Source organism: Myotis myotis, unplaced genomic scaffold, assembly GCF_014108235.1.
Source record: "Myotis myotis isolate mMyoMyo1 unplaced genomic scaffold, mMyoMyo1.p scaffold_m19_p_3, whole genome shotgun sequence".
NCBI classification, from domain to species: Eukaryota; Metazoa; Chordata; class Mammalia; order Chiroptera; family Vespertilionidae; genus Myotis; species Myotis myotis.
In genome coordinates, this window is record NW_023416335.1 from 208,260,728 (window position 1) to 208,527,982 (window position 267,255).

The 267,255-nt window shown below is 46.5% G+C and overlaps 3 protein-coding genes and 2 pseudogenes across 6 annotated transcripts; 2 read left to right on the top strand and 3 right to left on the bottom strand.

Moving 5' to 3' along the window:
* Positions 1-31,763: 31,763 nt before the first annotated feature.
* On the bottom strand, positions 31,764-114,215 carry ENTHD1 (ENTH domain containing 1). The gene is made up of 6 exons (XM_036301863.1): positions 113,867-114,215; positions 103,992-104,135; positions 87,019-87,137; positions 71,850-71,973; positions 39,375-39,767; positions 31,764-32,377 (listed from the first exon to the last, which is right to left on the bottom strand). Exons 1-6 carry the CDS (start codon positions 114,213-114,215, stop codon positions 31,764-31,766), a joined length of 1,743 nt encoding a protein of 580 aa, XP_036157756.1.
* LOC118652047 lies at positions 61,332-61,977 on the bottom strand (annotated as a pseudogene).
* A 10,105-nt stretch (positions 114,216-124,320) lies between the features above and the next one.
* Positions 124,321-196,280, top strand: GRAP2 (GRB2 related adaptor protein 2). Of its 4 annotated transcripts, none has more exons than XM_036300577.1 (8): positions 124,321-124,502; positions 168,996-169,087; positions 175,790-175,881; positions 181,057-181,176; positions 184,143-184,311; positions 186,467-186,655; positions 188,233-188,361; positions 188,935-196,275. In XM_036300577.1, the coding sequence occupies exons 2-8, from the start codon at positions 169,010-169,012 to the stop codon at positions 189,112-189,114; spliced, it is 957 nt and encodes a 318-aa protein (XP_036156470.1). In that variant the 5' UTR covers positions 124,321-124,502; positions 168,996-169,009; the 3' UTR covers positions 189,115-196,275. The 4 variants fall into 4 exon arrangements, with proteins under 4 accessions (XP_036156470.1, XP_036156471.1, XP_036156472.1 ...); XM_036300578.1 differs by lacking the exon at positions 124,321-124,502 and adding an exon at positions 147,758-147,966 and having other exon boundaries at positions 188,935-189,114; XM_036300579.1 differs by lacking the exons at positions 124,321-124,502; positions 175,790-175,881 and having other exon boundaries at positions 168,998-169,087; positions 188,935-189,114.
* A 5,959-nt stretch (positions 196,281-202,239) lies between these two features.
* Positions 202,240-234,638, top strand: FAM83F (family with sequence similarity 83 member F). Its single transcript, XM_036299590.1, has 5 exons — positions 202,240-202,812; positions 224,111-224,278; positions 224,793-224,914; positions 225,913-226,574; positions 233,075-234,638. The coding sequence occupies exons 1-5, from the start codon at positions 202,315-202,317 to the stop codon at positions 233,122-233,124; spliced, it is 1,500 nt and encodes a 499-aa protein (XP_036155483.1). The 5' UTR covers positions 202,240-202,314; the 3' UTR covers positions 233,125-234,638.
* Positions 234,639-262,374: 27,736 nt separating this feature from the next.
* LOC118649533 lies at positions 262,375-263,351 on the bottom strand (annotated as a pseudogene).
* Positions 263,352-267,255: the final 3,904 nt, after the last annotated feature.

Genomic DNA, 267,255 nt, shown 5'->3' on the forward strand with positions numbered 1-267,255 from the left:
AGAGCGGGCTTCATACAACAGTGCTGCTCACACGGTTTGCAGACGGCATTTTTCTTTGAATAGTTGTGCACTTATTTCAGTATTCCTTAGGAAGGCGGCAGTAACTGAGCCCTTGACTTCACAGACATACTGCTTAGGTCAGGGCTAAGCTCTTAAAAGTGAGTAGACAGGTCAGTGTAAAGAGGACTGGGGAGGCGGTGGCCGTCGGGGGTGGGACACGCTGCACTTAGCAATAACCAGGCCTTTTCCCTCTGAGGTCTCAGATGGTTTGGCTGGGCCCTGCCTAGGGGGCCTGTCCTTGTTCCCAAACCCTGACCTCAAAGAACGTGCTTCAGGCCAGGCTGGCAGGTGGTGCTTGTGGGGGTCGCTGCTTGGACAGGCTCTGGGTGTCTCCCAGGCTGGCACAGGGACCCTTGGGGCCGGGACACTGTAGCAAAGGAAGGAGGTAATGAGTGACATAAGCTTAGTGGCCTGCAAAGCCCTTCCCTTAGTAGCTGGGGGGAGGCGGGGAGAGGGTGGCCAGGCCCACTTTACAGGTGAGGAGACTGAGGCCTGGGGAGGCAGAGCGGCCAACTCAGAATCCCTCAGGGCCCTGGCAGCCAAGAGGCTGGGCACCCCCAGGGGCAGAGCCCGGCCGAGGCCTCTGTTGGTGCCGTGGAGCTGGGCCAGCAAGGCAGTCAGACCTGGATTTGCCCCTGTACCTCCGGAGCTCTCGCTCCTCACCCCAAAGTGTGGATGGCAGGCCTCGGTGAGGGTACAGGACGGCAGCCTCCAGGGTGAGGGGTTCGCCGGGCTCTCCCTCTTGGTCTTGTCCTGCCCCTGGGCGGCCCATCCCTGGAGGGGGAGCCCGGGCACAAGTCCGAAGCTGTTGCAGCGGACCTAGGGCCGCCTCCCTTGCTGTGCTGATGGGTTCGCTATGGCGCAGGCGAGGGGCAGGTAGGCCTGTCTGGCTCTGCGCGCCCTCCCCCCCCCCCCCCCCCCCCACTGGGGGGCAGTCCCAGCAGTGGAAGTTAGAGGGAGCAGCACACGCATTAGTCAGCATGTTCCTGGAGGGACCTGTGTGCCGGAGCCTGGAGGAGGGGCAGTGGGCTCCCGTCTGGGGTAAGTGGGTGACTTGGCTTGGGCTCAGGGGGACGGCATGGACACTGGTCAGCAGCTTCTTTCTGGGCACAGGCGTCACCCTGTTTGATAGGCACAGTGGCCCAGAGCAGTGTGCACACACCAGGGAAGTGATGAGAGAGCAGATGTGTCCAAGGATGGGACCAGCTGAGCCTAGAGGAGAGGAGCTTCACCTGGGGAGTCATGGGAAACGGGTCTGGTTCCTGGAGGCCCAGTGCTGTTCCCAGGCCTGGGGCACAGAAGCTGTGATTGGCCAGGACAAGCTGCAATGGGGAGGGTTAGGTGATGGCCCCTTGGCCCTTCCTGATCCTACGACCTGTCCGTCACAAAAGCACAAATTTGCCCTCATCCCCACAGGCCTGGCCCTGGGGCGAGTGGGGATGCTGGTGTGGAGCTCCCCACGCTGTCTGTTTGCAGGGCTCTGCAGAGTGGGGGCTGGCAGGCACCTTGGTGTCTGCACAGATGGACCCACGACCAGCCAGGGGTGTGGTCCACCCCAGCCAAAGCCTCTTCCGTCGCCCGCCCCCCTGCACCAGGCAGCACCCCAGAAGGCGCAGTACGCACAGTGCCAGTCTGCTGTCTTCCCTTCAGGTCCTTTCCCCGGAGCCTCGTTTCCAGGGTCCCCTTTGCTGCATTGTGTAAGGGCTTGGGGTCTTAGAAGCCGCTACACATACTCTCTTTGTCTTTGTGCAATAATCAGTGTTTCTGGTGGAGCCGGGTTGAGCTGGGGCCGGAGGAGGAGGCAGAAGCCACCTCCTCCGGGAAGCCCTCAGCCTGGCTCTGCTGCTGTGACTACTGCACTCCCAGTCGCTGTACAGTTTCTATGGTGTGAATGAACCTCCCTCCTAGTTGCTGATGGCGCTGGTCCCTGCTGGCCCAGATGGCCTGGGCACAGAGGAACCCTGTGGCAGCCGCCACCAGTGTTGTTCCGAATAAAACCCAGAAGCCTATTTCAGAATTCCTCTGCGTCTGTGCTGTTCTTTCCGCAGGTGGGTTTCCCAGAGGTGGGGTCCTCCCCCAAGCCCAGGCTGGGGCCTGGGGTGTCTGGGACCTAGAGAAGTGCCCATGGCAGGGACCTCTCATGGCCGGGATATGGATCAGGGTCTGCTGGACTGGGGAGGAGGCAGGCTGGACCTGGGTGATGTGTTACACGGGAATCATAACCTCCTATCTTTGGCACTATTTCCTGAATTTGTATTATGCGTATTAATCAGAACTCTCTCGGCTGCAAATAACAAAACAAAACCAAAACAAAACAAAACAAAACAAAACAAAAAACCCAACTCAAAGGAGCTTAAGAATAAAAGGAAGGGCCAGAGAGAGAGAGGAAGGGAGGGAAGAAAGAAAAACAAGAAGGACATGACTTAGTAAAGAGCCCTGAGATGGTCTGACTTCAGGTACAGTTGGATCAAGGGCTCCAGCTGTCACTTAGGACACAGTCTTTCCCCGCCTCTTGGCTCTCCTTCCGTCTATGCTTGCTTCCCTCCTCTCCTGTGGCCACCAGCAGCCCCGGCTTCAGGCCTGTCCACCAACCCCCAAGTGAACGAGGGCTTCTCTCCTGACAGCCAGGCAAAGCCCATGGAATCAGCCATGCTCTGATGGCCCGGCCTGAACTCGGGGGCCCAGACCTTGCAATGGCAGCCCCTTCACTGTGTCTGGGCACCGGTTTCACTCTCTCTGTCCCAATCCTGTTTAAATACCTCCTTGGCCCCGGAGGCCTGAGCCTGGCCCCAGTGTCCTACAAACCAGGCCCACTCTAGCCTCCCCTTCTCCCTTCCTCCCTTTCCCCCTTTCCCCTGTCTAATGTTTAATTGTCCCTTCAGGTCTCAGCTCAAATATCACTTCCTCCAGGCAGCCTTCCCAGATTCCCATGCCTTTGTCTGTCTCCTGACTGTCCCAGAGCCCAAGGGCAGCCACCATGGTCCCTCCTCCCAGCCCAGGGCCTAGTGCAGGGCTGGGCCTCCGCAAAAGTCATGGGTCTGTGTTTTGGAAGCCAAAGGGATTTTTTAAGACCAATGACGTCTCTCCCCCATTTATCTACGTGAGGAAACTGAGGCCCAGAGAAGTGGCACTGTGCTCGCAGGGCACACAGGAAGGAGGCGCTGTGGTGACCGGTGCCCACACCGCCCCTCCAGGGGGGTGGGGAGTGAGCGTCCAGCTCTCCCACTGCAGTCACCGCCCCTGGGTGCAACCTGCTTTGTTTGGCCTCCCTCACCGGTTAATAATGGGATTAAAAGCAAGTTGCTGCCAACGGGAGTGACTGACTTTAAAAAAACACCCAGGAACATTTAAAGGAAGTGAAAAACTTTAGCCACCAGCACTTTTTATTTAGACCTGAATTCATGAATTTTAACCAAATAAACACTGGCGTGTTCGGTATTAATATATGTACGATTATGCAGAACTACTTTTATGGCTGTGATGAAAATTAGATTCTGACTCAGGGGTGGCATTCCAGGAGAGAGGCGTCCTCCTGTTCCCAGCACCGTGAACTCGGGTTGCTGTTGCCATGGTAACTGGGCTATCGCGGGGAATCTGTGGACCAGAGGCTGGTTGGTCCTGTGGGGAGGGGCTGGGCTCAGCTCTGTCCCTGAACCTCACAGGAGATGGGCAAGTCACTAGTGGGAGCTGGTGGGGTAGGCAGGACCAGCAAGTGCTCAGCGCCCCCACGTCCACTCGCGCTCCCCGGGGAGGCGTCCCTTTCATTTTTCAATAAACGTTTGTTGAGCACCTACTATGGGCTAGGCCTATGCTAGGTGCTAAGGATACAGCAGCAACAGGTCCCTGAGCTCATGAACCTGTATCTCAGAGCAGGAGACAGGTAAGAAACAGCAGACAGACACATCAGAGCCTGGGAGTCCCCGGAAGGCAATGGAGCAGGTGATGTGGGGAGTGACTCAGGGGAGGAGCGGGGAGGTCCTTTCACAGGGTCCTTCTCAGGGAAGACCTCACGGGGGAGGGGTCATTTGAGCGGGGACCTAAAGGACAAGAGGGAGACAGTCATGCAAAGGCCTTGCGACTCCTCAGAGTAGAGTTGCCAGATAAAATAGGACACACAGTCAAATGTGCATTTCAGATAAACCACAAGCACATTTCTCAGTGTAACTATGTCACATGCAATGTTTGGGATATGCACTAAAAAGTTACCCATGGTTCGTTGCCGAGGTCCAACCCCAGCGGGTCCAGGGGTCCCCAAAGGTGTGGACGGAGTCGGCGAAGAAGGAAGGACACGGAGACAGCGTTCAATTGATCAGCAGGCTAGCCAGGATCTCCATCCAGGATCTCCAGCCAAGTTCTGGTCTGGATCTCCAGCGAAGTTCTGGTTAGGATCTCCTGCCAGGGTCTGTGTCCATGTTCTCTTGCTAGGTTCTCCAGCCAGGTTCAGTTACCAGGTTCTAGTCAGGTTCTCTTGCCAATTTCCGCAGTCAGGTTCAGTCCAGGATCCTTTGCCATGTTCTCTCGCTAGGTTCTGTCTCTAGGTTCTGAGGCCAGTTTCTGTCCAGGAACTTTTGCCATGTTCTCTCCAGCGAAGTTCTTCTGTCTCTAGAGAACGTTCTGTGTAGGTTCTGTGCCTAGGTTCTGTCTCTCCGTTCTGTGTTCTAAGGTTCGTCTGAAATTCACATTTTTATTTGCTGCATCTGGCAAGCCTATGAGGGGAGGTGGTGTGCCCAGGCCATCAGCAGGACAAGCGGGCACACGCCTGCCCGTTCACCTGGCCACCCCAACTCCTCTCACTCACTTGCTCTGTTGGAAACCGGCTGCCATGGCACATGGAGACGCCTTCATGACAAGGAACTGAACATGTCTCCTGCCCCGGGGGAGGAGGCCCTCAGTGCCACAGCCCAGGGCAACTGATGCTGCCAACACTAGCAGGTCTCCCTTGGCCGAGCCTGGAGACGAGATGTGGCCCCAGCCAACATGTCAATTGCAGAGTTGGGACCCCTCAAGCCAGAGGATTCAGTTAAGCCATGACTGGTTCCCAACCCACAGAAACCGTGAAATCGTAAGAGTTGTTTTAAGTTGCCTAATTTTGAGGTGATTTGTTATGCAGCCATAGATAACTGATACAAGTACAAACTGTACCGTGTTATGAAATCACGTCCTGTCATAGGTAAAATTCTACAACAAGCATTTGTCAAAATTCAACAGCAGACTTTCAAGATTTGTGTATTTCATTATAGGTAAATTTTATATGCAAAACAGTAAACACTAAATTGTTTAGGGGGAAATTGGACTGATGTCAAAAAATAAGATGGATTGATGGGTGGATATTGATAAAGCAAGTGCTTTGAAATGTAAATGGTAGAAGTCTGCCATTACAGTATATGGGTAGTCACTACAAATTCAACTTCGCTGTGTGTTTGAAATTTTCATAATGAAATGTTGGAAGAATTACTTACGTTGCAAACACTCACAGAGTGCTTAATGGGAGGAGATTAGAATAATGGCACTGTGGTCTGATAATAATTGCAATCAAGGTTTATTACGGGCTAAGCATCTGATGAGGCTCTCGCACACGTTACCTCCTTTCATCCTTACAGCCAGCACACAAGGGAGCGATGCTGGTTCCTAATTTCCAGGTGGGGAAACTGAGGCATACGTGAGGCGATCCATCCATGTCATGCATCAAGAAAGCTGCAAAGCTGGGATTCCCCCGGGTACGAGTGCTCAGAAGGGGTGAGCTGTGTCGGCCTGCGGGTGTCGTTCCCCTCTGTGCCTCAGTTTCCCAATCTCTGAAGCAGAGATGCAGCCGGCCGCATGGGTGAAATCAGGGACAGTGGCTGCCCTTCTCCAGGGCTGTGTCTGTGCAGGCTCCGCTATTGTAGCAGGGGGAGGCTGTGGAGCCTTAGGCGGCCCCGCTTCCCCCTCACCCCCCGCCCCCAGAGCAGGTGCAGTAGGTGGGGTGACCCCGCAGCACGGAGGCACTGTCGCTGTGGGCCTGTCCTTCCTTAGAGGCTGGCCTCCTCTCTTCCAGGCCTGCTGCTCTGACGCCCAGCCGGGGGTTTCTGGGACCTCACTCCCACGTGGCCGGGTCCCCCATCGGCAGTGACTGGCATAGAGGGACTACACATCACAGCCCCAGGTCCCCAGGGCCTCGCCCAGTCCTTCTCTTCACCAGGAAAGAGGCCACTCAGTTTAGGCCTCGAGCCCTGCTCCTGGCAGTGTGGATGGGACACAGGCCAGGCTTCCCCGAGTGAGAGCACCCGTGCCTGGAATCATGCCTTCGAAGCCCAGTTTTCCGCCCATGAGGAGCAGGAAGAGAGGACGGTGGAGAGCGTGGTCCAGGAGCCCGTGCTGTCCCCACCCCACACCCTGCCCACCACTTGGTCACCTTCTCTGACCACCGCCCTAACGTCCCTCACCCCCTGGGAAAATGCTAGTTGTTACAGGTCCTGTGTCCTCCGCAGGCTTCTGCAGGTGAGGGCAGATGTGGGGAGGGGAGTAGGAGGTGGGAATACGGAGCTGGGAAGAGGAATGGGTGCTGGGAGAGCACTTTTTTTTTTGGTTAATCCTCACCTGAGGATATATTTTCCCATTGATTCTTAGAGAGAGTGGAAGGGACGGGGGGAGGGAGGGAGAGACACATTGATTGGTTGCCTCCCTCACATGCTCAGACTGGGACCCAGGAAGGAGCTTGCAACCCAGGTGTGCTCTTTGACAGGGAATCGAGCCCTAACCCTTCGACGCATGAGCTGCCGCTGTAACCGCCGCGCCACACCCGCAGCGCACGCTGAGCCTTGCAGTGGCCTGGCTGCTCTCCCTCCACCTCGCACCAGCCGGTGACGTGGACGCTGTCATTCCCACTCCGTGGACCAGGGGCTGGGGGTCGGAGAGGTGACGTGACTCCAGCCCTGACCAGGACTGCAAGGCCTGTCTTCCTGCTGGCTGGCCCCTCCCGTCCAAGGAGAACATGGTGACATGAACTACCCGGCCTGGAAGTCTGTGAGCTTCTGAGGGAGTGGGCGAACCTGCATCACAGCCTTCCCAAGGCTCTTTACCCCTAAAAACCCAGAGGCTCTGCTCTAAAACAGGGTGACTGGTTTAGAGGGAGGTGCAAAGGAGGAGTCAGTGCAGTGACCAAAATAGGCCCCTCACGGTCAGGGGCCGGTCCAGGCTGCGGGAAACGGGGAGTGTGGCAGCACGCCGGGGGCTGACGTGATGCTCTGTGCCCTGCGCCAGCTCTGGGCCACGTGCTGGGGTCCCTCCGGCTGCTGCCCCGAGTCCCACCTGCTCGGCTAGGGCAAGGCCGCCCTGGTCCTCCGTCTCCCGTGGGGCCCTGAACCTCAGCCTCAATGGGCCATGGCCCCTGCCGTGAACCCCACCGTAGCCGTCACCTTCTCGCCCGGGGGTCACCTGTGTCTGCGCCTGTGCCCTCGATCCCCAGGAGCCCCTTGAGAGCAGGGCCGCGTCTGAGTGGTCTGGGGACTCGGTGGCCGGCCCGGGGTGCTGACCAGGCAGGGAAGGGGAGGAGGATCTTTCTCGGACCATCATCCCATTTGCCACGCCAGCGAGCCCCTCGGCTCTGGGACCGTGGTCCCGCCTCCTGAGAGCCAGGAGCCCTGCGGAGATCCTGTGTGCAACACCAAACGGCGCCACAACTGTATGCGGGGCTGATTCCGGCAGCGTGGGGGCCGGCGTACTCTCAAACAGCGCCGGCTGCCACGCAGGGAACCCCACACCCCAGCGGCCTTCGTCCTCCTCGTGGAAAGTCTGAAACTGGAGGTAGTTCTCTCCCAGCAGCGATGAGGGATCCGGGCGCATCCATCCAGTGGCTCCTCCATCTTCATCCTGTGGATCGTGGGGGAGGTTTCAATGGCCTGACCTCAAACGGGTCCCACCGGACAGAACGCAGTCACGTGAGCAATCTTAGCTGTCTGTGTGTGTGTGGGGGGGGGGGGGGGGGGGGAGTGAGGCTGGGGGTGTGATCTAGCTGTGAACCCCAAAGGAAGGAGAAATGTTTGGGGACCAGCAAGAGCTATTCTGCTGCAGGCAGATCTCCTGGGGGCAGCGGGGGTAACGGAGGAGACACTCCCACCAAACACTTAAACATGTAGGATCCGTTACCACAAACGTCTTCATTCCATGACCAGCTAAGTTGGCAGGGAACCACGGGAAATTCCCAAGAAACAAGGGACACCAGACCAGGAAGCACATGCTGACCGCGGCTGCCCGAGGGAGCTGCCCATCACGGGAGCCTGGAACCTGGGGTTCTAACACGATGCAGGAACGAAGACGTCATTTTGCCTTGAGCTCACACAAGACTGGGCGTAGGAAGTGAGGCCTCCATGGGAGCTGGGACCTTCAAAGTGGTACCGAGTGTAAGGCTGGCTTATAAACGCCAACGCTCCAGCGAAGAGAGAGCGAGGCACCCTGTGCCCCGGCCGTGGCAGTGCCGGGATGGGAGCCCCTTCACGGGAACGTTTGCTTACGCTGCCCTCCGCTCGCGCTGAGGCCCACACTTGTAAGCCGAGGTCCAGATGTGGGGTCCAGAAAACCCCAAGCCAAGAAATTAACCTGAAGTGACGTCGGGCTGGCGCACTGGGGCACGTGGCCGGAGCCCACCCGGGCCAGGGTCCCTCCGAAGACCAGCAGCCCACAGGCTCCAACGGCAAAGCACAGGGGGAAGCACATGCGAGTCAGCCGGCCGACCGCCCCCGCAAAACCCGCCCCAACGATTTCAGCTGTTTGCATGGGCGGCACTAGAGTAAAAACGAGGTAAAGATGTTTCTAAAGAGAGAAGAACTGAGGACGTGGATCAAGAAACAAAGACGATACCAGCGAGAGATGGAAAAGAAGCAAGTAGGGCCTCTGGAAGTGGAAGCTATAATAGCTGAAACGTGAAAGTCACTGGGTGGGTCGACCGCAGACACACACAGTCCAGGAGGGAATCACAGAACCAGAAGATGCGGCGGAAGCGATTAGCAGGATGCACAATGCAGGGCCGGGGAAGAAGATATGAAACGGGGGTGAAACGACGAGAAGGTGGGCGTGCGGAGAAATATGCACATCTATTTGGAGTTCAAGCGGGAGAATAGAGAACGGGCCAGAGTCATTATTCAAGGAGGCGATGGCTGAGGCTTTTCCAGAATTTATAAAGGTCATGAATTTCAGATCAGGGCACACAATTGAATCTTAGCAAGAGATTTAAAAAACCACCCCCACATGGACCCATCCCAGTGCCACAGAAGAGAAGATTTCACAAGAAGCCGGAGGAAGAGACAGACAGACCCTCCCGGGAATGGCAAGTCGCTGGAAGGCAAACTCCATTCAGCATAACCGAGGCCAGGAGCTGGGACGCAATATCATCAAATAGTAACAGATACATGACCTGTCCACCTGGAATCGAAACCGAGTAAAAACGTTTCTCAAGAACAAGACTGAGACGTCTCCAGACAAAGCCAGGACCATGCCGGTGTCAGCGCCCCTCACAGAGCCGCTCCTACTAGTAAAGGGAGGTGATTCCGGAAGGAAGGAGCCCCAAAGGCAAGAGCAGGAGGGCCAAGATGGGCCCGGGGTGCGGAAAGCCTAGACGTACGCTGGCGTTACAGAGCAATTCTAATACCGTCTCGTTGGGGGCTGAAATGATAACAGGTTCAGCAAGGTTCTGGTATTTTCCATGATGCCTATTTTGATGCTTTTGGGAAAAACACAGAATATGAAATTCTTTGAAAAACTGTTTTCTGCTTTGCCTGTGCCCAAGTGCGCACTGTCCATCTGTAGGATGGTTGAACACCTGGACGGGAGCCTGGAGAGCCCAGACTCTTGGCCAAAGGAGAGAATTCCCAGCATGTTGGTTCCTCGAGGCGGACTTCCCAGGCCCCAGCCCGCCCATGGTTCTCCACCAGGGAACCTGGAAGGCTTGTTAGTCCCAGGCGGTGAGCCCCACCCCCAGTCCACGCAGCCAGAGAGTCTGCATTTCCAAGTCCCCAGGCACTGCTGGCCCCAGAGCACCACCGAGAACCATAGAAAACCGTTGCATTAGTCTAATGATCCCACATCTCTTCCGTCTGTGGCAGGGCTGGCAGCTCCTCCAGGAAGCCTTCCAGCATGCGCACCTCATCAAGCTGGAACTGTGTTTTCATCATTGTCTCCGCCTTTTCACCGCTACCTGCTCAGAGTGGAGCAGATGCTAAATCAATGTTAGTTGAATGACTGACTTTCTAAGCCTTCAAGTGTATATATTGTGGCGCGCTCCAAAAATCACGTGCGCGCACACACACACACACACACACACACACACACACACACACTTTCTCTTCACCAGAGTCAGCATTATCTCCTCCACCTCTTAGCAGGCCTTCTTGGGTGCCCCTGTGCATCAGGCCTGGTGCTGGACGGGGCCCATCCTACGGCCCTTTGCTTGGGACAAGCAGGGCTCCCCAGGGGCTACAGCCTGGGAACTTTTTCTAAAAAATGAGGTCACAGGCCTCAGGGTGCTTCTTCTAGCTGCCTTCCTCCTCCAACCCCCCATCTCAAAGGCCATGTCCCTTAAGGATTGCCTTAGGGTCCCCAAAAATCCTCCTCGCTCCTCCTCCTCCCCTGAAACTGCCCGTCTCCTGGTGGCAGGATTAAGTGGGGCACCATGGGCAATTGAGCCCAACAAGCTTAAGACGCTCCGTTCCAGGAGAAGGCCCTGCTGACAGGAGAGGCGGCTGCCAGGCTGCCTGCGAGGCTCTTGCGGAGCCCTGTGACCCCTCCCACCTGCAAGGGGGAGGGAGGCCGATGCCACAGGCCTGTGCGGCCCCTGACAGGTGCCCAGAGCACCCAGGGCCGGAGGGGGCAGTGGGGCGCCCGGAGTCCCGGGTGGCTGGTTTGTGAGGACGGATTAAGAAGACTGATGGCCTGTCCCTGAGCCAGGAAATGTCTCCTCGCAAACCTCTGAGGCCGGGCGTGGAGGAGGCGAAGCTTTATTCAGAGCAGTTCAGGGGAGTAACGAGGAGCAGTGGGGTGAAACTGAGCCGAGTGTCAGGAGAGACGTCCTGGCTGGGAAATCTGTGATGGTTGGACGCCGGCGCTGGCGGGAAGAGGAGGGCCTGCTGCCCGGAATCATGGGCTCTGGCTGCACCAGGTGTGGGAGGCGCACCTGGGAGAGCCCGGGCCTGCGAGGATAATCCGCATCAGCCGGAGACCATTTCTCTGAAGCCACGATTGCCATGGCCCTCCTCTCCTGGGCCCCCCAATCCCTGGGCGGCCAGACCGCCTGCATCCTCCCTGAACACGCGCGAGTTACAGCCTGGGCCTCTGTGGGCTGCCCGAGGCCAGGAGCACCCAGGAAGGGTGGGGTCCCAAAGAGGGAGAGCGGCAGAGCTCGGCCCTCTGCTGTCCTCGGGGACAGGCGTTTGTTCTTGGTGTCTGTCCTTTTCCTGGGGTGGGGGAAGGGTCCAGGCACCAGCACCCACTGTGGGGGGCCCAGGTCCCACAGCGGGTGCATAGCGGCGCGGGGATTCGAACACCAAGCGGGTTAATCCCAGAGCCCCGCTTTCTGTTGCGGGTCCCTGGGAGGGAAGCTCAGAAGGCCGACATCGCCACCGCGGTGCTCTCGAGAGCATCTCCAGGGCCGCGGGGGACCGCTGCACCCCAACGCACGCACCCCGATCCTGAGCGGGCAGTTTGAGCGTCCCTCCACTAACGACCCGGCCTCACAGTAACGTGGGTCCCCAGGTGGCATGCAGGGCCGAGCGCTGAGTAACTGGACGGTGCCGGCCCAGGTGGCTGCCTGGCTGCAAGAAGCAGCATGACTCACGCTCTGACTCAGGGCCCAGGCCAGGGGGGCAACAGGCTGTGGGTGCCAGGGGGCCCCTCCACCCTGCCCAGCGCTGCACGGCTTCCCTGGAGCCTGGAGAGGCAGAAACGGGTTCTCCCCACTTTGCAAACGAGAGGCGGGGAGCAGGGGAGGCACAGCATGCTGCCCACCGGAGGTCCCCGGCTGCCAAGTGCTGATACGGTTCAAACCCCGATTTCCGCCTCGCCCGGCTGAGGGCGCATGTCTGGCTCTGCTGTTATTGCTTCATCGCTCCCAGCCCCTCCCAGAAGGAGGAGGCAGGCCTGTCATCGCAGGGCCCAGGCGGCTACATGTCCAGCCTGACCCGTGCTATGTGCTCTGCCTTCTGAGGACCAGCCTGGGCCGAGTGCCCGGGACCTGCTGAGGCCATGGGACTATAAAGCAGGGACGTCCTCCTCATGCAAGCCCGACGTGTCCAAACAAGATTCTCCTGGCCTGAGAGATGGGCTAGGACCCATGCCTGTAACGAAGAGGATGGAGTCTGCCCCAATTACATTGTCTGGATCTTGGAAACTGCACTGAAACTTCTGTCTGACTTTCACAGAGGTCCCCAATTATGCAGGCTCCAGCCCAAAGAGTTGGGTGGGGTGGCCTTCAGAGACTCCATCAACATCTCCCCTCCCCTCCATCAAAGACCAGGCCCCTGGCCCTACAGCCTCTGGGAAGGAGAGGAGGTACTGGATGGACAGCTGCCTGGGCCTCGAGGCTGAGGCCATTGTGGGGCCCATGACCTCTCTCTGGACCTCAGCGTCCTCCCTGCTGGACGGCAAGCATCTTCCTGCCTTCAGTAACCCTCTGTTCTGAGGGAGCCAGCGGCGGCCGGGACAGCTCTCACTCAGAGCCCCTTCTCCTCCTGCCCTTCCTCACCCGCCCGGCAGCCTGGGGAGAGAGGCTGGCTGCTTGGGGCTCCCTGGCCCACGGGCCCTGATGGGCTGGGGGATGCCAGCTCTGCCTGCTGGGCGTGGACGGACGGCCCAGGCGTTCGGGGCTCAGACTTGCCCCGATTTTAATCAGAGACTCCATGTGGGTCCTGTGGAGTTGGAGCCTGTTAAACAAGGAGTCATTTCTCAGCTCAGATGCCCCCTTTTCCTGGAGAAACGTCTTGAAGCGTCTCACAAACAAGGTACAGAAGCAGCCCAGGTAGCTCCACCTGCAGCTTCGCTGGACACCAGCTGCATAAAGCGGTGAGGGCCCTTTACCTCCTGTCTCCCGGATGGGAGATCGTGTTCTCAGCTGCGACTGTAACGCGTTAATAGAATTGCTGTTGCCTAGAGCTGCCAAGCGCCCCCCCCCCCCCCCCCCACCTCGCCTTCAGAGCACAGCCTCTGGGGACTGCACTGGAGATCATTAGAGAAGGTTCTGCTGCTCTTCCATTAGTGACCAGGTTCAGCCACCATGGGGCCTCTCCTCCCTCGGGCTCCGAGGGTAATGGCCTGCCTGGGCCGCCCCGCCCCCTCCCCAGCTTCCTGCTGCCCCGTGTCACTGCCTCTTGCCACCTGAGGCTGCAGCACCTGGGCTCTGGGACCTGCTCAGCTCGCTGTGACCAGGCCCTGAGCCAAAGGGCAGCCCTGGAGCCTGGCCTCCTACCCTTCCTCTGCACCCAGACCACTGACCACCCAACGTGCGGACTCACCTCCTCATCCCTCCCCTGGACCCAGCCTCCCCCTCCCCCACCCTCCGTAGGATCCACTTTAAGTGCAAATGAGTCTGACTGCACCAGCCTCTCACCTTTGGCAGCTTCCCAGAGCTTTCGGAATAAATAAGGCTCCCTCTCCCTCCCTTCCTTCCTTCCTCCCCCTCCCTGTCCCTCCCTCTCCCTCTCCCTCAAGTCAGCTGCCCTCTGCCCACTCAAGGCAGCTGCAGCACCCCACACTTCTCACAGCGTCCCCTCCCTCCCATGCCGGTCCCTCGGCCTGAGTGCCCTCCCCTCCCCGATTCCCCCGGCTTTGAGGGGTTGTGAATGTCACACTGGGTGAAAACTTTTATTTCCCAGCTTATATAAGCCTTAGCGGCAATGTGCCCCCCGAGACACCCTGACGCCTGTTCCCACCCCACGGAGCCGCAGAAGGACAATAAACCTCAGCATTCTGGAGCAAGGCGGGCCTCCTCATTACCCCGCAGCCCCAAGGGGCCAGTGAAGGACTGGGGGTGGTGGGGTGGTGATGCGGGAGCAGCTGTGCTCACAGCCCCGGGCCACAGGCCCACCCCGAGACGTGCACCGAACAGCGTGGGCCTTTCGAACGCTTCCTCCTTGTCTTTGTGTCTCTGCTCCTTCCATTTCTCAGAGATGCTCCTCCTGCAGCTCAAGCCTCTCCATGGACACGACAGGGATCTCGGGCAGGTGCAGGCCCGGGTCAGGGGTCAGACAGGAGCTTGGAGGAAACTTGAGGGGCTGGACGCAGGGTGTGAGTCAGGGTGGGAAGCGGCTGCAGGTGACAAGTGGACCTGCAGGGAAGACTGAGTTGAATGGACCCTCTGGGGGCCAGTGTCCTGATTTCAAAGGGCCGCGGGTTTGGGCGGGGCCCCGGTGCAGCGTGTGGGAGGCAGGGTGGCGGGTGCCCTGGAAGGTGGCCGTAGGTGCACACTGGGTGCTGAGGGTGCGGAGCCCAGGACAGAGGCTTGGCTGGGGTGGTTGGATCTGAGGTTGGTGTTTGCAAACCTCTCTGGCGGCAGTTGAAATAAGGAGAGCTTGTCGCCAGGATCCAGGGGGACCTCCCGGCCATAACCACAGGCAGGGAAGGCCCCTCTCCCGCCTCCCTCGGGGCGCTTGCCCTCAGTTCCCGCCCCTCTCTGCAGGCCAGCTCCATCCTCACCAGCAGGCAGCACGGTTCCTGCTGGTCTCTCACTCCTCATCTAGACGCGCAAACCAGCACCGTCTCAGGCCTCTCAGCGTCTGTGGAGTCCCAGACGGAGTCTGTAGCCCCGGCCCCACTAGGGGTGCCCATGGCTGGCCTCCTGGGTGGAGGGAGTCCCCTTTCCCTCGGGGGTAGAACAAGCTCTCTTTGGATACATGCACATGCATCTCTATTACAGACAAAACAGATCAGGGAGCCACCCCCAGGTGAACTGCGGAGAGCTACCCCACCCCCCACCCCCCTGACCCGAAGTGTCCCTCTGCAGCCAACCTTGAGGATGGAGGTTGTATCATTATTAAGTAAAGTGGCAAATTCCTTACAGAAATGAGGCTCAGAGAGGGGGAGGGGCTTGCCTTGATGGGGAAAATGAGACATTTTCCCAGGGGGCTAGCAATCTGAATCTGTGCCAGAACCTAATGCACATGCTTGTTAGCCATTAGTCTAGTCCAGTGATGGCAAACCTATGACGTGTGTCAGAGGTGACACGCGAACTCATTATTTTTTGGTTGATTTTTCTTTGTTAAATGGCATTTAAATATATAAAATAAATATCAAAAATATAAGTCTTTGTTTTACTATGGTTGCAAATACCAAAAAATTTCTATATGTGACACAGCACCAGCGTTAAGTTAGTGTTTTTCAAAATGCTGACACGCCGAGCTCAAAAGGTTCGCCATCACTGGTCTAGTCACTGCCCCTTCTTTAATTATCTGGTCCTGCAAGACCTGTTTACCTAAGTACTACCCCCATTTTAGAGAGGCCATAAACCATGAACAATACAACCCCCAGACGGAGTTATCAGTGCTGGCGCCAGGCCTGGCCTTGAGATGTGGTCTCACTGGCCCTATCCCAGCACATGGGGCTTTATGCAAAACCCACAAAAGGTCCGGAAGTCCCATCCCATATTTGGGAGACAAAGGAACCAAAAGGGTATAAAGGGAAAGCTTCCTCTATATGGGCTTGCTCAGGATTTGGAGAGAAACAGCCTCCCCCGAGTCCTGTACATGGGAAACATCTGAGAATAAATGGGTCTTTCCTGTGCTCCTGCGTATTTTTCGGTCGCCTGGAAAATTCTGTAACAGCCCAAGGGCACACAGTAATCAGAAGAACCAGGTGGAAAGCCTGTTTTCTACAGCTTGGCGCTTGGGAAGGAAACCCTAATGTCAGAGGAATGAGCCTCTGATGACATTTCCACCTCCTCCATAGGCTGGTCCTGGAGAGAATGGCTCTGCCCTTCAATAACCCCCGAGAGCCCTCCTGGAGGCGGCCGCCAGCAGCCTTTCTGCTCCATCTGAAAGCCGCCCAGCTCCCCACGGTGCCTCAGGGGTGGTACTTTCCGGGCAGTAAGGAGCGCCAGCCATTCAGTCCCAGCCACTGTGGCTGTTCACACATATGCTGCTGAGGGCCTGAGGCCTCGGGGGACACATCTGTTCCCAAGAAGGCTCAGTGACAACCTCCTCCCGGTGCCGCCCTCTGCCCTGGTGGGGTGGGAGAGGTTGATTTAGTGCCCATCCTTCCCAGAGCTGTCCTTAACTTCATCTCCTTCCCATGTCTCTGTGTCTGTTCATCAGGCGTCAGACATGCCCCTTGGCAGGGGGGGCGGTCATTTCCTGGCTCCGGGCGGCTGCCTTCAAGTGAAACTCCAGATGCCCACGTTGCTCATCTCTTGGGGCCTTGCAGATGGGCGCCTGCCTGCTTGCAGGACAGCCCCTGTCACTCACAGCTGGCCCCGCCCTGCAGATAGGCTGCTCACGATGCATGATCTGTGTGCCCTCTGTCGAGCATGCACCCACTTCTCCACCTGGTGAGCTCCGCCTTGAAGACCCAGTGCAAATAGCATCTCTTTTGTGACACCTTCCGGGGCCTGCGCGTCCCCTCCCATCCCTGACAGAATCAGTCACCCCAGCCCAGCTCAGCCCAGTCCAGCACAGCACAGCACAGCACAGCACAGCTGCCTCTAGAACAGTCTATTCTATGGCAACGGGCGGGGGGACCTGTCTCTAGTCTGCCCTCAAGGTCACAGACAAGGTCATCTCCATCTTGGTGTCCTTGAACTTGGCTTTGCAGAGGCACTCAGGAAATGACCACGGTTTATTTAAATTCAGGGAAGAAGGGACGACCATCGATCCCTTCTTACCTGAAAGTGGTCCAGGAGAGCGTGTGGGTGGGACGACATTCAGGGTCCTGTCTCCGGGGAGGGGTCCCCAGACCCTCCTCGCATGGTGGCAGCCCTAGAGAGAGCCTGAGTCAGAGCTCTGTCCCGGGTTCCAGCTGCACATGACCCCTAACCCAGAAGCTGGTCTCATTGCTCTTCCTCCGTCCAGCTCGGCGACGATGAGGCCGGGAATCGTGGACTTCACAGTCCTCCTGCCACCGCGCTTCCTGCCCGTGTGACCGTCCCAAGACGGGAGCAGGCGTCTCCTCTGGCGGAGACACTGGATGGCAAGGCCCGAGCCGAGGGCTGGGCCACCGCAGATGCCCGGCCACCACGGCTGCTGTCACCTCGCTGGCTTCTCCCCTGAGCCCGGTGGTCCTGCCGCAGCCCCGCCACGGCTCACCTGCGTGGCTTTACATGGAACCGGAGCTTTCCTTCCTCTGTTCTGTTTTCCCACGGTCATTATGACCCGCCCCTATTATAGAAGGACTGGGGGAGTTGGACTCAGCAGTTCAAGGCGGGTGAACCGGGATTGGGGTGGGTTTTTTCCATCTTTCTCAACGCTTTTTGCAACGAGATTATTTCTATCCTGGTCTTGTCTGAGCCCCGGCTGGAGCCCTCTGAGTCGTGGGTACTGGTGGGGAGTGGAATGAAACGGAAAAGCAAACATCAGCCTGAACCAAGAAGCTCTGCTCTTGACATTGCTCTTGACATTGCCCCTGCCTGAGTCCTGCTCCTCCGCTGGGGGGCAGGGGGATTGGCAGCCCCTTAGCTTCTCAGAGTCGGGGTTCCTCCATGAGGCCCCTAATCGCTAAGCCCTGCCTGAGTGCATAATAATGGCTACTTTAAAGGTTTCTCTCCAAACCCTGTTGGGGAATCAAATGAAATAAAGTGTGAAGAAACCATTTTCTAAACTGAAAAACAGTGTGTAACTATAGCCACTGAGGATTTTTTACTGTTTAAAAAATGTGGGAGGTATCCTTTTTGTTTAAATCCTTACCCGAGGATATTTTTTCCATTGCTTTTCAGAGAGAATGGAAGGGGGGGGGGGGGGAGAGAGAGAGTAAGAGAGAGAGACATTGATGTGAGAGACACATCGATTGGTTGCCTCCTGCACGAGTCCCAACCAGGGCTGAGGATCTAACCTGCAACCCAGGTACATGTCCTTGACCAGGAATCGAACTCGAGACCCTTTGGTGCACAGGCTGATGCTCTAACCACTGAGTGACACTGGGCAGGGCAAGACATCCTTACAGCAGAATAGTATTCAGCCTTAAAAAGAAGAGAGTTCTGATACAGGTTGCACAGAGAGGAACCTTGAAGAAGTTCTACTGATGAAAGGAGCAGCCACAGAAAGACAGATACCTCCCGCTTCCATGTAAATGAGGTGCCGCGAGGAGTCCAATCACAGAGCTGGAGAGGAGGGCGGGGGCGGGGCTGCGGGGCTGGGGGACAGGGAAGAGTTAGCGGGTAATGGGCACCTTTCCGTTTGGGGTGATGAAAGAATCGTGGAGATGGATGCACAACAGTGTGAATGTACTTACTGACACCGATCTGCACCCTTACCAAGACTAAAATGGTAAGTTTTATGTATATTTTACCACAATTTTTTTTAAAGCCACTTTTTGGGATGGAACATGAGGGAATGGAAATATGTACCTCATTCCCAGGAAACAATAAAGGGGTGTGTGTGTGTGTTTCCTTTAGACAGAGACACGTAAAATAAGGGACGCGAGAGGGACTTCAGAAGGAAGGCTGCCCGTCCAGGAGGCTGTGGTTTTGCAGCCTCCAGGCCAGTGCCTTCACATGGGGGAAAAGCTGGTGCTGCCTGTAACATTTTTAAAGGTCAAAACCAAGGGGAATGTCAGCCACTGCCTAAATGCATGATAATAGCAGATTTAAAAATTAATTACAGAGTCTCTCCTGCTGACACCTGGTGGGGCTCAGGGGGAGCAGAGCCCAGGGCACCCCTCGGAGGGTTGGCGTCCTCAGAAAGCCATTCTGGCCGCTTTGTTCTCAGGCACAGCTCAGCGCTGCTTCAGGCCATTATCCTGGCCAACAATATGTTGTGAAATGAAAAATGTTCTAATTGGACACAAAAGGAGACACCTTCTGGATTCGGAGCCCAGACGGGAATAAAAGCTGTACTTAGCCCAGGGCAGAAGGAGAGCAATTGGGGGGGAGGGGCGCCTGGGGAACATCCTAAGCTACAGGAACCTTAGAGACAGAGCCCGGAAAAGGTCGCAGAGTGCTCCGGAGCGCCCATTACAGCCACGGGCTTCCCACCTGGCGCCTGACTTACGTTCTCCCAGTTTCCAAGGAGGCCTTGGGTCAGTGTCTTCCTTCACTCATTCACTCACGAATTTCTCTATCAGTCAGTATGGCAAGGGTCTGCTGCAATGACAACATCCGCATGTACCAACCAACACACACTCACGCTGCATGTTTCTCTCTCTCTCTTTTTAAAATATCTTTATTGTTGATAGTATTACAGATGTCCCCTTTATTGTTTTTCCCATGGGCCCTCCTTCACTCCCAGGCCTTCACCACACTGTTATTCTACGTGTCTCTTGCCAGCCAGCAGGCAAGCTCCAGGTCTCCCACCTTGGGAACCAGGCCATTCCATGTCAGGAAACGTGACTTGTAACACAAAGGGTTTGGCCACGTTTTAAGTGACTTAGCCACACCTAACCTCCAGGGAGTGGGGAGCGCAGCTTTGCCTTGCGCTGGGGAGGAGGGGAGGAGGGGAGCCGGCGGATTCCATTAGTGGGGTATTTTTTCCTGCTTGCTTTGCTAGGCTGTCCTCGGGATGGAGGAATTGTATGTGATGCACTTGGTAAATCATCAAGTCCTCACGGATGTAAGTGACGCATGTGAGATACAAATGCAAAGTATGAATGTGTTGCTATTGTTGTTATTGCTGACATCAGTAACCTTTCCTGTGTCTGACTCCAGGCAAGAACCAGCCGTGACTGTCAACCAGAGTCGTGGGAGGCGCTCCTCCCGTCGGGACCGAGACGCTGAGCAGACGCGGCACTGTGAGCGCGCTCCCCGCATGTGCCTTCTGGTGTCTGGCAGTCATTAGATTTTTTTCTTCCTCTGCTGAAATTTCTACCATTATCCAATCCCAAAGCCACAGAAGCATCAGAATTTTAATAGAGCTGGGCCCCGAGCCTGAGAGCGAAGCCTCGCGATGCTCAGCTACAGATGGGAAGCGCTGGCCTCCACGTGGCCACGCAAGCGCTGCGGCTTTCACTCTGTCCCGTGGGGCTCAGGCCCGGCAGGGCCCACGGAGAAGCTCCTGGGAAAGCATTCAGAGGCCCGACGCCCAGTTGGCTCTGTCTTGCTGGCCCTGGCCCTGGCCCAGAGTTATGCCATAGGGTGGATAGCAGGGCTTTAGAAAAACTCATCAACGGAGAGTTTGACAGCCTCTAAAAGTTTCCAAATGCCTGTCCTTGAGGCTTCTGCTTGCAATTAATTGTGTTTCTTCATTCTCTCCCTCAGCCCATGCCCTTCCCACAGCAGCTCTGTCTTTGGCCTTATCCTTTTAGCTGATATTTCTCATTCTGCCCCCCTCAGACACCACCCCCCCCCCCCCATACACATTTAGCCCCAGGTTTTGTCTCTGTACTTCTTCTCTGAGAGGAAGTGGAGTGCAACGCAGTTGCAAGAACTCTGGGCTCCAGGCGGACCTGCATTCGTTCCTGCCTCTGACCCTTACTGCTGTGTGCTCCTGGCCAGTTCCTGAACCTCTCTGAGCCCAATTTCCTTCACAGCGTGGGGAAGGCAGCGCCTGTGTGACTATGATAAACTCGTGCCTTTCTGTCCTCCCTCTCCTTCCCCCATTGGCCACCTTGGCCCAAGATCCATGCCACCCTCCCCTGGGCTCCCCAGTCCCCCCTGTTCCCTGCCCTGGCAACTCAGCCCACCGGGCCCTGGCTCAGCCCAGCCCTGGAAGGCCCGACTCCCCACGTCTCAACTCCTCTGCGTGCCAGGCAGTGCCTGCGGGTGGAGGGGATGGGCATGAGGAGATCCTCAGGGGGGATCCACACAGTCAGCTTTAAGAGATGTGGAGATACACGCGGGAGCCCTTGAATTACTTTCGGCTGCTTCGGTTGGGCTTCTGGCTGTGACTCCATTCAGAGCTGGGCCAAGTGGGTCCACAGCGCACAGAATCACCCTCCAGTCGATGTTTAGTCTTCTTTTTAATGCCTGATTTTAAAAAATAAAAAAGGGGGAATTTGCCGGGAGCCGGTCCATGCTTGCTGTTTCAAGGGACCTGGCATATATGGCATACTGTTCTTAATATGTTTGCTCACCTTCTTGGCACTATGTGTTTTAACCAAGGTCTCTGAGAAAGGTTGTTTCCCCAGGTAGGGATTTTCCCCTGAAGTTAGGGAGGGAATAAAACCTCTTAACTAAGTGCCAGGTGATTAATTAATCACTTTAACTACGAACAATCATGCTTAAGCTACATAATCTTTACTCCCTGGAATGGAGATAAGAAACGCCCTAACCTTTGAAATAGAGATTGATAGGATTGGAATCAACTGGTATAAATACAGATGTAAGAACACAGAACTTGAGAGACAGAACCGAGGCACAGAACCTACACAGAACGTTCTCTAGAGACAGAAGAACTTCGCTGGAGAGAACATGGCAAAAGATCCTGGACAGAAACTGGCAACAGAACCTAGAGACAGAACCTATCGAGAGAACATGGCAAAAGATCCTGGGCTGAACCTGACTACAGAAATTGGCAAGAGAACCTGACTAGAACTTGGTGACTGAACCTGGCTGGAGAACCTATCGAGGGAACATGGCTACAGAACCTGGCTGGAGAACCTGGAGAACCTAGCAAGAGAACATGGACACAGAACCTGGCTGGAGATCCGAACCAGAACTTTGCTGGAGATCCAGACCAGAACTTGGCTAGAGATCCTGGCTAGAGATCCTGGCTAGGCTGCTGATCAACTGAACGCTGCCTCCGTGTCATTCCTTCTTCGCCGACTCCGTCTACGCCTTTGGGGACCCCTGGACCTGCTGGGGTTGGACCCCAGCAGTGAGCAGCTCTGTCCCCGGTGCGAGTTCATCCTTGGGCCCCACACGTGCAGGCACTCAGGGAACCTAATTCTCTCCCAGGCCCCTTCTGCTGGTTTGCAGTCACTTTTATGGCTGGGACACAGCTCCATGGGTTTACCTCACTCCAGGCCTCCAGCCTCTCTGACACCACCCTAGGCCCGCCCCGCTCAGCCATGCTCATATTCCTTCCCAGCCTCTGTGACACCACCCTGGGCCCGCACATCTCAGCCATGCCCGCATTCCCTCCCAGCCTCTGTCACATCACCCTGGGCCCACCCCGCTCAGCCATGCCCGCATTCCCTCCCAGCCTCTGTCACATCACCCTGGGCCCGCCCCGCTCAGCCATGCCCGCATTCCCTCCCAGCCTCTGTGAATCATTTGGAAATCTGGACTTGGGGTTCTTGGACTATGCTTGCAGCCTCTTTGGGGTGCCATTTCTGCCACCGTGGGCCTGCCTCTTCCTCATCTCTCCAGCCTGCTTCCAGCACCCCCCCCCCCCCCCCCAAGGATGGCCTCCAGACCTCGGCAGCAAGTGTTCTGGCCGCACACAACCTCTCCTCTCTGGGTTGAGAGTCCCCAAGATGCTGGTGTATTTTTCTCCTGAATGGACACCCCCAGGTGTACACTCTGGCCTCCGCCGGCCTCTCCAGCCTTGTCTCCCCCCTGCTTTTCTCTCTAGTCTCCGGGCTCTTTCCTGCCCCTGTCCTGTGCCCACCACATCTGGGAAAGCCTCGGTCTCCCCGTCTGTAAGAGGGAGGATAACGAGGCCACTCAGGATTATTTCAGGGATTAAAGGCGTAAACTGGGGAAAGTGCCTCGCCCTCCTGGGTGTTTGTTGAATGAATAAATAAGTGAATGAGTAAACACTTGAGTCTGGTGCCAAGAGCGACCTGGCTTATCAGACGGTCCCTTTTGATTTGGCTTCTTACAAATCAGTCTCCGTGGCTCGAACGTGTCTGGAAAAGCTGATAAGGCAGGTGTTTCTGAACCCGTCACATCAAGGCGGCAGTGGCCCCGGCGGTGGCCCCGGCACCGGGCGGCCCTCCCACGAGGGACGTTTTTCAGAGAGTGTCAGCGGGGCCCTGAGCAGAGGGACACGTGCCCCGCGAGGCTCCTCTCTTCTGAATGCTGCTCCTCGGGATGCAGGCGCCAGGGGCAGGGCAGTCGATGGCTGCAGGGCAGACACAAAAGCCCACGCCACGTGGGGCCTGGAGAGTCACTGCGACAGTCAATTAACGCCAGGCACAGCGTTCGACCTGTGTCCCTTTCAGAGGAGGCAGCCCGCCAGTTGGCTGGGTGCCCCTTGGTGGATTCTGAAAACCCAGGCGCTGAGAAAGGCTGCTCCTTGTCAACTAATTGAACCACAACGTCAGCGCAGGAAGCACCGGCTTGCGGTGTAATTGCCTGCGTTACACGGTCAGGTCAACTGAAAGCCCCAGAAGCGTGTGAGGTCTGCGGGACACGCGGAGGTGGAAGGAGGGGCTGATCTTTATTGGGCATCTACTATGTGCAAGGCATCGTGTGGGCACTTTTTTATTGAATTCTCACAATAACCGGGCAATTAACTTTCGATGCAGGTGAAGGAACAGAGGCTGAGGCGCAAATCAGCCCTGTCTGGCCCCCAACCTGTGCGTGTCCATGAGCCTGCAGAGCCTGTGTGGTTGAGAGGCAAGACTAGGAGGACTGGCCTGGGGGTTTGCTGCCTCTCGGGACTGGATCGATCCTGGGGGATGCCTGTGGGAGGGCCTGTCTTATTGGCATGTTTGTTCACCTGTGAGGAGAGGAGATGCTACGTGTGGGACAAGGGGACTGTTATGGGTTGAATTGTGTCTCTGAAAAAATAAACGTTGAGTTCTGACCCCCAGGACCTCATACGGTCCTAGTCCAATATGACGGGCATCCTGATAAAAGGGGGCCTTTGGACTCAGAGATGGACACGCACAGAGGAGAGGTATGCGAAGGGACACAGGGCGAAGGCCAGGGGGAGGCAGAAGCTGAGGAAGGCGGAGGTTGCCGGGCATCGAAGCCAGAGGGAGACCTGGAACATTCCACTCAGCCCTCAGGGAGCACCAACCTGCCAACACCTGGCCCTAGACTTCTGGCCTCCAGAGCTGTGAGACGTCACACTTCTGCTATTTTAGGCCTCTAAGCCCATGGTGCTTCGTTCTGGCAGCTCTGGGACACGAATGCAGGGGCGTGGCTGTGGCTTCTGCTCTCTTGTTGGCGCATCTGAACCAGCCACTCTCTCAGCAAAGCCAGCTGACCTCCCGGTGGGAGGGCTTTGGTGGCAGCCCCTGGTATCACCAGCATTGCCCTAGGAAGTGCCCCCGCCCTCGGCCCCAGGGAGCGTGGTGGAGACAGTGTTTTCATCCCATTTCCTGCCCGCTGTGCTGCGATGCCCGAGGGGCCGGCCAGCTGTCCACGGAGACCCGCGAGCAGGTGCCCAGTGACCAACTACAGGGCGGACTGCACACACCGGAGAGAAATCCCAGATAGGCACCTGCTCACTCCTAACCCTGCCCACCACAGGGCTATTTTAACATTCTTTAAAACTGGGAATTCTTATGAATGAATGAATGAACTCATTGCTCATTAATATTCAAGCCTCTATTTTTCCACGTGGGACTGGTGATGGGCTAGGAAGCAGGCGTGTACTGCTTATGTTCCAACGTTAGACAGCAGGGGAGTCTGGCTGAGAGCCTCGGCAGGTGAGTCACTGAGGCTCACCCCGGCAATGACTGTCATTTAGGCATCTGGACAGAATCACAGGGACATCCCCCTCCCGCCTTCGGCTCATCTCAAGAATTCGAGGTGTCTGGTCTTTGTGGAACAGTTTCCAATAACCCTGGCTTTTCAGGGGAAGACATGGAGATGAATGAGCCACAGGAAAACACTAATTTCCACACATTAGAGACGATGGGATATGTTAATGGCTTACACAAAGCTACGCTACAAGATGAAGATTATAACAGACAATTTTAAGGGCAGAGGCGCCACAGTGAGTTTCTGGCAGCTGATTAGAGTCAGGACGCATCCCTGTGTTGTCGGAGAGGAGCTGGAGGCGCCTGGCCAGCAGGAGACAACGCCTCCGGCATCCAAAACCTGGGGGAGGCCCTGGCCCTGCCACCCAGGACTCTGTGACTTTGAGTAGGTGATTCAGCCTCTCTGGGGCCCCTAACTCTCCAAAGAGCCAGGAAACTAAATAGAAATGTACCCAAGTGCTTTGTAAAGAGCTCCGCTAGCGTTTGGAAGCACAAGGCCAAGGAGATTTGAACAACTGCAAGGGGACTGAGCTGTGAGCAGTAGAAACTGGAGCTAAATAACTGGCAAGCACACCGACGCTGTGCTGAGTTGCTCCTTCTGTAACTTCCTAAAACGCTTCAATAGAGGAAATCCACAGACCCCGGATAAGGCTTGTCAGCCCACCCCGGGGCCTTTGGCTCCTAAGGCGCCATGACTGTCTCTAGGGGGGACGGTGGCTGGTTAAGGCGGTCAATGCAGCGTCCCCTTCAACAGAGCAGTGACAATTCAGAGGCCACGCTCAGCAGTGCTTCCCAGCAAACATGTGAATAAGCTGGCGCGGATCTGCCAGCCCCCAGGTGGCTGGACAGCTGTGCTCAGCAAAGGAGGGGCTCTCAGAAGGCCGCCTCCCACCCGCCCCCTCTGCAGCCGGAAAAGCCCATCCTCCCTGTGGGGTCCAGAGGCTCCGTTTGTTGGGGGGCATCATGTGGATGCGGACGGATGGGAGGCGCGCCTTGTGCATCTTCTGTACGGCCCCTTGCCTCCTGGACACAAGAAGCTTTGGCTTCACGTTTCCTGACAGCCCCGGGGGACGGTGCCCTCTTTCACGGTCCCCAGGGGGGTCTGGAGGGGTATGTGTGCCTGCTGTACCTGCCTTCCAGCTCAGACCCACCATCACCCCTAATCCCGCCTCTTTCAGGCTCAAATCAGCGTCTCAGCTACGTCCCATCCTGTCCCTTCTCCAAAGGCTTTAAACTGCCAGCCGATGCTGCGGGCAGCGGCCACTCCGCCCTGTGAAAGGGCTGGAGACGGCGGGGTCCCTCCCTCTGCTGGTTCCTGTGTCTGGGGAATTCGTGCTGTTCCAGCTGCGGGTTTATTCCCATACGTGGCTTAGTCCAGTGTTCACTGTTTCCAGTCCAGTCCTCCCTCTGTGTCCTGTTTTGGGCGTTTGGGGTTAATTCCGCCAACTCATCGGGGCTGGTGGCTGCTCCTGAGCCTCTGGGACCCAGGGGAATGGAAGGGACGCAAATAGCCCCTCATTACCTGAGACGAGGAAGCTCACCGCCGGCAGATTCTGCTAAGCGCTCCCACCACCTTTTTAATGAAGTATGAACAGATCCCTGTTAGGTAACTGCATTCAAAGCTAATTTTTGGTTCGTTTCTGTCCGCTGTTTCTGGTTGCTCTGTGTGGCTTCCAAGTGCAAATTACTAGTATGTTCTCCAGCGGCAGAGACCCACCAGAGAAATGGAAATTCCCACTGCTGGGCCGAGCCAGTGAGAACCGTCCCCAATTAAAACCACATGCGTGTGGCTCCGTGACATTAATTAGGTGGAAAAAAGAGAAAATGGGACCGTCTCTTCATCTCCAAACCAGCCCTTCGTGTGTTCTCGCTCTGCCCCAGCCTCTGCTAATTTGGGTCTGGACGTGAAAGAGGGCAAGGAAAGGCTGGGGGGGCCGGGGTGTGGGAGCGGTGCAGGGGGGCAGATGGCAACTTAGGAACAGGGGAACCAACAGAAGAAGACCCGGAGGTCTGGGGTGGCCGCTTCTGTAGAGTCGTCCTGGAGTGAGGGGGGCGGTGAGCAGCTGGAGAACAGGAGATAGAAGGAGAGGGTAAGTGAGGAAGGCGAGGCTCCAGCTCCTCCCCAGGAAAGCGGACCTGCCTGTCTTTCCACTTTCCTGTCCCCGCCAGTGGCTACTGCCCACCTGGCCACCCTCTCCCTGAACAGTGAGGCAGTGTGATCAAGTGGTTGCAAGCCACACCGAGACAGACCAGGGCTCAAGGTCTGGCTTTGACCCTTACTGCTTCCTGTGTGGCCCTGGACAAGTCCCTGAGCTTTTCTTAGCCTCTGTTTTCTCATGTGCAATGTGACAACACGAGGGCCTTCCTGGTGAGGGTGTTGAGAGAATTAAAGAGTGCCCATGCCCCAGCCGGTTTGGCTCAGTGGATTGAGCGTTGGCCTGCGAACTGAAGGGTCCCAGGTTCGATTCTGGTCAAGGGCCTATGCCCGGTTGTCGGCTCGATCCCCAGTAGGGGGCGTGCAGGAGGCAGCCGAAGAGTGAGTCTCTCTCATCATTGTTGTTTCTATCTCTCTCCCCCTCTCTGAAATTAATAAAAATATGTATTTTTTAAAAAGAGTGCTTAGAATGCCCTGGCCGGCGTGGCTCCGTTGGCTGGACGTTGTCCTGTACACCAAGAGGTTGTAGGTTCGATTCCCGGTCAGGGCATATACCTAGGATGCGGGTTTAGTCCCCAGTCAGGGCACATATGGAAGGCAACCAATAGATGTTCTCTCTCACGTTGATGTTTCTCTCACTCTGCCGTCCCTGCTCTCTAAAATCAATAAGCGCCCTGGCCGGCTTGGCTCAGTGGATAGAGCATCGGCCTGCGGACTGAAGGGTCCCAGGTTCGATTCCACCCAAGAGCACATGCCTGGGTTGTGGGCTCCATCTCCAGTGTGGGGTGTGCAGGAGGCAGCCAATCAATGATTCTCTCTCATCATTGATGTTTCTCTCTCTCTCCTTCTCCCTTTCTCTCTGAAATCAATCAATCAATAAATAAAATAAAATAAAATGAAATGAAATCAATAAGCATATTCTCAGGTGAGGATTTAAAAAAGTGCTTAGAACGTTGTTAGCATTCAATAAGAGTCAACCATTATTATTACTGCTGTGGTAATAATAATAAAGCAGAATTCTGGAGCTAGGCCTTCACTCATTCCTACCTCTCAGCGCACGTTTGTAATTAATCACCAAGTCCCAAACTTGCGCACCTTGCCATGGGTGCTCTGCGGAGTGAGGGCGAGGTGGGAGACACGGTGGGAGACAGCTCTCAGCTGCAGCACAATGGGACACAGAGATTGCATTATCTCATAATGGAATTCTACTGTGTGAATAGCTGCAAATGCCTGAGGCCACAATTCTGCAATAATTACCATATCTTTGAGAACTTTCTGCACCATCAGTGAGAAAACAGAATTCAAAATTACCCAACAAAACCGTCCTGAAAACCTAGTTTCTTCTGAGCCAATTTACTCTTTTCTAAGCCTGCCTGCTGATAAAAGGTGGCATCCATATTCTGCCATAACAATAATACGCGTGGCCTCCGCAAATTACTTGCAGTTCTGCAAGAAATAAAAATCAGCTCCACATCTCTACACCCTTTTATCACGTCTCAGAAGCCACTGTATTAAAAATTAAGTGAAGCCTAGCAAAACAGCCCCCAGTGCACTGAATATGTACCCCCTCCACCCAGCTGTTCTCACGACCCCTCTCTCTTTAAAATGAGGGCGCACAAAAGGGGAGATCCTGGCACGCCCAGGAGCAAACCCCTGTCACACCGAACTCACTCAGTGGGGAGATGAGTCACCAGGTCTCCAAAAACCCTTTGAAAGTTAATTTTAATCAGTTTGTGAGTGGATTTTGGGAACCCTTTACTCCTCAAATTTCTATGATGTTTTATTTCCAATATGATCCATTTCCTTGTCATTCATTTCTTTTCTGTGATTCAGGCTAGAAATGCGACTTAACCGCTACTTACTGGGTTGCTGTGTAAGGGAAACCGAGGTGCTCACATTTCTGACCCACAGTTTTGGATGCTGTGTCCTCAGACTCACCTGGTTCTCTCTTGCTCTCAGCTTTTGTACACGCTATTCTCTCTGCCCAGAACAGGGGTCCTCAAACTACGGCCTGTGGGCCACATGCAAACACAAATACTGTATTTGTTCCCGTTTTGTTTTTTCACTTCAAAATAAGATATGTGCAGTGTGCATAGGAATTTGTTCACAGTTTTTTTTTTTTAAACTATAGTCCGGCCCTCCAACGGTCTGAGGGACAGTGAACTGGCCCCCTGTTTAAAAAGTTTGAGGACCCCTGGCCCAGATCCTCTCTGCCCTGACTCCCAGGGCTTGACAGACTCCTGCTTATCCTCCTGAATTCGGTTTGGACTCCATTTCTGCCAGGACGCGCGCCCTGACTCCAAATCAGAGCCGGTTGTCACTCTGTACCAGGCGCCCCCACACCAGCCTGTGCTCACCAAGTTCATAGGACTTACACGTTGCACTCTCATCACCCATTTACCTCTCCGCGTCTCCACCAGACTGTGACTCTGAGACAGGACTGCCTCCATCTTGTTCACCATGGTGTCCCCAAAGTCCAGCAAATTACCGATGCATAACCGGGGCTGCTTAGGTATGTAAAGGGTGAACACACGAGTCATTGGACAGTAAGTAAACTGTCAAGTATTTTTATAGCTGCCTGATCCGAGCCTCAAGTTCCCAAGTAGAGTACTTAAGAGAGTAACATCTAATGAAGTGTTTTAAAACTGAGATAATTACAATCAGAATATACCCGCTTCTAAGTTAAGCCAAGTTTGTTCTATTCGTTTAATGGAGTTGGCTAAATAGAAACTCAAATAAGTGCTTGCTAATTAACAAATTGCTGAATTAACATACATGAGCTCTAGTTAAAATCTGAAGTTACCACGAGTGTGTACTAAGCACACAGTGAGTAAGGTCGTTTCTCAAAGGGACAGTTTTTGTTGTCTGTGTTATTTGTGAGGTTTCTCTGAGTAAATTTCTAGACATTGGAAGCAGCACATTTTGGTGGCGGGGGTGGGGAGGGAGGAGTGCTTTATTTCTGGAGGGTTTTTATTCTCCACTCTGAGCAAGGTGCAGCTCAGAAATGTCCTACCCAGTACACAAAGGAGACACCGAATCCTTCTATCCCCTACGAGTCCACTCGTGGATCTCCCAGATGTAGGAAGAAAGCCAATAGGAGATGTCTTAGGACTTTTTTATGCTCTATTTTATTCCATAAAGAAGTTTATTTGGCCAACATGTCATTAGTGACATTTATTTCATTAATCCTGGAATTCATATTTCAGCTCAAAAGTTCCTTAAAAATTCCTTTGCCAGGTTAAATCCTCAAGAACCTTCCCCAGAACTATTAGCCTTTACATTTTTGAGAAAACAATTTGATCTCTGCAATTTCTCTAGAACTCAAGCTCTGTGAGGACAGGAGCTACGCCTGGTTTTGCTCCCACCGTATCCCCAGGGCCTGGAGCAGTCTGATGAGTAACAGGAACTGAGAAAGACCAAGGCCCGATGGATAAATGATGGCAGAAACCACTTTTCCCCAAGGGCCCTTGTTGAGCTGCACCGATTCCAGCTCTCACTCTGAAAACCCGGACAGGCGACAGAACAGAAATCGCCTCGCCCACGGTGGAACTCTAGCGAGAGATGCTCCTTCCAGCAAGGTCGAACCCAATGACTATGCAATGAGCGTGAATTGGAAACGAACCAGACCCTATGAGGAATTGAAGTCTGGGATTAGGCTGGGTATTCTAGAACACTCTAACAAAGGTCTTCAAGAACCTGTACCGCCTGGCACTCTGCCCTGCCTTGCCTCCCTGGCCTCGTCTCCTCCCGCTCTCCCCTTTCCTCACTCACCGCAGCCACCCTGGCCTCCTTGACATCCCTCAAACCTGCCCAGACCTTCCTGCTTTTGAGTCTCTGCACTAACAGTTCCCTCCAGTGCTTGACTAGTTTGCATGAAAATCAATTCTGATTTGGGAGTGGCATCCAGGCATTAGAGTATTTTGTACACGTCCTGTATTTCTTCGAAATTATCAGGAATCATTGTAGCTTTTTACAGATAGCTGTTGAAACTGAGTGATGGGTACATGCAGCCCTTACACTGTTCCATCAACCACATACAAAACAAAATGAAAGCTTCTCCAGTGACCCTCATGTGCAACAGGGTTGAGAAGCATTGGCCTGTCATCCCCAAATGAGACCATCTTGCTCATAAATATCGTAATTGAGACATTTCCAGTTGAAAGGATGTTTTAATGAACTAAAAAGATACAAGAAGAAAAACATCAAATTTATTTTTGAAAATACAAGAAAAGAGAGTATACATTTGAATTCATTTTGCAATATACATGAACAAAAACCTATTCTATGTTCTTTTTGTCTCAATTAAACTCCCAACCAATGTGGCATCCACAAGGAGGGGAAGGTTCTGGCCCTTGGTTTGCAGGACAGAAACCTGGCGTGAGAACATGTGAAACCTGGCGTGAGAACATGTAAAACCTGTGCCCCAGACTCAGTCTTCCTCACTCAAGGCAAAGGCTTGCTGACAGTGATACCCCACACCGATGAGAAGTAAAGGGCCCCTCGCTACCAGCTTCCCCCAGAGCTCTAGAATAGCCATTTCCCATGTGAGGTCTTACCATAGCCTTCACTGATATTTAAATGTATTTTTATTTAAAGTACAGAGCATGGAAGAATGAAATTCTCTTCAGTTTCAAATGAACTAATATCTAAATCTGAAAATATTATCAAAGGTGAACCTTTTCTGTTTAAAAAAATAAACCACCCAAGTGAATTTATTGATGTGCAAGATACTGTTAATAAATCTGACAAAGAAAAATCAAACCGTCAGTCTATTTTGCCATAGTAATGAGAACCTACAGCAGGCTAACTCAGTTTCGGGGAAGTGGAGCCACATGAGCTCTATCAGAAATGGTTACTGGGATGATTCTATTTGATCTGAGCTCTCCTCAGAAGACTGGGGCAGCGGCGAAGCCGTGCTGATTTGGGGGCTATTCCCACTCATTCTTACCAGATGGCTGTTGATGACACCAAGTTCTTGTATCACCATACTCAGGTCTTCGTGTAATTTGACTATTGCATTTTTCACCTCCCCTAGAAGACCCTGGATGGAATTGTTTGCTTTGGGCTCCTGAGGCAGGCCTTTGGTTGTCTGAAAACTAGAACAGGGCACCGAGGTGAAGCGGTCTACATTTTGGGTGGAAAACCCTACCCAATTACTGCGGGAAATATGACTTATCTTCTTGTTAGCAGAATCAGAGTTATCTGGAAGACTTTCCAGTAGATTGAAGTTGTCAGATTCTTCATCAGAAGACAGTGAGCTCCTAGGAGCAAAGGGGTGACGAACCCTGGCTGTCTTATCTTTATCTTTAAAGGGGATAGAAGAAGACTGTTGATGGGACAAAGCCCAGTAGGAAGGTCCAGCCAAAATCCGGGGTAAGAGAGGAGCAGACTTGTCTGGAGAGGCCGTGTCAGGAGACGACATGGATAGAGTAGAAAAGGAGGATGTTCCCTCAGAGGTGGTTGACACTAAAATGTATAAATGAGAGAGAAAGATTATGCAACATACAAATGAGAGTACTAGCTAAAATCATTTTACAATGTCAAATCCGATCTGAAAGGTCTCAACATAAATACACTACTTAGAATTTGATGTGCAAAATAATCATAATAAACCTAAATAAACCTAAAGCAGGAAACAGAGAAAATCTAAGGATTTTCTAAAGGAAACTAAAATAAAATGACCAATATTTATCTTCACTCTCAGATCCTAACATATTTTCATATTCCACTTACCAGCGAGAGCAGAAAGTCAAGTATTACGCTCCATTCTACTGATGGCATTTTAAGTTGACATTTAAAATAGAAAGTCTGAGAAACCTGCAACTTACATTCCTCCTCCATTTTTTCTTCTACAGAGAATACTATGGCAAAACGAACAACCAATTACAACTATCAAAAGTTGTGAAACTAATTTTTTTCTCTCAACAGGCAAATATGTCAAGACTGAAGTCCAGTCCACCTGAGACCCAGAACACCAGCGCACATACGCAATTAGTTTTCCACCAAGAAATTGCATGTAAAGTAAAAAGCTTTCTAAATCTATTCTCCAAAAAAATTAAAGATTTAATAACATTTTAACTTTCTTTCAGGAAAAATGTATTAAGTCTCTTCTTCAGCACTTCATTCTAAATCATTATTTCCCAAAGTGTATTCTGAGGAATGCTGTGTGCCTGACGGTGTAAAAAGATGTTCTGTGAAAACAGGGCTTCCGAGTCAAATCAGACTGCGTGACTGTATACTGTGCCTCCCAATGTCCGTCAGCACAGTATTTACTCATGTTTTTCCAGACTTTCTTGGACCCAGAACTTTTTCTTGTCTCCTAGGAATATCTAAGTACATTCACTTATGTATTAGGTGGTATAAATGGGCTAAATCCAGTTCTAAAGTCTCTGAAATTAACTCTGGACTTGCTACTTAAATTAAAAAGAAACCAAACAAAAAACACTTATTCTCTATAGTAATAGAACAGGGAAATCAATGCTTACCACTTAGCACCTATTACTTATATATTACTTTCTATATTATTTTATTTCCTTTACATACCCACATCCCTTTAAACTAAATTGGACCTCTTGTAAAAATTATGGCTGGTGTAGGCGGCTTCTATTTTCTGCTTCAAAGCTTTCCAGTTCTCGGGGAAAAATCCCAATCACAAAACTTTCTGGGGTGAAACGAGTCCTCTAGTGACGCAGCAGCAGGATACGAAAGGGAAGTGGGCACGTCATCGGCACACGGCCAAGATGAACCAGCACCCTGAGAGTCAGGCTGGCTTATCCACAGCCTATCCTTGGACTAAAAGGGGTGCGACAGTTTCCTACCACGCTGACGACGAAAGCTTCAACATGGGGGGGCCCTGAGTCGCACATGTCCCTGCACCATCCCCGTGTGGTTCCCCTGTTTCCTACACCGTGTCTTTCTCTCTCGTGGTTTACTCATTCGGGAGCAGCACATTCTCCAGCAGTTCACTGGAAAGGGATGCAGGAGAAGGAAACGTTTTGAGAACTTGTTTGTTTGAAAATGTCTGTAAAGAATGATTGGTAGATATGCAAGTCTTTACCAAAAAAGGGAGAGTGGGAGAAAGGGTGAGCGGCTATATTTAATTACTAGAAGGTAGTCACAAAACCCTAGCAATACTGGTCCGTGAACCAGTAGCAGCGGCAGCGGCAGCAGCAGCACCTGGGAATTCGTTAAGGATGAGGTCATGGGCTTCACTGCAGACCCACTAAATCAGAGGCTGAGTGTTAACAGGCCTCCAGGTGTCTCCGGGTGTGCTAGGTTTGAGAATCCCTGCTTTCTACTGTACCTCTACCTTTGTTTCCCCTGCAGCGGCAGCGGCTGACTAAATAGCTTACCACTGTTCACAGTTTCGCAGCTTTGATTCATGGCTACGTGATGCCTTCACTCCAAGGAGCCACTTCACCTCTAATTGCTGCGCACCATTTACTTTTGTTTCCAAACACGGCACAGCTGTACCAGACACTTCAGGCTGCGCTCTGGGGGCGTCTCCCCGCCCGCTCGGGGACCCTTCTCTGACTCACTCTGAAGTTATGTGGGTATCTGGTTAACTTTCATCCCCTTCAAGCAGTTTACCTGCAAAACTGAAACACAGCAATAATGCAGGTAAGCTGCAGTGAATGTGTGATGTACGCACACCAGTTAATGCCCTGCTTGCCTGAAGACTGCACCAATGAAACGAGCCCGAGTGCTGTGCTAGCTCTAACTTCATACTCACGAGTAACACCGACCGAACCATTCTATTACAACTTTAAATTTAAAAAGCATTTAGAACTCTTGGGTGCAAAAGTAAAATGCAAATACATTTCTAGAAATATTTCAGAACTTAGCTGTAAAGCAAATTTTTCTGTAAGTAGTAGGTCCATGGTCAATTAAGTACTTCAAACAGTTCATTGTAAACTACAGGGATTTTTTTTTTTTTCTCCAATTGATTTATTTCAATTTTCCTAGCTGGTTTATAATGGCTGCCAAGTTAGCTATACACATAAATTAAAATATTCTGATTTTGTCCAGTGGTTAAAAAATATTTTACACAAACATTCATAGCAAAATTATTCATAATAGTCAAAAGGAAAAACAACTCAAATGTCCAACTGTGAGTGGATAAATGAAATGTGTGTATCTATACAGTGGAATACTATTCTGCCATAAAAAGGAACAAAGTATGATACATGCTATAACATGGATGGACCTTAAAAACATTATGTAAAGTGAAGGACATAGTCACAAAGGCCCCATGCTGTATGATTCCACCATATAAAGTGTCCAGAACAGGCAAATCCATAGAGACAGACAATAGACTAGTGGTTGCAGGCGTTAGGGAGGGGGGAGTGGAGAGTGACTGCTAATGAGCACAGGGCTTCTGGGTGAGGATGTCCCACTAGAGGAGTTGCTGGGCTGTCTGGGGCAGGGCAGCTGTGTGGCTGTGACTTCCCGAGTGATAAGGCTCCCTTCAACACGGAGCTTCTGAACCAGCCCAACCCGTGGCTCAGGGTTAGCGGAAAGGGTCTGCAGAACTGTTTCCTATCATTTTCCCACTTCTTTTGAGGAAATTGTTAATTTTTCCGGATCTGGAGTCTTTAGTTAAGTTTTTGGGGAGTCAAAAGTTATATGCAGATTTACAATGGCTCAAGTAGGTGTTGGTGTCCCTAACACCCATGTTGTTTAAGGGTCCATTGTACTGTTTTTCCTATACACACACTTATGATACAGTTTAATGTATAAATTAGACACAGTAAGAAATTATCGATAATAATAAAATGGAGCCATTATAACAATATAGTATAATAAAAGTTATGTGAATGCGGCCACTTGTTTCAGGGGACCTGCAGTCTCCATATGGGCTCAATGCTTTCTGATGTGACGCGCTGTCATCATTTGGAACACGATTTCTGCTCATGTCTTCCGCCCACAGACTTAATGCCTTTTCCATCCTAACTAAGCAGTTATCACCAGCTGCGGCTGGAACTTACAGTGTGAGGTGCCACAATAAAACTAGCACAAATTTCCTTTTCCTGCTTCACAATTCACGGATAAAAGATTTGTTCTTACCACAGAGCTTAACAACCTCAGCACACGATTTCTCTTCTTTCCTTACTAAGTCAACCACTTTCACCTTTCCATTTAAAAGCAGCACTGACTGGCTTCTCTTTGGCACATCCAAATTGCCAGCATCACTACTCTGATGCTTTGGAGCCATTACTAGGTAAAAGGAGGGTTACATGAACACAAGCACTGAGAGGCCACACAGTCCGTCTGATCACTTGGACGGCTACACAGAGACTAATGGGCAGATGGCATAAACGTCATGGGCATGTTGGACAAAGGGGATGATTAACATCCTGGGCAGGATGGAGGGGAAAGCATGAGATTCCACCATGCTACTCAGACCAACATGCAGTTTTAAACTAATGAATTGTTTATTTCTGGAATTTTCCATTGAATATTTTCAATTCGCAGTTGGCCAGTGGTAGGTAAAACTTTGAAATGCAAAACCACAGAAAAGGGGGGCGGGAGGCTACTGTACCATCTTCTCTATCCTCCATCATCCGGAGTGATGCCAGCGTCCATGGAGACTAGTCATCCATCCTCACCTCATCATTTCTTGAATCCTCAACCAGCCATTCCCCTGCGTATTCCTCAGAACATGTCATCACTCAGAACTGCCTCTCTCTGAAATCTTATTTTCCAAGATTACTTTCCTTCTGAATTACTCCCAGCCCCTCATCCCTTTAAATACCTCCACCCTTTGGCGCGTTGAGACAACAGATCTAATGATCCTTCTGTTTTCTCTCACTCTACCAGTGTCTGCCTGGCTCCACCTCCTTTCTTGTCCAGTGTAGAATCCCATCATCCATCACTTTGAACCACCTTCTTGCTACCTCCTTGCTGCTGTGTCTTCTGCCTTACCTGCTGCTAATTCCTAATGCGAGAGTCAGCAGGCCTCTTTCTAAAGGACCAGATAGCAAATATTTTAGGCTTTGTGGGACATACAGTATCTGTTGCAACTGCTCAGCTCTGCTGTTACAGCACAAAAACAGCCAAAGACAATATGTAAACCAATTAGTATGGTTGTATTCCAAGAGCCCTTTGATTGTAAAACACAGTCAGTGGGCCCTGGCCAGTTTCACTCAGTGGTTAGAGCGTTGGCCCTTGGACAGAAGGATCTCAGGTTCGAGGGCACATACCTCAGTTGCAGGCTCGATTCCCTGGTTGGGGCACATGCAGGAGGCAACCAATCAATGTGTCTCTCACATAGATGTTTCTCTCTCCCTCTACTTCCTCTCCACTTTCTCTTAAAAAATCAGTGGAAAAAATATCCTCAGGTGAGGATTAAAACTACCCAGTGGGCCAGGGTAGTTTGCCAATCCCTGTCCTAACCTTATTCCAATTTATATATCTATCTTTTCATTCCCACCCTCAGGCTGCTCGGCACTACTGGAGAAAAGCATAGACCCCATAAACGAGGATTGCTGCAAATGACCACTCCTTCACCTTATCAGTGTCCTATCAGTTCCCTCTTCCATTCTCTAGAGCGCTTATTCTAAATCTATTCCAGTCTCTCCACAGCCGTAATATCACTCCAAACTCCTCAGTCTTGGCAGGTGACATCAGACAGTAAGATATTGAGGCCAAGACTACAGTATATGGTACCCGGAGGCTTAATACATCTTAATTATTAAAATCAACAAAACCCTTCCCTCACTCTGATACATCCTTTCTCCTCCTTCCTTACAGGCCCTCAGGATGAGGTGACTCCCATTCTGTTCTGATTCTAGGCCTCCTCCCCCTGATCATGCTCCATCTTGGGCCATCTCCCTCTAACTCACCCTCTCTCGTCTCCTGTCTCTCACCCAGTTTCCTTTCCCACAATAGCCTCTGAAGTGCCGCCTCCCTATTTCACCTCCTCCAAATCCATTCTCCACACTCCTGAGAGAGTAATTTTTCTAAAACACATTGGTAAAGCTACTCATCTGACTTAAAACCATTAGTGACTTGCATTGTTTCCAAAATAAAGTCCAAACTTAACCTGGCAGACAGTGCATCTATCCTGGCTTAACTGTCCAATGTTTTCTTTTATTACTTTTTCATGTACACTTTCCATTCCTTCTCTACTAAGCTGCTTTTAGTTTGCTTATTAAATATTGATTGCCTCCTAAGTGCAAGGCACTGTGGTTGGTGCTGAGGATCCTGTATAATAAAAGCCTAATATGCAAATCGACCGAATGGCGGAATGACCAGTCACTATGACGCGCACTGACTACCCGGGGGCAGACGCTCAACGCAGGAGCTGCCCCCAGGCTAACCAAGGTGGGTGCCAGTGGGGGCCCCCAATCACCCCGCCAGTCACCCTGCAGAGGGAGGCGACGGGGGGGGGGCAGTGGGAGGAGCCAGGGCGCGGGGCTGGCAAGCGGGCAGCGCCAGGCTGGCCAAGGTGGATGCCAGTGGGGGCCCCCCTCCATTGCCCTGCCGGCTGCCCCACAGATCAGCCCTTATCGCTGGCCAGGCCTAGGGACCCTACCCATGCACAAATTTTGTGCATCAGGCCTCTAGTATAATAATAAACAGGGCAGATGTGGTCCCTTCCCTCGTGAAGTTGACATTCCACTTTGGGGGAAAGACATTAAAAAACTTAATGCATATATAATTATATTTAATTAGTGTGACAATTAGTGCTAGGAAGAATAACTGTAGGATGCTGAGATGGCACACAGCTGGGGGATTTGCAATAATCTAGGGGTCAGGAAATCTTGAAGAAGTGATGTTTGAGCTGACCTCTTAAGGATGAGGAAGAGTGAACGGAAAGAGGGGGATAGAAGTCAGAGGGAACAAGAGTCCAAAGATGGTGAAGCCACGTGGTTTGCTTGACAAACGGAAAGAACATCAGGCTGCTGAAAGGCAGCAGCTAGACTGCCCAGGGCCTGGAAGGCTATTGGATCTTTAGGAACATGGGAGCAGCCCACGGTTTAAGTGGGGAGGATTAGTCATCAGGTCGTTCTGGCTGTTCTACGGAGAATAAATTAGAGCTTCACAGAATTTCTTTGCTCAGTCACAACTTCGTATTATTCCTCAGCCTGCATGCCCTTTCTGGAAGAACCGAAGTTTAATTGTTCCTGAGAATAAATGAGAAATTCTTGGGTACTTTTGGAAACAACCAAAAGGAAGCTCTTGTTTATGCTAGTTCTTTCTAATGTGTTCTCCAACAAAACTGCTCAGAACCCGTGCTTCCGTCGAGCACTTGTCACCCCCAAGGATGGACTGCCCATTGGCCCTTTAATAAAAGGGCACTTTCCCAGCTGAGAAAGTCCTCTATGGCACGCACATTTTAATACCACTGGATGGAGAGTGAAAGGAGGGAACAAGACGGGGGGGCAGAGAGCAGAGAAAAGTAAATGAAGAATGCTTCAAAAGAGCATTTTTATTTATGTATTTATTTTTTTAGACTCACCCCATTCCGTTAAGCTCTTGAGGATATCAACATCCCTCTGAGCAATGCTGGGCTGGGCTGGTTTCTGAGAGTCCTGATTGATTACAGTCTCCGCTGGGTCAAACGTCTTGAACGAGGGAGAGACATAGAGTGTCTCTACAGAGGCCTGGTTACAGAAAGTCAAGTCCGACTTGGATATTCTTACACTTGGATGGATAGACTCTTCTTTACTTGATGACCCAAATGCTGATAAAGTTGTCAATATTTCAAAATTTGTCGCATTTGACTGCTTTTCTAGAGGCATTTGAAAAGGGTTTCCTGTTACAGTATTTGTAATGGTACTCTCTGGTTTCTTGTCCAAATTCACATTTGTCTGCAGAGATGGGGTTTTTTCTGAGGGAGTAGATACAGCATCTGTAAAATAACAAATCAAAACTGAAAACACTCTATTTCAAATCTGTTGCAATTTTAATAAATCAACATTTTTATGCCATAACAAAATCCTCTCCTATTTAATTTTCTACTTTCTTACAGTGTTTCTCTTCTGCCTCTTTGAAGTATACCCACACTATAACTGATGCCTGAGTCATTCGAAGGCTGCCTTCTCTGAAGCACAAGGAAAGGAAAGCTTCAAACAACTTGTCTTAAAATATTTCCCCCTTCACTTACTATTCTGTTTCTGAAACCACTATATTTTTAGTACCTTCAAGCTTTCATCTACAAGATAAACTAGAGAAAATTTGGCATAACATATTGGTCTATCCTTACAGAATCCCCCGTCACACACACACACACACACACACACACACACACACACACACACACAAAGTCTTTTTCTCCTGAAATAAAAAAATGTCTTCTTGCCCCAATGTTTCAACAAAGCTCATACAAGAAAATCACTACTTTAGGCAGTGGTCTAATTTTAATAAATCCTTTGTCACATGGGAGAAAAGAGGCAATCTTTCAGAGCTGTTGTGATGATTACTAAAATGTTAAGTTCCATCTGGTCAGGGATCTTTGTCCATTTTATTCATTAATATCACCAAGTATCTGGAGTATAACAAAGTACCTGGACTACAACAGATAAATAATAGTTATTAAAAACAGAAGGAACTGAAGGAGTTCCAAAGAGTTAAATTTAAGGTGGGCCAGATATAGGAATATCTCTTGAATCTATGAAGTATGAGCCTGGTCCAAATTTCCAGGTGCACATTGTTGTCCACACTCAGCCTAGGGCTTGCTCTCAAGTATGGAAAGGAAGAAAATTATTTCTAAGGGAGAGAGAGTTCTTGAAATTAAAAGCATCACTATGTGAGAGAGGACAATAGTGAGGTTATGTCATTCGAAGCTCCCAAAAAAGAGGATACAGGAATTGTGTAATTCGCTATCAGGTGTTTGTATATCACAATGTCCATCAAAACCAACCTCATAATGCACATTCATATGTTAGCAGCATCACTTTCAGGCTCTGAGTTACTAAGAAAAGCAAATTTTCTTAGACTCTAAAAACCTTCCTTTCAATTTTCATCCACAGTTGGAGGCAACCCCGGGCAAAAACGCTGCTAGTACACCAGTTAGACAATTCAAGAAACGTACAGCACTACCTCTACCAGGAATTCCATTTTTTCCCAACCCTTTCATCTCCGAACTTCCTTATCTTTCAAAACTCAACTCAAGAATCACCTTCTCTATCTCCTTTTCTTTCCTGCCTGTAACCTATTATTGTCTATCTTGCCATATCCTATTTGGAACCCTGTGAATAACATTTCATCTCCTTTATTACAAGGCTCCTCTCCCCCACCTGAAAACAGGCCCTCGGGGAGACCTTGTTAGGAGTCATCTTTGCATCTCAGCACCTGAGAGTGCCACTCCCATAGGATGTGTTCGATAAATGCTTGAGTGAAGGACAGACTGAAGCACAAGGACCAAGAAAAAGTAATGCCTTTGTTTTTCTAAGCTGAATGTAGTTTACTTAGTAGTGACGAAAGGAAATAGAAAACTGGTAGATGAAAACAACTTCTAGAATACTCCTAATTTGCATATGAGAAAGTTATATCTAGTTGGTAAAGGTTCTGTTAAAAATACTAACATATTCCTAGTAGAATACTAGATTTATAGTATTCCAAAGTACATGTGTACATCTCTATATTTACATAAAAGTAAATTTTAGTCAAATATTTTCTGTTGACTTTCATTTTACATGTGAGAAAAATGGGGGGGGAGTCTTTTTCTATATGGTTGTAAGATTCTAATTGGTTTTTTAAATTTTTAAATATATATATTTTTTTTATTTCAGAGAGGAAGGGAGAGGGAGAGAGAGAAACATCAATGATGAGAGAGAATCATTGATTGGCTGCTTCCTGCACACCCCACACTGGGGATCGAGCCCACAACCTGGGCATATGCCCTGACCGGGAATCGAACTGTGACAACCTAGTTCATAGATGGGTGCTCAACCACTGAGCCACACAGGCTGAGTGCAAGATTCTAATATTTCATATGAGATGGCAATATAATGAGATGGTGAAATGTTAAAGATATATAATTTAATCCCTGAAGAAAATACTAAAATTCATGCAAAGAGGTATAACTAAGAAGCCAACTGCTAAGTTAAAAATTTTAAAGTATTGAATTAGCTCAAGAGAAGACAGCAAGGAAAGCACAGAGGAATAAAACACAGGTGGGACAAACAGATGGGACAAGAAGAAAGTAAAAGAGTAAATCTAAATTCAACTGTATCAGTAATTATACTAAAATGCAAATTATAAAGCATAAAATTTCAGACTGGATAAAAAACATAAGATCCAATCATATGCTGTATACAAGAGACAAGCTTAAAAACAAAGTCACATGTAAAGTTAAGGATTGGAAAAAAGATATCATGCAACAGTAAACCTAAAAAAGCTCAGTGGCTATCTTAATATCAGGTAAAATAGGCTTTAAGACAAGGAGTATTACTAGAGAATAAAAAGGACATTTCATAATGACAAAAGGGCCAAACATCTCAAAGATATAACATTATAAATGTGTAAATACCTAATAATAGAACTACAAATAAATGAAGTGAAAAAAATGACAGAATTAAGGCGAGAATTAGACAAATCCCACTAAATCACATTTGGCAATTTTGACATCCCTCTCTAAGTAACTGATAGAATAGATGAAAAATCAGCATGAATATCAAAGATGTATATAACACTTAACTCACTTGGCTCAATCAACATCTACAAACCACCACACTCAACCCTGGCATTGGTAGGTTTTTTCTCCTTGAAACTCATTCCTCCATAAATGCTTCAACAGAACTTTGCTGGCTCTCCTCCATCTCTCTAGGCCAGCAGTTCTCAACCTATGGGTCACAACCCCTTTGGCGGTCGAACGACCCTTTCACAGGGGTCGCCTAAGATCATCCTGCATATCAGATATTTACATTATGATTCATAACAGTATGCCGGGAGCCGGTCCATCCTTGCTGTTTCAAAGGACCTGGCATATATGGCATACTGTTCTTAAAATGTTTGCTCACCTTCTTGGCACTATGTGTTTTAACCAAGGTCTCCTCTCTGAGAAAGGCTGTTTCCCCAGGTAGGGATTTTCCCCTGAAGTTAGGGAGGGAATAAAACCTCTTAACTAAGTGCCAGGCGGGTAATTAATCACTTTAACTACGAACAATCATGCTTAAGCTACATAATCTTTACTCCCTGGAATGGAGATAAGAAACGCCCTAACCTTTGGAATAGAGATTGATAGGATTGGAATCAACTGGTATAAATACAGTTGTAACAAGACAACAGCAGACAGAACTTAGAAGACAGAACTTAGAAGACAGAACCTACACAGAACCTAGAGAACCAGACAGAACCTAGCTGAGAGAACATGGCAAAAGATCCTGGACTGAACCTGACTACAGAAATTGGCAAGAGAACCTGACTAGAACCTGGTGACTGAACCTGGCTGGAGAACCTAGCGAGGGAACATGGCTACTGAACCTGACTATAGAACATGGCAAGAGAACCTGACTAGAACCTGGCTACAGAACCTGGCTGGAGAACCTGGAGAACCTAGCAAGAGAACATGGACACATAACCTGGCTGGAGATCCTGGCTAGAGATCCTGGCTAGGCTGCTGATCAACTGAACACTGTCTCCGTGTCCTTCCTTCTTCGCCGACTCCGTCCACACCTTTGGGGACCCCTGGACCCGCTGGGGTTGGACCCCAGCAACAGTAGCAACATGACAGTGATGAAGTAGCAACGAAAATAATTTTATGGTTGGGTCACAACATGAGGAACTGTATTTAAAGGGCCAGAAGGTTGAAAACCACTGCTCTAGGCAATCTTCTCAATATTCCTCCCTGGCTCTGATCCCTCTAAATTGCAGACATTCTATCCTTGACCCTTTTATCTTCTGCTCCTACAATCTCCCAGGGTGATATCATCTATTACCTATTTAAACTAGGAGTAGATCTATCACCTGTATGCAGGTAATGCACACATTTTAATTCTCAGCCCAGATGCCTGCTGAAGTCTAGCCCCAAATATAAATATAATATAAGCCCCAAGTAATATAAATATATATATATTACTCTGCCCAGGGAGGTCTTATTGCCCTCCAGCCTCCTCATCCTTGGGTGTACACTTTACCTCTATTAATATGACCATCAAGCACAATTCACCATAGCTAAGATTTGGAAACAGATTCGGAGAACCAAGATGGCAGCATAGGTTAACGCCGGAGTTTGCTGCTCTGAACAACTTCAAAAGTGAAACTAAAAGACAGAACGGACATCACCAAGAACCACAGGAACGCTGGCTGAGTGGAAGTCCTACAACTAGGAGGAAAGAGAAACGCATACGGACACTCAGAGGAGGCGCAGTGCTGAAGTCAAATTCTGAGGTGCGGAGTGCGCGGAGCGGGCTGGCGGCGGAGGGCGCGGTTGGCGTTTTCAATCGGGAGGGAGTCGAAGACTCTGAGCTCCAGATCCGGGCGAGTCTCTAGGGACCCAGACTCAAACGGGAGAAGCGGGACTGTCTGGCTTCGGTCAGAGCGAGTGCAGCTTTCTCTCTGAGCTTTGCAGCGGGTGCTGGGACTCAGAGAGGCAGAGCCCCTGGGGACAGGACTGAGAGCCGCCATAACTGCTCTCTCCGGCCCACCCTGTTGATCCTGTGCGACCCGCCCCGCCCAAGCCCTGCACAGAGGCATTTGCCGGATAGCCTCAGGCAAAGGCTAGATTAGCACCTCCCTAGAGGACAGAAGTTCTCTCACTGCTGACACAGCTGATTCTCATAGCCAATTGGCCTGGAGGTCAAACCCTCCCTGGTATTAGCTACAACAAGGTTTAACTATAAGACTGCGAACAAAGACCACTAGGGGGTGCACCAAGGAAGCATAACAAAATGCGGAGACAAAGAAACAGGACAAAATTGTCAATGGAAGATATAGAGTTCAGAACCACACTTTTAAGGTCTCTCAAGAACTGTTTAGAAGCCGCCGATAAACTTAATGAGATCTACAAGAAAACTAATGAGACCCTCGATGTTATATTGGGGAACCAACTAGAAATTAAGCATACACTGACTGAAATAAAGAATATTATACAGACTCCCGACAGCAGACCAGAGGAGCGCAAGAATCAAGTCAATGATTTGAAATGCGAGGAAGCAAAAAACACCCAACCGGAAAAGCAAAATGAAAAAAGAATCCAAAAATGTGAGAATAGTGTAAGGAGCCTCTGGGACAGCTTCAAGCGTACCAACATCAGAATTATAGGGGTGCCAGAAGATGAGAGAGAGCAAGATATTGGAAACCTATTTGAAGAAATAATGACAGAAAACTTCCCCCACCTGGTGAAAGAAATGGACTTACAGGTCCAAGAAGCACGGAGAACCCCAAACAAAAGGAATCCAAAGAGGACCACACCAAGACACATCATAATTAAAATGCCAAGAGCAAAAGATAAAGAGAGACTCTTAAAAGCAGCAAGAGAAAGAAACTCAGTTACCTACAAGGGAATACCCATACGACTGTCAGCTGATTTCTCAACAGAAACTTTGCAGGCCAGAAGGGAGTGGCAAGAAATATTCAAAGTGATGAATACCAAGAACCTACAACCAAGATTACTTTATCCAGCAAAGCTATCATTCAGAATTGAAGGTCAGATAAAGAGCTTCACAGATAAGGAAAAGCTAAAGGAGTTCATCACCACCAAACCAGGATTATATGAAATGCTGAAAGGTATCCTTTAAGAAGAGGAAGAGGAAGAAAAAGGTAAAGATACAAATTATGAACAACAAATATGCATCTATCAACAAGTGAACCTAAGAATCAAGTGAATAAATAATCTGATGAACAGAATGAACTGGTGATTATAATAGAATCAGGGACATAGAAAGGGAATGGACTGACTATTCTTGGGGGGGGAAGGGGTGTGGGAGATGCGGGAAGAGACTGGACAAAAATCGTGCACCTATGGATGAGGACAGTGGGTGGGGAGTGAGGGCGGAGGGAGGGGCTGGAACTGGGAGGAGGGGAGTTATGGGGGGGAAAAAAGAGGAACAAATGTAATAATCTCAACAATAAAGATTTAATTAAAATTAAAAAAAAAAAAAGATTTGGAAACAGCCTAAGTGCCCATCAGCAGATGAGTGGATTAAAAAACAGTGGTACATCTACTCAATGAAATACTATGCTGTGGTAAAAAAAGAAGGAATTCTTACCATTTCCAACAGCATGGATGGAACTGGAGAGCATTATGCAAAGTGAAATAAGCCAGCCAGAGAAAGATAAATATCACATGATCTCACTTATTTGTGTAATATAATGAGCAACATAAACTGATGAACAAAAACAGATCCAGAGACAGAGAAGCATCGATCAGATCGTCAAACCGTAGAGGGAAGGCAGAGGAGGGTGGGGGTAAGGGGGAAAGATTAACCAAAGGACTTGCATGCATGTATATAAGCATAACCGACGGACACAGACACCAGGGGAGTGAGGGCATGAGTGGGTGGGGGGGAATGGGGGGATAAGGACACATATGTAATACCTTAAATCAATAAAGAAAAAATTAAAATTAAAAAAAGATAAATACCATATGATTTCACTTACATGTGAAATCTAAAGAACAAAAGACTGGTAAATGAACACACACACACACACACACACACACACACACACACACACACAAATATGACCATCAACTTCCCCGTCACTCAGGCTATTTTGGAGCTATGGTTGCTAGCGCAGCTCTAAGAGGTCTCCCACGCTGTCCCCTCAGTTTCATTCTGCACAGCACACCCAGAGTGACCTTTCTAAAATTAATATCATGTTACTTCTCTCCATTACTTCTTCAAACTACTTCATGTGGTTTACAAGGCTCTGCATAAATTAGACCTACGTGCCTATCTTGTCTTATTTTTTACTATTTTTCCTAAAACGATATGGTCCTACACTAAGTTCTTTCATTTCTTCAAATTTACCATATTCCCTCTGTGCACCAGCCTCCACCCATGCTGTTCCTTTTGCCTGAAATGTTCTGCTGCCTCTTTATATCTGATTCCCAACTGCCAGGGTGATGTCCATTAGGTGGACATACATGCTCATGTGTCTGCATTTTTGCTTGTGCTGTTCCCCCAACCTAAAATACCCTTCATCCCTACCCTTCCACTCAAAAACGGCTCCATTCTTCTACACTCAGCTCAAATACAACCTCCTTTGTGAAACCTTTTCTTTATCCTCCAAGTTAAAATGAATCCTTTTTTGCTTTTGCTTAATCCAATGTGAATACTTATATTTTCACTTATTTCATCTTTCAAATATTACTAATTTGATAAATATGTAGTAAGTACAAGGATGTGGCAAGCACTATTCTAAGCTCTGACAATAGCAGTAAACAAATTTGTTGTTTATGACTTGTTATAATTTACTGTTTATAGATCTGTCACCTCCAGTAGACTGCAAACCCCTTCAGGGCACACATCTTGTTCAATGTGTTCAGGCCAGCGGTGACTAGCAAAGTACCTGACAGTCATTTGATACATATTTGTTCAATGAATCTTTATCTGAATAGTCCAATCATTAAACTCAACGGGAGAGAAAGTCTTAAAGGACTTTGTGATAGAGGCCAGCACATGAGAATTTCAGGATCACATAATGGTTAAAGGGCAAAAGTAGGACTAGAATCTGAGGTTCCTGAATCCTAAATCAATGTTCTTTTTATGAGGGGAATAAAGGAAGGAACAAAAAATCTGGTAGAACCCGTTGTACCAAGTATTTCTCTACGAACAATTGCTCTAATAGGTCAGAACTGGGAGGTGACTGAAGCCCATCTTGGGGTCACTCCACCTGTCCCTGGTGGTGCTTTCAGAGGTGCAGGGCCATGGGGGAGGGGACTGAGTTAAGTACACAGTTGGCCTGTTCTTGGATCCATATAAGGAATGAATAGCATTATGGAACATTTTCTGAAGCCCAGCAGGACTTGTGGGGATTTGATGGAGAACAGCAATGAATACTGTCTTTATATGTGTAAACACAAAGCACATAAGTGCATGCTCTGTAAACACTCAAATGACTGTTTCATAAGGGCTTCCCAACTTTCTCTGAGAGAGAATGTCTCTGAATTCCACCGAAAAGGCAGAGAGGAGTAGAGAGTGAATTAATTTGGTTGGCTTGCTTTTCTCATTTTCTTTCCATTCAAACCTGAATGTCAAAGAGCTTTGTTCTCAAGTATCTATCCAGCAGACTCCTGCACGGGAAGCCCAGTATGAAAGTGAGACTACATCAGCTTTCTCTATTGCACAGTGCTTTACACTTGCAAATATATTTGATTAATGCAAAATGGGACCTTGAAATTTTGGTCAAATCAAAGCTGGCTTGATTATTCTTGATATTTTATCTTATCCTAAGAAGCTTATTCTCTACGTAAGACATCAGACTGCAAATTTAAATACAGACTTTCACTAAAATGCCTGAAGTAAGAAAAAAACAACAGTAACACACCACCATGCTTAGAGCATAAGGACAAAAGAGAATAGCTACGCTATTGAAGGTACTGAAATGGTTTTGCTAGTTTGGAGAAAATGCTGAAATCACTTTTGAAAGAGAACTTCAGATTTAATTCTGAGTTAAGAGACTCTGCCTACAGACAGGAACATTCCATACTGGTAAATCCTTTTCATTTTTCAATAATTCCACTGCCTTGTTCCAGGTACTGTAATTATTGAATATTATTTTATATTCCATTATACTGTGAATCTAATAATGGGTGTTATATTCCAGCGGAGCTATTGCTGTGATCAATTCTCCTGTTGGTCTAATAAATAATATCCAATTACAGCTACAAAGCAGAGAGCTGGCAAGCATGACAGAAAATGGATCCCAAAATATGTCTTTCTGTGGTTTAACAAAGGAACTGAAGGAGCTCCTACTTTAGTAATTATGTTAATCAAAAGAAATAGGATCTGAGGATAATAAGGCCATTTCTCTAAGCCACAGTTACAAATTATTAATATAGCAGGATGCTCTGGATTGCTCATTGATATATTGGTATAAAGTAGACAAGCCACTAATTTAAAATGGATATTTAATGTGAAACTTAACATATTTGACATGAAATATGAAACATGAAATATGAAACATGAAATATGAAACCCCATATAATTGTAATAAGTTGGAATAGCTATAATTTCCCTATGGTCTGTGTTAAGTGTATGTGTGTGTATATATGTGCATGAATGTAAACACACAACTGTAGGTTCTGAGAACTTTTTATTGTTTATCACTACATTTAACTGTATTATATTATATCAAAATATTAAAATAAGAAAACATATTTGGAAAATGTAGCTATGAAATATGTCAAGTATATTACTTCTTCCAATATAATTTGAGTTAATGGTTTAACTTCTCATAGGAAAATAGAATTGTAGACACACTTAAAGGTGCTTTTTTTTTTTTAATCCTCACCTGAGGATATTTTTCCATTGATTTTTAGAGAGAGTGGAAAAGAGAGGGAAAGACAGAGATAAATATCAATGTGAGAGAAACACATCGATTGGGTGCTTACTGCAGGCGCCCAACCAGGGCCCAGGCCGGGGAGGAGCCTGCAACTGAGGATATATGCCCTTGACTGGAGTCAAACCCAGGATCCTTCTGTCAGCAGGCCGAGGCTCTATCCACTGAGCCAAACTGGCTAGGGCAAAGGTACTTTTCTTTTAAAATTTCTTCAAGCGGACAGCTGAAGACTTCCAGGCCATGAATATGGATCATATAAAACAGGTAGAGGATTCTCATTATTAAATGTCACAATTACAGTTCCATTAATAATAAAAATTGTAATTTCTTCAATAGATTACCATTATAAAACTGAGGCTGAAATGTCTCTGGGAAGCTGGCGATCATTAGTACCTCGATGTTGCCAGCCTTTCAGGCTGGAGTGGAGTCTGGTCTCCAGCACGCTAAGGCCTCCATGCTTCACGGAGCACACTCCAGGCCAAACAGATGAGCTGCGGTCTGAAGGTCAAGTGCTTGTGATTGTCAGACCAAGCCTTATAATGCCGGTAACACCCTATGGGTGACTTTAGGAGAGTCAGAAGTTAAGCTAGATTGGGTCAGGGGTTAAATTCTGACATGAATTAAATATGTGAAATGCTTGAAATGGTACCTGGCACATGGTAAACACTATGTAGTTACTGGGTATTGTTGGTTATGAAACAGTCAGAAGAAGTGGAATCACAAGGGATTCAAAATGGGACCTTGAAATTTTGGTCAAATCAAAGCTGGTTTGATTATTCTTGTATCTTGTATCTTACCCTGCCGTGGGTCGACTGGAAGCGATGGGAACCTGAACACACCAGGTATTCCCCCTCCCCCTGAGAACCCCGTACATATAGACCACAAGCATGACGCATGCCCTTTGTGCCCACCAATTCTTGCATTTAAGGCCAAGAGAACTGTTGTGCTGTGGAAAGATGACGATGAGAACTACAATTCTTAAACTTTTTCCTCATTAGATGTACAGACCAACAGTAAAATTTCTTACTTCAATACTGAGTAGAAATCACATCTAAATCTGCAACACTGCAACAAACCTTTAAATATCATTTAAATTGTGCACTCAGAGGAAGTGCTATTTCTCATGAAGCATGAGCACTCTACTACTCAAAATAAGCAAAAAAAGAAACCCCCAAAAACCCACATACCACCAACAAACGACAACAAAACCCCAAAACAACCCCTCCAAATCCCGCCTATTAAAACTTAATATATTATATATGTCCCTTTGAAAAACACCTCACTGACTACCTAAGAGGACATATTCCATTTCCTTCCACCCCCAGACAGAAGCAGTTGTATGATCCTGGTTCTTATAGCTCTTTGCTTATCCTAATATACAAAAAGCCAGGGGCCGTCACAACTGAAACAACCAGACAGATGACCAAACAGCAGGCTGTGGGGGGCGATCAGGCCGGCAGGGGGTTAGTGAGGGACGACCAAACGACTGAACAGCAGGCTGTGTGAGGCAACCAGGCCAGCGGCGGGGGGGGCAGTTAGGAGCGATCAGGCTGGCAGGCAGGTGAGCAGTTAGGAGCCAGCAGTCCAGGATTGTGAGAGGGATGTCCAACTGCCGGTTTAGGCCCAATTCCTGGGATTGGTGAGGGTGCAGGCTGGTCTGAGGGAACCCCCCCTTCCCGTGCACAAATTTAGTGCACTTGGCAGGGTCCCTCAGCCTAGCCTGTGCCCTCTCGCAGTTTGGGAGCCCTTGGGAGAGCCCAGTGGGGAGCAGGCCTAAGCCTACCTAAGTCAGACATCCTTAGCGCTGCTGAGGAGGTGGGAGAGGCTCCCGCAATCACCACTGCACCAGCTGTGAGCCTGGCTTCTGGCTGAGTGGCGCTTCCCCTGTGGGAGTGTACTGACCACCAGGGGGCAGCTCCTGCGTTGAGTGTCTGCCCCCTGGTGGTCAGTGTGTGTCATAGCAACCGCTCATTCTGCCATTTGGTCAATTTGCATATTAGCCTTTTATTTTATAGGATAGGATTGATAGCATTATATTGTAATTTATCTATTAATGATTTATCTTTTTATTACAGCATTTATTTTCATTCATTCATTAATGCAACAATTATATTGGGAATAGAACATTATTATGAACTATGCCTAAAAATACAAAAGCCAGCCTAGCCAGCAAGGCTTAGTGGTTGGGCATCAATCTATGAACCAGGAGGTCACTGTTCAATTACCTGTCAGGGCACATACCCAGACTGCAGACTGGATCCCCAGTAGGGGGCATGCAGGAAGCAGCCAATCAGTGATTCTTTCTCATCACTAATGTTGCTATCTCTCTCTCCCTCTTCCTTCCTCCCTCTGAAGTCAATAAAAGCATATTAAAAAAAAAACTTTCAGAAAGGAAAAATAAAATTGTTTTAAAGTAAAAGCTCAATGGATGTGGATGGATTAAATAATAGATTAGATAAAACTGAAGTGAGAATTAGCAGCAGGGAGGTGGTTGGAATAAGTTGAACCAGACCTGGGTGTCCCACATCAGGGGGCTCCCAGGGTATACTCATATTCACCCCACAAGACAGCCAGCATTTGGGTACCTGCCATAGAGAGGGCATGGAGGCCATATCAGCCAAAGAAGCAACAGCCAATAGATGTATGTCCACCACCGTGGCCAGATGAGGGAGAGCAGACACTTGTCCCTTACTCCCTGTCCTCTGTCCTAATACCCAAGTAGAGCTGAGTTCAAAGGAGGGAGCTGTGACCCATAGGCTGCTTGGTCCCATAAGTGGGCCTCCAGAAGAATAAAATAGGATCCCGGGGGGAGAGGGCAGCCAGCCTCAAAGCACAGAGGTATGACAGTACCTGTGTGTTGGGGAATCTTTCAGTAAATCAGAGTGGCTGGCATGGAATGGGGCAGAAACGAGGCTGGAAGGAGAGGTGGCACTCCGATTAGATGTGAGTTTGGCCTTCCTCCTCACATCCATATTTTTTTCCTCTTTGATCTCTGTGCTATATTATTGAATGATTTCTTTGTACCTATCTTCTAGTTCCCAATTTTCTCTTTTTCAAATCTGTCTAATCATCTATCCCTTATTGATTGCATTTTTCCCATAAGCATTTCATACTCAGCTGTTTAATATTCTGCAGCTAATCATTCATAGCTGAAACCCTTGTAGGCTAACCCTGTGGTTTGTGTCTCGTAGACTCTGTCATGCAGGTTTGTTCCTCGTGTTTCTGGCTGTCACTGATGGTGACATCGTGCTTGACTGAGGTTAACCTGTAAGAGTCCGGGGGAGGGGAATCCGTATAGAGCAACAGCAGAGCAGACTTTTTGGACACTTTTGACAATCCAGCATGGAGTCACTGTAGCCATGACAGTTATGTCAAGTGCTATGTCAAGACTGAGGTAACCAGAACACCCTTTGGTAGAGTCTGAAGCACCCAAAGCCACAAGTCTGGGCACTCAGAGTGGGACCTCCACCCCTGGGGGGCTATAAGAACTCAGAGCTCCAACACTGAGCCACACCAACTGTACCACGGTCATACTGGGAGCCCTGCTGGACTTCCATCCACTGGTCACTGCAGCCACCTGGCTTGAGAACAATGCCCACCTCTCCACCTGTGGACACACCAGTGACCCAGTGACTGGGACTGTGTGTCCAGCACTCGCTCGTTCCTGTAAGCTCCCCACCTCTGTGTGTGTCTCTCCTGGCTGATTGGGGAGGTTTCCCCTAATGAACCTGGCAGTGTGGAAAGACAGAGGCGTGTGTGATGCTTCCATGCTCACGACAGGGTCTTTGTCAGGCTGCTTTCCTCCAGGAAGAATCTGTAGTCCAGGAGCAGGACTACAGGCCTAGAGCCGGTATACCTCCTTGAGCACTTCATTTAATGCTGCAGTTGAGGCTCCACCTCCGGCTGGGTTGGCTCCAGCCTAGTGTTCTGATTGTGATGCTGATACCAGCATTGGCCTCAGGGAACCTGCCTTTACACTCAGCCCCCTGCTCTAGTCAGGTTTCAGTCCTCAGGCCTACTGCGGGTTGTCCGCTTTTGTGCTGTTTTGCCCATGGAGATTTCCTTTCACTCCCACGCATCCACCAATGCACTAAAAGGCATCTTTTATCCAGAATCTAGTTGTGTGGGTCTTTTTTTTAACAGCAGGAGGACCTCCACATTGCTGAAAATGAAAGAAGTCAGGAGTATAGTTTTTATCCTGCAGATAATGAAAAGCCATTAAAGGCTGCTTTGAAGTTTTGTGTGTTATCCAGCTCACTGGGGAGATCGCCAGGCAGACAGACAGGACTGAGACTCAGGCAAGGAGATCGCTGACCAAGGTATTGCAACAGCGCAAGTAACAGATGACAAAGGCCCGCGAAACAGGCATAGAGATGACACTTAAAATATGATCATCAAAGAATTGTCACAACTTAGTGATTGAATATTTCTGAATAATTAGGCTTTCTCCAAGTTTATAGGAAGCAAGGACTGGTGACTATCACTATCAAAGTACTAAGCATTCCTTTCTGGGTTTTCCTTTTCTCAGTACAATGAGTGAAATACTTCTGCAGGGGTTCAAACAAGCTGCCCCAAGATGTGTCACTCTAGAGCAGTGGTTCTCAGCCTTCTGGCCCTTGAAATACAGTTCCTCATGTTGTGACCCAACCATAAAATTATTTTCGTTGCTACTTCATCACTGTAATGTTGCTACTGTTTTGAATCGCAATGTAAATATCTGATATGCAGGATGGTCTTAGGCGACTCCTGTGAAAGGGTCGTTTGACCGCCAAAGGGGTCGCGACCCACAGGTTGAGAACCGCTGCTCTAGAGTGTCGATTATGTCAGGCTGGAAACAATCAAGGCCTAGAAAGCTCAGGAAGAACCGTAGGCCTCGCCCCAAATGCCTAAAAGAATGTAACGTGGAGGACCTACTCCAGGAAGGGAGCTACCTTCATAGATAACTAGTTTAATCTAAAGTAGGGAGGAAGCTAGCAAGGCCTGTTTGATCGAAATCCATCCTATGTCCCATTGTTAAGGATGGCCCAGCAAATATTTATTTACTACACATTAACGTATTCATCCCCTTGTGAACTGCCTTACTTCCTGTTTGAAGTCCTGGACCCCAACTTCCCCCTCCTTGCCATCAAATGGCATATATGCCTCATTTTTCCTGTCTTTGGAATTTTCATGCATATGTGAATTTCCCATGTGCACATGTTAATATTTAATTTCTCCTGTTAATCTTTTGTATGTCATTTGGATTCTTCGACCAGCCAGAAAGAACTAAGTGGGAAAGAGGAAAGTGTCCCATCTCCAACACCTCTGATGTAAAACACCTTTTTCATTTATATTTACTAAAACATTTGACCTTGGCATGAGCCACGACTGAGCTATCAGGATTTGTGACTGCTGTGGCCCTTTGCTTACCTTGTCTCAGGCCACAAGGCATGATGATCCAAAAGAAACACCTGCTGCAAAAGTCTAAGGCACCTCCAGAGCTCCTCTGTAGTGCAACAGTGCAGCCACCACACACACACACACACACACACACGCACACACACACACACACACACACACACACGCACACACACACACGCACTATAAAATCTTTAGAAAGGAAAAGAGAACATTTGTAGGAGTCTAATCCACCTCTCAGAAACTAGGTCATTCCTTGTCTACTCTGCCCAGTCCTCTGAAGCATCCATACACTGTTGTGTGGAAGACAGTAATACGAATTGGAAAAAGTTAAGTACCACTATTTCCATTTCATTAAAACTGCTAACTTCAGGGAAAATGAGGCTGTAGTTTGTACACGTCGGACCTGTTGGATTATAATCAACAACAAGGGCAAAAGAATTAGCTACTTACTAGATGTCTCAGCATTTACTGCAGGACTGAGCGTGTGTGCTGATGACCTACTTTCAAAGTGTGTTGTGCGTTTTATTTTTTTATGGTAATGAAATGCTCATATCTCTCAAATGCACAACAGACATACAACCACCATCTAGATAGCACAGTTAGAATTTTTAAAAATTATGTGTTTCAAGGAGAGACATTGGAGGAAGGATGCAGAGAGCATGGCCTAACAACCTAATAGCAAGGCGGTGCTGTTAGATATCAGTGGACACAGGCAGAACGAGAGGTGGACAACTTAGGAACAATGGGATAAGCTTCCTCTCAGCAGAAGGCAGGGTGAAGAGATGCCAGAACTAGGGAGCAAATATTTCCCCCATCCCCAAAGCAATAAGGCCAAGCCGTCCCTGAAACTTTGAGGCCATCCTCAAGAGGAAGAGGGAGAAAGGGAAATCCCGAATTGACTAAATTTAAACTGGAGGATGACTGAGAAAACAGAATGACCAAGTTTATATTTTCTGCCACCAAAAAACTTAAGATTATCTTGAATTATAGACAAATATAGGGACTACTTTTGGCACAGTTGAGGCCATAGCTTGAAAACATCACACCCGTGACTCAAATGTAAGTGGGAAAGACTCTTCCATCCCCCGACAGCCCTTTGTCTTTCTTCCCCCACCGCTTCTAATTAAGACAGCTCCTTAGCTCTCTCCCTGCTCTCCAGATCTTCCTGCCTCTAAAACCCACTAACATGAGTAACAACAGCTGGAACTGGGACGAGATCACCCATACTGTGTCTCTGGGTTTCTGCCACACTAGAGACAGATCCTGGTTTTAGACCAGATTTGAAGTGATATGAAAGAAAAAGCTAAATAAATAATATTTGGGCCAACACCAATTGCCCATGTGCATTCCCTCTCTATATCCTTGAACATTATTTCAAACCAGAGGCCCAGTGCACAGATTCATGCACCAGTGGGGTCCCTCAGCCTGGCCTGTGCCTTCTCGCAATCTGGGACACCTTGGGGGATATAGTACTGCATGAAGCGGCAGGAGGCCAGGGTGCCGCTCCCGCTCATCCTGGTCCTACCGCTCCTGCCACTGCCGCTTGGTAGCGCTGCGCGGAGGCGGGAGAGGCTCGCGCTTGCCAGCGTGAGTCCAGCATCTGGTGCCTGTTGGTCAGCTGAGCAGCACTTCTGCTGTGGGAGTGCACTGACCACCAGGGGGCAGCTCCTGCATTGAGCACCTGCCCTCTGGTGGTCAGTGCGCATCATAGTTACCACTGGTCATCTGGTCGCTTAGGCTTTTATATATATAGACTAGGGGTCCAGTGCACGAATTTGTGCACCTTGAATGAAACTGTGAGCCGCAAGGCTGTGGTGGGCACAGGGGCAGGTCTTGGCCCATCCTTTGCACTCCCGCCTCGGCCCTCTTGCTGTGGACCTTGGTCCCCTGTCTGCCGGCAGCCCCACTCCCGCCACTGCTCCCATGCGCTGATGGTGCCGGCCCTGCTCGCACCCACTGATGCTGACAGTGCAGAGTGATTGGGGCCGGTGCCAGCAGTGGGTGTGAGCGGCGGCTGCTGCCCCCATCACCCCTCAGGAGCATGGGGAGGTGGATAAGCCCTCAGGGGCAATCAAGGCCAGCAGCCGCTGCTCTCACCTGCTGACGGCACTGAGTGATCAGGACCAGCGCCAGGCGCTGGCAATGGGTATAAGCAGGGCCAGTGCCAGCAGTGGGTGTGAGCAGCAGCTCTGGCACCAGCAGCGGGTGCAAGCAGCGGCTGCCAGCCCCAACTGCTCCTCAGGAGCAGGGGGAGGTGAAGCCCTGAGGGGCAATCAGGGCCGGCAGCTGTTGCTTGCACCCACTGACGGTGCTGAGCAATCGGGGCCAGCACTGGATGCCGGCAGCAGGTGTGTGCGGCGGTTCCGGGTTGGCAGCGGGTGCAAGCACCAGGCAGGACCGCAGTGCATGGGAGCAAAGAATTTTCAGTAACCCTAGAGGCTCACCCCGATGACAGTGACTAGTGCCCTGCCTTGGCCTGGCGCCCCCCCCCCCGCCCCCCCCGCCCCATCACCTGCTCCACCATCCCGCTGCGGCCGACGTCCACCATGTTCCACATGTGCCCCCTGGTGATCAGTGCACGTCATAGCAACCAGTTGTTTGGTTGTCCTATTGTTCGGTCTATTTGCATATTAGGATTTTATATATAAAGATGGTATGTGTTCTGAGTACTTTCACCTTTTAAACAGACTCTCTTTAGCTAACATAACAATTTAGTGTCAACTAGGGATGAGAAAGATTCCTCAAAGGATGACTCTGCTGGTAGTGAACCTCACTGGTGAACTTAAGAGTCCACCCACTGTGCTGCTCATACTGCTCTTCTTTTAAAACACTATGATGAATCTTCTCTGAAGACACTTTCAAAGTATATGCAAAAAATACAGAAACATCATTTCAAATGATACTCACTTAGCCAAGTAATATTTAGTGGAGCTCTTATTAGGTGGCTAAGCACTGGATTAGAGACAAAGAATACAATGATGAACAAGACACAGACCTTCTCTTAAAAAAAACACATAGTCAGCCAGCACACCAAGTACACTTGCTCCTTCTGTGGCAAAAACAAGATGAAGAGGTGAGTTGTGGGGATCAGGCACTGTGGTTCCTGCATGAAAACAGTAGCTGGTGGTATCTGGATCTACAACACCACTTCTGCCAACACAGTAAAGTCCACCATCAGAAGGCTGAAGAACTGAAAGACCAGTAGAAGCTCTACAATTTGAAACATGCTAGACTATAATAAATGGGTTCATTTGTATAACCAAAATAACTATAGTATAATCAATGGAAGAGAATAGAGAGCCCAGAAATAAACCCAGGTCTATATGTCAATTAATTTGCTACAAAGTAGCCAAGAATATACGATAAGGAAAGGACAATCTCGTCAATAAATGGTGTTGGGAAAACTGCAGCCACATGCAAATGAATGAAACTGGATCACTATTTTACACCATACACAAAAATTAACTTAAAATGGATCAAAGATTTGAGTGTAAGACCTAAAACCATAGAAGTCCTAGAAGAAAACAGGTGGCAACCCTTGTGACGTCGGTCTTGATGATGGTTCTTTGGGTTTGACCCCAAAAGTAAGACAACAAAAACAAAAATAAACCGGGGCTACATCAAACTAAAAAGCTTCTGCACAGCAAAGGAAACCATTACCAGAATGAAAAGGCAACCTACTGAATTGGAAAGAAATGTATTTTCAAACCATGTATCTGAAAAGGGGTTAATATCCAAAATATATGAAGAATCATACAACTCAACAGCAAAAAAACAAACAAACAAAAAACACCCCACAAATGATCTGATTTTAAAAGTGGGCAGAGGATCCAAATAGACATTTTCCCAAAGAAGAAATAAGATGGCTGACAGGTACATGCAAAAGTGCTCAACATCACTAATGATGAAGGGAATGCAAGTCAAAACCACACTGAGATATCACCTCATACCTCTTAGCATGGCTACGATCAAACAGATAAGAAATAAGTGTTAGAGAGACTGGGCATACAGGTCTGTCTTAGTCTGTAACAAAATACCACAGACTGGGTAACTTATAAACAACAGAGAGTTGTTTCTCACAGTTCTGGAGGCTGAAGTCCAAGATCAGGGTGATGGCAATAGTCAGGTTCTGGTGAAAGCTCTTCCCGATAGACTGCTGACTCCTTACCGTGTGCTCCCACATGGTGGATGGGGCTAGGGCAGTGGTCGGCAAAGTCATTAGTCAACAGAGCCAAATATCAACAGTACGATTGAAATTTCTTTTGAGAGCCAAATTTTTTAAACTTAAACTATATAGGTAGGTACATTGTTATTAACTTAATTAGGGTACTCCTAAGGCTTAGGAAGAGCCACACTCAAGGGGCCAAAGAGCCGCAGTTTGCTGACCACGGGGCTAGGGAGCTCTATGGGGTCTCTTTTTATAAATCACTAATTCCATTCATGAGGGTTCCACCCTCGTGACCTATCACCTCCCAAAGGCCCCACCTCCTAATACCATCACCTTGGGCATTAGGTTTTCAACGTATTTGAGGGGAACACAAACATTCAGACCAGAGCGATGCCACCTTGCCTAGGAAGCTCCAGGTTCACATCTGTTATTCTGGTATCACTATTAATTATGCCCCCTTTTCCTTCAAAAATGTCATGGCTTGGACAATAAATTATATGGTCACTTTTCCTGATATGACTGTTTACCTTTCTGGCTTCATCTGGTTCCTTTCCTGACATCCACTTAATCCTAAAACCCTGCTAATTTCTTCCAGGTGTTCTAAGCTGCCAAGCTTCCTCCTACCCTGGTCTCTCACACACTGTTCACTTTACCTAAGATATTCTCTTCTTCACTCCTCACTAGGTCTGGTTCATTCTGTGTAGTAGGGAAAATAGTGTAGTAAACTGTTTTTCAAACTGTGAGTTGTGACCCGGTAAAATCAAGTTTGTGGGTCACATCCAATATTTTTTTTAAAGTAAAACTGTCTAGAATAAAAGAGAAGAGCTCAGAATGCATTGCTGTGGGAAACTGTTTATTGCCTTCACTATCTGATAAGCATAGACAGAGCACTCCCCGAAACCCCCCCCCCCCAAAAGCCGGGTGCCTTTGAAGCCCTCCCAAAGGTCAGAGCTAGGCGCCACCTCTGTTTGTCCAGACAGTGGTAGCTGAAACTACTCCCCCATTTATTATTATGTAAATCCTTGCTGATGGGCTAGTCTGCCTGTTGCAGGGGGTCACCTGCCTAGGGCTATGCTATAGGGGCATCCCAGATCAATAAAAGCTTGGTGAGGCCTGAGCACGGAGGAGAAGTCCTTCGGGACTTGCCGCCTGGTCCCCCAATATTGCAAAATTATCTCGTGTCTTTTTCTCTCATTTGCTGTGCGGCTCCTCTTTCAGATACCGAACCCTACTCCACGCGAGTCGTGGAAGGAAACACTCAACACATTGCCGTAACTACTGTTTGTGAAACTGCTGTTTCGGGTGCTGAGTGATGGTGTGTGGACAGGGTCATGGCGTGAAAGGCATCTCTGACTGGATCAGAGTCAAAAGGTTTGACCCACATCGGCATAGGCTCCGGGATCAGGCTGTTTGATCTAAATCCTGACTTTGCCACTTCCTAGCTTTGTGACCTTGGACAAGTTATTTAAACTGTGTGGATTTTCCTCATTTATCTTAGGAGACCGTTACGAAAATTAAATGAATTAAAATGCTTAAAACTGCACCCAGCACACACCGCGTGTGTTGACCATTTATCATTAGCTAACCTTCAGGTTCTCACTGGAACATCACTTTCTCCAGAAAGCTTCCCCTAACATCCGAAGTCAGGTTAGGTGCCCTCCTGTGTCCTCCCCATCTTAACACTCATCGCACTTGTCTGAGGAGATGTGCCCAGGTCTGATTAGATCACTGGGAGCTACAGAAAGGCGGGTATCTTGTTCATCATTTGGTATCTAGCAGTTAGCATAGTACCTGGCACATAATTGGTATCAGTAAATTTTTGCAGAATTAATAATTTAATCACTCTTGGAAATAGATACACAGCCATTTGTTTTATGCAAATAAAGTCATCTTGGGACTTACACACCTGAGAAGTCACAGTCATTTTGATGAAGAACCTGTCACCTTAGTTTAGATTAAGCCTGATTCTCTTAATTTGAAATGTCAGAGGGTTATATAACTTTTTATAATATACACTCGTTAGCAATGTAGTAAAAGATTTATGTTGGATGGCTTCTTGATCTAAAATTCATAAATAATTTTTAAATCAGCATCTATTAATTTTTCTTTTAATCATTATGATGGAGAAAGTTGGTTGCTGCGTGACAAATAGAAGGTAGCACCTTTATTTATTTATTTATTTGGGGGGCAGTAAAAATAGTATTTTATTCCACCCCCTCCCACTCACCATCTTCCCACAAGCCCCAGTACACTTCTTCCTTCTCGTTTCCATTGCAATGTTACAATCAGAAAACAAATGTGTGTTGTGGGTTTTTTTTGGGGGGGGGGGCGGGATTTGGGGAGGAGTATGGGTAAAAACAGTCCAATTACAGTAGGAATTTTTCCAAATAGGTTATCCACTTAGTCATCATCTTCTCCCTCATCTTCAGGTTCCCATTTTTGCTTCTGAGCCCTTTCTTCAAGATCTTCTTCATCTTCCTTGTTGTTTACTTCCCAGTCATAACCTCTTCATCCTCCTCATTCTCTCCACTCACATCCTCCTCTTCTTCTTCCACTGCCTGAGCACCCTCATCATACTCTTCTTCCTCCTCTTCCTCCTCTACATCGCCCTGGGGCCTGAGGCAGGGGCCTCCTTGTCATCCTTCTAGATATGTAAGTTATGGGAGGAGCCTGAACACGCTTTATCCATAGTCATTCAGGTTGGTTACCTCATAATTGAAAAGGTCTGTCTTGAGGTTTTCTAACTTTTTCAGTGGCTCTATTGTGCTGAGGTCTCTATTTTGTTGACACTTTTTTGGCAATACTTCCAGGCCTCCTGAGATTCTGTTATCGCTTAGTTCAAGCTTCTTAAGTTTGTTTAACTTTGGTAAGTTTGTGACTGAGGTGAAGTCCATGTTGATTGTATTTAAGAACTCCAGGTCTTCAAATTCATCTGTGAGGCCTTCGATTTTGCCTCATTAGACCGACAGTTGTCCAGGACAAGCTCTTTCACATCAGAGGGCGTCCCGCTCCGCAGCTCTAAGTGAATCCATTTGTCCATGTCCATGTTGTGTGCGCTCCCTCTGCAGAGGCCCCTAAGCCAGTGGAATTAAATCAATAAACCCTGAACCCACGGCCACACATTTTAGAATTTGAAGGCTCAACCAGCTCCACTCCAATCTTCAAAAGGTGGTACATTTAAATGTAGTTACCATCCATCTTTCTAGTCCTTTATTTAACTGAGCTCTGCAAATAATTGTGGTTTTGCTCTATTCATTCATTTCAATGTAAGCCTTTAAATAATTTTATCTATGTCTTTTTCATGTATGAATCATGTTTCCCATATTTTTGAAGTAAAAAGGAACAATTAAGTTAAAAGGCATTTTAATTGGCTTAATTAATACCAACTATATAATACATAGTTACTATGTTGATAACCACTCAAAGTTCCCTAATCAGTTCTTTCATATGAAGAATGCTTTGCAATGCTCTGGTGATTGACATAGACTATTTCAGGGAAATGTGAAAGTGTACAGCAACTACCCTCAAAATGGAAGACATCAATCAGTGCCCAGTTTATGAGCAACATATAAAAAGAAGGTGCAACTGCTAAAAAAGTATTGCGTTACCAGGGGGGACAACGAGCAGAGCCCAGAGCAGTGCTGTGCTAACGGCAGATTCCCCTGACACCTGGGGGTGGTCTGGGGAACCCCCGTACAATTCTCTTACTAAGTCAGATGGACACATATGTCAGATGATGAGGAGGGCTACAAAGAAAATAAAGCAGAGAAGAGGGGTAGGGAGTGCCAATCGTGGGTGGGGTGTCAGTTTTTAATAAAAGGTTCAGGAAGACCTCCCTAGACTGTGACATTTCAGCAGGACATGAAAAGAGGGGAGAGAGAGAGAGACAAAGAGTGAGACACCGAGGGAGCACCATGGGTACAGGACGCGGGAGTGACCTTCAGAAAAAAAGGTCCTCCTCTGGCACACTGTAAAGGAAGCTAAGACTTCATAAAATGGGACCGGGAATGCATCTGTTATGTACTCAGCCACCTTCCAATGGCCCTGGAGGATGCTCCTTTCACCAAGGCATTAAAAACTGTCCAGTGATGGGCACCAGCACTGCTGAAGAGCTTTGTGGTGCTCGTCATCTGTAGGCTGAAGATGACAGTGGGTGATGCAGTGGAATCAGGTCCCCTGATCTCTATGGAAATGATGGCATCCTGGAACGGTAGAAGCCAGATGGTTGTGCTTAACTCTTGGAGACAACTAGGCACAATAACCATAGTAAGCCACAGGGATACAAAGATATCAGCTTTTTGTTGTTTTTTACTTTCAAGGATGTATCATAATGGTTAATGAATCACAAGACCTATAGGAAATAGATAAGCAGCCTACTACGTGCTGCTAGAAATACATAGATGGAAGACTTAACTACTGTCATCATGGTGGGTTCGTGGCCTCTTACCCAATTCCTAAGCCTAAGCCAGTTCACAGAGCCAGAGCCTCTTGATTGAGGGGAAGGTAAGATCCCTTTGAGGAAGAATCCTGAAATTCCACCACAGGCATACAGAGTAAATCTTGCTCTAAGAGTCTAAGCCTTCCCTACAGGTACCTGAAGCCATTTACAACAACAACTGTACTGGGAAAGGGAAATTCACAGAATTTCCAGGTCTTGTTAGATGCTGGCTCTTAACTAACACTTATCTCTGGAGATCCAACAACTGCACTGTAGTCTACTAAGCAGAGATTTATGGAAATCAGGTGGCACATGAAGTCTTGGCCTAGGCTCCACCCCACAATGGGCCTAGTAAAACCACAGACCTACCTCCAGCTATTTCCATGGTCTCAGAACGTATGATGGGAATAGAACACTCAGTAACTGGCAGAATCCCCACATCGGTTCCATGACCCATGGAATTCAGGCTATTATGGTTAGAAGAACCAGGTAGAAGCCCTCAGAATTATACCCCCTTGCCCCCCCCCCAAAAAAAAATATTTCAGTGGAGACTTCAAAGATTACTGTCACCATCAAATACTTGATTCTTATCACATTCCAGTATCACCTGCCTGCTTTTCTGAAAAGCCAGATGGATTGTGGAGAATGACTGTAGGTTATTGCAAATATAATCAGGTGGTGATGCCAATCATAGCTGTAGTTCCAGCTGTGGGATCCTTACCCTCAGCCTAGAAATGTTTTTCCAAAAGCTATTAATAAAGATAATTAGAATCAGTTAGCTTCATGTGACTGGGACAAGTATACCTTGATTGTCTTGCCTCACAGCTATGTCAACTCTGCTCTATTAAGAGGGACCTGGATTTCCTTGATATCCCACAGAACATCACACTGGTCCATTGCAGTGATGATACAGTGCTAACTGGACGTACTAAGCAGGGAGCAGCCAGCACTCCTGGTGCTGCCTGCATGCAGAGGTGGGCGGTAAGTCCTGGGAAAGGCCAAGGGCCGCCACGCCTGTGCAATGTTTATACCGTGGTCAGCAGCGGGTCAGGCTGTCCTCTCTAACGGGAGAGGCAAGTTGGTGCCCCTCAAACTGCCCAACACACACACAAAATCACAGTAATCATGGCCTCTTTGAATTTTGGAGGCAATGTAAACCACATTTGGGTGTTCTGCTCTGATCATTTACCCCCGTTTTGAGTGCTCATCAAAGCAAGAAAGGGTTGTGCAGCAGGCCCAGCCCACTGCATAGGCTGCCTGGACAGTACAACCTGGAACCAATGCAACTGCCTGAGGCAGAGACAGATGCTAAATGCAGCCTCTTACGAGCCCAGTAGGAAATCACAAAGCTGATCTCTAGGGCTTTGGAGGAAGGCCATGCCTTCTCTTGCCTACACCATAGGATGCCAAATAACTATGTGCCCACCATGTAATGGGTATTATCTGGGTCACAGAACTTAAAAGTGGACATGAACAGCAGCTCCATTGTGAAATCAAAATGACACGTGAGATCAGATCAAGCCAGTCCAGAAGCTCCTGTAAACCACACAAGCAGATGACTCAGACTCCTTGGAGCCTGTTCCCACTCCTTTTTGCCACTCATAAACTTACACCTGTAGCTCCCTGGAGAACTGACAGTTAGGAGGGAAAAGTGCAGGGTTGGTTTACAGATGAATCTGTAAGGTATGCCAGCAGTAGCCAGAAGTGGGTAACTGCTTAATTATAGCTCTACTCAGAAGTGCCCCTGAAAGACAGTAGGAAAATCCTCCAAAGTAGAATTGCAAACAGTACATCCAGATACACACTTCATGTGGAAAACAAGATGCAATTCAAGGGCAGTGGCTGATGGGTGCACTCAGGAACCTGGAAAGAATACGACTGGGAGATTAGTGATAAAGAAATCTGTGGCTGGACCTCTCAGGATGTATGTGCGTATTATGTGAAGATATTTATGTGCTATATAAAGGCCGACAAGGGGACATTTACTGTGGAAGAGGCCCTCAAAAATCAGGTGGCAAGATGCTCTGTTTAATGGCCATCAATCACTCTTTCCCTGGTCACCGCAGTGGATCAATGAATTTGGCCATGTTCCAGGGATGGAGGTTACGCATGGGTGCAACAACATAACTTCCCCTCACCAAGGTGACCTGGCTACAAAGCTGCTGGGAGTAGAGTGAATTTTCCACCCCAGGCATGGTACCACTTTCCAGGGAAAACGGCCAGCTGCCTGTGTCAGGCTGGTTATACTAGACCCTCCATTATGAAGGGTGCCATACTTTGTCTTCATGACCTCATGGGTGCAGAGCTGCCTTCCCTGTCCGCAGCCCTCCCACCAGCACCACCGTTAGTGAACCTACCGAATACCTCGTCTATTTTCCCACCATCTCACAAACACCCCTACACATACCATTCCAGAGAATGAAAAAAATACTTTCCAATTCTTTTTATGAATCTAGCAAAATATCAGTGTCAAAACATGACAAAGAGAATATGAGAAAAGACATTTCTGGTGAATTTTACTCCTAGATATGGATGCAAAACTCCTAAACAAAACATTAGCAAATCAAACCCAGCAATAAATAATATATATATATATATATATATATATATATATATATATATATATATATATAAAATCATATATCATGGCAAAATTGGGCTTTTATCGGGAATTTAAGGTTGTTTTACTATTTGGAAATCAGCTAATACACAAAATTAACAGCTCAAAGGAGAAAAAGCTATAACCATTAATATAGATGCTAAAAATGGAGAAATTTAACATATATTTATGAGAAAAGTGTTAAATTAGGAATGGAGATCTGCAGAAATGCATATAATAAGCCTGTTTTAATGGCAAATGGTGAAATCATTCTCCTTAAGACACAGACTAAGTCCAGGAAGCTCACGATCACATTTTCATTCAGCACTGTCTGAGAGGTTCTACCTACACGGCGAGGTAAGAAAACAAAATATATGGTTTAAAAACCAAGAAACAAATCTGCCATCTTTCACAGATGATATGATTTTCAATATAAGAAACCCAGTAAAATCTACAGATAAATTAGGAAAATTGGTAAGAATTAATTAAGCAAGGTTACTAGTTATAAAATCAATGTACAAAAATTAATTTCACTCACGTTCACCATCAATATTTAGAAAATACAATTTAGAAAATGATATATTTTACAGTAGCTACCAAAGTACATAAAGTACCCAGGACTAAATCTAATAAAAGATATACAAGACCTGTATGGAGAAAACTATAAAATATAATACTTTAGCCATGGTTAGGTGGCTCAGTTGGTTGAAGCACCAAAGGGCTGTGGGTTTGATTCCCAGTCAGGGCACATACCTAGGTTGCAGGTTCAATCTCCGGTCGGGGTGAGTACAGGAGGCACCAATTGATGTTTCTCTCTCACATCAATGTCTGTCTGTCTGTCTGTCTGTCTCTCTTTCCTTCTCTCTCTCTCTCTCTCTCAAAATACTTCCTTGAGTGAGGATAAAAATAGATAAGTAAATATAATATCATACAGTAAAGAAGATTTAAATGAACAGAATAATTTGATATTGTAAAAATGTCATTTGTCCAAATTGATTTCAAGATTGATAGTGCCAATCAAAACTGCAGTGGAGTGGGGGCTATTTTTTTTTTCAAGGAACTTGACAAACTTTTTTGTAGAAAAGCAAAAAGTAAAAAATAGACAAAACACTCCTGATGAAGGAAGTCATCAAGAATTATTGCCAAGGTAGAGTAATTAAAACTATTTGTTGGTTCAGGGATAATCAAATCATTTGCAGAACAGAATACAGAGCTCAGAAACAAATCCACGCACATGTGCAAACTTGCTTTAGGATACAGATGGCATTACAGTTCAGCTAGGAAAAAACAGACTTTGCAATAAAATGATACTGGGACAGCTGGATATCCATTTAGAAATAAAATTAGACTCCTGCTTCCATCATACACAAAATCAATACCAGCTGCATTAAAATTTTAATTGTGGAAAGCAAAACTAGAAATTTTTAACTTATGTAGAAGTATCTTTATAGTCTTCTGACAAGGAAAAAAATTTAAAAAATAACAAGATACAGAAAGTACAAATCATAGGAATAAAATTCTACCTCATTAAAACTGAGAACTTATTATTCAAAAGACTCTTTACAAAGTGGAAAGATAAGTCATAAATTGGACAAATGTATTTTAAAAATGAAATGTTAGCCTCCAGAATAGATGAAGAATTCCTACAAATCAATTAAGAGAAAGCCAAACAACCAAATAGAAAAAATGAACAAAAGATCAGAACAGACATTTCACAGATGAGGAAATACATGTGAACTATACACATCTGAAAATATGCTCAATATAATTATTAAACAATACATTTTAAAACAAATGAGATACCAACCATCACCCAACAGATTGGCGATTTGCCCCCTTCCCGACCTCCCTCCCTGCCCCAAAATGACACTATAAAGTTGGTGAGGACATGGGGCAACTAAAACTTTGGAAAACAACTTGGCACTATCTAGTAAATTTCAAATTTCAAGAACCATCAGCAATTTCACTCTGAAATATGTGCCCTAGAGAAACTCTTGTCCATGCAAACCAGGAGTCTCATACAACCATGTTCATAACAGCACTGTTTACAATACAAAAAACTTGAGCACTATACTGATGACAGTGTTCTAGAATGGAATAAATGAATATGCTTTAATACATGTACATAATAAAATACTATACAGCCATGACAACAAATGACAACCATGTACACACATAGATGAATCTTAAAAACATATTACTGAGTGATAAGAAGTCACAGAAAAATAAACTCAATGACTATATTTAGATAAAATTTTAAAGCCTGTAAATTTAATAATGTATTGTTCAGAGTATAAACATCTTACCTAATAATAGACAAACATGCAAATTAACCATCCTTCCGCTATCCTCACCAGCCAATCAGGAGATTATGCAAATTAACCCAACAAAGATGGCAGTTAATTTGCATACGTAGGGGCAAAGCAGTGGAGCGAAGACTCCGTCTGGAGCCGCGAAGACTAAAGGCTCCGTCTGGAGCAAAGGCCTGGGTCCCGGGTGCCGGAGGAAAACCGGTGCCAGCAGCCAGGGGAAGGGAAGGCCTATTGCACGAATCTCTTCATGCAACGGGCCTCTAGTATGTAATAAAACTATAAAGAAAAGCAAGGAATGGTGAGCACAAAATTCAAAAGAGTAGTCACTCAGAAGAAAGGAATGGGCTCAGTGAAGCAAACATCAAATGTTGGTGAGGGTGAGTACTCCCAAACACCACAGGCCAGAGTGCAAACAGCGGATCACTGTACCTATGGAGGGAAAAGGCAGGAAGAAAGGAGAACTGAGGATTCTGTACCAGAATACTTTCCTACTTTATTTTTGCCTTGGGCTGAAGTTGCCAAAATTATAACATGGAAATTAGAACCATCTGTTGACAGGATAAGTTAGTGAGCTGGGCAGAATTTACCAAAAGAAATTGAGTAATGTATTTTAGAATCTGTTTCAAATTGTGGAAAAATATAAATAAAAAGCCTACTTTATTTGAGAGAGGAAAAAGCTGTCATTTAATCATTATCTATAATGGGAAAAACATGGAAATAACTTAAATAACCATTAACATAATATTGGTTAAATAAAATAGGAGACATTTCATACTGTGGCACACTGTTATAATAGTTATAAAAAATTAAATAGATCAGGAATAGTGAAATGGACTGATATGGAACAGGAGAGAGTTGTTAAATAGATGCTACTTAGTATATGTTAGAGTCATTTCAAAACAGAAGAGAAAAATGAATTAGTCAATAAAATGTTTTTGAGACACTGGATGCCCACTGCTGTATCTCAAAACATTCACAAATATTTTAAATCCAGATAGGTTAAAGAACTAAAAAAATTAAAATGAAATATGATGAACATGCACTATGAACCTATGTGGGAAAAGCCTTCTAAAAACACAAGAACAAAAGCTCAGAAGGAAAAGAGGAATAAATATGACTATACAAAATAGAAAGCCTCTATAAAAACACCAACAAAACAAAAAAAAGTCTATAAAAAAGGTTTAAAGGTAATTCATAGCCTGTAAAATGATATTTGCAACATAAATAACAGAAAGGATTAGTAAAATGGTAGAATCATCCCTCATGTGACATATTTTGTGACTTTTTTCCTCTTAACGGTTGCCATTGATGCTCATTTATACTCAGTTTCACTTATATTAAAATGTTGGCAAGGGGAACCATGTCCACAAAGCCTGAACATGGATATTTACAGCACCTTTATTTATAACTAGAGGCCCAGTGCACAAAATTCGTGTGCGGGGTACGGTCCCTAGGCCTGGCCTGTGATCAGGGCCATCTTCCCCAGCTGCCTGCAGCTGGCCCTGCCACCCACCTCCACCCACCCCCAGTTCCCCGTTCGTCATCCAGTGATTAGAGCCTGTCGGCCCGTGGGAGGAACTGAGAGGTTGGCCATTCCCACTTGCTCGCAGGTCCTGCCCCTGCCGTGGGTCGCCCTCTGTGTGGGGCGACTGGCGGGGCAGGGGACTTGGCCTGGCACCACCCACGTCCCCTGCCACCCACCCCTGGTTCCCTGTTCGCCATCAGCCAATCAGAGCCTGTCGGCCAGGGAAAGGGACCGAGAGGTGGTCAGTGTGCCTCATAGTGACTGGTCCAGCGGATGTTCTGGTCATTCCGCCATTAAGGTCAATTACCCTTTTATTATATAGGTTTGCCAAAACTTGGACACTACTAAGATGTTCTTCAGTAGGTGAATGGATAAGTACCCTAGCATATCCTATCCAGCACTAAAGGAAAAGGGCTATTAAGCCATGAAAAGACACGGAGGAACCGCAATGCATATCACTAAGTGAAAGAAGCCAGTCTGAAAAGGCTACATACTGTATGATGCCAACTATGTAACTTTTTGGAAAAGACAAAAGTATGGAGACAGTTCCAATATCAGTAGTTACCATTGGGTAGAGGGGGATGTAGAAATGAACAGCAGAGCATACAGGATTTTTAGGGCAGTGAAACTTCTCGATATCGTACTATAATGGTGGACACATGTTACATATTTGTCAAAACACATAGAATGTACCAAACCAAGAGTGAAGCCTAATGTAAACTATGGGGTTTGGATGATATTGTGACCATAAAGTGTTAATGTAGGTTCACTGACTGCTATGAATGCACCACTCTGGTGCGGGATGCTAATAATGTGGGAAGCAGTGCTTATTTGCAAGTAGGGGGTGTATGGGAAATCTCTGTACCTTCTTCTCAATTTTGTTGTGAATCTAAAACTGCTCTTAAAAATAAAATCTATTAAAAAGGTGGGGGAAATGTATGGGGTTACTAATAAGAATACAAAAATGTTTCCTTACTACTCTTTCTTCAAGCTTCTGGATTTGGATCAGTTTAGATAAAGTATATTCTAAGAATACAAAGCAAGATGTCTACAAAACTGTAACCACTTATAACTAATTATCCATGTGAATAATACTATCCTTGTGCAGCAAATATTATCCACAACTTCTTGTTTTTGTGTCTATTAAAATATCCTCACCACTCTCATGATTGGTTTTATAAGGAAACTATAAACATGAACTTGTAAAATAAATCTATACTAATAAACTACAGTTTTTATATTTTTTGGATACTGGGTATCTATATAAGGGAAAAGTGTGGTGCATGGTCCAAAGATGAGGGCGAAGATGAAACTCAGAACATAAGGAGCCACCTCTGTGATAAGGGAAAGCATGCCTGGGAGAATATAAAAGCAAAGATATCTGAAGGGATGAAAAATACTAATGAAAAAGTTTCATTCTCATATTGGCAGAAGATCTTTCATCTTATTTTTTGAGAAAATCAAGTGATAATTGAGTGTTCATGGAGAATAGAAAGGACGAAGTGGCTCAACAATGAGTCAATCAGATCTTGAGTAGCAGTAGAGCCCAGTTGGAATTTAATGGTGTAATTTATTGGAGACAGATTTTGTATAATTTTATACTGTGCCTTTTTCTCTAATGTTAATTACTCAAGAGTTGATTAACCAATTTGTGGGATACTATATACATCTTGCTTTTCATCTAATGCTTGCTTCTGAAAAATGGCATAATTTAAAGTCTTTATCAAAGAGAAGTTAATACAAATGAAAAAAGGAACTGAAATTAATTTGTTCTGTTCTTAACAATTCATAAAAGATGTAAGGCTTGTAGTTAATAATTTTTTAAACAAAACAATGACAAAATAGAGATAAAACATTGAAATAAATGGTAAGATAAGATTACAGACTCACATGTGGGTTGAATTTGCCCATGCTAGTCATGCTCAAAGTTAAATTAAAGCCGTTGTTGCTATATTTCACAAAATAAAATTTGATGAAAAAAATTCCTGCCCAGTGTTTCTTATTCACGTTTCTGAGTAAACTTCCTATTCTTTAACCAACTTACCTGCATTCCAGAGGTTACAATCTTCTGCTTGCCCTTCTGACAACCATGTAGATGACGAGATAATGGCTGGAGGAATTGTCGGCAAAAGTGGCTTTGGGTCATCCTCATAAAATAGCATCAGGTCCTTACAGAAAAGAAGAGAGCACATAAAAGTTGAAAAAAAAAAGAATACCATTGCCTCAGTTTGCTACAACGGATGGGCAATTTGTGGAGATACAATCTATACGCACTATGTGCAAAAATGTGTATAAACACATTTTTAAATATATTTTTATTGATTTCAGAGAGGAAGGGAGAGGAAGAAAGAGATAGAAACATCACTGATGAGAGGGAATCATTGATTGGCTGCCTCCTACACGCCCCCTACTGGGGATCGAGCCCGCAACCTGGGCATATGCCCTTGACCAGAATCAAACCTGGGACCCTTCAGTCCGCAGACAGACGCTCCATCCACTGAGCCAAACCAGCTAGGGCAAACACATTTTGATTGAAAGAATTCACACATGAGCTATCTTGTGTGAACTGGGTGTCCACTGAGTATAGGATGATCCAAATAAAGTATATGCAGTGGGGTTGGTTAATATGTCTTTTTCTCCCATAAACGGGGATACTTAATAGTACTTTATTATAGTACTAGAGGCCCGATGCACGAATTCGTGCACTGGTAGGGTCCCTCGGCCTGTGGGGATCGGGCCAAAACCAGCTCTTTGACATCCCCCGAGGAGTTCCGGATTGTGAGAGGGTAGTTCTCGGGTGATGCACCCCGGAATCAGGCTCCCTCCTCTCTGGTTCCGGGTCCATCACCTGAGAACCACAGCTGCCAAGTCATTGCAGCTCAGCAGCTTCTGCATTGAGCGTCTGCCCCCTAGTGGTTAGTGCGCGACATAGCTACTGGTCGGAGCATCTGTGCCCTGGTGGTCATTGCGCATCATACCTACCGGTTGCACAGTAGAACGGTCGCTTAGGCTTTTATGTATATAGATAATGAACATATAGTAAGTGCAAAAACCTTAAGTATGAGCTCAGTAACTTTTACTTTAGGTGTATACCTATACATAACCACATTTCCTTCACTCCAGAAAGTTCCCTCAAGTTCCTTTCTAGTTGATACCATCCCTCCATCACTAGTAAATAGTATTCTATATTCTATCACCACCAATGAGTTTGCCTGTTCTTGAATTTCATATAAAGATAACCATACACTATATATGCTTGTGTATCTGATTCACATTGTTTATCATAATGGTCATGAGATGCATCTGTATTTTGTGTGCAAGTAGTCCCCCCTTATCTGTGGTTTTACTTTCAGTGGTTTTAGTTATACACAGTCAAACATGTTCCAAAAATACTAAATAAAAATTCCTGAAATCGCCCTTACTGGTTTGGCTCAGTGGATAGAGCGTCGTCCTGCAGACTGAAGGGTCCCAGGTTCGATTCTGGTCAAGGGCATATACCTTGGTTGCAGGCACATCCCTAGTAGGGAGTGTGCAGGAGGCAGCTGATCCATGTTTCTCTCTCATCCATGTTTCTAACTCTCTATCCCTCTCCCTTCCTCTCAGTAAAAATCAATAAAATATATTTTAAAAAATTCCTGAAATAAACAATTCCTAAGTTTTAAATTGTGTGCCATTCTGAGTAGCGTGATAAAATCTTGTGCTGTCCTGCCCAGAATGCAAATCGTCCCTCTGTCCAGCAAATCCATGCTGTATATGCTGCCCGCCTGTTAGTCACTCAGTAGCTGTCTTGGTGATCAGATTGACTGTCATGGTATCACAGTGGTTGTGCTCAAGTAATTCTTATAGTAGCCTAATGTTATGTCACTTCATCTCATCACGGAGGCATTGTATCATCTCATATCATCACAAGAAGAAGGGTGAGTATAGTACTATAAGATATTTTTGAGAGAGAAACCACATTCACATAACTTTTAGTGCAGTATATTGTTACAATTTTTCTCTTTATTATGTTATTGTTAATCTGTTACTGTGCCTAATTATAAATTAAACTTTATTATAATATTAGGAAAAACAGTACAGATGGGGTTCAATACCAGTATTATCCTCAGTTTCAGGCATCCACTGGATCTTGGAGCATATCCCCCATGGATAAGGTGGAACAACTGCATCAGTATTTCTTTTTTGTAAGAAATATTCCATTGTGTGAATATATCATAATTTTTTAAAAATTCTTTATTGTTTAAAGTATTACATATGTCTCCTTTTTTCCCCATTGACCTCTCCCCAGCCACTCCCACCCCCAGCACATGCTCTCACCCCCCTAGTGTTTGTGTCCACTGGTTATGCTTATATGCATGCATATAAGTCCTTTGGTTGATCTCTTACCCCCTCCCCGACCCTTCCCTGCCTTCCCTCTGAGGTTTGATGGTCTGCTCGATGCTTCTCTGTCTCTGGATCTATTTTTGTTCATCAGTTTATGTTGTTCATTATATTCCACAAATGAGTGAGACCATGTGATGTTTATCTTTCTCCAACTGGCTTATTTCACTTAGCATAGTGCTCTCCATGTCCATACATCCTATTGTGAATCGTAAGAGTTCTTTCTTTTTTACCGCAGCATAGTATTCCATTGTGTAGATGTACCACAGTTGCCGGGGTCCAACCCCAGCAGGTCCAGGGGTCCCCAAAGGTGTGGATGGAGTCGGCGAAGAAGGAATGACACGGAGACAGCGTTCAGTTGATCAGCAGCCTAGCCAGGATCTCTAGCCAGGATCTCCAGCCAAGTTCTGGTCTGGATCTCCAGAGAGGTTCTGCTGTTTATTGTTTTGTTACATCCGTATTTATACCAGTTGATTTTAATCCTGTCAATTTCTATTACAAAGGTTAGGGCGTTTCTTATCTCCATTCCAGGGAGTAAAGATTATGTAGCTTAAGCATGACTGTTTGTAGTTAAAGTGATTAACTACCCGCCTGGCACTTAGTTAAGGAGTTTCATCCCCTCCCTAACTTCAGGGAAAAATTCCTACCTGGGGAAACAACCTTTCTAGGAGAGGCATCCCCTCCCTGACTTCAGGGAAAAATTCCTACCTGGGGAAACAACCTTTCTCGGAGAGGTGACCTTGGTTAAAACACACAGCGCTAAGGGGAGCAAACATATTAAGAACAGTATGCTATATACGCCAGGTCCCTTGAAACATATGCTGTGCAGATGTTTCTTTCCTGCAGCGACTGTGTCAAGCAGCAAGGATGGACCGGCTTCCGGCACACAGTTTTTTAATCCAGTCATCTGTTGATGGGCATTTAGGCTGCTTCCAAATATTAGCTATGGTAAATTGTGCTGCTATGAACATAGAGGTGCATATATCCTTTCTGATTGGTGTTTCTTGGGATAGTCACAATTTTTTAATCCATTCTCCTGCATATGAACATTTGGGTTATTTCCAAATTTCAGTTATTAAGAATAAAGCTCATTACCCCTGGATATTACATAGGAGAAGAATGGCCAAGCTGTACACTTATTTTTAACTTCATCCAAAACTGCCAAACAAAGTGATTTGCTACTTTTTATAATTTAACTTTTATTTATTTTGACATCATTGTAGTTTCACATTCAGTTGTGAAAAATAATAGATTCTGTGTATATTCTTTATCCTTTACCCAGCTTCCCTGGTAACATGTTGCAAAATTATAGTACAACGAAAGGCACAGTGCATGAATTTGTGCACGGCTGGGATCCCTAGACCTGGCCGGCGATCAGGGCCAAATGGGGCCAGGCGGATCAGGGCCTGTGGGCCAGGGGGAGGGACCTGTGGAAGGCTGGCCACTGGCCCCAAGGAGGGAGCTGGCCCTCAGCCCCCCTGGGAAAGGGGATGCGTCTGCCACCACCCACCCCCAGTTCCCCATCCAATCCCAGGGCCCAAAGGCTCCGGAGGGGTCGGGAGAGGAGGCGACGGTTGCCAGGCCGGGTGCAGAAGGAATGGACGCCGCCGCCACCATGGTTGGCGCCCTGCAATTGCACGGTTCCCTGTCTCCTCCCTTTGCGATTGCGCCGCCACCATGGCAGGCAGGCGGCCCCTGGGGAAGGGAGAGGACAGGAGTGAGACAAACCCTGTGTTGAGGGCTGACTTTCAATAGAATGCAGTGAGGGAACTGCTCTGCTACATATGAAACCCCAACCCAAAAGCAGGTCTACAAATGGTTTAGCACCAGGAGTTGATGGGGGCCAGCCGGCTGGGGGGAGGGACTGCAGGAGGTTGGCTGGCCAGGGGGAAGGGACCACAGGCGGTTGGCTGTGGGAGCGTACTGACCACCAGGGGGCAGTTCCTGCGTTGAGCATCTGCCCCCTGGTGGTCAGTGCACATCATAGTGACTGGTCGTCTGGTTGTTCCAGTCGTTCAGTCGTAACAGTTGCTTAGGCTTTTATATATATAGATATTATATCCTGGATATTGACAATGAAATGATCAAAATAAAGAACATTTTCATCACAAGGATCCTTCCTGATGCCTTTTAATTACCAGTCTCCACAACTACTAATCTATTCTCCATTTTTATATTTTTGACATTTAAAGAATGTTATATAAATGGCATTTTTTTAACCTGGCATAATTCCTGGAGAGTCATCTAAGTTGTTGTGTGTATCAATAATTTGTTCCTTTTTATTGCCAATTAGTATCCATGATATAGATGTAAGACAGCTTAATTCGTTAAAGGACATCTGGATTGTTTTCAGATTTTAGCAATTACAAATAAAGCTGCTTTCAACACTGTGTATAGGTTTTTGTATGAAAATAAGTTTTCATATCTCTGGGATAAATGCCTAAAAATGCAATTGCTGAGTCATATAGTAATTGCATGTTTAGTTTTATAAAGAAAGTGCCACTATTTTCCTGAGTAATTGTACCACTTTACAATATATATGCGATCCAATTTCTCCACATGTTCACCAGCATTTGGTGGTGTCACTACTTTTTACTTTAGCTATCTTGATATTTACTGTGTGTTTATATTACATGTTCCTAATAGCTAATGCTGTTTAACATGTTTTCACTTGCTTTAGTGGCCATCTGTATTTGCTGAAGTGGCTGTTCATATCATTTGCCCATTTTCTAACTGGATTGTTTGGTTTTTAACTGTTGCGTTTTAAGAATTCTTTTATGCTCCAGATGTTAGTTGTTTGCTAGATATGTGGCTTGAAAATATTTTCTCCCAGTTTGTAGCTCTCATATTCACACTCTTAACAGGGTCTTTCACAGAGCAAAAGCTTTTGTTTTTATTTTATTTTTTAGTTACATTTATTGGGGTGACATTGGTTAGTAAGATTCTACAGGTTTCAAGTGTACATTTCTATGATACATGATCTGTATATTGCATTGTGCACCCAAAGTCAAATCATCTGCTACCACATATTTGGCTGTCTTTACCTTTTACTGCCCGCCACGTCCTTCCCTCTGGTAACTACCATACTGTGTCTCTATGAGTTTCAGTTTTATATCCCACATATGAGTAAAATCAAATGGTTCTGAGATTTTCCTGACAGACATTTCACTTGGTATGAAATGTTTGCAAATAAATGTTTTCAAATTTTCGGGTAGATACCCAGAAGAGGGATTGCTGGGTTATATGGTAAATCTATTCTTAATGTCTGGAAGAACCTCCATACTGTTTTCCATAGTGGCTATACCAGTTTAGATTCCCACCAGCAGTGAATGAGGGTTCCTTTTTCTCCACAACCTCTCCAACACCTGTTACTTTTTTTGTTAATAATAGCCATTCTAATACTATGTGTGAGGTGGTATCTCCTAGTTTTGATTTGCATTTCCCTAACAGCTAGTGAAGTTGAGCATCTTTTCATATATCTGTTGGCCATTTGTATGTCTTCTAGGGAGAAGTGTCTGTTCAGGTCTTCTGCCCACTTTTAACTGGATTGTTTGTTTGGTGTTGAGTTATATTAGTTCTTTATATATTTTGGATATTAACCCCTTGTCAGAGCTGTTGTTTGTAAAATATCTTCTCCCATTCAGTTGGTTGCCCTTTTGCTTTGTTGGCAGTTTCTTTTGCTCTGCAGAGGCCTTTTAGTTTGATATAGTCCCATTCATTTATTTTTGCCTTTGCTTTCCTTGCTTTTGGGGTCAAATTCATAAAAGCTTCTCTAAGACCAACACAATGGCCACAACACGATATAATAATAGTGATATATTATTTTTTAATGTATTGTTGTATTCAATTTGTATTCATAAGTTTAGTTCCTATGTTTTCTTCTATGTAATTTGTTGTTTCAGATCTTATATTTAGGTCTTTGATCCTTTTTGAATTAATATTTGTACATGGGGACAAACTGTACTCTAATTTCATTCTTTTGCATGTGGCTTTTCAATTTTCCCAGCACCATTTATTGAAGAGGCCTTCTTTTCTCCATTATATGTTTTCTGTTCCTTTGTCAAAAATTATTTGCCCATGCACATGTGGTTTTATTTCTGGGTTCTCAATTCTGTTCCATTGGTCTGTGTGTCTGTTTTTCTGTCAATATCATGCTGTTTTGATTATCGTTGCTCTGTAGTATAAAGTCAGGTAGTGTGAGACCTTTGACTTCATTCTTTTTTCTTTGGCTATCCTGGGTCTTTTGTGGTTCCATACATATCTGATGATTTTTTTTGCTGTATTTCTTTAAAAAATGTCATTAGGATTTTTATGGGGATTGCATTAAATCTGTATATTGCTTTGATAATATGGACATTTTAACTATGTTGATTCGTCCAATCCATGAACATGGAGTATCTTTCAATTTCACTGTGTCTTTTTCAATCTCTTTTTTGTAGTTTTAGTACATAGGTCCTTCACATCCTTTGTTAAAAGTTGATTCCTAGGTATTTTATTCTTTTTGTTGCAATTACAAGAGGAATTTTTTTCATTTCTTTTTCTAATATTTCATTGTTAGTATACAGAAATGCAGTGGATTTCTGAACATTGATTTTGTATCCTGCAACTTTACTGTATTTGTTTATTATTTCTAAAAGTTTTTGGTGGAGTCTTTAGGATTTTCTATATAAAAAAATCATGTCATCTGCAAAAAGTGACACTTTTACTTTTTCATTCCCAATTTGGATGCCTTTTGTTTCTTCCTCTTACCTAATTGCTCTGGCTAGGACTTCCAGCACTACGCTGAATGAGAGCAGTGAGAGTGGATATCCTTGTCTTGTTCCTGATTTTAGAGGAAAAGCTTTCAGCTTTTCAACACTGAGAATATTATGTTGAGGTACTTTCCTTCTATACCTATTTTATTGAGAATTTGAATCATAAATGGATGTTGTATCTTACCAAATGCTTTTTCTGCATCTATTGATAAGCCCGTATGATTTTTATCCTTTGTTTTGTTAATGTAGTGTGTTACATTGATTGATTTGCATATATTGAACAATCCTTGAGCTCCTGGAATGAACCCCACCTTAATCATGATATATTATTTTTTTAATGTATTATTGTATTCAACTTGCTAGCATTTTGTGTTTCTGTTGTTTTTATTTGATGGTATTCCATACTTTATTCCTCTGCTTCCTCTTTTTTAAAGTTATGTGTCTCAATTTTGTTTTGTTTTTTGTGTGTGTGGTTACCATTAGGTCTATGAAAAAGAAAGTTTCACATATACAATAGTCCTTTTTCTTTTTAATCCAACCTCCTCTACAAATTCAGACCTTACCCACATCCCTTTTATGTTTTTGTTGTCATGAATTATCTCTCTTTATGCTGTTAAGTTTGCTGATGATCTTACTTGTAGAACAAAAGTTTTAAATTGTGATGTCTTACATCATGTTTTTTTCTTTTAGGGATTATGTTTTTGGCCAGCACTATATGCCAAAGGGTTTTCTCCAATATATTTTTTCAGTATTATAGTTTTACATTTTACATTTAAGTCTGTGATCCAGTTGGAGTGAATTTCTGTTTAAGGTTTAATTTCAGAGTCTTGGTTTTGCCTATAAATACCCAGTTGCTTGAATATAATTTATTAAAAATGTTATCTTTGAATTTCTTTTATCAAAAATCAGTTGGACATATTTGTGTGGGTCTATTTCTTAGTTCTCTATTCTGTTTCTTTTTTTTTTTTTTACTGCTTAAAGTATTACAAAGGGTATTACATATGTCTCCTTTTTTCCCCCACCCTTGACAATCCCCTGGCCTCCCCTACCCCCCAGTGTCTTATGTCCATTGGTTATGCTTATATGCATGCATGTAAGTCCTTCAGTTCATCTCTTACCCCCCACTTCTGCCCCCCTACCCTCCCCGGCCTTCCCACTGCATCTACTCTGTTTCATTGACTTAAGAGACTATCCCTCCATCAGCATGAAAAATCCCTATATGATTACCAATAAGGACTGGTTAAATAAATTAAGATTCATTTATATATCAAGAATACAGCAAAGTTAATATGTACTCATATAAAAAATACGTCCATAACATGCAGTTTAGTGATAAAAGCATATTTTAAAACAATATACATTGAACGATTGCATTTATTACTATAAGAAGATGTGCAAGATATATTGCTTAGTTCAAAGCATGTTACAGAGCAGTATGCAATGAATAAATACATTCAGGTAAAATAAATGTAGGGACACAGAAAATTTCTTCCCAAAATTCATAAAAAAACCTGCTAGTATAGTTGACTCTTAGAAAAGGAACTGAAGGAATAGAGAGAAATAAGAAGAAACTCTGTTTTTCACTTTTTACCCTTCAATATTATTTAAATTTTTCAATAAGTATTTTTTAATTTAAAAAGAATAAAAATACAAACATAAAAATAAAAAAGGATTCAAGCATAAAGCAATGATGCAGTAGATAAAGGGATAATAAATTAACATAACTAAAGTAAGTATAATTTCCATTTTTCTAACAGCTTTTTTTTTTATTTATTTTTTTTTTATTTTCGACTGTATTGCTATTTATTTATTTATTTCCAACCATAATGCAAGGGTTACTCTGAAAACAAGTTCAGCTACTTTGCACATGCTATTCCCTCTGCCTGAAAAGTTTGTCTTTCTGCTCTTCACATAGTTGAGTGGCTAACATTGTTGTACCAGGTGCTGAACGAGATGATGGGGATTGTAGGAAACATAATTGGGATAACATAATAATAAAATTATTATTATTAAATCTTTGCTTCTTGCTGGGGTCCAACCCCAACGGGTTCAGGGGTCCCCAAAGGTGTGGACGGAGTCGGCAAAGAAGGAATGACATGGAGGCAGCGTTCAGTTGATCAGCAGCCTACCAGGATCTCCAGCCAGGATCTCCAGCCAAGTTCTGGTCTGGATCTCCAGAGAGGTTCTGCTTCAGATCTCCAGCCAGGTTCTGTGTCCATGTTCTCTTGCTAGGTTCTCCAGCCAGGTTCAGTCCAGGTTCTCCAGCCAGGTTCAGTCACCAGGTTCTAGTCAGGTTCTCTTGCCCATTTCTGTAGTCAGGTTCAGTCCAGGATCTTTTGCCATGTTCTCTCCAGCGAAGTTCTTCTGTCTCTAGTTCTGTGTCTTGCTGTCTTATTGCATCTGTATTTATACCAGTTGATTCAATCCTATCAATCTCTATTACAAAGGTTAGGGCGTTTCTTATCTTCATTCCAGGGAGTAAAGATTATGTAGCTTAAGCATGATTGTTCCTAGTTAAAGTGATTAATTACCCACCTGGCACTAGTTAAGAGGTTTTATTCCCACCTTAACTTCAGGGGAAAATCCCTACCTGGGGAAACAACCTTTCTCAGAGAGGAGACCTTGGTTAAAACACATAGTGCCAAGAAGGTGAGCAAACACTTTAAGAACAGTATGCCATATATGCCAGGTCCTTTGAAACAGCAATGATGGACTGGCTCCCGGCAAATTCCCCCTTTTTCATTTTTTAAAAAGCAGGCATTAAAAAGAAAAACCTGAAATGCTCTCTTGTATCCATTTTAAGAGTAGGATTGGCGCTTTCCGCTATTACCTGAGTCCTGATCTATCACCCCAGGGAGAGCTTGCCAATCCTGCACTTTCCTGGGGTGGAAAGGCTGCAGTGGGGTTAAGGATAAGGTTCCTTGGGCCTACCTTCTCCCATGCCTTTACATTTACCTTTCCGGCACCTTTCCTTCCTCAGAAAAGCATAGACGTATTTCTTGTATAAAATGTTCCATCTGACTGGGAGTAACCTTAATTCCTCTGCTAGCAAGCATATGTGTTAAAAGATCAATACAGAGTCTTATTTCTTTAGACTCAGTATGGCACATCTTCTTAATCTAAAGATCAATACAGAGTCTTCTTTCTTTGGACTCAGTATGGCACATCTTCTCAGTCTATGTTCTGTACTATCCACCTTCTTACCCTACTTATCCTCTATAGGGGGGTCTGTAGCACCCTGGTGGAGTCCTATCCGTCCCGAATGTGGGGATTCTCAATGGGGGGGCTTACCTAGGGGAATCCTGTTCCAGGGGTTCCCAAAGGTGTGGACGGAGTCGGCGAAGACTATCCACCCTCTTCCTACGGTGAAGTCCTATCCATCCCGAGAGTGGGGCTTACCTAGGGGTCCCTGTTCGGGCGCCATATGCTGGGGTCCAACCCCAGCGGGTCCAGGGGTCCCCAAAGGTGTGGACGGAGTCGGCAAAGAAGGAATGACATGGAGGCAGCGTTCAGTTGATCAGCAGCCTACCAGGATCTCCAGCCAAGTTCTGGTCTGGATCTCCAGAGAGGTTCTGCTTCAGATCTCCAGCCAGGTTCTGTGTCCATGTTCTCTTGCTAGGTTCTCCAGCCAGGTTCAGTCCAGGTTCTCCAGCCAGGTTCAGTCACCAGGTTCTAGTCAGGTTCTCTTGCCCATTTCTGTAGTCAGGTTCAGTCCAGGATCTTTTGCCATGTTCTCTCCAGCGAAGTTCTTCTGTCTCTAGTTCTGTCTTTTCTAACAGCTTTGATGAGTTCAAATTTTTACAAATATAATAAGTGACATGCTAATAAACCCAAAGATAAAACCTGTTTATTCTTAATTTAGCAAAATAATAAATGAAGGCAGTAGGAAATAAATATGTATCTTCTATCACTAGCAATTTAGCAACTCACAAGGAGACTGAAGGCTTTGGTCACCTTTAATTTTGTGTGAATCAATTCATAGCATCCCTATCTGTTGCTATGGGAACAACTGTGACCGAAAAAGTCATAGCCTCATTGTTGCATCTCCTCCAACAGGAAAAGAGGAAGGTTTTTTGAGGTGGTGAAAAGCTACAAACGGCCTTATTAATTAGCAGACTTAATAAGAAAAATTCTGGACAGTACGCAAAGAGAAAACACACCCATGTCTCAGGGCCATGCACGTAAAGGCTTTCCTTTACGCAGGCAAGCAGCGCTCTGCCTTTGAAAGCCATGTTCTATTACTGCTGTTAGATAATTCTTTCATTTCTAGAAAGAAAATAGTTAAAGAGGTTTCTATTTAAAGTTTTTAAAAGATATTTTTAAGCACTCCTCATTCTGCCTAAGCAACCAACAATATCATTTCTTCCTCATTCTCTATTAAGAACATGAGAATTTGCCCTAACTGGTTTGGCTCAGTGGATAGAGTGTCAGCCTGCGGACTCAAGGGTTCCAGGTTCGATTCTGTTTAAAGGCATGTACCTTGGTTGTGGGCACATCCCCAGTAGGGGGTGTGCAGGAGGCAGCTGATCGATGTTTCTCTCTCATCGATGTTTCTAACTATCTCTCTCCCTTCCTCTCTGTAAAAAATCAATAAAATATATTTTAAAAAAAGAACATGAGAATTTTAATGTAGATGCAGTATATTTGGCAACAACAATTAGGATTACTGTTCAACATGATAGCTCTTGTCTTCTGCTGCAAGAACAGATTTCTGAAGAGGCCAATATTGGGTGGCATCACATGTTCCTGACAGTCATTAGAGGAGGTGCCTGTCAGCAGTAATGTTTTGAAAAAGGGAAATGCAGCTTTAAACTTCCTTTGCGGGAAGGGAACCATTTTTTTACTCATTGATATAAGATGTAGAATGATGTAAATCAATTACTGTACCACCCTCTAAAGTAAGAAAAACAAACAAAATGAGAAGTTAATGACCGATACAAAAAATGACTAAGTCGCACTTTATATCTCTGTTAGGCTCCAATGCATGCAAGATTATTCCAGTCGATTTTCTCCCTTAAAAGCCATTAGCAACAAATAAATTGATCTCAAATTTAAAAATCATTTTGATTTAATGTCATATCTTTTAAAATAATCTAGACATTTTCAATCTATGGGCTATTATGCAATTAAGGAACAGTGAAATTTTAATTTTATGTACTTTTCAAAGCTGCTATAAATCCAGTACCTAATTGGCTTGGGGAAAGGAGTTGGAAACAGAAGGTCAAGAAATAATTCCACTCTCCCTCGCAGGAACTGTGGCAGCGAATACTAAACAAAGCACTCAGAGCAGGAGACCAAACAAGCCTCTTTCACAGGAAAGGAAGAGAAGGAAGTTACTATTGAAAGTCTACTATTCATTCATTTCTTCATTAAAAAAAATGTGGCAGCTAACAATTCTGTAATGAATAAAACTGAAAAAGGTCTCTAGTCTCAAGAAGCTTTCCTTCTAGTAGGAGAAACACATACCAAACGGAAAAACAAGTGAGTGAGTAAGATAATTTCATATAGTCTTGAGTGGAACAGATTTCCAATCCAGACGGTTCTATAAGTTTGGTTCATACTTTGGGGATACCTTCCTCTTCCAAACACATAGCAATGAAAGAGAAAATGCAAATGTGAACATGAAGGACACAGTCATGGTCAAACACAAGATGAACATTTTCATGGATAAGAGCATAACAGAAACACATAATGGTAAGGAGATGGAAGCTGTGGACCTTTAGGGCTTTGGATCCAGAAAAAGGCAGAGAAAACCTAGAGCTCAACTCTGAAGGGATAAGTACAGATTTAAAGTGCCCGTGCAAGACAGGAGTGTTGAATATGGGCTCACTGCTTGAAATTATGCCCAGGCACTGGGATCTCCTACTTAATGAAGAAGATGAAAGAACCGGGCATTAATCAAGCCTGGATCCGTGGCCTCTTCAAGTACCACACCCAAGCAGGTGGAGGACACAAACCAAACTTTACCACAACTGATCCTCAGCGCCCATTGGTCTGAGAACCAGATCTGAAACATCTCTGATATGGGCACAAGGAAGGAGCCCCAAGCTGCCAGTGTAAGTCCTGAATGTGACCCTAAGTGTCAGAAGGAAGCAAATGAAAAACTATTAGGCAGGAAAGAACTGTAAGGACACTCAGAAAGAAGAAAGATTAAAAACTTGAGCCGCTCTGGCCAGTGTGGCTCAGTTGGTTGGAGCATTGTCCTGTATACCAAAAGGTGGCGGGTTTGATTCCTGGTCAGTGCACATACCCTGGTTTCGGGTTTGATCCCTGGTTGGGGCGCATAGTGGTGCAAGGTGGCCAACTGATGCTTCTCTCTCACATCAATGTTTCTCTCTCCCCCTTCCTCTCTCTTTAAAAATCAATAAAAAGCATATCATTGAGTGAGGATTAAAATAAATAAAACAAATTAAATAGAAATATTAAATATCAAATGTAAAAATAGAATACTGAGATAGAGAACACAGATGGGATAAATAGTGGAATGGATATCGCTGAGAACAAATTAGTAAACTGAAGGTCAGATTGAGAAACTTTATAAGAAGAAGAAAAGAAAACAGCCACTCTGGAAAACAGTTTGACAGTTTCTTATAAAACCAGCAATCATATTCTTAGACATTTATCCCAGAGATTTGTGTACAGTTTTTTTACATACAAAAACTGTACACAAATGTTCACTGCAGTTCTATTCATCAACAGCCCCTAACTGGGAACACCCAAATACCTTTCACTGGGTGAACAGTTGAATAAACTCTGATTTATCTATAAAATGGGGTGCTTTCAAAAATAAACAATAAAAAGGAATGAATTATTGATACATGCAACAACTTGAATGGATCTCAAGAGCATTATGATGAGTGAAAAAAAATCTATCTCAAAAGGTTACATTTACATAGCATACTAAAAATAACAAAACTATAGATGGAGAAAAGATCAGCAGTTGCAGGGGGAGGTTGTCAGAGGTGAGATTGTGTAGGTAGCATAAGGGCATGAGGGACTTCTTTTGTGAGGATAGAACAGTTCTGTATCTTAATTTTGGTGCTGGTTATACAAATCTATCTATACTAATAAAAGGGTAATATGCTAATTAGACCAACGTCTTCCAGACATCCTTCCAGACGTCCTTCCAGACAAAGCCACGGTGGCGGGGGCTGAGGCTAGAGTGGTTAGGGGCGATCAGGCCAGCAGGGGAGAGCAATTAGGGGCAATCAGGCAGAGTGGTTAGGGGCAATCAGGCAGAGTGGTTAGGGGCAATCAGGCGAGCAGGCAGGTGAGTGGTTAGGAGCCAGAGGTCCCAGATTGCCAAAGGGTGCAGGCCGGGCTGAGGGAACCCCGCCCCCATACATGAATTTCGTGCACTGGGCTTCTAGTACTTAGAATAAAATTACATAGAATGCACACACATACACACACAAATGGGGGTTAAAAAACTAAACACTGAATTGAAAATTGTAGTCTATTTAGCTGTAACATACCAATGTTCATTTCCTGATTTTGATATTGTACTTCAGCTATGTAAGGTGTGGACATTGGGTAGGAGGGGAAGGGTATATGGGACTCCATACTATTTCTGCAACTTCCTATAATATAATCATTTCATAACAAAATGTTTTTTAAAACTGAGTAGAAAATGATAAACTGTTCAAGAAATTAAATATTGTTTTTCCACAGAGATTCAAATAACACAAGGTCCTATCTCACACTATATAGTAAAATTCTAGAGGGCATAAGGATTTCAACATTTAGAAAAAAAGTACAAGATCTTTATTATATTAGGATAAAAAAGTTTTTAAATGCACAAGCTATAAAGGGAAACTGATAATTTAATCTTATTCTTATTTAAAACTCTGTATAACAAAAACAAAGATAAAAGACAAGCAGTTTCTCTTAGAACATAAGAAGCTGAAAAAGGCAAGAAAACCCACTCTCCCCTAGAGCCTGCAGAAAGGAACACAGCCCTGCGGACACCTTGACTTTAGCCCAGAGACCATGTCAGACTTCCAACATTGTGTTGACTTAAGGCACTAAGTTTGGGGTAATTTTTTAGAGCAGCAATAGGAAACTACTACAGCAACTTACCTCTGTTGATTTCCAAGCAGTGAAGTTGAGAGGTAGTGTTTCCTGGGACAACACAGCATCACCAGGCTGCTGAATGTCTTGCCACTGCTCTTGTTTCCAACCAGCCTTGGAAGTGTTCTCTGTCAATGACATAAACAGCAGATTCTACTTTGGCAAAAAATTGTAATGTTTTTACATTACCTCATGATTTTTAAAGTAATCACTTCTGAAGATCCATTTCGCCTACAAAATATACATGATCTACCAATGGTTACCTTTGAATAGTAACCACATTCATATAGCCCTTCATAATAATAAGTTGAGACAGATTTTAAAAATACAACTTCAATTCTAGACCTTCCCTCATCAACAATTTTTATTTTATAGATTATTTGAGACATCTTTTTTAATATAAGGCATAATATTGAATAGAAATAGAGTTTGAAAATGTGAAAATGATTCAAATGAAATGTTAGCAAAATAGGAATAACTATAATTATTCCAAGTAATACTTTTAAAAACATATTTTTATTGATTTCAGAGAGGAAGAAAGAGGGAGAGAGAGATAGAAACATCAATGATTGGAGAGAATCATTGATTAACTGCCTCCTGCACGCCCCACACTAGGAATCAAACCCGAACCAGAACAGGGGCATATGCCCTGATTAGGAATCAAACCGCAACCTCCTGGTTCATATGTCAACGCTCAACCACTGAGCCATGCCAGCCAGGCTCTCAGTAATATTTAAAAGAAGTTTATTACTGCTGTGTGAACTTCATGTGTTCTAAGCAAAACTATCAGGAATGTATAGATAATTTGATAAGAAAGAATTTTTAAAGAAAAATTTTTTAAAACTTAAACATAAAAGAATATGCCAATGAAAATAAAGATATTTCTGCTTATATATTTTTACTAAACTGACCATTTTTATAGTCTTAATATCATTCCTCCCTATGTTAATTACTATATAAACCAAATATTAGTACCAACTCTGTATCAGCATACTATTGGGTACAATAAGAAGTACAAGAAAGCTATTTTCAAACTGGTGCATGCACAGCACTGTAGGAACTTGAATACTTCCTAAGGACCAGGTGGGCATAGGTCATTTTAAAGGAATCAATATCCAGGTCCACAACTTCTGTATCTATTATTTCCAAAAACTGATCATTCTGAGAATGCAACTATGGGGAACCATCAGGCTAGTTCTTTCCCCTTTCCCTTTCACAGTCAATTTTATGCCACTTTCTAAAGACAGACATAATCTTAGCCTAATCCTATTATGGTACATCTTCCCTTAAGTGCAAACATAAGAACCTCTAAGGCACCAAGCAATAGTAAAAAAGATGGAGATGGGGTCACCCCCTTTAATCAAGGCATGAAAAATCCAAAGTAGAGCCTCAAAGCTTTTCCTGTCAAAGTATGGCAGAGGTAACAGGGAATTTTGGTCCATACCGGGATGTTCGGTATTCAGATATATTACAGCATGGAGAAGCAGGACAGTTGACAAGTTTCATTTAATGTGGTTGTGCTTTACATCTCCCATCTATTGCCAAAGAATGCACCCTTCCTGAGAAAGAGACCCATGAGAAGAAAGCAAAAAGCCTGGGAGGCAGGGGCCCTTATTTCATCAACGCAACAGCCTTATGACAAGGCTCCATGCCTTGGCTTACTACCTTAGGAAGAGTCCAGGAGTGTGAATACAACCAGAGTGATGTTTGTTTGCACGTTTATTTGAATAAATAAAGTAGTATATTTTATTTTAAAATATATGATTTGGTTGGTTGTTTTGACAGTAAAGTCTGCTTTTGCCAATCATGGTAAATAATTTCCAAAAATTGAATGAACCAAATCCATAGTTCTGAATAGTTGGTTAAAATATATTTAAAGCATATGACACATAAAATCATTTTCTCAAAAAATTCTTGTATTGACAGATATATTGCAAGAATGTTTTCCTATTTCCCATACATTCTGAGTATATTGTGTTAAGTGTAACAGGTATAATTAACAGTCATTTGATAAATGTTAGTAAAGGTTTTTTTGGTATTATATTCAGAAATTAAAAAAGCAAATTATTCCTACTGTTTAACTGCTTAGTCTTTTTCTAAGTAGGGTATTTCTAATCCTTTGCTTTCAGCAACACAAAGAAAGACCTATTCAAGTTAAGAGTTGACAAGAGATGAAAAACATCTACACTAATAAAAGAGAAACATGGTAATTGGCGTACGACCGCTACCCTTTTCATTGGCTAATCAGCGAGATATGCAAATTAACTGTCAGCCAAGATGGCGGCTGGCAGCCAGGCAGCTTGAAACTAACATGAGGCTTGCCTGCCTCAGTGACGGAGGAAACCAACGTTCCCCGCCTGCCGCTGCAGGCCTCTGAGCCTGCAGTTTCAAACATTGTAACAAATACCGCTGGACTTCAGCCAGCAGATTCGCAACATTGTATGCAAAGGCCAGAAACCTACTTTCAGGAGCGGAGGCCTAAGAGCTGGAGCCAAGCCTCAAGGTAAAGCTGGCCCAGAATTAAAAAAAAAAAAAGGAAAAAAGGAGCGTTTGGGAGCTTCAGTTACCCCCAGCCTGAAAACAGCCCTCAGCCCCTCACCCAGACTGGCCAGGCACCCCAATGGGGACCCCCACCCTGAAGGGTGTGTGACCAGCTGCAAACAGCCATCATCCCCTCACCCAGGCTGGCCAGGCACCCCAGTAGGGACCTCCACCCTGATCCAGGACACCTTTCAGGGCAAACGAGCTGGCACCCACCCGTGCACCAGGCCTCTACTCTATATAGTAAAAGGGTAATATGCCTCCCAGCACCGGGATCAGCGTGACAGGGGGCAGCGCCCAAACACCCTGATCGGCCCTGCTCTGTGTGTGACAGGGTGCGGCACCCCAACCCCCTCCCGCCACCCGGGCCCTGCTCTGTGTTTGATGGTGTAGAGCCATAACCTCCCCATCAGCCCTGCCCTGAGTGTGAGAGTGGCGGCGCCCCAACCCCCTGATCGGCCCTGCTCTGTGGGTGATAGAGGGTGGCGCCGCAACCCCCCCCCCCCCCGCCCCCCCATGGGCCCTGCTCTGTGTGTGACGGGGTAGAGCCATAACCTCCCCATCAGCCCTGCCCTGAGTGTGACAGTGGTGGCGCCCCAACCCCCTGATCAGCCCTGCTCTGTGGGTGATAGAGGGCGGCACCCCAACCCACTGATACGCCCTGCTCTGTGTGTGACAGGGGACGGTGCCCCAACTCCCCTATCGGACCTACTCTGTGAGTGACAAGGGGGAGCTCCTCAACCCTCTGATGGGCCCTGCTCTGTGAGTGACAGAAGGGAGCTCCCCAACCCCCTGATGGGCCCTGCTCTGTGCATGACAGGGTACGGAGCCCCAACCCCCCTGATGGGCCCTGCTGTGTGTGTGACAGGGGGCAGTGCCTCAACCCCCGGATTGGCCCTGCTCTGTGCGTGACAGGGGGTCGCGCCGCAACCTCCCCATCGACCCTGCCTTGAGTGTGACAGGGGATGGTGCCCCAACCCCCCAATTGGCCCTGCTCTGAGTCTGACCAGGGGCTGCACCTAGGGATTGGGCCTGCCCTCTGCCACCGGGGAGCAGGCCTAAGCCAGCAGGTCGTTATCTCCCGAGGGGTCCCAGACTGCTAGAGGGCACAGGCCGGGCTGAGGGACCCCTCCTTCCCCCGCAAGTGCACAAATTTTTGTGCACCGGGCCTCTAGTTTTTATAATAAACCAATATATATTTTTTGGCATATTATTTGGAAGGTATTCATAGTATTGACATTGCATAATAAAATATCTCCTATTCCTACCTACAATTTTATGTGAACAAGTCTTCTCAGCATTTACATATATAAAAATGTAAAACAGAAACAGAATTCATTCTATTATTTCTAGCAATAGGTAATGTTCATACATAGGTAAATGAAAAGTTCCATGCATCTCATAAAAACATGAATTTCCAATAAAAATTGTATCCTTTATGTGTTTTTTATTTTAAATATGTTTTTATTGATCTTAGAGAGGAGAGGGAGAGAAACATCGATAGGCTGCCCCCTGCATGCCCCCTACTGGGGATCAAACCCACAAACCAGGCATGTGCCCTGATCAGGATTTGAACTGGTGACCTCTCTGTGCATGGGACAACACTCAACCAACCGAGCCACACTAGCCATGGCTCCTTTATGTTTAATAAGTATTTATAATACATTTATGTGGTTTTGATTTTGCCTGATTATGTACTAAGAATAACTGGAATGATAAGGCACTCTAGAAGAAATATTTTATCACTTAAAGCCTCTGATCAGAAAAAATTTAAAACTAATTTCAATTTATATACATATTTGATTATTATATACAAATTATGTAAATATTTTATGCTTTATTTGCCTTTCAAGCATAAAATACTTTCTATTAGGGTAAAATTCTGGGAAGGATATGGAACAGAAACATGACTTCAAGTAGAAAAGGGAATAATGTAAAATTTCCACCAGTTAAAGAGGACTTCATGTATTCTTTTCAAATGAATGGCTATAAGTATCAATCACAATAGCATTTAGATTCCTTTAGATACATTTAAAAGTCTCATGTGGCCCTAACCAGTTTGGCTCAGTGGATAGAGCGTCAGCCTGCGGACCGTGGGGTCACAGGTTCGATTCCGGTCAGGGGCATGTGCCTTGGTTGCGGGCACATCCCCAATAGGGGGGTGTGCAGGAGGCAACTGATTGATGTTTCTAACTCTCTATCCTTCTCCCTTCCTTTCTGTAAAAAAATCAATAAAATATATTTTAAAAAAACATTTAAAAGTCTCATGTGATAGTTTTTGTTTTGTTTTCTTTTATCTTCAATGTCAATATATTTAATTACATCCTTTGTGCTTGCTTATACTTATGATAATATTTCACTTCAACTTAAAAATGTGTAAAGAGGCATGTAATTTTTCAAAATAATTTTAGGGATTATGCAAGAAAAAATAGCTTGAAAAGCAATGGTATAAGACATGGATTGTCCTTGCCTTCACAAAGTTTTAGCCTGACTAGAAAGATAAGTCTAACATACAGGCTTATGGAAACAATTAAAGGAGAATAATTACATGCCAAACTTCTTTAAATTAACTAACTTTAGGACTAGACATGCTAAGGAGACAAAAAAAAAAAAAAAACCCACAATGTATACCAGAGTAATAATAAAGAGCCTTAAATAGGAAGTAAAATTTGAATAAGCTTTGAATGATGGCTAGGTTTCTGATAAATGTGGAGGGAGAAATTATTCCAAGCAGAGGGTCTACATGGGCAAAAGCAGCAAGTATGGTGTATAGCAAGCATGTCAAACTTGCGGCTGGCTAAATGAGGCATGCGGTCCGCCAGCTGCGAGTTTGACATGCTTGGTGTATGCCAAAGACACTAAAGAAAGAAATAAGAACTTTGCATTTACGTTTCTAGCTTTGCATTTTCTTATAACTTCCCATGAAAATGAATAATTAAAATGAGCTTATTTTGGGATTGGAGATTTTGGGATTGGAGCTTATTTTGGGATTGGAGATTTTAGAATTAGTGCTGGCAAATAGTAGGTTTGAGGCTTAGATCATCTATGTATTTTCGTGTGATTTAATCAGGAACTATATCATCACTCTTTGAGGATTCAGCAACAAAATCATCCTTGAAATGATAATGACCTAGATTTCAGACATCATAGATTAAAAAAAAAATTCAGGAAGTCAATGTTGAAGTGTGAGGAAACTGAAGAATATTAAGAATTGTGAAAGAAAAAATATCTTGCATATTAGGAGATACGTTTTAGCCTAGAATAGCTAAAATGTTACATACATATATTAACTAATCTTACAGGGGCAAGAAGGAAGACAGTTATAATATAGTGAGTCTATGGAAACTCATTTAGAAATTTTTTTAGAATCAAGCAGCCCAACACTGAAAGTGAGGTGTGTTTAATTAAATAAGATCATTTTTGGATTTCACAAGCAAATGGAAAGGGATAACACACATTTAGTTCCTTGTGGAAATGAAGTCCCTTTGGTATCATAAGCTATTTGTCAATTAAGACTGTGAACTCACATGCCAAGGAGGACCAGTATATGAATGAGAAACCTCAAAGCAAAAAGTGAAGATGCTACAGGAAATAATGCTAGTGAGTCATTCGAAGATGAGTGCTTAGATACCAAGGCTGTAGGCACTTTGTAGAAACTATCTAGAGAGAAGCTGTAGATCTCGTTGAGCCTGTACCCTCAGATAATACCACAAAGCAGAACTGGTAGACCCTGTGATACTTCTTAGATGAGATATCAAACTGACATTCAAACTATCAGACATTAACAATGCAGCAGAACATCTTGGAAATGAAATGTTCCATAAGTTGAACAAATTCTCAAATTGTTCCATTTATTATTTAACATATAATAAACATTGCTGCTATGTATTGACAGTGTCCTTTCAGGTATAATTTAAGTAAATTAGTCCTTTACTTAACAAAATTAATTTTTAAGAATAAAAACATTTTTTAAAATAAACAAGTTAATTTTAATAACAAATCCATCATAGAAAACTGTCAGTGGGGATTGACCAAAGAACATATATGCATAGCCCCTGGACAAAGACAATAGGTGAAAGCTTGGGGTTTGGGGTAGGGGCAGGGACCTGGTAGAGGTGGGCAAAGTGGGGGGGAAATAGAAGATGTCTGTAATAGTGTCAACAATAAAAAAAAAGAAAAGAAAATAGTCAGTGGGCCAATGAAGAACTGATAAGATATAAAAGTCTCATAGTGAGTAAATTTCTATCTAACCTTTCAGAATGAGTTTGGAACCTTAACAATTTCACTGTCTTATGCTTTAGCATCTTCAAGTAATTGATGTTTGTCCTAATTTTTAAAAAATGTCATTTTATAATAATTTCAAACTTTCAGAAAAATTGTAAGAATAGTATAAGGAACTCCCATATACTCTTTGTCCCGATTCACCAATTGTTAACATTTTGCCCCATTTGTTTTATAATTCTCTTTCTTCACTTAGGTACACATATTATGATAATCCTTGTGTAAAAACCATTGTGCCAGATTGGGTTCTCCAGGAAACAGACCCCAAGGCTCAGATTGGTGTGAAGGAGATTTGCTGGGGAATGCTCTTGAAAACAATTTTTTTAAAATAATAGCAAATATTTATTAATAACTTATTATGCGTCAGGCACTGTGCTAAGCTCTTTATATGTTAAGTAGAGGCCCAATGCACAAAATTTGTGCACTTAGGGGGAAGGTCCCTCAGGCCAGATTGCGGGAGGGCACAGGCCAGGCAGAGGGACCCCACCGGTGCACGATCGGGGCTGGGGAGGGATGGGGGAGGTTGGCCAGCCAGGGAGGGGCCGCGGGAGGGCTCCGGGGTGTGTCAGTTTGTCTCAGTCCCAATGGCTGGACCCCAGCACCAGGCCTCTAGTATGCTAATGACATACTAAGGCCGCTCAGCTGCTCGCTATGATGCGCACTGACCACCAGGGGGCAGACACTCTAACTGGTAGTTTAGCTTGCTGCTGGGGTCCATTTTTATTTTACTGTACTTCTCAATCCCTTCACCTTTAAAAAATAATTTTTTAATACTCACCCGAGGATATGTTTTTAAAAAAATTGATTTTAGAGAAAGGGGGGGGGGGAGAGAGAGAGAGAGAGAGAGAGAGAGAGAGACATCGATCTGTACACTCCCCTCCCCCACCAAAGCACCACAATTGGGGATTGAGCCTGCAACTCGGTATGTGCCCTGACCAGAAATCAAACCCACAACCTTTTGGTGTAAAGGATAATGCTCCAACCAACTGAGCCACCTGACCAGGGTGATAGTCTCTATCTTTTAACAGAAGAGTTTAATTCACTGATGCTTACTGTGATTATTAATATATTTGGACTTATTTCTACTATATTACTTTTTTTAAATTTCCATTTGTCTCACTTTATCTATGCTTTCTGCCCTGATAATATTACATTTTTTTCTCATTTCATTTTTTCTCACTATTTTGGAATTTATGCATTCAAATGCATAAATTTGACCCCTCTTCTTTTAGCATTTACCCTTGGAAGTTTATCATGCACTCTATACTCCTTTTAGCATTTACCCTTGAAAGTTAACCTTTAAAAATAATATTCTTATCCTCCTCTAAATACTTACAAGGACCTTAGTACACTATAATTCCATAGACCCACTTCCAACTTCATACCATGGCTATTCACTATTTTAGCTGCCTTTTTTAAAAACTCAAAAATGAGACATTATTTTATACAGAAAGTGTTTGTTTTAATTTATGTACATGTTTACTAATGGTGTCTCCAACCATTCTTCTGGAATAATTTTCCTTCTTTTTAAATTATATCCTTTAAAGTAGGTCTCCTGGTGGTAAACTCTCAGTTTTTGTGTTTATGTGTAAATTACTATTTCACTTCCATCCTTGAACGATAGTTTTGCTGGGTACACAATTATAGGCTATTATTTTCTCTCAGCACTTTGAAAATAGAGCTGTAGCTGATGAGTTTATAGTAACTGTCATTTCTCTGGAGATGTATCTCTGTGTCTCAATATTGCTTTCACATTTTCCATTTACTTTGGACATATCTTCTAGTTCCCTAAATTAAATTTTTAAAATTTCATTGGTATTTCTGATTTCTGTAAGTTCCCATTCTTCAAATTCATACAATCATTCCTAATAATCTTTTTTATAAAGTAAAACAGTTTTAATTTTTAAGAGTCTGGTTGAGCTCAAAGAGCTGTGACAGATATAACTGGCATTTAAATAACTGGATTAATTTAGAGAAGAGCAAATCGGTTTTGATGGTTGTGCTTCAGTGTATGTATTTTTTTTTACTTTATTTTTTAGAGCAGTTTTAGGTTTACAACAAAATTGAGAGATAGAGATTCCCCATATACCCACTGCCCTACACATGCATAGTGCCTTCCCATTATCAACTCTGCATACATCCTTTATTTATTTAAATACATAGCTATTCTACATCACATATCTAACCTTTCAAATATATACAGTTTTGGGGAGACTAAATATGTTCTTTGCTAATTACTTTTTCCCGTGTTTGGCTTATTTGGATTGTGAGCTCATTGTCTAATTTTTAATTGGTGGGAATCTTATGAACCTAACTTGTAAATTGAGCAGGCTTTCTTCTTGCAGAGACACTGCCCAGAATCACCTTGGTCCCCCTTTTTTAAAAATATGTTTCTATTGATTAATTTTTAGAGAGAGATGAAGGGAGGGGGAGGGGAGAGGGGAAGGGGGGAAGGGAGGGGGAGGGGGAGAGGGAGAAACAACGGTATGAGAAACACTGACTGGTTTCTTCCTACATGCACCCCAACTGGGGATCGAACATGCAAGCTGGCCACGTGCCCTTGCTGGGAATAGAACCAGTGACCTTTCGGTGCACAGGACGATGCTCAACTGAGCCACACCAGCCAGGGCGCTTTGGCCTCTCTTGACTGTCTGGGGTCAGCATAGTAATCCCAGGCTTTCCTTCCCAATACTCAAGGCCGGCCCCAAATTCATTTTCTTAACTGCCAACAACTGACCTTAAGCAACTCAACCCCTACAGTCAGTCCCAAAGACACCAGCTTGAAGTTACTCTGACCCCAGCTCACATGTCCTGTTCTTATTCTGCTTATTAAAGTAGTTAATTTAATTTTCAGAAGGAGAGACTCTTATAGACTTCCCATACCTCTGGTGAGGCCAGAAATCTCTCAAATAGTGTATCATTTCCAGTCTTTGGTTACTGTGCAATAAATGGACTTGGAGCTCCTAGTACAGCCGTGGGCAAACTCCGGCCCATTTGAAATGAATAAAACTAAAAAAAAAAGACCGTACCCTTTTATGTAATGATGTTTACTTTGAATTTATATTAGTTCACACAAACACTCCATCCATGCTTTTGTTCCGGCCCTCCGGTCCAGTTTAAGAACCCATTGTGGCTCTCGAGTCAAAAAGTTTGCCCACCCCTGTCCTAGTAAGTCTATTGCCAAAAGTAGACCTGAATTATTTTTTTAGTAAAAAATGGCATCTAGTATAATTCTATTTTTATAAAAACAATTTCTTTTTAGTTACACATCTTTTGATATGATTATATGGATAGAAAGGTACCTAGAATTTATGTTCATCTGATATTATTAGTAATTATGGCTACTTCTGAGTGATGGGATTGGAAGTGACTGATTCTCTATAATGAGACTGCATTGTTTTTACAAGAATAGAGTGATTTTTTTTTCTGAAATAAAAACAAAAGAAAAAAAAAGCTGACTGGAACCAACTATTCTATTTTGATAATAGTGGTTGGTGTAGGGTGGAAGTGATATAAGTTACTGTTATTTTCATTTCTGTACATTTATTTACTTTAAAAAAAATTTTAAATCACTGTTTGACATTCATCAATGAAAATGTTTGAGTAGTAACCACCATTTTTACCATAAGCCCTGCTATCTAGGCTGTATGTGAAAAGGCAACCAAGTATGACTCCATACCAACTCTGTTAGCACAAAGTTCACTATAGGAATTGTGACAGAAACATTAGTGTTTTTGCTTATAAAAGCACTAGAGGCCCAGTGCACGAAATTCATGCATGGTGGGGGGGGATCCCTCAGCCTGGATTGCAGGCCAGGCCAAGGAACCCCACTGGGGCAGGATCGGGGAGGGATGCAGGAGGTTGGCCAGCTGGAGGGGCCAGCTGGAGGGACCACGGGAGGGCTCCAGGGCATGTCCAGCTCCTCTTGCTCAGGCTGGACCCCGGCAGCAAGCTAACCTACCCTTTGGAGCGTCTGCCCCCTGGTGGTCAGTGCGCATCATAGCGAGCAGTTAAGCGGTCTTAGCATATCATTAGCATATTACACTTTGATTGGTTAAATGGCCTACTGGACATTTAGCATATTAGGCTTTTATTATATAGGATGACAACTATTTTGAAGTTTAACTTTTGGTCCAACAGGAATCATACCATTTTTAGGAGACTATTTCCATAACATAGACCAGAGTAATCCTTCTCAAATACGGGTAAAGTTCCATTGCAAAGAATACTACTATTAAAGAGTTTTTTATGGAAGATTGGGCAACCAAGAGAAGTAATGCTTTGCTAATCTGGTTGTACACAATGACTGTGGTGATAGTTTTTCTAACTATTACCTCTAAAAAAAGGACCTAACTCTGATGCTTACAGCTCAGAGAAGCTGAGTTATAACTGTGCTTTATATACTTTTCTGTCTTGCCACCAAGCAGCAATTATCCTTCAGCTCATCTCTTCCTCAAAACATCAAAATCATCTAAACAAAACCACCCCAGCTACCTACTAGAATTAAAACTTGGGGAAAACATCCAGGAATAGAAAAAAGGAGTATAAGTAGTGATGTGTGTATAACACCTTCCCTAAATACCTCTTTTCCTCTGCTAATTTACAACAAAGAAGCTAGGCACAGCTGTTTCAGCTCTAGATCCTAAAGCCTGGAAATCATATTTCTAGCAATGCATTCAATTTTACATTTCATTATAACTAAATAATTTAGAGATGTCTACATTCCTGCTGATGGAAATTTACCTGCATGATACCATCACTTGCCTCTATTTTCTCTAACTCAAATGTTTTCAATTTCTCTTTCTTCTCCAATACAACATGTACTTACCCCATTTCCTCTCTATATTCTATCTTTAAACATTACCTTTCCCTCATTTCAATAACCCTAGAGCAGGTCTTGGATGCTTGGGTGGAAACAACTGTCTCTTACAAGCCTCCCTCCAGTTTGTTTCTCCTTCACTTCTACACCAAGCAATAATATCTTCCACCAACAGCTGTTTTCAGTAATAAGAAAGCTAAGTTCTGTGACTAAGCTAAACATCCCTTCTGTTCTCTGAGGCCTACAATGGTTCCTAGTCGCCAATTACATCAAATTGAAATTTCCAAATACTGTTCACTATGTCCTTAATGAACTGTGCTGAGTACTCTGAACTATCTGTTCACATTTTCCTACATATTCAAATCTATATTCTCTATTCTATATAATCTGACAACCTTGTATTACCATGATTAATTCATTTCTTGTTTATATTCTTTCCCACTATGGTCAGGACTATTTGCTGTCCTTATATTTATTTATTCTCTCCTTCCTCCTTAACTATAGATTTTCTAACTTTCATCTGGGTACATAGCTGTCCAGTATAAAGATTACATTACTCAGCCTCTCTTGCAGCTAGGAATGTCCATCTGACTAAGTGCTAAACAATAATATGTAAGCCAAATGTCATAAGCAACTTCAATAAATGTTCTTAAAAGGAAGGATCATTCATATTTCAACTTCTCCTTACTACTGGCTAGAATGCAGATGTGATCTGGATCATGAAATGGAAGTTATGTGCTGAGTTTGGTGGAGCAACAAGAAAGAGAGATCCCTGGGTCACTGACATCATCGGGAGCCATAGCAGTCATAGAATACCTAATTCTGGATTCCTATTATATACTGGAGGCCCAATGCATGAAATTCGTGTAAGGGGCTTAGCCCTCGCAGCCCCGGCTTCGTCCGAAAGGTTGTCCGGAAGGACATCCAGAAGGATGTCCAGAAGGTTGTTCGGCTGTCCTGTCTAATTAGCATATTATGCTTTTATTATTATAGACTAGAGGCCCGGTGCATGAAATTCGTGCACAGGGTGGTGTCCCTCAGCCTGGCCTGCATCCTCTCCAATCTGGGACCCTTTGGGGGATGTCCGACTGATATCCTTCTCACAATCCAGGACCACTGGTTCCTAACCACTCACCTGCCTGCCTGCATGATCACACCTAACTGCCTCTGCCAGCCTTATTGCCACCTAACCACTCCCCTGCCAGCCTGATGGCCCCCAACTGCCCTGCCCTGCCAGCTTGATGGCCCCCAACTGCCCTGCCCTGCCAGCTTGATGGCCCCCAACTGCCCTGCCCTGCCGACCTGATTGCCCCTAACCACCTCTGCCTCGGTCCCCACTACTGTGGCTTTGTCCGGAAGGAAGTTGGATATCTGGAAGATGACTGGTCACCCAGTCTAATTAGCATATTACCCTTTTATTAGTATAGAAGATATGTGCTACCATTTTTATGGCCTCTATTACTATCACTTGTGGGTGTACCAAATTCTAACTGATCCATCCATCTCTAAGTTTTTATTTGCTACTTCTCCTATCCCACTAAGAAGGCCCCCCCAATTTTTCCTATCTTCCCTCCTACCCCAAATTGTCAGTTCTCTTTCTTCCTTTAAAATACAGCTTCAGATTCAAACAAAGAATCCTACATGGAAAGGGTTAATATTGCTTAAGCGTACTTAATTAAATTATTATTCTTCGAACAAAAAACATACATAAATATATGGATAAGTAAAATTAAAAATAATGTAACAGATTTTTAACAAATTTACTACAGCTTATACACCCAAACATTCACTATCTAAATAGTACTCTTACTACAGATTCATTTTAATGATGCCATCATTCATTAAAATTTTTTGCACATTAAAAACAAACAAAAAGCCCATTACTAGATATTACCTCCATGGGAGTGGAAATAAACTCAATTTGCTTACCAGGCCTAGAACAGTATCTAACATATAGTAAGTAGGTACTCAAGACATATTTACAGTATGAAAAATATGAATTGTAGTAAAACGTCTTCATTTTAAGGTAGAATGATTTTTTAAAAAAGAGTCAAAAGTCATTTAGAGCTTAGTCTAGTGCTGTGGTCAGCAAACCGCGGCTTGTGAGCCACATGCGGCTCTTTGGCTCCTTGAGTGTGGCTCTTCCACAAAATACCACGTGCAGGCGCGCACGTACAGTGCGATTGAAACTTCGTGGCCCATGCGCAGAAGTCGGTATTTTGTGGAAGAGCTGGTATTTTGTGGAAGAGCCACACTCAAGGGGCCAAAGAGCCGCATGTGGCTTGCGAGCCGCGGTTTGCCGAGCCGCAGTTTGCTGACCACTGGTCTAGTGAATAAGATGTGTCAAAAAGCTGGGAATATCATTTTGGGTTAAAAAAAAGTAGTGACTATAAAATAATAAGCTAGATTTTTCTTATATGAATCATAAAACAGCTCAGAGATGAGCCAGTTCTATAGCAGTTCAGGGCCTCATTTCCTAAGCTTATAGTTAAGCATGTCAAGCTTGCTCCAGTTCCGGAGCATTTTGCACCTGCTGTTCCCTCTGCTTGGAACTCCCCAGCTATTACATGGATTACTCTTCCCATCATTCAGGTCTACCTTTATATATCCACCTCCTCCAAAAGGCCTTCCCTTACTACCTGGCCTAAAATAAAGTCATTCCTCTCCTTCTCTGTCCCCTGACACTGCTTTCCTTGTTTTCTTTTACAAATAGGAAATGCCATTTCACTATCTGACATAATGGCTTTTGTTTTGTTTTGTTTGTTAATATTTTTTCCATTGATTTTTAGAGAGAGTGGAAGTGAGAAAGGGAGGGAGAGAGAGAAAGAGAGAAACATCAATAAGAGCCGCTGTTTGACGACATTGCAACATTAATTGGCTGCCTCCCACATATGCCCCAATCAGGGCCAGGGATTGTGGCCAGGAATTGGAGCCAGGGATCAAAATTGCACATGCCCTTGATGGCATGTGACCCTTCCATGCTCGGGCAGACGCTCTAACCACTGAGAACAGTAGCCAGAGCCTGACATAATAGTTTTATATCTATTTTGCTTATGTGTCTTTAATATCTGTCTCAGTCACTAGAATATTTTCCCCAAAGGGCTTTATTATCAGAGCTATAGCTCCAAATTTCTACTAGACATCAAAATTTCAAATAATAAACTCAATACAATTATATTTATAATAGAAGAGAAAAGAAGAGAGAGAAGAAATGAAGGAAGGTACAAGACAGGTACCAGAGAAGTAGCAAAAGGGGTAAAGAAACTCTGGATAAACTACAATTGGTTATTTTACTGTTACTTCTTTTTTAGGGTCAGTTTGAATTCAAGGCTTCCGTGAGAAAATTTCAAAAAGGGTCTGTCTCTTTTGAGATATATTTCAAAGGAATGGGTACCCTAGAGGAAGAGGTTCCTCACCTTTTAGAAGCATTTGGTGGTATTTACTATTATAATTACAATGGCCACCTCTTTACTGTATTTCCATCTCCCCAGTCCACACAAGTACAGACTGAGAACTCCTGACCAAGTCAGACAAATACTTTAATGATTTCTAGTAGAATTGATTTGTGTTGGTATTACCATTAGCATTTTTATATTTTCATACTTAACTGACATTTGGAATGTCTACTCATATTGAATACCTGCATCTCTTTCAGGATCATGAAAAACATATTTACCTAAAGCTAGAGGTACAATACTTGTAACTAATTATATGTTACTCCTACTAAGCCCCTCACTTACAGCACAAAGTTTAGTTCTGTTCAAGGGACAATGATCTAAGTCACATTTCATTAATGTTTCTGTTTCCTCAACCTGTCCATTCCTTAAACACAGCTTATCCACACAGGGTTTGTACTGTCCTTTATGTTGTAGCAAATTTGGTAGAAAAAAAATTCATTTTCCTGCTTTCTAATAAAAAATAAATCCCTTTTTAAGAAAAGTTCAGTAGTCCAGAATTAACATTTTAGTCAAAGGAAAGTGTTATGTGCTGGGGTCCAACCCCAGCGGGTCCAGGGGTCCACAAAGGTGTGGACGGAGTCGGCGAAGAAGGAAGGACACGGAGACAGCGTTCAGTTGATCAGCAGCCTAGCCAGGATCTCCAGCCAGGATCTCCAGCCAGGTTCTGTGGCCATGTTCCCTCGCTAGGTTCTCCAGCCAGGTTCTGTCCAGGTTCTCCAGCCAGGTTCAGTCACCAGGTTCTAGTCAGGTTCTCTTGCCAATTTCTGTAGTCAGGTTCAGTCCAGGATCTTTTGCCATGTTCTCTCGCTAGGTTCTGTCTCTAGGTTCTGAGGCCAGTTTCTGTCCAGGATCTTTTGCCATGTTCTCTCCAGCGAAGTTCTTCTGTCTCTAGAGAACGTTCTGTGTAGGTTCTGTGCCTAGGTTCCGTCTCTCTTGGTTCTGTATTCTAAGTTCTGTGTTCTAAGCTCTGTATTCTAAGTTCTGACTCTTGCTGTCTTGTTACATCTGTATTTATACCAGTTGATTCAATCCTATCAATCTCTATTACAAAGGTTAGGGCGTTTCTTATCTCCATTCCAGGGAGTAAAGATTATGTAGCTTAAGCATGATTGTTCGTAGTTAAAGTGATTAATTACCCACCTGGCACTTAGTTAAGAGGTTTTCTTCCCTCCCTAACTTCAGGGGAAAATCCCTACCTGGGGAAACAACCTTTCTCAGAGACCTTGGTTAAAACACATAGTGCCAAGAAGGTGAGCAAACATATTAAGAACAGTATGCCATATATGCCAGGTCCCTTGAAACAGCAAGCATGGACCAGCTCCCGGCAGTTATGTAACACAAGGCATTGTCCTAGAAGAGTTTTAGAGCAATTTTGAAATTTTGAGGCACATTTAAGAAAATGTCAATTTCTTGATTTATAGAATTAAATGGCACAAATGCACACATACCCAGTTCCTAGTCTCAGAAAACAGTTCTTACTGACATTCCAATTTTAATTATAATCTTAAAAATCAATCAGGATGCAAAATAGGGTAGTAACTTATTTAATTCCTTTTAAGCTCAAAATCATTTTATTTGAATCCCAGATAACTGCATTCAGAAAATAGCCATAAAATATTTTACTGAATATTATTCTTCATCTTTGTTCACTAAAGTATGATGACTAATATAGTAGTAATATTAGAACTAGTCTTATATTAACAAGTTTGTACTACAAGTTATGTATTATATTTTTTAGTTGTCCTTAAATACCTATTGCATATTAGGCCAATGTTCATTATATGCACTTATTTTACATAGCCTTGCAACCTTAAGAAGCTTACACTTCTCTGAGGCAGGAACTTCTGGTGTGGGGGCAGAAGCCCAGGCTGTTGGAGAGTTACCTGTATGAGGTAATCTTTTAGAAAATGCCATAGAGTAGGAGCTACGCCGTCTAGTCCGACATGCTACTTCCCTCTCTTTATGGAGCAATTGCTCATCCATCAGCAATGTTATGACTTGCTTAGACTTTTCCCGGATATGATAACCTGAAAAATACATTGAATATGCATAGAAAAAATATTAAGGCTACAATTAATTTCTATTCAAAAGAAAATTAGGAAAAATGAATATGTGAGCAAAGTGAAAAAAACCTGTGGCAAATGTAGAGGGAAACCTAAAAGTTTCATTACAATTATCAACAAGCTAGAAGCCTGATGCACGAAAATTTGTGCAAGAATAGGCCTTCCTTCCCCCGGCTGCTGGCACCAGCTTCCCTCAGGCCCGGGCTTCATCAGGAAGGATGTCCGGAATAATGTCCAGAAGATGTTGGTCTAATTAGCATATTACCCTTTTATTATTATAGATACTCCTTTTCTTATACTTCAAGAAATACTTCAATAAATATAAGGTGAAATTATTCAGGCATTGGCATTACATTTTTTCACTTTAAGTATAATTTTAAAAGCACTACATAATCTGCAATAAGTCAAACAAAATTGGCAAAGTGGAGGAATGAATTAGATCTAGATGTACTGACCTAGATGAATGACCACGGTATATGGCTAAAGATTTAAAATAATATGCATAGTATGACTCAAATCTGTAAAGCATAGGGGAAAATAAACCAGTATTTGTATCCAGGAGAGAAAGGTGGATGGATGGACGGATTGATGATGGATGGATGGGTAATGGTGGGGCAGGCAGACACGCACTGTGTACCCAAAACATTATTAACGTGTTACCTTAGAGGGGTACAACTACCGAGGAAAAGAAAAGGGCGGGCAACTGGCTTTTCTTTGACATAAACTCCTCGCAACTTGATGCCGTTAACAGAGTGTCAGAGCCCAGTCTAAGACCTGAATTCCAACCATGCTGCTGCCCTCTAGCACCTGTGTGACTCTGAACCAGGTGTCTGCCTGGCCTGAGTTTCCTTCCTGAAAAACAGTATATCTGTTCAGTCTAATTCACAGATATAAAAGTTTACTCTTTCAAATATGTGGTAATACTATTATTATTCTCAATCTTTTTCTATGAGAAATGATGTAAGAAATCCCTGCCCTGACCGGTTTGGTTCAGTGGATAGAGCATCGGCGTGTGGACTGAAGGGTCCCGGGGTTCGATTCCAGTCAAGGGCATGTACCTTGGTTGCAGGCACATCCCCAGTGGGGAGTGTGCAGGAGGCAGCTGATCGATGTTTCTTTCTCATCGATGTTTCTAACTCCGCATCCCTCTCCCTTCCTCTGTAAAAAAATCAATAAAATATATTAAAAAAAAAAAAAAGAAATCCCTTACTTCTCCACATCTTGGGACCAACTTATATTAACATTTCATGTCATTCCAAGCCTTCTTTGAGGTAAGCTGAAAAGTCCCTGAAGATCCACTATTATGTTCATTTTGGGCTCCAAGTGCGATGAATTAAACATTAATGTCTCCAACTATAATTTACTAGTAGTGGAAATAATTTGAAATGGTCAAATTCAAGGTATACAGGGGGTGAGCAAAAGTAGGTTTATAGTTGTATGGAAAACACAGTAATTAATAAATATGATATAAGAATAAACTGTTTCCACATACTCACAACTGTAAACCTACTTTTGCCCACCCCATATTTAGAGAAGAGGGGCCAACAATGTTCTCTAAATGCCAGTCATTTCATCAAGGATTGATAGGGATCATGTAAGAAACCTTTGCTCAAGCTGCCATCTTTTTCAAGATTATTTTATCCAGTTTCACTTCTGAGTCATTTCTTCCTTTCAAACTCTCTTATAATTGCTTCAAACCTTATCAATCTAAACACTTTAATTTCCTATAATTAGCTTGCAGTTTATAGCCAAAAAATCCAGTGTTTTGGGTTACCACTCATTGCCGCATGATAGGCAGTCTCCTTAGGGGACTAGAAACACACCAGACACTACCTTCCCCCACCCACCCCATAACTGACAGAGCTTAGTTTAGGTGGGGAATGAAAAACTTGTTTTCCCTTTAATTTCAGGAGCTCATCTCCTTCCACTTTTCCCCTCACTCCCTCTACTCTAGCCCCCCTGGCTGCCTTATTCTATAATCCTACCACGCTCTTTGGCTGTTGCTTCTACCAGGAACTCTTTGCATGGCTAGATCCTTGATTCATTCAGGTCTCTACTCCAATGTCACCTTCTCAGAGAAGCCTTCCCTCTGCTCACCCTCTCTAAAATAGCCCCAGCCCATCAGTCCTCCCAAGCTCTACTTTATATTTCACCTTGGCATAATCACTATCTAATATTGTATTATATATTTACTAGAGGCCCAGTGCACAAAAATTTGTGCACTTGGGGGGGGGGGTAAGGGGGGGTCCCTCAGCCCGGCCTGTGCCCTCTCGCAGTCTGGGACCCCTCAGGGGATGACCACCTGCTGGCTTAGGCCTGCTCCCCGGGGTATTGGGCCTACAATGGCAATCAGACATCCCTTTGGCAGCCCGGCAGCCCTCAGGGGATGTCCACTTGCCAGCAGGGAGCAGGCCTAAACTGCAGTCGGACATCCTTAGCGCTGCTGAGGAGGCAGGAGAGGCTCCCACCACCACTGCTGTACTGGCAGCCATCAGCCTGGCTTGTGGCTGAGCAGAGCTCCTCCCATGTGAGAGCGCCCTGACCACCAGAGGGCAGCTTCTGCATTGAGCATCTGCCCCCTGGTGGTCAGTGTGTGTCATAGTGATCAGTCATTCCCAGTCCTCCTGCTGTTAGGGTCAGTTTGCATATTACCCTTTTACTATATAGGATAGAGGCCTGGTGCATGGGTGGGGGCCGGCTGGTTTGCCCTGAAGGGTGTCCCGGATCAGGGTGGGGGTCCCGCTTGGGTACTTGGCCAGCCTGGATGAGGGGATGATGGCTGTTTGCAGCTGGTCACACCCCCTTCAGGGTGGGGGTCCCCACTGGGGTGCCTGGCCAGTCTGGGTGAGGGGCTGAGGGCTGTTTTCAGGCTGGCAGGTGACTGAAGCTCCCAGCCTCTCCTTTTTCTTTTTCTTTTTTTATTCTGGGATTTATTTACCTTCTATAGCTGTCACTGGAGCTGAGAGCCGGCTCCAGCTCTGAGACCGTTGCTGGCTGAAAGCAGGTACCTGGGTATGTTTAGATTCTATAATTGAAACTCTGTTGCCATCACTGGCTTCTCTAAGCTCTGAGGCCGCACTGGCTGAAAGTAGGTACCTGGGGTTTGTTTAGGTTCTATAATTGCAACATTGTTGCATCCGGAGCTCAGAGCTGGGCTGCGGCAGGTGGGGAACCTTGGCTTCCTCCATCACTGCAGCAAGCAAGCCTCATGTTCGCTTCAGCTGCCTGGCTGCTGGCCGCCATCTTGGCTGGCAGTTAATTTGCATATCTCGCTGATTAGCCAATGGGAAGGGTAGCGAAGTTACAGTTAATTACCATGTTTTTCTATTAGATAGGATTTGTTTATTGTTTCCTCACCTAGAATATAAGCTCCATTAAGGCAGAGAATCCCATTCATCCAGCATCTTCATCATCTAGAAGAGTGACTGCAATGGTAGATGCTTAATAAATATTTACTGAATGAATGAATCAATAAAAGGAGCAAATTACCAAAAATCTGAATTTCCTTCTTGACATAGTATGAATGGATAATGAGAGCCAATTTATAACCTAGCTGCCTAAGAAGTAGCAATCTGCAGCATCAGTAAGGTCAAATCACAGGAGTTGACAGAAAATTGGGAAGAAATCACCCAGACACGAACTTCCTGTTCACGGCTGCCCACTGCCCTGGCTACCTCCCCTCCGTCCTTGAGATGCTGAAGAATAGAAACCTGGCTGTTCTAAAGCATCAAAGTTGAAAGTGAAAAATTTCAAGAACCCAATAAGTCTGTTTCAAGGATGGGTTAAATAATAATAATAATAAAAATAAGATGGCATGTACTTCACCTCCAACCAACATGTTTTTGTGTCTTTTTTTTTTAGAGAGAGTGGAAGGGAGGGAGTGAGGGGGAGAAAGAGAGAGAAACATCAATGTGAGAGAGACACATCTATTGGTTGCCTCCTGCCCACAGGAGGGAATCGAACCTGTGACCCTTCAAGGCTCGGTCGACGCTCTAACCACTTAGTAACACCGGCCAAGGCTAACCAATATGTTTTTAAATAAAGGAAAGGGGAGGCCAGGGGAAGGTCAATGGGGGGGGGGGGGGAGGAGACATATGTACTGCTCTTTGTAATATTTTAAGCACTAAAACAAAATTTTAAATAAATAAATAAATAAAGGAAAGAGGACACAGAACTAAAATAGACTATTACTGGAAATAGGATAATCTTAGGCAGTAACTTCTTTGTATCAGAGAGAGAGAAAGAAAAGAGAGCGATGGAGAAAAGGAGAGGGTAAAGAAGGGAGATATAGAGAAACAGAGAGAGGGAGAAAATATGGCTTCTCTGAAACAAGATACTATGTAAGAGATCAATATCCAAAGATATTGTATAAAACACATCAAGATGAAAAGTTTGCTAGTTGAGGTAAAGGTTAAAGTAAAAATAAAATTATATACTATTTTTAATTAGGAATCTTTGGCTATAAGCAAAAGAAGCTCAATTTGAATTGGCTAAGGCAAAGGGCATGGAAAAACCACGGGTTGCAATTGGGCCTCAGGTCCAAGTGAAGCAGAAACTGGAAAACTACCAGGAAGGACTCTTTCTTTTCTCCTCTCCCACCTCTGCTTCTCTCTGTTTTATGCCTTCATTTTCTCCTGCTGCAGACCAGCTTCTTCAATCTGGATGTGGATATGGCCACAAACAGCTCCAGGTTCACCTCATAGTCTGCCACCTGAGAAGTCTCCCTCTTCTTTCCTTCAAATTTGAAAAATCCAGGAGAATAACTCTGTCCCAGCTAGCAAGTCACATGCCCATCAGTATGGCCAGAGAGTGAGATGTTACCCTTGGCAACTCCCATTAGAAAGGTAGAGTGAGGGGAGGATCAACAGGATAGAAAAGTGAACAAGTAGAAGACCAACTGAGTCCTCCTACCAAACTCAAAGCAGAGGACTTTGAGGATATGCAAATCAGAACAACCACGCAACAGACCAATACCCAAGGTTATTCACATTTAAACATTCTGAACACTTATGTTTCAAAAAATGTTCTAAAGAGTGGGGGCACAAGTGAAGAAAAAAAGAGACAAGGACCCTAAACAAGATAAATCCAGAGAAAAATAAATACTTTAAAGGAGATAAAGAAGAGTGACGTGCTAAACATTAATTTGGGGAGTGGTCAAGAAATGTCTTGCTGAGGAAGTACCACATCAGCTGAGTCTTGAACAGCAAGAAAAAGCCACCTATGCAGATGTACCAGGAGAAAGCACCTGGCAGAGTGAACAGCTCGGACCTCATTTCTTCATAAAGCCTTTCTGAGAGGAAAACCCGCTTCCACCGGCCCAACTTGGTCAGGCCCCACTTTCACGCTACACTTATCTTTTATAGTACTTCCACTGTTTGTAATTGCTATTTGATAAATGCCTTTTTCCTCTATCAATGTATAACATCCTTCAAGGCCAGAACTACACTTGTTTGCTTAAGAAATACCTAATGCTTGTTAAATGAATGAATGAGTGAATGAATATGCTGAGAAAAACTTCCCAAATACAGAGAAGGCGTCTATGTAAGTTCATAACTGAATATCAAGTGAAGAGATTTGGAAGCATGCTAAATTCAAAGATCTTGGGCACTGAGATGCACCAGCATGAAAGACACAGACCAGACTTTTAGAATTATACCAGTATGTACTGAGCTTCACACAGTAGTTACAAAACATCTTAATATTCCTTTCTCCATTCTGAATCACCAAAATCTACTCTTCTCCCCATATTCCTTTCTCAGTGAATTTTATCTCCATTTTAAGCCAGAAATATGAGCATTCACCTCTTCAAATTCAATAATGTATGTCTATTGGTTGTACATACTAAATATCTTCTAAGCCCATTCTCTCCACTCCATCTCCCTCATCATTTGTTGCCTGTGGTGTTCTAAATTATTTACTTACTAGAGGCCCAGTGCACAAATGTCATGCACTTGGGGGCGGGGGAATTCCTCAGCCTGGCCTGCTCCCTCTTTCAGTCCAGGGGATGTCTGCCTGCTGGGTTAGGCCTGCTCCCCAATGCTGCTGCGGAGGCGGAAGAGGGTCCTGCCACTGCTGCTGCGCTCAGCAGCCGTGAGCCCAGCTTCTGGCTGAGCAGTGCTCCCCCTATGGGAGAGTACTGACCACCAGGGGGCAGCTCCTGTGTTGAGTGTCTGACCCCTGGTGGTGAGTGTACATCATAGCGACCCGTCATTCAGCCATTAGGTCGATTTGCATATTAGGGTTTATTATATAGGATTTTTAGCCTCCCTTCCAATCTGCCCTTCACAATGCCTCAGGGATAGGGGATGGGAGGGAGGGGAGAAGTATCCCAAACATTAAGTTATTTTCAAGTTAAAAAATCTTCAGTCCAGTTGGCACAGTAAGTTCATGCTTCAAATTACCCTCTGCTCTTCTCCAAAAATCACAGCAATAATAGACATCATCAGTCTCAAAAACAAGATAAAAACCTCCATGATCCAGAAATATGAGAGAAATGAAATGGCAGTGAGCAGGGCTGAAGCCACAGGCTCTTGGGCTCTTGATCTGACACCAGGAGTTCAGCTCCTCAGGTGCCAGGGAATCAGCACTGTCTCACTCTTTGATGTTAGGGGTTTATCCATGTTTGTGAGAGAAGTCTTAGAAGAAAGGGGAAAAAAAATTCCCCAATAGCTTCCTGGGCTATAATTTATTTTTAGTTGTGGGTTTAGAAGCAAGAGGACACACATGCAGCCTTAAGGCTTGAAACTAAACTAAGCCACCTGCTGGCTCAGTGACTGGCTCAGTGACACACACCCTAGTATTATCTCAAGCAGGAGCCCTGAGCTACCTTTATAAGGGCTATACTGAAGGCTCAAAGGAAGCTGGGTGGCAGGAACTAAAAAACTAACATAAAGGGAAAAGTGAACAGGAGTGGTTGGGGAATAACATCTCACTCAAAATAAGCTGAAAACTAAAATTCCAAGATAGATTTTTTTAAAAATATGTTAATAGCCAATAAAAGAACAATCACAACAAATTCACTCCAAATGAAATCAGTATTCTACAGAACTCTATGGGATTTTCTATAAATCAATAATCTATATTGTTATAGGATTTAAACAAAGATTTTGTTATTTTGTTGTTAATCCTCACCCGAGGCTATTTTTTTTTCCCCATTGATATTTAGAGAGTGGAGGAGGGGTGAGAGGGAAAACATTGATGTGAGAGAGACAGAAAGTAGATTAGAAGTGAGCAGGTGACGTATGCTTAATAGTGGAGATGGTTATGCAACATTGAGAATGTAATTAATGTCTGAATTGTACATTTAAAATGGCAAGTTTCATGTTATATATATTTTGAGCTTTAAAAATAACATACCAAAGCCATGGAATTGTACACTTTAAATGGGTGAATTATATTATACTGTATATGACGTATCTCAATAACGCTGCTTTTAAAAAAGTTACGAAAAGCCCTGGCCAGTGTTGTTCAGTGGTCAGAGCATCAGGTTTGATTCCCAGTCAACAACATGTACCTGGGTTGTAGGTTCAATCCCCAACCCCAACTGGGCACATGAGAGAGGCAACCAATCAATGTGTCTCCCTCACATCGATATTTAATTGAGTTTTAAAGGACTTCTCTCTCTCTTTCTCTGTCTCTATCTCTCTCTCCTTCTCTCCTCCCTCCCTTCCTCCCTTCCATTCTCTCTAAAAATCAATGGAAAAATACTGAGTAAGGATTAACAACAACAAAAAAGTGGAGGACAAAAAGAGAAATTAGGTCTCTCAAGCTATGAAAAGACATGGAAGAATCTTAAATGCATATTGCTACATGAAAGAAACCAGTCTGAAAAAGCTACATGCCATTTGATTCCAACTATGGAGACAGTAAAAAGATCAGTTGTTGGTTGTCAAGGGTTCAAGAGGGTGAGGCAGGGGAGAATGAATAGGTGGAGAACAGGGCACTTATAAGGTAGTAACTACTGAGTAAACTATCCTATATGATAACAGAACGGTAGATACATATGATAACAGTGACTGGCTCAGTGACACACACCCTAGTATTATGCATGCATTTTCAAAACCCGTAGTACAGAGTGAATCGTAATGTAAACTAAGGACCTTAGTTAATAATAATCCTATATAATAAAAGGCTAATATGCAAATCGCTGAAAGGTGGGACGACCAGTTGCTATGACACGCGGCAGACGTTCAATGCAGGAGCTGCCCCCTGGTGGTTAGTGTGCTCCCACAGGCGGAGCACTGCTCAGCCAGAAGCAGGGTTCATGGCTGGCAAAGCACAGCAGCGGTGGCGGGAGCCTCTTTTGCCACCACGGCAGCACTAAGGATGTCCGACTAACAGTGGGCCTAAGCCAGTGGTCAGCAAACTGCGGCTCGGCAAACCACGGCTCAGGAGCCACATGCAGCTCTTTGGTCCCTTGAGTGTGGCTCTTCCACAAAATACTGGCTCTTGCCCTAACCAGTTTGGCTCAGCGGATAGAGTGTTAGCCTGAGGACTCAAGGGTCCCGGCTCGATTCCGGTCAAGGGCATGTACCTTGGTTGCGAGCACATCACCAGTGGGGAGTGTGCAGGAGGCAGCTGATCGATGTTTCTCACTCATTGATGTTTCTAACTCTCTATCCCTCTCCCTTCCTCTCTGTAAAAATCAATAAATATCTTAAAAAAAAATACCGGCTCTTCCCCAAAATACTGGCTTTTGCTCTTGGGTCACAAAGTTTCAATCGCACTGTACATGCACACCCACATGTGCTATTTTGTGGAAGAGCCACACTCAAGGGGCCAAAGAGCCCCATGTGGCTTGCGAGCCACGGTTTGCCGACCACGGGCCTAAGCCATCAGTTGGACATCCCCTGAGGGTGCAGGCCAAGCTGAGGAACCCCTCCCCTGGGAGTGCATAAATTTCGTGCACCAGGCCTCTAGTACATCAATATTGATTCATCAATTGAAACAAATGTACCACACTAATGCAAGATGTTCAATAGGTGAAACCATGTGAGGGTAGGAAAGGGTATGCAAGATCTCTGTACTTTCTGCACAATTTTCTGTAAACTTATGGTAACATACACACTGCACTGAATTATATCCTTTTCTCATTATTCGTAAGATTATTCACTTTAAGTACAAATAATAATTTTACATTGGATGGGGAGAAAGTGCTGATTTTTTACCATTGTAGAAAATCAGGCACTACTGAATAATCTCAGTTCAGTATTCTATTTACCCTTTCCCTATTTCACCCCCTCCTCCACTGACAAAATTATTTTATGACCTAGATTTTATATTCATAAAACCACTTGAATATACTAGTCTTTGAAGATTCCATAGACTTTGGAAACATTTCCTTATATTTATGACTAAAGTCCAATCTAATTATAGTTATGAATTATAGTGACATTATTTTAGCCATTTGCCATACCTCCTGTTTTATTCACTTTGCTCATTTTCTATGAGGTATTATTTTATCATGAACCTAAGTGTTAGTTTTATACATCCTTTTTGGGGGAAAAAACCAAAATGCTGCCCTCTAAGGCTCTCAAGAGACAACACAAAGGATTAAACTGGAAACCACAACTGTCCCAGAGGAAAGGTAGCTAATACGTTTAAGAACAACTTTTCCCCAGCTCCTGTTTTAAAATGATCCCCTCCCAAGCTCCTACTCTTTATTAGCACACAGTATACACTTCTTTAACTGTTACCTTGGTCTTTTCCAGCTTCATCTATATGTTGAAAATCTTTTAGTATTTGAACTTTACAGAACCCCTCTCGGCAAAGCTGAATAACTTTCTTAGATCCATTCTTGATGAGATAATCCATTAGCATAAGGGATTTATACACATGGCGCCAGTTCTTCCCATGGTCGTTTAGTCTCTGCCATAGCATATTCATAATCTCTGAGAGAGAAATCGTGTTGAAAGTCAGGTCACTGATAGCTAACATCAGGGAACTAGAAGGACCCCAAGGATCATTAGAAGTTGCTTCCCTGACTTTTATTTCAGCTTCTGAGTAATTTTTCACAAAGTTTTTCACTTGCCTCCTGAATGCCATAGGTAAGACAAGTTTGAAGGTGAGATAGGAGAGGAGAGCAATGGCATAGGAGTGTATGTAACTGCTTTATAAAACCCTTGTCAGGTCATTGGTCCCTGTTTCTGCTGTTCCCAAATACAAATGATTAATCATCATCTTGACAAGGCATCAATTTCCTGCAAAGAAAAGCACACACAAAAATGTAAGTTAATGTCTATTGAACAAGTCAGTCTAAAAAATCTAACTTTAGTTTCTAAATCAGCCCCTCACTTACATCAGCCAGAATTGAGGGTATATATAAATGTTTCTACGGTCATTATGGGATAATCTCTCATAAGGGATTGGCCTACTTAATTTAGAGCAATATAACTGGTCTTTCTAGTCCTAATGGTTCCTGCAGAAAATATCATTCATCCTCTTTGGCCAGAAATAAAATTATTACAAAGCATTTCATGGACAGTGGACAACTTAGTGTAAGAAAATGGGACTTGGGCCCTTGCTGATTTGGCTCAGTGCATAGAGCATTGGCCCTGGACTGAAGGGTCTCAGGTTCAATTCCAGTCAAGAGCACATATCTCGGTTGCAGGCTCAATCCCAGGCCCTGGTTGGGGCACGAGCAGGAGGCAACCAATTGATGTATCTCTCTCACATCAATGTTTCTCTGTGTTTCTCCCCCTCCCTCCCACTCTCTCTAAAAAATCAATGGAAGAATACCTTTGAGTGAGATTAACCAAAAAAAGAAATAGAAAATGAAACTTGGGTTCTGACAGATCATGCGTAAGATTAGTTGTCATATATAAAAATATTAAGTTCTAAAAGTAATTAAGATGGTGAAAATTGAATCTTAAAGTCACCAAGTAACCCTATGGTCATATTCTTTTTAGAACTACAGGCCATTAGAATCAGATCTAAATGTGGTCTGCTTTCTTGTCAATCAAAAGGGGGAAGGAAGGGTCACCAACTATTAAGACAAATAGTTGCACCTCAGTGGACTCCACATCTGACTCATGGTACTAAAGCAATGTTTGGTCCTAGTAAGACCAGTACATTCAAGGAAAAGGTTAAATTACTTTCTTTACTCAACTTTAAAAAATAAAGTCTGAGGTTAGAACAGTATGATTCAAACAGTATAAGAATTTTCCTAAAATCTGAAGTGACAGGCATGTCTCTCTCAGATCTCAAAACAAGTACACAAAGAAAGTCCCATGTAGGTTGATAAAAACAACAACAACATTAAAACTTAAAAGGGGTATGCAGCCCCAAAACTTTAAATGATGCTGTGAATGATCAATTCTCAGGTTACATGAAACTCTTTCCTTTCTTCTTTTTGATTATTTTGTATTAAGGTGGGTTGATTAGTTTGCAATTTCCGTAGTGATCACCACTGATGACCACCAAAATAGTACACACCAAATTGATTTCAAGCCCTGTGAGCATCTAGACTCAATGAAGCCTCCACAATCTATAATTAGATTTTCCTAGAGAAAGTGTATACATACAAAAGAAAATGGTTAAAATCCATAACAAATGTGTTTGTTATTTTAATTTTGTTTTGTTTCTCTTCCTTGACCTTCTCAACTCCCAGTTCAGGCTTTATTAATTCCTGTGTGTGTACTTATGGAAGATATAAATTTTCAGAAGCATCCTAAATGAATTATTATGTCCTTTTTTTAAAAGTAAGAGATAATCTTTTTTTTAATACAACACATCCTCAAATAAGCAAGATAGAAAATGCATCAGTTTAATTAAGATTTCTCAGAAAGAGACTATCATCAAACCAGGAAGAAAAAAAGAAGTTGTGTGCTTTTTAATTTTTCTGATTTTTCCTCATTTTCACTTCAAATACAAGCATTTTTATCTGACTCACTACTGCAGCAAAAACCCAGTTTATAAGTTATTAAAATTTTCAATCCTGAGAGTTTTCTTTTTCTATTGTCCTTTTTTCCCCTCTACCAAGCTCCCTAAATGTAGAGATGCACTGTGACATTGGCTTAGAGCAACAAATATTGATCTGTTTCCTCACAATGCTATTAAAAAAAACAACACCCTGTTAGAATCATACCCTTCTGTAATTGAACAATAGTCATTAAAAAACCATTTTTTTCTTTTTGGAGAGCTATCTATATTTTGTGGGACAAAACCCTAATTTTTAGGCTTTCCTATTTTCTCTAACCTGCATTTTTAAATTAAAAAAATGTTTTCTTCAATAAATTTTCTGCCCCAGAAAACTACCTAAATAATAGCCTTCAATACAGATAGTAGTTTAAAATGGATGTTGTTGGCATCATACCAAAATTAAATACATTTCCAACCATTAGAAAAACCAAAAAGAAAAATATCTGGATACATGAATTAGTATCATTTATTAACATAGGGTACTTTGTAACAAGATAAAGAATATATAAGACATGATCCTACTCTTGATGTGTTCACCCTAAGAAGTTCAATTAGCTGTAGCTGTAAATTATATGTTGGTTTATTATGTGTTTTAGACACCTGACTACATGCAAACACTCAATTTACTCAAATCATCAAACACTTGATATTATTATCACAATGATGAGACAAAATTAGTGCCCCCAAAAGGTAAATTTTCATACCAAATCTATGTCACCTCCTTTGAGAGGCTTTCACTGACCTTGCTAACTACTTAAGTCTTCCCATCAAACTCTTTTTAGCACCTGGTATATTTCCTTTATGGACTTATCATGATCTGTACATATGTATTTGTCATTTGCTCTTTGGCTTTCTCCACCACCAGACTGGCCCTTGGGAGCAGGGACCTTGTCCATCTTATTTACCAGTGTAATCCTATTGACTAACATGTACCTAGCACACATAGTAGGTACTCAAGAAACAGGTGTTGGGTGAGTGGCCAAATGGTTGAATGATTCTGCTTTGGGATAAACCAGCATTGATTCTATATCTTTAGATTATAAACATGACATTTTAAAAATATAACCCAGCTCTTGTAATTGTCCAGTAAAACTCTAGAGTATTGAGCAACTGTTCTCAAATCAATAAATATTTAATACCTACCACTTACACAGCTTTGTGGGAGATATCTATCCTATATAATAAAAGGCTAATATGCAAATAGACTGAACGGTGGAACAATCGGAACAACCAACCAGTCACTATGATGTGCACTGACCACCATGGTCCATGTGCAGAACATGGCAGGTGTCGGCCGCAGTGGGCTGGTGGAGCAGGTGAGCGGGGGTGCCAAACCAAGGCAGGGAGCCAATAACTGTCATCAGGACAAGCCCCTAGTAGTTACTGAAAATTCTTTGCTCCCACGCGCCATAGTCCTGCCCAATGCTCGCACCTGCTGCCGGCGTTGGCCCCACTCACACCTGCTACTGGCGCCGGAGCCGCCGCTCGTACCCACTGCTAGTGCTGGCCCCGCTCACACCCACAGTCAGTGCCAGAGCAGCTGTTGGCACCCCCCGCTTGGCGCCATCAGCGGATTCAAGTGGCGGCTGCCAGCCCTAATTGCCCCTGAGGGCTTTTCCACTTCCCCCTGCTCCTGGGGAGTGATCAGGGCAGCAGCTGCAGCTCACACCCACTGCTGGCACTGACCCCAATCACTCAGCACCATCAGCGGGTGTGAACGGGGCCGTCAACATCAGTGCATGGGAACAGTGGTGGCAGGGGCAGGGCTGCCAGCAGACAGGGGACCTGGGGCCGCAGTGAGAGGAGCTGGGTGGGGGCATGGAGGATGGGCTGAGACCCACCACAGTTCCTTTCAAGGTGCACAAATTTGTGCACTGGGCCCCTAGAGTGTGTGTGTGTGTGTGTGTGTGTGTGTGTGTGTGTGTGTGTATAGCTTAATATGCTAATTGTCCCTCCAACCATTTGACTGGTCGACCAGTTGCTATGTTGTGCACTGACCACCAGGGGGCAGAGGCTTCAACTGGTAGGTTAGCTTGCTGCTGGGGTCAGGCCAATTGGGACTGGGTGAGACTGGCCGGACACGCCCTAGAGCCCTCCACCATCCCTCCCCAGCCCCGATTGTGATCCGGCCCTGATCATGAACCGGTGGGGTCCCTCGGGATGACCTGTGCCCCATTCACAATCCAGGACCCCTTGGGGGATGTCAGAGAGCTGGTTTTGGCCCGACCCCCGCAGGCCAGGCCAAGGGACCCCACTGGTGCACAAATCCGTGCACTGGGCCTCTAGTAAGAAATATAAAACACAATCCCTACATTAAAAACATATCATTAAGAATCTATTCCCATTAAATAACTTCAAAATTAACAAATGAAGTAGAAGAGGTCTCTTTTCTTTTTAGGTTTATCCACTTCCACAATGCTTTGCCAAAAGCTGTTTCCTCCCACAACTTTGCCTGGATCAATACATTTAATTTATCAAGTGACATTTCTTATCCAAATCCATTGAGGCCAGATGAGTTGTAGAATTCGAACTCAATTTTTAATTTTAATTTTTTACTTTTGAAGGGTAATGCCATGCCTGCACTACATATCTGTACATATGTATTTGTCATGATACCCACAGTAGGGTGTGGGGCCACTACGAACAGTCAAACATTACCACGACTGCAAACAAAACCTATAAATACATGGAATAAATGAAGACAAATGGCTCGTTTCAGTTCAGGTCTTGGCACCAAATAAGTTAGGGGGGAAATTGGTTTTCAAAACGTGTTGGGTATTAAAATTGAGGCTAAAGGACTGAGTTGCTGAAACGCCTTTTTCCAAAGACAGAATACCATAACAAGAACCACATCAAAGAGGCGGGGTGCCAAGAAGCATCTCTAGAAACATGGATTTAGGGCAGCGCGATCATCAGCAGAAAACAGCTCTTGTGTGTGTTTGTATAGGTTCTGCCTGTAGACATGAGTTCAGCTCAGGAGGAAATAAGGTCTGACCAAGACGGTTCCTATAAAATGATTATAAGAGAACACCGTGACATTAGATGTACCTGTCCCGATGGAAAGAACGTTGTCGGATCCCCTCCCGGGTGTTCATTAACGAACTCTATTCGTTTTCCGGCGTTTACCATGTGACGGGCTCCATTCTAGGAACTGGAGCAGATCCGGCGCACAAGCCACCACCACCGCCCTCCGGAGTCACCGGCTACGCTTTGCTGCGAGCTCACGTGCACCTGTCTCATCTCATTAGTTTAACAAGGATCCCAAAGGCAGGATGGGAGGCCCTGCTCTGCCACCTCCTCTCTGGGCCTCAGGTCCCCCGCCGCCGCCGCCAAAGGACTCATCACAGGCAGGACGGTTAAGGGAAGAAAGGAGATGCTGGGAAGGGTGTTGGCTGATAGGGAATCGACTTCCAGCGACTGCCCTCTGAGAGCTCTCAATGGACTTTGGACGGGGAGGCTGGGCGCGGAGAAGCTTCTAGAAAGCGGGAGTGATGGGATGGCGTCACAAGGCAGGGACCTTCCCTCACGCAGACTGTGCGGATCTCGGCCCCCTTTCACCGGTACTCGGACGGCACCAGCAGGACAGGAGCTAAGCGGCCCCTCCACGCCAACCTCCGACCTCCGACCTCCGTTACCGCCCCCTCCTCCAAAGGGACTCTACCTGAGCAGAAAGTCCAGCTCTCCTGTCGGGACCTTTTCCCACTCAAATTCAAGGCCGCGGCTCCCCAGACCTACCCGCCGCCTCCAACCAGGCCCAAGTGCCTTTGCCCCGTCCCACTTCCGCTTTCCCACTTCCGGCCCTCACTTCCGGATCCTCACTTCCGGTCGCTCGCTCGCTTGCCTTCTCTCCTCGGTCTGGTGCGTGCGACTCCCAGGACCTCGAGCGCGAGGGGTGCGCGGGGTTACACCCAGCTTGCGGGGATCCGGTGGGACGCAGGTAAATGTCTTCATTGGACAGTCTGTTGAATGTGGTGCGGCCCTACGTCTCCTTTCAAAGACTACATGTTACAGTTTTGTGTTGGTGTAATGTGAACTGACGAGAAGCGCCATCCGCAGCCGATGTCCACCTCAAAGGACAGAGCATGTAAAAAAGTCGTGTCTAGAGATGGGAAGAGCAGTGTGCGTGATGGGCAGTGACGGAGAGCCCCCAGTGATGACCCGCGGTAGGCCCTGGAAGCTTCCCCTGGTCTCTAGTGAACACCCACTAGGTGCCGGGCACCCCACCAAGCAGTAAGCATGATCCAGTGCCCCGGGGGGTGCAGGCTGGAGGAAGTGGAGTGACAGCCACCGTCACTGAAGACTGTGACGAGACGTGTATGGCGGCGTCATAAGAGAGGAGCAGGCATCTAATGATGCCAGGGTGTGTTTCAGGGCAGGTTTCACCGAAGCGTTTACATTGGATTTGAACCTTAAGAAATGACAGGGAGGTCATTGAATAAGCAAAGTAGAGGAGGCCGTTGGAGGCTAAGGACCCCTCGTGTGTAAAAGCCTGAACGCTGAGCGGGCTTACTGCCTTGGGAAACCTGCCAATACTGTAGTTACTATGGCTGTGGCACCGGCTGTTAGCAGAACAGCGGCGGGAGATGACGTGGCCAGAGGAAAACCAGGTCATGAGGGACCTTGTCCATGCTGCTAGGTGGTTTTATCCAGTAGGCATCGGAAATATAAGCAAACCTATGTTTGAAAGCTCGCTGGTGGCGGAGTGGGATACGTCAGCATTCTCCGAGGATGGAGGGAAAGGACTCAGAGAATAGGAAAATGCTTAGTAGATGCAGGCAACATTTGTTTTTCGTTCCTACTACTTCCATTATAATTATAACAGCCCACCTTGTTTCTGCTGACAGATAGTTAGGTACGTATCATCTAAAATGTAGGAAATACGAAAGAAGTTGGTCTGCTTGAAATATTACTTAGCCGGCTGTAATATGGAGGAGTGGGGTAGCAGCAGAGCGAAATAGAAAAGGTGGCCAGGAAAGAGATTGTCCAGGACCATGAATGTCATGCTAAAGGGCTAGTCTATAAAGTAAGGGGAGAGGAGGAGGACAAACACAAGTCTTTTATATATGGAGTTATAGTTTATGAAGATTTTTTTCCTAAGCATATCTTATGTAAATTTCAAAGGAACTCTGAAAAGTAGGCATTAATTATCCCATTTTACATATTGAGGCAGTGAGCTTGGGGAACATGCATTCATTCTGCATGATTGAGCACCTGCTGTGTGCCAGGCACTCTGCTGAGCCACGGAATACAAGGAAATTATAGTCTAATATCTCCTAGAGGAGGCAGGAATAAATTAGCAATTATAATAGGTTGCTGATATATAAAAGGGCAAGGATAAAGTGATATGGGAGCAAAAAAGGGATTTGTCTGAATCTACAAAGTTAGGGAAGGCTTCCTGGAGTAGGTGAACTTGAGCTGAGTTTGCAGGAACAAATAGGTTACATCATGGCCCACAGTTATTCAAGTAGCATTCAGCTAGCAAGTGATTTAGCTGGAACTTGAACGCACATGTGCTGTGTCCAGTTCTGTGCCCTTTCCCCTACCCTAAGGATTAATCTTTGGTCCTTGATGTTGAGCTCTGTTGATACTCTCCATCACAAGTCTCCCTGTTGTATTTTGAGAAGGGCATTTTAAACCCATTCATTTTCTCCTTTTAGACTGAATCTCTGGATAAATTTAAAAGGGAGTGGATCAGGCTCTGCATAAGTGTAGTGCTACCTACCGAGTGGAATTAACTCCGTTAAAGTGCCATTATGTAAGAGGTCCTTTTTATCTGCTTTCCTCCATTTGGGGGCACCATAATTTAGTTGCAATACTGTAGTATTCGCCAAACACAGACGTCGTTTTACAATAATAACTTGGTGTGTTCCTCCCCACCCCCGAAACTCAGAGTTTTATAGAAGTCAGCAAGGTTTTCTTCTCTTGATTTCTAGGGCATCGCTGCTCCTTCTCATCTCTTTGGCTGGTTTCTTTTCGTTTCTCTGACCTCTCAACTTTGGAGCAGCCTGTTCTCTGTATTTATTCTTTAGGCGGCTTTATCCAGTCTCACAGTTTTTAACACCCTTCTCTTTCAGCGACTCTCAAATGTTTCATTATCAGCTCTAACCTCTCCTGACCAGCCCCCCTACTGGTATTTCTCATAGACATCTCAAATTTAGTATGTCCCGAACCAAATTCCTGACTTTCCAAACCTGCTCCCCGATCTCAGTAAGTGACACATCCTTGCTTCTGGTTTCTCAGACCATGACCTTGGAGTCATCATTGACTCGTCTCTTTGTCACACCGCGCATCATATTCATCAGCTCATCTTTCATACTAAATCTGGGTAATATGTGGTCCGTAGTTAATAAATGTTATATCAGTGACACATTCTAATACACAATAAAATAATAATATCTGTGTTTCCAGACTTTATGGTCACCCTGTATATTCAGAATTCAGTTACTTCCACAACCTTCACTTCCCACAAGCTGTCTTAGGTTGCCATCATCTCAAAGTGTGTATATATATTTTTGGGACACCTATATTTACTGAGCATCTGCCTACTATGACCAAGGTACTCTGCTGATTCTACACCAGATTCTTCTTTTCTATTTCAATTTTTAAAAAAGAAAATCATTACCAAATAAAAGTTTTAAGGGGTAAATCTTGAGCAAGGTTTAGGCATAAAGGGGCAAAGAGATAGAAAAGGATACCATTTCACAGTATAGGATAAGTTTCCATTTTAGAACCCCAAATTGAGTCTTATGTAATACCTTTCTTCTTAGTCTTCAAGGGATTGATGTTAGGAATATCCTGTGAGCCAACAGTTTCCTCTTTGTCGTGGGTCCAGTTCCCCAACTCTGAATGAAATAGAAACGTGTCTAATTTTGTGCAAAAGATGCAGCGTTGCAATCCATTTTCCAACAAGAGAAAAGAGAGGGAAAGAGGCCTTCACAAGTTGTACTTGTTATGGGAGGGAGGAACTTAGAGAGGCGGATGAGTTATAAATTTGAAGATAAGAACTAAGAAAGTTGAGGTGACTGTTGGGTCCAGCCCATCAGGTCCAGGGGTTCCCATAGGTGTGGACGGAGTCGGCGAAGAAGGAATGACACAGAGGCAGCATTCAGGTGATCATCATATCCAGGTTCCTCTAGCCAGGATCTCCAGCCAAGTTCTGTAGCCATGTTCTCTCACTAGGTTCTCCAGCCAGGTTCTGTCTTTTATTGTCTTGTTACATCTGTATTTATACCAGTTGATTTTAATCCTATCAATTTCTATTCCAAAGGTTAGGGCGTTTCTTATCTCCATTCCAGGGAGTAAAGATTATGTAGCTTAAGCATGATTGTTCATAGTTAAAGTGATTAACTACCCGCCTGGCACTTAGTTAAGGGGTTTTATTCCCTCCCTGACTTCAGGGAAAAATCCCTACCTGAGGAAGCAGCCTTTCTCAGAGAGGTGACCTTGGTTAAAACACATAGCGCCAAGAAGGGGAGCAAACATATTAAGAACAGTATGCCATATACGCCAGGTCCCTTGAAAAATATGCTGTGCAGATGTTTCTTCCCTGCAGTTACTGTGTCAAGCAGCAAGGATGGACCGGCTTCCAGCAGGTGACAAAAATCTTAAGGCAGTAAAAAAAAAATCTTAAAATTTCAGAAATCCTTTAGTCCAACCAACTCAAGAGAAAGTGACTCCCAGAAGTTGAAGCAGCCAGTCCCAGTTCATGCCCTGGCTGTGGTAGAACATGTTGGAACGCATCCTGGCTCAGCTTTTCTCTTTTTTGTTTGTTTGTTAAGGGTAACATTACGGGCTAAGTGCACTGAGAACGCATTTTCCCTGGGATTTTAATATTGTGAGTGAACCAGAGTGGTATTAAGTAAGTGCCCTAAGAATTCTTAGTGTTTCTATGGATGCTTGGCTATACTAAGAGAAAATGAGCGTTTTCCTTAAGACCAGCAGCAGCTTGCCAATAGATCATCTCCGGGATTAGAAATTTTCTTATGTGAGCATAATGGTTCAGGGGGAAATTTGTTAAAACTGAAACCAAGCATAAAGAAGCAAAGTGTTTCAGTGCACCTCCTGCATTTTAGTTCAACTCTGGCAGCAAGAAAACAAAACCACATAATCGAAGGCTCACACCCAACTCTCTGAAGCCCCATGTCTGCTAGTTCCTGTGTGGTTTGCCTGCACACTGCAGGACTGACTGGGGGTAGTTTGGAGGAGGGAGTAAGAAGTAGGGAGGAGGAGGAACTTTAATGTTTCTGTGAGCGTGTACCCTCTTTTTAGTGTGGGAGCTGGAAGACAGCGCAAGGTGTATCTGTACTCTGAAATGCAGTAATTTGTATGTGAATGCATCTTCCTTCTTGCAGGAGAGGATTCTAACTCAGTGTCAAAGCCAAGATACAGACTCAGCCGCTTCTCTTCTAAAAGGTATGTCATTATACAACGTCGGTCCACATTCTCTAGACATCTTGAACAGTTTTATAATTTGCAGAATGCTCTCTATGAGTCAGTTCTAATTAAAATGAACCCCATGGGCTCTCCAAATATTGCTTTTAATACTTTGGTCCATCAGCTAAGGTCTCTAAATCTTTTGCTGTGGCAATGGCTGTGGTGATAGGATTTGACTTCTATCTGGCAAGTGAACTAGAAGAAGACCTGTTCCTTACCCAGCGCATTACAGAAAAATACCTCCACTGACTGGCTTCTGAGCCAGATCAGAGAGAGACTTTAGGCCCTGGGATTACCAAGGTGAAATTTCACTTCACCATAGTCAGCATTTAATTCAGACTGGGGAGTGGAGGTGAGGGGCTGAGCAGCAATGAATGAACACTAGTACTCTGAGGTTGGGGTTTCTCTTATTGCTCTCATTTCTACTTCTGTTCGTATTTATGTTACCGTAACAAAGAACTCCAGTTTGGGTTTCTTTACGAAAAGAAAACGTTGTGTTGAAATAGATTTTGAGAAGACTTCTGTCTATCTTTGTCTCTTTATTAACTGTTAACGCTATATCCCTAAGACTGTCTGTAGTTCAGGCACCAAGTCTTAAGACATCTCCTCTATGCTTTTTGCCCCACCTGTTCCTGAATGTGAGGATTGAACACACCTGCCAAGGATTTTACTAACGTTAAAATATTGTACTGAAACACAATTTTGTGGGGGGAAAAATATTGTATTTATATACCCCAAATTAGGCCTTGTTAATTAAGGCCATGCTCTTAATTTGCACATTACTGAAAATAAACATCCCTAGATCAATTAAGAGAGGAAAAATTTAGGATCTAAAAATCCAATGGAAAGGATTACATGTTGCTTATGTTGTGTCATCTGAGAATGGGAAAGCTCAGGCTGAAGACTCTTTTCTATACAACTACATTTATTATAGATTGTTTAGCCCCTTAGTGGTCCCCTCTCCCCTTTTTTTCTTATTTTTGGTTTCAGAAAGAACATTTACTGTAAGTATATTCTGCTTTAACAAGCCAGTGTAAATTTTTATAAAACTTAATATTTATAAAATAATTTAAAGTGATTCTCTTTACAAAGGGATCCATTGTTAAATAAAGAAAACTATGTAAATAGCTAAGTGAATTTAAATTTCAAGTTTTAAAAATTCTGATTTGTACTCTTTTTGAGAATTATTTTGTGTTTTTTATTAAAGAGAGACAGCCCTATATCATTGAATAAAATTACCTTTTTAGATTGAACTGGGAGTGTCTCCCCTGTAGTAAACTGTAATCTTATTCTCCCTAAATTGTAATAGATTTTATCTTTTTAAAAAGACTTTACTGAAGCAGAGGGGAAGGAGGTGATCAATTTGTTCAATATGAAGAAATATCTCTATTGCTAATATAATATCCTTTTGAATTTCTTCCACATCTTAGACCCTGATGAAAATCCCTTTTATTTTTTTTTAATCTCAGTAGTTCTATGTCTACCTTATAGGGATATTATAAGAATAAATGAGTTAACATAGATATGAAGTGCCTTAGGAAAATGGCACTATGAAAATGCAAAATGATACCATTATTATTTTTTTAATCTTGATCATTTTCTTCCCACCTCTTATACAAAGTATATCTCACTACCTAAAGCCATCTCTTTGAGAACCATTGCCTTCTGGACGAGCTGAAAATGGCTCTAGTTTCCCCATATTTATTGATTCTCAGAGAATAACATCCACTGGTGTTGATGACTTGGAGGGTTCATGCCAAAACTTGAGCAAAACTTGCCTCTTTTCCTGAATCAGGAAAAGTCTACAATTGTTCAAAATGTGTCATTAAGTGTGAGTCCATCAGTATTTTCTAAACAAGTAATAGTAGTTGCTTCTGGATTAGTCGTAGGGACAGATTTTTCATTTTCGTGCCCTTGCAAAACAAACTCAAAACTTGGTCAAGAATCTTCATGACCTAAGCTATTTGAATCAAAGGATAGGGTCGAATGGCCCCCATTTTGTCCATCTCAAGTATTTGCCCAGCATATCTTGATCTGTAAAGAAACAACACAACCTCCTCTCCCTCTCCCTCTCAATCTACCTATCACTGTCTCCCTCCCTTCCTCCCTCCCTCTCTCCTTCCCTCCCTCTCTCTCTTCCTCTCTCCCTCCTCTCCTCTCCTCTCCCTCTCTCCCTGTCTCTCTCCACTTTGCAATCCTCAGAAAAGCGTACTACATACATAAATGAACATTGACAAACGTTTATTGGGCATTTACTATGTGTTAGGTACTGAATTCTCTTCAACAACTATTATTAAGTTTTCAATAAGCTTGAGCCAATAGGAATTTAGTAACTTTTTTTTAAAAAAATTCTTTTTAAATATTAACTCAGAGGCAAACACTTTAGGGAAATAAAACATAAAACTATTACTAAGTACATGAAAATAAAAGTCCTACATGTTCTCCAAAGATGTAAGGCATATATCTTATGAAGAAAGTGAAGAAAATGTTCAAAGTTAAAGTTGAAATATTGGTACAATTAACACCTCTATAAAACCTAGATTCAACAGTTGTGAATTTATTGCTATATTGGTTACATTTGTATGTGATTTCTTTCTGAACTACTTGTAAGTTATAGGCAGAATGACATTTCATCTCTAAATAATTCAGTACATCTAAGAATAAGAACATTTGCCTGTATTACTACAATGCCATCATTATACCTAAGAAAATGAACAGTAATTCCTTAATATTATCTAATATCTAGGCCATATCTAACTTTCACCATTCGTCCTTGAAATTTCTTCCATACCTAACAAAAAACAAAACAAAACTAGATCTGATTGTTAAAAAGGAAAGCACATTTTTGCCTTGGTGTTTTATGTCTTTTTATTTGACATTGAATTTTTTAAAAGGTTAGGCCATTTATCTTGTGGAATGTTCCACATTCTGGATTTGTTGTTGCCTCCTGATATCATTTCATTTCTTCCTTTACCCCGTGTATTTCCTGTAAGCTCAAAGTTAGACCTAAAGCATTTATTATATTTCGAGGGAGCGTTTGTTACAAGGTGCTCTATATTGCATCTCACCAGAAGGCACCGAATGTCAGGTTGTCCCTCTATTTGTGATGCTCAGTTTGATCGTGGTTCAAGGTAGCGACCTCACTCCAGGGATCTCTGTCGCAAAGCTACTTTTTCTCCTTTGCAATTGAGAAGTAACCTGAGCAGGTGACACTTTGGCACATGGTAATATCCTATGTCCCAACAAACTCCACCAATGACTTCAGGCAATAATCCTTGCCTAAATCAACTAATCCTGTAGGGGTCATGGACATCTTAGTACACTTTGAAGAAGGATTACACATACAAATTCATCATTATCAGCATCAATAGCAGATATTTATTTTTATAAGTATTTTTTACTTTTAAAAATTTTATTGTTTGATTTTAGAGAGAAAGAAAGGGAGGGAGAGAGATAGAAAGAGAAACATTGATTTGTTGTTCCACTTTGTGCATTCATTGGTTGGTTCTTGTATGTGCCTTGACCGGGGATCCGGCCTGCAACCTTGGCGTAGCAGAACGATGCTCCACCCAACCGAGCTACCCGGCCAGGGCAACAGGAGATATTTTATCGAGTGTATACGTTCAGGTAACAACAACAACAAGTAACATTTACTGAATGCTTGCTGTGGAGCCAGACAGTCTGGGTTTGAGGCCAATCCTTCAGTTACTAATTGGGCCAACTGGGACAAGTTACTCAGTCTTTCTGTGCCTTAGTTTCTTAAGCTATAAAATGAGAGTAATAATTGCACCTATCTTATCGTATCATTTTGAAGATGAAATAATTTATACATATAAAGTTCCTAAAACAATGTCTGTTATTTGCCTGGTCTGGCACTTAGCAAGTATTAACTTATTTGCTTCTCATAATGGCACAATGAAATAAGTGCTAATATTATCCTTTCACAAGTGAGAAAACTGAGGTACAGAGAAGTTAGGTAATTTGCACAAGGTCACTTAACTAGTATGTGGTAGAGTCCAGATTTGAACCCAGATGGTCTGATTCCAGAGCATTCTGTATGAAGACTGGCATCTGTCAGGGAGAACTGACACAAATGAAACTGAATGGAAATCAGTAACAGGACCCCTCACTCCCCCAAGCACCACCACCACCATCCAAGTTTTAAATTAAGTTATTGAAAATCTGGGAGTATTGCTACCAAAACATGTTTTTGGTTTTGTTCATCTGAATTAGAGCAATAGATGAGTTTACTTATTGTATTTATGTAGCTTAAGGCTCTGTATGAGGGACTTTAAACATAAAGGATAATACTAGGAACTGAAAAATGTAGAACGATGAAGGAATAGGAAGGAAAAACCTGAAAGGAATAATAGGAGAAGGGAGTTAGGAGACCTCAGAGCCTCAGGACACAAGATGATATTTTGACATATCATTTTCCACATTCCTGTGCTGTATAAGATGTTGCTGCTAAAACACAAGAGTGTAGCCATTGTCAGATTTATAAAAGACCACACTGGATTTCTTCTTGGGACAAAGATGAGTCTTGTTAGAAGGTGACTTCCCTAATTGGTTATCTCAAGCTCTCAGACATCCGTAAATCAGTCTGGCTTCTGAAGCAACTACACAGAAAAGGCCTTACAAGCTGCGGATCAGTCCCTACCCCTTCATTAACATTACAAAAGGGTTCCAGTGCTGTCTTATTTGCTCCTTTGATTGCCATTACAGAAAACTCTCAAGTGAAATTTTCTAAAGAGAACTAAAAATAAATGAGAAAAAAATCCAACATTAATAATGTTTTCATGCATTTCTAACACAGTCATTGCTAAATTGTTTCCGCCTTTTTTATGTTTTTTAATGAAAAGCACTCTAATTGATCAATTGGTCACGAATAATACTTTTCCATTTGTTTTTCTCCACACCTCTCAGCCTTCCAGAACCACAGGTTTAATGTGGCAGCCTACAAATGGTGTATGATTGGTGTCTTTTGTCTGGTGCTTTGTCAGAAAATACTGGAAACAATCTGCTGGGAACTCAGTAGGAACTCAGTAAATAATATGTGGATAGTTCTCCTGTTAAATATGATTTTAAAGAAAAGTCTTTTTAAATAACTAAGAAAGCCCTAGTGGGTTTGGCTCAGTGGATAGAGCGTCAGCCTGCAAACTGAAAGGTCCTAGGTTCGATGCCCAAGTTATGGGCTCTATCCCCAGTGGGGGACTTGCAGGAGGCAGCCAATCCATGATTATCTCTCATCATAGATGTTTCTGTCTCTTTCTCCCTCTCCTTCCTCTCTGAAATCAATAAAAATAAATAAAAATAAATAAATATTACTAGGAAAGTATGCAAGTAGAAAAAAATCTGGATGATTTGTTTGAAATTTGTATTCATTTTATAGGTCACAGATTTTTAGCACCTTATGGAGCAAAATGTGAAGTCAGATTTGATCCCCTCCCCCAAACAGAATTATATTCTAAAATTATGAATTATTATTAATTATACCCTTATTATTAAGGCTAGCAGGAAGATCTCAACCATATTCTAAATCTAAGGAAAGTGTTGTATTTTAATACAGGATGTAAACTCTTTAAGTTGATCATAAATATGTTGATATCCAAGACAGCACATAGGTTTTCTCTGGTGGTGGTGAGGTCGGGGTGGAGGGGAGTGTCAGAGACACATTTACAAAGCTGAGGAAAGCTATAGAAATTATCTTGGGCGGGGGGGCGGGGCAGCAAGGGAAGGAGGATATATCTAGCTCTCATCCGCACACCCCTTTACACAGAATTTCCATTGGTCCATGGATCCCCGGAGTCCATCCATATATCTTTGACAGGAAAAATTTCCTTTATTTGGAGTTTTGTCTTTTTCCCCCTGAGCCTTATAAAGCTTTGAGAAGAGCTTTCGCACATTATCTCATTTGATCTGGCTGTGATCTTTGAGGTGGACAGACCGCATATTTTACCTCTCGTTTTGCAGAGTGGGAAAAGTAAAGCTCGAGGTTAAGCCACTTGCTATAGGTAACTTTGCTAATGTCTGCCAAGATTGTACCACGGCTGGTAAGCTGTAGCCTTGGCCTCCTACTGCACTGGTCTGGGCACAGCATTCTGGAGACGCAGGAGACCTTTCTGGGACTGCTGGAAATCTGAATTCTGGCTCTACTGGAAATGACCTGTGTGACTTTGAACAAGACGTTATAACCACTCTGGGCCTCAGTTTCCTTCTTGGTCAAGTGTGAGGTTAGACCACGTGTTCTCTAAAGCTCTGTGGGTTCTGTTGCAAACTACCTACTCCCACTGGGTCTGAGAACAGAAATGACCTTTTCTACGATAGATGGCAAGACCTTTCAACCCTTCCCTGTAGGTCATAAGAGCTGGCGTCCAATTCCTGATGGGTTCCTTTGCAATATCCAAATCCTGTTAGAAACTATAAACATCAATAGCGCTTTGATGGCCTGTTTGTGTGTCGTTCTGCTGGTTGCTTCATTTTCCTGCAGGGCTGACTGTCTCACAGCGATTTTGCTCTAACGCTGCTCTGCATCATACAGACATAACACGCTATTTTATTATCCCTCTTGGGTAGTTAAGGGTATAATATGGAAATAAATCATGTTGATGGACTTATTTTGGGCTGATAGACCTTACCCTTCTGAAAAGGATATTTCTCTTGAAGGACCCAAACCTTCCACCTGATTTTTCATTATTAAGAGTTATTTTTATATTTCCTTAATATCCCTGAAATGTGCTTGGAAACTTGAGACTCATGAGAGGCCCTGCAGAGCTGAATGCAGAAGCCCTGCGACAGGAACGATGTGATCAAGCTTTTGGAGGTATTTGGAGAATCTTTGAGTCAGTATAATTAGGACAAGTTTGTATGTTAACATTTGTTTCAGATTTATAAAAAGTGTCCATAGCATATGCTGCCAAGTACACAAAATCCATGATATAGTCCCAGTTTAATTCTGAGTCTCTCCGGGAAACTAAAACAAGCAGGAAATTCTTATGTTCCATATGTCAGGAAACTAGGGTTTTATAACAGCAATTGTCAAAAGTGGAACTGCAGAACCAAGGGTCTGCTGCACATTACAGGACCTCCCCCCCCCTACCCCCTCCCGCCCTGCGCTCTTGGCCTCTGGATTCATCCAAGCCAGATACCGCCAGCATGGACAAGATGCTACCTCAATAACCAGGAAGCTGGCAATCTTTATTCATGATTATCAGCTGATGATAAGAAGTTGGGGGCCCTGTTTCTCAATCATTTTGCTCTTTCAATTTTCTAAAAGAGCTTCAGGCTGGCAAATGGCATTATATCAACTTTTTACAGAGAAGTACATAATTTGCTCCATGTCAGGCCATTGGACTGTGGGAGGTAATACTGTCCGGGGATGAGAGTGACGGAGCATGAACTTAGTCCCATGTTTTGTATTCTATTCTCAGCTCCTGGATGACTCAGGGTGCCCCATCCACTCCTCTGTGCTTGAGTGAAATTACACCATTCTTTAACCTGCTACCTAAGAGACTTAGGAAGAGACAGGCATTGTTACCTCAAAAGCATTTTTATGTCTTTGATATAAATATCAGTATTTCATTTATAAAATGCATAACATGGTGCTTTCTTATGCAAACAAACCCATTTGTGGAATTTCTGTCTCCGACACCAATAGTGTTAAGTAGACTACTAATTCATTTTATAAACCAGAAACTGTGTGGTGCTGCGACTTGACACTTGGTACCCTGTAACTACCCAAACAAAGGAGGAAGTCTGAAGTCAAAGACTCCCCAGCTGGAGAGTAATTCCCAAGACCTGCACCAAGCGAGACAGAGCTTTTAGAGTGTAAACTCTGTTTTTCTCCAGCATGGAGACACAAGTTTTACTTTAAAATGCAAAATGTAGGGAGAAGTAAGTTTTACTACACAGCCATCTCTGTCAGCTTGCATTCTTTTATAAAGTGAAGGTTCAATTAGGTGTTATTATCATCAAGAGAGCGCGCTGTAATGCTTTGTCGTGTAGACGCTGTAAAAAATTACCTGTCTGGTTACTTTAATTCATCTTTGGCTCCCCAGTCTCTAATTCACTGTACCCAGATGTACTGAGAACATTGAGGGTAATAAAAACAAAAACAAAATGGTGTCCTTTTCCCCAAGGAACTAACAAGCTATTAGGGAAACTGGGACAAACAGAAGAAAATGCTACTGCAGTGCAGAACTCACGATGAGGAGATAGCAGGGTAAGTGGCTCAAGGCGGGGCTTTGTAGAGAGGGCTTCCTGAAGGAGGTGCACCTGCAGGCAGAGGGGGATGGCTTGCCGAAGAGGCAGAAATACATCCACAGATTTGCACATTTCAAGAAAATCATAGGAGGAGCAGGGTCTTCTTCACTGAAGATCTGTTTATTTTGCAAATGACAGAATTTAGAAGGCTCTCATGATTTCTCCCCCCCTCTCCCCCCCGTGGGGATCTAGAAATTAAACTTCTGCCACTGGAAACTGTACCTTAAGCTCTTCTTCCAGAAAGACTGCTCTTCTCTCATTTCCAATGATGCCCCTCTCTAAGTCTTACCTTTCAAACACAAATATCCTTCAGCATGATGTGGTTTTACATGCTGTCTTCATCTTAAGTGTTCATCTCTGTCAGACATCAGTTTAAGGCCCCTCCTACACCCTAGTGCCCGGAACGGTTCAGAGTGCTCCAGGAGTAGTCTGACAGATGCAGAACACCAGGGAGTAGTATACTCCCTTGATGTATACCTTATCCTTCTCTTAATATGGCCCAAGATTGCATAAGCCTTTTGGGCATTCATGTCACACTGCTGACTCATAGTGAAATTGTGGTCAACGAAAAACCCATGAGTTCCCATGTACTACTATTAAGTCAGATCTTGATTCTGTACCTAGGCACAGAGGTTTAAGTGTAGAGAAATTTATCCCTTTTATACTTAATCATATCGGTAACCCCCTATCAAAATATTTCAGAGCTGGCATATTAGTTCTCCTCCCCTCAGGTGAGGGTGTACTTATTTGCTATGAGGGCATAGCTAGTCTCTTGCTGGGTCCCTGGAAGAGGCCGTCAAAGGGTCAGTATCTCCTTCCTGTGGATAAATTGTCTGCAACCCTGCACAGATCTACATCTTTAGACAAACTAGTGAGCCTTAACCTTCCTTACTGTAAAATAGGAGCAAATAGGAATGGTTATTTACTTCCCAAGGATACACAGCAAAGATGTCTACAAAACTTGGAGGAAAAGTTACTCAGAGGCCATATATATGAGAGGAAGAAATTTTTATTTTAAGCTCTTGGCAGCTTTCAGAAGATTTGATTTTCCTTATCACTTCAGTATACAGTAAATAACATTCATTTTTTGCAACTGGCTTAAAGTTACAATTGAGTTATCTGATTTGGGGCTGCAGTAACATCATGTGATATCAGTATAATTTCAGTGGACAATTTTTTTGTAATTTGTGTAAACACCACAAGGTGTATCTGTTGTATTGCAAGGCTCTGTTTCAAGCAGTGGTTCTCAACTTTCCTAATGCCGCGACCCTTTAATACAGTTCCTCATGTTGTGGTGACCCCCAACCAAATTATTTTCGTTGCTACTTCATAACTGTAATTTTGCTACTGTTATGAATCGTAGTGTAAATATCTGATATGCCGGATGTATTTAGGCGGCCCCTGTGAAAGGGTCGTTCGACCCCCAAAGGGATCGCGACCCACAGGTTGAGAACCGCTGGTTTATAGTGATTCTCCTCTCTCCATCCCCTCCCCCACCCCCATCCTCACCCCTAGCCTCTTCCGTTAGTAAAACAAGAGCTACGAAGACCTTGAAGTTTAGGTTTTCATCAGACTTTTGGAAACCTCTAAAAGTCTTGCCAAACTAGCGTAGCAGTTCATAGGTTTTCATTTCTAGCCAAAGCAGAGAACTCACAGGTAACTTGTATAATATTTATAATTTTAAGCTAATAGAAATGTCACATTTCAGAACACATTCCTATGAGCAGTTTCATTTATTATAGAAAGGTACAGGGAACATCCAGGTTTTTCTCTTTTTTTAAAAAAATGTTTTATTGATTTTCTAAAGAGAGGAAGGGAGAGGGATAGAGAGTCAGAAACATCCATGAGAGAGAAACATCGATCAACTGCCTCCTGCACACCCCCAACTGGGGATGTGCCCACAACCAAGGTACATGCCCCTGACCGGAATGAACCTGGGACCCTTGAGTCCGCAGGCCAATGCTCTATCCACTGAGCCAAACCGGTTCTGGCCATCCAGGTTTTTATAATCTGCCATTCTAATGCAAATTTTAAGGTTGCTCTCGTGACCTTGAAATCATTAAGATTCAACCCCCTCTCCACCCCTCCCCAGTGATTCTGTTTAGGGTCTTGCTATTCAATGTGAAATCTGGGGATCAGTAGCATTGACACCACCTGGGAGCTGCTTAGAAGTGAGGATCCCAGACCCTGCCTCTAGCCTACCGAATCAGAATCTTAATTTTCAAAAGGTTCCCCTGGTGATTCTTATGCACAATAAAATCTGAGAACTGACCTAGGCTGAAGGGATTTCGTCCCACTTTACCCATTATCTACACTGTGTTGTGATACAAAACTTACAAAATTCCATTTGGTGCTTACTAAGAGTTTAGAGTTGTTAGTAACATTTTACCAGATTTAAATATTCTGTATACATCTAGCTGTTTCTCAAATATATAACTGGCTCTAAAATACTCTTGCCTTTCTGGGTTCTTATAGAGCAGAAGTTTTCAACAGAGGGTGATTTGGACAACCCCTCCCCACCCCCAGGGGTATTTCCCAATATCCCCACCCCATAGAGACATTTTGGTCGCCACAATTGAGTGGAAGGGGGAGTTGTCACTGGCACCTGGTGGGTAGAGGCCAGGAATACTACTCAGGATCCTATCATGCACTGGACAGTCCCCACAACAGAGACCTAACCAGCCCAAAATGTCCATAGTAATGAGGTTGAGAGGCCCAATGATGGAGGTGTATGGTCTGCAGAGAAAGAGTCAGATGTGCAGCCATGCGTAACAGAATGCCGTAGGAAAATGGAGCCATGTGCCACGTCATGGTATGGCCAGGCAAAGAGCAAATAGATTGACAGCTGCCTGAGCGATGATGGTGGGGCCTTGGAAGGAAGGGGGTGGAAAATCCAGCCATGGTGAGAGGAGACATCAGGACAGATAGAAGGTAACCAGTTTACACAAAGACAGACAACTTTAGGTAACAGGCTGGGCTCAGAGGCTGCACACAGGGAGGTGTGGGCTGGAGAGACACAAGGCTCCTAGCGGGGATACTAGGTCTGAGCCCATACCCAGTCTCATGTGAGACCTGGAGAACAAGAAAGGATTTCAAGTGTTAGCATAGGAGTACACGGTGGATTTCAACTGCAGTAAGATGTGGACTTGGGGGCAAGGCAGAGTCCCACTTGCTAAAATTGGGACACCCCAGAGCCAGGCCAGCAGCAGGGGGTGAGCTTCTTTAATCCCTCCCAATGGAGAAGTGCTTCATGTTGTGTTTGCAGTGAGGTTCACTTGCAGGGAGAGGTCAAGTGCTTCCAGCTATGGAGATAGGAGGGCGAGAAGCAATCTAGGTGCTGACACTGGCTGCTGAAAAATCACAGGATCAGGCCTGGAATAGAACTTGAGAGTGTCTTCAGGTTATTTTGCTACTGCAGGGCCCCTAAATCATTTTGGAAAGATTATCTACTCTTCAAGTATAAAATTTCCAGAGAAAGATTTGTTAAGGATGCGTGTTGATGCCTAATCCAATCTAAACCAAGACTTGTGCGTTCTAACCCTGAATCCCCGTCCTGGGGTGTAATGTAGTTGACTCTCTTATCCTACCCTGCACGCAGGGTGCTTTCTGACACTCGGTGATGGTAAGTAACACACTGCCTCCACAGCTGCCAGGCCCAGGCTGCCCTGCTCTGGGCTGAAGAATCTCAGTTCCATTAGCGTGTCACCTTGAGTCTCTGCCCAACCTCTTATCCCTTCCTTATTCTCCAGGCGCTCTCCAAGTTTTGTCTGCTTATGATAGTCACCACCAAAATGTATTTATTAAATACATGCTGTGTGTAGACAGCCCTTTGACCGTGGAAAGCAAAGAAGGGAAAATACAAAAGGATAGACATGGTTTGGTTGGTTTTTATTAGTCTCTTCTCTCTCCAAGGAGTTGTCAATCTTTGCCAAATTCATACACTCGTTGGAGCAGTAGTCCTTAGGCTAAGTTCCATTGGGATATTTTGATTGTTCTTGCAAATGCTTTCACTGTGGCCCTCACCTAAGGACAATAGAGTTCACTATCATAAAAAGTAGCTCTGATGTGAATTTAGCTCCAAATAAAAAAGATAAATGCATTTGCTCCGTACCAGAGAAGGCATTAGACTGCCGTGTGAATTTCGTTTCAAATGAGTTGCAAAACCAGTTCTTTTCCACAGAAAGGGATTTATTCAACAGAATTCATTCACTTTGCTACAACTGGATTCATTCCATTTCACATCATGTCTCTAAGTAGAAAAGGAAACTGATTTGCAGCAGCTAAAAGGATATGTAGATACATCCAACGTCAGTAAGATTATGCCAACTAGATTACAACCATCATGCTGGGCCAATTGTTTTAGTTTCTGTAAAGGAGTTGCAAAAGTGCACTCCTTCAGTATGTGGGCTGAGAACAGCTTATCAAAGTTACAATAGATTGGGGATGTGGTAGAATGAGAGAGCGCACAGATGTGCAAAATGAGATGAGTGTTCTGCCCCTTCCTGGGGCCAGAACCACTCGTCCACTCCTCAGTGTTACAAAAGACTGTTCATTTTGTCTTATACCCATGTTCTAAAAGCCACCATTTCAGATTTTTGAATTGTGTTTCGTATGGCTCTGTTCAAGGTACGCACCCAACCCCGCTTGTGGTTAAGCAGGTACTGGCTGTGGGCTCATTGTGTGCTCAGCACTGTGCTAAGTACCACCTGGTAATGGGCCTCCACCCTCCACTCACTCCATCCTCCACTCTGCTACACACCGTCTTTTCTGCATCAGTCTCCATTTCCACAGACACCATCTCTTCAGCTTCCCGCGGCTCTCAGTCTCTATCTTGGGAGCCTTCCTTTCATTTCTCCTGAATTGCTGGCTTTATTCTCGCTTTCACTTCTAACACAAGAAAGCTATTCATGGAAATTTTTCTGATTTCCATAGCTAGTAGTTTCTGTAACTAGTAGTTACTTTCAAAGGAAATAGCTTGTGGAGAAAAAGCAACTGGGTGATATATTAAAATTCAGTAAGACTGGGTAGCACAGTTGAAAAAGATAATTGGAGAATTTGAGGCACTGACCCCTCCATGGGTAAGCTAGAGGCCTTCAACATTCCTCACAGCCAAAACACGCTCCCTCCACTGAGAACACATGCTCTGTTCCAAGGACCGAGCCTTATTCTTGCTTGAGCTCCCCATCCCTCACTTAGTCACCTCTCAAAATCCCAGCAACCTTCAAGGGCAAGCCCCAAAACTTGCCCTTTCCCCAGCTCTTCCCCAGACAGGATTCATCTTTTACTCCCCAGCACTCATGTTAGTCTGTGGTAGAATTATTTATGTGGGTATTGATCTCCCTGAATTGACTGTGACCTGCTGAAGGGCATCTGCCAGGCCCTCCCCTCCCTCTGTGAGTAACAGCTCACAGTGGAGTGGCCAGAGGATAAAGGAGAAAACTCCAAGGACCAAAAATGTCCACAAAAAGGTTTTCTTCCCAGAGGCTGGGCTCAGATATGGAAATGTCCTTGGGTGAGCAAAGACCCCTCTGAAATGGAGCAGGGCCTAGTCAGCAGACTCATAAAAACCCCTTGAGTGGTGGGTACAGGGAAGCTTCTATTTCTTCTTCGCTTTTCTGTACCTTTAAACACTCTCTGTTTACAATGGTCATAAAAAGACCCCATCCTATTTAAAAATGAGTGAGTTGAGTAACTTGCACTGTAACTTGATTTTCAGCCTAAAGGTTTCCCTGTAGTTTCAATCACAAAAGCCACCCTTTGCTTCCCAGCTTCATTGTATGTACCTACTGGATATGGTACCCCTTGAACTTGTTAGTTCCTTCACACAATGCCAGTTACAAAGAACTCCTTGCGCAGGGCGTGGGGCTCTTAGAAGATGAAAAGTTCCACTTTTTAGCACATTTTAAAAAATCCTTCAGCTGATTTAATATTTTAATACCTTCTCTTTGGCAGAGCAATAGTTATTTTTAGGAATCATCTCTGAACCAATGAGCCATTTAACTATTGCCAAGTGCATAATAAGTGCTCAATAAATATTTTTAAATAAATTAGAATGATATGCACTTCTGAACGAAAGACAACTTGAGTCCTTTAAAGCAGAACACAATGGGTAGAGTTTCCAATTGCTGGTCTTTATGTCCATTAGAAATTATAGAAAAATGGGAAGTTGGGTGGGGGGGATCAGACACTGTTATGGAAACTGCATGAATGATTTAGCAGATTGTAATTTTGTTTATAGTGACTTGATACACAATTATTTGAGGTTTTTATTGTCATCCTGGATTAAAGCTGTGTTGTTACTATAATAGATGATTGGCCCGAAGCCTTCCTCCAGTGCCAGACTCTCTAGCACCGCTTCTGTTCTCCCATCAACAGCCCAGGGTCCCCCGCCCCCCAAAACTCTGTGGGATGCAGTCCTGGCACAGACCCCTAACCTCAAACTCCAGCCAACTTTTCTACAATGCACTTTCTCCCCTTCACCTGCCGGATGCTTCTTGTTCTCAGACATTACACCCTGAAATTGGGGCTTTCAGTGAGTTAAAAAGGGAAATACAGAATTACCTGGCTCTATCAGTGTTTTAAGTACGTATTCTTGTAGACTGAAATGAGAGCTTTGTACAAAACCACTTGAATTCTTTTCTTAAGATATGCTAATTTTTCTCTCTCTTTGATTGAACTGTTGACCTTCTAGATACATGACTAGTTATTACCTCAAGTATGTTTGGAACTATTCTCACCCTAACCATTCAAAAATGTAATTAGCATGAAGACATTATTGTAGGAGCACATCACCTTGGGCTAGGATCTTATTAGAGAGCACAAATTGAGTGGAATTAAGCATGCTCCGGTGCTTTAAAAAAAAAATCTCCGAGAAAAATTGGTGGCGTTGGAAGAAAAGTTAAAATTAACGCTTTTGTGAGCCCTCTCTTGCTCATACATTTGGTTTGTATAAGAATCCAAACGTAGAGAGGGTTGTGGTTCTGTTTGAAAAATGAAAGCAACTCTGTTTTCTCAGAACTCGGCTTTTACGATGGGGCTGCTGTCACAGTTCTAGGTCAACCAAAACCCAAATAATACATTTTAGAGCTCAAGCTTTTCCCCCCAAGAAACGCATAGCATTTTAAGACATCATCCCACTTATCCTCGCAACAACAGATGCAATAGAGAACGGCTGTCCTCTGGGAGATAATTAACAAGCAGGGGAAACTGAGGCCCAGGGAGGTGCAATCACTCGGGTACACGCGCTCCTGCTTGAACATTGCCCATCTCTTCCACCGTGGAAGGCGCTCTTTATTTTCTGATTGAAAACCATGTCGGGCTGCCTGCTCAGTGATTTCAGTACGTAGTCCGGAGTTTGGGGCTAATCCCAACTGTTATGAAGCCGTATATGAATAATAATGAAGCTCTTCATTCCTGGGATCGCAAAGTGACCATTTCTAGTTCATTCCAGGGCACTTTGGATGCCCCAGTGGGGCCCTAAATGATGGGAACTTTCAAGAGAGCTCTTGCCTGATTCTGTCATTCACCTCATGTGTGAGTCTATAATGTGTTTCGGTGCACAGAGATGTGTCACATAAACAATAATTTCTCCTTCTTGTACTAACGTTTTCCCCTAATTGCAAAAGTATTTCTGACCTGAATTTATTCTTGTCGTGTCTGTGTGTGCAAGCAGAATCTTGTTCGTCTTTACAATATATTAATAATGTATTAATTAGCTTCCCAGTGCTGCCCAAACAAGGAACAGAAAGAATTGATCTAAATCATGAAACATGAAACAAAGCTAACACTTTGTTAATTTTATTTTAAGGACAGTCTCAGCATTAGGCAGTGTGTCAAAATGTAGGCCTATTTTTGAGCGAAGATAACAGAAAACACTGCTCAATTAATAAAACATTTGTTTAACACCTACTGTGCACAAACTCTGAGAAGCAAAAGAGGCAAAGACAAATAAATTGGCTAATTTCATTTTATAGTCCTAGTTAAAAGGCAATCAAGGGCAAGGTAATATGTGTTTTGATTTAGTGTCAAATTAGCTTACATATATCAGATGGAACCATATGAAATTGACAATGTCTGACAGTTTTTTACCAAAAGAAGTGGCAATTTCATGATTCAACCTAATATTAAGATACCCTTGTCATGCTGTACCGGCTCCTAAAACATTAATACTGTTCGTTTTCTTTCTATTTTTAAAATTAAATGATTCATTTCAAGTTGAAGCTGTCATTATTAGACAATCAATAGAAAGTAAATACAGGTCAGCGTTTTTCATATTTATTTTTGTAGACTCAAAAATAATATATATTTTGTAGGTTTAAAGTTTTCTATTATATCAGATACTTTTGTTTATTTGACATAGAGTCATGCATCAGCCTGCTCCTGGTTCTTCATGTGTGATGTTCCCCAGCTTGGTTTCTCGTGCCATTTCTTTAGTGATTTCCATTCAGAACTGGCATCGCTCTTCCCTTCGTTTCTGCAGAGATGTTTGCTTGTAGAACACTCCATTTATTTGGGAGATTAAATCCAACATCCGGTCTACCAGTCAGGTTACTGAGAAATCAGAACAGCTCACCATATGTATATTCCACTAAATATGTTCTTCTAGTTCCATCGACATTTAACAATTATTTACCAGACACCTATTTTGCACAAGCCATGGAGTCAGTCCTCTGCCGAATATGAAGTTGTGTAAACAAAAATGTATGTATTAATATAAATACAAATGTAGTACTGACTATATAGACCAGGCACTGTCCCAAGTACTTGACAAGCATTCCTCTATTTAACACTGCCCAAGGGGGTAGATTCCATTGTTATATTCATTTTAAAGATGAGGAAAACTGAAGCCAGAGAGGTTAAGTGAGCTTTTAGAACCCAAACACTTAACCAAGACACCAACAAATTACCTGGTTATTGTGGGAACCCCAATGCTAGAAAGCGAGTGCTTTTCCCAGGCCATGAACTAAAAGTCTGACCAGTTAACAATGCCTCCTACTGCCCTAAATATCAGCCAGGCCAACTTGTGTACAATGTCAGCACACACTTGAGCCTATCCCACTGGGTTTACTCCCAGCTCAGGACACGAAGACACACCCTAGTGAGGCCCCTGACACTCACTGGGACACAGGCCACAGGCACTGACCAGGGCATTCTTGCAGAGTCACATCCTACCCCAAATCTTATCACAACCCTGCCGGAGGTCAGGCACTATCAAGAAAATGTTCACGCATCTTCCCGTTATGCCCAAGGTGTGAACACAGATAACATATCTAAATTCGAAGAAAATCAACAGACATCATCTCAGTCAACCTGAAAAGTTAGTGACTCATTCACAGCCTTTTCACAGGGCTCCTGCCCAGCCACCCGGTTCTCCTGTACCAGCCTCCGGGCCTCCCACAGCCCGCATGCAGCTCAGCGCTTGATCACTCTCTGCCGCTGAAGCTGATCGGGTGAGCGTTGCCTTCCTTTTGTACAGGCATCTGAGTTGCTAAGCAAGCTGCCGCTTGTCTGTGCCAACAGCGACCCCACTGCTTCGGTCCCCGAGGCAGGCTAAATTAGGTCGCCTTGGAAAAAACAACAAGGAATAAGATGCTGGCTTTTCAGCCCCCAAGAGTAAAATCCATCACTCTGAAGATAAAATCATAACATCTAAATTTGACCCGATTTATGTCAGGTCTTGTAAATACAGGCACACATGTGGATGCTTAAACCATGTATGCTGACTGCTAAAAACAACACAACACACTGTCTTATTAGAAAGATAAGAGCTGGCAGGCCAGCTCACCAGAATAAAGGAAAATGGGCACTCTAACTTTACACACACACACACACGTGGCTGTAGTGAAGTCCACAAGACAGTTAGTTGCTCTGGCAATGACGGGCAAATAATGTTTTCAAGGATTTTCGTGTTAAATTTAAACTAGTCCCATGAACTTACTTACTTTCACGAGCTTAGCTTTAGGCCTCCACCCTCAGATAGAGGTCTGGCATCGATTTCAGCCTCTAGGAAGGCAGTGGGTCAGAGCAAAGGCTCAGGAGCCAGGCAGCCCTGGCTGGGATTTCATGGCTACCAATTTCCAGCTGTGCATCCAGGTAAGTTACTTAACCACACGGTGCCTCCATTTCCTCACCTGTAAAATGAACTCACATGGGTTTGTTATGAAGATTTGATGAAATAAATGGTAAAGTGTTGAGAACAATACCTGGTTCGGAGTAAGCCCGGGATTGATTTGTTTTAGTAACTTGAAATGGGCTTACATACCCCAGTTAGGAAGCCTTGAGTTCTGTTCTGTTTTTAACTTTAATCTTTGTAGCAGTTCAATCTCATTTCTTCTTTTTCTATGTACGTGCAGAAGGAGGATGGCTAGTCGTCCTTGGAGTACAAGCTTTCAATAAAAGCCTTTATTAAGTTTCTTTTCTGCATTAAATGATCCAGATTACGTAGTGGTTCTGTTTTACATGTTTTGATCATTTATTTGAACTTCTCAACCATCTCCAGATTTATAGTGCATGCAGAAATATTGTCTAAGCAATTTGGTTTTGAAATTCCTTATCATTTGTATCCATTAACTCAAATGTTTAAAATCCATTGTTCATAAGATCAAAGTTAAGTTCTTTACCATATTGGTAGGTTGGCTTTATTCTGTCATATTGCCATAATCACCTAATTTTCAAATGCATAGTTCAGCACAAGCTGAACCAGAGAAACCATAGGTCATTCATTCATTCATCAAATATTTATTGAGGGTCTACTATATGCCAGGCCCTGTGCTATGTTTCAGTTATAAATAAGACACTTCCGTCTGGTTTGTGTGGTTCAGTGGATTGAGCGTCATCCTATGCACCAAGAGGTCACTGTTTGGATTCCCAGTCAGGGCATATGCCCGATTGCTGACTTGATCCCCAGTAGGGGGTGTGCAGGAGGCAGCCAATTGATGTTTCTCTCTCACTGGTGTTTCTCTCTCCTCATCTCCCTTCCTCTCTCTCTAAAATCAGTAAAAATATAACAAAAAAGACACTTCTTACTTGAAGGAGCTTACAGCTTGGGAGGGAAGACGCGGAAGTAAACAGACCACTGCAAACGTCCGCCATTAGATGCTGTACTTGAAATGAGAAGGTGTCAGGATAACCCTGGGAGAGAAGGGAGGGAGAAAGCAGCCCTGCGTGGTGGGAACAGCAAGGCTACACAGAGAAGATGACTTTTGAACCGTACGAAAGAATGACAAGGATTGAGAGGAAAGATGGAAGAGAGTATTCAGGGAAGAAGCAGTCATTTGCATATTGTTTGGCCAGGGAACCTTCGAAGACACAGGTATGAGGGGCCCAGGATCTAGGAAGGATGCAGAGATACAAAGCTTCCTAGGTTAGCTGGGGCCAGGCCGGTAGCGACCAGACCTAGAAGCCTGAGCTCCATCCTGCAGGTATGAGGATCCAGGGGAGGGTGTGTTTACAAATCACTCTGGAAGTAATGACGAGCGGACACTGGAGGCATTTGAGCCTAGAAACAGAAGTGGGCTGCTGGGGTAATGGAGAGAGATTATGAAGCCTGCGCTAAGGAAAGGGTGATGGAAACGAGAGTCGATTTAAAAGATAGGGTTTAAAGACTCAGGAGAGAGGGCTGTCGGATTTGGGGAAGAGGGAAGAATCCAGAAGGAATTCCAGGTTTCCTATGCGTGAGAGCCATGACACCATATAGTGCCATCATGGCACGAATACAAGTTGGCACAAATCCTTCTAGAAATGCTCCTTGAAGATGTAGGTCCTGTTGAAAGTCCATAGGTATTGCCAATATCACATGCAAAGAGCAATATATTTCTTACTATTTATTCTTTTTAAAATACCCATTAATATATGTGATATACATGAGTTAAGATAATACTTATCTGGGAGTCTTCATTTTTTAATTGTCTGGAAATTAGTTTTCCAAGTACGATGTTAGCATTAGTTCGTTCTCTATGCCTGACATATATCTATTTGTTTACTTATTTCTTATCTATCTCCCCCCAGCTGAAAACAAGCTCCATGAGGTCAAGGACTTTGCCTCTTTTCTTCACATCTCCATCCTCAGCACCTAAAATGGTGTTTGACTCGTGATGGGTAAAAAGAAACAATCCTGGCCTTTGCTAATGAGGAAAGAAAAGAGAAAAAAAATTGGATTTAAAACAGTTTTTCATGAACAGATCCAATTTGCAAAAATGGAACTGAAGTTTAAAAGCTATTTTTCTTCCTGAAGCTCTACTTCTGGGAAAATCATAGTGCCAGCTTAGACGGTGGTTTTAACTGTCCGGTTACAAATGCTGTGCAGTTGTACGATTGGCAAAGCTCAGCTTCCTTCAGTGCTGTTGGATCAGTAAGGAAGTGGTGATTTTCCTTATTGATTTAATGCCAGTTCCTCTTTTGTGAAAAATCCCATGTGCTGCTCAATGAAACATGGATGATAAAAACTGAACATCGGGTTCAGACTTAAGTAAGTCACTCGTGTTCCTCTCTAGTCAGGTGATGCTAAACCGTTTCTACTTTCAGTCTGCAGTGTTCAGCATTTTCCCCTTTAAATTTAGCAGAGTGATTATTCCCCCTGGTGGGATGCACATATGCTCCCTTTGATCTGTGAAATAGCTCATTCCTGGATGAACTTTAAGCTCCAAAGTAACGCATATAAAATACTGTTTATGAATCGTGGGAGAAATGTTTCACAATCGCATTACTCCAAATGGTTGCACCAAACCACTCTCTCCGAGGATCCTTTTTGTTTTTATCCAAGAAGAGAGAAAAAGAACTTGAGGCCACAGCACTATGATAACAATAATAATCATACTTCCCATGGATTTTACTCCGCAGGCTCGTATAGGCTGCAATGTAGGAAACGTATCATCAGCGAACACTTACTGTGAGCAGGACACTGTGCCAAGTGTATAGACTCCCAAGAGGGGTGAGGCACAGTTCCTGTCTCTGGGCTTACAAATTAGCTGGGGAGGTACGACCAAACCACAAAGTAAAATCAATAGTCACAAATGAACGGCATGGCCAGTAAGTGCCACACAGGGTTCAGAGGAGGCTAGATGTCTAGACAGCATTCATAGAGGAGATGGACTGGAATTTGACCGGGACCTTTAGTGGGGGGTCTGGAATGACAAAAGGTAGAGAGGTGGGAACATTTATGGATTCCATTGCCAGGAGTCCCATCTGGCTGAGGTGGAGGTTGTGGCAGGTAAGGAAGGGGATGGGTTGGGGATGGCCTTGAATGCCACTCTAAGGACTTTGGGCTTGATTCTGTAAGTCAACTGGAATCATTGAGTGTTTGAGCAAAAAGAATATGAGCTAAACAATGTTACACAGAAACTAGACCAAGCAGGGATCTGTGCTATGAATTTCATTGGGGGCTTTCAGAATTGAGATGAGACCTCGGCCCAGGCTGGGGACAGTAGGATACCTCCATCCTGCGGTACATTTCTGTGAATGCTTCTTAGGGATTCCTATAAAATTGTGCTCAGTGTGCCTAACTGCCTCCACACTCCAAGACCACCTGATACTGTGATATTATCATGTGCTGCAAAGAGCTTTGTGATTTGTACATAGAACAGACTCAGGGTGTGGCCTATGTGCAGACTTCAGAATCCAGGCAACTTCCAGTATAAAAGCTGGGAGGAATCTTGGAGCCTGCAAAGTCCATCTCCTCAGCTGACCTATACAGAAGCCGGCCCTTGCCCAGTTCCCATGCTCGTCGGGGACAGGTCCAGGCAGGACCAGATGTCCTTACTGCACTCCAGCAACGCGTCCAGCATGGTCCAGATTCTGCTTTGAGATGTGTGTGTGTACAGATTCTGGCAGAATCCAGAAGAAGTTTTTGGCCCCCTCACTGAGATAGTTGAAGTTCCTTTCCTTTACTCCCCCCAGACCCCCATTCCAATCCAGTCCTCACCCGAGCCCCCACTTCACTTCTGCCAACTCCCTGCCTCTATGCTTTCCTACAACACCTCTGCCTTCTAGTTCTCTGCTCACTCCCGGTGGTTTCTCTGGCCTGCCATTAATTGTGTTGTCTTCTTTGTCTGGAACTTTTTAAGGCCCCAGCTTAGGCCTCACCACCTTCAGGAAATGTCCCCTGGCCTCAACCCCTCCCCTAGATATACTAAGGTCTCCCTCCAAGGAGCTCCCACACTACTTGCACGGAGTTCTGTCTCTATGTCTCCATGATGTGTTATCCTCTGTTGATGGGCCTGCCTCCCATCCTTCAACTGTGAGCTCCTGGAGGGCAGGAACTGTGGCTCTGCATCACTGAACACCCCGTATCTAGCCCAGGGCCTGGCACACACTAGGCATTTAAAGGTCTGATGAATGAATGAATGAATGGCATTTGCCTTCATGGTGCATTCATTCACTTAATAAATACTTATTGAGCAATTACTTATAATCAGCACCTCAGTAGTCACACTTACATGTCAAAATATACCAATGCACTCAAGCTCCAAATTATGCATGCATCAATTATGCTTCTAGAGCAGCCGTTTGAAATGAATAAAACTAAAAAAAAAAAAGACCGTACTCTTTTATGTAATGATGTTTACTTTGAATTTATATTAGTTCACACAAACACTCCATCCATGCTTTTGTTCCAGCCCTCCGGTCCAGTTTAAGAACCCATTGTGGCCCTTGAGTCAAAAAGTTTGCCCACCCCTGCTCTAGAGGGTTAGCATGCACACGCAGCAGGGACTGCGTGCATAACCACACATACCAGAGCTAGCAAATGCAGAAAACTGTGCCAGATGTCCCTGAAATTTACAAAGACCCAACAACCAAAAATGACAGTTAGCTCCATAAGCCCTCTACAAGAAAAAAATGCGAAAGAACAAAAGAACCTCAAGCAGAAGGAAGTGGCTATGCTTTTTGTGTGTGTTTTTTCTGTGCGTTTGAGCCAGGGGTGGGGGAGATTTATCAAAGCATTCTATGCTGGGCAGGTTCATGTAAGTCTGAGTTCCTCAAGGGTTGGCTTTAGAAGCTGTTAGGAAAATTCATTGCCATGCAGGAGTCAGGGGACTGGTTTTTATTCCGCTGGAAATTGTTAATGGGGACGGCATTAGCGGCTCCTTATCGCTTTGCCTGATAGAGAGACAGCAGGTTCACCCAAGCAATTCTGGAGCCCTGATCACTGCCAATTAGGGGAGCATTGTCTGGCTGACATAACCAAGTGAGTATAAATATATTTATTGTGATTAGAACGGGGAAGGGAGACAGCAGAGAGGTTGAAGCAGAAGCTGCCACCCCCTTGCCTGGCTCCGGCTTGTATCAAACTCAGCGTGTCTGTCACCAGGTGCTCAGTAAAAGGGGTCACAGCTTCTTAAGGTGGAAGGCACCGTGAGAATTTGAGACTAGCATTGTTTTTCCCAGAAGGGACCCCGTCTCTCCTCATTTTCCCTCCTCTCTTCTTCCCTTTTTGAAATAATTCAGCAAAAGCTGAATAGGGAAGAGAAACCAGATGCCACGTTGATCACATTTTAATTCCACCCTGTTGGCCATGCCGCCCCACTCAGCTTACCTGCAATTCAAAGTAATCTCGGGGAATAATACTGTGACAGGACTTGCCCCCTCTCTGCCTGCCTGGGTGTGCGAGTCTGTCTGGCATGGGTCTTTCTCATTGTGGACTTACGGGACTTTCGTGGGAATATCTGTGATGTGTCTCAGAGCTGGGATTGAAAGGCCCCGATAAAAATAGTCCCCTGCAGTGGACTAGATATGGAAGGAATTTCAACAGCTAAAAAAAATAGGAGGGCGGTGTTTAAGTCCCATCTGGTGGCATTCTTGTCTGACTGGAGAGTGGGGTTTAAGCATCTGCACAGATTTCAAAATGCAGGCGGCATTTATTCATCCCCAGACAAATGGCCAAGTCACATGGTTATAGGAGTGGTCAACAACCGAATTTCAGCTCATGGCTGAATTGGAACTCCGGCCAATGCAGGGCCAGTCCATCAGACATGTGACTTTTCTTTTCTCACCCTTGACTATTGGATGTAGGGAGCAGCTCTAGGGTTAAGCCTCCGGCTGACCTGTGGCAGGGCCACAAACAAATCCCAGCCTGGAGGGCAGAGCTCTCTCAGCATAATTAAGCCTGACCTTGTAGCCCTCCCTAATTCTTTCCTAAATAGCTAATGGGCTGTGGGAGGTACAGCAAGTGTTGTCAAAACAAGAACAGTTGTATACATGTTAATCTACCCTTGTTATAATCAGATTATAAAATAAAGGATCAGCTTGCAGGCTCGGTCTTTTGGGTCCTCATCCAGGCACAGGAGATCCACCCAGCTGTATTCTCTTGTCTGTCTTTTCTTCAATCCTTCACCACCTCTCCTCAGGTTCACCTTTGGCCGTGCTTGTGCAGCACAATTGGATAACAGCAGTTACAGAGCTGAATTGATTTCAGCTACTTCCCTTAGCTCTCCTCGTGTGTGCTGCTCTGTTCCGCACTTGAGGGCTGGAGACACTTCCCACCGGCTATAGCAGAGTGAGGAGCCCCCTCCCCTGGGTCCTGTTCCCTTCAGTTTGTCTTCACAACCGCAGATTGCTCTCAGGCTGTCTTCTTGAATATTTCAAAAATGATTTTATTTCTGGTGGCACAGATGTAATATGCAACCATATTAAGGAAGGTGTAGATACACAAAATAAATAAGGGGCCCATGTAGGAGAAATGTCATCTGTAGATATCACTTAGCCTAAAGACATCTGACCATCCTTATTCAGCCTATTCCTGCTAAATGTTTCCTCCTTCAGCTGCTCAAAAATTGTGAGGCCAAACTCTTCTCACCTAGCTACCAGAAATGTGTGTTCCCTTGGCTTTTCAGATCATGATGGACAAAACGCTTTTTTCCCCTGTCTTCTGCCTCTTGTGAGCAATATTGTTTTTGGGGAACTGGAGCTCATTTATCTCCAAGGCAGAAAGAAAGTCATTCCATATTTATCCGTTAACAAATTACCACTTACAGTGAAAATACGGAGGAGCTCTCGCGCTCTGCGGCAAATGAGGTTATCCGTCTTGACTGAACCTTGGCTGATGGACAGCCACCGTTCCCTTCAAGTTGGCTTAATTTTCTCTCGTTGGTTTTCATTGCTTTATAGCAAAGAGAATTCTTGGCTCTTTGTTTGATTCTGCTTTTGAGGAATGGGCCTGTCTCCTCGGGGTGGTTTGTTTTGTGAGTTGGTTGGATTAAACCCCTAACATTTATCGAGTAGCCTATTGTGTTGGGTGCTGTGGGTTCCTCTGAAGTCCTCCCTGCTTGAAAGGCGGATGAAGTCACTAATCTGAATGCTAACTCCCTTCTAATCCATTGTCTTTCTGCCATGTAAATGGGGACATGAAATCGCCATTGAACAAGAGACAGTGGGGTGTCATAAACTGAGCTTGAATTCTGTAGTCAGCAAGACCTAGGTTGTACTGCTGTGCAATCTTGTGTCGCACATTCTTTGTTATAAATACTCGTGGGAACAACAGAACAGTCTGTTGTTCTTCTTTGCTCTTCTCCATAATGAGATAAAGCCAAACAGACAGTGAAGAGCCTGGTCTAACTAGGTGGTACAAATTACAGATGACTGACTGTAAGAAGGTATTTTTGGCCTGAACATTTAGGTGGCATTCATGTTGTATTTGATACATGTCACTTAGTTAAGAGGCTAAAACCTCTTGAACACACACAAAACTCTTGATCTGGTTGGACATTACATCTAGCAACATTTTGATTCTTTTTATTCAATGTACTTCTCACTAGGAAGTGGTAAAAGAGATGATAACAGTCCAGTTAATAGTATTGTCCCAATGTCAGTTTCCTGGGTTTGAAACTGTACTATGGTGATGTAAGATGTCACCATTAAAGACAGCAGCATAAAGGGTACAGGGGAACTCTCTGTACTATTTTTATTTCCTGTGGGTTTATTATTATTTCAAAATAAACATATTTAATGAGAGAGAATACAAGTGGGATTGCAATTAGGAAATGAGTGTTCATCTTGGTTTTAGTCCCTGCCTGGACAAATATTTACATTTTGTTTACCTCCTCCTCTCCTTTTCACATATAGACTTTGTGAGCAGTCAGATGTAGGAGCTCAGGCTCATTTTTCTATAGAAGAGAAGAAAGTAGAATAAGCCAAGAGAACCACTGCCAACATCAGATTAGAAGTCCTACTTCCTGCCTCTCCCCAACCCCCTTCACCTACACAAACTTACTTCCTTCCTTCCATTCAACGGGAGATGCCACACCTGCTCTACAAACGAAGTCCTTCACCTGCACAAGGCATCCATCCCTTCCTGCTGTTTCCAAAGGCTCAGTCCTTCTGTGTAATCCTCCCTTGTGAGTGCCTTCTGACCTGGGGTTTTAACAGCCACCTGTATGAGAATAGCTCCCAAATTGATTTGTCTACTCATATCTTTTTGCTGGGATCCACACCTACATACTCACCCCCTGACTAGGAATCTCTACCTAGTTGTATCACATTTCACACTCCTTCCAATTTATCTTTTCTTCCTATATTCCCTTATCTCTGAAAATATTGCCATCTACCATATTGCTCACGGCAGAAATGTAAGAGCCATTCCTCGACCCACACTGCCCAATATTGCAGCCTCTAGCCACATGTGCTATTAAGTACTTCAGATATGGTTAGTTTAAGTTGAAATGTGCAGTAAGTGTAAAATACACTCCAGACTTGGTTCAGAAAGAAGAGTGCAAAATAGTTTGATAATATTTTACACTGATTTCATGTTGAAATGACAATATTTTGGATATATTAGGTCAAATAAAATAAATTACTAAAAATAGTTTCCTCGTACTTTTTAATGTGCTTCTAGAATATTTTAAATTACCTGAGAGGTTTGCACTGTATTTCTATTAGATAATGCTGCTCTAGACTTACCTGCCTTTTAGCCACTCCCAATTGACCAAGAACTCACAGTGATTCTCTCAAGTCAAGACACGGACAATATTAGTTAAGTGAACAGGCTGAATTTGAATCCTGGCTCCACATATTTTGATCCATATGAATCTGGACATGTATTTAATAACTCTTTGAACCTCAGTTTCCTCACCTGTCAGATGCATATAAAATAGTTCTTACTCCTCAGGTTCTTGCAAGCATAAAATGAGATGATATGTAGAAAACACTTGCTATGGAGATAAAAGCATGTGCAAAGGCCCCAAAGTCAAAAGAAAGAACATGGTCTCTCGTCATATTTCAGGCCTTCATCATTTCTAGCCACGACTTACAATAGTCTTTCCATGTCCAGTTCACCCTGCCCTCCAGTCTCTCACACTGCCACCAGATTAAACATTTCATAATGCAAATCTTATTAGTATTTTAGTTATTCCCTATCACCTTTTGGATAAAGTCCAAAGTCCTTGGCATGTATGCAAGGGCCTCCATGGCCTGCCCTCATCCGAATCACGGTCCCACCCCCTGCCAGTCCGTGATGGCCACAATGAACCAAATGGGCTCCCCAACTCCTATCTACACATACTGTTCTCTCTATCTATGATGTACATGCCCTCTACTTGTCTACAAAACTGAGTTTATTCGTCACCTCGTTTGGGAAGCTTCCCTGGTCCCTCCTGCACCTGTGCCCATCCCAGCATGGAGTAGGAACCACTCCTTTGGGCTTCTCAACCACTTGAGGTTTGACTCCACCATCACACTGCTCTCACTTTTCTGGTCGACTTGTCTGTCTTTTCTACAAGACTATGAACCAGCTGAGGCCCAGGATGGGTTCTCTAGTCCACTCTGGATCTCCATGCTGAGCACAGTACTTGGCACAAAGTAGGGCCTAGTAAATGTTTGTTGAGTGAATGCATGAAGGGTAAGGAGCATGGGAGCCCAGTGGCGTCAGGCAGCAGAAAATCTGAAGATTAGCTCACGGAGAAATCGCTGCTTCTTGGCCATGCAGACAGTTGGGAGAGAGAGGAAAGAATCTGGGCAAGGAGTCAGTAATGGAGGATTTGAAGTGAAAGACTATAAAGAAGAAAAGATCATGAAAAAAAACAGAACTACATTTGGTATTGCTGGTGGTTTAGTAACTTCCTCTACATGGTTCCAGGAAGAGACGGGCTCTAGGAAGGCACAGATCATATAAAGAAAGGACAAGATAGCAGCAGCCAGTTTGAGGATTATTTGTCATCAGGAGTGGATGCATGGTGACACAAGTAAATGTCAACCTGGTGACTACGTGATGGGACTAATAATTTACTGGGGCTGCTGCCTAGGAATTTTTTACTGTGGTGCAAATGCCAAGCATGGAAAATTTTGACAATTTATAGATATGGGAAAGCAGATAGTGAATTTGAGAATAATAACGTGAAATGCCAGAATAATCACAAGAGGAATATCTGAATATGTAAGAGGGCTGAGAGGATTCCTGCTTTATCACAAGTTTGGATTACAAGAAAATCTATATATATATAAAAGTCAAGCAACCAGAACGACGGAACGACCGACCGGTCGCTATGACATGCACTGCAGTGGCCAACTGGCCTGATTGGGGCCCCAATTGGCCCCCAGCAACCTCCCGCAGCCCTTCCCCCCACCAGCCCAGCCCCGATTGGACCCCACCCATGCACGAATTTATGCACCAGGCCTCTAGTTTACTAATAAAAACAGAAATTTCCATATACAAGACCCACTTATCAAAACTTGTAGTGTTCCATAATACATACTGATAAAAGGATGCCTTTTGACCTACACAATATTAAAAAGAACAAGTAATACAAGAAAGGTAGAGAAAGAAAGTAGGACATTTTGAAGCTCGTAGGATACACATAGAAAATATGTACTTCTGCGTGCAAGCCATAACCTTGACAACAACACCTTAAGGCTTCACTCCAAGACCTCAGGTCTCACTCCACAGGTTAGCCCACTTCCCAATTTTCATATAAGAGATCTTGTGGGAGAGGCATGTGTGAGTTGAAGGGGCACAAGGGAAATCAAGATGAGACGATGGAAAATTGAGATGATTCCTTGTCATGGTTCTTGACACTGAAATTTCCATGGAGAAGGTGAAATTTTAAGTTATACTAGGAAACTATTTGTTGTTCATCTGAATTCAATTTGAACTGGGCATTCTGTATTTTGTCTAGCAGCCCTCCCTGATGAGGTATGCACTTTCTCCTTCATGCCTCCCTAGAGCCACAGACAGCATGTCTCAGTCGTCAACTGTTGGTGCATAAAGTAGCCATAGCTAACAACTATTGAGAGCCCACTATGTGCCAGGCGCCATACTAAGTGGTTTAGATGGATATTCTTCACAAGAACACTATGGGGCAGGCATTACTATTATTTCTGTTTTAAAGATGAAGAAACTGAGGCTCAGAGAATTAAATAACTTGCTCAGAGTCCCCCAGATAGCTAGTGGTAGAGCCAGGATTTGGACTCTGGGCAGCCTGACTCCAAAATCACAGGCATTTACCCACCTCACTTGACATGGCACAGCACTAAGCCAGGGGTAGATACACTGAGTCCCCAGAAGAATAAAAGAACTCGAGCACAGGGTACAATGGGCTGGCTCTGTGGAAGGCCTTGAAGGAGTAGTTGAACTTAGACCAGGAGCTTTTGTTTAAGTTAGAAAAATGGGCCCCTAACTTTAGACAGAAGCAGTCCCATACCAGAACTCACAGCTTGACTACAAGAGCACCAGATGGCCCTGCCCAGTGTTGTTCAGTGTTTAGAGCGTCACCCCCACACCAAATGTTCTCAGGTTCAAGTCCCAGTCAAAGGCACGGTTAATCCCCAGCTCCAGTCAGGGTGCATGCAGAAGGCAACCAGTCGATGTGTTTCTTTCACATCAATGTTTCTCTCTCTCTCTCTCTCTCTCTCTCTCTCTCTCTCTCTCTCTCTCTCTCCCTCCCTCCCTCCCTCCCTCCCTCCCTCCCTCCCTCTCCCCCCCCTCCCTCCCTTCCATTCTCACTAAAAATCAACGGAAAACCTCAAGTAAGGATTAGAAGAAGAAGAGCACCAGATGGACTTTAACCCACTGCAGGCTCAGCCAGGGGCCCTTGTCCAGCGAACATGCATGACTGTACAGAGCAGCCTGAGTTAGATGACAAAGAAAAACCAGTGCAGAGGTGAAGATGCAGATGGGGAGCTTAGAGAATAATGAGAAACCATTTTCTAAAGCGCACTGTAGGGGGCATGTGGTTTCTGAACTCAATTTAGAGACAGGATCGGGGAGATTGCTGAAGGCACAAAATGATAGTGGATCAAATGGGGACATGACTCCAGGTGTACGTCAGAAAGCTTCAACACATGGGTTGCTGCTCCATCAGGCAGGAGGAATGGGTGGAGGGAGAATGAGGCATGGTATGTAAGGTGACAGCAGCTTGTTTAGAAGACATTAAAAGAAAACTCAATAGCCTGGAAAAGAGGACAAGGAATAGGGAACAGAAAACACAAAAGAGGGAAAATGGGTGAGAAGATTAATTTCTTCCACTTAGCATTTTCCCACGTGCGGCCCTAAAGGGAGAGGTGACCCTGTTCTCGTTTGTTTTCTTCTCCTAAAGAGTAATTAGACTGGCATACAAGGAAAGGGCCACAGGTGCAGCACGGTGGCTTTAGCAAGGCATCTGGTTACATTGTTCATGATACCCTACAGAATAAAGTGCAGAGAGGCAGGCCGAATGATAACTACTTAATCTGGTGGGTTTGGAGTTGATACTCAAAGAATGTTGATTCATAGATTAATGACAACCTGGAGGAGACGAGTCTTTAGGGAAGAAGCTGAGTTCCGAGATAACTGATTTACTTATGATCACGCAGCTGAGGAAGAAAGGAGTCAGGATTCAAACCCAGCTCTGCGTGACCCCAAAGCTCGTGTTCTGCTTACTATGGAATAAAGACCAAAAAGGCATTATGTTTGCTTATGAAAAAAGAGCTGGAAGAGATAACCAGAGGACAGGAATTCAAATCCATGCCCAAAAGAATTGTGACTGATGGAAGAAACTGCCCACGGGGGAAGGCAAAAACAAGGTGAATGGCAAACAGATTAAATGTGAGCTCACATTTTGGTTCCCAAAAATCCCCTGAAGAATTAGAGAGGCCTGGCCGACTCTGCTTCACAGTGGACAACACTTGGGGTTTTGTCGTAATGGTTGTTGTTGAACTCCCTGACAACCAACAGTGTAACACATCATTAAAGATCTGTGCAGCCCTGGCCAGCGTGCTCAGTGGTTAGAGCATCAGCCTGTGCACTGGAGGGTCAAGGGTTCAATTCTTGGTCAAGGGCACATATGTGGGCTGCAGGTCCAATCTCTGGCCCCAGTTGAGGCATGTATGGGAGGCAACTAATAGATGTGTCTCTATCATATCAATGTTTCTCTCTCTTTTCCTTCCCTTTTCTCCCCCTCCCCCTCTCTCTAAAAATCAATGGAAAAAATACCCTCACTACTCAGGCAAGGATTTTATATATATACTAGAGGCCCGGTGCACAAAAATTTGTGCACTCGGTGGGGAGGGGGTGTCCCTCAGCCCGGCCTGTGCCCTCTCGCAGTCTGGGACCCCTCAGGGGATGACCACCTGCTGGCTTAGGCCTGCTCCCCAGGGGATTGGGCCTAAGATGGCAATCAGACATCCCTCTGGCACCCTGGCAGCCCTCGGGGGATGTCCACTTGCCAGCGGGGAGCAGGCCTAAACTGCAGTCGGACATCCTTAGCACTGCTGTGGAGGCAGGAGAGGCTCCCACCACCACCGCTGTACTGGCAGCCATCAGCCTGGCTTGTGGCTGAGCAGAGCTCCTCCCATGTGAGAGCGCCCTGACCACCAGAGGGCAGCTCCTGCATTGAGCGTCTGCCCCCTGGTGGTCAGTGTGTGTCATAGTGACCAGTCATTCCCAGTCCTTCTGCTGTTAGGGTCAGTTTGCATATTACCCTTTTACTATATAGGATAGAGGCCTGGTGCACGGGTGGGGGCTGGCTGGTTTGCCCTGAAGGGTGTCCCGGATCAGGGTGGGGGTACCGCTTGGGTGCCTGGCCAGCCTGGATGAGGGGATGATGGCTGTTTGCAGCTGGTCACACCCTCTTCAGGGTGGGGTTCCCCACTGGGGTGCCTGGCCAGTCTGGGTGAGGGGCTGAGGGCCATTTTCAGGCTGGCGGGTGACTGAAGCTCCCAACCTCTCCTTTTTTCTTTTATTCTGGGATTTATTTACCTTCTATGGCTGTCACTGGAGCTGAGAGCTGGCTTTAGCTCTGAGACTCAACTCCAGCTCTGAGACCTCGGCTGCTGAAAGCAGGTATCTGGGTTTGTTTGGCTTCTATATTTGAAACACTGTTGCAGCTCCAGCTCTGAGGCCCGGCTGGCTGAAAGCAGGTTTCTGGGGTTTGTTTAGCTTCTATAATTGCAACATTGTTTCTTAGAGTGCAGCTCAGAGGCCAGCAGTGGCAGGCAGGGAACCTTGGCTTTCTCCATCACTGGAGCAAGCAAGCCTCCTGTTCGCTTCAGCTTCCTGGCTGCCGGCCACCATGTTGGTTGGCAGTTAATTTGCATATCGCCCTGATTAGCCAATGGGAAGCATGTTGGAGCTATGGTTAATTACCATGTTTGTCTATTATTAGATAGGATATCTGCTGTACAGATAAAGTAATTAAATAGTCCCATTCTACTCAGTCCAGCTCAGACCACCCCTTGAACACTGGGTTCAATTCCAGGTAACACATTCTGAGAAGAACATTGAAAAACTGTGATGTGACCTGGAGAGCAAGGAGTCTGAGCCTTGTCACAGGGAGGCCCCTGGGGACATTTCAGCTTATCAACATGAAATTGGGGCTTGTGAACATCATCTTCATATATTCAGTGTCTTTGTTTCTTAGGGCAGAATTCAGATTGAAGATTATAGTGAGACATTTTGGTTCGCCGTAACAACTCCTGTCCCTTCAACCCCTCCCTGTGCCCATTCTCTGACATCTCAATAAATTAGGGAAAAAACAGGACAAACTTTTGGGGTCACATCCAACTTTGAGAACCTAAGATTTAGGGCCCTACCTGATCAAAACTGCCAATTAAAAAGAAACAGAATGACTTGAAACAAGACAAATACAGGTGTTCGTCAGTTTAAGCAAATTCAGATTAAGACCTAAATTTCCACTTGATGGAAGAAATTTGCACTATCATTCCTCTTATTGACAGCTCTTTAGTATCTTTATGGGGTGACTTAATATATAAAATGTAATTATCGCCAACTTTTCAGCATAGATATATCAAATTAAGCAAGGTGAGCTGTTAACACAAGTTAATATCCACTTTGGCGAGTTTTATGACCAGCGAACTGAAAAAAATGACCCACATTCAAATAATAAATGGGGCTTGGGAACATAAGTAAAAGTGACAAGAAGATTAAAGTAGCTGTGGTCGTGCAGTCATCAACTGTACCCTTTCGAGCTTTGCCCAAACAGGAATTAACGCAGCACAGACGGTGAGGGAAGGGGAGAGGACGCCGGGCGTATTTGCAGCGTTTGTGAGTGATATTTCAGCCCTGGTGACAACAGAGCTAGACCATGGAGGCTTTCAAATGTATGACAAATGAGCCGTGCTCTCCCAGCCCAAATCAATAAAAACAAACATGAAGTGAACAGAAGTGGTGGAAGGAAAAGAGAACATAAAGGCACCATAATATCCTGGTGATACATTGAGGGGAAATCGTGATGTGAATAGAAAATAGGAAGTGAAAAAAAATAAATGAAGGCTGGAGATTTGCAAAATGGTCTCTCTGTCTGTCTCCTTCTTGCCCTCCACTCACATCCACCACTGCCCCTCCCACCCTTCTTACAGGGCTCATTAGATCGGGCCTGATTCCGGATGGATATTTGTAATGCTTCAGTCACGTTGGGGTTTGACAGCAGGATTCATGGTGTCTCCGCAGACAGTTGTCATCGCTTTAGGAAACAATAAGGCTAAAACGAGGAAATGGCAAGTGACGTATCTCAGTTTCCCAACAGAGTGGGGCTCGGAGAAACCTCTCCAGCACGGTCGGTGGCTCTTTCTGTTTCATTTTGTTGTGTTGGATTGATGTTCTCCGTGATGTTCTCACGGTGTCGATTAAATAAGAAAAGTGGAGGGGATTTAAAAACAACAGCATTTTAGATACACTTTTTTTCTTATTAGATTCATGCTAAGTGAGTAATGTTTCGAGGAGAAAGAAAAAGAACTTGAAAAATGCAGAATGTATTATGGGGACATTTATTGGTGGGAAAGATTAGAAAATGAGAGAGAAAACTGACAGAAAGGAATAGAAGGAGCGTAGCTTGTAAGTTTATTAATGGAGGTTGTTTCCGTTTCTGCAATTGCCTTAAAGCACATGATTGCCTGGCCCGGGGTCAGCCACGTATATTGCAATCTTTGCCTCTTTGACCAAGGAGTTATGGGCTTGAATTCTGTGGGTGTGTGAGAATTGTTGCCACCAATTGCTTGGCTGAAGGACAGCCGACCAAGAAGGGTCGGGGACCCTAAGGTAGTTAGTAATTATCCTGAACTAGTGCAAGATGGGCACCATGTTGCTAGGACTGGCAGAGGCACGCGGTGAAGCAGGGAGCACAGCCTGAGGAGCCAGCAGGCAGGTACTCTCATCTCTCGCCTCAGTTTCTCAGCTATAAAATGTGAATGGTAGGAACAGTAATAATCCATGTAGCAGAGGGAGACCTTTGTGAAGCCCCTGGCACCTGATGGGCCATAACAGTGACTGGGACGGGTAGGGTCTGCGGGAGGCGCCTTGGTAGTCTGAGCTGGTTGTTCTGTGAGGCGTGGTTGGGTGCTCTCCCAGTGTGGCTGCCCCGGGGCTTCCTGTTTAAAGGTAGCTATGCGGTGACTGAGCTCTGGCCCCACAGCAAGGTTTAGAAGCCAAATCTGTTTTCTGTTTCTCAGCCTTCCATTTCTCCACTTCCCTTCTGTCAATGCCATCCTTTCTCTCCACTCGCTGGATTGTCTTGATTACAAGAGTGTTGTACCTTCCTATGACGTTGCAGCCAGGGCTCCTTGGTGAGGAGAGAGAGGCTAGCACTAGCCAGGGGTGTGAGGAATAATGGGGACTTGAAGAGCTAAAAAGGAGGACTGTATATGCTTAGTGGGTAAACACTTTTTATAAACCGTTTTGAAATTTTCTCTGCAAGAAAGGGTGGTAGGTAGCAGAGATGCTTTAGAGAAAGACACTAAAGTGTCAAACACCAAGGGAGAGCCGAGCATTCTCCATCCTCCTCCCTACAGTGCTGTGGGGGGAGGATTATGATCTGGATTCCTGCTGAGGAAACAGGCCTGGAGAAGTTGTTTCCCCAGCTACCAGTGAGATCTGAGATTGGAAGCAGGTCTCTCTGACGTCCGGGTCCCAGGGATCTGCACAGTTGCCGGCAGCCTCGCCTTGCAGAGAGTGCCAGCTTAAGAGAAGGATGGAATGTGCTCGAGTTTGATAGAACATGTACGTTACACTTAAAGACAAATCTTTTTCTAACAAAACGCTTGAAGACAAATAACATTTGAACTTAGAAAAAGTTACGTTTTATAAGCCAGACTGGTATTGATTTAAAAAGAATGAGGTGATGCATAATCAGAGAAGGAATATAATACTGTATGTCAACTGTGCTTTAACAAAAAATAATTTTAAAAATAATTCAGAAAAAGGAAGAGCAAATGACCCTTCATCTGGGCATCACTCAACTTACAAGGCTGCTCCCCAGGGGAGAGGACCTGCACAGGGACAATCTCCTGATTTGTCCCCCTCCTCTTCTATTCCCTCCTCTCACTATCCTGCCCCCCCCCCACACACACACACACACACAATACCTTAAGCAGGAAAAGAGGAGCTAATTTAAAAAGAGGGCAGCATCCTTGAGAACAGTGGGATCTCCCTAATCCACAGTGACAAACAGGGACCTGCAGAACAGCAATTTGATTAAATAAGGATATACAGGATTTAGAGGGCTCTCCAGTTGTGCAAAGCGTGTCTCTAAGTCCTTGAAATATTTTTATTTGGCTTCTAAGCCTAGCCTAGAAACCAAGTGCCTTCTAGCTAAAGAGATGGTTCCTATTGGAAAAATTGGAAGAAATCTCAAGACAAGGCTAAAGGGTGGGACTGAAACCCTAAGAGGTTGGCAGAGGATCTGCAGGAGGTGAATTGGTAGTCAGTCAGGTCGGGGTGTGTAAAGCCAGCCTCGCCAAGGAGGCCAGAGGATGTGTTATGTGGGGAACACACGTGCACAGAAAGATGGGGAACGCCCTGGAGGCTTCTTTCATAAGCCACTCCTTGTGGCCTCCACGACTGGCATCAGCAGATCAGCCGCCAGGAACTGCTTGCTGCTCTCAGACAGGCTTTGGAGGGCCCCTCTAGTTCCATGGTTCACCCCGCTTGTCATGCAAGGGGACTTATGCTTTCCTGGGGCTTTGGAGGGGAACTAAGGAGTCGCCAGGGGACGAGGAAAGTAAGAATGCCCTGTGTGCATAAAAGCATATATAGTGGAGGCTCTCTGAGGGTATATGAAATCTCAGCCAGCCAACCAGAAATGGTGTGGTGGGATATGTTTCGCTTGTCTTGACTCACTCTGGTTGCTATGAAATCAAAATGCTTAGATCCCATAGAGAGAGCATCTGTGGAAACAGGCCAGGCCCTCCTGAGAAGGCCGTTTATGCCCCAGGGATCCTGAGCCCCAAAGAAATGGTCTTGCCTCTGACTTGGGTGCCTCTGACTTGGGAGGTCCAGATAAACACAGGAACTGCTGGTTGGAAATGGTTAGAGCAGAGGCCCCTGAAGGTCACTCCCAAGTTCATGGCTACCTGCAAGCTGGGTTGCCGCTGCACGATTCAGCTCCCACCTCACCCTCTGCACCTGACCCAGGAGCTGAGTCTCCAGACAGCCCAATAGGAGGATCTTACTAGAATAGGATTTGAGGGTCTCTGTTTTAGAGGATGAGTTAGAGATAATTCAAGAGTAAGCACAGTAGAAAATGTATATGTATATGTAAGCCTTGTTAGACATTCAGGGAGAAGGTTAACATTTCCACCTTGGCCCGCTGATTAAGAGGTCTCCTGTAAGCAGGGATTCTGCTGGGTTAGAATAGAGCGAAACTGTTGTCAGAGGAGAACTCAAACTGAGGAAAGGCCAGCCCTCCATCTCTTGGCCATCCTCAGCCTTTTGCTTCTCTTCTTTCCACTTTCTTTTCCGGAACAGATTGGTTTGGGTCTGGAGAAGACTGTTAAAGCAGCAGCTGACAGGTGAACTATAGGTCGTTGTTCCTCCTATGCTTATGAATTTTCAAGGTTAATGATTTATGTTGAAACCTACTGTTTTTGTTTTTTTACCTGAATCCTACAGGTGTGATTGGAGCCTTTCTGCCTCAGTTTATCACCTTTTACTGGACATTGGACAGAGGAACAGGGTTTAATAAACTAAGGGGTTTCAACACAAACCATTGACCTGGAGTCAAAAGCAGGAGTGAGGGACCAGTCACTTTGAGATGAACAGGGACCACCTTTTCAGGAAACTCAGGGGGAATTTAAGCATCAGGAAACCTAGGAGCAGATGGCTTCGAATTCTTTTCCATCTAAGCAATTCTGTATTTTATGGGTTTTAGACTCTGAAATGTTAAAGTTTATATGCCTTTAAATGCATAAGAGACAATGAGCATAATTGGGAAACCTGTACAGGGACTCATGTACAAAGAAAAGTTACAAGATGGAATCGCCGGTTTGGGGTGCACCATTGCCCTCTATTGGATTAAATAAATCAGACCTTTAGTGTGGGTGTGTGTTTCATTATCTCTGGCTGCGTTTGCTGAGAAGTCAGCGCACCTTTGAGTGGGAAATTAATTTATCTTTGTAAGTAGGTCTTATCTGCTGTCCCTTCCCCTAGGAAATGAATGACAGTTGTAACTCTGATGGCAGATGATTTATCATGTTCTTATTGACTCAGCAAACATGTATTAAGTGCCTACTAAGCATTGGCTAGGTATTGTAGGAAATCTAAGAACAAATAATAGCAGTAGCTACTATTAGCATTTGTTGGATACCTACAATGTGCCAAGGTCTTGATACACATGAACACACAACACACAATCCTATGAAGTAAGTGTAGTTACTGCTGTCTTGTGGATGAAGAAACAGGGCACTTGAGAAGTAAATGGCACATCCAAGATTCAAATCCAGGCCCATCAACTCCTAAGCCTACACTTTGTCCACTAATCTATAGCCTTTCTCCTCAAGTTTACAAATGATTAGGAGAGACCGGAGACGGATATAAACGTTTATGCCGTGGATTGGCAAACTGTCACTAGGAAGCCAAATCAACCCATCACGTAATTTTGAGAAGGAGCTGAGATGGTTTTTACATTTTTAAATGGTTGTGGAAAAATCAGAAGAGCAATCGTACTTTGTGGCATATGTAAAAGTATATTTGAATTTGAGCATTCATAGATACCATTTTATTGGAGTCCACCTTCACTCATTCCCTCGCTCTTCTCCCGGCTGCCTTCTGGACTGCAACAGCACAGTGGAGTGGTTGTGGTAGAGACCGTATGGCCACAAAGCCAAAAATATCTACACTCTGGCCCTTACAGAAATGGTTTGCCGACTCCCAGTCTATACTCCAAAGTGAAAAGCTATATATCAGTAGGAGAGGTTTTTAAAAAGGGCTTTGAGAATTAAGAAGAGGGAAAACGAATATTGATTTAACCCAGGGTGTGAGGTACCTCAAGGGTTATACAGGTGTGCTCAGTTTTAAGACTCGGTGCAGGAACATCCAGACTTTAAAAGAGGTAAATTAAAGGGTAGTGATTTGCATAACAAATTTTCCTTTTCACTTTGTAAAAGGATTCACCACGGGGGTTCTTTTATGGAATGAGCTTCCATATGTATGCTAATATGGTTCATTTATGAATACCCTATTCATAATAACTTTTTAAGAACAGAGCTATTGTGTACAGTGAGGCTTAGCTACACTTTTTTCCTGGTGGGGTAAGGTTTCCTATTTCTGGAAAGTCATTGAGCTGACCCATCAGCTCCGGAGGGCAGCAAATGCTCTGTCTCCAGGAGGGGCTTTGCCTAACAAATAGAAAGCTGTGGCTTCCGAGTGTCTGCCTTAGGTGAAGTTCAATGGCTGGTACAACTTTACACTTTTAGCCAAGCTCCTCTTCCTAGCTACAGCCCAAAACCTAAAACGTTAACTCCTCACTATTCGGTGTTAACTCCTCACTATTCTATCACTTTATTTGATGCACAAGATAAATTCATAAAAATTATATTTGTTGCTAATGTCCTGATAAATATGCTACAAGCAATACAGTTGATCCTTGAACAACACGGGTTTGAACTGTGCCAGTTTACTTATACGTGGGTGGGTTTTTTTTTTTAGTAAATATCTGTACAGTTTTTGACCTGAGGTGAGGAGTCCAGGGAAGTGGAGGGCCTACTATATGCACTGATCTAGGAGACTTGAGCAACCTTAGATTTTGGCATCTGTGGAGGTGCTGGAACCAATCCCCCATGGACACTGAGGGACAGCTAAACCTTCGGGAAGTCAAAAGCTATAGGCAGATTTTCAACTGGGGCAGGGGGTGGTCAGCACCCCAAACCCCATGTTGTTTAAGAGTCTTTATAAAGAGCAGTGCTTCTCCCTCTGTTTCCCCCCAAGGCATTATCTTAACTGAATTACAGTATAAACTGGGGCAAGTCATATGATCTTCAAATTAGAACTCTCCCCAGAAAAATAAGAAGTGTGGTCACTGATTCAGTTGAGGACCCGGCTCCCTCTTTCGATGGATCTTGAGCCTGAATCTTCAAATAGCTTCTGGTGTTACGCAATTGCTCTTTTTAAGAGATGCATGAAACAGGAACCTTGACTATTCATAGCCATCTTAGGAGGAGCTGAAATCTTTTAAGAAGTCTCTTACCATTTTGATGGTAACCATGTGTTTCTGAACACATCCACTAATTCTGGCTTTCAGTTAAGGATTTTCTTTTCAATAAACATGTAGATTTACCTTAAATCAGTTTGGTACATGATACAGATTGGTTTTACGCTCTTAATGAACTGAGCTAGAAATTTCTAAGCACAGCAGTGCACAGAGGTCACAGTGCAACAAATATCTTAAGGTAAAATAAGGTCTTTTGATAGAACTACATCTGCATGAACAAATCAGATAAAAAATTTGAAAAGGTTTCTACATGCCTTCTGGATTAAAAAAAAAAAATTATTAATGGCTCCAGATACTAAGTTGCTATAGGACGAAGGGGGAAAGGCTGAGAGTTTTGTTGCAAGAGCTCTTCTTGCAAAATCTAACTTATTTCATGTCACATGACTTTGTTAGAGCAGTATTCGGATTTACAGAAGAGGAGATGCTTCATCAGCTCCATCTCACCAAAATTGCTGTATGTGTTGACATTATGTGTGACAAGGTATTCATATGTAGGTAACCGACATCCATTCGGATGGCTATCTTACAGCACTGTCTCCTGGCTTTTGTTTCCATTCTCTGTGGTGACTCTATTTTAGAAGTAGAGAAGCATTCCTGGTATTTAGTCTGAGTATTTTTTCAAGTTCTTTGGTGGTAAAAGAAACTTGAATGGAAATGCAAGGGCAGAGAAAATCGTGCCTGAGGAGTCCTGTGCGGTGCTGCCCTGCGGTGAGGCGGATCTGTGTCGGGGCTGCTAATGGCTATTCCCTGCCATTAGTAAAGGGGGAGTGAGGCCCATGCTGCCGGCTGGTGAGAAGCAGAGGTCGCAGTAGGGACAGGAGCCCTGGGCTCTGAGGTAGGATTAGGGGGAGGCTGCTAGAGGTGGCTTGCCTGCCCCTGGAAACTGTCACTTCTCATTCACACTCTATGGCAGATAGCATTTCAGCCATTTCTAAAGCTGATCACTGGCAGGAAAAAGCACATTTAATCCATCTGGAGGCTCTCTGAAGGGGTGGCTCTGCCCTCTCCCTGTGAGGCCAGTAGCACTGTTTCTGCAACAGCATGGAGAAGGCATTGCACTCTCGAATTCTAATTCTAGAAACAGCTTCTCTTCCCCCTCATTTCTCTCTCTCTCTCTCTCTCTCTCTCTCTCTCTCTCATCTCTCTCTTTCCTCTCTTCTATCTCAAACGTGTTGCTACCATGTTTTATCATATATTCATATATATAGTTTCCCAGATGCAGTGGTAGTGGGTACAGATTATAAAACAAACAGATAAATATCGAATAAACTACATTTGTTCAATTTTATTTTTCCCTGGTGGCAATTTTAAACTTTCCCAAATTAAATTAAAACGAATGGCTATAGAGGAATGAGATACATTTGACGCATTCCTATGATCAAACAGGAGACCGGCCTCCAGGGGTGGCACATGGACCATCCTCTGCTATTCGGGAGGCAGAGAATGGTAAAATCAAGGGAAGAATTTGCAAAGCCCTGTGATTTGAACAAAAACAAAGCATACCTCACTCCCCCCTGAACAGCTTCCTCCTCCGAACAGCAGCTGAAAGATTTCATTTCACAAATGGAAATGGGATGCAAACAAATTTTTTCAAAGCGATTTCATGAATTGTGGGCCTATTTAATTGGGTTTTCTGAGCCAGGATTAATATCATAAGCAGGGGAGCTATGTGATGTGGCTGTCGTTGAAAGCCAGCCACCTGCCTCGTGGGGGAAGGAGAAAAGTGCCCCTATTCAGAGGCAGTCCTGCTTCCGCCTCAGCCCTCTCTCTGAAGTGACTGACAGCCAGCCGGGGCGAGGCCTGATCGGAGTTACATGCAATGAAGGGCAGATCTTCCCACGCTCAAGGTCACATCTAGAGCAGGCCTTGAATATGCTTTTCATCTCTAATTTATGTGACTTTCTAATATGTTTAGCATTTGCACTCCCCTTGTCTCCATCCTGCTCATTAAGGTAAATTTGCATGGAAATGGGATCTTGGTTTTCAGGACCATTCACCTGACACTTGATCTCCTGAAGTGACCAGTGTTCACTGTTGATACCATGAGGGTGACCCTCAGACACCACATTTTAATGTGGTGCCAACTAGAGGCAAGGCCTTAATTAGGGGAAGCTTTGGATGTTAAAGTAATGGAGTGAATCAAATCATCAAAGGCATTTAGCATTCACTAAGGAGGGCAGAATAGGCCTTCCCGTTGAGTGGGTCATCCTAGGTCACAAAAATTTTAATTTGCCTTCAGTGGTTCTCAACCTTCCTAATGCCACGACCCTTTAATACAGTTCCTCATGTTGTGGTGACCCCCAACCATAAAATTATTTTTGTTGCTACTTCATAACTGTAATTTTGCTACTGTTATGAATCGTAATGTAAACATCTGATATGCTATATGTGTTTTCTGATGGTCACGACCCACACATTGAGAACCGCTGCCTTAGATGAACAGATCTTGAAGAAAGTGTACAAAAAGTATACTTTTTTTCTTGTTCTTTCAAAATCATTTTGATGTGTGATAGAGCTCAGGCAGCAGTGACATTTTTCTTTGGCGCCTGGAATATCTTTCTTTGTGGTTGGTAATATTCATCTCTACAAATTACCTTTGGATGACCAAGCAAATGTGGAAAATCAAAGAGATGAGCCCCTTGCTATCACCACTACACAGGTCTCCTCTGTCACTAGGAGGGGTCAGTATTTTAACTAAATTCAGAAGTAGTCAGCTCTAATCCCCTGATCTCGGCCGCTGCACCCTCCCACCCGTGGCGGCCTTCCTTCCTTATTTACCCAAATCTTGTCACTTAGGCAGAAATCCCCACTGAGGGGACAATTTACTGTCCCAGTTTACTGGTCACTGAAAGTCAATTAAGTTTGAGTGTTATTAACCTAAAGGGTTTCGGACTTGGGCAAATTTTGCAAAACATAAAAGCCAACAAGCAGCGTTCAAGACTGTCCTGACAGTAAGCCATCTTAGCAGAGGACCAAAGGATTTGAGGGTCACGGAGACTAAACATCAAATTTCAATGAGAAAGTTCTAGGAGATGGGAGAGATGAGAAGAAAACTTGTGCTGTGTTAGCCAGCCTACCTTTGCTGAGGATAAATTCATTCCATCAGATTATTTTGAAACAAAAATGCTGCTTAGCTTTACCTTCTATAACATTTTGCATCTATTTATTTTATTTTATTTCACCCTCTTACTAGTTGGATATTATGACCCCCATTTTACAGACGAGGAAACTGAGACTCCAAGAGGTTAGTTGCTTGCAGCTGTTCACCAACAAGTCAGGTCTCAGCTCTCTATTACATCCCCACTGCCTCCTAGAACAAAAAAAACAACAACTCAAACACCTCTGTTTCATTTGTAGGCTGACATTTATCTTTACACAGGTCTCATCTGTTACTAGGAGGGGTCAATATTTTAACTCAATTCAGAAGTATTAAAATGAAAATTTTCCAAATGTACTTGGCTTATACAATATTAATAACATAAATTAGGAAGCTGACTAATCGAGTCTCCCAACTCTAAAACCAGAAAGCTTTCTATTCTCAAACGTGCAGAAGGACCTGAAGGTCCCCAGTGGCCAGCACTAATTCTCTTAAATGATTCAGATGTAAAAGATGCAATGGCATCTGTCTAATTAACACCACCGGGTTAAATATAGCTGCCAAGGGGCAGCCTCGGACTAGACTGTGTTTAAAAAACAGCCGAAACCGGTTTGGCTCAGTGGATAGAGCGTCGGCCTGCGGACTGAAGGGTCCCGGGTTCGATTCCGGTCAAGGGCATGTACCTGGGTTGCGGGCACTTCCCCAGTAGGGAGTGTGCAGGAGGCAGCTGATCGATGTTTCTCTCTCATCGATGTTTCTGACTATCCCTCTCCCTTCCTCTCTGTAAAAAATCAATAAAATATATATATAAAAAAAAAAAAAAGAACAAAAAAAAAAACAGTCTTTCTGGCCCCTCAGGCCTCAAGTTAGAGATGATAGCAAGTCTCCTTTCCTATCAACTGGAAATGGAGATGCCCCAGAAATGGTGACAGGCCGGGCCAGGCAAAGGGAGATGAAAAGAGAGTCAGTCTCTGGCTTTCATTTCCTGCTCCTGGCATCTGGGGATTCAGATTTAGGGCCAGGAAGCAGGCCCTAAAGGCTCCATCAAGACTCTTCTCAAAAACAAGAGTCTTCACAGTACGCCTGCGCCAGGCTCTCCAGCCTGAGACAGTGGGCCACTCGCCTACCAACTGCTCAGACTGTCACACAGCACCATCGGCGCCGCTGCCCTTCTCCCAGCGGAAGGGCACAATGACCGTGTTCTTTCTCTTCCAGCTTCTCCTTACAACATGGAAGCCGTCGCCAAGTTTGATTTCACCGCCTCAGGCGAGGATGAGCTGAGCTTTCACACTGGAGATACTCTGAAGGTAGGTGATGTGAGGCCCAGGGGCCCCCTGGGGAGTTTAAGTTACTCTTGTCTGGTCACTGACTTAAAATAACAACACATGCCTTTGTTTCTAAAGAATCACACACAGCTCCTTTCCAAAAGAGAAGCTCACCTCAATCAAAAGGGTTCCTTCTGAGCACCTGTATGCCAGCCGCCAGCCTAGGGGATGGAAGTGCGGTTGGCATAAGGCATCATCCTTGTCCTGAGATGCTTGTGGTCTGGTGTGGGGGGCGGGGGGGATTAATCCATCCAAAGGGCTGTTGCAGATGCTCTTATCCAAGAGCTCAGGCAGCACAGGTGAGGGAGCAAGTGGTCCCACCGTGAAAGGTGGGTTTGTGGCCAGTGTGGCAACATCAGTTGTTAGGATGTAATGAAGGAGAGTTGGGCTTTTCGCTAAAGCTCGGAAATGAGCAAGCCCATGTGGAATTCTGTGCGCATTGTGAGACTCAGCAGGGCTGGGACTACAGGATGAGGGTGTGGGTAGAAACAGGACTCAACAAAGGCCATGCACACCCAGCCTGCACTTGAGTTGTAGTGGCCACTCGCTAAGCTGAAGAGGCCTTGGACCTCTTCCAACTTTCATGCCTCACACTGGCAGACTCTGCATCTTAGCCCCTGTTTGGTGCAGAAGAGTAAAAGTGGCCTTCAAGAGGCCACTGGGGGGTCTGTGAGGCCAATATCCCCCTGCCTGGCCACAGCGCCTTGGATATCCTGATCCCTGGCTCCCAGCAGCACTGAGGCCACCATTGTCTCACCACTAAGAATTACGCTTGTTATAGAAAGAAACACCCCCAGTATTTGTCCCTCTAACTGTTCTCACCTTGCAAGATCTAGTAAGGTGGTTGCAAAAAAAATGTGCCTTCGATGTTAGAGCTTTTCAAGGTCAAAATGGCCTTTGGCTGCTGACTCAGGAAAAGGTGACCTTCAATTCTTTGGGATCTTATCAAGGTCACAGAAGGGTCTGCCGCCTGGTGAGCAATCTCTCCCTTACCTATGGGTATTGTGAACATATGACTCATCTCTCATTGCAAATAGAACCTAATGTCTTGTTTAAATTTTCCCTATTCCCCAGAAAAGTTAAAAGGAAAAAAAAAACAAAACACAAAACTTCCCTCAACTCCATTTCTCAATTCAGCTTCCAATTTCCTGCCTCTCTTTTGCTGCCAATACTGGGATGGATTCTCTATACTGGTGCCTCTACTCCCTCCCTTCCCATTCATTCCACAGGAACCCTGGAATCTGACTTTCACCCCCCCCCCAAAACTCCCTTAAAATCCACCAGCGATGTCCTTACGTAGAATATAATGACCCTACTACAATGCCTGTAGAGTGTGACACTTCTAACCCCCTCTCCCAGGTCTGAATGGAGTTCTGTCTGACTTGCTAGCACTGTCCTCTGCTCTGAATACTTTTCTTGGATGACATGTCTCAGGCCAACCCCTTGCTAGAGAGGAGCCAATGCAGTCCAAAGGAGCAAGGACATTGGACGCAGATAAATCTGAGTTTGAATCCCAGCTTACTAGCTGTGCGGCCTGGGCCACTCACTTGCCCCCTGAGCCTCGGTGTCTTCAGTATCTGTTTTGCAGGGTTGTGGAACGGATTAGAGGTAATGGTCCCATCCCAAAGCAGATGCGCGGTAAGTGGCCACCGTATTATTAGTATTACTCATTCCTGCTGCCTCTGCCTGTTCAGACTGTGGCCACAGCCCCCTGACTGACCCCATCACCTCCTGTATCTTCCTCCTTCAATCATTCTCTCTACTAGTCCCAGAGGGATCTTTCTGGAAGACAGATCAGATCATGTCACTTCCTTATTCAGAAGCATTCAGTGGTCTCCCATTACCAATTGGTTGAAATCTAAGCCGTCTGGCCCCAGCTTCATCATGCTCACGTGCATGAATACATACACACACACACACACACACACACACACACACACACATACATCTCTGCCCCCAGGTCACACTGGAGTATACATACCACCCTTTCTCAGGCTCTCCCCATCCTCCAGATGCCCTTCTCCCGCACACACACATTTGACCACCTCTGCCCCAGAACCCTCACCGATCCTCCCGCTCCCTACTGCCCTGGGAAAATTAAGGACTTCCTCTTCAGCGATTCCCCAGCATTTCACAGGCACTTTATTCAAGGCATTTATGATCCTGGCTCACATGACAGTTATTTATGGGCAGGCCGAGCGTTCGTGCTCTGATATGCGTGTACATCCACCTCGGGCTGCTGTCCTTACCCCATGGGATCCTGATTGCCATTTGTGTGTTGGCCACAGGACAAAGCTCTGTGAGGGCGGGGGCTGGGTCTGCCTCAGTGTCTAGAACAGCAGAAAGGTGACCCTCCTTAATAGGTGGTAAATGAATGAATGGTTGACCCCTCCACGGCTCTGTGAGCTCACTGAGAGCAGAGCCACGCCATCTTTGCATCTTCCCAGCATCTAGTACAAATCACAGCTCCAAACAGGTGCTCTGTACACATTTCTTGAATTGCTAGATTGCATTTCTGCATGCTCGTGTGGAACTCCGTCAGAAGGCCAAACTCCTCTTTCTTTTCAAACTCTGTCCATTGCAGCTGTGCAGTGAAGAGAAAAGCCGAGAGGGGCTTTCTGGCTGAGCTTCATAGAATGTCTGCCTCATGGGGGTTAGTGGCCCTGCCTGTGGGTCCCTCTGCATATGTGGCAACACCTGTCCCCCCCCCCCCCCCCCCCCCAGAGCTGAGTTACAACCTGGGAGCCACACCATTGTTTTCAAAGCCATCTCTGGACTGACTCTGCAACTCACTCCCGGGATGCTCTTTTGTGTTTGGCCTTTAGAGCTAAATAAAAGGCTAAACAGACTTTTTCATTAGAAGGTACAAAAAATGTCTGCCCAGCTTGCCACCAACCCACACCCCCTCCAGCCTGTGCGCCCTGCCTATTCACCTCTGCATTCCCAGTATCTACGTGCAAACAGCAGGTGCTCACTAGATGCTGGTCACAGAATGGTGAACAGGGAACTCCTGCCGGGTGACTTGAGCCCACTTCTCCTGTGAGAGAAGCATTTGAAAAGCCAGGCGCCGGGTGTTTTGTGTTTGTGTCACAAACCTCGGACCTGCAGCTACCCAGTACCAGTTGAATTTGTCAGTCTTACTGTCTGCTTCTGTAGTACATCTAATTCCACCTCAATTCTTCCTACTAAAACCGCGGCCTAAAAGCACTAAGTTAATCCTATGTCATTAACTTCTTCAATATTTCAAATTTCTGCTATGCTTCTAAGAGCAGTAATTCCATCCAATTTTAAAATTCTCCCAACTGTACATTTCGTCCTCTTCCCACATCTAACTTAGTGTCAGGCGTGGAGCCAGCAGTGTGCTCTGTAGGCAGCGTTATGAGAATTAAGACACAGTAAAGTGGAGCGTCAACCCTCCCGTGTTCAGGCCGAACTTGCTCAGGTTTCTGTGATGGGGACAAGAGATAGGGGGGAGCCAAGTAGAGGGAGAGATGAGCACAGGAAGTCTGGGGCCCCTCAACGGCAGGAGGAAACCACCTCCCCCCAAATACTCTTCTTTGCAGAAAGTGGAATTTTTAAAACCTTGTATTCTAGACACCAAAAATAGGCTGGAAATTCACCTCCCCGGGAACACAGTCTCAGGCAGACCGAACGCCAGGTGGTGGGGAGAAGTGACGGGCATCGAGCGATAATCTTTCAGTCGCTGGAGGAGGTGGATGGGTGTGAGCCACGATTACTAAAATGACAGCTAGTTTCAGGTCAGAGAACTAAGCACAAAATGTGGTTCTTACCGTGAAGAGCCAATTTCCAAATGGCCGCTTTCACCTCATCCCTGCCCACTCTCCTGTTTGGCATTTGCCACGCAGGCCAAACTCCAAATTCCCATGAGACCATTCCGAAACCATAGACCCGGGACACGCCCCACGTGAAACGTCCTCGTGCCTTTATGTGAACACCAGCGCTGGTGCCTGTTCCTAGTTCTTCTTCTGACCTAGATTTTCTGGTCCCCACACCCTTCAGCATACACACCCCACACGTCTCTAGTGATACTAACAGCCACATGTGATGTCAGAAACTGTAAAGTTTTCTTTTCTCAGCAATTCTAGAACTCAGTTATGGGACACACTTTTATTTCTTCAGAACAAATGATTAAACTCAAAACATACATACAGAACACTTTAAAGAACTTACAAAACCCTTCTGTGTCCTTCAGAGCTGGAGTCCTCCCTCATGAGAAGATCACATGTCACAGAATGACATTTTTGAACAACAGCACACCCCTTCTGAAGGAAGGCCAGGCACAGGGCTCAATTGATCTTCACATCAAGGCGTTAGCCCGGGCTTCTGTCCCCATATTTCCGATCGTCAATTGACTTACCAAAGGTCATGCAGTGAGTGACAGGGCCAAGCTAGAAACCAGGTCTTCTCATTCCAAACTCGACGTGCTGTCCCCTTCCCTCCACCTCAGGAGAGATAGTAGAAAGAGGCCATCGTTGCTTCTCAATTACTTAGCTCCCTTTCATTCTCTTTTCATCTCTGGGAGAGAGAAATCCAGGGGACCTGTGGCTTCAACTCCACCACTTTCCGGTGACTCTAACATCCCAACCTCGCTGCTGGGTCCAGACACATGTCTCCCACTGCTCACTGAGCCTGTCTCCTCAGATGGTCCCAGAGGGAACCTGGCCTCACCCACACGCAAGCTGAGGCCCATGAGCTTCCCCTCAGACCTGCTCCTCCTCCTGTATTTTCTATTTTAGTAAAGGCATCACCACCCACTCGGTCTCCCCAGCCAGAAATCCGGAGCCTTCCCAGAATCCCCATTCTCCCTTCGCTCCACAGTCATGAAATCCTGCCCATTTTGCTTCCTGATTCCTCTAAAATATGTCCTCACCTCGTAGGCCAGATCCCCTCCGTCCTTCGCCTGGATGTCTGCAGCAGTCTTCCTGCAGTTCCTTCCCCGACTTCACCCCTCCTCTCCGTCTCCACACTCTGAGGCAGCACTCTTTCTTACTAGTAACTCTAATTCTCACTGTGTTATGTCCCTGCTTTAATGGCTCATCCTTTAATGGTTCCCATAAATGTCAAGATAAATATTCAAATTGTCAACATGGACCATGAGGCCGGGTGTCTGGTTTCCCCTCTCTCTATCTCTGGACAATGACCTAAACTCCCACCAGACTAAGGCATTTCGCTCCCAGAATGCACTGCACTTTCTCATATCCCAGAAGTGGTTCTTTCAACATCAGACTTCTCCTGGGTAACTCCTGTCTTTGCCTGGACAGCCCAGATGTCCCCTCCTCCAGCTAGTCTTTCCTATCCGTCCTCTGCTTTCCCCTGCATCATAGCACTCCTCTCAGTTAACACACTCTCAGCTACAAGAAACAGAAACTAAAAATTGTTAAACAAAGATTTATTAATTTTCACCCCAACTCCAGAAGTAGGCGGGCTCCTGGGTGGCTGATTCCGTGGCTCAGTGGCATCATCAAGGTTCTTTCCACCTTCTTGCTCTGCCATTGTCATTTTGAATTATTGTTCGAGTCTATGCCACATACTGTAGAAACGTTCTCAGAGGGGAGCTGTGGGCAAATATTTGTCTTTTAATGGTGAAACGTTTCCTGAAATAACCAAAAGGCACGTAGAGCCAAATCAGGCCAATCACATGTGTAATCACGATAGATGATAACATTTGTGATCACTGTCAAGGGAGGACCATGCCATAGCGAGGCAGGACTTCTGGTTTGGCCTGTGACCTGGCTCTAAAAGCAAGTTTAATTCCCACCAGCAATGTGTGAGTGGTCCAGTTCTCTGCATCCTTGGCAGTATTTGGTGTTATCTTTACTTTTTATGTTAGCCATTCTGATAGGTGTGTAATGATAGCTCATTGTCATCTTAATTTGTGTTTCTCTGATGGCCAATAATATTGAACACCTTTTCAAGTGCTTAATTGCCATCTGTATATTCTCTTTAATGAAATGGCTGTCTATGTCTGTTGTTCTTTTTTTATTTGGATTGTTTGGCTTTATTACCGTTGCTTTTTGAGAGTTCTTTATATAGTCTTGATGCTAAGATATGTATCAAGAATACATGTGGTTTGCAAATAAAAAAAAGAAAATAAATAAAATAAAAACAAGTTTAAAAAAGGCATTCTAGATATCTTGAGTTATGCCCAAATTGTTTGTGAACCACATGGAGTGTGCACACAAAGAGTTACTGTTTTCAAAGCTGGCCCCACTTGGATACTTACATTTTAATCTGCTTGTTTCAAAAAAAAAATTAGAACAAATTAAATTTTTAAAAGGATCCTAGTTACCTGACAGAGAAGAAAAATTATGGAGCAGTCACTCTTGCCTTCTTACCGTTAGCCCAGACAATGAGCTTAGGTGCTAAGGTCTGGGGCACATGAACTTCCAAACTAGAAAGAGAAAGGGGTTCTGGGACGCCCCTGAGTGCTGAGTCTGGGAGGCCACGCCATGGTGGGGTCAGCTGTGTAGGTGGCACTCATGGACAGAAATAGCTTGGGGTCAAGAAAAGCTAAACCCCAAAGATAACCTTGCTGCTCCCCCACTCGGGCAGCTGTGTGGTTTCTTTGATTTATTTTCTCTAAACCCACACCCCGCAGCCCCTTTCTTTTGCTTCTTGGTGTCCTCCCTGCAGTGTCTTTGTCCTTCATTCTCTTCCATGTAGATCTTAAGTAACCAAGAGGAGTGGTTCAAGGCAGAGCTTGGGAGCCAAGAAGGATACGTGCCCAAGAATTTTATAGACATCCAGTTTCCTGAGTAAGTATTTCCAGCCTGCTGAGATGGGCCTACCCACACACACTCCCCTTACTGCTCAGCAGTCACTAAAATTATCCGTGCACACCAAGAGACTGTCAAAAATGGTTGCCTTGAGCGGGAACCACGCAACTGAAGGCCAGGGGTGGGAGGGAGATTTGCATTTCACTGCATTCTCTTTTGAATTTTATACCACCTGTTTAAAGTTCATAAACTAAAATCATCTATAATTGTAATCACAGGGTTTCCAAGAATTCCACTGGGGGCACTGTTGGCCATTGAACTTCAAGAGCAGCTACTTCAAAGCACTCCATTATCTCCCAACCAACCAGCCCTCCCTCCCAGTCAGGGATCCCAAACAGCTCTGGCCCTAGGCAGGCCTACAACCACTCCCTGCCTTCCTGAAACCACGCTCACACCAAAAAGAGAAGTCGGTGGGAGAGAAGGGGAAGTTCCCTTCATAAAGAGGAAATGAAAATTTGAGATTGAATCTCATTTGTCTCGAGAACTGACCACAAGGGTTAGATAGAAAGCTAATCTTATCTGAGCGGCAGGGACTAGCCAAAGAGCAAAGGTTTGCTAGAAAACCAAAGTGGGGAGGTGCAGCAGCACTCCTGTGAACCAGTGCTGACCACTGGCCTCCGCCAGGCCCCCCGTGCTGCCCTTCATCTTCTGGATGACCAAACACATCATGCCCTCCCTGCTCCTCAGCCCTCCAGTGCCTCCGCCACCGCACTCTCAGCCCAGGGCCTTGCTTCCTGGGTCACTGGGACAGTGGAAGCCACCAGAAAAGCCCCTCCACTCCACCCGCTCCTGACTCACTGCATCCACCCACCTCCTGCCACTGCGCCTAGACACTGCTCAGAAAGAACTGTCTGTGCTTCCAGCAAAAATTCTCCTCTCTCTCTCCCACATCAACTATCTTTCCCTCTCTGCTCAGTCATCCCATCAGCAAACAACGCTGCGATTTCTCCCATCCCCAGCCCCAAACCAAAGCAAAACAAAAAACTCTGGATCCCAAATCCCCTTCCAGCTACCACTTCACTTCTTCAAAGGAATTGTTTATATTAATTATCTCTAACTCCCCCACTCCCACTCTCTTTAGAATCCTTCCACTCCTGCGAATCCTTTTTAATCAAGGTCACAGTGAACTACATACAGTCCCGGTGGTCAATTCTTGGCCATTATCTCAGCACAATTAAATTTTTTTCTCCCTCTTCATTTGGCTCTGGGACATCCTTCCTCCTGACTGCTCCTCTGTCCCCTTTGCTGCTTTCTCCTCATCTTCCCCGGCTCCTGTAGTTTAGAATACGCCCTCCCAGTGAGGCCCTCATGGCAGGGTATTGTAAACTAGTGGCCCGGTGCACAAAATTCATGCATGGGTCCCTCAGCCCGGCCTGCCCCCTCTCACAGTCCAGGAGCCCTGAGGGGATGACCTACTGACGGCTTACGCCCACTCCTAAGCCACGGGAGGCAACCAGGATGATCAGGGGAAGGCACCTGAGGATATTTTTCCATTGATTTTTAGAGAGCATGAAAGAGAGAGGAAAGACAGAGAGAAACATCAATGTGAGAGGGACACTTAGATTGGTTGCCTCCTGCAGGAGTCCTTACCTGGGCCCCGGCCAGGGAGGAGCCTGCAACCTAGATACATGCCCTTGACCACAATCGACCCTGGACCCTGCAGTCTGCAGGCTGAGGCTCTATCCACTAAGCCAAACTGGCTAGGGAAGAATATGACATTTCTTATCCCCTCCAGCAGTGGACCTTCATTTTTTCCTCTAGGAGTGAGGTGGAAAAACCCTAGATCGCCTTCTTGGATTCTTATTACCCAAGGTACCAAGAACACTGCGAGTGGCGTATCATGAGCTTAGCCAATGAGTGGTCAGAAAAGGTGTTCCCTGTACAGCTCACATGTGTAGAGGCGGGACTTCCAGTGCACCGCGGCTGCCACGCCCTCTCTCTCTGGGCCTTGCAGAGTCAAGTCCCCGCCCACCCGCGTGCACCTCACCCGCACGCAGTCCTGCCCACCTGCGCGCCCGCTGTACATGCAGCCTCCTGGTGATGGATTGTGATGGTGTGAGGGCATCACAGCATGAGAGCGTGACGACCACATAGGCTTTTATTAGTATAGATACTGTACCCTACTCCCCACCCCTCCTCTTTATTTTCATTGTCTCCTGCTCTTCTCCTCCACTGACACATGGCCTATTGTACCTATTCTGTTGTTTACTGTACACCCCGCCCCTAGGACGTAAGGTCCCTGAGGGCATGGATTTGGTCTCTTCTGCTCACCACTTATCCGCAGTGCCCAGAAGAGGGCCCAGCACTTTTTTGAATTATTGATTTGAGAGAGAGAGAGAGAGAGAGAGAAATTGATTTGTTGTTCCACATATTTATGCATTCATTGGTTGATTCCTGTATGTGCCCTGACCGGGGATCCAACCCGGCTACCTTGGCATATCAGCACGATGCTCTAACCAACTGAGCTACCCAGCCAGGGCTGGCCCAGCCCTTATTAATAAAAGCTATTGAATGAATGAATAGCTTTGGAATGATATGTAACATTGAAACCCTGGCCACTCATTTAATATGTAGTGTGTGGACAGCTTTGCAAGTCTTAAAAAGTGTCACTCAACAAATTCCAGTCAGAGGACAAGTGTGTATTTTCTGAACAATCCCCTCATTACCTGCTGCCTCGTCTGATATATTTCCTTTGAGGTGTGGCTGCTGTGGAGCATGTCCCGTTCTTGTTCCCATCCCCATTCGGTTTCCTATACAAACCCCTACAGGGCTTGTGGCAAATACTCTGGGCAGGATCTCAGGGCAAGTGATCAGCAGACCCTCTGCTTCCAGCCCCTCAGAGCCGACCCCACCGCCCCCTGCAGTCCTGGAGTAAGGACATTCTCCTGCCACCCCTGTCTGTTCGGATTCCTAAATTCTAGAGAGCACAGGGCTTGCTCACTTTTAAAGGCATCCCACGCCGTGCCTGTTGGACATTCACCTTAAGGCAGTGGTTCTCAACCTTCTGGCCCTTTAAATACAGTTCCTCATGTTGTGACCCAACCATAACATTATTTTCGTTGCAACTTCATAACTGTAATGTTGCTACTGTTATGAATCACAGTGTAAATATCTGATATGCAGGATGGTCTTAGGCGACCCCTGTGAAAGGGTCGTTCGACCGCCAAAGGGATCGCGACCCACAGGTTGAGAACCGCTGCCTTAAAGGGACACACACACTGGCCTTCCAGTGGCAGCAATTAGGGCACCCACCTGGGAGCAATGGGACCCAGTCCCACCTTTGGCCGCCCAGTGATTGCAAATACTTGTTTCGCTTTCCTGTGGGTGAGAGGTGTCTGGCCTCCTCCTGAGGCTGTGGCCACTGTTTGCCTGGCCTGTGGAGGTGCTTGGCCCTTTCCGTTCTGGGTGCTTTCCTTGTAGAGTCCTTGCTGTAGACATTTTGCTACAGACATTTCCCCCATTTAACTAATTGCCTGAAGGCAATTTTGCTGTTAAAAAAAAAGATAAATAACTGGTTGACAATTGTTTTTTTCTTCTGGTTTCATTTCTTTATTGACAAATCAATCAACTGCCATAAAAAAGAAAATAATTGTTTGGCAGTTTGATTGTGATTTTTTTGCTTGTTTGTTTGGTTTCATTTCTCCATTGATGAACCAATCAATTGCCTTCCACACACAGTGCATTTAAGCTAGTTGTCATTTTGTTACATTTCTCCATTGACAAGTTCTCCTAGTTCCTCCCATTTCTATACTGTCTGTGAGTTTTAGCCAGCCCTCTTCACGGTCTCTACCAGCCGTGGGCAAACTACGGCCCGTGGGCTGGATTCGGCCCGTTTGAAATGAATAAAACTAAAAAAAAAAAAGACCGTACCCTTTTATGTAATGATGTTTACTTTGAATTTATATTAGTTCACACAAACACTCCATCCATGCTTTTGTTCCGGCCTCCGGTCCAGTTTAAGAACCCATTGTGGCCCTCGAGTCAAAAAGTTTGCCCACCCCTGGATACAGTGAGAGGAGACGTGGTTGGGGTCTTAGCATAGCATTTCTTCCAGAGGAGGAAGATTGGCCCCAAAGGTGGGCTTCTTGTGTTCAAACACACTAATGGAGGAGAGAAGCCAGGCCCTGTGCGGGCACAGAGTTGAACCCACATTTCCCACAGAACGAAGACAAGTGCTCAGCTACATCCCCAAAATAAAATCCGTTATCTGCGCAGCACTGCCATGAAGCCGCACACACTTCAACTATATTCAAATGAAGCCTTTTTGACTTTATGTTCTTTCATTTGTCGTGATTTTAACTTTTTTTACTGCAAAATTGCCTTGTGGCCATTAGCAAAAGGGCTTGTGGCAAAGATGTTTCCGGCAAATAGCTTACAGCGAAAATACTAGGAATGCGGCCTTTTCCATAGATGACAGGCGGCCTGACGCTTCCGAGGCCGCCACCCTCGCTGCCCCTGAAAGGGCAGTTTCTCCTCGGTTTCTCCTTTTCCACAGTAAAGGTATTTCCAGCCTGGATTTTTGAGGAGGCCCAGGAGCCCGCTCTCTAGACGTGGTTCTCAGGCTGCTGCTGGCCTCGCTCACTCTGTAGACGTGGTTCTCAGGCTGCTGCCGGCCTCGCTCACTTCCAAGTGCATGTGCAGGGCCTCCCCGTGCCTTGCAGCCTTGGCCGAGCACTGAGCGAGAGCTGGGCCAGGGCTGCGACTCTTCTTCCAGGCCCCGAGGTCTCAGCCTGGGAGCCCAGGCCCAGGCCCTCCCCAGCTCCGCCGGGTGGCCGCCTCCAGTGCTTGCAGGGGTCCCTGTCCGCCTGGCACAGGGATGTCCCTGCAGTTCTTCCCTCGCAACTTCCCTCCGCAGCTGCCAGCGGAGGCTGCTCCCCAGCGAGCCACTCCCCACAAGGCCCCACCTCGGTGCAGCCGCACCTTTCCATGATGCAGGTTTTCCAAGCTGGAGGGGCTTCTCCTGGAGGGAACAGAGGGGGCGTCGCGGGCACACTCACTCCTGTGCCTGAACACGCCTGCACGTTTGTTGGGCTTCCAGGGCGCCTGGCCCCACTTTCTCCTTCCTCCGCTGCTGTCCCCAGCCTCCCTCCTTCTACTTCCCCCTCCTATCTCTCTGGCATCTCACCAAAATCCTGTGGTTTTCTCACCCGGCAGATGGTTTCACGAAGGCCTCTCGCGACACCAGGCAGAGAACTTACTCATGGCCAAGGAGGTTGGTTTCTTCATCATCCGGGCCAGCCAGAGCTCCCCAGGGGACTTCTCCATATCCGTCAGGTACTGCCATCCCCGACACCGCCCTGACCCGGACCTCTAAGCCAGGAAGTGACCTCTTGCATGTGACCTATTGCTCAGGAGCATGGTGGCCAAGGGGCCCAGGCATCTTATCAACTGTCATGCTGTCCACTTGCTTCCCATGGCACATGCATGTAACTCCTAGGCACATTGGTCTGTGGCCAAAAGCATGCGCACATTTCTCTGCCTCCCCCTCTAGCGCAGGTGCTTCCAGAAGGATGGGATTTTTATCCACCTCATCTCTGTGCCTTTAACAGTGCCTTGTGCCCAGTGGTGCATGATGAGTATTTGTGGAGAGAAGTGGGGAGAATTGTCCACATCCATCTTGAGATCTAAATTGTAACCTTTTACTACAGATGGAAGTCTGAGGCAGGGTCAGAGAGAAATGAAAACCCCTAGTCACCGCTGTGGGTACATATGGAGTGGGGGGTGGCCGCACAAAACAGAGGCAGCAGGGCAGAGCCGAGGCGGGCGGGGGTGGGGAGACGAACAGCAAACTCCCTAATGCTCAGCACCCAGAGGAAGTGACTCAGTCCAGGCACAAGCGTGACGCAGCGCCACACTCGGAAGCCCCACGTCTGAACACACGGCGTGTGGTCAGCATGTCTGGGGTTGCAGTCACGTTTCAGACTTGGTGACCACATGTGAAAGTGCATAATTCATGCTGATGGCAGCACGGAGGGTGACAGCCTGCACCGTGAAGCCTGCTGCCGAGTTAGTCGACAGGAAATGCTGATCTGGATTATTCAGTATATTTTGAAAGGCCTGCGGCCTGAGTGCTTTAGGTACATAAATCCAATCTCGGCTAATAAACTGAGGTCACTGTACTATTTAGAAAGAATGGATATTTTAAGGACTAGGGAGGAGGGGCTGACAAATAATGGGTCAATGATTTGTATGTGCATGTGCCTCTCGAGTGCTCAAAAATAGCTTGGGCTTGTGCACGTTGCCCTTGCAGTCTCGCTTAAACTCTTAACTTTCCTCTCTTTTTCACAGCTTGGACAGCGGTATATTCTAGGTCAGGCCAATACTGATGTCTCACAATTCTAAACTTGTTACATCTTTTAATGAAATTTTGCTCTGTCAGTAAACCTTACAAGCCTAACCTATTTCTTAAGGGCCTTGATTATGGAATGGACCAAGTGAGTTGTCAGACTGAAGGGCACCTCCTGGTGCCTGTGGTTGGCATGAAGTTGGCTCTGGCCTCTTCAGCCCGGAGCTATGACTTCCTAGTACATTTCCTTGATTGAAGTAGATTCTATAAAGCAGTCAGCCTTGCCTTCCGCCAGAGCCTTCCCCTGCTATTGAGGCAATGCAGCTTTTGTAACAGTGATTATTACCATAATCATGATCTCATCTTCTGCAGAAAAGTAGGGTAATGCATTCCAGAGCGAAGTCATTTTTATTTATTTATTTACACATTTGCTTTCTGTCATGGGCACAGATAATTAAGAGCTAATTATAGTTCTGTCACTTAGCATTTGATAAGCAGCTGAAACACTAGACTTTAGCCTTTTCTCTGCCCCTCCCAGAACACGCTCTCTCCACCAAAATCCTGGCATCCCCCCTCCCGGCTCATGAGAGTGAAAGGGTTAATGTTTCTCACTCTGTGGTCTTTGGCCAGAGGCCGCGGAGGGATAATATACCGCAAGGATATTCCCTCCTCTTCCCCCAATGTGAGGGGTAATGACTGTGAGCTGAGCCATGTGGTATTACGGGGAAGGAAACTTCTGTGAACGGCCAGGCCATGATTGCACAGTGCTGGCTGCCCCCCCAGAGCAGCCAAAGCAGAGGTCACCGCATGGGTTCCCTGCCCCTGAGCAGAGCGCAGCACGTAAATGATACTGGTGATCGGAATTCCTGTCCCCTCTGAGCACAGACCACTAACTCCATCCCTAAGAAAGCGCCACTGTCCTTCAGACGTAGCTTTACTCTCCGACACTCTAAATTCTTGATTTTTCTGCTGGATCAGGCGATTGGCACTATTAACATCAGTTAACTTTTAGATATAAATGTGTGTCCATTTCACACATAAACTTGATATCCTAAATAGAACGACTTGGAGCTATTAGTAAAGGTCCAGTCCTCCCTTTTGTGATGAATAAAATCCAGTCTCTCCACCCCGCTACAAATGTGCCCCTGCCCTGTGAGCCCAGCTGGTGTTAAAAGATGCCCATCTAGAGGAGTTAGCATGTGCACGTGGTGTGGCAGGCAGGAGTCAGAGACCCGGGGTTCTTGCCTCAGCTCTGCCACTCATTCGCGGGGACCTTGACCAAGGCCCTCCATCTCTCGGAGCCTCAGCATCCTCAGCTGTGACAGGAGACATAAGGATCAACAATCTCTGAAGCCTGTTCCCATGAAAACTCTACAATGCTATGTAATACTTCTTTCCCCAAAAGCTCAAAATGCTTTGCAACCTTATTTATGCAAAACTAAAGCAAGACCAAGAGACCAATGTAGAGACCAAGCATGACACATTTCTCAAGGTAGTGTCTGACTGTCCAGAGCGAGTCTGTGGGCTTGAAGGAGCGGGTTCAAGGTATTTCTGATAACGGAAAGGTAGCAAGGGCTTGAGAACCCCTCCCTTCCGAGTCTTGGCAGAGTCCTTAGCGTAGTACATTTCTCAGGGGTGGCCATATTTCAGATAAACATAGTCAAAAGGTCCTTGACCTCATAGTCTTTAAAGCACTCGACACATTTTTTCTTGTCAAAGGTCGACTCCAGTGTCAGAAGACACGTTACCTTCTGCTCTAGTGCAGCCTGTGTCCTGAATAGCCCTTTCCTCCTAGGGCTTGACTGGCCCAACCCACCTGCCTAGTGATGAGCAAGCTCCCATATCTCCATGTCCTGCCCTAACAGAACTCGCTTGGCATCCCCAGGTGCCATCAACCCCGAAGGCGGGGACACGGTCACCATGTAACACAGTTTGGATTTGCCTTGATCTCTAGGCACGAGGATGATGTTCAGCACTTCAAGGTCATGAGAGACAGCAAGGGTAACTACTTCCTATGGACAGAGAAGTTCCCATCCCTCAACAAGCTGGTGGACTACTACAGGACAACGTCCATCTCCAAACAGAAGCAGATCTTCCTGAGGGATAGGACCCGAGAGGACCAGGTCAGCCCATCTCGGGATTGAAAAAAAAAAGTGTTTTAACATTTTTTTTATTGATTTCAGAGAAAGGACGGGAGAGGGAGAGAGGGATGGAAACATCAGTGTGAAAGAGAATCATTGATTGGCTGCCTCCTACAAGTCCCCGACTGGGAATTGAGCCTGCAACCGGACATGTGCCTTGACTGGAAATTGAATCGTGACTTCCTGGTTCATGGGTCGACTCTCAATCAATGAGCCACACTGGCCCAGCCCATCTAGATATTTTAGGCAGCTGGAGTCTTACATGAACCACCAAGACGATGTATTTGTGGGCAGGTCCTCTGAGGATTCTGAAAGGTAGAATAACTGCGAAGTCAGATCTCAGTTTAAACCCCTAGCTAGGTGACTTTGGAAAGGTCTCCGATCCTCAGTTTCCTCATCCAAGAAATGGGGATGTCAGTGATATCCACCTCCTAGGATGGTTGTGAAGGTGAGAAGATAATGCGTCCCCTCCCCGTACATCGTTCCTAACCACACCGCGCACTCGGTGCGGTGAGCTCTTACTGGATGCCGTCATTTCGTTACCGACATTACTACATCAGTTTCGGCCCAGAGCCAGAGCTTTGTGACAGGATGTGGCGTGGAGAGGAGGCATTGGGGTAGAAGACTTAGCATAGTACAGGATTCATAGTACTTAGCATAGTCCTGGAATTCTTGCTCTTGGAAAATTTGGAATAGAGTATTGTTTTCACAGAAAATGCATCAGACAGACCCAGCTTTAAATCCAGATTTCATCACTAGCTATCCTATGACCTCGCCAAGTTAAGAAATTTCTGCCCTGGCCAGTGGCTCACTTGGTTGGAGTGTTATCCCGTGCTCCAAAAGATTGTGGGTGCTATTCCTAGTCAAGGTACATACCCAGGTTGCAGGTTTGATCCCCAGTTGGGAGCACATACGGGAGACAAGTGATTAATGTTTCTCTCTCACATCAACGTCTGTCTCTCTCATTACCCCTCTTCCTCTCTCTAAAATCAATAAAAATATATCCTCGGATGAGGATTAAAAAACACACACACATTTAAAAAACAAAAAAGAAACCTGAGTATAGAATGGGCTGTTATGAGGATTAATTGAGAAAATATAGTTAGAGCACTTGCCACAGATTCTGGTCTAGATGCAATGAAAATACTAACTTGTCTTCCACGAGTAAATTCACAGGCACACACACGATTTATAAAATGCTTTCAAAGGAAAAAACATAAGAGAGAGCTACCGGAAGAAGTGGTGACTAGAGTAGCTGAAATCCCAGGGATGGGTTCTTTGAAATGGCATTGAGACTTTCAAAGCAACACATGCTATGGGGAAACAAAGGAAACCATCTTTTTCAAGTAATTGGCTGCTTTTCAGCCTGAGACGTTACAATCAAAGGAGAAAAGGGTGTTCCCACCAAGTGCACACAGAAGCTCAGAAAGAAAAACAAAGGTCAGCCAAGACCTTGTGTATTATTGTAACCAGGAAACGGACAGGCGTATTAATTTACTAGGATGTGCACGCAGAAATAGGCCACATGAAACTGCCCTAAACTGGACTAAATGCGTTCGTATCTGCAAAGTGCTTAGAACACTGCCTGGCATACACTAAACCCCTCTACACTTGTTACATAAAAATAACCCTCTGCTTCCTGAGGTGGAGACCCTTAAGAAGAAGGCCTTGCTCCTCCCAGCATGCCCAGTGCAGCCCTGGTTTCCATGGTGCTGCAAGAGGGTTGTGTTTGTGTCTCATCACCAGGCTATAAAAGACAGTTCAGAATCATGCAAAGTCAATAGCAGAGCTTATCTGGAGGGTAGCATGTCCAGCATTGTGGCAACATGCGATAAGGAGGGGTGGCCTTGTGTCAGAATAAAAAAGAGAGTATCTAAGCTTGATTACACAGAAAAAACAAGCCCACTAGGAATGGACTAAATGGAGACCATATGGAAAGTGTCAGTCTGTGACCCAGAGAACTGACATCCCCAAAAAAGGAGAATCTGAAGGTCTGAACCATGGGTGCTAAGATGCCCCCCAACCTGTCAGCAGTTTCTCAGAGCTGTCATGAGCAAAGTCTGGGAACAGCTGCCTGAAGTGGGGGGTAGAGCCAGGAGACATGGGAGGAGGATGGATCATCTCTGTTCTCTCCCAGGGTCGCCGGGGCAACAGCCTGGACCGATGGCCCCAGGGAGGCCCACATATCAGTGGGGCTGTGGGAGAAGAAACCCGGCCTGCGATGAACCGGAAGCTGTCGGATCACCCACCGCCCCCTCCATCGCAGTATCCCCCGGCCCCACCGCCGGCGCAGCAGCGGCACCTGCAGCATCACCACTTTCACCAGGTATCTGGAAGGGATGGAGCGGGCACAGTGAGGTGGGGGCAGGCCCTTCTCTCCCCCACCCCCACACCGAGGCTCAGGTCGCCTTGTTCCCACTGCCACTTACTGGGTGAGAGCCTCCCGTGAGGCTGGAAACAGCCATAGCAAGTAAACGCCGTGGTTCTGCTGGGGTCCGGGTCTGCTGGCCTGGCAGCAGGTCTCACGAAGTTCATAAAGAAGATGCTGGGGCCCGAGCCAGTTTGGCTCAGTGGATAGAGCATCGGTCTGTGGACTGAAAGGTCCCAGATTCAGTTCCGGTCAAGGGCACATGCCCGGGTTGTGGGCTCGATCCCCAGTGGGGGGCATGCAGGAGGCAGCTGATCAATGATTCTTTCTCATCATTGATGTTTCTATCTCTCTCTTCCTCTCCCTTCCTTTCTGAAATCAATAAAAACATATTTTTTTAAAAAAAGAAGAAGGGGGGGGGGGAGAGGGGGGGGGAGAGGGAGGAGGAGGGGGAGGGGATGATGATGATGCTGGGGCCCCAAGTGGTAGAAATATGATATGGAAACTGCTTTGGCAAAGAAGCCTGTGTGAATCAAACTGCTCCCTGCCTGAACACACACACACACACACACACACACACACACACACTCACACACACACACTCACACACACACACACTCACACACACACTCACACACTCACACTCACACCCTTTCTTACCCCAAGGACTCAGGGAACAATTGCTTCATTTTTCTATCAGCACAATTTCAAATCTGTTCACGTCCCTTACCCACCTGGCTGTGGCGATCTACAAGAAAGACGGATTAACACCTGCCGTGGAGCCTTACTTACTTACTTATTTATTTACTTCTCCCCGCCTTATCCAGATGGGATTTGAGGCGGCTTACCGAGATGGACAATACTGCCAGATAACATCGTTCCTAAATTCCTTAGCCGGGCACAGAGTCCTTTGTGAGCTGCGCATATCTGTTCCCCCAGCCTCTCTCCTGCTACCTCCCTCTGCTCCCCACACAAACACACATTTCAGCAGTGCTCCACTACCTTTAGTTACCGGAATGGCCCATTGTATCTTCTTTCATGCCTTTGAGGCTTTTTATATGCTGTCCCCTCTGCCTCAAATGCTCTTTCCTGGCGCTCCCCTTTAAGTTGGAATTCAAGCATCACTTCCTCTATGAAGCCCTCCCTGATTACCCAGGCAGACTTAGACATTCATCTCCCTGCTCACTTATCACTTACATGTGCATGATTTCTCCTCGGAACTGACGCCTCGTGAAGACAAGGGACCTTCTCTTTCCAGCTACATATCCCCATTGCTTAGAACAGTATGAAGTACATGGCAGGGGCCTGATAAGCATTTCTTGATTGAATAAATGGGGCCTGCCATCATCTTTGTCTTCATAATCTTAGGTACCTTTGTCATCCCTCCCCCTCTCACCATCATCTATAGGGTTTATTGCCATCACCAGCAAGTATTACTGGAACCCTGGCCGTGTTTCTCCGAGCAAGGCACTGGGGAGACAGTGAGGGACGCTCTGGAGGCATGATGACAGCTCCTCTCTTGCATCTGTTTCTAGGAGCGCCGTGGAGGCAGCCTTGACATAAACGACGGCCACTGTGGCATGGGCATGGGCATGGGCAGCGAAATGAACACCACCCTCATGCACCGGAGACACACAGACCCAGTGCAACTCCAGGTGGCCGGGGTACGTGAACTTTCCCTCTGGGCCCAATGGAGGAGGTAAGGTAGGCAATTAGAGAAACGGTTGGTTCTCCAGGAAAGATGCCAAACTGCACTGAGCTCAAATAGAGGTAGTGGGAACCCAAATAGTGGCCATAGGGGGAGTGTTCCCGTGGGGCTGGCCGTCAGCCTTGCCCCGTCCTACTCCCATTTCTTGGCTCTGGTTCTGGTGGAGGGAGATGCCCATTTGGGCACTGCCGTTCTATTTGTCATGTGAACAAAGTAGAAAGAGCACCTGTTGACGTAGGGGGTCGTCCTCAAGGATTCTCTTGGGGCCTTGGAGACTCTGTCAGCCCAAGTCCTGAGCCTCGATGATGACTGTGGTGACTTGGAGCTCAGGGCCTTGCAGCCCGCATCTGCTTTCCGTCGCAGCGGCGGTGAACTGTCTCCAGAGAGGCAACGTCAGCCTTCAGGGCAGGCTGCTCACCAAGGACTTTGCCTGGGTGTCAAAGCCAGCAGATTCCCGTCTGTGTGACAGTGGCTCAGAGGCCGCCCCAACTCAGCACCCTTCCCCCCGCCCCGTGATTTCCCCCAACAGCGAGTGCGGTGGGCCCAGGCGCTGTACGACTTCGAGGCCCTGGAGGATGACGAGCTGGGATTCCGCTCCGGAGAGGTGGTCGAGGTCCTGGACAGCTCCAACCCGTCCTGGTGGACGGGCCGCCTGCACAACAAGCTGGGCCTCTTCCCTGCCAACTACGTGGCGCCCATGATCCGGTGAAGCCCTTCTCCGGGGTCAGAGGCTTGTGTCTGAGCTGCCTGCAAGAGGAAGCAAGGAGGAAAGGCTGGCACTGCATACACGCGTGCGCGCGTGCACACACATATATGCCTATGGGCACACACATTTGTAATAGTAATTTATTGGCAATTTAGTTGGTTAATTAGTTGATATGAAAGGAACTCAGGTGGAAGCTTATATTCATACTTGTTTTTCTGCCCCCCGCAAGGCGTGTGCCGGAGGCGGGGGCGCTTGGGGAGGAGGGGGCAGGGAAACGGAAATCCTTCCTCTCCTAAAGATGGCACCACTTCCCCCTGATCTTGGGAATTTCAAGGAGCTGAGCAGAGATCCACACCCGGAGCTGGACGCAGAACCGCAGGTGGGGCAGGACTCGGCGGGGCATGTTCTGGCTCACCTGCATGCCCGACTCACCCCGAGGGTTTGCAGGGCGGCCTCCCTCCTGCTCTCCCAGGGAGGACGTGCTGGGTTGAGAATTAGGGTGCAGCCGCTCAAGTCTGAGATAGAGCAGCTGGGTGTGAGGCCTGGGCAAGGCCGGCACCTTCCTCTCCTTCAGTGGCTTCTCCACGTCCTGTGGCTGGCGTGGAGACACGGGGACACCGTGAGGGCCATGCACGGGGAAGTGAAGGGACTTGCACAGGTCTCCCAGGGGCGAACCTGGGTGTGAGCTCTGTGTCCCCGGCTTCCAAGAAAGCAGCACCCTAGCTTCTGTAAAGTGCTCGGAGGAGCCCTGGCCGAGCATGCCGGGTGGGAGAGTCATTGTTCTGTGGCTACAGGGTGTCTCTTTGGGGCTCTGTTTTCTCTCTTGTTTTCTGCGTTTTGAAGATGCCTTGCCCAGCGGCACAGACAGAAGCCCACGCCACAAGAGCACTGACTAGTGATTGGCTAATTGGTTGGTTGAACATGACCCTGCGTGGGGCCTGGCTTTCAGATGAGCTTCCTGTTCCCCTGACCATTGGACCTGGGCTGGCACCTTCCCTCCACCAAGAGCCGCACCTGGGGAAAGGAACCCCCCACCGTGTCTCCTCAGCACCTCAAAGTCGACTGTGTCTCCCAGGACCCACCCCTGGGCATGAAACAGACCAGCCAGGCTGAGGAACAGGGGCCCTGGGGAAGGGCGCTCAGTGTCCTAGGGTAGCTGGGAGCACAGCTCTGCATCAGGGCACCTAGAAGGTTGTGAGTGTGAAGAAAGGGTTGGGTTGAGTGTGTTAGTGAGGGGCATGCGGGGTGAGTGGGGGTCTGTTTCTTCTTCCTTCGTCCTTGCTGCTCTAAGGAGGGACAGAGACAACCATCATTGAAGGTGATATAAGCAGAAGAAAGAGTTTGTGACTCAGAAGTAACTGTCAGTGTAATGCGGGCTATGTCCCTTTAGCCCTGAATTCTAGGAGTCTCTAATTCGCCATGACACCTTTAGAGAAAAACAGGACAAGAAGGGACTCCGTTGGGGGTCGCGGGAGGGGAGAGAAAGTCGCCAGAGAGAAGCAGGGGGAGGCGAGTGTGCGTGAGGGGCGTCTTGTAGCCTCTGAAAATGAAAGCACAGGAAGGAAAAAGTAGCGAAGACGTTTCACAAGGTGAAGGAGCCGTGTGAGAGGCGCAGAGGGAGGGGAGGGAGCAAGAGGTTAAGTGGGACAGGCCAGGAAGACGCTGGAGTCAGCAGGCTCGGCTCGGGAGGAGGGCGGAGGCAGGTGGGAGGAGGAATTGGAGCAGAGAGATGAACGCCAGCAGGTAGGGGCAAAGGCACCACAGGAATGAAGACAGAGCAGAGGCAAAGGGGACTCAATCAGCTTTTTGGTGCGAGGCAATGTGAACACGTTATGGAAAATAAAAGCCAGAATTAATGTCTGTACAGTATTTACAACCCATATGCTTTAAACAGCCCACAAACGGGATCTGTCTGTCTGATTATGTGAGGGTCAGCCCCAGTGAGGACAGAGTGAGAGGATTTGGTTCTGGCCTAGATTTCGTGCCTTGAAACACTTTTCAAGAAAGCGATAATAAGACAAGGGCCCTTGTTTTGCGGGGCTGTGCCTAGTGAGAGAGAGAGAGAGAGAGAGAGACACATACACACACACACACACACACACAGGAGTCCTTAGCCCGCAGAGGCTGACCGCACAGTGTGGGCAGAGCTGTCAGAACCCCTGGGACCGGACCTTCTCTTCCACCAGAGGCCACTGTGGGAGTAATTTTAACTGAGGTGCCAAAATAGCCTGTTCACTACATGGCTCAGTTCAGAAGGAAGGTGCCACCCTGGCCACCCAGAGAACAAGGGCCTTAGGGACCAAGCTAAGGGGACAAGGCCCACAGCATCCACGCCGGGGGAGGGAGGCTGACCCTCCTGGGCCCTGATGCCGGCTGGGGGAGCGCGTGGGAGTGCGTCCACCCGATAGCATCTCGGCCCCAGGGCTCGTCCACCAGTGTCTCTCGGGGCCGCAGAACCAGGAAACGGCACACTGTCTCTGAGTCCGGCTGCAATGCCCTGTGGGACTTGGGAGCAGGGAACTTCCAGCGAAAACCCAGTTCCTGTCGGACCAGTTGGGTTTCACCAACGGCGTTCCGTGTCCCGCGTGCCGAGGCTCGCTGCGTTTAAACGCCTGGCCCCCGCCCCTGCCCACCCACGTTTAGACGGCCTGGGGGTGACCTAAGGCTGGTGCTTCTCCAAATAAATGTGCCTGTGAGTTGCCTGGGGAGTGTGTTAAAATGCAGGTCCTGACTCAATCCTGCCTTTCGACCAGTCTCAGAAGTTCCGTTGCTGGGCCACGGACCACACTTTGCGCACAAGGGCAGGGGACTTGGCAGTGAGCTAAACAGCTGCTTGGATCCCTTTTCCAGGGACATTGGGGCATCTTTCTGTTGCTAACAAGTAAGTCGCTTGGGCTGTGGGACAGAGAGACATGATTCAGAACTGTCATTATGACGTCATATTTGGCTGCCCAGGTGATGTATTATTATTATAGCATCTTTATCTCCATCAAGAGTCAGAAAATTTTAGGGGGAGGGGCATTCAGGTGAAGTACAAACTGGGATTTCCGAATAGTAATTATTTTAAACATGAGCAGAGGTTACCGAACACGTTGTGAAAGCCTTCTCAGGAAATCTTTAAACAAAATGGATTCCCACCATCAGGTGTGGGCCCGCTGGGAGGCAGGGAGTGGCCCGTGTGACAGCCTTAGATCTGAGCCAGCCCAAAGCAAACCAGGCCGCATGGGAGGCAGATGGGCCCGGCCAGAACATCTGCCATTTGTCTGTCTGAAGTCGACAGTTCGGCCTAGCTCTAGCAAGGCAAGGGCACGCGAAAAACATCGTGTCAGTTCTTTTTTTAAATACTGCCCAGGTTCCTTCACTTCTCTCCATGACCACAGCCATGCCAGCAACATCTCTCCCTTAGGCAACAGGACCAACCTCACCTTTCTCCCTGCTGCCCTCTCCTACGCCCTCCTCCACACAGAGCAGTCTGTAAACCAGGAATCTGATTGCATCACTCCCTTGCCCCTCGCACTTGGGTTAAAATGCAGAGTCCTAGTGTGGCCCTGTGAGGCCTGGCCCCTGCCTCCCTCCCCAGTCCCCATCGGTGCCTCTCGCCTCCTTGCCTTCATGCTCCTGCCCCACTGGCCTTCACTCAGCCTCCAGATGGCCAAGGAGTTGTCCCCACGTCCTTTGCACCCACTGTTCCCTTTACCTGGAATGCATCCCCTGTTCTTCGCCTGGCTAATTGCTATGCATCTTCAGGTCTTGGTTTAAGTGTCACTTTCGCAAATTGTTATTTTCTGGCCCCTAATCTAAAACCATTCTTCCCACTACCAGGGGTGGGGAACCTTTTTTCTGCCAAGGACCATTTGGATATATACAACATTTTTCGCGGCCATACAAAATTATCAACTTAAAAATTAGCCTGCTATATTTGGTCAAACATTTAATTAACTCACCCCTAATGCCATGGCAGGGCCAGACCAAATGATTTTTAGGGCCTTAGAGGGCCGGTGGGCGGGGAACGTCCCCCTGCATTAGACCGCCTCGCGGTTGCTGGTGCTTTGCCTGAGTAGCACTAGATGACGGCACTAGACTGGCTTGTGTGACTATTAGACTGTAAGCTCCCTGGGGGCAGGAGTCATCTCTGTTTTGTAAACTGTTGTCTGCCCAGCATCTAACACTGTGCATGGCATACAGAGGCTCAATAAATATTTGTTTAATGAATGAGGTGGACAGTGGCTGTCAAGACCCAATCTACAGGGAATAGTAAAAAATTCGTATCTTACATGACCAGACCATTCCATAACATTTCTCTAGATAGTTAAGGAACAAGATGGCAGTGTGAGGGAGCACGGCTCCCCAGCTTTTCCCCTCTAGGTCAAAATGCCTGTGTAGACAGACACACACACACACACTGCACACACAGCGTCTGTGTCTCACACACACTCACCCTTCCATCCACCCTCCTCTATGGATTTCCACATGCAGGTGAAGCCAGCACGTCAGTGGGGTCAGGTTCCATGCTATTCACAGAGGGCAGACCGTACATAATGAGGCCCTGTGTCTGCCGTGGGGACAGAGGCCCCAGCCAGCCTGATCCGTGTCATAAATCCCAGCAACTCACTGAGCCTCGGCAGCGCAGGTTCTTCCAGGTATGGCTCTACCCAGGGTCATTTGTGAGCACATTCTGATGTGGGCAATTCCATCTCAACAGGTCGGAACTCCCCAGGGTGCGCAGCGGGGGGCGCCTCCCTCCCCCTGCTCCGTCTGACCTGGTTATGGGGAGTTGCTAGGTAACCGCTAGTCAGCCTTTGCTTCCCACGCTGAAGGAGGGTTGGTTACCATGGCAAGTCCAGATGAGATGGGGCATGCAGGGGAATGGGAGTGTGGCCAGGACTTCCGCAGCCTGGATTCTGCCCTCACTCCCTCTGGGTCACTGGGCCTCAGGGACGTCTCTTCATCCCTCGGGGCCTGAGTTTCCTTACCAGTAAAATAAAGGAGAGGCTGGCTCTCTCCTTGCTCTAAATCGCTGATGCGTGCAGCCAGCATAAACTGAACAAACATTTGAGTCCCATGCACCCCAGTGGAGAAGGCACCAGCTTTGAGTCAGACAGACCTGGGCCCCCGTCCAGACTCTGCCACTGACGATGTGAGCCTGGACAAGTCACTTGACCTCTCGGAGGTCATCTAGAGACCCAGAGCCAGTAGCACAGAGTTGTCATGAGAAGGAAGCACATTATAGAACTGCACGGTAAGGGCCCAGCAAACGGTGGGCAGCCCCTCTGTGCCTTCCAGATGGCAGAGGCAGCCTTCTTTACCTGACCCCCCATCCCCAGGGACACGTTCCCACAAAGGCCTCCCCGCTTTGTAACTCGCCTGTCCCGTGTTCAGTCCTGCTCAAGGAAAGACTCTGTGCATCGGTCAAACTGGTAACTTGCTGCTGGAGTAAATCGACTTCGGGAGAGGCCCCTCCCTGGGCCTCGCCCACCCCGTCCAGGTGATGGCTGCCTGTAGGGGTGGCCAGCAGGGAACAGGCTGCTGAGGGTGTTGGCCAAATAAAGAAATGATTCTTTTTTTTAAATGTATTTCTCAAGTACCGTTGACATACAATATGTTAGTTTCAGGTGTACAACATGGTGGCTAGACATGTACAAACCTTACAAAGCGCTCTGCTGATGATTCTGATGCCCATCTGGCACCCTTCATAGTTATCACAACATTATTGACTATATTCCTGATGCTGTACTTGACATCCCCGTGACTGTTTTCATAACTGGCAGTTTGTACCTCTTAATCCCTTTGATCTTTTTCACCCACTCTCCCAGCCCCCCTCCTGCCTGGCAACCATCAGTTGCGGCATTCTTGACAAGAGCCAAGATTGGGAAGTAGCTTAGGTGTCCATTGATAAATGAATGGATAAAGAAGAAGTGGTATGTATATATAATGGAATAGTATTCAGCCATTAAAAAATTGAAATCTTGCTATTTGCGACATGAGCAGACCTAGAGGATAATGTACTAGGTGAAATAAGTCAGAGAAAGGCAAGTGCTTGAACATTTCACTTATTTGTGGAATCTAAAAAATAAATGAACAAATACAATAGAAACAAACGCATAGAATAAGAGTCCAAAGGACTGGTTCTTGCAGGGAGAAGTGCAGGCCATGCCGAGGGGTCGGCAGCAGCTGGAGCCACCATCCCTTCCTCGGCCCATCTGCCTGCCTCTGGGCTCTCCGCCCTGACACACCAGCCCACCCAGACCCGGCGCTTTCTCTACTGGAAACCTTTCCCCTGCCGTCTGTCTGTGGCTTGGGTTCCAGCTGCCTCCCGAAGGTGGGGGAGGGGAGATGGCGGCAGGACCTCTGGGCTACTCTGCGATGCCCCTGCCTTTCTATGGGCCTCTGTCCACATCCTCACCAGCCTGCGAGGGCAGGGACAATGCCATGTCCTTCCCAGTCTTCCTTGGGTCTAACCGTCCCTCTCCTGACATGTGCTTCCCAGGCCTGGCCCTAGACATTTAGGTTTCAGTCCCCAAAGACAGGAATGAGCAGACACCAAGTAGGTAGGTAATTCCAGCTCCGGCCCCTTGTTTGAGGTCAGAGCTGTTTTAAAAATGTGTCCTCGAATATTCTAGACACACCCCAGTTCCCCGGCACTGCCAGAGGGTGGGAGAAGGAGACTTTCCATCAGCAGCTCTGAGCCCTACAGGTAAAGGCTGCTCCAGCCACCTGCTCAGCTGCCAGGGTGCGCCGCTCCAGGAATTCCCCGGGCCGCTGCCCTGAGGAACCACACCGACATTTAAGGGATGACTGAAGCGGACTAAGAATGAGTGTCAGGGAGGGGCAGAAAAACCCAGGAAGCGGGGTGTCCAGGAAGTGGGGTGTCCAGGAAGCGGGGGCAGTCGCAAAGTAGTTGGGGAGAGGAGCCCATATGTTTCCAAAGTTGCAGATAGGACAAAGTCCCCAAGTCTGGAAGGTCTGGGAGGGCAGGAATGTGCCGAGCACATAACAGGAGCTCGATAAAGCCCTCCTGGATGAGGCGGTGAAGGCCTCAGGGAGTCTGTCCAGCAGGGGAGAAGCTCAGTGGGTTCATTTCTCAGGCCAGTGGAGCAGGTCAGAAGTGAAAGCTGCTCGCCCTGACCGGTGTGGCTCAGTGGATAGAGCATCGGCCTGCGGACTGGAAGGTCCCAGGTTTGATTCCGATCAAGGGCATGTACCTTGGTTGCAGGCACATCCCCAGTGGGAGGTGTGCAGGAGGCAGCTGATCGATGTTTCTAACTCTCTATCCCTCTCCCTTCCTCTCTGTAAAAAATCAATAAAATATATATATTTTTTTTAAAAAGTGAAAGCTGCTCAACTAGTTGGGTCCTAGAACCTCCACGCCTCCTCCTCGCGGTGCCCGCTGTAGCCCCCTGCCCTCATTCTCACATCCTCTCTGGGAATAGCAGCGACGAGCACGAATTTCACAGAGGCGTGAGAGAGCCCACAACGTTTTATAATAGGGCTCATGACACAAGCTGCCACAGAGGGGAAAGTCAGCCCTGGAAACGTATCTAAGCGTATACGGAGAGGTGGGCTATTGGGGCTGCATTACCCAGGATGGCCTGGGGACGAGCACAGCTACAATTACTGTGAGCCACAAGGTGTCATATCCTCACTGCACACGCAGCCAGCAGGTGCCATGGGTGAGGAAGGTGAACAAGAGCCAAGGTCCCGAGCAGGAGGGAGAGGCCCAGTTCCTGTGCCAAGGAAGGAGGAGGCGCGATTTCTCAGGAAGGCCCGTCCCCTGCCCCAGGCGGCCTCCGGAGTTGGAAATGCCACAGTGAGGGGCGCCACCGCGCTCAGGGGAACTCCACACCTAAGGCAGGAGGAACCCCTGGCGAGCCAGAGGCCTCCTGGGATGTCACCATTCGTGGAATGTCCCCAGGCACCACAGGACCTGTGGCTGAAAGGAACGGTTTCCTGGCTGATAAGGCTCTTGTAGAGTCTCAGTAATGGTGCACGGAGCGCTCAGCTGGGTGGCAGGGTGGCAGGCCCGGGGCTCGGGCTGCCTGCACATGTCCCGGCATTTCCACTTGCAGCGGATAACCTTGAACAGGCCTCCCGGAGCCTCAGTGTAATCATCTGTACCACCAGACAGAAATCACTTTCACAGTCTACTTTACCAGATCGGGGCAGTCAGATTAGATTACTGTACATGAAAATACCTCCATGGCCTGAAACCGCTCTGCGAAGGCCACTGTGCCACTCATCAGCCAGCCTTGTAAGGACAGGGTGTCTGACTCCCCGCTAAACAAAGGAGCCGCCACAGCAGCTGGCTGTCATGTCTGATTCCTCTTTCTTCCCTGTTCTCAGAGACGTGCGTGTTGTCTAGCACACATTAACTGCTCAAACATGTTGATGGAATAAATACGTCATTGGTATGTAAAGGGAAACGTTACAAAAAGTCCACAGTGTGTTTCAATCAGTTAAATCTAAGAAAGATTTTGTCCGATGTGAACTGTCACTAAAGTATTCTACTCAGATTCTCGCCTTCTGTTCTACTCCACTTTGTGCCGTATAACATCTGTGCTCCTTCAGAGCAAAGCCGCGTCTTCATCATTCCACAGGGGCCTGGACGTGGTCTTGATCAGAGCTGCATCCCCAGCGCCCAGAGCATGCCCTTGTGCTCAGGAAGGCTCCATGAGGATATGGTGAATGAATGAATGAATGAATGAATGAATGAATGAATGAATGGTTTGAAACCCGTAGTATAAGGCTAAGCATTCAGGAGATGTTTGTTGAATGAACAAGTTATTAAATAAGGGGAGTGCTGTCTTTTACTAATGTCCGTTTCCAGCGCTCTCAACACAGGCAGCAAAACAAAGTGGTAGGAGGTCAGGGTTTGGAGTCAGGTGGTCCAGGTTTTAATCCTGGCACTTCTTTACTAGCTGGGCAACCTAGAGTGAGCTCCTGAGCCTCTCTGTGCTTCAGTTTTCTCACCTGTAAAATGGGGATGATGATAATTTTTCCAATAGGGTTTTATGAATTCACTTGGAGGATACTTAAAGTATTTAGCACAGTGCCTGGCACACAGTAACTGCTGCTATTTTTTAATGACCATATCACTCTCTTAATAACCTTCAGTGGCTCCCCTCTAGCTACAGAATAAGATCTAAAGTCAAGGCCCCCACAATTTGGCCCCGATGTCCCTTTCTTCCGGTCCCTCTTACCCATACTTTAACACCAACTACCCTTCACTGGCTTCCAGGCCCTCCTCTAACTAATGTATATCCGTTAACTTGTTTCCTTTCTCACACGCCCTGTAAGGTTGGATTTATTATTGCCCATATTTCACCAATGATGTGACTAAGGCTCAGAAAGGGGAAGTGTCTTCCCCAGGGACACACAGCTTATCCCAGGAAAGTGGGACTCCATTCCGGGACTCTCTGACATGAAAGTTCATGCTCCTAGTCACGGGCCTCTGAAACCCTTGCCATGAACAGTGTGATCTATGAGCCAGCACTGACAGCCCTACCGGGAGCTTGCTAGAAATGGAGAACCTCGGGCCCCACCTCACACCTACTGAACCAGAATCTGAATTTTAGCAAGATTCCCCAGGTGGCTGCTAAGCACAGTAAAGTTTTAAAGTCACGTTTGTAAACCACTTTCTCCCAGTCGGATAGAACTACTTAAATCAAATACATGATCTCATTTAATCCCTACATCAATCTGAGAGCTCATAGGAGGTCAGAATTATTATCCCTTTTTACAGATGGGGACACTAAGGCTCTGAGGGTTAAGTACAGCCGTGCGCCGCTAGACAACGGGGATGCATTCTGAGAACTGCGTCCTTGGGTGATTTCGTCATTGTGCAAACATCATAGAGCATTTGCACGAGCCTAGATGGGCAGCCTACCACACACCTCGGCTGTATGGGTAGCCTGTTGCTCCTAGGCCACAAGCCTGTACACCAGGGTCCTCAAACTTTTTAAACAGGGGGCCAGCTCACTGTCCCTCAGACCGTTGGAGGGCCCGACTATAGTTTAAAAAAGAACTATGAACAAATTCCTATGCACACTGCACATATCTTATTTTGAAGTAAAAAAAACAAAACGAGAACAAATACAATATTTGTATTTGCATGTGGCCCGCAGGCCCCTGCTGTACAGCATGTGACTGTACAAAAAAAAATGAGGTTTAATCAAACACAAGAGAAAATGGTATAGTCAAGAGACAGGTAAACACAAGCTGTACGAGGCTGCGGCTGGAAGAACACGGCATACTATTTTACAGCAAACTTTGTTTTGGGTTTTGTTTTATAAGTAGAAAGAGTACACTCTAAAATAACAATAAAAAGTACAGTAAATACCTAAACCAGTAACATAGTCATTTATTATCATGATCAAGTATTATGTACTGTATGTAACTGTATTGCTGTGCTTTTATACCACTGGCAGCGCAGTAGGTGGGTTTACACCAGCATCACCACAAACACATGAGTAACCCGCTGCACCACGACCTCACCATGGCTACGACACCAGGCTATAGGAATTTTTCAGCTCATTATAATCTTATGGGACTACTGACATCCATCGTTGACCAAAATGTCGCTATGAGGCCCATGGCTGTATCTTGAACTGAACCCACATGTGCCTGATACCAGCCAGATGCTCTGACACACCCAATCTCAACTCCCTCTGCCTCGAATGTTCTCCCTCTCTCTCCCCCTTGAATTCTTATCCTTTTAGGCTCCACTCAAAATCCCTTCCTGCTGGGTGAAGCCATTCTTACCCACATGCCATTGGATAGCTTAATTACTCCTCCCCTCAAAGTCCCCACAGCCTCCCACACCAACCTGTCTCTTGGCCCCAATTCATTCTCTCTTTTTTTAAAATTTGTTTTTCAATTACAGTTGACATACAATATTATATTCATTTCAGGTGTACAACATAGTTATGAGACATTTAGATATCTTCCAAAGTGATCACTCTGATAGGTCTCGTACCCGTATCTGACACCATCCCTAGTTATTACAGTACTAGAGGCCCAGTGCATGAAATCATGCATGGCTGGGGTCCCTCAGCCTGGCCAGCGATCAGGGCCAATTGGGGCCATCTCTCGCCCAGTCCCAATCGGGGTCGATCAGGGCCGGCCGGCCGAGGGGGAGGACCCTGGGAGATTGGCCAGCTGCGAGAGGTTGGCTGTGGGAGTGCACTGACAACAGGGGGCAGCTCCTGTGTTGAGCGTTTGTCCCCTGGTGGTCACTGCACATCATAGTGACCAGTCGAGCGGTCGTTGGGTCGACGGGTCATAACAGTCACTTAGGCTTTTATATATATAGATTATTGACTATATTCTCTATGCTGTACTTTACATCCCCATGGCATTCTTTACTAAAGAAGTCTGTGCTGAGCCAGGCACATAGTAGGCCTTGAGTAAATGCTTGCTTCCAAGTCATTAGGAAACAAACTAAATGCTCCCCAGTCTAAAGATGAAAACCTGTCTATACTTACAAGTGGAGTGTTAGCAGGAGGAAGGCTTTCCAATCCCCAAGAGTAGAAAAGGACACAGGTACGGTGACAAGCACCTCGTTACTCACCACTCTGATCTTTGGGCTGACATGGGATGGCAGAACCGACTTTAAAAAAAAAACTTTTAAAAATATGTGTTTTTATTGATTTTTAGAGAGAGAGGGATAGAGAGATAGAAACATCCATATGAGAGAAACATTATCGATCGGCTGCCTCCTGCATGCCCCCCACTGGGGACTGAGCCCGTAACCCTGGTATGTGCCCTGACCAGGAATTGAACCGGTGACCTCTTGGTTCATGGGTCGACACTCAACCACTGAGCTACACCAGCCAGGCAGACTGACTATTGTAACAAAATTTGCTTATATTTGAAAATCTAATCCTCACTTTATTTTCAGACCATCTAAGGAATAGGAGGAAACCTCTTCAGATTCACTGAGTTAAAAGCGGGTTCCAAATCCTGTCATTTCACAAGGGAAATAAAAAAGACAAAGTGCTTTTAATGTAGGGCAAAGAGCCCTGAGACATAGAACCCCAAGGGCTGTTTCTCTTTACGGGGAACTTGGGCAAACCACATGTTTCTAAGCCTCAATTTCCTCATCTGTAAATGAGGGGTTGGACTAGTTTCTAAAGCTCCTTGCAGCTCTGGGAGGCTGTGCTATAAAATGAGAGAAATGTGAACCCTTGGTTGCTATGATCTGAAAATATTTTGAATGTAGAGAATCAAATGTACAGTAGTGCTTGAACAAAATAATATGTTAATGACTAAGCGGATTCTATTGAATCCAGTGGAAAACAGCAGAGCTGCTGCTGGGGGTGGTGGTGTGTGTGTGTGTGTGTGTGTGTGTGTGTGTGTGTGTGTGTGGTGTCTCCTCATGTGCGGCTTTCTTCCTTGAGCTCAAACATCTACTCTGAATCACTAATATGGTAATCAGGCCTCTGGCAGCCTGTCTTGCCCAAACACACACACACACACACACACACACACTCCACTTCAAATTAAAATGGGGTGAAATTCCATCACTGCTGCTTACTTACTAGAACATCCTTGCTGCATTTTGGGTGGGTTTGTTGGGGTTTTTTTAAAGAAATTTTTATCGTGGTGAAGGTGTTGAATTGACAGCTTCTGGAGGGAGGCCTCTGACCTCAGAAATGGGGCGCGTGGGCCTGGAGCTGGGGGTTCTATTATCATTTTCCTTGTGCACACTCGCCCGCCCCTCACCATCCGGTCTAGCTTCGGGGCCCCAGGCTCTCCAACCGGGAGAGGTCAGACCCGCAGCCCCAGAAGCGCCCCGGCCCAGCACGTGCTCGCGCCTCCCCGCGGGGGGCTGGGGGGCTGGGGGGCTGGGGGGCAGGACCGCGCACCTGCGACGCCTCTGGCTCCGCAGGAGGGTGAGCTCCCCCCCTTCCTCCCACGAAGCGTCTGGCCGGGGAGGTGGGAGCGGGCCCGACGCCGCACGTGGGAGCTCCCGCGAGTCCCCCGGGAACCCCCACCTACCCCCGACCCCACACGCAGGTCGTCGGTGCCGCTCGCGCCTGCAGAGGCGGAGGGCGAGGCCGCCCCGCCCCGCCCGACGGCCGCGCCCGCGCCCCGGCCCGCGCCGATTGGCCGGCCTCGCGGCCAGGTGGGCGCCCCGCCCCTCGGCGGCTCCAGGTGCGGCGGCGGGACCGGGGCCGCTGGCGGGCCGGGCGGGCGGCCGGCACCATGGCCGAGTCCCAGCTGAGCTGCCTGGACGAGGCCCACGTGAACGAGCGGGTGACCGAGGCGCATGCCGCCTTCTACTACTGCGAGCGGCGGCGGGCGGCGCTGGAGGCGCTGCTGGGCGGCGGCGAGCGGGCCTACCGGGAGCGGGTCCAGCGGGAGCGGCTGCGGGACTTCCTGTCCAGCCAGGAGCGCCAGGCCCTCCGCGCCGCCTGGAGCCCCTACGAGGACCCCGCCCCCGCCGCCAGCACCAGCTCCCGGGGCAAGAGCAAGGCCAAGGCCAAGGCCCCGCCGGCGCCGGCCTCCGCCGACCCCCGGGAGTCCCTGGCCTACTGGCCCGACCGCTCCGACACCGAGGTGCCCCCGCTGGACCTGGGCTGGACCAACAGCGGCTTTTACCGCGGCGTGAGCCAGGTCACCCTCTTCACCCACCCCCCCAAGGAGGAGAAGGCGCCCCACCTGAAGCAGGTGATCAGGCAGATGATCCAACAGGCCCAGAAGGTAGGCCCTGTCCCCGCCGCCTCGTGGGTGGGGACCTCACACCCAGTTCCTTGGACCAGACCCCCCACCTCAGGGGCCAGCAGCCCTGCCCACCCTTGGGGCAAAGGGTCCAGGACGCCTCCTTCACGTCCTGGGGCTGTGCTGAGGCCTCTGGAGGATGTATGTGACCGTGCTGGCAAATTATAAAGTAATGGGCCGTTGTTGGTCATTATTACAGTGTCCAGGGCGCTGGCTTCCACCTGCCATGTGCTCTGGGTCCCCGTGAAGTTCCTATCCCCAGGCAAGACCCAGGGCTGAGGGGGGCCCTGTGGTAAAAGGGGCCACTCAGAGGTCATGGCGATACCTACGTGCTGCCCAAGGTTTTACGAGACATATCCCGGGCCATTTTCTCATTTGATCTTCAAAACAACGTCCGGAAGCCGGTGGTTTGACCTTCTCATGATGCTCTTAGCCTGATGCTCTTAGCCTGATGCTCTTAGCCTGCGGCAGAGTCATGGTCAGCCTAGCCCATCAGATTCACGCTCCCAACTAGAGTTCAAGCAGCCTGGAATGAATGAGGAATGTGAGCGCCTACTATGTGCCTGGCTCTGTGCTGGGCACTTGGACAAGACAGGCCGCTGGACTCGGCAGCTCAGAAAAAGCTCCCACTTATCTCGTTTGCTATGCACACAGGCCGAAAGGAAGGAATGCTTCCAGATTGCCTGATTAGAATTCAGGAAGGGCCGGTAGGTTGTGGGGCAGAGAAAAGATTTTAATCTTTACTCTGTGCCCTTGGGTAGAGTTTCCAGCTAAGATATAGGATGCCCCATTAACTTTGAATTTCAGTTAAACAACAAATACTTTTTTAGTATTAGTATGCCCCACATATTGCATGGGGCATACCGATATTAAAAAGTTAATCGTTATTTATCTGAAATTCAAAGTTAATGGGGCATCCTGTTTTTTATCTACTCGGTCTGGCTCCCCTCCACAGAGATCTGCTAAGAAACACCAGCAGCCTTCAGTGTCCAGTTCAGAATATACAACAGGAGTGGCTTGGGTTCCCTGTTCTAATTCAACTCAATGAATGTGGTTGAAGTTCAGTTACCTCTGGAGGCTGAATGGCCTGGGGAGGGAAGACTAACCTGGAAAGACCAGTGGGGGTTGTGGGGGGGGGGGGCGGGGCGGAGGCACCTCTTCCAGGAAGGGTGGTGATGCAGGTAGTTGGCTAGATTGGCCGGCCACCAGAAGGAAGTTAACAGTTAACTTGTTCTGTCCATACTTCCCCCCTCCCTTTTTACGTAATTCTTCTTTGTCTGCCTGAGCTGTCTTTGTATATTGCATTCTGCAAAAGACAAAGGCAAGTTTGAACAGCGGAGAAAGGACGAGGTGACTGTTTTGCGGCAGGCTGCAGGTGGGGTCAAGTCTTGTCATACTAACACGCCTCGATGTATTGGCACTCAATGTGTGCCAGCCACGGTGAAAATGACTTGCCTGCAGTTTCTCTTGTGCTTTTCACGACAGCGAGGGGGAACTGGGTATTTTCCTTATTTTTGGATTCAGAACAGTTAAGTTACTTGCTGAAGGTCACCTAGCTAGTAAGGGGTTGAGCCAGGATCTAAACGCCGGAGTCCTTGCTCTCAACCACTGCGATACCCTGCTCTGCTGCCTGATGATGGTGCAGCAGGATTAAGCCAAGGAGCTTGAGTGGAGTTAGCCTGGTCACAACCTGGTTGCAGGTTGTATACCCCTGTTACAAGGAGAGATGAGCAGGGCCCCTGCCCACTGGGGCTTCTTGTCTCTTGTGTAGTGGAGTGTTCCTAACTCTTTAAATATTTAATAACAGAAAGTTTAACCATTGTAAACTGTTCCAGTATTATACTCTGTACATATTTAACAGTAGTTATTTCCTGGGTGCATAGTGTCAGGTGCTGGCCATGGGAGGATATAATCTTTGGCCTTTGCCTTCCAAGAGTTAACGCAAAGGCAGGGGGATGTGCTCAAAGCAAGAGTTTTTGAGGCTGGCTGTGCTTAATCTTCAAGGGCTTCCTGAGGGAGGTGACTTGCTGAGTTAAACAGGAAGAGAGAAGAAACTGGAATGGATAGTGTCTCCATAAGACACTGAGGAGAAGGAGGGAGAGATTTTTGCTTCAAAACAGCAAGCAGCTTTGATTGGCAGAAGGAGGAGCTGTCCTGGTGGGAGCTGAGTATTGTGTGAGGCCTAGTGTGGGGGTCCTAAAACTGGTTGCAAAGCGGGTGACCACTCCCTAGGAGAAGCAGCTTCTGCCCCTGTCTGTACCCGCTCAACTCCTAGGCCCTCTGGGCTCCACTCTTCATCACTGCTGCTCACATGGGTACAGAGCCTTCTTCTCAAAGACCCTGTGAAGCAGGTAGGGCAGAGGGGTAGACTCTGTTTCACAGGGGAGGAAACTGAGGCACAGAGCTTGCCCAAAGGTCACATGGCTGGTGATAGAAAGACACTGAGCCCTGGCTTCTGCTCTAGCAGCTACCCCTCTGACCAGTGTCAGCCGCCACCCATACCTCAACTCATCCAACTGGCAAGCAACCCTCCGTGGCCATGCCTAGATCCTTCCTCCTTCCTGTCACCCCGAGGGAGGGAGTTTCTTTGTTTCCGGTGAGTCTGGCTGCTGGGAGGCCAGGTGGGGCAGACTGTGAGATGCTGTAAGTGCAGAGACTGGGGAGTGTGGGGAAGAGAGGTGCAGGACATAGGTGGCCAACTGTGTGCCAGAGTTTTGTCTTTTATCTCATTTAATCCTCAGAATAATCTCATGAGGTTATTCCTGAGTGATAACCAGAAACTAGGGCTCTGTGGCAACGACTTACCCACAGCTGCAGACCAGTGAGGCCTCCCAACCTGGGCCTCAGGAATGCAGAAAAGGAGCCTAAAGGAGACGCTTTGAAAATATGATGGGGGGGGGGGGGGACAGAGGGGCGTGGCCAGTGAGGGAACAGCCCAGCAGGTATGGAGGTGGGACCATGTGGGATGGGAGGAGGTCTTTGAGGCCACTGTCTTATCTGCTCTCCTGGCCTCTGCAAATGTCAGGAGGCCCTCCTGGTTGCACTGGGCAGCCAACGTTCAAACATGCGGCCATGTTTACTTGCGGGGTGGGGTTTTTATCATGTTCTTTCCCTCTGGAGTTGTCTGTGTATTTTAGTGTCACTGAATGGTGTCTTTTGTCTGCTTAAACTGCAGGCGGAAAGGATGCCTTCAGGGACCCAGAAACGAGTCCCTGGTGTGTCCCTGGCTGGCAGAGATGACCAGGGAGGTTGCTGCTTCTTGGGCTGCTAAGATCATTGTCACTGCCAGGGGGCGGACTTAAAGCACGACCAGGAGAGCCTGGGAAAGTCTTGGTTCTTACATGGGCAGAGCGAGAGGCTCCAACAACTCTAATTGGGATGGACTTTCGACTCTGAAGGGTAACGCACCCCTTTGGTCACTGCACAGATATATAAATATAAATTTTAGTCCTCACCTGAGGATATTTTTCCATTGATTCTTAGAGAGAGGGGAGGGGGGAACAGAGAGAAACATTGATGTGAGAGAGACATATTGATTGGTTGCCTCCCACACGTGCCCGGGACAGGGGCTGGGGATCGAGCCTGCAACTGAGGCACGTGCCCTGGGCTGGAATGGTGACTCTTCAGTCCTCGGGTCAACACTCGCTCCAGTGAACCAAACCAGCTAGGGCTGGACAGATACTTTGCGGTCTACTGTGTGCTAAGCACGTTAGTAGAAAACAGACATATTAAACACTCTTAAGTAGCCTACTGGTCTACTAAACCATCATTATAATACAGTGTGATGAGCGCTTGACGAGAGGGTGCGGCAGCCCCTGAATCGGGTTAGGGCAGGACCTTTGATGCTGCGACCTGTCCACAGCATGTCTGCACGCAGCAGTAAAGGTGAGATTGCACCAAGCCATGCACCCCTCCTTGTGCCCAGGCTCCCTGCTGACCCGCTGACCAGCAGCTCCCACGTGTGAGGCTGCTGGGCAGGTTTAGAGAGTATTGGTTACCTGTGCCTCGCCTCTGCATTCCTGGTCCCATGTCCTTTGAGCCTCAATCCCCTTGTAAGGCCGAGCGCTGTCTTCACTCACAGAGGAGGCCTCCGGGGTCCAGAAGGGTGGAACGCCTTACCTTCAGACCAACGGCAAGATTACCCAGCTTCCCCGAGTCCCTGGTCAGGATGGCCAATAGCCCTGCAAAGATTATAAGCATAACCAGGAGGGGAGGCTGCTGGACGAGGCAGCTTTCGTGAACCAGCGGACAGCGGGGCGTGGGTAGCCAGGCCCGGCCCTACCTCACCTCTGCCTGTTGAAGGGTTTGTTCCCTTTTCCTCGGGGCCCGGTGCAGATGGCACCTCTTCCTTGGCACTTTATCGGATCTACAGTCCAAAAGGGATCTTGTTGTTGTTCTCAGATGAGGCGTCCCGTTTGTGCCGCCCATGTGCCTGGCACACAGCTTGCTTCAGGAGAACCCCTTTCATCCCTGCGGGCTGGGAGCTTTGGAAGAGCCGAGTCGCCACCTTGTCCCTCACACCATCACCCAGAAGGGCCTGATTAGCCACACGGGCTCAGCCCAAAGAGCCCCGGGTCGTTGGGGAAGACTCCCCACAACTTCCCTGGCAGGGCCCACGGGAAGCCAACGATTTGTTTAAATAATTAGAAACTGTCTCCTATTGGCCACTGTCCCTCTCCGTCCCTCTAGAGAAGCAAGTGTTTGGAGCAGTCCCCTTTTGAACTGCACATCACCCAGGGACCCCTTTACTCACCAGCGTGACAAGCTGTCTGGCAGCAAGAGAGTGCTCTACATTGGGGGGTGGGGGACAAAGGGGGGTCAGAAGGATTTGGGGAAAGGCTCCAGGCAGGGGGCATGCTGGCCAGGTTAGCAGCCTTGTTAGAGATCTGGGCAGCTGATAGGATGAGCGAACAGCTGGGTACATATACCCAGGGGGTGTGGCAAAGTCTTGGAGTCAGCAGCTCACGCTGGGAGACTGAGCTTTGCAGGTGGCAGCCTTTGCCACTGTTCGAGCCCACTGCTTTCCCCCGTCAGCCTTCATCTCATCGGCACTTTTCTCATTCAGTACATCCAACAGGTAGTACCGAGCGCCTTCTCTGTGCTGGCCCCATGTTGGGCATTGGATAGAAACATGAATCGGATGTAAAAATAACCAAGAGAAAAAAAAGCTTACATAGAGAATTTTTTTCAATGTTGCTGATTTGTGAAATCTGAGTCTGATAATACATTCATTAGCCACCTCACCACTGTGTTTGCGAGCTGGTTCCTATTCTAGACTTGCTCCTAACACCTCTCTCCCTCCCTCCTTTCCTGATCTCTTCCCCTTCCATCTCACAGGGACAGTTGACTCTCTCTAGAGCTTCTGAGTTGCCTCTTGAAGCCCGTGGCCTGCGGGTCCGACACACGGACTGCCCCCTCTCCTCTGCCTAACCCTTCTTCCCGCCACAAGTGACCATTCCACACGGGCTTTGTTTTGGACAGTTGCAGGGTTCTCGTCCCACGGAGGCTGGTGATGGTGGTACAGCTGCAGCTCCAGGGACCCAGCACTTCAGAGCCTTGCGGGACCTTGCCCCGGCCTGTCCCGGCCTCCCTGCCAAGGCCCGGGGGCTTGGCTGTTAGAGACGCCTTTGTGCTCAGCCACTGATCCCAGGCGCTGTGGTTTCTGAGCAAAGGACACCCAGCTTCACCTCAGGGACAGAGGGCAGGCTCCGAGGTTGAAAGGCCCTGGTTCTGTCCAGATCTGGCCACTTACTGTGTTCCTTTGGGTAAATCACTTCCCTCTCTGAGGCTCCTGGCCTGCAAAATGGGAGGATAACACCCGGATTCCTGGATGGTTTTGAAAAATGACAGAGGATGTGTGTGTGAAAGACACGGGCGTGGAAAGTATCTGCACCTTCTCTGTCTTTTCTGGGAGCAGGGGAGGGAAGGGCAGTGGAATTTCCTCCCAGAAAGTAGGGGTGTCCAGCCAGGAGGTTAGATCGTTGCGGCAGGTGTGTTTCCTGTTTCCTGTGAGTGCGAGAGGAGTGGCGGCCTGCCCATGGCCTCCTCCTCTCTCCTCTCCCTGAATTTATCTGTTGGCCTTGATTTAGTGGTGGCGGTTTGTCAGCGCGGCTGTCTGTCTGCCTGGTTCTGCTGTCTGCGAGGCTGTGGCATCTGAATCCTCAGCCAAGGATCTGCTCTGGGATGCCCTGTGCCAAGACAAGACAGAAGGCACCCACGCTCCCTATTTCCTAAACTGGGGAGGCCCGAGGGTGTTCCCCTGGCACCATCACCCAGAAAGGCCTGACTCGTCACATAAGCTCAGCGTGAAGAGCCCCCAGGGCAGTCTGGGAGGACTCCCCACAACTTGAGTTTTCCAGGGAGGGTGATGGGCCTGTAGGGACAGGCTGTTCTCTGTCTGGAGGAGAGGGAACTCGAGGCTTGATTCCTGTGAAATCTACCACTTTGGGGCCGTGAAAATGAGGGTGGGTGTTCCCCAGGGAGTGCAAAAGTAGGAGCTGGGGCCTTGGTAAGCCAGCGCCTTCATCGTGACCTCTCTTGACACAGAGCCGGGTCTGCTGGGCAGCGGTCTCAGGAGGCCAGGCCACTGCAGCTGGGAACTAGAACCTGGATGTCCTTGTCCTTGCTCTGGCTGTCTTTTTCCTCACCCACTAGGTGACCTTGGGCAAATCATTTGACCTTGCTGGGCCTCCATCTCTGCATCTGGAAAGCGGGGATACTTTTTGCCTTCTGGCTTACCAGACTGCTCTGAGATGCTAGTGCAAGACTATGAGACAGCACTTTGGAAAAGATGAGTAATGGTTGCAGATAAAAGGGATTTCTATTAAGAGGGACTAACATTATTGAAAGAGAGGTGCTTCACATGTGATTTCTGTTGATTAATTCAATCCTTGCAAGAGAAGTGGTATTTTCCCGGAGGCTTAGGGAAAGCACAAGGTCATAGCACTCATAAGAGGCCAGCTGGGCTCCACGCAGGCCTGAAGTCAAGGCTCTGTCCGTCTGCTACAAATGCAGGTTACCACTGAGGGCTGCCCCCTGGGGCCACCTCTTCCCTCTAAAACTTCCAGAAACAAAATATATTAGCCTGGCCCTGAGAAGCTCACCTGTTTGGAGACGGACAAGTACAAGGGTGCTAGCTGCTCTGACGTGTGTAGTGGGGGAAAGGCAGGGGACACTGCTTGGGGACACAGGGCAGGTGTCCCCGGGAAGCCTCCAGGGACCTGTTGTCCTCTTAACGGCCACTTTCTGGCTCAAGCGTCTGTGTCCTCAGTGACAAACTGAGACCTTGATGGATTCCCAGCCAGACACCTCCACGTTGCCGCCCCCGAGGATGCTGCCTCACCTTGGCGGCCAGGTCCACCTTCCTGTTCTCAGGTGTACAAGGCAGAGCCTGTTGTGGGGCAAGCTTCCCCTGGGGGCGGAGGGAGCCGGCAGAGAACCAATAAGCCCGGGGTGGGTCCTGGCACTGCCCGGCGCTCCCCCGCCCACAGGCTGAGTCACTGGGGGATCCCTGCTCTTCCCCCTCCAGCACCTCACCACCCCAGGGCCATGAACAGTCAGCTTAGCTGCCTTCCCGAGAGTTCTCTCTCCCCTTCTCTGAATCTGTGGAGTCTGTGGACTTGCCCAGGGTCCCAGAATCATAGGCCTGGAAAAGGGTGTTTCTAATTATTAGTCTCTCTGGCCCGAGTTTCCCGTCTTCTGAAAACTCCTCCTGGCGTCGCTGGGCGAGTGGTCATCATTGTGTTGGGCCCTCAGGACTGGCTGGGCACGTGGGAGGCTCCGCATGAATGTCCCTTTTGTTCTCTTTAGCAGTGAGTCAGCGGATGGCTGGGGTGGGGGTGGGCACCTTTAGGCGGATTTTGAGGACAGACCGTGAGTGTCCTTAACTCCCCTCCCAGGGCGGTTCCCGGATGCTTGAGAGTCCCCGCGTTCGCTAGTTCACTCAACGTGTTTCTTCTGAGGACCTAGTATGTGCCAGGTTTCAGAAATATACAGATGAATAAGAAGTGGGCCCTACTCTTCATCCTCATGGGGAGATAAAAAGAAAATGAATGGCAGCACAGTGGGCGGGTTAATAGCTGCTACTTACTGAGCAAGTAAACTAAATGCCCGACGCGCCAGCCCTGAAGGACAGGTGTCGTTACATTTTCACAAAGATCCAGCAACTTTCCATTTTTCGGATGAGAAAGTGAGGGTCAGAGAGGATAAGGCCATTCTGCTAGTGGAACTGAGTGGGAACCAAGTTGAATCTGATTCACACCAACCTCCAGGGGAGCACAGGCCCCCAGGAATGCACAGCTGGAGCAGCCAGTTTGGACGGACGGAGCCGGCAGGGGCGGGAGTGTGCGAGAATGGAGGCCTGGGAACACATGGATTCACACTGTTCCCCTCACTCCAGCACCTTCGTTTTTGTTTTCTTTCTTTTTTTTAAGTATATTTTATTGATTTTCTTACAGAGAGGAAGGGAGAGGGATAGAGAGTTAGAAACATCAATGAGAGAGAAACATCCATCAGCTGCCTCCTGCACACCCCCCACCGGGGATATGCCCACAACCAAGGTACATGCCCCTGACCGGAATCGAACCTGGGACCCTTCGGTCCCTAGGCCGATGCTCTATCCACTGAGCCATACCGGTCAGGGCTTGTTTTCTTGTTTGTTAAATCTCACCTAAGGATATTTTTTCCAAAGGAGGAAAGAGGGGAGGAGGGAAAGAGAGAGGGAGAGAGATACACATCGATTAGTTGCCTCCCACACGCGCCCCAACTGGGATCAGGGATCGAATCTGCAACCCAGGTACGTGTCCTTGACCGGGAATCAAATGCGAGACCCCTTGGTGCTCGGGCCAACAGTCTGACCACGTAGCCACACCAGCCAGGGCTCCAACACCTTCTTGGCCACCTTCCCCAGCTGAGTTTCTCCCTGTGCCCTCCACCTGCCTCTCGGGAGCCCTCCCAGGTGGCATCACCTGACGGTGACCACAGAGTTATCCTTGCTGCTGCCCAGAACCTCCCAAGAAAAGTGCCAGCTCCGGTCGCCTCGCTCTGATGGATCAATCAGGAAGCTCCCGGCAGGCCCTCCCTGAGTCCCGCCTTGTTCTGCCCGTGCGGCAGGTCCTCCCTGAGTCCTGCCTTGCTCTGCCCGTGCACTATACAGGGCTCAGAGCTCCGGGCCAGAGCCAGCCCAGCAGCCGAGCCTAAGGATGGTTTGTGTATCTTCATTGGATTTTTTTTTTTTAGCAGCTGATTTATCTTCCTAATTATGTTTAGCTTTAAGCTAATGTTAAAATGAGCTTGCATTAGATAATTTTCACTAATTAACACCAACTTAGTGCAGGGGAAGTCGTCCCAGAAGCAAGCCACGGGGCAGGGAAAAGCTGGCCTAGGATCTTAAGAAGAATTGCCAAGCTCACTCCCCGGCGAATCACATATGGTTCTTCACGGCGGAATTAGTTGCCCTGCTCACGTGGGTACAGTCTGTTCTCTCTCTCTCTCTCTCTCTCTCTCTGGAGAGCCGCCTGTATGCCTCCTTCAGCAACCAGGTTTAGGGTTCGGGTGGGAAGAGTGACGGCCTCCTAGGGTCAGATCAGCAGGGAATGAGCGTCAGTGGTGCCCAGCAGGGAGGTGTGACCCACGCGCAGGGCTGGGAACAGAGCCCTGCACGGAGGCTACATGCCAAGGTCTGGGAGAGGAAGCGGCCTGGCTGGGCAGAATTGGGCTCCAGCGGCTGCCAGTGCAGCAAGGGAGCCTGGTGTTTAATGATGTCTCATTAGTGAGCCTGAAACTGTGTAACATGGCGACAGACAGCTGGGAAGCCGCAGCTGACAAAGCACGGATGCCCCACTGGTGGGATGGGGCAGCCTGGCCTCCAAACAGAAGAGGACCTGTTGGCCTTGGCCCCGCCCTCTGGATGGGCAGAGGACCCCTCTGCAGAGGGAGTCTGTGTGGGGCAGTTACTGCCAGTCAGGCCTGTGTAGGCAGGAAGGACGTGCACCCCTCCGCCAAGTGCTCAGACCCAGGCCTGAGCAGACCAGCATCCTGGGGAGGGCATACACTGCCCTGGGGGCCAGGGACAGAGCAGGGTCCTGGGACAGCCTCAGGGAAGAGTGGAACGGGGAAAGGGCATTCCTGTTGCCACAGGGATAGGGTGGTGACGGCAAGAGTTGGGTGATGAGGGCAGAGCCTGCTGGGCGCTTTTGGAGAACTTAGAGCAGTGGTTCTCAACCTGTGGGTCGCGACCCCTTTGGCGGTCGAACGACCCTTTCACAGGGGTCGCCTAAGACCATCCTGCATATCAGAGATTTATATGACAATTCATAACCGTAGCAACGTTACAGTTATGAAGTAGCAACGAAAATAATTTTATGGTTGGGTCACAACATGAGGAACTATATTTAAAGGGCCAGAAGGTTGAGAACCACTGACTTAAAGTGTTGATTGTCAGGGGGAGGGGAGTGGGTTGGACATACACGGAGGGTCTCCAGCCATGCTGAGTGCTTGATTCTGTGGGCAGTTGGGGGCCAGAGTGTTTGAGCAAGGGAACAGCAGGTTTAGGGCTGTGTTGTTGGATCCACCTGCCCAGAGGAAGCATGATCAGGACTGTGAAACTAGTACCGCCATCAAGCTGACCCTGCGCACCTACTGTGTGCCGGGCACTGCAGGGAAGAAGGGCAGAGCCCGGCCAAGGGGCAGGCATCAGACCAGATCCTGACTAGGCGTCACAGCGTTTCTTTGCATCCTCAACAGAACCATGAGGCAGCCTCACTATTCAGGTGGAATCCAGAGAGATTCAGTAGTGCCCACAATCCTGCCGCCAGGATGGGACTCTGGACTCCAAAGTCGCTGTCCCCACTGCCGTATGCCCTTGGACTGTGGAGATTTGCCCCCTCCTGGTGCAGACATTGGTGATGCTTCAGATAGGGCCTGCTGCAGCCTGATGACCAAAGAAAGTCTCTGGGTGTACCCCGGGCCCGACGCCCACCCCCAGGAGATGAATTGTTCCGTCCCCCAGCCCTGCTCTGTGCCAGGGTCCCGGAGCCACCCCAGGCCATCTCTACTCTGCTGTAGGTTTCTTAGCAGGAGCTCCGGCTGCTCAGGGTGCGGGAATAGCCGCCCAGCCTTGCTCCACCATCAGCTCACCATACAGACTCTTCTCCCCTCAATTAGCGCAAGCTTGACCTTTCTGGGAGTGTAGTGTTACCCAGGCTTTAGTCAGCACCCCAGGCTGGGCCTGCTGAGCGTGGAATTGAGCAAAAGGAAAGCATCTCCACCTTGATGTCTGCATGGGGCGGAGCTCTGAGCTCTGCCTGTGGCTTCCCCCTCACACACCCCCACCAGCTCTGCGCCCCCACACTGGCTGCTTCCTCCCCCGCCCCTCCTCTGAAGGGACGGCCTTTGTGCTGTTCTGGTTCCCTCTCTGAAGAGAGAGGAGGCCTTGGCATTTGCCCACTGCTCCTCACAGGCCCCGCACTGTGCTCCCTGTGCCTCCCGCACGTCTCACTCAGAACTCGGTGAAGGTGTCACCTCCCCGTTTTAAAATGAAGAAACTGAGGCTTAGATTGAGTGACTCGCTCCGGGCCACACCAGCAGGAAGATCTCCTGCTGCCAGAGGGTATATTCTCTTCCAAACACCAGTGGTTCAGTAACATGTCACCGGCCAGACAGCGAGACCTCGGTTTTTGTCTTCTTGAAGGAAAAAATTCAATCAAGAGATCAAGTGCAGCAAAGCCAGCAAGAGGGTACTGGCTGCAGCAAAAGCGAAACAAGGAAGGGCTCAGCACAGGAGAAGCCGCAGGAGGGCCCAGGCTGGGCCGCTCACTGGGAAGTCAGAGAAAAGGGGCCTTGGAGACCGGTCCAGGGGGTTAGCCCGGTACAAGCTGCTGCTGCCCATTGCTCCCCTGGTGGCAAGTTTTGTGGGGTCCCTCCGCGCCTGGGAGATGCACACCTGTGGGGGAAGGAGAGGGGGCAGGGGAAGGTGCTCCCCAGAGGGCCTTTTTTTTTTTCCTCTCTCTTGCAGGCGGGAATCTTAGGGGAGCTCTCAGGGGAGGGGCTCTGTAGAATATGCATCAGCTCTCCAGGCGTGCTCCTTCAGGGTCCTGGCCTCCACGGATTGGTTGGCACCTGGGGTCATGAGTCAAGGCAGCTGGTCCTGAGGCAGCCACGGGGTTGCTTGCCTGGTTTTGCAGCTTTCCTGGGCCTGGAGCTGAAATACAACTGAAGCCTGGATGTTATCTTTGGGGAGGAAAGGTCTGGGCGTCTGACTGCATGACCAGTGATATGAAAGGTCAGGGGGCCGAAGCCACATGACCAGTGATAAGCTAGGGGAGGAAAGGTTGCCCCGGGGGCGAGGTTTTGGTTTTTCTAGTGTTGCTCGTTGCTAGGCACTCAGGGCTTTCCGCCCTGCTGACCTTCTGTAACTGGCCCATCGTCCTTGCTCTGCTCACGTCGGTCTAACTGCCTTGCACAAAATCTGATCCATCCACCACCTGCATTCAGAGCCCCCGAGGGGATGGTGCTATCAACGTGCACTTTCACGGGCCTGCAGAATCCAAACCCTCCCCGCCCCCCGCAGGAGGCTGGGTCCGCACACTCGGCAGGCACACCCCCGCCAGGCCCAGGGGAGTCTTTCCACGCTGACCTCTAAGTGTATCTGTAGCCCCTGATCCCTCTTTGGGGAGCTCAGAGAAGGGCATTCCACAGTTGGAGAGGCTGCCGGGCCGGCCCAGCACTGCCCTCCATGGGAGCAGGAAGGACTGCTCTCTGGTCCCAGACAAACTGACTCCCCTGGGCTGCCAGGCAGATGGCTGTTCTGGGAGGCAGAAGCGTGACCAGCTTGCCCAGGTGCTGCCCTCCTGACCCGAGGGACCGCAGGGTTGAGGGTGTGGAGTTAGCACCCTTCACCTGTAGCAAGTGAGTTAATGGGCCCTCGTAACTCCAGAACTTCTTCCTGGGGCGTCCGGACATGCTCTCATCTGAACTCCCAGCAGGCATGGGAAGTAAGCAGGGTGAGCATGGGGGGAGGGGGTGTCAAAGTCAGGCCCCAGGCTCACATGAGTCATCAGAGGGGAGGCAGGGACATGTGTGTAGGCTCCCTTTCTTTCCTCTCTGGGAAGAAGCGACCATGCCAGCACACCCCTGCGATGAGCAGGCTTGACCTCTTGCTTTTTCCCACCACAGATCTGAGTGAGAAAGGGCTGGGTCTTTGCCGGAACAGTACCACACCCACCCCAGTACCTACAGCTCTGCATCAGCGGAACTGGGCAAACCAGGGGGAGAGGGTGGTAGAGTCCAGTTCTACCAGTGCATCTTGGTTTTGTCCGACCAGAGGTGGCCTGGGGTCCTAGCCGGAGTAGGCCTGTCCCCAGAGCCTGCCGTGACCACATCGTCTGGGGGTGATAGCTCAGGACTAGTGCCAGACCCCTAGCTTTAGTCCTACCTCTGCCAAGACCCAGATGGACAAGTTAACCTCCAGGCTAGGCTCTAGCTAAGTTTCCTCCTAGCTCGGGGGAAATGTCCTTCTGGAATGTTCTTGAGTGCAGGGGCCAAGTGCAGAGGGGCAGCCTGTGCCCTTCAGGTGGGCACAGCCAGGGGGCTGTGTGGGGCTGCCATGCAGCCCATGCTCCACAGACCGGCTTGAACCCATCACAGAGAGGACAGCATCCTTTGGTAATCTGCACAAAGGTGCTTGCTCTGTGTGCTCATCGCAACCCTGCCCCCTGGCCTCATGTCCTCGGTGTGGACTTCTACCCCTTGGTTAAGTACTGTCCTCACTCATGGGCTGGCTGCTCCTTCAACACCTTCGGTGGATGGGGCAGAGCAGAGAGGCCAGGTCTCAGAGCTGTTGGCTCAGGCAGCAGGCCCTTCTCTGCACCCTTGAGGCAGACCTGAGCTCTGCCTTCCAGCACGACAGTCCAACCGGGAATTTTGCTTAGCGTTCCTTTTTCTCTCCACCCCAGTGCCCTGTCATTATTGAAATAAAAGAGGTAACTACAAAGCTACACCCATCCCCCACAAATAAAACAATAAACATGAAACAACCTCCATTTAGACATTCATGCCACAAACATGGAGAACTGACTTGGTGTTGAGATATCCCCTGAGGGTAAAGATTCTGAAAGAAATCATGATCCCTGCCATCCAGGAGCCCACAGCCAGAAAGGGACAGAGCCATTCTGCAGAGGTGACAATAAAATGTCAAGGAACTCTGTTATTTGCCTGCCGTACAGTGTGGGCAGGATGCAGGGAGTCGTGAACATTGTTGGGTGGGGAGAAGTTCAGGACGTTCTTGGCTGAGTCTTGAGAGATGCATGGATGTTTCACAGGGGTGTGGACGGGGTAGGAACAAGGCCCTGAACTGCCTGATATGTGTAGTGGTTCTCAAGAGATGCTGGTGGGGGTGGAGGGGGTGAGATGCTGTGATTTTGCCCCCAGAAAACCTTTATTCTCGTCTACAGACATCTTTTTTTGGTTGTCACCACTCGGGATGCTACTGGCATGCTCCTAAACACACATCCTGCAATGCACAGAACAGCCCCAACCGGTCAATACTGCCAAGAGAGGGTGTGTTAGGGTGACTGTAGGTAATTCTGCAGCGCCGAAGACAAGGGCAGAGGTGAACTGGCACGATGAAGCTGTGTGTGTGGCGGGGCTGGAGGGGCGGGGGGGCTTTCAAATGCCAAGTTAAGGGTTTGGACTGCTCTTGATTTGAAAGGATCACTGCCGCGAAGAATGACTTGGAGCGCAGAGGTGGAGTAGGAAGGGGATACTAGTGAGGAAGCTATTCCAAAGGTTCAGTAGGAAATGAGGGGCCTGAGCTAGGGCCGCAGTCCAGGGGGAACAGAAAGGAGTTGACCCAGAGAAGCTGCTGGAGCAGGTGGGACCTGCTAGACCCGATGAGGGGTTGGATTTGGACACTGGGGAGAAGGAAGAGGCCAGTGGATGTGGGTAACGGACAGGATGTTGATTTTGGAGACGCGGGGGCGGGAGGCGGTGGAGGCTGGTGAACAGGCTGTGAGGTCTGGTGTGGGTCATCTAATAAATACGCCAGCGGTGCCCGTCGCTAGCTGTCTTGAGCCAAGGAGAGCATGGGGGAAGGCGGAGTCCTTCTCCTTATTATCTGATGGTAATTAAGGAGTGGAGAAAGAGAGCCTGAAAAGCTGGCAGTTTAATTAATGGTGAATGACAGGTAGAGGGGAATTCTGAGGCTCCCTGGGCCCCCCTCCGCCTCCCCTCCTCACTGCAGCAAGATATCAAAGCAGGAGATGTGAGGCTAAGCAAACACCCGGCGAGAAGTATCACAGCATCCGAGCCTCCTTGCCAGCGCCCGCAACAGCTTCTAAAGGCTCCTGCCACCTGGGATTAACCTCTCTCCTCCGCACGGTGCCCGCCGGGCCACACATCCCGGGGACCCAGCTAAAGGACACGGCGAGCCTGCCCAGGGGAGGGGTGGCTGCTCTCTCCCGATGAAATCTGTCTCCCCCGGTTCTTTTAAAACCCGATTCTGCACTGACACCAGGAGTCTTGAAGTCCAGTTTGGTGCGGAGGGTCACGTGGCACATTAAACGCCCGAGCACAGGGAGCGGGGCGCTGGTTTTCCTGGGCCTGGTGCTGTGGAGCTGGATGCCAGGGCGGGCCTGGGAGACCAAAGCGGAGGGCAATTATCACTTCTCCACAGCGAGATTGCCCGAGTCGGCGAGAGTCAGCGAGCAATTGATTTTTTTCCTACTACAGATATTTCACTGTGTAATTGGTGGTGACACAGACGGCTGGCTCGCACCAGGGTGCCACAGACCAACCCCGAAAACAGGGCCCTCGATTCTATCTCCCTCCAATTTGTGATCCTATCCCATCACAGCCTTCGCAGGTGGGGGCAGGGCAGCGGGCTCCGTGCCTGCTCTTTCCATCACAAAACAGAAGAAGCCGCAGTGTGAATCCAGAAGCGCCTCCCTCAGCCAGTCAAGCATTCCCCAGCCATAGATTGAGCGTGGACTTTAAGCTGCACACTGTGGAGAGTTTGGAAATGAGCAGCTGACGGACTCTGGCCTCAGACAGCGCTGGGGAGATAAGACATCAGGACCCTCCAAGACAGTGGGAGGCCGTGTTTGACGGAAGGAGGCCAAAACCGTCATGTTAAAACCCTCTGTACTTAAGCCCAACCCCACCGCCATACCTACCCCGGACTGTTCCAGGCCAACTGTTGGTTCCGGATCTCAAATACAGCGCTGATTGTGAGCCGCAGTTCGTGGTCCACGGCCATCCTCTGTCCATGGAGGACCCCTCCCTCTTCTTTTACTTTCTCCTTCCCTAGGCAGCCACCCTTAAGCATATGTCCTTGGTCATGTCTGTATCCTTGAAAAACACGCTGTGTTATTTTATTTACGCTGGTATTAGGCTATAGATCTCATCCTCCAGCATTTTCAATCAGACTCTCTGTTTTAAAGGTAACTATTCAAGTTCTGTGTGCAGAACTAGCTCATTGCTCTGTCCGCTGCGCTGTTGTGTCCATTCCTGACGTTGTCCATATCTGTTCTCCTAGAAATTCACATCTCAGTTGTTGCCAACTCTTTGCTATCCTAGAGAAAGCTGCAGTGAGTGTCCTTGTCCCTGTCCCCTTATAGGCCTGTGCAAAGACCCAGGAGGTGCCCCGGGTGCCGGCTGCAGTTAGACACATCCTGAAGTCCACTAAGCTCTGTTCCCTGTTCCCGGGAATAGCTACCCCAGTGTTCCCTCCCACCAGCAGTGAATGAGGGGTCCCTTTTCATTTCTTTGCTTTAATTTGAATTCTTCTGATTGCTTTATGTACTTATTAGCCATTCAGATATCTCCTCTAGGAATTGCCTATTCATATCCTTTGCCCATTTTCCTAATTAGTTTCCTGGGGGTTTTTTTCTTACCAATTTGCAGAGGTCCTGGCCCTAGATGGGTAGCTCACTTGTTAGAGCGTCTTTCATATATGCCAAGGTTGCGAGTTCAATCCTGGGTCAAGGCATATACAAGAATCAACCAATGGATGCATAAATAAATGTACAACAAATTGATCTCTCTCTCTCACTCTCTCTCTTTCTCTCTCTTCCTCTCCCTTTCCCTTTCCCTTCCTCTCTCTCTAAAATAAAAAAAATAATTAATTAAAAAATTTGCAGGGATCCCTTGTATATTATTAATTACTTTTGATCATGGATATTGCAGATATCTTCTCCCTGTCACCCTTCAGTTACCTTTGTCTATGGCATCTTTCTTTGAACAAAAAAATCCCTAATTTGTGGAGCACGTCTTTTAAAATTTTTATTTGCCTTATGATTTGTACTTTTGGAATCTTAAGCAATCCTTTATTACCTATGTCATGAAGATATCTTACTACATATCATCAATTCCTTTATTAGTTTTATCTTTCACATTCAGGTATTTAGTCTACCTGAAATTCACCTTTATATATAGTGTGAGGTAGGGATCCACTTATTTTTCTCTATACAGTAAGCCAATTTCCCCAATAGCATCTACTAAACAGCATCCTTTCTCCACTGAGTTGTGATTCTACCTCTATCAGACTTAAATTTTTATGCAGGTTTATAGGTACACATATGTTTCTGGTCTCTCCATTATATTCCATTAGTCTATTTGTTAGTTGCTTCCTACTTCAGTACCACAGTTCTTATTACTATAGCGCTGTAGTATATCTTACAATCTGGTAGGACAAGTGTTCCCTTTTAGCTTTTCTTTTTCAAAACTGACCTAGCTATTATGGATCTTTATTATTTCTCACATCTTAGAAGTATTTGGGTTCCTCAAAAAATATACTGAACTTTTATTGGATTTATTGGACTTTATTAACCCTTTGTAGCCATAAGTGTCTATAGATGCAAGCGGCGGACCTTCCCCACACACCACGCGCATCTATAGCTGCAAACCTCACATATCAACTCTGGCCGCCCAATTTTAAAATCAGACTTGTTCGTGACATCTCTGGGTTTGTAAAGAAAATTATGGTAACTTAAATTCGTAAATATTCCAGCACATATGGAAGAAATGAGGATGGTTTCCGTTTTGGATGCGTGGCAGTTAACTGGTTAATATGGGAGAATTGGATTTTTAAATATTAAATCAGATTATCCATGAATATGATTTATCTCTTCCTTTATTCACTTACTTAAAAAGATGTTTTTAATAGAGTTTTATAAATTTCTGCATAAAGGTATTAATTCCTAAATACTATGTGCTTAAGTTGCAATTTTGGGGGGATCTTATTTTCTTTTTCGTTGATTATTTTTGTAGTAGAGGAATGTTATTGGTTTTTGTAAGTTTTTCTTGTATATGGCAAGATTGCCAAATTCTATTAATTTTAATAGTTTTTCTCTGCATTGTAAGAGGTTTTTCTATAAAAAAAATATATCTGTAAATACTGGTAGTTTTTGTTTCTTCTAATCCTTCTAGCTCTTATTTTTTTTCTTGTCATAGTGCATTGGTTAGGACCTCTAATGCTTTGTTAAATAGCAGTGGTGATAGTGAGTATTTTTTATTTGCTTGAGACTTAAAAGGATTGCATCTAAAATTTCTGTTAAGTATGCTTCAGGTGGGTTTTTAGTAGTTAGCCTTTATCAAGTTAAGATCCCTTCTACTTCTAGTATTTTTGAGAATTTTAATCACAAATAGGAATCTTAAGCAATCCTTTATTACCTATGTCATGAAGATATCTTACTACATATCATCAATTCCTTTATTAGTTTTATCTTTCACATTCAGGTATTTAGTCTACCTGAAATTCACCTTTATATATAGTGTGAGGTAGGGATCCACTTATTTTTTTAAAATAAATCCAAATATTTTTTTAAAAACCTATTAAGGTAATGTATGATTTCCCCTCCTTGACACCATAAATGTTATAAATTAAAATAATATATTTTCTGATATTCAATAATTCTTACATTCCTAGGATAAACCTTACTTGATTATGCCGTGTTATGTTTAATTCGCTCTTAATGACTTATTCATGTCATTTTTACTTTTAAATTCATTGATGTATAAATGGTCCTAATATTCTTTTTTATCATTTCTTTAAAATTAAGAATTTCTTAAAAAGTAAACATGTCTGTAGTTATTTCTCTGTTTTCTCTTTTATTTGCATATCCTCTGTTTTTGTCAGCCTTGCTAGCAGTTGGTCTATCTTGTGTAGTCTTTTTAGAAAGTCAGTTTTTTATGTGATGTTTCTAAAATAACTTACAGCTGCCGCATCTTTGTGAACCAGTGTGATGCAGTGAAATGGTTGAGTGCAAATGAAGACCCGAGTTCAAATCCCTGCTCTGCTACACGCTGTGTGGCCTGGGGCACATTTCTTTGCCCCTTTGCATTCACGTCCTCATCTGTAGAAGGGGGATTCCAATCCTCCTCATTGTGAGGATCATATTAGAAAAGTGACCTAAAGCACCTGGAACAGTGTGAGGCCCGTTCTAAGTGCTCGGTGCATGTTAATCCCTGTCTCCAGGGCCTTTCTGCTGTGCTGTTTGCCTGAAATGCCCGCCTGCTAGGCACCTGCTGGCCCAGGTGGCACCTGTGTGCAGATTAGAAGAGCTGTCCCTTCCTCAGGCAGGCACAGCTCCCACGCACCCCCGGCCCAGTGCCCATGCAGTGCACAACCTGCATGCCCAGGCCTGGCTGCCCTGCCCCCTGCCCTGCTCTGTGTCCCTCTGCGCATTTCTCATGGTGCCCCCGGCCGCCCGTTCTTCAGGTTCCGGCTTCCTCACTGAAGTCTTTCTTGTTCTCCCCTGGCTGAGAGTAATCAGTCTCTTCCCTTCCTTCAGCCCCTGGCCCCCACCCTGAATTCACATCACATCTCATCTCTGCATCTCTTCAGGCTTTTATTCCATCTTACCTTACGTCTCAGTTCTTTTGTGCAAATGTCTTATCATTCCTCCCGGATTAATCCCTTGAAGTTAGGGATTAGAGCTTATTTGTCGTTAGATCCTCCCTCTGCCTGGGCAGCTCAGTAAATGTTACTTGTATACGTGATTGGGTGTTAAATGCAGGAGCTAAGAAGTCTTAAATAACATCGTGTAAATGGTGTTGGGGGTGGGGTTCTTTAGAGACAGGAGTCGTGGCAATGCACATGTGTGAAGGTGATGACAGAAACGATGGTGATGGTGTGGGGGGTACCACTTACTGGGCTTCCCATGTGCGGGCACTGTGTTAAGTGCTTTCACAGTCTCTCAGCCCTCCCGACAACCCTTTGAGTAGGTGTTACTCTTAGCTCCGTTTTGCTGCCAAGGAAACCAGGGCTCTGACGAGTCAGCAGTGAGCTGGGACCCAGGTCTGGTCTGTCTGACTTGACCGGCAGGTGCCCTCATCCACACAACCACTACCATTTATTGAAGACTCACTCCATTCCAGGCAGTGTGTTTGATGCTTCCCAGACCTTATCTGTCATCCTAATGGCGAAAGTATGTACAGGATACCTCTACTTTGCAGATAAGGAGGCTCATCAAGATTAAGGGCCTTGCCTAAGGTCACATAACAGGAAAGGTCACATAGCCAGATCTCTCTGACCCCAAAGCATGCTCTTCCTTCTGCATCATGTGCTCGGTGCTTGGAGCCAACAAGAAAACCCTTGCACTGGAGCTGGGGCGGGAGTGGGGGAGGAGGAGGGAGGAAAATAGAGGAAGCTGAGGTCAGAAAAGCATGCCTCAGGCTGCAGAAGGCCTGGCCTGCCAGCACGGCTCATCAGGACTGACTTGGAAATCAAGGGTCCTCGGCAGTGACCTTGCTTTGAGGGTGGAGTGGGATGGTCTGCACGCCACGCTCACTGGAGCTCTGCCCAGATCGGCCCCTAGGGAAGTGCAGGGCTTTCCCCTTAGCTTGGCCCTTAAGGAAGCTGCAGGGAGATCGGAGCACCTGCAGGGAAAGCCGCGTTGGCGCAGATCTGCGGCTGGTGGAAATGAGCCCATTCCTTGCCTCTCGATGATCACATCTTCTGAGCCTGCTTGTCTCCACGAGGACCACGAGCAGCTATCCTCAGCCTCCCAGTTCTCGCCCATATGGCTTCTGCAGAGCGACTGGGAAATCCTTAGGGGGGAGAGGTTTGTCAGGGATGGCCTGCACCCTCGGGGGTTTCCCAGAGCAGAGGGCCCAGGTGTGCTCAGACATGGGTGAGGAAGTAGAGCACCCAGGAGAGGTACCGATGGAGTTTTTGACTGTTGGCCACCAGGAACTCCAGGTCCAGCTGGTCCTCTCTGGGCCCAGGTGTGTCTCTGCAGGTGTGTAGTCGCCATGTGCCTCACCAGTGCCCTTCCCGATCCAGGTCATTGCTGTGGTCATGGACCTCTTCACCGATGGCGACATCTTCCAGGACATTGTGGACGCTGCCTCTAAGCGCCGCGTCCCTGTGTACATCATCCTGGATGAGTTGGGCGTGAAGTATTTCCTGGAGATGTGTCAGGGCCTGGAGCTCACGGACTACCGTATTCGGGTGAGTTGCACCACTGTGGGCCGGCCATGTGAGGACCAGAAATTGAGACAGAGATGGCCTCTGCCCCTTTCTCTGCCTCTTCTCCAGTTCAGGGGCTCAGATGAGCATCAAGATCTCAATCCCTTCTGTCTAAAACCTGATCTCGTGAACCGATAACCCTAAAAGTACACGCCAAGCTTAAATTATATCACAAGACTGCTGAGGCGAAGGAGGCAGCTCTGGCCCAGATCTGGGGTGCTCAGCCCATAGTCCAAGGTCAAAGTTAGGGCCGTGGTTCTCTTCTGGGGAGTTTTGGGCACCGGCAGGAACCACCCTGAGCTTATCCACACCCAAAGCAAGATTTGCTGACTACTTCCTGCTGTCTAGTTGGGGTTCCCCTGGAAGGCCATCGGGAGCAGAGCTGAGTGCAGACAGGAGCCAGCAGGCAGGTCCCGTGGACGAGAGAGCTCCTCCTCAGCTCAGAGGCTTGCAGGCCCCAACCTGAGTGGCACTGTCTTTCTTTTCTTCTCCACAGAACATCCGTGTCCGCTCGGTGACGGGCGTTGGCTTCTACATGCCCATGGGGAAGATCAAAGGGACCCTGTCATCAAAGTTCTTAATGGTAGATGGTGACAAAGTAGCCACCGGATCTTACAGGTCAGAGAAGGGCCCGGGAGGCCTTTATTCCTCCTAATAAATGTTCATACTCAGGAATGGGCGGGGCTGGAGCCTCCGTGGTCCTGGGTTTAAGAGGTATTGCCTGATGCGATGGCAAAAAATAGCCTCCTGGCTCGTCCTTTCCCCCAAACTTTGTGGCTACTGGATTATTCCAGAAAGAGGGCCAGCTCTTCCTGGACATTAAGCGCCGCCTGCTTTTCATGGTCCACAGCCAATGGCTTCATTGTGAGGCTTGTTTTTTAGGCGGGACAAGCAGGAAGCAGAATGGATCCGATCTGGGAAAGAAATGTGAGGGTGTGGCCTGGAAGGAATGTCCCCCGAATTCTGAGGCTGAAGTAAATCACCAGGAACATGAGACTAGATCTGTGCAAGGGTCTGCCCTCCACGTGAATGAAAATCTAGGTGCCCAAAAGAAACCTGGGCACCGAAGCCAGTAATAAGTGACCTACGTCCTCTTGCACAGTTAGAGCAGGGGGTTCGCAGACACTCGGTGCGTAGGAGATTCACAGGAGAACCAACAAGGAGTGGAATGACATTAAGAACAGCAGCAGCTCCAGTGACCACTTATTAAGTGTGTGCGTTGTGGCAGCCACTGCGCTAGTGTAGCCACGTTCCCTCACTCGAGCCTTGCAACAGCTCTGTGACGGTGCACCTGTGAGCCCCATTGTACAAAGGCGCACAGGGTAGAAACCAGGACTGAATCCAGGCCCGACTTCTCGTCTCCGTGCCTGGCACCCACTCCCTGCTTTCTGCACTGGAGGCCAAGACCTGGGGAGAAAGGGAGACTTAGGTCAGGGGAGGGACAGGTCCCAGCAAGAAGGCTGGGCGGTGCCTTCCCCGGGGCAGCCAGGCATCAGCCTCAGTGGTCGATCAGGCTGGGGTGGGCGCAGCCGGCTGTGGAGATGGGCCTGCTTGGCAGGGGGCGAGGTCACTGGCCTGGGCACATGTGTCTTGCTTTTCCGTCCCTACATTCCCAGGTTCACCTGGAGTTCCTCTTACGTGGACAGGAACCTCCTCCTCCTCCTGACAGGGCAGAACGTGGAGCCCTTCGACGTGGAGTTCCGGGAACTGTACGCCATCTCCGAGGAGGTGAACTTGTACCAGCAGCTGAGCCTGGCAGGAGGTGCAGGCATATTCGGCCCTTACTACTCCACGGTGGCTCGCAAGCTCATCAACCCCAAGTACGCCCTGGTGTCCGGGAGCCGCCACCCGCCGGGGGAGATGATGCGCTGGGCTGCCCGGCAGCAGCGGGAGACTGGCGGCAACCCAGAGGGGCAGGAAGAGGGCAGCGGAGGCAGCGAGTCAGCCCAGCGCCTGGAGAACTTCCTGAATGACCTGGTCACGCTGGAGCAGGTGCTGCCCGCCGTGGAGCCCGTGCCCTCGGGAGAGCTGAGTCGGAAGCCTGGCAGGCTGGTCTCTCCCCGAGAGGCTCTGGCCCGAAATGGCAAGGGAGAAGCGCTCAACGGCGAGGCCGCCCAAGCCAAGGAGGGCAAGCGCTTGAGTTCCAGGCTCTTCAGCCGCCGGGCCAAGCGGCCTGCAACGCCCAACGGCATGGCCAGCTCCCTCTCCACGGAGAACTTCGCTGAAGTGGAGTTCAAGGGGAAGAGGACCAATGAGGGCTCCAGTGCCAACGCCTCAGGTGAGCCCTCCCGTCCGGCCCCGAGCTCCCCGGCCTCAGGCCCGTATTGGGGAGCAGAGTCTTGGACCTGCAGAAAGGCAGGGTGCTGGCCTGGAGAGAGCCCTGCCGGTCTGGGTCAGACAGTCCTTTCCCACTCTGCCCTTGCTTTCATCTAGCCCAGTGATGGCGAACCTATGACACGTGTGTCCGAGGTGACACGCGAACTCATTTTTTGGGTTGATTTTTCTTCATTAAATGGCATTTAAATATATAAAATAAATATCAAAAATATAAGTCTTTGTTTTACTATGGTTGCAAATATCAAAAAATTCCTATATGTGACACAGCACCAGAGTTAAGTTAGGGTTTTTCAAAATGCTGACACGCCGAGCTCAAAAGGTTCGCCATCACTGATCTAGCTCATGGTCTGGGCCGGCCACTGCGGGTCTGAGCTTCCGTTTCCTCTTCTCTGAAAGGGAGGACGCGCTTGCCTTGCCCAGCTGTTCTGAGGCTACAAGGTGCTCAGAACAGTGCCGGGCGTGGGGGAGTCTGAGGAAGTTTCTCCTCTGTAGATGAAGCCACAGAGGCACAGCGCAGCGGAGTGGCAGGGCTAAGGCTCGACCCTGCCTCTGAGTCTAGGGCTCCATCTAGCAAAGCTGGTTCCTTGTCATCAGGATCTAACCTGGACAAACACACCCCGCCCTCACCGGCGCCCCACCCGCGCCCTGACCCCCTTTCCTCATTCTGCTAGAAAGTGGTTGGACGGGGTTCCTCCCCTGTGCTTATCTGATAAGTGGTGTTTGCCAGCTGCTTACCTCTGGGAGAGATTGTTCCTGATGGTGATATCCTCTTGGCTGTCTCCCTGGGATCCCCTAGCAAGTCCAACTCAAAGGCTAACGTGGGCCAGATAAACAAGGGTTAAGTGTATGAGGGCTGCAAAAGAACAAAAGCTTCAATTCTCATAGGAACATAGGTTTATTTTGATAGAGACATGCTGAATACAAAGGGCTGAAATAAATGAGTCATTGTTAACATAAAATAATAGAATGTTTTAATAAAAATTAATATTTTTTCTGCACATTAACTTACCAGACACTGAATAACTGTACACATCAATAAGCATAACGCACCTTGGCTGGCTTGGCTCAGTGGATAGAGCATCAGCCTGCGGATTAAAGGGTCCCAAGTTCGATTCCGGCCAAGGGCACATGCCTGGGTTGCAGGCTTGATCCCCAGTGGGGGGCATGTAGGAGGCAGCCAGTCAATGATTCTCTCTCATCATTGATGTTTCTATCTCTCCTCCCTTCTTCTCTGAAATCAATAAAGAAAAAAATATATGTATATATATATTTTTTTTTTTAAAGCGTAACGCAAGTAAACCTACTTTTCTTGTTCTCCGGAAGCAAAACATTTCCTGTTGCACACACCAAAAAGTCAGTACAAGACTAATGACATGGCAAATCGGCTGCGCTAAAATATTCGCTGCTAGTATTAGTGGAGAGAAATGGTGCGCCTGCGCGTAAGGGGTGTAAGGGAAATGAATGCAACACAATTATAGTAATCCGTCATTAGCGAACGTTGTAGTTCGTTATTAATAATTATGTATAACAGGATATTGTAAACATTAAGTTATGAAATTTTTATTAAAACATTTCTTACATGCCGTTATATTGGCTGGGCCGCAAACATATTCGTTGTGGGCTGCATGGGGCCCGTGGGTTTGACATGCTTGCCCTAGAGGACCTGGCCTTTATCTTTTCCTCTGGAGCAGTTTCCAGTGTGGCCTTTGCAGAGGCTGGTGGTGACGCCAGGGCTGCTGCTGGTGCCTTTTCTCGTGTCAGCATCTCGGAGTCAAAAAGGTTGCCATGTGGGGCTTTCTCCCTCTGTGGCTCTGGGGCCTTGCAGCAGTGACTGGCTCCTGGCCTGCCAGGGAGTGACGAGGGCAGGGCCTGAGGTCTGGCCCTGGGCAGGCTGAGCACGCTCAGGACCCCTGCATCGCCCACAGCCTCAGCTTTGACCTGATAGTGAGTGGCCTGAGTGCAAGGCTCTCCCCCTCCGCTCATCCCACAGCCCTGCTACAGAGCCTGACATGCTCTGCTCTTAACGTGAGGCCAGGCCTGGAGTCTCGGTGAATTGGGGCCCAGCGGGAGCACCAGTGCTGCACCACTGTTGGCCAGGAAGCATTTATTGAGCACCTCCGTGTGCTAGGTCCTGCCCTGGGTGCTTTCTCTCTCACTTGGCCCCACAATAACCTGGAAGTTTGGAGAGGTGACTTCAGTAGTCCCTAGGCACAGTGGGACTGGGGCCAGGACTCACACCCAGGCCAGGGCTCATGTTCTGCTGGGGGGCGGGGGGGGTGTCGGGTCACTAGCCTAGTCCCATTTCCCCAGGGCTCCCTGGTTCCCCCAACACCAGATGCTGTGGCGCTTTGCACCTCTTGTTTGGAGGCACGGTTGCCATGGTGAACACCTGGCAGGGAAGGGAGGAGGAGGGGTGAGCCCAACAACAAAAGGGGCCATTTCCCAAGTCCTGATGGAGGTGAAGTGGAAGCTTTCTCTTCCTTCAGCCCCTCACCCTGAGGTGCTGTTTCCATAGAAACGAAAGGCCCATTGTCTTGTCCCTCCTTGCTGCCTTTCCCAAGTCTCTCAGCATCGGGTTCCCTGCTTAAATGCCTTGGGCAGTCTTTGCTCAGTCACACCACTCACAGGGTGCCCAGCAGCCAGCCAAGCAGCCCTGGACTGTGTCCTGGGGAAGCGCCTCTCCCAGGGGCCGGGCACCCAGAGAGGGGGCGACACCCAAAGAGATGGTGAGAGAGAGAACAGCAAACTCGAGAGTACAAAAAGGGGTGCCCAGCAAGATCACCCTATTCCTCTCTGTTCTTTAGAAGGAACATAGAGTGGCCTCGTCCAGCACAGCCTCTGCCCACCTGGGTGGGCATCCAGTACCTGAGAGCCTGAAATTCAAGTCCCTAATGAGACTTCTTCTCCCCCTGCTGCTTTCCTCCTCAAAGTCCAGGCTGTCTGAGTGCCTCTGCTCAGTCACTAGGAAGCTGGGTCTCTAGGGCTCTGTGCCAGAGGGTCAGGCTCCTGGCAGCACGGAGACCCCAAGGTCGGCACCAGTAACCCTGGTGCACTTGGCACTGTCAGCTGCTACCTTAGGGCCCCATCCCGGGCAAGGCTCCTTGTCCTGCAGTGAACATTCAGGCCATCATCACAACAGCCAGCCAACGACCTCAGCTCCCGCTGCCACTTCCTTGCTCCCCACCCTCTGGACATACCCTTTCACCTCCCGGGGCCATTTCCTGGTCAAGAAGAGAAGGGGTGAGCCGGGGAGGGATTCCAATGTCCCTTTGAGCTCTGATTCTGACTGTCCTTCCTGTCTCTGCTGCCCTCGTCTCATGGGAGAGCTGGGCTGATGACAAGGTGGGAGAAAGAGAGAGAAATAGAAACGCCAAGTGCTGGCAGCCTGTGAAATTGATGCAGACCCAAGTGCGGGCCTTGGGAGAACCTTCAGAAACCCCTTCCTTTAGGGCTGACGTTCAGCAGGGGGCCCCCTGGTGGTTTGAAGGCTCACAGCTCCCTCTACTGGCGAAGCTGAACACCTTTTCCTTCTGGTTTTTCTCTTGGCTGAGACCTTGCTCCTGCGCCAAGTGCGCTCAGCGCCTTTGCCCAGAGTCCACAATTCAGGGTCATTCCTGAGGACCCTGGGTCCTGGCCCCAGCTGGTGTTTGGAAACTGCAGTGTCGTGTTATAAGCCTGGGCATCGTTACCACGGAGGCCCCGGTCACACCGCACAGATGAAGGGAGCGGAGGCAGCCTCCTTCAAGGAACTGCTCCCCCTAGAGAGGAGGCAGGATCCTTATTCTCACTGGCAGATGCCACAGTCCTCCCGCCTTCTGGTTTCTCTTGGGCCTCGGCAGGGCTTTGTCGCCATCCAGGTGGTGAGGTGAGTGAGGAGGGCACATATGTCCCCATCTATTGAGCCATTCGTTTTTGTGTGTGTTTTGGTGGGTTGTTTTTTTTTTTTATCCTCACGTGACGTAGAGCAAGGAAGAGAGAAATATCAATGTGAGAGAGAAACATTGATTGGTTACCTCCTGTACACTCCCTGACCAGGGATCAAACCTGCAACCTAAGTATGTGCCCTGACTGGGAATCGAACCTGCAACCTGTTGGTGTATGGGACCATGCTCCAACCGACTGAGCCACCTCGCCAGAGCTGCCTGATCATTCACTTAATGCATTAACAAATGTGCGTCTCTGCAAAGTCCGCTCCGTGCCAGGCGTTGTTCTAAGCTCCTGGTGCAGCCGTGAACAAAACGAGCGAAGTCCCCGCTCTTATAGAGTGAGTGCCATACTGCAGAGAGAGAGCGGGGAGGCACTGACCCCCTTATAACGGGCGAGGGGAAGGCCTCTGGCACAGGGACATTTGAGCAGAGACTTGAATGGAGGGAGGGAGAGAGCCAGGTGGACATCCAGGGGAAGAATCTTCCAGAAAAGGGGGATGTGGAGCCCTGAAACCTGAAGGAAGGTGAAGCCTCTTGTCCTTGTCCTGCTGCCCATTTCCATGTCCCCACCTACCTCTCTCCCTGCCCCAGGCTGTGTCCCTCCCCCACCCCGTCCTGCCCTGACTTCATGCTGCCTCCTCCCACTTCCCTCCCCAATTTCAGTCTCACTCAGTATGACCTCCCTTTGAAGTTTGACTTTCTCTCATCAGCCTCCTCCGGGCATCCATGCCCCGGATTCTCTATTTAAAACACACACACACACACACACACACACACACACACACACACGAACCTTGGGCTGTTCATGATTCTTCCCTATTAATCTGAGCAGGTCTGATTCGCCTCGGAGTCTTGCCGAGCACCGGCATGCTGTGGGCTCCCCACCCCTGTGCGCTGAGGGAACGATGGAACATAAAGAATTTCCCCTCAAACGGTTTCTCTGTCAGGGGCATGAAAATGAATTCTGAGTATAGAGGGTCTTCCCAGGCTCTCATCCAGCCTCACGGCCTGAGCGTGCGAGTGGGGGTTCCTGCCTCTCCGGGGGCAGCTGGGCGCATGCAGGCTCCTCTGACGCCCCTGCCCGTCCCACTCCCAGCTGGGGCTTGTTTCCCTTACCTGCCTCCACCATGCTGCTGCCCCCGGCCGGACCTTGGCATCTGCTCAGGGGGCCAAGCAGATGAAAGGAGCCCCGAGGAGGAGAAGTGGGGACGGACGTGTCCAGGGCAGCAGCGAGGGGGCTGTGGGGCGGCTTGATGTGGTCCCTTCAGAGCCGCACCAGCGGCGGCCTCAGCCCCGCCCCCCCACCCCCAGGAAGATGACCGCACTCCTTGACCCTGGGACCCTCCGGGAGGGAAGGGGCACAGTCATCAGGGCCCCTCCCACCGCCTCCAAGCTCTGTATGCTGACAGCACAGTCTCCCGGGAGCTCAGCTGGCCTTGTCTTACCTCCCAAGGAGGGTTGATGGAGCAGGGTGGCGGAGGGAGGGACCCCACTCGGCCTGTCCAGGTCTCTCTTGGCCCAGGGAGGAGGCGGCCACCGCCTTCATTAAATTCACCGCTGAAGTGAGATGGGAAGGCGGTGTGAGCAGCAGGGAGAGGACCCGCCCCTTGCAGTGTGAAAAGGAGCTGGCAGGAAATCGCTGGGCAGCTTCCACCTGGGAGGCAGGCAGTCAGCCCCCTAGGAGGGCGTGGATCCAGCAGCCAGCACCTCGAAGTCCTGCAGGCCGGGAGCCTGCCAGTGTCTGCCTTGTAGCGTCAGAGCAGGCGTCCTGCCAAAGGAGCCTCGGGCCTCTGCTAGGGATTATGCAGGAGGGACCTGGGAAGAGGGGGCCTGTGCTTCTCTAGCCTGGAGGGGCACAGCCGCCTTCCCCCTCCTTGCAGCTGAACGTGTTCTCTCCGTCCATTCAAACCGCCTCCCTAAGCACGTGGTCCCTGCCACAGGGCCTGGCTCTCGGTCAGCCTCCCCACTTTGTGAGGCACAAGCTTGTCCTCTTCCAACCTCGGCAGCCTGCATGGCGGAGGGAGCCCAGTCTGGATTTGGAAAATCGGGTTCTGGAGCCGACGGGCTCTGGGAGCGGGTGGCCGCGCTGCCCTCCGTTGTAAGACAGGGCTTCCCGTGAGGATCACCTGCGAGAATGGCTGGTTATGCTTTGTGGGCTATGAGGCTGCATCCGGTATTAGCTACAGGGGAACCGCCTCCTAACGAGACTTCCAGTCATTGATTGTGGTTGTTGGTTTGGGGTCTACATCCTTCCTCCTGTCCCCCTGAAATCAGAAGAGGGCAGATCCCTCAACGGCCCAGCCAGGGGCGGTCTTGCCGAGGCTGCGACGCCAGGGAGCGTCTTCTGCTTCCCTGGGGCCCTACTGACCTGCTTCCAGGTCAGCAGTTTGGGGGGGAGACAGTGACCCAGCCCCAAACTTGAGGTGTGGGCGGTGCACACAGGAGAGGAGCTGGAGGCAAGTCCACTGAGCCCTTCACTCACAACCTTTCCTGTCTGCGTCCCTTGTCTCTGCAGGTAAATCAAGTCCCAGTCCTGCCAAGTCCAGCAATTGCGTGATTTCCTGAGCCTTGGGCCAGTGGTGGGCAGGACCTGGATGCCCTGCTGCCCCGTTTTGTGGAGAACACAGGTCAAACCCTGCACCAGTTTGCACATCAGACCCTACTGCCTCCCGCCCAGCAGCCTCCATCCTGGCCTCAGGGACCCTGCCTCCCAGACGTGAGGATCTGCCGCGTCTCAAGGCAGCCACCTGCCTCCACAAGACTCTCGGTGTCTGGGCAGGGCTCGCTCTCCCCTGTTTACATGAAGTGGAAGCTTGACTAGTGTCCTCTCTCCTTTACGCCCGACACCCTCCCTCCACGGGTCCAGCCTCGCCCTGCAGGGCCCCAGATGGGGTGAGCCCTTATCTTTCTACCTTAATGTGGTAGGGTCTCCCGGGCGGCCCCAGCCGCCCCCCCTCCCCCGATTTCTCCTTTCCTGGGCTTCTTGGTGCTTCTGGTCCCCCCAGCAGGTCTGATGGGATAAAAGGGAAGAAGACGGGCCTCTAAACTGAAGGTAGAGGGTGCTAGGTCAGCTGGGACCCCGGCGACTGTGGCCTTCTGGGCGGTCCCTGCAGTCGCCTGCACTAGACTCTGAATGGCGTGAGGATAAGACCGCCCACGGGAGCCGGTGGCAGATGTGGGTGCTGAGGGTTCCTTTCCCTCACTCCGCCTGTCCTGGAGCTCTCAGCCCCGAGGGGTCCAGACCTCCTGGGCTATGGCCTACTGTAAGCCATGACGGCTCTTATAGTGCCTTTACCTGGGGCTACTCCCTCCCCTCAATGTGCCTTGATTTGCAGCCCAAAGCAGGGAGAGAGCTTGGCCAAAAGGTAGATTCTGGTGGCCTGGGAGGCTGGGCAGGAGCGCTAGCCCTTTCCCCGCCCCTGAGATGGCCCTTCACCCCCTTCACCAGCCAGGACTTAGGTTCCTTGTCTAGTTACATTTCAGCCAAATACCAGCCTTAGCCCCCTGCCAAAAGGCAGGCTGTGTAGGGCCCTTGGCCTCTCCAAAGGGCCTAATTACCATGATGCCAGGCCAGCAGACCTGCCTAGAGTCACACTCTACCCTCACCCCACTGTGTGACTGGGGGTCTGAGGAGAGAGTTTGCTAATGGACGCTGGAGAAATTGCCAAACTGTAAGCTCTGCGAGCAGCCCCCCACCCCTACCCTGGCAGGTGCTGGGGGTCAGAGCCAGCACTGTGAACCCTGAATGCACCAGGCCTCTCACTTCTGAACCAAACTCGTGTCCTGTGTCCTTCCTTCTGCCAAACCCCGGGGCACCAGCAGCACCGGAGGAGGGCCCAGATGTCTGTGCGGAGGCTGGTGTGAGGCCAGCCTGGCTGTGCTGCGGTGAGCAGATGTCCTGTGAGGAGCAGGAAGTGGCCAGCACAGCGCAGGCATGGAGAAGAACCGCGGGGAGGGGGGGAGGGTGCCGGGGGTGAGCCTGGGTCCCAGGCCTCTGTTCATCCTGAGGGCGGACCCCGACCCACCTCCCTGAGCTTCTATGAGGATTAAACACTTTCTGGGAAGTGCTTTCTCACGCACCAACGCCTGGCAATGTGGCACATGCTTGTTCTGGGAGGGCAGGCAGGGAGGGAGCGAGGGAAACGGGGCGGTGGCCGTCCCCCCGACGGCGTGGGACACAGGTGGGTGAGGACCAATGAGGGAAAGAGGACACTGTGGATGAGGAGGGTGGACAACTCTGGGGACAAGGGAGGAGGCCGGGGAGCGACCAGCTCCAAGCGATTCTGCAAGGGCTCCCAGGGCCTCTTCTGCAAGACAAGCAGCCCCTGCCCCAGAGCAGGCCCAGCGCCCGCCCTGTCCTGAGCGTAGGAGGGTCCAGATGGGAAGTCCCAAGTTAGTACAGCCTTGAGCCAGGCCTGCTGCCTGCCCCAGTTTCCCTGTGCGCCAAGGCGGGGTTATCCAGCCTCCTAGGAACGGGGTGGGCGATAAATGCCGTGGGAGGGGAAAGAGTGCAGGCACCTCCCCTGCGGCCGTCTCCTCATCCCCAGCAGAGGTTTGGACAAGTGGCCTCTGACCCCCTCCAGCCCTGAGATGCTTGCGCAGAGACAGAGGTGCCAAGATTGCTGGGAATCCTGACGCCCTCACAGGCGGCTCCTGAAGTGCTCAGCCCTCTCCGTCCTGTCTCTCGGCCCCTCGGTTCTCAGGACCTCTGCCCCGTCTCTGTCCCAGCACTGGCACACACTCCGTGACGTATTCTCTCATCAAGTCTCAAGGGTACAGCTGGCCTTCCCAGCTGGATGGCAAGTTCAAGGGTGGCTCATGCCCTTGGTTCCCCCGCAGTGGCTTGCACAAGGCTGGTGGCGTCAGAAGGGCGGGGAGAAACAGGGAGGAGAGGGATGAGAGCCTCTGCTCCGTGGGGGGCCTGGCCTCCCTGCCTCGTCCTCCACAACCAGCGAGCTGCCCACTTTCTGAGCTGCAGGCTGAGTGTCCACCACTGGTGTGGCTGCTGGGGAAGGACGGCCTCCTAGGAGCACGGGGGCCTGAGGGCTGAGACCCGGGGGCTGCTGCCACCCCGGATCCTGCCCCACTGGGGCTGGAAGCACGAACTCCTGCACGGGCGCTGGCAGGCTTCCCCTTGAGGCTTAGCAAGGCCTCTCAGTCTCTTGGGCGATGTCTGTCGTTAGGGATGGTTAGTCCTGTGCCTGATCCCTCAAGGGTGCTTTCAAAACAGCTCTGCTCGCACCACGGCCCTCTGTCTGTAGAGAGCCCAGTAGGATGTCTCTGCCAAGAAAGGCAGCCCTTGCCAAAACCGGTTTGGCTCAGTGGATAGAGCATCGGCCTGCGGACTGAAAGGTCCCGGGTTTGATTCCGGTCAAGGGCATGTACCTGGGTTGCGGGTGCATCCCCAGTGGGAGATGTGCAGGAGGCGGCTAATCGATGTTTCTCTCTCATCGATGTTTCTAACTCTCTATCTCTCTCCCTTCCTCTCTGTAAAAAATCAATAAAATACATTTAAAAAAAAAAAAAAAAAAAGAAAGGCAGCCCAGGGATGTAGAGGAAACAAGCCAGAGAGGGAGTGGGCTTTGACTCTGCCGCCTTTTTCTTTTTAATTTATGGAGCACCCACTATGGGCCAGTCACTGTGCAAGGTGCTTCGGTCCCTGGCAGGTCTCAATCTAAGAAAAGCTCAGGAAAGAGCTCTGAAAATAAAATTTAAAAATGTGTATATTCGGAGAGCGAGGCTCACAAAGTTGTGTGATGAGCAGCACAGGTCTTATGGTCCCCGCCTTTCAGATGAGTTGCACGGCTCTGCCCAAATCCCACATCACATGAGCTTGCCTCTCTAGCTTCAGGTTTCTCACCTGCAACACTAGTGACACTTTGGAGCCACAAAATTCTGTTGGGGGAAGGGCAGTCCTACACATTAAGGATGTTAGCAGCACCTCTGGCCTCTACATGCCAGTAGCACCCCTCGAGATAAGACAACAAAAATGTCTCCAGATGTTGCCAAATGTCCCCGGGGGTGGGGGTGGGGTAGGGATAGAAGGGCTCCAATTGCCCCAGTGGAGCAGGCCAGCTCTGCCTTGCAGCCCTGAAGTCCCCGGAGTGTTTGCATGTGCGTCCCCCCTAAAACTGTGCTTTGGCCCAGAGTGGTTGGCTGACTTGTCAACGACTGTGCTTTCTGTGACTGACATAATAGAATCTTCCATCATTGTTCTAGTTACCTTGTTAGCTCTACCCCGCCTGGTCTCCCTGGAGCAGGTGTGTTTACGCGCACATCTGCCTTACTCCACTCCGCGCGCCATTGCGTCTCCTCCCAATCTGTTCCCCTTCCTTCAGTCTCAGTTAAGTCCTGCAAGGAGAGCATCATCGGACATACCTGTGTGGGCCCAGCAGCGTCCCCACCTCTGAAGGCAGCCACGGGGGCTGAGAGCGGATAACCTGCCACGCCCCTCAGGGCAGGCCTGGGGGCGGGGTGGGGGGGGGTGCTGCCACCTGGAACGTCAGGACCCCACTCAGCAAACATCCACAGAGGCCTCTCCGCAGATAATTCACCCTGACGTGTGCCGTGGACATATCTTGTCGTCCGCTGTGCACCACAGTCAGTCACCTCGCCTGGAGGCCCCCGCGCTGTCACTGTGACCCTCTGCATGGCTGTTTCCGTGGCAGGAGCCTCGGTGCAGAGCAGGCCCTCGGGGCGGAACCAGACCAAGGTTGGGAGGACCCAGAGAGGGTCAGGAGGCGGCAGGCACAGATGCCAGAGCGTTCCTAGGCTGCGTGATCGCTAGGGCAGCCAGGAGGCCTAGGAAAATTAGAATGACCAGAACACCCTCCCCTCCCCCGCGGACTTTCGCCTTCCCAGCTGTGACCTGAGGAAGGCCCTGCTCCCGGGCACCCGCTCCGGCAGCGCGTGCTGCTACCTGGCACAGTAGGTACCCATTCCATCCTGGGGGCTCCCGAGCCTGAAGAGCTGTATCTGCTTAACACATATTTGGTAAATGATTGAAAACGTGGCAGTCACCTGATCGAATAAGCCAGGCTGACTGACGCGGGGGTGGTGGGGCCTCCAGAACTGATCAGGACCTTTCCGTCAGTTCCCGACGGCTGGGACTCCGTGGGAGGTAAACAGGATTCTACTCGCTGCTGTTTAATGGCTTCAGGACTGGGTTTATCAGGAGTCCCTCCTGGTCCACCGATTCCTCCAGGAAGGTTCTCCTTTCAGTCTGTGTCCTTGGTGGACAGTCTCCATCTCCCCACCGCTCCACACCGGGTGGGCCCAGGTCTGGGGCTGCCCAGGGATGACCCTATCTGCACATTTCCTTTCCAAAGGCCAACACCAAAGCAGGGGAGAAAGGGACGGGCCTGGAAGGGAGGGAATTGGTCCAAAGTCACCCTGCGGTTACGGGAAGGGCTAGAATCTGGTTGTCCAGGCCCTCTTAGAGCCCTGGCATGTGGCCTCTCCGAGTGACAGCCTGCTGGAGACAAGTTCTCATCAGAAAAGTGGCTAAAGTTAGGCATTGTCCGCAGCCTCTCAAAAGCACCTGCAGGAACAGATGTCCATGTCCAAGGAGACCAGCGAGGACCTGCCACGGAAGCCAGCAAGTGTGTGGGAAAGACAAGAGCAGGCAGTGTGCCTGAAGAGGCCACGGTCCTTGGGGCTCCACCCAGGGAAAGAGCCATCCTGTGCTCAGAGCAAGACCCGGGCCTCGGGATTCTCCTTTCCCGTGCGCCGATGGACTCCCTGGAAGTGGGGTGATTGGACAAGGAAAGGCACTTGACTGCAGTATTAGTCATCTGTTCGTTCAATGGCTGTTTATGGGGCAGTGAGCCTGGGGAGGCACGGTGAGCAAGGAAGGCCATTGTGCCACTGGCCGAGTTAAGGGGGATGGATAGGCTGCTTGCTGTGATCTTAGCGGAGGCACCTGATGGCGAGAGGATGGGCTTTAGAACGGGCAGGCTCTGGGGAGTAACGCCCTCAGCACAGGGGCTGGCGTGTGGGAGGGGCTCGGTAACCCGCGGTGCTTTGGGGGATGTGTTGTATCGGGCCTTGATCATTTCCCTGTTGGGACATTCTCCCCTGGCTTCTCTCCCCTGCTCCCTTCCTGGATACCTGCCACTCTCATGTTGAGTCGTTGGCACACGGGGCCGCATCCCTGTCCACCCGGAGGAAGTTCCCAGGCCCAGGTTTTGAGAGGTGATGGAGAAAACCTGCCGGAGATGCCAGGTTGAGCCTCGTGCACACCCACCCCCACCTTCGGCTCCGTGTGTGTGTTGGTTGCAGGCGTGGAAGAGGGTCACAGTCTTACCTGGTTGTGCAAAAGTCCCACAACTGTTCTTGATTTATAGCAGGGGTCCTCAACTTTTTAAACAGGGGGCCAGTTCACTGTCCCTCAGACCGTTGGAGGGCCGGACTATAGTTTAAAAAAAAAAAACTATGAACAAATTCCTATGCACACTGCACATATATTATTTTGAAGTAAAAAAACAAAACGGGAACAAATACAATATTTGTATTTGCATGTGGCCCGCGGGCCGTAGTTTGAGGACCCCTGATTTATAGCTTTGGGTGAAATTAACAACTTTAGTCTGTTTGGAGAATCCTTCATATATAAAGTACAAATTAAACCAAAACCAAAGAAACCGCGCATCCGGAAAAGCCTGTCACCTGCACCTCCCAAACCAGCCCTGTGCCCTCCCTGCGGGCTCCAGCCAGACTGGGCGGAGCTCAAGGGCCAGCTCTGGGCTGCGGTTTCTTAGAGGAGCCTATGGGGCCGAAGCCACTGTGGTGAAATGCTGACACCTTGTGGCCAGCTGGCAGCATAGCGCCTCCCTCCTCCTGGTAAGAGACGTCAGATGGCAGAAGCCAGGGGTGGGCAAACTTTTCCTTAAAGGGCCAGGTGATAACTATTCCAGGCTTTGCAGACACGCAAGGCATGTCACGACTACTGCCGCTGTAGCACTAAACAACCACAGTCTATACTAAACGAGCGAGTGCGGCCGCGTTCCAGTGACACCGCAGACACTGAAATATGGATTTCATTATAATTTGCACATGTCACAGAATAGTATTCCTTTCATCTTTTCAACCATTAAAAACATAAAAATATTCTTAGCTCACAGGCCATGCCAAAACAGACAGTGGCTGGATTTGGCCCGTCAAGCCCTGGTTTGCCGACCCCTAGCCCAGGACACCTTTCCTCCGCACTCCCAGCCCTAACTCCCAACTGTCACAACTGGGGATCCTTGATGTCTCATTGTTCTGTCCAGAGGGATCCCCCATCCTTCCTCCTGCAACCAGATTGCTGCCTCTTCTTAGAAATTCTGGATTTGTCCTTGGTTTTCACCCATTCCATAAGTTTACGTAAGTATCCATTAGGTGCCCAGCCAGTGCTGAGGGCCATAAAAAGCCCGGAGTTTTAACCAACATTTAACATTTACTTTTATTCATTCATTGGTTGGTTTAAACAAACATTGAGAACTTACTGTGTCCCAGGCACTGTAATAAAACAGACCCCATCTCTACCCTCAGGACATTCATAACCTGGTTAAGAATATGGACCCAGGGAGGCAGTGTTCCGATGGGGGAGTAGAGGGAGTGTGGAAGCCCAGGAAGGCACTAAACTCCACCTGGAGGAGGAGGTGATCTCTGAGCTGATACCTGAGGAATGAATGGGGGAAGGGAGGATGAGGCAAGACTTTCCAGGGAAAGGCCCAGAGCCCAGAAAGAATTTTTAAGAGAATTGTAAACATTAAAGAGAGAGTGAAGATTCAGATACAGTATCTTCTCTCAAGGCCTCCTGACCTGGTGGGTGAGATAGGCTATCACAAGCTTTTGTAATGTTGTAGAGAAAGGGTTTTAAACATGTTCGCACCAGCCTTGTAGGATTGGTTATCAGTGAGTCTTGAAGGTAAACTCTGAAGGTTATGCATAATCCCCATGGCCAGGCTGCGGGTGGATCTGACTCCACACGGATATTGAGAGGACCTCGGGGGGAAAAGAGATGTCAGCCAGGCTTCTCTGCTCCAGGAGCCCCTGAGAGGAGGAGGGGCTAGAACTGAGCTCTGAAGAAAGTGTAGACTCAGACACAGGGAAGGAGGAAGGGGCATCCTGGGCAGCAGAAATTGCACATGCGAACTCATGGAGAACCGAGCGGACGTGGCCCAGCAGAAGGGCCACCAGAGGGTCCTCCTGAGGGTTCCCTGGGAGGCACCTGCCCTTCTCTGTGTGGATCTCCCAACAATGCCCACCGGACAGGTGGTATTTTCCTCAACTCCACCAATTAAAAACGGTGACCTTGGACAGTTACTTAACCCCTCCTCTGCTTTGGTTTCCTCATCTGTATCTGCTCATAAGATTGTCATGAGGATTTAATAAGGTAATCTGTATATAGGAAAGCCTGAGCAACCGTTAGGACCGGTCAAACAGAAAGACCAGAACGACCGGAACGACCAGTCACTATGACGCGCACTGACCACCAGAAGGCAGACGCTCAACGCAGGAGCTGGCCCCTGGTGGTCAGTGCGCTCCCACAGCGGGAGCGCCATTCAGCCAGAAGCCGGGCTCATGGCTGGAGAGCGCAGCTGTGGCAGTGGGAGCCTCTCCTGCTACAGCAGCGCTACCCAGTGGCGGCAGGTGGCAGCAGCTGCAGCTGCAGCAGCAAGGCTGGGATGAGCGGGAGGGGTCCTGGATTGCCAGAGGGCACAGGCCAGGCTGAGGGACCCCACCCATGCACGAATCCATGTACCGGGCCTCTAGTACATATATAGTTCTTAGAACTGTGCCTGGCTTCATGGGCATGCCCCTTCGCAGTGTCAGAGGCCCATGCTCAGAAGGCAAAGGGGCCCACATCTGGTTTAATGCTCTGCTATTGCTGTCTTGAAATTCTTAAAAATGTTGGAAGGAGGAACCCCATGCTTTCACTTTGCATGGCCACAAATTATGTAGCTGGTCCTGCCCAGCATAGTCTGTGCTTACACATTTTAAATGTTATCATTATCTTAGAGTCTACAATAATAAATATGTCCATTTTAGAAATGAGGAAACGGAAGCTCAGACAGTTTATGCGACTTACACAAGGTCACCCGGCAAGCAGGCTGCCGAAGGAAGGCTGAAGATGGAGAGACGACAATCACAATCTTAGAGGTGAAGGCAGGACAATGACCCGGCGGCTCTCTCCCCTCCCCTCTCCATCCCCCCCCCCCCCCCCCCCCCTGCAGAAGGTGACATAAGGAGGGAAGAACCAACAGACTCCTTTGAAGGAGCTAAGAGAAAGGGGTGGTACGAAAAAGGGCATGAGCAGTTGTAGAGGTAGGAGGGAAGCTGGCTATTTTGGGAAGTCAAGAGAAGATTCTCAGAGTAAAACAGTGATGAAGCCATGGAAACAAGAGCCGAGAAAGTTTCTTGGATCTTGGCCACCAAGAGGTCATAGATGTGCTTAGAGAAATGGATTTTAGTGGAGAGTTAGAGCTGGAAGCCAGGTTTAAAGGATGAGAGAGCATCAATGGTGGAGATGGCCACAGGTCGCTATTTTAAAGCAAAGAAAAGGAAATAGAGGGAGAAAGGAAGGAAAGAAGGAAGGAAGAAAGGTAGGTAGGAAGACCGTTATTTTGATGGGAGTGGCAGGAGAGCCAGATCTCAATTGGGAAGTGGAGGAAGGACCATCAGATGAAGTAATTCAGCCAAGAAGAGGTGCACGTCTTTCCCTGAGCCTGTCGGGCAAGGAGCAGGGGTTGGGCTCATAAAGGCTATGTCCACTGGGAGGATGGCTGTCTCCCCAACAGCCCTGCGGCTTTCTTCAGGCAGACATCCCAGGGCACCAGAGCAGCATGGAGAAGAGCTGGCTCTTAGAGCCAGACTACCAGGGTAACTGCAAGGGGTAATACTGGGGCAAGTTAGTCCTCCAGTGCCTCAGTTTCCCACGGCGTCTGATGCACAGCAAGTGTTCACGAAAGGGTGGCTCATATTCACAGCCACCGCTCCTGGTTCTCCCGTGAGCCTCCTGTGGGTCTAGGATTGGCCAGCACACAGGAACGGTTCAGCATTTGCTGCTTCAACCCGGAGCTTTTCAGGAAGTGTGGTCTTAAGAAATGAGAGGTGACTTAGAAGTGGCTCCGCGTCGGACACAAGGGCTTTGTTGCACAATAAATGCTACCAGACATGTAATGAATGCTTATGAGCATGTCCGCTATAATCAGCGCCCAGAAGAAAGCTCCCCTCCCCCACTGCTCCTGGCCTTGGCTGTGGCCACACCCACTGCCCCAGTGAGCAGTATCAGCTGCCCCCGGTTCCTCTTGTCTTTTTGGATTAGGTTGCTTTGCAGGGATCTTCCCATGTTTATCAGTTCGGAGAATTGAAGAATGCTTACAAACACTTCCAAGTGTCTCATAGCAATGAGAGGCCAGTGCGAAGGGTAGCGGGAGTTTTCCTGAACCACAGAAACCAGAGCTGGCGCACATCCAGCTGGCTAGGGCCACCCCACGCTTGTGGGTCAATGCAGAATCATTCGCAGAAGTTCCTGTTGCACTGGATTTTATCCAGGCCAATGCAATGTGCTCAGGGATCACAGAACACTCTCTCAAGGGAAAAAGGGAAGGCCTATTGCTTGGAATGGCTCAGAGCACTTTTGGTAGCCAGCCAAGGCAGCTATCACTCATTAAATCTGCCTTTCCCTCCAGCCAAAAGCCAGCTGCATAGAACAACACATATAGAGCTCTAAGAATAGTGTAGCACTCCAAGAACATACTGTACTTGGCCTGCATACAGGTGTGAGGGGCTAGCTGAGTCTTTTCACTCTCAAAGCCGGGTGGGTTGAAAGAAACAAACAGAAATCCTCCCCCCACCCCCCTCCCACCCCCAAGTAACTTACAGAGAAGAAATGAAAAAAGAGAGCAGAGAAGAACACCCTAGCATGTCATTCTCTGACCTGGGCTGCCTTTTTCTAGGCATGGATTGACTCTACAGCAAGCATGTCAAACTCAAAGGCTACCACAGGCCAAATAAATGAGGCATGCGGCCTGCAGGCCTCGAGTTTGATATGCTTGCTCTACAGCCACCAAAGCATGCCAGTAAGCCCTAGAGCAGCCGTGGGCAAACTACGGCCCGCGGGCCGTATCCCGCCCGTTTGAAATGAATAAAACTATTGAAAAAAAAGACCGTACCCTTTTATGTAATGATGTTTACTTTGAATTTATATTAGTTCACACAAACACTCCATCCATGCTTTTGTTCCGGCCCTCCGGTCCAGTTTAAGAACCCACTGTGGCCCTCGAGTCAAAAAGTTTGCCCACCCCTGAGCTAGAGCAGTAAGCACAGCAGCCCCTCCCCTCCCTCTTCCTCCTGCCATTCATTGTTTCCGCACTAGGCCAAGCAAGCCCCAAAGTCCTGTAACAGGTGGTACTTTATCATTTGCTACGACAGAATTTGAAACCCGTCATCCTCTGCAATAAATATTTGGTTGATTTATTGGCTTCCCTCCCATAAGTATAGAAAGTGAGGAGAGGTTCCTTCCAAAACTGCAGCTCTGAGCAATGAGAGTTCTCAGAGTGCAGACAAGACCCTAAAACCACATCCCAATGTTGGAAGAAATGTATGTGTGGGTCTATTCATAAAAGTCTGGGAGGATATTCTCCTTAACGGTGTTTGGTTTTAGTAGTGGGATTTGGGGGAGCTTTTATTTTTCTACCGTAAAACTTTCTGTATTGTCTGAAATCTTTACTCAATGTTACTTTTATGATCAGGAAAAAAAAAAAAAAACACCCAGCAATCTTAACCTGAAAATTATTTTCTTATTCTCAAATGGGCAAACATGACAGGGTTCCCACCTTCCTGCTTTCTCCTGGGGAGGGAAAGAATGAGGTGGAGTGAACAGATAGCTGAAGGCCTTCAAAGACAAAGATGATAGGAAATAGCTTTGGTCACTCCTGGCTATTGCTATCCTGCTCCCTGTCCCCAGAGAGCAAATGTGGCAGGTCACCACGTATTTCGTCTCTTGCCTAGCTAACCACAATGCATCCTTTAGTTCTCCTTGTAAATATCACTTCTTCTAGGAAGCCATCCCTGTCCACCCAAGATTGAATTCTGTGTCCCTCCCATGTGCTTCAAACCACCTGCACTGTGATTATCTGTTTACCTGTTGGTCACCTCCGCTAGACTGAGATCCCTGAAGGCAGAGGTGGTTTCTTCATCTGTTTAGCCTTTGTACCTTAGGAAAAGGGCCACAGGCTCAATAAACATGTGTGTGTGTTATATACCTTACATGCCGTTGAATTGGCTCCAACTTCTGGCAACCCTCTTAATGAGTGATGGATGCCCACAAGGTTCTGTCCTCAACAGCCCTGCTCAGCCCTTGTAGACTCATGCCTATGGCTTCTTTTATGAAGTCAATCCATCTCAGACCTGGTCTTCCTCTTTTCCTGCTTCAATTTTTCCCAGCGTTACTATCCTTTCCAAAGAACCCTGCCTTCTCACGATGTGCCTGAAGTAGGGCAGCTTCAGTTCTGTCATTCTTGCCTCCAGCAATGTTTCGGTTACTGAATAATTATTAACTGGGGAACTTTAATAATCAGAGGAATTTAAGGGATGCGAAGACAAAAAAGAAACCATTCGTTTTCAAGGAACTTACAACTAGTTGGGGGAGATGGATGTGTCCGACTATAAAACCAAGTACTAGTTTAAGGGTTAAAATGGTAGTACAAACAAACAACTGTAAAAACAAGGAAGGTTGGGCCCTGAACATTTCTCATTGTGTTTCCAGCTCGGAAGCCCAAGTTGGAATGCTCGTATGGGGTATGTGCATGTGGTTGTAAGGACTCAGGGTTTTAGGACCTGGATTAGAATTTGACTCATGATTGCCTGCTGTCAGTTGCCCTAGGAATACCATTCAGTCTTAATTGGTGTTTGTGAAATGCCTTGCCTTCTTCTGCTGAAAGGCTTTAAGTGCTGAGCATTATTACTGTTACAGTGGTTGTTTTATTATTAAAGCAGTGCCAATGAGGTTACACAACAGCCTGGGTCAGGAAGTGAAACCAGGGCGCTGATCCCACTGACGCTACAGAGGATGGGGATTTGGGATGGTAAAATGTTAATTACTCGAGACGGAATGCAGGCTCCAGTCCAGTACTGTGCTCCTGCAGATCATTTCAGCCCCAGAGGCTGGGGCTGGCTCTCTGGCAGTGGGTCCTAAGCACCCTTCCCTCCCCTGGCTGGAATGTTGGGTTCACTTCGCTGTAAGCTGCCACGGAAAAAGAACCCACTGGCCACGAGCCAGGAGCACACGTCTTGTACAGCATCAGGGGTAACTCTGGAAGCTTCCCAGGAGCCGAAGGGCTGTTCCCTTTGCATGCAATCAATTATTTATTTCTAAGCAATTTATTCTTCCTCCTTGCTTCCAGCTCTTGAGGACTCTCTCCAAAGATAGGATGGGGGTCGAGGAGGTAGGCTTTGGCACACAAGGATGGTAGAAATATCCAAGAGAAGATGATCGTGGAGATAGACGGGCTTTTGGTCAGGAAGGGCCAGATTGTTTATGTTAGGGTGGGAGGAATGAGTCCTGGGCGGGAGGCTGTGGTGGCAGCAATGACAACCTCCCCATAGGTTTTTGATTCCCAACAATGTCACTTCTAGAAACCGATGAAAGAACTTGAATTCTGAAAAAAAATGTTTTTAAGATGTTGGGTTGGCTGACAGGTACAATTTTGGCAAAGAGAGAGGCACTAAAGTACAATGAAAAGAGAGGGCTCTGGAGCCTGACAGATCTAGGACCGCAAGCCAGGCCCACCAACCACTTTCTATCTGGGTGACCTTGGGCAAGTTTCCCAACCTCTCTGGCACCTTTGTCTCCTATCCGTAAAATTTAGAGAATCTGTGAAACTCACAGGTTTAACCACATAATTCCTGTAAAGGATTCCGCACAGTACTTGGCACACAGTGGGCACCCAATAGGTGATAGTCATTATTAACATCAACGGAGTCCTCCAAACTCCCCCTTAAACAATTTGACTAGCACAGTGAATGCCAGATCTGACGGACGCGCTCCTTTGCCCAATAAGGTCCCAGAAAAGAACTCGGTGGAGTCAAACCAATGGCATTGGCCCTTGTTGGTGGACGGGCTTTCTTGCTTTTCCACCAATAGTGTGAAGATGGGACTAGCGAGTGACATTCTGACAGTCCAATGACGCACAACCAGCCCACGCTCAGCACTTCGGCGAAGATAAATTAAGGAGCCGGCACGTATACATTCCGTTATTAGGCAGTACTGGATGGAGAGAGGAACTCGGGGGATACTGTGCCGGGGCTAGGCACTAATGAGCTAAAAAAAAAAAAAAGAAAAAAGACGATGGTTGCGCCAAGTGGACTCGGCCGCCATCATGCTCTAATTTCCCCTTCGCCTCTCTGGGTCGGCGACCGAGGAAGCGGCCTCTGGGATGCTAAGGGGGTGTGTCCCCCAATGATTGGCGCAGGCAGTTCAGCCAATCCTAGCTCGTCAAACGGGAAGCATTTGACCAATGAGGGGCGACGGCAGCGGCGAGGAATTGGAGGGGCGGAGCACTAGCTTGACAAACACAAAAGCCAGCCAGTAAGAGCCGGAGGCATCCTCCCTGCAGCCAATGGAGTGCGGCTGTGGGCAGGCCCCAGAGTGTTTGTGTTGTGGTTTTGGGGGAGGGAGGCGGAGGGGAAAGTTTGTTTATTTTGTTTTAGTTTCTGGGGTCCCCGTGTGTCTGGGAGGTGAAGCGGGAGGGACTGACCCCCGTTCTCCTCGGTCCCCCTACTACGTCGCTTCCACAGCCAGCGGAGGAGCGGGGACCGCGCGCATCGCATCGCATCGCCTCACAGCGGAACGCCGCGCACTCGGAACCGGCACGGCTCGGCGGTGAGTGAGGACCGACGGCCACGGCTGCTCTTCCCCTCCCCCGCACACCGCGAGTCAGGACCGGGCGGCCGGGTGGCGAGGACGCCCGCGGGAGCGCGCGGTGCGGGCAGGCCTGTCAAGCTGAGGCGCAGGGCGTGCGAGTCCTCGCGAGTGAGCGAGCGCGGCGGGGCGAGGGCCGGGAGGGGCGTGAGCGCGCGCGGGGCCCGGCGGGGGCGGGGGCGGCGGTGCGGAGCGCGTGCTCCGAGGGGGCGGCCGTCTGGTGGTTTTGACCCGGGGGCGGGGAGGGGGGCGGGGAGGGACGCGGGTGACGTCCCGCGCGCAGGGAAGGGGCGTCGGGGATGGCGGGGCCGGGTCGGACGGGCGCGCGGCTGGGGGCGTCACGCGCTGGCAGGTGTGAGCTGGGGAGGGCTTCCGGGCGGGCTGGCCAAGTCGGGTTCGCTTCCCGTGGCTGGGGGGCCCTTGGGCAGGGAGGGGTCCCGGTCGCGAAGGAAAGCCGAGGCCCGCGGAGGCGCGTGTCGGAGAGGCGTCAGGCCTCGGAGCCTCCGGGTCCCTGCCGGGGTGCAGGACCTGCGTGACGGAGTGACGGTGGTTCCCCCGGGTAACCCGGGCCGCGAGGCACCACCCTTTCACCCCTCATCCCAGAGCCCTGCGTGTGTGGCCATCTTCGACAGGCGACTCAGACTTTCCAAGAGGAAACGAGGGGAATAACATTAGATGAAACAGCCCGAGGAATGTTCTCTGCCTTCCAATGGTCCTGCCCCCCCTTTAGTTCCAAACTGTTGGGGTTAATGGCCCACAGTGGGCTGAATACACCATAGCGGCTGTGGACACCCAGTGACGGGAGCCTCTTGTGAGCGCAAGGACCAGCCCATCTCGGTTCCTTGGGCACAGGGTGTCAGTCTGGGTTTTTTCAGACTCCTCGCTTTCTCATGTTTTGGCTGTTGTGTTGCTTTTTAGCATCTGTGCTAGAGAGGGAGCGAGGAGAAGGCAGATTTCAAGTTGGTCATTTGTATAACAATGTAAGCAAAATTATTCAACGGGATTTGTCAAGAGATGTTTCTCCATTGAAACAAACCGTCGCTAGTGGCGCCCACCAAGCAGCTAAGCATATAGAAATAAGGTGTCCGCCTTAGCATTTTGTGGAAGTTTTAACCTTAGAGGCTGTTCCCCTCATCTTCGTGGATAATTTCATTAGGCTGGGAGTTTCCTTTGACGTGGAGAAGCATTGGTGCTTTGGGTTGTGGAGCGGTATTTATTCTTCTGGTAGTGTTATGTAAATGCCTCTTAAAAAGCAGAACTTGGAGCACATTGTCTTGCAGTGTAGTGTTGCTGTAGGTAGGTGGTGGGGGGGATAGGAATGCAGCAGATCCCCTACAAGAAGGCAGGTATCCAGAACGCAGATCAGACTGGCTGGTCCCACTCGGGACACCTTTATATTTTCTTAGTTCTTGACCGTTTTTAAGTGCTTGTCCCAAACATTATTTGAGCAGAATAGTCTGTGATAGGACTTAAGGAGAAGAAATTTCCAAGCTGCTTTTCGAAGGTAGCAGATAAATGTCATACCCTTGAAACAAAAGAATTGTTGCCCTCATTCAAAAGGAAGCACTTAGAAATGTTTAAAATCAGAACAGTAGCATTTGTTCAAATGGTAGGAACACATTTATTGCGTGCTTCCCATATGCCACCTCTGTATATGTTTGTTTATTTGTTTGTTTTTGCTAATCCTCACCCAGGATTATTTTTTCATTGATTTTTAGAGTGAGAGGAAGGGAGGGAAAGAGACACAGAAAGAGAAACATCAGTGTGATGAGAGAGACACGTCAATTGGTTGCTTCAGGTACATTCCCCGGACTAGGGGGCCTGCAACTGAGGTACATGCCCTTGACCAGAATCGAACCCCGGACCCTTCAGTCCACAGGTTGGCACTCTGCCCACTGAGCCAAACTGGCTAGGACTATTTTTTCTAATCCTTATCTTAAGCCTGTGGCGTGGGTATCATTAGTGTTTTATGAATGAGAAAAGGAGCCTACAAGAGCCACATAGCTAGGTAGTTCAGGGGCATAGATTTAGTCTCAAGTCTGTCTGATTTCAAAGCCCGTGCTTGTTCCATTTTGCTCCTTAAATTATCCAAAGGAAGAAATATGGAAAGGGCACTGAAAAGTAGATAGGAATAGCAAAGGGAAATGCTACTAATGATTAATTAGGTTGCCCCTACCTAATTTAAGAATTTAATGTTAAACTCATTCTTTAGCTTTAAAAGTTAAGAACATTTGTACCAAAGCACATCTGTGCTGTTTTTAATCTCTTCCCTGTTTAATTTTTATAAAGATAAATAAAATGTATTTAATTAGAGGTCAAGGCTTTCAGAGCCCTTTGCTCAGATCTCTGCTTCACTCCCTTGCTGTTATGATGAGTCCTGTGCCCTCTTCCAGGACCAGGAACTTTTGTATTTAGCACAGTGCTTAGCACATAATAGGGACACAGTAAATGTTAGTTGACTAAGGAGCAGAGTTAAAAATGTAATGACTTCAGATTCATTTTAGCAGTTTTAGTTTAATGGGATAATAAAGTGAATAGCTCATGTGCAAAATGCAAATTCCAGAAGAATACTTAGATGGAACAACTCATATGATCTTGGGCGTTTGGCTCTGCCAGTTTGCTAAATCTCCCAGGGGTACTTATCTGAACTGCTGTACCATTCTGTTTTTCCTCTCACCTCGAGTTCTAAAGAGGAGGCTATAATGACCGCTTCCCTTTACTACTCAGTCATTCTTTGAACCTTTGCATCTTGGCTCCCAACCTCACCACTCACTGAGGCTTTTCCCAGGTCGTCAATTACCTAATGGTTAAATTTCCCAGAACATCTTTTTCTATCTCCCTTCAGCAGTCAGTCCTTTTGACTATCCCCATCCCCTTTAAATTTTTTATTTTATTTTAAAAAATAACATATAGTAGCATTGACTTTTAGGGTGTATACAGTTCCATGAATGTTAACACATGTATAGATTTATGTAACGACCACCACAACTAGGATACCGAGCAGTTATATCGCACCCCACACCCAAACTCTTTCATGCTATATCCCTTTTTAAAATATATATATATTTTATTGATTTCATAGAGGACGGAAGAGGGAGAGAGAGATAGAAACATCAGTAATGAGAGAGAATCATTGATGGGCTGCCTCCTACATGCCCCAATTGGGGATCAAGCCTGCAATCCAGGCATGTGCCCTTGACCAGAATCGAACCCGGAACCCTCCAGTCCACAGGCCGATGCTCTATCCACTGAGCAAAATCAGCTAGGGCCGTGCTATATCCCTTTTGATACACTTTCTCCTGACTTCAGTTCCAGAGATAAACACTAAGGTTTCAGGCTGGGGCTTCTTTTGTTATCCTTGTTTTATTTTTATTTTTTTCTATTCCTTAAAAATGTTAATCTGCATATCTATACCTGGCTCTCTTCCATAATCCAAACATCCATGTTTACCTGCTAGAATTCTTCATTACTCCTTTATACTCACTGTGTTAAAGTTAGGCCTTAACTTTGCCTTCCAAACCAGCTCTTTCATCAGATTTTTCTGTAATTTTCAGTGGTGCCATCCTTCTCCCAAACTTGAACTTCATTTAGAGGGCCTTATTATAAACTCTTATCCCAGACCTGGTATCCTGCTACTCAGTTACAAATTCTGGCTTCTGCCCATTTGCTGCCAAGCCAACTCTGGTTCATTAGGCTGAGTGGAGCGTAGGTAGTTGGAGCATTTAGAACCCCACCAGGATCAGACTGCTTTTCTGGTCAAAACCCCTCATGGCTTCCCATTGCACTCAGGTTGTTTGGGATTTTATTTTATGACCCTCCCCTTCTTTAAAATAAAACAAAAAATATATATACATATATTTTATTACTCTTTTTATTTTAGAGAAGAAGGGAGAGGGGGAAAGAGGGAGAAACATCAATGATGAGAATCATTGATCTGCACACCCCCCACTGGGGATTGAGCCCACAACCCAGGCATGTGCCCTGACTGGAAATCCAACTTTGACCTCCTGGTTCATAGGTCAGCGCTCAACCACTGAGCCACCCCGGCTGGGTAACCCCCACCTTTCTGAAGACTCTACTCGGTCTTTCAATTCCTTGAATTGCTCAAGCCTTTTTCAGCCTCAGTGTTTTGGAACCTACCATTCTCCTGGCTTGGGCTATTCTTCCCTCCCTGCTTCCTAACCCTGTCCTAACCCTAACCCTCTGCTTCCCCCTTGTCTTCACACAACTGACTTTAGGGTTCAGATTAAATTGTCACTTCCTCAGAGAGGCTTTTCTTTATGACCTCGTCCCACTACCTCCATCCACCCTCAATTAGATCTCTCAGAATTCCTGTTATTTTTTCTTAGCTCTCACTACATTTTATGATTCAGGACCATGTCTGTTTTGTTTTTCATGTCTCTAGAGCCTAGCCAAGAATCAGGTGTACAGCAAACTCCCAGTAAATGTTTGTTGGCTGTGTTGTGTCTGGGCTTTTGATTTCATAATTTATTGCTATCTTGTAGTTTCTGATAACCTTAATTTCTCCTACCTTCTCTGGGACTTGACCCCACTGTTGGAGGTCTTGCCATGCAGAGATAGATCAGAAATTGCTGAAGAGGACCTCGATCCTGTTCTCCCTCTGAATTGTGCCACTGCCTGGAAGCCCTTACCACTGAGCCAGACTAGATCCAACCTAAACTGTTAGCTGAGCTTGCCAAGTCTGCTGAGCAGTGCACCTTGGTTATCCAGACGCGGGTCAGCGTTTGCAGCTGTTCTTCTTCCCTCACCTCACCCTGCTCTTGATTTCTTCCTCCTCTCTCTACTCAGTGTGGACTTCTAAAGACAATGTACACTTTCCAGCTGAGTCTGCTTACCCTTTGACATTTACTGCTTTTTCACACTGACAGCTGCCTCTAGTGTCTTGACCCTACAGATTGCCCCCACACTAATCTTTGTTTATGTTTCCTGCCCCGTCGCCAAACCTACCACAGGCACTTAAGTTTGGAAATCTTCAGTGGTGTTCCATTGTCCAGATAGTTTAGAATGCAAGCCACAAATAGGAGCCACGTAGGTCATTTTAACTTTTCTCGCAGCCACATGGTAAAATATAGTAGACATGGTAAAATTGATTTTTATTTACTTTTATTTACTTCAATATATCCAAAATATTATTATGTAAACATGTTATCAGTAAAAAATATTGAGATGCTTTATATTCCTTTTTTCATGTTAAGTCTTTAACATCTGGAGTGTATTTTTCAACATCTCAATTCAGACTAACCACATGTCAGGTTCGAAGTAGCCACATGTGGCTAATGGTTACCATGTTGGACAGCACACCTCTAAACCATATCCTCAGTATAGTAGAAGGTCTATACCTGGGTATTTCCAGCTACTGGCCTTTTGATAACTCTGTGTCCCTTACCTAGAGCCAGCTTCTTTTCCAAATATGCTAAGCTTCCTTGCTGAGAAACCCAGGGATTCCAAGAGTTCTCAACATTTCCTCTGAATCCTTTTAACATTAATTTTTTTGTGTCACTATTCTTTTCATATAGCAATTACTGATAATATTTATTAGTTTTGCAATCAGAGGTAATATTAAAATATTTAACAACTGATAAAGCATGGGCACTGACCAATAGGAATAGGTGCCTGGTGAAATAGAATCAATGGTATCTGTACACAGCCTGTATGTTCCCACTGTGTGTACCTGTTGAATTACAGCTCAGATTATTTGGGGTGTGTATTATTAGCTCCCTTCAAGAGAGTGTGAGTTGAGTTCCTTGAAGGCAGACTTTTGTTTTACTCATGTTTGCATTCCTAAGACAGCCCCTGACCTGGCCTGTAGTAGGCAATTTATAAATATCCTAATATGCAAATATCCTATATCCTAATATGCAAATTGACCAGACAGCAGAACAACTGGTCGCTATGATGTGCACTGACCACCAGGGGGCAGACGCTCAACTCAGGAACTGCCCCCTGGTGGTCAGTGTGCTCCCGCAGGGGGAGCGCCACTCAGCCAGAAGCTGGGCTCACGGAGCAGCAAGCCGAGCAGTAAGGAGCAGCCAGCAGGAGGGCGGTAAGGAGCGAGGGTTCCCAGACTGAAAGAGGGCGCAGGCTGGGCTGAGGGGACCCCCTCCCACTCCCTCCCCCCCCCCCCCCCCCGTGCACAAATTTCATTCACCAGGTCTCTAGTTTTAAATAAATGAACAAATGTTACCTTGCATTTAGAAACTAAAATATAAGTTATTTTTTAAAAATTTATTTTAGAGAGAGAGAGAGAAACATTGATTTGTTGTTCCACTTATTTATGCATATATTGGTTGATTCTTTTATGTGCCCTGACCAGGGATGGAACCCACAATCTTGGTGTATCTGGACAGCGCTCTAATCAACTGAGCTACCTGGCCAGGGCCAAAATATAAGTCCTTTGAGGACAGAGATCATGAATTATGAAGAAGTATATAGCATACTGTCTTCATAGGAACATTTCTTCTGAATGAAGATTTGCTTTTAAATAACTGTGCTTAGATCTTGTTATGGAATTTCAGGCTGGGTCAAAAATGAGGTTTGGCTTTAATTTAGTGAGACTTATTTTCTGTTGTGGTTTGTGAACAGGCTCTGAAAGCAGCTTCAAAAGAAGAGCTCCTTGGAATTAATGCAAGGGGCTCAGTTGATTAGAGGTAGGGGCTCAGTTGATTACTGGGAAGGCACTGAACTAGGAGTTAAAAGTCCTTGCTTGGTTTGTATTACAGACATTTGCTTGAGTGCCTACTATGTTCCAAGCACAGGAATGATTGCAAATTCAACTACTATAATAGTATGGAAAACATGCCTCTTTATCAAGAGATGGTGAAATGATTAATTCTTCCTAGAGAGATTTAATTTCTCTCTACTCCCTTATACTTTCCTCATTTCCAGCATGGACTATACTGTATCATGTTTCAAGATCTGTTTCTTTTTACTAGATTGTGAGTTTCTTAAGAGCAAGACTATCGCATTCATCTCTGCATCCCCAAACACATGCTATACTGTATCTGCCATATTGTAGGCACTCAAATGTTTGAATAAATAACCTCAAATAAATTACTTGGCTTTGCAGAACCTCAGTTTTTTTCTTTTGTAAGTATGGAATTCTCTGCCTCTGAATTGTCAAAACTGCAGCAAGAAAAATCTTTTAAAGCTACATACCTGTTCTATATATGTTATACTTCAAATATAAAACATTTACTTAAAAAACAAATATAGCTCTGGCTGGTGTGGCTCAGTTGGTTTGGCATCGTCATGTGCACTGAAAGGTTGCCAGTTCGATTCCTGGTCAGGACAAATGCCCAGATTATGTGCTCTATCGGGGGGGGGGGGGGGGGGGGCGTATAGGAGGCAGCTGATCGATGGTTTGCTATCACATCAATGTTTCTCTCTCTAAAAAATATCAATTAAAAAAATCTAAAAAAACCCACAAGTATAAGTCTGATCGTATTTCTTCCCTAATGAGTCTCCCGGACCCTGCTATCCCCTCTCAGGAACATAAACTTCATTAGAATAAATACCTGGTCTGTCTTGTTCACGTGGTGCCAGTGAAGACTCTGCCTCCTTTCATGCCGCTCTCCCCTTTGCTGCCTGTACTGTTGCACACTGACCCTCCTGGTTCTTGAGATGCGTATTCCTCCCCATTCAAGGTCTCTTCCTGGCACTTGCTATTCCTATGGTCTGTAAGCCTCCCACCCTGACTTTTAAGCCTCCCACCCTGACCTTAGTTGATGCTTCTTCAACCATCAGAGCTCAGTTTATATGTTACTTCTTTAGTGACTTCATAGTCACCCCTAGCCCAGACTAGGAGAAGTGCTCCTTTTAAACACTCAGAGCACTTAATACAGTTGTAATGAAATATTTGTATATTGTTTCCCTGCTAGACCATAGCTGCGAGAATAAAACTGCCCTGTTTTGTTCATGTTTGTAGCACCAGTATTTAGCACCGTTATATATAGTAGGGCCTCAATAAATGTTTTTCAAATGAAGTTAGGAAAGAGAACTAAAAATAGAATTTTTAAAAATCCTTAGTCATTATAATGGTTTAAATAAATTAAATGCGTGGGGGCAGGGACAGACTTTCCTTTTTAAATTGTCTCCAGGTTATATTTTTCTTTAGTTTCTACTTGTAATGGGTAAACGGTTTAAGATTACAGAAAGAAGATTGAAATTAAAAACTTCAATTTGTCTGAAAATTTTATTTAGTCATTGTAGACTTTAATGAGTCCTTTTAATCTTTACTAGCAGACATGATCAAAATGGTTATTTCTTTAAAGACCTTTTCATATGCTGGGGACTCACATACCTACAGTATCACTGAACGTTGAGGTATACCATGTGCTGAATGCTATGTTAGAAGCTCGGGCGATACAGATGGGATGAGAAGAGATCTTTGCTCCTAAGGAGTGCACAGCCAGGTGGGTAAGGCAGACAAGGATCCAGATGCGTGCCACTTGGTGTAATAAGCACTGTGATGGACAGTGCAAGGGAAGTGGCAGAGGTGAAAAAGAGAGTCATCAACACCTGGAGGTCAAGGTAGCCTTTTCAAGGGAGGAAACACTCCCGTTGAAGCCCTGAAGGAGAGGCATTTCAGGCAGAGGGAACAGCCTGTGCAGAGGCATGAAGCAGCATATTTAGGACAGTATGTGGAGAATGACTGGCACCGTGGTATGCTTTATAAAGCTGATGTTGGGATACAGAGCCAACAGCTAGCTTAGAGAGGTTAACTGTGACATGTCACAGTGAGACTCTTAGATTATACTGCATTTTAGAACTGGAAATGACCTTAGAAATAATGATGTGATTTCTGTATATTTGAATTCCTAAAGGCATTCTGAAGTACTATTCAAAGAAGATCATCATAGCCAGAATGGTGCTTGTCACTTCTGGTGAATATGCGCGAGTGGGTAAAGATAGATAGTACTTTCAACCATGCAAATAGCTTCAGGTGGAGCTGTAGAAAGCTGTGACTCATTTGCATTTATCTTTAGGAGCTGACGATAAAGGCAGTGACCTCTTGATCACCTGAGGTGAGTGTTGATCTGTATCTCTCACAAGAGCCAAATACTGAACCAGTGAAAGGGATGAAATTGGGAAGGATTGCCCAGAAGGGTCTGTGGGTACGTGTAAGATGATTCCTATAGCTTGAAAGTCTTTACAGTATTTTATAACTTTCCAAGTGTTTCACTGAACTAGCATTAACTGAATTTTTGAATGGAAATCTAGCCCATTTTCCTTCATTTTGCTCCTCTCTAGTTCAGTAGCTCTTGGCTTTCATGTCCTCCCTCTCCATCTCTCTTTCCCCTTGTCCCCAATCCACCCCCTCCCTTGCCATCTTTCAGTCTGTCATCACTAAATTGTTTTCAAATATAACTGTGGAGTATCTGTACTTGGTTGGCTAACCAGTGTCTCAGCTTTCCATATTAGGTGCTTGATATTTTTCACAAAGGGATATTAAGCTCTGGTAGTGCTGATCACACTCAGAAGATGCTAACTGACATATTAAATGTCAATTAATACAAATTTTGTATGTTCATTTATTTACCTAGATTACTAGGGGGTAAGGAGATAATGGATGGTAGGAAGAGTGGTAGCTGTGTGTAGTTTATTTCAGAATGTTTGGAAAAGAAAGGAAGAAGAATATAGAAGCAGGGCAAGGTTGAGAAGGCAATATCTTAAGGTAAAATAGGAAACCTGTTTAAAGGTGTGTAAGAAAAACCCAGAAGAGAAAGATAAATTAAAGCTTGACTGGAGAAAGTAGCAGGTAATTGATGGGGCAGGGCCACCAGATTCCTCCCAGGGGCACAGGTGGAATGATAATTATTAGAAGTTCTTTATATAGTTGCTCAGCTAGAGAAGAGGGAGATGTCAGGGGTTCTCTCTTGGATACCTTGAGCTCAAAACAAGTTTATACTACTTAATTTTTTCTGTGGTCCCCCAGCAGAATGGTTTGCACATAGTAGGTATAGAGTCTAATAGATAAATTCACAGGATTAAAAGAAGATATTGATTATAACTTGAAACTTATTTCAACTACCAGTTCATACTACCTGTGGTTTATGACAAATGAACATGTTTATGAATCCTGGTATCTTGTGAATAGTACAGTTACAGTGTATTCTTTTCCCCAAAGTGTTTTAATTGAATAAATATGTACATTTAATATATATCACAATTTTTTTCTTTTTTAATCCTCACCCAAGGATTGATTTTTTAAGAGAGAGGAAGGGAGACAGAAATATTAATGTGAGAGAAATATCGTCAGCTGCCTTCCTTACACACCTGACCAAGGTTCGAACCCACAACCTAGGTATGTGCCCTGGCTTGGACTTGAACCCACAACATTTTTGATGTATGAGCCACCTGGCCAGGGCAAAACTATACCACAGTTTTTATAATGCTGTTTTGGCATGTGTTTATTTCAAGAACATAATAAGAACCTCAAAAAGTAAAGTGACCCAGGCTTCCTAACTTAGGCCCAGGTCAGTATATCAAGACAAATAAATGTCTTGAGCCCTGGCCAGTGTGGCTTAGTTGGGAGAAGCATTATCCTGAACACCAAGAGGTTGTGGGTTCGGTTCCCAGTCAAGGCACATACCTAGATTGCAGGCTTGATCCCAGGTTGGGTGTGTGCAGGAGGCAGCTAATCGATGTTTATCCATCACATCATTCTTTTTTCCTCTTTCTCTCTCCCTTTCCCTTCCTCTCTCTCTAAAATCAGTTAAAAAAAAAAAAAAAAAAAAGACATATCTTGAGCATCTGCTCTGTCCTGAAGTGCAGAAGGAGATACAAAGTAAAACATGAGACTGAGGTCCTCCACAGAGCTATGTTTTTCCTCCCCTGAAGATCTTGCTGATGGTGTATCATGCTTAGTAATTTCCTTTTCATGAGAGATTCTCAACCAGAATAAAGAAAAGGGAGGTTCATGAGGAGATATTTTACCTACATGTATATTTCTGTGGGACTTTTAAATATAAACTCTCTCCACTTAGATATACTAATGGACAACAGATTTTAAAACAAAATTTTCACCAACTATTTTGTCAACCTTCTTTTCACTGCAAGAGTTTTATATTTGTACTAGAGGCCTGGTGCGTGAATTCGGCCAGCGATCAGAGCCGATCAGATTCCCCACCTCCCAGCCTCCCTGTCTCCTCCTCCCCTTGCTCCCTCAGCGCCTTGCTGCCGCTGCTGGTCACCTGCCATGTTCCGCGCTGCCCCTGGTGGTCAGTGTACGTCATAGCAAGCGATCGAATTCCCGTTCTGGTCAAACTCCCAAGGGGACAATGTGCATAGTAGCCTTTTATTATATAGAATACCAAAGTGTTTAAAATTTATGATGTTTTTATCTGCAGTTTGGCTTTCTATTCCCTTAATAAAAGAACACACTAATTAATGATTCCCACTTAAACCATGCAGGTAGGTCTATGGGTTGGTATAGAGAAATCTTTTTATGCTCCTACAGTTCCAGTATAAGGCCAAAAATATGAGCCCAGAGGGAAAAAATGTTTTTAAAACACCAAAACAGTTAGTGAAAAGGCTCTTTGTAGGAACAAAAAAAACAACACAACACAAAACAAGAGAATGAAAATGCAAAAGACATCACATTTCAAGCCAGGAAGGGCTGGTTTGAAAACTTTAAAAAGGGAACCCTTTGCCCCACACACAGCTTGTGAGTTGGCCTCAGCACATTGTGGCACCACCCTAAGCTTCCCGAACCTGCCAGAGCCAGGGCTCACCACTGATGCCTTGTGTTTGTGTTTGAAGTGAATGCTCTCTAGACTTTTATTTACTGTACTTAAAAATGTGTATTTACTGTCCTTTTCTCTTGTTTTCCATTAACCTCCTGTGTTTTAGGTCTTGGCTTTACCACTCAAGGTGCTTTTCAGAAAGGGTAACTCTGGAGGCTGAGAGGGGCCTTGCTTCACGACCTCTCTTAAGAAGTTAGTTATTGGCTCTTTTGGGTCCCATCACTGGTAACCTATCCTCCCAGCACCTGAATCTTGAAATCCTGAAACACTGACTCTTGAAACATTGTCAAATCCTTTAGCTCTTTTCTCTTCGGCTTTGGACTTTGAACCTTTCATTTTTGTTTTTGTGCCGATTCTAAGTCATCCTCAGGCTATGTCTGGATTATTAAAATAGCTTCCTGTCAATTGTCCTGTTCCCAGTTTCTCTCCAGAAAACATTTCCTGCATTCTGTTTTCGTTTCCCTTCTTTATCACCCTGTGCTTTCTTACTTCGTGAAATCCAAGCACCTGTGTCTGAGCCAGGCTCCTGTATTGTTTCCACCTATCAACTGTTATTCACTAGTTTTGAATCTTGGCCTTCTTTCATATAATCTTTTCTCTATTTTCTATATGACTTCCGCCCTTTCCCCCCATACTTTATAAAGGCTATGCCTCATATAAAATATTCTGTTTCACTCTCAGAAAGCTTTCTCTAAATTTTATTTTTCTTGGAAGCCTTTCTTTTTGGAGACCTCTTCATTTGGGTACAGTTTAGTTTTATTGATATGATTGTGACTAATAAAATAAATACAAATTCACTTTGTTAGTTTCCTTCATTACTTCTAGTGACATTTTTGTAGGTTTGGTTTTTTTACATACACAATTACATCATTTACAAAGAAGGACAATTTTAATTTCTTACCTTTGAGTTCTATTTATTGCCTATTGTACTGGCTAAGACCTTAAGTACCACGTTTAATAGAAGTGGTATGAATGGGCATCCTTGCTTTCCCCCTCAGACTCAGGGGGGAGGCTTGGTAGCATTAAGTGTGATGTTAGCTTGTTTTTCTTAGTTATCCAGCTAATACTCAGCTGAATACTCGAGGGGTCCCTTGTAGATCTCTTTCTCTGTGCAGCTCTTTCTTCTTCAGTACTGTACACTGAAAACTCTAGCTGTCTTGGCCTCCCCAGAATCTCAGCTCTATCTTCTCAAATAAGAGAGGTCTCTGAGTTCCATCTGGGTTCCCCTTTCATGTGCTGTGGCCTGGAAACTACCTAGGCAGCAAGCTCGGGCAAGTGTGTGGCTCACCTTATTAGTTTACCATTTCTCAGGATCACTGTCCTTCCTTGCCTGATGTTCAGTGTTTTGAAATATATTTTGTCCGTATTTTTAGTTGTTCCAGGTGCAGGGTACATCTGGTCCCTCTCCCTCCATGTTTTCTGGAAGTGGCAGTCCTGCATTTTCTTGAAACGTGTAAGGAATCATTTAGGAATTGCTCTCAGAGTATGAAACATTCTTTGGAATTTCCGTAGAGGAAAACCTTCATTCTTTCAAGGTTGATTTGATTTTGGGGGGCAACCAAGAATCATTTTTCAGGTCTGGTTAAATGATTTGTCTGGCTAGTACTGTTGGGGGTCCAAAATGAGTTCAGAGTTATGAGGCAGATTTCCTTGTGTGATTTGATTTGTAAACTAGTTTGAAAGCAAAATAGGAGTTGCAAAATATTTTCAGTGATGGCAACCTAATTAAAATAAATTTGAAACTTCTTAGGGGGGTATATCTTGAAAAATAACATTCATTTGAATGTTTATGTATTTATTGGTAAATATTTAGTATCAGTTTGTATTTACAACTTGCACTTAACTGCTTTTTAGTAAGCTTTCTTTTAAAAAAAATGTTTTTATTGATCTGAGAGAGAGAAAGAGAGAGGGAGGAAGAGAGAGAAACATCAGTCAGCTCCTTCCTGCCTGCCCCCCACTGGGGACTAGCCTAAATACAACCCAGGCATGTGCCCTGACCAGGAAAGACACCTACAACCTCTGGGTGCCCGGGTTGGACACCCAACCAAATGAGCCGCAGCAGTCAGGGCTTAGTAAGCTTTCTTACATTGTTTTTATATGATACAGATCTCTCTCCAGCTGATGTCTGGATACTTTTGTATATTTCCTCACTACATTGCACTCAACTGTGGAAACTCAAGTCATGATGGTAGACTAGCTAATTTCTGTGTAAGGAAACTAAGATCACTCTGTCACAATACATTGCATGATATAAAGGAAGTAAAATTGGTTTCTGATATCTGTACAGCATTATTAATACCTTCATAATTTAAATTTAAAGTTATTCATATAAGATGCTGAATTCCAGAGCATGAGCACATACCTGTATCTGGCTTACATTAGGAATTATGTGAATGACCTAGTTCAAAGAGAGATGCCTTAAATCTGGGTCTGTTAAGTAATTAACCAAGGAATATCCTTAGAACCTAGTAGATTGGTGTATGTATACTACATTAATGCAACCTTATATAATTCTTTGGGGAGGAGGTAAAATTCTTTTCCTAAAGTCTTTGTTTTTTAGCACCTGAATGTCCCATTAGCCCCACTCTCATCCCCCAATTAGGTAACATGGACTTTTTAAAAAATTCTTACCTGAGAATATGTGTGTTTTTTTAAAATTGATTTTAGAGAGGAAGGGAGAAAGAGAGAAGCATCGATATAAGAGAGAAACATAGATTGGATGCCTCCCATACATGCCCCAATCAAGGATCAAACCTAAAGCCTACATATGTGCCCTGACTGGGAATCAAACCCACAACATTTTGGTGTACAGAACGATACTCCAATTAGCTGAGCGACCTGGTCAGGGCGAAACAAGGACTTTTAAAAAATATTCTTAATGGATTAAATTTTTAGATTTTTAGCTTTCAACTTTGGTTTTCTTTAACTTTATAATTTTAGCTAATTGAACTTACAGCTTTATAGTTCTTTTATAATAAATCTTATAGTAGAGAGTTTGGATACTCTTTAACTTAACCTGTATCCTCTGGGCTTGCTCTTTATCCTCGATGGTCTTGTACCTTAGTACCTTTTTGTCATGCTCCCCTTCCTCTTCCTCTTCCTCTGCCTCTGCATTACATGAACTAAGATAGGAGAGAGGAGGGTTTATTTGCCTTCCAGGCCTTGCTTTTTCCTCAGACAAAACTCCAGCTCCTTGCCATCTAGTGCATAGCCATCTGCTGCCTAGCGACATTGGTCTTGAAGCAATGCATGCAAGAAGCTTGCCCTGCTGGAACTACTCTTTTAGAAGACTGCTGATTGTGGCCTGATTTTCCCATTCATCATATTTCTTCTGAGTTTTCTTTGATTGTTTTTTGTTTAAAATCTCTTCCTCCTCGGGGATCAGCTTGGCCCCTTCTTTAGGCCAGGGCCAGTGCATGGTAGGATCGTACCGCTGTTCGTCCGATGTGCTGTCAGTGAGCATGGTGCATTTCTTTACTAGGGTCTTGGTGCGGATCACTTCATTGTTGGATGCTTTGTAGACAATATCAATAGCCCTTGTTTTGCATGTACGACACTCCAAGGCCCAGGAGAAGTTTCCCATGTCCAGTCTTAAGGCATGGTACTTCTGATTACCTCCTGGCACATGGACTGTGTATGCGGTGGGGGCCAATCTTAGTGTTGGCAGCAGGGCATCCTAATATCTCATCTTTTGCATCTTTTTTTTTTTTATGATATAAAGCAGGGTACATTTTATATCCCCATAATAGAGAAACTGATAACCTATTTTATATATATGAGAGCAGCACAATTCACCATAGCTAAGATTTAGGAACAGCCTAAGTGCCCATCAGCAAGTTGAGTGGATTAAAAAACTGTGGTACCTCTACACAATGGAATACTATGCTGCGGTAAAAAAGAAGGAATTCTCACCATTTGCAACAGCATGGGTGGAACTGGAGAGCATTATGCTAAGCAAAATAAGCCAGCCAGAGAAAGATAAATATCACATGATCTCACTCATTTGTGGAATATAATGAACAACCTAAACTGATGAACAGATCTTTTTGCATCTTTTGTTGGGGCTTTCTCTTGCCCCAGGTATTGCTGCGCTTGTGCCTGTTGTCCCGAGAGATGCCCATGGCTTGGCACTGGCTAGAAAGAGTAAACACAAAGAGTCATGATCCTTGTTGTCTTTTATTTTTTATCCTCTTTCAATTCTGTTTTAAGTAAAAGGAAAACTACAGTGGGAAATTTTTCTTTTAAATCCAACTTTACCCTGAAGTTCTTTATTTTTATTTTTAATTAATTTAGAATTCCATATTATCAGTGATGTTTTTATATATACTATTTTTGATGCCGCATATTTTCATGGATATTTAAAACCATAAATTAGTAAATAATACTTGTAAAGATAGCATTGTCCTTTGATTCTAAGATGTAGCAACAACCAATTTTTTTAAAATATATTTTATTGATTTTCTACAGAGAGGAAGGGAGAGGAATAGAGAGTTAGAAACATCGATGAGAGAGAAACATCGATCAGTAGCCTCCTGCACACTCCCCACTGGGGATGTGCCCGTAACCAAGGTACATGCCCTTGGCCGGAATCGAACCCAGGACCCTTGAGTCCGCAGGGCAATGCTTTATCCACTGAGCCAAAACAGTTAGGGCACAACAACCAATTTTGCTACTAAGGTTGCGTTGGGTGTTTTGAATTATTTTTCAGTCTTTAGTTTCTTTGAGCTTCCTTTAGACAGAAATAATTGGGGGTTCTTCTCTATCCCACACATTTATTAAGAGAGGTTTTCACTGCTTTCATGTCTACCAGTTGTGAAATGAGGTTCCTGTTTGGCTGCATTGTTTCTAGCATTGGTTAGTCGTGTTTGTGAGAGAGTGGGGGAGGGAGGCAGGACTGATTGGTGTATAGTAAAAAATAATGAAAAACAAAAATTAACCAATTTTATTTTATGTATATATAAGGGCTTAAAATATAGTACTGTATTTATGTTTATTAAAATGTTCATTTTGTCCCTATTTTTCATGGGAAATCTTCTAAATTATTCTTCATTATAGTTAATTATAGGTTCTTAGTAGTCTTATATCTTAGTTCTTGGCTTTAGTCTGGTTTTACAGTTTTCTTTCTATAATAGAGACCTTTGAGTTTTGCAAGCTTTGTTATCATTTGTCATTTAGTCACACTCTATATTAGAATTGATAAATCACTGGGCTAAAATATATTGTTTTGCTTACTTGTACATGTTCTATTTCTTGACTTTTATTTTGTGTTTTGTTTCTTGATAACAACTCAGATTTTATGACTTCTTTTTATTTTAATTATTTAAATGATTTAAATTGGTACTTATTAACTTTTTAAATCAATGTTCCTCTTTAATACATTGAGAAAATCTCATGCCCTTTGTTTTGTTTTTAACATGAGCAAGAAAAAATCAAAGCATATTGACAGAGGTCTGCGTTTTTAACTTTACTATCTTTATCCCATTCAGATACCATCCTATTGCCAAAGGTCAGTTTTAATGTTGTCTTCAGAGAGAGGTTGACTTAAAATAATGTCGAAGTGGTATAAAATATTCTAACAATACAGTTGTAGATTTATAGAAATTCAAAGTAGAATGTTTTAATAGTGATAAGTTTTTTAAAAAGAAATAAATTAGTTCACATTAATTTATTAAGATATTTTTAGAAAACTATTATATATTTCAGTGGAGGTCAGCAGGACCTTTTTAATAAAAACCTATTTTTAGATCCGTAGTCCCTTACTGGAAAGCTAGTAAGGTGCATTTAACATATATTATATAACGTCCCTGCAGAGTCAGGGGCAGCACTTTATAGTCAAATACACTTGTATTTCGGCAGCCAAAGCTATGACTATCCTTGCTTTAGTAGGTAGACTATAAATAGTCTTATGTTAGTTCAGGTCAGGTTTTGCTGCCAATTAGATTCAGATCAAGTTTTGCCACAAAATGAATTACAGAAAACGTTTGGTTTTCAGAAGTTTTTGGATTTTGGAATTATGGCTAAGGGATCATGGACCTGTATTTATTTTCTTAGCTCTAATGTTTGGTTACTTTTGTTGCCTTCAGAAAATGAAACCTGTTTTCCTTTTTTTCTTCTACAGGATGTGAGATTAAATCTGTTCTCTACAGGCCAGTTAATAGAAATTAGGACACCTCTTCACAAAGCTTGATACCTTAGGCAGCTGTCACTGTCACGTGACACTTCACAATTCACTGGCTTTATGTGAAGAATCTTATAGTTCCCTTCTCCATTCTCCTTGTAGAAGTGCTCTGTGGTAATAAATAATAAGGAAAAGAGGTTTAAAATGTGCAGTACTTCACATAGTATATATCCTAACTCATGTAGTAAGGTTTCACAGGGAGTACCATGCTTTCTCTGGCTTGACCTTTCCTGTTATCAATTTATGTGGTAGCTTAACAAAGAAATCTTTCTAAAAAGAATACATGGTTATGGTAAAACAAAAACCAGATGGTGCCCTAACCGGTTTGGCTCAGTGGATAGAGCATGGGCCTGCGGACTGAAGGTTCGGTTCCGGTCAAGGGCATGTACCTTGATTGCGGGCACATCCCCAGTGGGGGGTGTGCAGGAGGCAGCTGATCGATGTTTCTCTTTGATCAATGTTTCTAACTCTCTATCCCTCTCCCTTCCTCTCTGTAAAAATTCAATAAAATATATTTTTTTAAAAAAATCCAAATGGTACAGAAGCATAAGTGAAAGGAGAAGCTTTCTCCTCCCCTGTGTCTCTCCTTGCCCAACCGGCTTTTGGTCACTTGTTTACTGGCTCTTCTTAGGGGGGCTCCTCTTTGGCTAATTGTTTTTAAGTTCAGACATTACATGGGACATTTTAGAAAATTCCGATGAAGCATTATAACCCCACTTGGACTGATTTTATGTTCATTGTTTGTTAAACTTTTGAGATGACCTTTTCTATTCTAGCGGGGATGTATAAATTTTATTTCTAACGCTATTGTTTCTTCAAACTGCATAGTTTTGAGATGTTAAACATGTTTAAAATATTAATTTTGTTCCAAATTGAGTATTGTCCATACACAGAAGTAGAAATACAATGACTTACTGATTTATTTAGCAACATCAATTCAAAAATTGCACATAATGTTTGATAGCATGTACTTTTAAGGAGCATTCACTTATCTTTATAACTTTATTTTTATTGTTCAATATCTAGTTCAGATATTCTCATTTCTCCCCTTTTAGTCCCCCCTTCCCTCTAGCCATCACCTCATTGTTGTCTGTGTTTATGGGTTAGCCAAAGGAGTACTTTTGTTTGTTTTTGTCCTCACCCAAGGATATGTTTATTGATTTTAGAGAGAGGAAAGGGAGAAAGAGAGAGGGAGAGAGAGAAGAACACCGATGTAAGAGAGAAACATTGATTGGTTGTCTCCTATATGTGCCCCAAACTGGGATCAAACTGGAAACCTAGGTATGTGTCCTGATTGGAAATCAAACCCCAAACCTTTTGGTGCACAGGATGATGCTGCAACCAACTGAGCCACTGGGTCAGGACAGGACACTTACTTTTATAGAAGGGGGCGTGTTGGCTCATTGGCCAACTCAGTGGTTCTCAAGATAAGCATATAGGCAACAGAATGCAGATAACTATCCCAGTGATGTCCCATGAATATTATTGAAATTGTTCATGTTCTTAAACCCATGATAAATATAAGGACACAGTGCATCTAAACATGAATGTCTTCTGGGGAAAGTGTAAATTTTTGTTTTATATGGACTCCAGATTGTTTTATTGTTTAGATCAAGAAACACTAATTGAGTACTGTGCCAAGAACTGGCTTCATAATAGAGAGCTTGAGACATTCCAGAGAACTGTCCCAAGATTGCTAGGGAAAAAAATTGACAACCATTTGTCCTAAGTCATATAAGGCTATTAGATATACCCTTTTAAATGAGGGTGTGCCTAATAAGTATTACGTGAAATATATTCAACTTAAGGTCATTCATTCTCAAATTATTTGGTCCAAATCCCTAAAT

What these genes read in the sequence shown, in the direction of transcription:
- GRAP2 (XM_036300577.1), top strand. Translation starts at nt 169,010, where the DNA reads ATGGAAGCCGTCGCCAAGTTTGATTTCACCGCCTCAGGCGAGGATGAG. An exon ending in ACACTGGAGATACTCTGAAG is followed by an intron (nt 169,088 to 175,789) that starts GTAGGTGATGTG and finishes TCTTCCATGTAG; the next exon opens with ATCTTAAGTAACCAAGAGGA. An exon ending in AGCATCACCACTTTCACCAG is followed by an intron (nt 186,656 to 188,232) that starts GTATCTGGAAGG and finishes ATCTGTTTCTAG; the next exon opens with GAGCGCCGTGGAGGCAGCCT.
- ENTHD1 (XM_036301863.1), bottom strand. Translation starts at nt 114,215, where the DNA reads ATGGCATTCAGGAGGCAAGTGAAAAACTTTGTGAAAAATTACTCAGAA. An exon ending in TTGTAACCTCTGGAATGCAG is followed by an intron (nt 39,768 to 71,849) that starts GTAAGTTGGTTA and finishes GTTATTTTACAG; the next exon opens with ATGCTGTATCTACTCCCTCA. An exon ending in CAAGAGCTTAACGGAATGGG is followed by an intron (nt 32,378 to 39,374) that starts GTGAGTCTAAAA and finishes TATACATTTTAG; the next exon opens with TGTCAACCACCTCTGAGGGA.
- FAM83F (XM_036299590.1), top strand. Translation starts at nt 202,315, where the DNA reads ATGGCCGAGTCCCAGCTGAGCTGCCTGGACGAGGCCCACGTGAACGAG. An exon ending in TCACGGACTACCGTATTCGG is followed by an intron (nt 224,279 to 224,792) that starts GTGAGTTGCACC and finishes TCTTCTCCACAG; the next exon opens with AACATCCGTGTCCGCTCGGT. An exon ending in GTAGCCACCGGATCTTACAG is followed by an intron (nt 224,915 to 225,912) that starts GTCAGAGAAGGG and finishes CTACATTCCCAG; the next exon opens with GTTCACCTGGAGTTCCTCTT.